Source organism: Hylobates moloch, unplaced genomic scaffold (genome assembly GCF_009828535.3).
Source record: "Hylobates moloch isolate HMO894 unplaced genomic scaffold, HMol_V3 SCAFFOLD_23, whole genome shotgun sequence".
NCBI lineage: Eukaryota > Metazoa > Chordata > Mammalia > Primates > Hylobatidae > Hylobates > Hylobates moloch.
The window spans coordinates 29435942-29668187 of NW_026652298.1; the positions used below are offsets into that span (position 1 = coordinate 29435942).

General features: G+C 44.6%; 2 protein-coding genes and 1 non-coding gene across 4 annotated transcripts; all 3 read left to right on the forward strand.

The window, feature by feature from the left end:
• Positions 1–15836: 15836 nt before the first annotated feature.
• On the forward strand, positions 15837–15962 carry LOC116462822 (small nucleolar RNA SNORA27). Its single transcript, XR_004246475.1, has one exon. It is a non-coding gene; the product is annotated as a small nucleolar RNA SNORA27 (small nucleolar RNA).
• Positions 15963–55587: 39625 nt separating this feature from the next.
• On the forward strand, positions 55588–181434 carry CPPED1 (calcineurin like phosphoesterase domain containing 1). 2 transcript variants are annotated; one of them, XM_032144790.2, is made up of 4 exons: positions 55588–55752; positions 77733–77951; positions 144968–145393; positions 179804–181434. In XM_032144790.2, the coding sequence occupies exons 1-4, from the start codon at positions 55683–55685 to the stop codon at positions 180031–180033; spliced, it is 945 nt and encodes a 314-aa protein (XP_032000681.1). In that variant the 5' UTR covers positions 55588–55682; the 3' UTR covers positions 180034–181434. The 2 variants fall into 2 exon arrangements, with proteins under 2 accessions (XP_032000681.1, XP_032000686.1); XM_032144795.2 differs by lacking the exon at positions 144968–145393.
• A 7737-nt stretch (positions 181435–189171) lies between these two features.
• LOC131382358 (putative uncharacterized protein encoded by LINC00269) lies at positions 189172–194069 on the forward strand. The gene is made up of 4 exons (XM_058433935.1): positions 189172–189237; positions 189498–189547; positions 190153–190214; positions 193897–194069. Exons 1-4 carry the CDS (start codon positions 189172–189174, stop codon positions 194067–194069), a joined length of 351 nt encoding a protein of 116 aa, XP_058289918.1.
• The last annotated feature ends 38177 nt before the right edge of the window (positions 194070–232246 follow it).

Below are 232246 nucleotides of genomic sequence, written 5' to 3' on the forward strand. Positions count from 1 at the left end.
TATATATAATACATATATAATGTATTATATATTATATATAATACATATATAATGTATTATATATTATATATATACATATATAATGTATTATATATTATATATTATATATGTTATATTATACATTATATATAATTCCTATTGGTTCTATTTATATATATTTATAATATATATGATATATAATATATATTTAATATATATTTTATATCTATATATAGTCATGCACTGCTTAATGATGGAGATGACAATTTCATCATTGTGTGAACATCATAGATTGTACTTTGGGAGGCCAAGACAGGAGAATCACTTGAGCTCAGGAGTTCGAGACCAACCTGGGCAACATGGCAAAATTCTATCTCTACAAAAATACAACAATCAGTGGTAGTGTGCACCTGTAGTCCCAGCTACTCACTGGGCCTATGTGGGGGGATCACTTGAGCCCAGGAGGTCCAGGCTGCAGTGAGCTGTGATTGCACCATTGCACTTTAGCCTGGGTAACAGAGAGAGCCCCTGTCAAAAAAAAAAAACACACATGCAGAACAAAGTGAAGCATGCATTCAAAGAGGAAGACCATAATACCAAAGCACATGATATGGTTTGGCTGTGTCCCCAACCAAATCTCATCTTGAATTGTAGCTCCCATAATCCCCACATGTCATGGAAGGTATCCAGTAGGAGGTAATTGAATCATGGGGGAGGGTCTTTCCCATGCTGTTCTTGTGGCAGTGAATAAGTCTAAGGAGATCTGATGATTACATAAATGGGAGTTCCCCTGCACACTGTGTCTTGCCTGCCACCATGTAAGATGTGACTTTGCTCCTCCTTCACCTTCCACTATGACTGTGAGGCCTCCTCAGCCGTGTGGAAATGTGAGTCAATTAAACTTCTTTCTTTCATAAATTACCCAGTCTTAGGTATGACCTTATTAGCAGCATGATTACAGACTAATACAGCACATTTACCCAAGTATGAGGGTGGGAGGGGGCTGCTGACACTGTGTAGCATGTGCTGGAGGGAAGGGAAGTCTCCTGTGGGTACAATTCATAAAGCTGGTGCTTCAGTAAAGTCTGGCAGAGACTGAGCATCTAGATCCCAAGACCATGAGGTAATCAGCCAGCAGGACAAGAACCACAGAAGACAAAAGAGGATCTACAAAATCTGACAGAAGGGACACCCAGATGGGGCTGGAACAAGGATTGCTCTTTAGTCAACCATGACAAAAGTCTGCTCTCAGTTTCATTGCAAGGGATAATTGGCCACTGACATCAGAACACACTGTACATGATGTGAAATTTGTTAAAAAACACCTATGTATATAAATATGTATCACCTTAGACAAATACTAGTGCATGAGTGTATATCAGTTTATATTAAATATATAATAATAGCTAGGCTTTATTGAGCATTTATTATGCCAGCACTAAGTGTGAGTAAGCCTCAGATGGGTTTCTAGAACACCAAGAGGCCAGTCTGGAGGAAAGAGAATAAAGAATTAGATAACAAAGGGAACAAAAAGAGGGAGAGGATACTTCAATTCACGGCAGTGTTCGGTGCCCATAGGGTGTAGATAAAATTTCTATCTTGGATCCTGAAAGATTCCTCTTTACTGTTGCAATAAATATCCTCTTCATGCGAGCTGGTCACTTGCTCTGATTAGAGCTGACAGTGAGCTTGGAATAGGTTGCTTGCCTATCTTCTCCAGTACACTGTGAGCTCCTTGAGGGCAGGAGCCATAACTTGCTCATCATTGCAAAAGACATTTGATGACAGGTGGATGAATGAATGGATGGATCTGGCAGCAACTGAGTAACTGAGATGGAAAGGCTATGGTTGTGCTATATTTTGACAGAGAATCATACTGCCAGGATGAACACAGTAGCAAGCAGCCACAGGAACATTAAGGGTGGATTGGATTGGATTTTTCAATCAGGCCAAGATTCTTTCAGAGTTTTGTGTAGTGAATATATAGTTCCCTTTTTTATTCATTTTTCTTTTTTTTTTTTTTTTGAGACAGAGTCTCGTTCTGTTGCTCAGGCTGGAGTGCAGTGGCGTGCTCTCAGCTCACTGCAACCTCTGCCTCCTGAGTTCAAGCAATTCTCCTGCCTCAGCCTCCCAAGCAGCTGAGACTACAGGCATGCACCACCATGCCCAGCTAATTTTTGTATTTTTAGTAGAGACGTGTTTCACCATATTGGCCAGGCTGGTCTCGAACTCTTGACCTCATGATCCACCCACCTCGACCTCCCAAAATGCTGGGGTTACAGGCATAAGCCACCGTGCCAGGCCCATTTTTCTTTTTTTAACTTTTTAATTTTTTTCCAAATTCTCCCAGATGATCCTGATATTGTGTCCTTAAGATAGGAAAAAGCAGGTCCCCTTTCACAGACTGTAAAATCCATGAATGCAGGGATCTTGCTTCCTCATTCCTCCCTGTCTCGATGGAAATGCCCAGACCCTGCACTTACTCAAAATTATTTTTTGAAATGAAGAATGAAATAATCTGTTTATTTTTTCTTTAATTTTTTTTCATCCAGTCAATATTGATTATGTTTGTTTGGTAGAGATCGTGCGGGCATTCTGTAACTGTCTATATTCTTTCAGTCCACATTTACTGTACAAACACTCCGTTGTTTGGATTCTAATTTACTGAGCTTTATGCGACTTTGAAGGTAGTTTATTAAAGAGCTGTTTCCAAAGATATTTAAATGTGTTGTAGGTGTCATAGTGTAACTAGGAAACCTCTCTGAACATGCATATAACAGGATTCAGGAGGGTTTTTTTGTTGTTGTGTTGTGCTTTGTTTTGTTTTATTTTTGAGACGGAGTCTCGCTCTGTCGCCAGGCTAGAGTGCAGTGGTGCGATCTCAGCTCACTGCAACCTCTACCTCCCAGGTTCAATTAATTCTCCTGCCTCAGCCTCCCAAATAGGTGGGACTACAAGCGCATGCCACTGTGCCCAGCTAATTTTTTTTTTTTTTGTATTTTTAGTAGAGACGAGGTTTCACCATGCTGGCCAGGCTGGTCTCAATCTCCTGACCTCATGATCTGCACACCTCAGCCTCCCAAAGTGATGGGATTACAGGTGTGAGCCACCGTGCCCAACCTAGGGTTTTATTATTTCATAGATATACTTCATGGAAGTTGGGAAGACAGGTCATAGCTACCAGAAAAGCTATGTGGTAACATCCTTGCTTTGAAATTTTAAAAGCAGGAGGGCTAGAGTGACTTTCACAAGATTAAAAAAAAAAAAATTAAGGCTGGGCCTGGTGACTCATGCCTGTCCTCCCAGCAATTTAGGAGACCGAAGCGGGCAGATCACTTGAGGTCAGGAGTTCAAGACCAACCTGTCCAACATGGTAAAACCCCGTCTCTACTAAAAATACAAAAGTTAACTGGGTGTGGTGGCACACCCCTGTAATCCCAGCTACTTGGGAGGCTGAGACACGAGAATCACTTGAACCCAGGAATCAGAGGTTGCATTGGGCTAAGATCATGCCACTGCACTCCAGCCTGGGCAACAGAGAGAGACTCCATTTCAAAAAAAAAAATTAATAAGGGCTAGATTTGAGTCTAGATGTGTCTGATTTCAAAGACCGTGTTCTTTCTACTCATGACAGAGATCAAGATTAATTCTCCTCTTTTGTCAAAATAATAAAATTCCAAATTTTGCCTAGGCGTATAACCACTCAGAATAAAGGCGACACATCTCAGCCTCCCCTATAGTTAGGTATGGACATGTAATGAAATTCCAGGTGGGAGAGGAGGTCGTCAATAGTGGCTGCTAGGAAACCTTTCTAAGAGGCAGTTGCCATGCACCTATGGACTCTTTTTTCTCCCTTTCTTCCTCCTGCTGGCAGGAGCAATGGTAGCCATTTTCAACAATGAGGTAAAAGCCATGTATTGAGTATAGAAAATGCTTCAGCCCCTGTAAACTGTGGAGCTGCCATACTAGCCCTGAAATATCTGCCTCTACACTGCATTTATGTGGGGGAAAAAAACACTTTTATTGTTCAAGCCAATGTTTTAGGATGCTTTGGCAGCTGAACTCAATCCTATTATACTGTTACAATACAGTCCTTCCAATCTGTCATCATGTTGAAGAGAGAAGTCCTAAAACTAGTATCAATGATAATTTCACCTAAAAAACATCTTGGGGGAATCAGGTTGCAGAGGATAATACTCATAGATATATTGTTGTTCAAAGAGAAAACATAATGGAATTCTTCCTGAAAAAAAATGGTGCTGACGTCTGTATTTTGGTAAACACTAAGATTCAATACTCACCAAGATCAAACGTTGACTTCACCTTGCTCAACATGCATGCCCAAAACAATAAACTAAGATGGAATGTGGGGAAGAGAGGGCAAGACAAAGGCCCCACCAACTTCCCCATAAGTATAGCGTGTGGATTACCTCCCAGTAACATCATTAAGAAATAACAGAATTGGGTTGGGCGCAGTGGCTCACGCCTGTAATCCCTTGGGAGGCTGAGGCGCACAGATCACGAGGTCAGGAGTTCGAGACCAGCCTGGCCAACATGGTGAAACCCCATCTCTACTAAAAATACAAAAATTACCCAGGCGTGGTGACCAGTGGCTGTAATCCCAGCTACTTGGGAGGCTGAGGCAGGAGAATTGCTTGAGCCTGAGAAGCGGAGGCTGCAGTGAGCCAAGATTGTGCCACTGTACTCCAGCCTGGGTGACAGAGCAAGACTCCATCTCCAAAAAAAATTTTTTTTAATATATATATAATCAGATAGATATATATCAGTTATATATATATATATATATATAGCAGAATTGAAGCCAAGTAAGTAGTTTTAGATTATAAATGTATTGAGGATGCAATCAAAACAGCATCTTTATGAACATTATTTTCAATGTAATATATTTACATGGTACTTAATTAAAACTGTATTTCCTCCTCTTGCACTTTCAAGAGACTTTACTAAAAATGCTCTTTTTTTTTTTTTTTTTTTTTGACGGAGTTTAGCTCTGTTGCCCAGGCTGGAGTGCAGTGGCGCGATCTCAGATCACTGCAAGCTTTTTTTTTTTTTTTTTTTTTTTTTTGAGACGGAGTTTAGCTCTGTTGCCCAGGCTGGAGTGCAGTGGCGCGATCTCAGATCACTGCAAGCTCCGTCTCCCGGGTTCACGTCATTCTCCTGCCTCAGCCTCCCGAGTAGCTGGGACTACAGGCACCCGCCACCACACCTGGCTAATTTTTTTGTATTTTTAGTAGAGACGGGGTTTCACCATGTTAGCCAGGATGGTCTCGATCTCCTGACCTCATGATCCGCCCACCTTGGCCTCCCAAAGTGTTTGAATTACAGGCGTGTGCCACTGTACCCAGCCGCTAAAAATATTCTTATGTCCATTTTAGGCAAAGAAAAAGTTATACTGGGGAATTTTTAAAGACTATCTTGGAAAAACAACAAGAGGAAAGCTGAGGCTTACAGCCTTTCTACCTCATTCAGAATTCTAAAAAAGTACCCTACATGGCATTTCAAAAGTGGAGATATAATGCTGTAACATAAATGAACAGTTCCTACTGAAATGTTTTGAAAGAAGGTACCGACTTCATTATTATTATCTTGTGCTAAGTTTTAAAAATTATTTTTACATTATAATGTTCTTGTGATATAGAAACATCACTAGAATATGAAAATAATATTTAACTTTAAAATTTCCTCATTTTAAAAATTAAAAGATTCATAAAAGTCAGTAACTAACCACTTTAAGGTCTGTATTTGTTTCTTAAGCATGGTTTTTTCAGAAATTTCCAATTAGTGATGACCTTCAAATGTGTCATTTTGACTTACTCTCAAATAGTTTCTCTTATAATACTTGGCTTGTTCATTTTCAATTTAACTTTGGAAAAGAAAAGTAATTTTTTTTAACAGCAGAGAACAAGTAGAAACTATCGATGGGCCTATATATTTCAAGAGGTTCCTAAACCATGTATCCTAGGGCTAAGTCTAAATATAAAATCACATTTGTAGCTGTTCAATCAATTTTTGACATAATGACTCTTGAGAAGTTATGCTACTTTTTAGACACCATTCTTTTTTTTTTACATTTAAAATTGGTGGATTTCATGTAGTTTATACCCACCCCAAAAATGCAAAAATATATAATTCATGTGTCTTCTTTCCAACACTTTGAATCTCTTGATTGCCACGACTATATGTCATTAATGCCTGTCACAATCTCCAAAACATGATAGATATTTAATAAAGAATATAATAAATATAATGAAGAAATAAGCGAATGAATGAATGAGCAATTGGCACAGAACTCAACGTCTTATGAAACTCAACAGAAACCATAAAGAGTGCTCTACAAACCCTATGGTTGCCTTAAATCCTGAAAATACTTCTATACTAGGATAACTGAGGTTTCCTTTCGGTTTTTTTTTTTTTTTTTTTTTTAAGACATAGTCTCACTCTGTTGCACAGGCTGGAGTGCAGTGGCGCAATCTCGGCTCACTACAATCTCCACATTTCAGGTTAAAGCAATTATCCCACCTCAGCCTCCAGAGCAGCTGGGATTACAGGTACCTGCCACCATACCCGGCTAAGTTTTGTAATTTTATTAGAGACAAGGTTTCACCATGTTGGCCAGGCTGGTCTCGAACTCCTGATCTAAGGTGATCCTCCCACCTCGGTGTCCCAGAGTGCTAGGATTACAGGCGTGAGCCACTGAGTCCAGCCAGGATCACTGAGGTTCTTGAAGGACATTTCGAAGTTCACAGAGTGTCCTGCTTTCTTGTCGGTCAGTTCTTTGTTGTTGTTGTTGTTTAACTTTCGTTTTAGGTTCAGGGATACCTGTGAAGGTTTATTATATAGGTAAACTCATGTCACCAGGGTATGTTGTACAGATTACTTCATCACCCAGGTATTAAGCCTAGGACACAATAGTTACTTTTTCTGCTCCTCTCCCACCTCCCACCCTCCACCCTCAAGTAGACCCCAGTGTCTGTTGTCCGCTTCTTTGTATTTATGAATTCTCATCATTTAGCTCCTACTTATAAGTGACAACATGCAGTATTTGGTTTTTCTGTTCCTGTGTTAGTTTGCTAAGGATGATAGCCTCCAGCTCCATCCATGTTCCCACAAAAGACATGATCTCTTTTTTTATTCCGTGGTGTATATAGAGCACATTTTTTGTTCTAAAACACATTAAATAAATATGTTGTAAGAAGTGTGCTGGGCACAGTGGCTCACGCCTGTAATCCCAGCACTTTGGGAGACCGAGGCAGGCGGATCGCTTGAGGTCAGGAGTTGGAGACCATCCTGGCCAAGATGGCAAAACTCCGTATCTACTAAAAATACAAAAATTAGCCGGGCGTGGTAGCAGGTGCCTGTAATCCCAGCTACTCGGGAGGCTGAGGCAGGAGAATCACTTGAACCCAGGAGGCGGAGGTTGCAGTGAGCGGAGATTGCACCACTGCACTCCAGCCTGGGTGACAGAGCGAGACTCCGTCTCAAAAAAAGAAAAGAGATAGTTTGACACTATAGTTTGAGGTCAAGTTATACTCTCCAATTTACCCAACACAACAGTTTCAAGTCAAAGCATCAAATGCAACAAATTTAAATTGTGAGCCATAATTGGGTGAACCCAAAATATTTTCCTTACAGATGTGCACCAAGACAAAGGGATAAAGAAGTAATGTCTTCTATAACTTTCCAGTGTGTTTTTCACATGTGCTATTTCCATGAGCACACTCATGTCTAGGATTTCTTCATCCTAAAGGCGTTTCTCTGAGCTCTACTGTTATTTTTTGTGCGCAGTTTGAGGGCAAGAAAACCAACCTGCCAGCACCCAAATGGCTTGGAAATTAATGAAGAGCCTGACACAAAGAGAAAACCTCACCTTTCAAAGAATGATTTCCTTGCACACCTATTTCACCAGCTACCACCCACAATTAAGTCTTCTTGTCCTATTTTGGCAAAGACAGTAAAACCTTCCTATATCTTAGATACAAACTATATTTCTTTACTTGCTGTTTTTTAGTTATTACTTATGTAAGTGTGTTTTCATTTTGAAATTGATATATTTTTTATCTTTGAGCATTGTGAGGATTTATGGCTTGAGAGGGATGACATCATAATTTTTTCTACTAAAACAAATGGATTTTTTTTTCATTTAATGGGTTTTTACTTAGCGGCAGCATTTTCAGGAATGAATGAAAGTCACTAAACAAAAGATAGTTACACAGATTCTTCTTCATGCAGAAAGAGGCCAACAGGTGGTCTGTCTTTCTTTCTTTCTTTTTCTTTCTTTTCTTTTCTTTCTTTCTTTTCATTTCTTTTTTTTTTTTGAGATGGAGTCTCACTCTGTCACCAGGCCACATTGCAGTGATGCGATCTCGGCTCACTGCAACCTCTAGTTGCAAGTGATCCTCCTGCCTCAACCTCCCGAATAGCTGGGAATAGAGGCACACACCACCACGCCCAGCTAATTTTTGTATTTTTAGTAGAGATGGGGTTTCACCATGTTGGCCAGGATGGTCTCCATCTCTTGACCTTGTGATCCGCCTGCCTCGGCCTCCCAAATTGCTGGAATTACAGACCTGAGCCGCGGCGCCTGGCCTAGTCTTTCTTTCTTACTCAATCTCCGTTACTTGCTTGCCACGTGTGAGGCAGAATCTTAATATGGCCACCAAGATTTTGTGTTCCTCTGGTGTACATGGCCTGTGTAATCCTTGGTACTGTGAACATGATGGGTTTTACCCCCATGATTAAGTTATGTCAAGTGGCACAGTTGACCTTAAAATAGGGAGATAAAGAGATTGCTACTAACCTGATCACAAGAGTCTTTCTAAAGCACAGTTTTCTCTGGATAGTTGTAGGGAAAAAAAAAAAAAAAAAAGTCAGAGAGATCCAAATCATGAGAGAGATTCCATTTGCACAAACTTCTCAATTGCTAAGATGGAGGAACCACATGGCCAGAACCTAGGAGCAGACTGTAGAAGTCAAGAATGGTCCACGGGCTGGTCATGGCACACGGTGGCTCACATCTGTAATCCCAGCACTTTGGGAGGCCAAGGTAGGCAGATCGCTTGAGCTCAGGCATTTGAGATCTGCCTGGGCAATATGGTGAAACCCCATCTCTACAAAAAATTTAAAAATTAGCCAGGGTGGTGGCATGCATCTGTAGTCCCAGCCTGTTAGGGGTCTGAGGCAGAAGGATGGCTTGAATCTTGGAAGCTGAGGCTACAGTGAGCCGTGTTTGTGCCACTGCACTCCAGCCTGGGCAACAAAGCAAAATCCTGTCTCAAAAAAAAAAAAAAAAGTCCCTGTCCAGCAACTAGCCAGACAACAGGAATCTCAGCTTTTCAACCACAAGCAAATGCACTCTGCCAACTACTCATGGAAGCCTGGAAATGCATCTTTCCCCAGTTGAATCTCCAGATTAGAGTACAGCCCAACAGACCTTGATTTCAGCCTTGTCATGTCATTAGCAGAGAACCCAGCCTTACTATGCCAGCTTCTGACCTGCAGAACTGTGAGCAAATAAAGAGTGTTGCTTTCAGCTGCTAAGTTTACGGTAATTTGTTAGACAGCAATCAAAAATTAATATACCCCATATTCGCCAGGATAAATCCAGTTATAGTTTTATAAACATATTTTAGAAACTGCAGAATCTCAGACTGTTAAAATCAGAAAGGCTTATTTTTCACTTGTACTAACATCTAGTAGGAGTCACCAGAAGGGCTCCACTTAAAATAGTCACTCAAGGCTGGGCATGGTGGCCCATTTCTGTAATCCCAGAACTTTGGGAGGCCGAGGCAGGCAGATCATTTGAAGTCAGGAGTTTGAGACCAGCCTGACCAACATGGTGAAACCCCGTCTCTACTAAAAATACAAAAATTAGCCAGGTGTGGTGGCATATACTTGTAGTCCCAGCTACTAAGGAGGCTGAGACAGGAGAATCACTTGAACCTGGAAGGCAGAGGTTGCAGTGAGCTGAGAGCATACCATGGCACTCCAGCCTGGGTGACAGAGCGAAACTCCATCTCAAAAAAAAAAAAAAAAAAAAAAAAAGTCAGGGACCCATGATGCTGGAGGCTTGTATGATTTTAGGATGCACGTCTATGATTGCTGGAGGAAGCAGAGCTAGAAGGTTTTAAACCAGCAATTAAATATGCAAGCCTGGGTGGTACACACATTCCTTCTCCTCGCTGGCACCCAAGACCAGAACTAGTCCCATGGCCCTACCTGATGATAAGGGAGCTAAAAAGTGCAATCCGTTTGTGTGCATAGGAAAATGGAAATGGATAACCATGAAGGATATTAGCTTCAACCACCGCTTCTTTCCTCCTTTTTCTCCTCACTTCCAGATTTTGGCAGATTCTGCCCAATACCAGGCATATGGGGGCTGGATTGAAACACTCATTCGAGGTATCAGACTAGCGCTGTACAGGATTGATGAATCAAGCCCATAGGCATATGCAGTAAAGACTACACACTGTAAATTTTTAAATTTGTTGCCAACATTTAAAATATCAGAACATTTCCTATAAAAGCCAGGATCTAGGGTTTCTCTCAAAACATTTGGAAGATCTTGCAATGATCTATTTCAAAGAAGGAGGCGGAACTATTAATATACAGATTGATCTACAATGTTTCCTAAAGAGTATTGGGATGGTGGTGGGTTTGTATTTTGAGACAGGGTCTCACTCTGTTGACCAGGCTGGTTTCGAACTCCTGGGCTCAAGCGATCCTTCCACCTTGGCCTCTCAAGTGCTGGGAGTACAGGCATGAGCCACTGCACCTGTCCTAAAGAGAGCTGTTATATGAGAAAAAAAAAATCAAATAAAAAATTTTTATAGTTTGTGCCTACATATGAACATATTTTAAAAGATCTAGAAGAATATATAAACCAAACTATAAATCATAGGTACCTATTGGGAATGAAGTGAGTTGGGGGGATTCCACAGCACCCCAAAATTTAAATGAAGTGTATTATCTGGCCAGGAAAACTCATCAAGTTTGGATGCCACCTTAATAGAGATAAGAACATGCTTAATGTCTTAAATTGAGAAAAAGTCTTACTATTATACCATTTATTTTTAAGGATGTTGATTTTCTTAAATGTAGCAGAACAAAATTTCAATTCACTAGGGCCTTCACATAACCATTTTTATGAATTCTACACATAAGGAAAGGACAGACAAGAGAACAACATAGGCAGGAAATTTTTTAAACTTTAGGGAATAGGTGGCCGTGGTGCCTCACGCCTGTAATTCCGGCACTTTAGGAGGCTGAGGCGAGTGGATCACCTGAGGTCAGGAGTTCAAGACCAGCCTGGCCAACATGGTGAAACTCCGTCTCTACTTAAATACAAAATGAGCTCAGTGTGGTGGTGAGTACTTGTAATCCCAGCTACTCGGAGGCTGAGGCACAAGAATCGCTTGAACCAGGAAGGCAGAGGCTGCAGTGATTGCACCACTGCACTCCAGCTTGGGGGATAGAGTGAGACCTTGTCTCTAAATAAATAAATAAATAAATAACTTCAGGGTATCTTATAAGCCAATATAAATCCACAGTGACATGTATTTCTACCTATTGAATACTAATTGGTAGCAGTCATAAGATTGATCTGGAGACACTGAAAGAGCATAAATCATCAAAGACAGATTTGACAGATTTGACGTCTGTTCTAATCTATAGTGGACAGCTATGGCTGTGTCTGCCCAGCAGCCCTTCCATCTTCTGGAATTACTGAGAATTACTGATCATCATCCTCCTTTCTTTTTTCTTTCTTCTTCTTCTTTTTTTTTTTTTTTTTTTTGATACAGAGTTTCACTTCGTCACCCAGGCTAGAGTGTAGTGGCAGGATCTCAGCTCACTGCAACCTCTGCCTCCTTGGTTCAAGCGTCCCAAATAGCTGGAATTACAGGCACGCTCCACCATGCCCAGCTAATTTTTGTATTTTTAGTAGAGACAGAGTTTCACCATATTGGCCAGGCTGGTCTTGAACTCCTGGCCTAAAGTGATCTACCTGCCTCTGCCTTCCAAAGTGCTGGGATTATAGGTGTGAGCCCCCGCGCATGGCCACCCATCCTCCTTTCTAACACTTCAATTTCCTTTTGGAAATCTACCCCTCACCTATTGCATCCAGAATTGCTGATTGGCAAATCTAGGCGTATGCCCCTATAGGAGACAGAATAATGATTGTCTTCCCCAAAGATGTTCACGTCCTAATCCATGACTTTGTTATGACACATGGCAAAGGGGAGTTAAGGTTGCCAATGGAACTAAGGTTGCTAATCATCTCACCTTAAAACAGGATCTGTGGTCGGTGGGTACTAGGGCAGTGTCATCATGAAGGTTCTTAAAAATAGAAGAGGGTGACCCGGCACAGTGGCTCACGCCTGTAATCCCAGCACTTTGGGAGGCTGAGGCAGGTGGTTCACTTGAGCTCAGGAGTTCAAGACCAGCCTGGGCAACATGGTGAAACCCTGTCTCTACCAAAAATACAACAACAAAAAAAATTAGCCATGCGTGGTGGCATGCAGCTGTAGTCCCAGCTACTCAGGAGGCTGAGGTGGGAGGATGGCTTGAGTCCAGAGGGTGGAGGTTGCAGTGAGCTGAGATCATACCACTGCACTCCAGCCTGGGTGACAGAGTGAGACCCCATCTCAAAAAGAAAAAAAAAAGAGGGAGACAAAAAATGAGAATCACAGGGAGATTAGAGAAATGGGAGAGCGAGAGTAAGAGAGGGATGCAACTCTCACTGTTAGCTCTGAAGACGTAAGAAAAGATTTAAGAGCCAAGGAAAGCGGGCAGTCTCTGGAAACAGAAAGGCAAGGTCATGATTTCTCTCCCAGAGCCTCCAGATGGGAACACATCCTGGCCAATACTTTGATTTCAGCCCAGTGTCAGACTTCCGGCCTCCAGTATCAGAAAATAATAGATTTGTGTGGCTTTAAGCCGCGCAGTTTCCAGTCACTTATTACAGCAGCATTGGGAAGCTGATACATAAATACTCGCTTCTGCTGCTGGAAAAGCCAGGCTGGGATTTCCGGCAGGTCGTGCCTGTTATCATCCTCAATTGGAAGCTCAGCAGCATCTCTGCGCTGCTCTTCTCCCAGTTTGACTCAACCTTTTCATCCTTTGCATGACTTTCAAGAATCCCTCTAATGAAAGCAACCTTTTCTTACAGCTGGTTGGATTTGGACTCCTGTCACTTGCAATTAAGAGTCCTGATTCCAAGTGGGGCGTGATGGCTCACACCTGTAATCCCAGCACTTTGGGAGGCCAAGGCGAGCAGGTCACTTGAGGGCAGGAGTTTGAGACCAGCCTGGCCAACACAGTGAAACCCCATCTCTACTAAAAATACAAAAATTAGCCAGGCATGGTTGCACATGCCTGTAATCCCAAATACTCAGCAGGTTGAGACATGAAAATCGCTTGAAACCGGGAGGCAGAGATTACAGTGAGCCGAGATCATGCCACTGCTTTCCAGCCTGGGCGACAGAGCGAGACACTGTCTCAAAAAGGTTAAAAAAAAAATTCCTGATTTCATTTGCCAAATCAAGCAGAGGACCATTTGTCAATAGATGTTTCATTTGCAACGACTGAAATAACTGTAGTGTTCGTTAACTCTTAGCTAACCAGTTAATGACAGTAAGTAGAAGTGCCTGTGGGTAGTCAAGATTTGAATTTGTTTTTATAAGATTTCCTTATACCATTATTTCACCGAAAAAGAGTAAGAGCAGGAGAGTAGGGTAGGTAAGTGCCTGGGCTCCGGAGCCATGTAGATCAGAGTTCAAATCCCATCTTCTCTGCTTACAAGCTATGTGTGTGACCTTCAACCTGTGGCATATTGGAAAGTAACCTTCATTCACAAGGCCACCAGTATTCCATGTGGTGTTTTGTTCTCCTTGTTCCTTTCTTTCCAATTTTTTTTTTTTTAAAGACAGAGTCTCATCCTGTTGCCCAGGCTGGAGTGCAGTGGTGCGATCTCAGCTCACTGCAACCTCTGTCTACTGGGTTCAAGCAATTCTCCCACCTCAGCCTCCTGAGTAGCTGTGATTACAGGTGCACACCACCACACCCAGCTAATTTTTGTATTTTTAGTAGAGATGGGGTTTTGCCATGTTGGCCAGGCTGGTCTTGAACTCCTGACCTGATCTTCCCATCTCAAGTGCTGGAATTACAGGCGTGAGCCACTGCGCCTGGCCTGATCTCTTTGTTTCTGACTACTGCCTCTCATTCCTCAATTTGTTCCGGGACCCTTTATCTATTGTCCCCTGACCCTAAGAATGGAAATGTGTTAACATTTCTTATCCATACTTGTAGTATGGATGATGGCACACAAGTTTTGAAGACCAAAAGAGATAAAATACGTAAATAAATTATACAGGTGCTGGCACCTAGCAAGAGTACTCAATAAATGCTAATTAACAAAATAAAAGCAAGGACAAATGAGCCTCTTTGAGCCTTGGGCTTCTTATTTATAAGACAGCATTGACATCTTTCTCATATATGTTGGTAGGACTTAAAAAGATGAAGTGTTGGCTGGGTGCAGTGGCTCATGCCTGTAATCCCAGCATTTTGAGAGGCTGAGGTGGGTGGATCACCTGAGGTCAGAAGTTCGAGACCAGCCTTGCCAACCTGGCGAAACCCTGTCTCTAATAAAAACACAAAATTAGCCAGACGTGGTGGCAGGCGCCTGTAATCCCAGCTACTCAGGAGGCTGAGGCAGGAGAATCGCTTGAATTGGGGAGGTGGAGGTTGCAGTGAGCCAAGATCAAGATCATGCCACTGCACTCCAGCCTGGGTGACAGAGTGAGACTCTGTTTTAAAAAAAAGAAAAATAGATAAAGTATTTTAAGTGTTTGCCTGGCGCACAAATTTTGGTTTCCTCAGCCTTCCTGTTCTGGGACATAAATGTGGCAGCATCAGCATGAACTGGTTCTTTTCTTCCCTCTGGTCCAACAGCATCCTCATTCTCTTTCTGAGAGTAAGGCAAGATGTGAGGTCTGTACAGGATGTGAGGTCTAAAGCTCTTTGCCAAATACGTAATCACGTTGTCTTGGTTAATCCTGTCTTCAGTTGAAGAATGGGAGGCAATGAGTACTTCCTGATTTTCCAGAAAAGTAACTCCTCTGACCTGTTCTATTCCTACCATCCCCAAAAAGTCAGTCACTTGGCGGATGCTTCCGGATGAACCACTCCTCCGACTCTAGGACTTTACATTCTCCGCTTTTCAATCACTGTTTTGCTAAAATTTCATATAAGCGTTGACTAAGATGTTGAGGGCAAGATGATTTAAAAGAAAAAAACAGGCTGGCGCAGTGGCTCACCCCTGTTATCCCAGCACTTTGGGAGGCTAAGGTGGGAGGATCACTTGAGGTCAGGAGTTTGAAACCAGCTTGGCCAGCATGGTGAAACCCCACCTCTATTAAAAATACAAAAATTAACTAGGCATAGTAGTGGGCACCTGTAGTCCCAGCTACTCAGGAGACTGAGGCATGAGAATCACTTGAACCTGGGAGGCGGAGGTTGCAGTGACCCAGGATTATACCACTTGCACTCCAGCCTGGGAGACAGAGCGAGACCCTATCTCAAAAAAAAAAAAAAAAAATTGATTCCCCATTGAGACATATGAAAAACTAACACACAGTTTATCTGGGTTACTATCATCTTTGTTAGCACATAAGCTATGCAGGTATATAAGATGTATCTTAATTCTACAATTACATCATTGGGGAAAATCTAAATATTTTTCATGGTACATGAATTGAAAGTGACTTCAAAATAGTTTTGTCAGGGAAAACATTACTTCTGGTTTATTTACATATATTTTACTGTGTATTAAAATCTGGTAGAACCCCCTTTTCACTTTGCCAATTGGACTGATGTCTTTATTGATCATTCAAGTGAGCAAAGGAAATACGCTTTAAAAACTCAGGCAAACTGGATGTTTGTCTTATATCCCATTGGAGGGAACAAATTGAAGTAGAAAAAAAAGCCTGGTAGAAAATTATTAACTCTAAATGTGGAATAATATTGAATTAACTGAGAAAATATATATATATAATCAGCTAAAGGAAATATTTTGCTATGAATGATTAATGTTCCATAGCAAATTTAGAGGAATAATAAATCTAAATCTAATACATTTAAGAATTAACCTTACTTTACCTCTAATAAGCTTTGTGGTCTGCAGCTTATTATGATGTTTTGTCATTTGTTAGTTATTATTAGTTATTATTTTGTTACTAGTTGACACATAATAATGATATATATTTATGGGGTACAGTGTGATGTTTCAATATATATATACATTGTGGAAAAATTAAATCAGGGTATTTACCATGTCGATCACCTCATACATTTATGGTTTCTTTGTGGTGAGTACATTCAAAATTCTCTCTTCTAGCTATTTCAAAATATATAATACAATATTGTTGGCCAACCACAGTGGCTTACACCTATAATCCCAGCACTTTGGGAGGCAGAGCTGGGCAGACCACCTGAGGTCAGGAGTTCGAAACCAGCCTGGCCAACTGGCAAAACCCCAGCTCTACGTTTTTAGTTTCTATTTTTAACAAAACTTAGCTGGATGTGGTGGTACGCACCTGTAATCCCAGCTCAGGGAGGCTGAGGCAGGAGAATCACTGGAACCTGGGAGACAGAGGTTGCAGTGAGCCAAGATCGTGCCACTGCACTCCAGCCTAGGCAACAGAGTGAGACTCCATCTCAAAAAACAACAACAACAACAACAAAAATATTGTTAACCGTAGTCACCCTATTGTGCAGTAGGACACAAGAACTTATTCCTCCTATCTAACTGCAACTTTGTACGTGTTGACCAATCTCTCCCTATCTCCTCTCCACTAACCTCTGCCACGTCTGGTTACCACTATTCTACTCTCTATTTCTATGAGATCAACTTCTTTAGATTCCACATAGGAGGGAGATTATGTGGTATTTGTCTTTCTGTGCCTGGCTTATTTCATTTAACATAATGTCCTCCAGGTTCATCCAGATTGCTGCCAATGACAGAATTTCCTCCTTTTTAATGGCTGACTAGTACTCCATTGCATATACATATACCTACATATTATCTATCCATTCATCTGTTAATGGACACTTAGATTGATTTCATACCTTGCCTATTGTGAATAGTGCTGCAATAAACATGGAAGTGCACATGTCTCTTTGACATATTGATTTCATTTCCCATATTTATTTCAATCCCAGTAGTGGGATTGCTGGGTCATGTGGTAGCTCCATTTTTAGTTATTTGAGGAACCACCATACTGTTGTCCATAAAGGCTGTACTTATTTACATTCCCACCAACTGTGTACGAGGGTTCCCCTTTCTCCACATCTGTGCCAGCATATGTTATTTTTTGTCTTTTTCATAGTAACTATTCCACCTGGGGTAAGATGATATCTCATTGTAGTTCTGATTTGCATTTCCCTGATGATTAGCATGTTTACCTATGATTAGCATGATTAGCAATGATGTTGAGTATTTTTTCATTTACCTGTTGGTCATTTCTATGTCTTCTTTGAGAAATGTCTATTCAAGGCTTTTGCTCATTTTTAATTGGATTTTTTGGGGTTTTGTGCTATTAAGTTGTTTGAGTTCCTTATACATTCTGGATATTAACCCCTGGTCAGATATATAGTTTGCAAATATTTTCTCCCATTCTGAAGGTTGTCTTTTCACTCCGTTGATTGTTTCCTTTGCTGTGAAGAAGTCTTCTAGCTTTAAATAATGACATTTTTTTCTATTTTTGCCTTTGTTCCCTGTGCTTTTCAGGTCTTATGCAAAAAAAAAAAAAAAAAAAAAAAAATCCTTGCATGGACCAATGTCAAGAAGCATTTCTCTGTGTTTTCTTCTCGTAGTTTTGTCGTTTTATTATTTCAGGTCTTAAATATAAGTCTTTAATTCATTTTGAGTTTATTTTTGTATACGGTGATAGATAGGGATCCAGTTTCATTCTTCTATGTAGGGAGATCCAGTTTTCCCAGCATTATTTACCAAAGAGACTGTCCTTTCCCCAGTGTAGGTTCTTGGCAAATTTGTCAAAAATCAGCTGGCTATAAGTGTGCAGATTTATTTCTGTGTTCTCTATTCTGTTCCATTGGTCTGTCTATTTGTATGCCAGTACCATGTGTTTTTGGTTACTATAGCTTTGTAATATATTTTGAAGGTAGTGTGATGACTCCAGCTCTGTTCTTTTTGCTCAAGACTCCTTTAGCTATACAGGACCTTCCGTGGCTCCATACAGATTTTAGAACTGTTTTTTCTATTCCTGTGAATAATGTCATTGGTATTTTGATAGGGATTGCATTGAATATGTATAAATTGCTTTGGGTAGTATGAACATTTTAACAATATTAATTCTTCCAAGCCATGCACGTGGGATATCTTTCCATTTATTTGTGTCTTCTTCAATTTATTTCATCAACGTTTTATGTTTCACCTCTTTGATTAGGTTTATTCCTAAGCATTTTATTTTGTTGCTATTATAAATGGGATTGGTTTCTTGATTTCTTTTTCAGATCATTCACTATTAATGGGCAGAAATGTTAAACCCAAAATTAATAGGAGGAAAGAAATAATAAAGATCAGAACAGAAATAGAGACTTAATGGCCAGACGTGGTGGCTCATGCCTATAAATCCCAGCATTTTGGGAGGCCAAGGCAGGTGGGTTGCTTGAGCGCAGGAGTTCAAGACCAGCCCAGGCAATATGATGAAACCGTATCTCTACTAAAAATACAAAAATTAGTCAGGCATGGTGTGCTCAGGCATCGTGGTGCAGACCTGTAGTCCCAGGTACTCAGGATGCTGAGGCAGGAGGATTTTTTCAGCCCAGGAGGTAGAGAATGCAGTGAGCTGATTGTGCCACTGCACTCCAGCCTGGGCAACAGAGCAAGACCCTGTCTCAAAACAAACAAACAACAAGAACAAAAAAATCAACTCAAGAAGTCCCAAATCTTACCATCTAAATCATCTAAATCAGGCTTGGGTGCAACTCTGGGTATCATGAATCCTGAGGCAAAAATTCTTTTCATCTGTGGAAATGTGAAAGTATAAAACAAGTTATCTGCTTCCAAAATGCAATGATGGGACAGATATAGGACAGGCATTTCCACTCCCATAGAGAGCAAATGGAAAGAATAAGGGGGTAACTTGTCCCAAGTGAGTTCAAAACTCAGCAAGACAAGGCCAGGCACGGTGGCTCATGCCTGTAATCCCAGCACTTTGGGAGGCCAAGGTGGGTGGATCACCTGAGGTCAGGAGTTCAAGACCAACCTGATCAACATGGCAAAACCCCGTGTCCACTAAAAATACAAAAATTAGCCATACATGGTGGTGGATGACTGTAATCCCAGCTACTTGGGAGGCTGAAGCAGGAGAATCACTTGAGCCTGGAAGGCAGTGTGGTTGCAGTGAGCCGAGATCACACCCCTGCACTCCAGCCTGGGAGACAGAGCAAGACTCTGTCTAAAAAAATAAAAAACCTCAGCAAGACAAATTTCATTAGGTCTCAAGGCCTGAAAATAATCCTCAACGGGCTGATGCTCTGCCTTCTGAGCCTACAGAAGCCCTGTCAGTCTTAGGGATGTCCTCAGAGACATTCTTCCTTTTTCTTGAAGGAAACACGTTTGAAGCTCAGTACCTCTATGAGTTTGTATCCTGCCTGTGACATTTTGGAAGTCCAACAGCTTCGCTTCATTTAATTCTGCTTCTGTCCCTTTCAGTTCAGGGTGACAGTGCTTCTGCTGATATAACATTCTCAAAACTTTGTGGGTCTCCTGTGCAACTCACAGAGTCCACACCATCAGGTAAGAGGGTTCTCCACAGCTCTTTCCTGGATAATCTCATGTCTATTCCTGGCTTCTGCTGGGATGGCTGATTGTTTCCATTAGCCAAATATTCAATCTCTTTAGAAACAAGAGACGGCAGTCAGAAAAAAAAAGATTAGGCCAGGTGTGGTGGCTCACACCTACAATTCCAGCACTTTGGGAGGGTGAGGTGGGTGGATCAATTGAGGTCATGAGCTCAAGACCAGCCTGGGCAATGTGGTGAAACCCCATCTCTACTAAGAAATACGAAAATTGACTGGGTGTGTTGGCATGTGCCTGTAGTCCCAACTACTCTGGAGGCTGAGGCACGAGAATCACTTGAACCTGGGAGGCAGAGGTTGCAGTCAGCCAAGATACCACCACTGCACTCCAGCCTGGATGACAGAGAGAGACCCTGTCTCAAAAAAAAATTAAAAAAAAAATTCACCCTCCTTAGCAAATGGTTTTCCAGCCACTCTATGGGAGTTCTCTCGAGAGTATGTTTTAGCATATTTTGAAATATAGATAGACTGGGATTATTTCAAATCACCAAGTTCTGGCTCCTTCTTGCTTAATAGTTCTTTCCTTGATTTAACTCTTTCCTCTTGCATTTTACTATAAATGCAAGGAGAAATCAGGCCACACCTTCAACACTTTGCTTGGAAATCTCCTCTGCTAAATATGCAAGTTCGCTGCTTACAAGTTCTACTTTCCACAAAATAACAGAACACAATTCAGCCAAGTTTCCTGGCACTTTATAACAAGAATCATCTTTCCTCCAGTGTGCAATAATTTTTTTGGTTTCCTCAGTTCCTTTTTTATTTTTACTTTTTTTGTTGTTTTGTTTCCTCATTTCCTTCCAAGGCCTTAACAGAAGCACCTTTCCTTATCATATTTCTACAACAGACTGTGACAATATATGTATTCTCTAAAACAATAGCAGTTTTAATTACCAACCTCCTCCCTTCCTTTTGAGTTCTCATCAGTATATCTCCCTTAATGTCCATATTTCTACCAATAATCCCTTCAAGGCAATCTAGCCTTCTTCTGTCAATGCCTCAGAATTCTTTCAGCCTCTACCCACTAGCCAATTTCAAAACCACTTCCACATTTTTAGGTTTTTCTTTTTTTTTTCGAGGCAGAGTCAACCTCTGTCAACCAGGCTGGAGTGCAGTGGTGCAATCTCAACTCACTACAGCCTCTGCCTACCAGGTTCAAGCAATTCTCATGTCTCAGCCTTCCAAGTAGCCACGACTACAGGCACATGCCACCATGCCCCGCTAATTTTTGTATTTTTAGTAGGAACAGGGTTTCACCATGTTGGCCAGGCTGGTCTTGAACTCCTGATCTCAAGTGATCTGCCCACCTTGGCCGCCGAAAGTGCTGGGATTACAGGCATGAAATACTTTGCCCAGCCAATTTGTAGGTATTTTTTATAGCAACATTCCACTTCCCAGTACCAAAATGTGTATTAGATTCCTAGAATTGCCATAAGGAAATCTCACAGACTGGCTGTCTTAAAATAATAGAAATTTGTTCTCTCATAATTCTGGAGGCTAGAAGTCTAAAATCAAGGTGTTAGTAGGGTTATGCTCCCTCTGAAGTTTCTAGAAAATAATTCTTTCTTGCCTCTTCTAGCTTCTAGTTGCAACTGGCAATTCTTGGCATTACTTGGTTGGTGGCAGTATAACTCCAATCTCTGCCTCCATTTTTTTATTTTTATTTATTTATTTTTAATTTAGTGTTTTCCTCTGTTACCCAGGCTGGAGTACAATGGTGTGATTTCAGCTCACTAGAGCACAATGGTGTGACCTCAGCTCACTGCAGCTGCATCCTCTGCCTCCCAGGTTCAAGTGATTCTTGTGCCTCAGCCTCCTGAGTAGCTGGGATTACAGGCATGCACCACCATGCTTAGCTAATGTTTGTATTTTTAGTAGAGACAGAGTTTTGCCATGATGACCAGGCTGGTCTCAAACTCCTGACCTCATATGATCTGCCCACCTTGGCCTCCCAAAGTGCTGGGATTACAGGCGTGAGCCACCGTGCCTGGCCTCTGCCTCCCTCTTTACATGTCTCCTTTCCTGAGTATGTTGTCCTTTCTCTATCTCCAAATCACCCTCTTCTTTCTTTAATAAAGACACCAGTCAGTGGAGTAGGGTCCCTGCAAGCATGTATGACTTCATCTTAATTTGATTGTTTACATCTGCAAAGAACTTGTTCACAAATATGGTCACAATCACAGATAGCAGGGGTTGGAACTTGAACATATCATTTTAAGGGACACAATTCAATCCATTATGATGACAATGATAGTGATTGATTGGTTGGTGATAATGATGAAGATGATGGAAAAAGAGGGAGAATAAGAGAAAGAGGATGATAAAAATAAATAAATATTTATTGAGCACTTATTAAGTGCCATGTAGTATGCAAAGTGCCTTATCTGAATTATTTCATAAAATCTACCTAAAACCATAATCACCTTATCTTCACTTTTCAATCGAAAAGACTTAGACTATGAGAGGGTTAAGACCATTACTCAGGGTGTCTCTACTGGCGAAGTAAATCTGAGATCCCCTCCCTTTCTGTTGGAATCCTGAGCCTAGGCTCCTAACCACAGTGCTCTCCTGCCTCTAATGATACTATGTCCTATTCTTTAGGAGTCAAAAGCCAGATAAATGAATATACTTAGGTTTTTACCTGCAGAAAAAGATACACCAATTTTTGCCCAAAGTGAACAGTACACATGTTGATTTTAGGTGGTACACAGATGCAGGTCACACAGGGAAGATACTACTCCCCTCCATTATTTATTTATTTATTTATTTATTTATTTATTTATTGAGAAGGAGTCTTGCTCTCTTGCCCAGGCTGGAGTGCAGTGGCGCAGTCTTGGCTCACTGCAAACTCTGCCTCCTGGGTTCAAGCAATTTTCCTGCATCAGCCTCCCGAGGAGCTGGGATTACAGGCGCCCACCACCACACCCAGCTAGTTTTTGTATTTTTAGTGGAGATGGTGTTTCACCATGTTGTCCAGGTTGGTCTTGAATTCCTGACCTCAAGTGATCCAGCCGCCTCACCCTCCCAACAAGTTCTGGGATTACAGGCATGAGCCACTGTGCCCAGTGAAAACTTTTTTTTATTTTGAAATAATGCAGACCTATAGGATGTTCCCACAAAAATAACACAGAAAGTCCTGCATGGTGACATCTTATATAACTTTATTGCTATATCAAAATCAAGAAATAGGCATTGGTACAATATTGTTAACTAGGCTACAGACTTCATTCAGATTTCACCAGTCTTTACATGTATTTGTGTGTGTGTGTGTGTGTGTGTGTGTGTGTAGTTCTATGCAAATTTATTTCGTGCATACCTCTGTATAACCACCAGCATAATCCTGATACAGAACCAATCACCACAAAGGAACTCCTGGCAGTGTTCCCTTTTCAACATACTTCATTGCTTTAAGGAGAAAGCCTTGGTTTGCATTTACTGTTTCTTTAGCACCTAACACTTGTCACTCTGCTTTTGATCAAAGAGATCTCAAATCTCAGTCTCAAGGTTCTTAGCAGAGACCAGAATCTACCTAACAGGTATTGATACCGTTTTGTTCCCCCTCTAATTTTACACATGTCTGTTTGTAGCAGGAGATACTAGTTTACCAGAATTGTGAGCAGTGAGAATTTTTCACATTTTTTATTTTTTATTTTTATTTATTTATTTATTTATCTATTTATTGAGACAGAGTTTCACTCTTGTCGCCCAGGCTGGAGTGCAGTGTTGCGATCTCGGCTCACTGCAACCTCCATCTCCCAGGTTCAAGAGCTTCTCCTGCCTTAGCCTCCCAAGTAGCTGGGATTACAGCCACTTACCATCACGCCCAGCTAATTTTTGTATCTTTAGTTGAGACGGGGTTTCACCATGTTGGCCAGGCTGGTCTCGAATTCCCGACCTCAGATGATTCACCCTCCTCGGCCTCCCAAGGTGCTGGGATTACAGGCGTGAGCCACCGCGCCAGGCCTGTTTGTCACTTTGAAGCCAAGGTATTTGAGTAACAAAAGTGAATCACAGAAAACTAGAAAGTAAATAATAACACAGGAGGCAGGGAGGTAGGGCAGAGAAATTAGGGAAGATGGCATGCAAATGCTGAAATTTGCCGAACACTGGGTGAAGAAAGAATTTGGAAACTAATTCAAGTTCAGAGGTGTTTTATGGCATCCACAAGAGAGAAGCACATGTGGGCATGCTCCCTGGAAATGCATTTCATTTCCCACTAAAACTGGAAATTAGAGTGCATTTGTATTTCTTTATTTCAAGGCCTTTCCATTAAAGGAGATTTCAATTTGGCTGGTCACTCGCAACAGTGACTCATCTCGCCAGCCTTTGTATTCTTCATGTTATTAAACATTGCTGGTGCAGGGGCGGTGGCATGCCAGGCCTCAGACAAGGCAGTAGCTCCCTTTGGAAGGTCTGACAGGCAGCTCCCGCGCTGCAAGGCGGTGATGTCACCCAAGGGCAGGTCTTCAGTTTTCTCCAATGAGCAGGGAGGGAAATGAGGAGAGAACTCATGGAATCGGTCCCCAGAAGAACCCAGTGTGCACTGAAGCTCGCACTGCAGAGACGATGCTGAAAGGCAATAAATGCAGAGCGCTAATAGAGATGGCTCAACTAAGTGTTTAACTCATTATTTCAGCTTTCAGGTCTCTAATTGTTTCAGTAATTCAAAGGATATATTATAGAGCTTTTGGATATATTATTTAAACCCACACTAAGTGAGTGAAAAAATCAATTAATTTGTAAAACCTTACTGCTAGAAATAATACGAAGTCCACCGGCTTCCAGGCAACAAATTTTTCAAGGTGATTTGGCTTATGGTCTTCGGAGTTTCACTTTGTGTGTGAAATAATAGAGTTCATTTTTTTGCTTACGTCACTCATGCACTTCATTTATTCAATAATATTTATTGAGCCTCTACAATAATGAGAAACAGTACTGAGCACTAGAGATATATAGGGACTAGGCCAGGCATGGTGGCTCATGCCTGTAATCCCAGCACTTTCTGCCAAGGCGGAAAGATCGCTTGAGGCCAGGAGTTTGAGACCAGCCTAGGTCAACATAGTGAGACCCTGTCATTAAAAAAACATAAATTTAAAAAGCTAGCCGGGGCTGGGCATGGTGGCTTATGCCTGTAATCCCAGCACTTTGGGAGGCTGAAGCGGGCAGATCACCTGAGGTCAGGAGTTCGAGATCAGTCTGGCCAACATGGGGAAACCCCGTCTCTAATAAAAATACAAAACTTAGCCAGGAGTGGTGGCCCACACCTCTAGTCCTGGCTACTCAGGAGGCTGAGGCAGGAGGATCACTTGAGCCTGGGAGATTGAGGCTGCAGTGACCTGTGATCCCACCACTGCACTCCAGCCTGGGCTACAAAGTGAGACACAGTCTCAAAAAAAAAAAAAAAAAAGGTCGGGCGCAGTGACTTATGCCTGTAATCTCAGCACTTCGTGAGACCAAGGCAGATGGATCACTTCAGGTCAGGAGTTTGAGGCTAGCCTGGGCAACATGGTGAAACCCCGTCTCTACTAAAAATACAAAAATTAGCCAGACATGGTGATGCACATCTGTGGTCCCAGCTACTCAGGAGGCTGAGGCATGAGAATCACTTGAGTCTGGGAGGTGGAGGTTGTAGTGAGCCAAGATCCCACCACTGCCCTCCAGCCTGGGCTACAGAAAAAGACCCTGTCTCAAAAAAAAAAAAAAAAAAAAAAAAAGGGCTATAGGGATTGAGCAAATACAATTTCTCATCTTCTTGGAGCTTACATTTCAGAGAGGAGGCAGAAAATAAGCAGATAAACATATGTCATGCCACATAGTGGTGTGTGCCATAGAAACAAACAAATATATATACATATACAGTAGAAGAGTAGGGGAGAGAAATGAGAGCCCTCTTCTCACTCAGAGGGTAGTCTAAGTGATGAATCAGTAAACGTTTATTGAACACCTACTATGCACTAGGCATTCTGTTGGTGGGGAAGAAGGAACAGGTGAAATCAAAAGAATTGGTGAGCACACACACTTTATGGACAAGACAGAAACAGCAATAATAATTACTATACAGGATCGGGTGTAACATTTTCCCCGATATTCCTCCAAGACAGGTGTTATTATTCCCTGGCACTGGGAAAATTTAAATTACTTTTCACAGTGGAAAAATGCCAACACCAAGATTCTAGCTCAGATCTGTTTGGTTCTGAAATGGTTTCACTCATGCCATACTCCCTTCTCTGTACAGATGGAATTGGAGAAGAAAATGGTGAATTCAATACCCTTGGTGTTATAGCTAGGTACAATGATGTGAAAAGATCATCAGTTGCCAAATATAAACCAAAACAAAAGGTCCTTCTAACCGGGCTTTATCATTTTACTAATGAATTAGAAGGCATTTGAGGACCTTATAGATCTTGGGTTCATCATTCTGAATATCAACTATTATTAGTTATTGATACACAGAAGTATTGACCAAAAAAACGGTTAATATACTTCTCAGGCCGGGTGCAGTGGCTGATGCCTGTAATCCCAGCACTTTGGGAGGCCAAGGTAGGGGGGATCATCCGAGGTCAGGAGTTCAAGACCAGCCTGGCCAACATGGCAAAACCCCATCTCTACTAAAAATACAAAAAAAAAAAAAAATTAGCCAGATGTGGTGGTGGGCACCTGTAATCCCAGCTACTCAGGAGGCTGAGGCAGGAGAATCATTTGAATCTGGGAGGTGGAGGTTGCAATGAGCCAATAACATGCCACTGCATTCCAGCCTGGGCAACAAGAGGAAAACTCCATCTCAAAATAAAATAAAATAAAATAAAATTCACAGCTTGTCTCGAGCACTGTGCGATGTGGGCAGCAGCTGCTCTGTCCCGCATGCAAACTGTCCAGCAGGTTAAGACAGCTGCAGCCCGTATCATTTCAGGGGAACCCTGAGTGGGTTAGAAAATCTGACAAGATGTTGCCCCTTGCATCTTTTTTATGTTTTAGTTCCCTCTCCAAAGAGGAAGACCAGACAATTTAGTGGTTACATTTCTGCTATAACAAAACTCTGTCTACTATTCTGTGCTGAAGGGAAAGACGGAGTACAAATGGGAAAACTGCTATCTGCTAAGCAGGTTAGAGAGAGTAGGGTGCAATGCACAAAACACAGGATCTTTTTTGCGGGTGTCACAGTCTGTCCCTACATTGTCATTGGAGAGAGGAGGGGGGAAATGTGGTACAGATTCATGCAGATGACAGGCAGCTTCATAGGAAGATGAAGGGAGAAGATAAAGAAGACAAAACCATTTTCTCTGAGAGTAGAACAGACAAGGTCTTGCTCTGTCACCCAAGCTGGAGTGCAGTAGCATAATCCTAGCTCACTGCAGCCTCAAAGTCCTGGGCTCAAGCAATCCTCCTCCCTCAGCCTCCCAAGTAGCTATGAGTAGATGTGTGCACCACTACATTTGGCTAATTTTTTAAAAATTTTTACTAGTTTCTTAGACATGGAGTTCTCCCTAGGGTGACCAGAATGGTCTTGAACTCCTGGCCTCAAGTGATCCTCCTACCTCAGCCTCCCAAAGTACTGGGATTACAGGTGTGAGCCACCATGCCCAGCTGACTGTTTTCTTTTTTTTTTTTTTCTTTTTTGAGACAGGGTCTCACTTTGTAGCCCAGGCTGGAGTGCAGTGGTGGGATCAGAGGTCACTGCAGCCTCAATCTCCCAGGCTCAAGTGATCCTCCTGCCTCAGCCTCCTGAGTAGCCAGGACTAGAGGTGTCGGCCACCACTCCCGGCTAACTTGTGTATTTTTATTAGAGACGGGTTTTCCCCATGTTGGCCAGACTGATCTCTTCTTTCTTCTCCTCAATATTTCTTTAAACTTTGCAAGTCTTCCACAATGATTAAGGGTTGCTACTAAAAAAAGAAAAATATAAACTAAAAAGAAGGCTAATCTCCTTCTTTTTTGACATTAAAGATGGCCTAGGCTGGGTGCGGTGGCTCACACCTGTAATCCCAGCATTTTGGGAGGCGGAGGCAGGTGGATCACATGAGGTCAGGAGTTCAACACCAGCCTGGCCAACATGGTGAAACCCTGTCTCTACTAAAAATACAGAAAAAAAAAAAATTAGCTGGGCATGGTGGTGCATGTCTATAATCCTAGCTACTCAGGAGGCTGAGGCAGGAGAGTCACTTGAAACTGGGAGGCAGAGGTTGCAGTGAGCCGAGAGCGCACCAATGCACTTCAGCCTGGGCGACAGACAGACTTTTTTTCTGTCTAAAAAAAAAAAAGGCCTAATATGTCAACTTCACTCTTAAAACATGAGTAAACTAATTTGTCAATAATCGTAACTTTTCAGGAAAATAAATCATTAATAACTGGATATTTCAGCCGGGCGCAGTGGCTCACGCCTGTAATCCCAGCACTTTGGGAGGCTGAGGTGGGCAGATCACCTGAGGTTAGGAGTTCGAGACCAGCCTGGCCAACATGGCAAAACTCCGTCTCTACTAAAAATACAAAAATTAGCTAGGTGTGGTCGTGGGCACCTATAATCCCAGCTACTTGGGAGGCTGAGGCAGGAGAATCATTTGAACCCAGGAGGTAGCGGTTTCAGAGAGCCGAGATTGCACCACTGCACTCCAGCCTAGGCAACAGAGTGAGACTCTGTCTCAAAAAAAAAAAAAAAAAAAAAAGGAAAAAAATGGAAGCTCAAAATAGCTAGCATTTCTTGGGCACTAGCTCTGTGTGAAGTGCCCATTCCAAAGGATTTCTCCACCTTGGAACCATTGGTATTTGGGGCCAGATAATGCTTAGTTGTAGGGGGCTGCCATGTGCATTATAGGATGTTCAGCGGCATCCCTGGCCTCTACCCCCTAGATGCCAGTAGCACCACCACCACCTCCCCTCAGTATGACAGCCAGGATGTCTTCAAACACTGCCAACTATTTCTGGGTGACATTTGAGAACCACTTCCATACAATTTTTCACAGTATCGTTCATGGCAAGGGCGATATTGTGATACCCATTTTACAGATAGGGAAACTGAGTCTCAGAGAGATATTTTACTGCTAGTCACAGAGCTAATAAGCGAAAGAATCAGAACTCAAATCCAACTTTTCATAACTCCATGTGATATTATAACTATGGTAACTACCAATGAGTAAGCATTTATCCATACCTTCAGGCACCGTGCTAAGTAAGTGCTTTATGTGTATACCCTCATAGAATCCTCACATCAGCTGTAAGAAGTGGATACACTCATATTTATTTCACTAAAATAGATCCTTGTTTGCAAATAGCCTTGATGAAAACTCATTGTTCCTGCTCTTTTTGTAAGAGCAAAATGAAGCTCAGCAAGGTTATATAACCTGGCCAAGGTCGTACAGCTGAAAAGCTGTAAGCCTGAATTGGAATATAGCTCTGTCTGACTCCGCAGCCTATGGTCTTCGCCAACACAAATACCCACAAAGCCTGAGGTCTCATTATCCTGCACTCTTTGCCAATGGAAGATGAGAGAAAATGAGAAACCGATTTACTCATACAATTACAAGTAAGGGGCCAGGCGTGGCAGAGGCTCACACTTGTAATCCCAGCACTTAGGGAGATCGAGGCAGGTGTATCACTTGAGGTCAGGAGTTCGACCTCCCGGCCAGCATGGTGAAACCCCATCTCTACTAATAATAAAAAAATTAGCCAGGTCTGGTGGTGCATGCCTGTAATCCCAGCTACTTGGGAGGCTGAGGCAGGAGAATCGCTGTAACCTGGGAGGCAGAGATTCCAGTGAACTGAGATCAAGCCACTGCACTCCAGCCTGGGCAACAGAACGAGAATCCATCTCAAAAAAAAAGAAAACAAAACAAGTAAGGTCTGCTGTAATTAAGCTCAGTGGTCACTCATTCATTCATTCATTCATTCATCACTCATTGCATATGCAGTATCGCATAGTCCAAAGAGCATGGTATCAAATCTTGCTCTGCTAATTACTAGCTGTGTGGCCTTGGGCAAATTACTTAAGTTCTCTGAGCCACAAGCTTCATTTTCCTTATCTGTAAAATTAGATAATTACCTCGGTTTTAGGATTATTATGAAAATAGCATGAAATAATGCATGGAAAGTGTGTAGCCTAGAATGACTACACAGTAAGTGATCATTAACAATTTGTAATAAATTTTGTTGTTGTTACTTCGCCGAAGGAATCGAGCTGGTACGTTCTGAATACATGCAAAGTTGAATAATATGAAAATAGCCAAAGAAAAATCATCATGCCAGGGAAATACAATTGAAATGCCAAAGCAATCTCTAAGCAGTATGACAGGACAGCATTTAACTGCTGTCCCATATGTTAGCTTTTGGGGAAAAAAAATTGCACATGAACTCATGTTTGTCATTAAAATTTTTTTTAAAAAAGCTTTTGACTTTGTGTTGGCAAATGCAAGGAAATATACTTACAACACAAGTTACACTTTAAAAAAATGAAAATACATCTACAATTTTCTAGACTTCTTGTCATCATTTTTGCCTGTTTCTACTTTGAGGATTTGGGGGCGAAAAAGAAAACAACTTCTGTTGCTAGGAACATTTCAATAAATGAAGATACATTGCTGCCCACAAAGATGCCCCATGAACCAGTCCTCCTGCTTTCCTGCAAACCAAATTATACACAGATGTATGGCTGAGTCTGAAGATGTTTGTTAAGACTAGTCATTTTAATTCTGAACTTAGTTACAGATTCAAGACATAAAACGGGAGGGAAAAAAGGTCGAGGGAATAATCTAAATTCTTTCTCCCAGGGAAGTTTTGTTTATCTTCTTTGAATCTAATCATCTGCCCGATTTGTATATTTCTTTATGCAGATCGGTCAGATGTTCTAAAAATCATATGGGAAGGCTAGGTCTAATAGCTCAGGGTCAAGATTTAGCATTGGTAGTCTTAAGGTCATTAGTCTTCCTTTCTAAAGTTACCTCTTAAGAAAATTCATAAAACTAGTGAATTCATTCACTTTGGATGGATCTTTCAGCTCTCACTTGAGAGAACAGATTTAAAAGGGTAACCCATTGAGATAAACACTGCAGTCCATATTGGAATAACCGGATTAGTATTTCTGAGAAGTAATCAGATTAATTTATGTGGAAGGCAGTGGAGCTTAATGGTTAACTGTAAGGAGCTTTAGACTTCGATGGAACTGGCTTCACATCCTAGCTTTGCTCTTCAATTGCTGTGGCAGGTAGACTCGACATGGTCCCAGTGATTCCCACCTCCTGGTCTTTGTGCACTTGCATAATCCTCTCCCCTAAGTGTGTATTGTCATGGTGGCTTGATTCTAACCAACAGAATATGGTCAAAGTAATTGGATGCTACTTCTGTGATGAAGCTACACCAGATGTGAGTTTTGTCTTGCTAGAAGACTCTGTCCCTTGCTGCTTTGATGAAGCAAGTTTCCATGTTGTGAGCCACCATGTTAGAAAGTGCCATGTGCCAAAGAACTGAGGGTGGCCTCCAGCCAACAGGAAACTGAAGCCCTTGGGCCAAGAATCCTCAAGGAACTGAATCCTTCCAACAGCCATATAAGTGAGCTTGCAAAGCAGACCTTTCCCCAGCTGAGTCTTCAGAGGTGACCCCTGCCCTGAATGACACCTCAGTTACAGCCTCTTGAGAACCCATGAGCAGAGTATTTAGCTAAGCTTTGCCCAAACTCCTGGCTCCCAGCAACTGTCAGATAATAAATATTTGTCATTTAAGGCTGCTAAGTTTGTGGTAATTTGTTAAGTAGTGTATTGGTCTGTTCTCATGCCACTGATAAAGACATAGCAGAGACTGGGTAATTTATAAAGGAAAGAGGTTGAATGGACATGTTGGACTCACAGTTCCAACATGGCTAGGGAGGCCTCACAATCATGGCAGAAGGCAAAGGAGGAGCAAAGTCACGTCTTACCTGGCAGCAGGCAAGAGAGAGCATGTGCAGGGGAACTCCCCTTTATGAAACCATCAGATATTGTGAAACTTACTACCACAAGAACAGTATGGGGGAACAACCCCCGTGATTCAGTTATCTCCACCTGGCCCTGCTCTTGACAGGTGGGGATTATTACAATTCAAGTGAGATTTGGGTGCAGACAGAGCCAAACCATATCAAGTAGCAATAGATCATCAATACAGTAGCTCTGCCACCTTGGATGAGAGAATTAACCTCTCTGAGCCCAAGTTTTTTCTATGTAAAATGTGGATGCCAATCCCTGCTTCACAGCGTGACTGTAAATATTCAATAGAACAAATGCTTAACATTGTAGCTGGCACCTTGTCAGCTTACTTTAAATTTACTTTTATTTTATTGATAATATTCTGTACTCATGATGCACACCAAACACAGGAAATAATTAATGTGATATACAGGAATTTTAAATATATAAATCAATTTTTTTAGAAATCACATATCAGGAAATTAAATGTTACAGTTGTCACAAAAGGAGGCACAGTTTCAGTTTTGTAAATCAAAAATAAAATTCTAAGGCCACACAACCATGTGAATGGACCCCCTCCTCTTAGCCAAGGACATTCCAAAGTTAATCTAACTAGTTCAGACCATGGTTGGGGGAGAGTTGGACATGCCTCCTTATACTCTCCCCGCTTTTGAAATTCAGGAAAAGCCAACCAGCATTAACATCAACACAGATCTTAAAGTTGATAAGAAACATTCACAGGCCAGGCACGGTGGCTCATGCCTGTAATCCCAACAGTTTGGGAGGCCAGGGCAGGCGGATCACTTGAGGCCAGGAGGAGTTCAAGACCAGCCTGGGCAACATGGTGAAAACCATCTCTACTAAACCCATCTCTACTAAAAATAGAAAAATTAGCTGGGCGTGGTAGTGGATGCCTGTAATCCCAGCTACTCAGGAGTCTGAGGCAAAGAATTGCTTGATCCCAGGAGGCAGAGGTTGCAGTGAGCCAAGATCACACCACTGCACTCCAGCCTGGGCGAAAAAAAAAAAAAAAAAAAGAAAAAAAAAAAAAAAAACATTTACAACTTTTATCTCCAAACCTGTACCTGGGGTTCATTGATGATAAAATTTGGTCTCTATAACCCTTATCAAATCAAGTTTCCTTTATTTGTTCCAGGTTTTAGTAATAATTAATTTTTACCAATTGCCTGTCAGAAAATCTTTTTTTTTTTTTTTTCTTTGTTTTTTTTTTTTTTTTTTTTTTTTTTTTTTTTTGAGTGGGTCTCACACCATCACCTGGGTGAGTCAATGGTGGACTCAGTCATGCAGATCCCCTTCCAGTTCACTCCTGAGTAGCTGGGATTACAGGTGCCCGCCACCATGCCCGGCTAATTTTTTGTATTTTTAGTAAAGATGGGGTTTCACCATGTTGCCCAGCTGATCTTGAACTCCTGACCTCGTGATCCATCCACCTCAGCCTCCCAAAGTGCTGGGATTATAGGCATGAGCCACCATGCCCAGCCCAGAAAGTCTTTAAATCCACCTATAACCTGGAAGCCCCCATCTTGAGTTGTCCTGCCTTTCTAGCTCGAACCAATGTACATCTCACATGTATTGATTGATTGATGTCTAGCTAAAAGATATAGAAGCGAGCTGTATCCCAACCACCTTAGGCACATGTCATCAGGAACTTCTAAGGCTGTGTCACAGGCATGTCCTTAACCTTGGCAAAATAAACTTTCTAAATTGATTGAGACCTGTCTGGCACACCTGTTTGGGCTCACAGTTTCTACTGCCTGATTCTTGTGCAATGCAAGTTGAGGGGGGCAGCTGTGTATCTGTATGCCAGAGGAAAGATCACCCCGAAGGGAAGCAACAGGAAACAAAGATCCACAGAAAGAGGAGTGCATACATACTTCATAAGAGTAAACCGGTTTAGGGCTGGGCACAGTGGATCACGCCTGTAATCCCAGCACTTTGGGAGGCCAAGGCAGACGGATCACCTGAGGCCAGAAGTTCGAGACCAGCCTGGCCAACATGGTGAAACCCTGTCTCTACTAAAAGTACAAATTTATCTGGGTGTGTTGGCTCACACCTGTAGTCCCTGCTACTTGGGAGACTGAGGCAGGAAAATTGTTTGAACCTGGGAGGCAGAGATTGCAGTGAGCCAACATTGCACCACTGCACTCCAGCCTGGGTGACAGAGTGAGACTCCATCTAAAAAAAAAAAAAAGAGTAAACTGGTTTACCCGTAACTTATAGTTTAGTTTGCCAAGTGTGAGGGATACTGGGGAGCCCCTTACACTATTGATGGGAAAGAGAAGATGGTGACAAAACCCATCAACATTTTACGTGTGTGTGCTATTTAGCCCAATAATCCCATTTCTAGGAACTTATCCTAAAGAAATTGTCCAAAAAAGGGCACCAATATATTTAAGCTGTTTATTGCAATAGTCCTCATAAATAGTAGGTTGAACCGTATGAAATGACTGGTATTTGGCCATTTTTGACCAATGAACACAGCAATTTCATAGAGTTCTACCTAAAAGAACAGCATTTGAAACAACTTCAGAATCCAGGTGTAACTGTAAAACTGTGGAATATTTTATACACACACATATATGGCATATCAACATATACATACACACACATATATATTGGTATATATGGCATCGGCGTATTAAGTAAAGAAAGCAGCTTACAAAATAACATTCCTAGGCCACACAAAACAATGACTTTGGGCGGTCAAGGCCAGTGGATCACTTGAGTCACAGGAGATGGATCACTTGAGTCCAGTAGTTCAAGACCAGCCTGGGTAACATGGTGAAACCCTGTGCCCCATCTCTTAAAAAAAAAAAAAAATAAATTAGCCAGGCATGGTGGTGTGTGCCTGTAGTCCCAACTACTCAGGAGACTGAGGTGGGAGGATCACGCGGGCCTGGGAGATTGAAGCTGCAGTGAGCCATGATTGCGCCACTGCACTCCAGCCTGGGTGACAGAACAAAACCATGTTAAAAAAAAAAAAAAAGAAAAGAAAAGAAACTCATTTGTTCTTTATTGCTTTAGTATTTCATAAAGACCGTAATTTTATCAGGCAATAAAACTTCCCTGGAGGTTTAAGGAAGTTCCTTCAATTTCACACATTACCATTTGCATTAACTGTAATGTCAGAACACTCAGATGGCCAACAAAACATGAACAGACCACCAGCAAGAAAGGGTTGGATAAGGAGAAAAAAATTTGGAAAGAATTTGATATATAATATTTCAAAAATATAAGCATCTAAGTGCCAATGATAGAAAAACATCAGAATCGTAGTGGGCTTCCTCATCCTGATTTTGGTATTATTTCCATTACGAAGAAAGGGGCACTATGATTGCAGTTATTGGGACTCTAAAAGCCTGAGCCAGTGTTAGCTTCATGTAATTTTTAACATGGACTTGACCCAGGACATACTGTTTCCAAAGAGCAGCTTCTTCTCATAAGGCAGGGACAAAACAGGAAAGCAAATCTCCTTGCTCACTTGTTTTTGAATGTCTTTTGCTCTAATAATCGGTGTCAAGAACTGCATGGCTGAATGTCGTACTGTGCTGTGCTTGTGGCTGTTGTGTACATTCTGATAGAGATGTTTACAACTGGATGGTGGGTTGTCACAGCACAGCACTGGGGACAGTGGCCAGCACTACTCAGGAACACAGCTGAGGGCCGGGTGCAGTGGCTCACGCCTGTAATCTCAACACTTTGGGAGGCCAAGGCAGGTGGATCACCTGAGGTCAGGAGTTTGACACCAGCCTGGCCAACATGGTGAAACCCTGTCTCTACTAAAAAATACAAAAATTAGCCAGACGTGGTGGTAGGCGCCTGTAATCTCAGCTAATCGGGAGGCTGAGGCACAAGAATCACTTGAACCTGGGAGGCAGAGGTTGCAGTGAGCCAAGATAGCGCCACGGCACTCCAGCCAGGGCGACAGAGCAAGACTCCCTCTCAAAAAAAAAACCCGGCTAATCTGCAGTCAGTTCTACTGAGGGTCCCATTCGAGGGCTTTCATAAAACAGTCTTCAGCTTTATTTTCTTTTTATTGTTTGTTTTCTGTTTGGCCCTGCTGTTGTTGTTGTTGATAATTTGGGATGACAATTTGAGATATATACATATATGTGTGTGTGTGTTTTTGTATGTACATATATATATCCCAACTTTTTAACGTCTATAGAAATATATGTGTATAATTTAGAGTGGTCTAAGAAATAACACTGGCTGGGCTGGTGGCTCATGCTTGCAATCCCAGCACTTTGGGAGGCCAAGGTGGGAGGATCGCTTGAGCCCAGGAGTTCAACACTAGCCTGGGCAACATGGTGAAACCTCACCTCTATAAAAAAAATACAAAAATTAGCTGGGTGTGGTGGCATGCCTGTAGTCCCAGCTACTCAGGAGGCTGAGGCTGGAGGACAGCTTGAGCCCTGGAGGCGGAGGTTGCAATGAGCCTAGATAGCACCACTGCACTCCAGCCTGGGCAACAGAGTGAGACCCTGTCTCAAAAAAAAAAGAAAAAGAAAGAAAAACAAAACGAGTGACTTATTGTGCTAGTTCTAGAGTTCCAATAATTGATGGGAAAGTTCTTATTCTATGTAACTTTGGACAAATTATTTAAACATTCTGAGTTTCAGTTCCCTTGCTTGGGAAATGGAGAAATTTCTAGCACATCCCTTGTTGGGTTGCTGCAAGGACAAAATGAGCATACCTAGATGCTCACTTTGTCAGCCATTGCGATGGTCCCTGAATTGGCCCTAGACTCCCTGAAATCTCTTTGACATCTATGCCTCTGATATGGTTTGGTTGTGTCCTCATCCAAATCTTGAATTGGAACTCCCACAATTCCCATGTTTCATGGGAGGAATCCAGTGGGAGGTGATTGAATCATGGGGGCAGGCCTTTCCCATGCTGTTCTCATGATAGCGAATAAGTTTCACGAGATCTGATGGTTTTAAAAATAGGAGTTTCCCTGCACAAGCTCTCTCATTCTTCTCTTGTCTGCCGCCATGTGAGACATGCTTTTCACTTTCTGCAATAATTGTAAGGCCTCCCCTGCCATGTGGAACTGTAAGTACATTAAACCTCTTTCTTCTGTAAATTGCCCAGTTTCAGGTATGTCTTTATCAGCAGCATGAAAATGGACTAATACAGCCTCCTTGAGACTTCTCTTGTTTCCATTACCCTGCACTATTCCATCTAAACTCTTCTTTTCTGTGTCCTTTCATCCTTCTCATATTCTTAACCTTAACCATCCTTAGCCATAGGTGAATATTCTCTGTCCTCAGTTCTCTGTTCTTCTATTTTTTTTTTTTTTTTACACTTACACCCATGATGTAGCTCAAGGGTTATATGGTTTGGCTCTGTGTCCTCACCCAAATCTCCCATCGAATTGTGATTTCCAGTGTTGGAGGAGGCTGGAGGGACCTTGTGGGAGGTGATTGATCATGGGGGCAGATTTCTCACTTGCTGTTCTTGTGATAGTGAGTTCTCGCGAGATCTGGTTATTCAAAAGTGTGTAGCACTTTCCCCTTCACCCTCTCACTCTTCTGCTCTGCCACAGGAAGACGTGTCAGCTTCCCCTTTGCCTTCCGCCATGACTGTAAGTTCCCTGAGGCCTCCCCACCCATTCCTCCTGCACAGGCTGCAGAACTATGAGTCAATTAAACCACTTTTCTTCATAAAATTACCCAGTCTCAGGTAGCTCTTTATAGTAGTGTGAAAATGGACTCAAACAAAGTATCTTACTATCATCTCTACTCGTAATTTCCAAATCTGCACCTCTAACTCTGATTTCTCACTGGACTTGTATTTCCAGTGGATATAGAGGTGAAATATAGACACACTGAGCTGAAAGGAACTTTAGGGAGTGTTTAATCCAGAGACCTCAAACTGAATGGCTCAGGGGGCCAGGAAGGTAACCTAAATATAAAGCAGGCTAGGTGTAGGTGGCAAATGGCAGCTGATACTGGACCTCACCATGAGGAATACAATAGGGCATGGTGGGGGCTGTGAAAAAACAGAGGACCACATATCCTATCTACAGGGGTCAGTTTCTGCCAATTTCTGGAGGCACAAGTCTGAGCTTTTGTGTATCATCTCCCCATTGTCAAATGTTGCTAGAAAATTAAAATGTAAAACCCCATGTAGAATAAACAAACCATATCTGCTACCCATTTTTTCCTCTAATCTAATGCAGTACCCTCCATTCTTTCTTTATTTTTTTTGAGATGATTATTTATTTTATTTTTTATTTTATTTTTTGAGATGAGTCTCACTCTGTCACCCAGGCCAGAGTGCAGCGGTGCAATCTCAGCTCACTGCAACCTCCACCTCCCAGGTTCAAGCGATTCTCATGCCCCAGCCTCCCGAATAGCTGGGATTAAAGGCATGCGCCACCATACCCAGCTAATTTTTGTATTTTTAGTAGAGATGGGCTTTCACCATGTTGGGCAGTTTGGTCTTGAACTACTGACCTCAAGTGATCCACCCACCTCGGCCTCCCAATGTGCTGGGATTACCAGCATGAGCCATCATGCCCAGCCAGTGCCCTCTTTTTTTAAAGATCAAGTGGCTTGGGCTCAGAAGGGTTATGTGATGGGTTCATTGTTCACATTCGGCAGAGCCATAACCAGAATTCAGCTTTTCTCACTTCAAAATCCCTCAAAATCTGCTTGTTCAAAAACTAAATCATGGGTCAGATGCAGTGGCTCATGCCTGTGATCCCAGCCCTTTGGGAAGCCAAGGCGAAAAGATCGCTTGAGCCCAGGAGTCTGAAATCACCCTGGGCAACATAACAAGACTTTGTATCTGTGGAAAATAATTAGCGGGTGTGGTGGCACCCACCTTACTCTCAGCTACTTGGGAGGCTGAGGTGGGAGAACTGCTTGAGCCCAGGTGTTCAAAGCTGCAGTGAGCTGACATTGTGCCACTGGACTCCAGCCTGGGTGACAGAGCAAGACCCTGTCTCAAAAAATGAAAAAAAAAAAAAAAGAAAAAGAAAAACAGAACACTAAATATTTTTCTTTGTTTCTTTCTTTCTCTATTTTTTTTTTTTTTTTGACACAGATTCTTGCTCTGTCACCCAGGCTAGAGTGCAGTGGGGTGACCTTGGCTCATTGCAACCTCCGCCTCCCAGGTTCAAGCAATTCTCCTGCCTCAGCCTCCTGAGTAGCTGGCATTATAGGCGCCCACCACCACACCCAGCTAATTTTTGTGTTTTTAGTAGAGATGGGGTTTCTCCATGTTGGCCAGAGTGGTCTCGAACTCCTGACCTCAGGTGATCCACCTGCCTTGGCCTCCCAAAATGCTAGGATTACAGGCATAACCCATGGCACCCAGACTCTTTTTTTTTCTTTTTTTCAACATAAAATTGACTTTTCCCAGTAACCCATTCTAAGAGCAGAATCATTTGTTCTCGATTTTCTCAGGCTAGAAACCCAAGCCTTTGATTTCTGTCTTGCCCTCTTTCTCATTGCATCCCTCCCTTCATTTCTTCTTCATTCCGATTGCCAGAGCCTTACATTTAGCCACTTCAGGGCTCAGTTGCTCTCGTCATGCTCTGTTCCTTTCAACTAGACCCATGGTTTGTCTGTCTTAAAACAGCTCCCCTACCTAGCTGATACAGTTTTGCTGTGTCCCCACCCAAATCTCATTTTGAATTGGAACAATCCCCACGTGTCAAGGGCAGGGAGAGGTGGAAATAATTGAATCATAGGGGCAGTTTCCCCCATACTGTTCGCGTGATAGTGAATAAGTCTCATGAGATCTGATGGTTTTATAAATGGGAGTTCCCCCGCACAAGCTCTCTTGCCCGCCACCACGTAAGATATCCCTTTGCTCTTCCTTTGCCTTCCACCATGATTGTGAAGCCTCCCCAGCCATGTGGAACTGTGAGTCCATTAAACCTCTTCCCTTTGTAAATTACCCAGTCTTGGGTGTGTCTTTATTAGCAGCATGAAAATAGACAAATACACTAGCATTCAAAGTTCTCCACCATCTGGCCCCATTAACCACCCAGGGATGTATTCTCTTCCCTTCCCTCCTCACACAGTCTGTTACCCACATTCACCTCCAGGGGGCGCTCAAGACCCTCCTCCCTTTCTGCCAGTTGACTTTGTTGACCAAAGATCACAATTGCGCCACATTAAGGGAATGAAGCCAGAGCACAAGATCAGAAGTAAATTCTGATTCCTCCCCCTCTTGAAAGCATCCTGGCCATTTTCATCTATTTCATACCGATGAAACAATGTATTTAACATTTAATATAAATTAAATTATTTTCATTAATATAAATTAATTTAATTAATAAATTAATTATTGATATACATTAATGTTTAATACTGATAATAATAACAAGTGCTTTTTTTTTGAGACAGAGTCTCGCTCTGTTGCCCAGGTTGGAGTGCAGTGGCGCGATCTTAGCTCACTGCGGCCTCCCTCTCCAGGGTTCAAGCAATTCTCCTTCATCAGCCTCCCTAGCAGCAGCTGGGATTACAGGAACGCGCCACCACGCCTGGCTAATTTTTGTATTTTTTGTTGAGACAGGGTTTCACTATGTTGGCCAGGCTGGTCTCGAACTCCTGACTTCAAGTGATCCACCTGCCTCCACCTCCCAAAGTGCTGGGACTGCAGGCGTAAGCCACCGTGCCCGTCCCAGATACCATTTTTGAGAGCTAACCACGTGTAAGTCAATGTGTTTTTCCTGCAGTTTCTTATTTCATTTCCCCCAAAACTCTATGAAGTATTTCATTTTGAAGATGAAGACACTGTGGTTGAGAAAGACTAGGGGACTTGTTTAAGGTTATATGGTCAGTGGCGGGGCTGAGATGCTACCCAGTTCTGTGGCTTCCAAGCTCTCAATCCACGTGTGATGCCTTCCCATAGCCCTGGTTTTGGGACCCACGTCTAACTTCTTTGCATCCTTCATACTGCCTCAGATTTCTCATCCAACAAATGGCAACAGTAACAACCTGTATTAGTTTCTCATGGCTGCCATTATACAATACCACAAACTGGGTGACTTAAGACAGCAGAAATAGACTCACTCTCATATCTGGAGGCCAGGAGTCTGTGATCAAGGTGTTGGCGGCGCCATGCTTCCTCTAAAGGCTCCAAGGAAGAATCCTTCCTTGCCTTGCCTCTTCCTAGTTTCTGGTGTTTTGTTTTGTTTTGTTTTGTTTTGCTTTGTTTTTGAGATGGAGTTTCACTCTTGTTGCCCAGGCTGGATTGCAGTGGTGCAATCTCGGCTCATTGCAACCTCTGCCTCCCCAGTTCAAGCGATTCTCCTGCCTCAGCCTCTCAAGTAGCTGAGACTACAGGCATGTACCACCATGCCCAGCTAATTTTGTATTTTTCGTAGAGACAGGGTTTTTCCATGTTGGTCAGCCTGGTCTTAAACTCGCGACCTCAGGTGATCCGCCCACCTCAGCCTCCCAAAGTGCTGGGATTAAAGGAGTGAGCCACCACGCCGGGACGGTTGTTTTATTAATGGTCGTCTTGCTGTGTCATCCAGGCTAGAGTGCAGTGGTGTGATCTCAGCTCACTGCTACCTCTGCCTCCTAAGCTCAAGCAATTCTCCCGCCTCAGCCTCCTGAGTAGCTAGGACCACGAGTGCACACCACCACACTCAGGTAATTTTTTAAATTTTTTTCTAGAGACAGTTTCTTGTTATGTTGCCCAGGCTGCAATTCTGCCACCACAGCTTCCCAAAGTGCTGGGATTACAGGTGTGAGCTGCCATGCTGGGCCCTAGATTCTGGTGTTTTCTGGTAATGGTTGATACTCCTTTTCTTGTAGATGCATCCTAGCCCCACACTCTAATCTTTGTGGTTGTCTTCACATTGCTTTCTCTGTGTGTCCTCTTCTCTTCTTAAAAGACATCAGGCCAGGCTCGGTGGCTCACGCCTGTAATCCCAGTACTTTGGGAGACCTAGGCAGGAGGATCACTTGAGCTGCGGAGTTAAAGACCAGCCTGGGCAACGTGACATCCAATCAGAAACTCCCAGAGTGAAGTCTTAGGACAAATATGCTTGAAAAGCTCCCCAGGAGATTCTAACATGCAGCCAGGATTAAGAACCACTAATTGAGACTAATATGCTCAGAATCTGAAGAGAGAAAATCCAGAATCCTGCTGTTGGAGTGCGGCTAGCTACAGACCTTATTTCTCCAGAATATTATATCCTCAATTAAAAAAAAAACAGGCTAGGCCAAGCCCGGTGGCTCACATCTGTAATCCCAGCACTTTGGGAGGCTGAGGTGGGCGGATCAGTTGAGGTCAGGAGTTTGAGACCAGCCTGGCCAACATGGCAAAACCCCATCTCTACTAAAAATACAAAAAAAAAAAAAAAATTAGCTAAGCATGGTGGCAGGTGCCTGTAATCCCAGCTACTCAGAAGGCTGAGGCAGGGAGAATTGCTTGAACCCAGGAGGTAGAGGTTACAGTGAGCTGAGATTACACCATTGAGATTACACTCCAGCCTGAGTGACAGAGCAAGACTCCATCTGAAACAAACAAAATCTAAAAAAAACAAGCTAGTGCTTTGGGAAGATAAAAACCAGCAAGACTTGACAGATTCAGACATGTGTTCCTTTTCTTAGGAAGCAAGAGAAGGAAAAGTCTATAATTTTTGTTTGTTTGTTTAAGATGGAGTTTCACTCTTGTTGCCCAGGCTGGAATGCAATGGCGTAATCTCGGCTCACTGCAACCTCTTCCTGCTGGGTTCAAGCAATTCTCCTGCCTCAGCCTCCCGAGTAGCTGAGATTACAGGCGCCTGCCACCATGCCTGGCTAATTTTTGTATTTTCAGTAGAGAAGAATTTCACCATGTTGGCCAGGCTGCTCTCCTGACCTCAAGTGATCCGCCCACCTCGGCCTCCCAAAGTGCTGGGATTACAGGCATGAGCCACCGTGCCTGGCCGAAAAATTTTTTTAGAAGATATCAGTCATTGGATTTAGGGCCCACTCCAATCCAGTATGAGTATTAACTTGATTACATCTGCAAAGACCTGACTTACAATTAAGATCATATTCACAGGTTCTAGATGGACCTGAATTTTGTGAAGACACTCTTCAATCATTCAATCCTATGCATAAAATTTCAAGACTTTGGTGAAGCTTAAATAGGACTCTGTATGAAAAGGTATGTATCCTAGTGCCCAGTGACTCAGCAGTGTATTGCATCTGTCTGCTCACACCAGCAGCAATAGGCTGTATTGTTCACTTGCCGTTCACTTGACTCAGGTGCTTGGCTTATTTTATTTTATTCTTTTTTTTTTTTTTTTTTTGAGACAGAGTCTTACCCTATCACCCAGGCTGGAGCGCAGTGGCGTGATCTCAGCTCACTGCAAGCTCCACCTCCCAGGTTCAAGTGATTCTCCTGCCTTAGCCTCCCAAATACCTGGGATTACAGGTGTGTGCCACCATGCCTGGCTAATTTATTTTTTATTTTTTATTTTTTGTATTTTTAGTAGAGACAGGGCTTCAGCATGTTGTCCAGGTTAATCTCGAACTCCTGACCTCAAGTGATCCACCTGTCTCGGCCTCCCAAAGTGCTGGGATTACAGGCATCAGCCACTGCGCCCAGCCAGTTGGCTTATTTTAGAGTATGGATGAGCAGTTCTCCACCCTAGCTTCATATTAGGATCACCTGGGACATTTAAAGAGCAATGCTGAGGTCTCGTCCAAAACTCATCCAATCAGAAATTTCCAGGGTGAAGTCTTGGAACGAATATGCTTCAAAAGCTCCCCAGTTGGTTCTAATGTGCAGCCAGGGTTGAGAACCACTAATTGAGACTAATATGTTCAGAGTCCCAAGAGAGAAAATCCAGAATCCTGCTGTTGGAGTGCCTCTGGGTACAGACCTTATAGTCCAGAATATTAAATGCTCAATAAAACACCAAGCTAGTGCTTTGGGACAGTAAAAACCAGTAAGAGCTGACAGACTCAGACGTGTTCTTTCTCTTAGGAAACAAAGCACAGTTATGATGTTAGCAAACACAGGATTTGGTTTCAATCAAACAGTGCCCAGCAGGGGGAAGATGGAGAAAGAAAATGAAAACGTAGAAACGGTTGCACGTATCAACAGTGTTTTCCGACAAAACTGGTGGCTTTCAATTTTGCCCTGAGCCCCCAGTGACAAAAATGTCATCCTGAGAGGGCCAGGAACTGACTACAGTTACTTTGCAAGAACATGTGACAAATTAAAGAGCAAGGCAAGAGGTGGAGGTTGAAGTATGTAAAATTCTGTTGTTGTTATTCATTGTGAACTCATCCAATACCAAGGTTCATGGAGAAACTAAATGGAATTTGAAATCTGCCCTCGGGATTCTCAACGTTAGTAAGTTTAATCGAGAAGCGAATTCCACTTTGATTAGGGGCTTTTTATTAAGGGCTTTGTATTCATTAAGGGCTTCCTATGTGTCAGGTCCTGTTCTGGACACTTGGTGTATTCTAATTGATACATAAGCCTTGGGGAGCTCATACCTCTGCAAAGAGCTTAAGTTGTACAGTCAATGTACAATTGAGTTCAGTGCAGTGGAGCTTTAAGGAATATTCTTATTCTTGTTGAAAAAGGGGGGAAAGTTCATTTCACAACCCAAAGTGAATAACTGCAAAATATTTAAATGCTTCAGGAGGCTGGGTTCATTATTCAGATGAAAAAAAAAATGAAGATTAGAAAGTTGGCCTGGCGCAGTGGCTCATGCCTATAATCCCAGCGCTTTGGGAGGCCAAGGCAGGTGGATTACCTGAGGTCAGGAATTTGAGAGCAGCCTGGCCAACATGATGAGACCCCATCTCTACTAAGAATACAAAAAATTAGCCAGGCATGGTGGGTGCCTGTAATCCCAGCTACTCGGGATGCTGACGCAGGAGAATCACTTGAACCTAGAAGGCGGAGGTTGCAGTGAGCCGAGATCGCGCCACTGCATCCAGCCTGGGCAACAAGTGCGAAACTCTGTTTAAAAAAAAAAAAAAAAAGGAGAAGAAGAAAAAAGTTAACAGTAAGCTCCTACCATCATCCAGAAAGTAATTTACAAGGGAGTGTTATGCAACATAAGGGAGATGGAAAAGAAAGCCTAAGTGGGTAAGTTAAATTCAAGTTTCTGGACGAAAAATAGTTGGAATAATTAGTATTATCTGCTTCCAAGGCTGAGAACTGTATTTGAGAAGGTAAGGATACTTATGGCTGTTCTGTCCCACATGCCAGAGATAGGCCATCGGACAGAAGAACAGAAGCAACAGGAAAGATTCGCTGGCTACATGTTATTCATGAACGTTCTGAATCAGCACTGTCCAATAGAAATTCTGCATCCATGGGAATGTTCCATATGTGTGCTGTCCAATATGGTAGATACTAGCCTAGGGGTGCCAGATACAATATGAATGCTCAATTAAATTGGTGTTTCAGATACACAAAATAATTTTTTTTTTTTGAAACATAGCCTCATTCTGTCACCCAGGCTGGAGTGCACTGGCCTCATCATGACTCACTGCAGCCTTGGCTTTCTGGGCTCAGGTGATGCCCTCCCCTCAGCCTCCCGAGTAGCTGGGACTATAGGCATGTGCCACCATGCCCAGCTAATTTTTGTATTTTTTGTAGGTATGGGGTCTTGCTGTGTTGCCCAGGCTGGTCTCAAACACCTAGGTTGACATGATCCTCTCCCTTGGCCTCCCAAAATGCTGGGATCCCAGATGTGAACCACCATGCCCAGCCGGCTTGCCACTTGGGAGGCTGAGGCAGGAGAATCGCTTGAAAAAGCCCAGCGTGGTGGCTCATGTCTGTAATCCCAACACTTTGGGAAGCCGAGTTGGGTGGATCACTTGAGGTCAGGAGTTCAAAACCAGCCTGGCCAACATGGTGAAACCCCGTCTCTACTAAAAATACAAAATTAGCTAGGTGTGGTGGCACATGCCTGTAATCTCAGCTACTTGGGAGGCTGGGGCAGGAGAATCCCTTGAACCTGGGAGCTGGGAGGCAGAGGTTGCAGTGAGCTGAGATTGCGCCATTGCACTTCAGCCTGGGCAACAGAGGGAGATTCCATCTGAAAAAAAAAAAGAAAAAAGAAAAAAAAAGAAAGGAAGGAAGGAAAGAAGAAGAAAGGGGCAGAGGATGCAATCAGATATGGATTTGTCTCATATGAGCAGAGGGATGACTGAGTTATATCTGTCCTCTGTCCACAAGGAATTTCATTGTGGGCAAATTGTGAGGGAGGTATGTAATGTTTTTATTTTTGTAGCTATCTTATTTGGGAATAAAATGGGAGGCAGTTTTGCCTGATGCAGTTCCCAGCCTGACTTTTCCGTTTGCTTTAGTGAATTTTGGGGTCCCAAGACTAGATACAGTTACACGCTGCATGATATTTTGGTCAACAATCTAACACATATACTCACATATGATGGTGGTCCCATAATATTATAACACTGTGTTTTTACTTTACCTTTTCTATGTTTTGATGTGTTTAGATACACAAATGCTTATCATTATGTTACAACTGCCTACAGTATTCAGCACAGAAGCATGGTGTGCAGGTGTATAGCTTAGGAGCCATAGTCTATACGACACCACCTAGGTGCATAGTAGGCAAGATCATCCAACTTTGTGTAAACACACTCTATGATGTTCATACAATGATGAAATTGCCTAATGACATGTTTCTCAGAACGTACTCCTGCCATTAAGTGATGCATGACTGTGTATAGATTGTCTAGAGAGAGAGGCTGGCAAGTCCAAAATCTGCAGGGTGGTCCAGATGGCTGGGACCAGGAAGAGCTGATGCTGTGGTTCATGTCCAAAGGGGTCTGCTGGGTGAATTTTCTCTTGCTTAGAGAAGGTCAGTGTTTTGTTCAGCCAGACCTTCAACTGATTGGATGCGGCCCACCCACATTATGGAGGGCAATCTGCTGCACTCCAAGTCCAAATGTAAATGTAGTAATGTAATATGTAAACGCTCCCAGGCCAGGTGCAGTGGCTCACGCCTGTAATCCCAGCACTTTGGGCGGCCGAGGTGGGCAGATCACCTGAGGTCAGGAATTCGAGACCAGCCTAGCCAACATGTCGAAACCCCATCTCTACTAAAAATACAAAAATTAGCCAGGCATGGTGGCAGGCACCTGTAATCCCAGCTCCTTGGGAGGCTGAGGCAGAAGAATCGCTTGAACCTGGAGGGCAGAGGTTGCAGTGAGCCGAGATCGCGTCATTGCACTCCAGCCTGGGCAAGAGAGCGAGACTCCATCTCAAAAAAAAAAAAAAAAAAAAAAACCCAAGAAAACATTTCCATGGTGAGGCAGGAGAAGAGGGCCTGGAGGCAGGGAATCTAAGGACTTCCTAGAACTAAATCAAATGGAAACACTTCAACTATAACAGGAAATATCCTCTTCATTTACATAGGGCATACACCATACACCCAGTAAATGACTCTGTAACTTTACTTCATCTTCTTCATTTACATAGGATGTAGGCCAAGTAAGTAACTTTGTAAACTCACTTTAGCCTCTTCATTTGCATAGGGCATACACCAAGTAACCAGTGAAAACCTCTCACGGGTATTTAAAACCCAGAAAATTCTGTAACTGGGCTCTTGAGCCCGTATGCTCAGGCCCACTCCCACCCCGTGGAGTGTACTTTCATTTTCAATAAATTTCTGCTTTTGTTGCTTCTTTCTTTCCTTGCTTTATTTGTGCATTTTGTCCAATTCTTTGTTCAAGATGCCAAGATCCTGGACACCCTCCACCATTAACAATGGCGACTTTCAGAATAATGTTTGACCAAATATCTGAGCATTGTGGCCCAGCCAAGTTGACACATAAAATTAACCATCACACAGCCTAACCAGGAATGACAATACCCATGAAAGCAAGGCCCAAGTGCTTCTGTCTAAATGAGGCCTTACGCTCTTATGCCAAGCCTACTGGCTCCAATCCATAAACCAACCTGGCTCATGGTCTTAACAAGCTTTGTCATCCAGCTTCACAAACTGGGGCAGATGAGAAAGAAGGGAAGGAGACAGACAGGACTTGTAAGAGACAGATGCAACAAAAAGCGAGGAGTGACTGCCCACAGGCTAGGAGCAAGGAGACAGAAGATCTATAAAAAGTGGACAGAAGAACTATAAAAGCTCAGCAGCCTAGGGCCCTTGAGTGTTAGGACAAATTGTTCTGCCTGCTTCAAGAAGTGAGGCTATTCTACAGCCCAGTACAGAAACTGATGTTCTTAATCATATATCTGGGACTCTAAATAACAGCACATTTAGATTAGGGCTTTTTTTTTTTTCTTGACAGAATCTTGCTCTGTTGCCAGGCTGGAGTGCAGTGGCACGATGTTGGCTCACTACAACCTCCTCCCAGGTTCAAGTGATTCTCCTGCCTCATCCTCCCAAGTAGCTGAGACTACAGGTGTGTGCCAACACACCCAGATAATTTTTGTATTTTTAGTAGAGATGGGGTTTCACCATGTTGGCCAGGATGGTCTCAATCTCTTGACTTTTTGATCCACTTGCCTCGGCCTCCCAAAGTGCTGGGATTACAGGCATAAGCCACCGCGTAGATTCGGGCTTTTTACAAGTATAGCTGTTACAAGAAGTGGGAGGGAAGAAAAAGGGCAGTTTTTTTAAAGGGTGGACAGCGGGGATGGTAGTCACCGGCCTTTGTGACTCCCCCACTCCCACCTCAACATTCACTCCTGCAAGGGGAATGTCATGGATTTTCTATTGGCTCTTTTTAACAATTGGTTCTTCCTTTCTCAGGACAATGGCGTCAAGATTTCATTTTAAGAGAATTGTGCTCCCCATTCTTAGGCATGTAACTAGGGTGAAATTGACACCATGGCTTCTTTAGGGTGGGCCTCATGACTGCAGCCAGTTTAAATATGCCATCTATCCTTCTGACTTTGGTTTTAAACTGGCATTGCAGTGATGCAGGGGATGTTTGCTGGAGGCTTCAGAGGAAATAAAAGACCCTTCCTCACCTCACTGGGTGGTGTCTCATGAGAATGTGGTCTAGAACTGCTGTAGCCATTCTGCTCCCATGAAGGAGGAGCCTGGAGTTTCCAAGTGATTGGGAGGAAGTCTTCTCTGTAGAGAGTGAAGATAAAGTCAAAATTATAAAGGGCAGAGGATGTAACTGCCCAACAAGTTCTCCTTGTCTGCTGCCTGGGCAGAGCCAATTTTTCAAGACAGGGGAATTGCAATAGAGAGTTTAATTCCCTCAGAGCTGGCTGTGCCGGAGACCAGAATTTTATTACTCAAATCAGTCTCCTTGTGAATTTGGGGATCAGGTTTTTTAAGGATAATTTTGTGGTTAGTGGACCTGTGAGTTGGGAGTGCTGACTGGTTAGGTCAGAAATGAAATCATGGGGAGGCCGGGTGCTGTGGCTAGCGCCTCTAATCCCAGCACTTTGGGAGGCTGAGGCAGGTGGATCACGAGGTCAGGAGATCGAGACCATCCTGGCTAACACGGTGAAACCCCATCTCTACTAAAAATACAAAAAATTAGCCAGGTGTGGTGGCGGGCACCTGTAGTCCCAGCTACTCGGGAGGCTGAGGCAGGAGAATGGTGTGAGCCCAGGAGGCAGAGCTTGCAGTGAGCTGAGATTGCACCACTGCACTCCAGCCTGGGCGACAGAGCTAGACTCCATCTCAAAAAAATAAAAATAAATGAAATCATAGAGAAGTTGTCGTCTTGGCACCAAGTCAGTGCCTGGCTAGGGGCCATAAGACTGTTACTGGAAAGGGGTCTCTATGCAGACACCAAGGGAGGGTTCTTGGATCTTGCACAAGGAAGAATTTGGGGCAAGTCCATAGAGTAAAGTAAAAGCAAGTTTATTAAGAAAGTTAAGGAATAAAAGAATGGCTACTCTATAGGCAGAGCAGCCCTGAGGGTTGCTAGTTGCACATTTTTATGGTTATTTCTTGATTGTATGCTAAACAAGGGGTGGATTATTCATGAGTTTTCCTGGAAAGAGGTGGGGAATTCCTGGAACTGAGAGTTCCTCCCCTTTTCAGACCGTATAGGATAACTTCCTGATGTTGCCATGACATTTGTAAACTGTCATGGTGCTCATGGGGTGTTTCTTAGCATGCTAATGCATTATAATTAGTGTATAATGAGCAGCGAGGATGTCCAGAGGTTGCTCTCATTGCCATCTTCATTTTGGCTGGCTTCTTTACTGTAACCTGTTTTATCAGCAAGGTCTTTTTTTTTTTTTTGAGATGGAGTCTTGCTCTGTCACCCAGGCTGGAGTGCAGTGGCGCGATCTCGGCTCACTGCAACCTCCACCTCCCGGGTTCACGCCATTCTCCTGCCTCAGCCTCCCGAGTAGCTGGGACTACAGGCGCCTGCCACCTCGCCCAGGTAATTTTTTGTATTTTTAGTAGAGGCGGGTTTTCACTGTGTTAGCCAGGATGGTCTCGATCTCCTGACCTCGTGATCCACCCACCTCGGCCTCCCAAAGTGCTGGGATTACAGGTGTGAGCCACCGCGCCCAGCCCTAGCAAGGTCTTTATGACTGTATCTTATGCTGACCTCCTAAGGTCCATCCTGTGACTTAGAATGCGTAACCTCTTGGGAATGCAGCACAGCAGGTCTCAGCCTTATTTTACCCATCCCCTATTCAAGATGGAGTCTCTCTGGTTCAAACACCTCTGGCAAGACCAGGCTGGGCATGATGGCTCATGCCTGTAATCCCAGCACTTTGGGAGGCCGAGGCAGGGGGACCACTTGAGGTCAGGAGTTCAAGACCAGCCTGACCAACAAGGTGAAACTCTGTCTCTAATAAAAATACAAAATTAGCCTAGCATGGTGGTGTGCACCTGTAATCCCAGCTACTTGGGAGGCTGAAGCAGGAGAATCACTTGAACCCGGAGGCAAAGGTTGCAGTGAGCCAAGATCACACCACTGCACTCCAGCCTGGGTGACAAGAGCAAAACTCTGTCTCAAAAAAGAAAAAAAAAAAAAGTGTGAATCCCAAATGTCTGAGACAGTTCTCAGACAATTCAGGAAGTCTACTTGGCGAAAGTTAAAGATGTGCACCCATGACATAGCCTCGGGAGGTCCTGATGACATGTGCCAAGGTGGTCGGGGCGCAGCTTGGTTTTATACATTCTAGGGATGCATGAGACATCAATCAATATATGTAAGATGTACATTGGTTCCGTCCGGAAAGGTGAGACAACCCGAAGTGGGGACAGGGCTTCCAGGTTATAGATAGATAAGAGACAAAAGGTGGCTGGGCATGGTGGCTCATGCCTGTAATCCCAGGACTTTGGGAGACCAAGGCAGGTAGATCACCTGAGGTCAGGAGTTCAAGACCAGCCTGGCCAACACGGCAAAACCCTGTCTCTACTAAAAATACAAAAATTGGCTGGGCATGGTGGCAGACGCCTGTAACCCCAGCTACCTAGGAGGCTGAGGGAGGAGAATCGCTTGAACCTGGGAGGCAGAGGTTACAGTGAGCCGAGATCACGCCACTGCACTCCAGCCTGGGCAACAGAGCAAGACTCTGCCTTGGGGAAAAAAAAAAAGGTTGCATTCTTTCCAGTTTCTGATTAGCTGTTCCAAAGGAGGCAGTCAGAAATGCATTTAACTCAGTGAGCAGAGGGATGACTTTGAGTTCTGTCTGTCGTTTGTCCACAAGGAAATTCCTTCTGAGCGAGGTACGTAGCTTTTTTTATCTTAGTAGCTTTTTTTTCTCTTTTTTGCTTTTTTTTTTTTTTTTGAGATGGAGTTTCCCTCTGTCACCCAGGCTGGAGCACAGTGGAACGATCTCAGCTCACTGCAACCTCCGTCTTCTGGTTTGAAGCGACTCTCCTGCCTCAACCTCCCGAGTACCTGCAATTACAGGCACGCACCATTACAACTGGCTAATTTTTGTATTTTTAGTACAGATGGGGTCTCACCATGTTGGCCATCTCAAAGTCCTGATCTCAAGTGATCCTCCTGCCTCGGCCTCCCAAAGTGCTGGGATAACAGGTGTAAGCCACCGCACCCAGCCTTAGTAGCTGTGTGTTTTAGGAATAGAATGGGAGGCAGGTTTGCCCTAAGCAGTTCCCAGCTTGACTTTTCCCTTCGGCTTAGTGATTTTGGGGTCTCAATATTTATTTTCCTTTCGCAATTGCAGCTATTGCTATCATCCAATGCACTGGTACAGTTTTGAAGTTGCTCCAGATTGGCCTATAGATCTATTCCCAATTGCTGCTGAGGTTCGGAATATGATTATCTTGTCAAGATACTCATAATCCATTTATTTATTAATGCAACAACCATTTAGTGTCTATGCCTCAGGCATCCTGCTTGGTGAGCTAGACAGTCAAGGCAACTGCCCTCAGCTGGGTGTGGCGGCTCATGCCTGTAATCCTAACACTTTGGGAGGCTGAGGCAGGAGGATCACTTGAGGCCAGGAGTTCAAGACCAGCCTGGGTAACATAGTGAGACACCATCTTTATAAATAATAATAGTTTTTTTTTTTTTTGAGACAGAGTCTCACTTTGTCAGTCAGGCTAGAGTGCAGTGGCACAATCTTGGCCCACTGCAACCTCTGCCTCCCAGGTTCAAGTGATTCTCCTGCCTTAGCCTCCCAAGTAGCTGAGATTACAGGCATGCACCCATGCCTACCTAATTTTTATATTTTCAGTAGAGGTGGGGTTTCACCATGTTGGCCAGACTGGTCTCGATCTCCTGACCTCAAATGATCTGCCTGCCTTGGCCTCCCAAAGTGCTGCGATTACAGGCATGAGACACTGCGCCCGGCCAAAACGATAAATTTTTTTAAAAAGTAACCGACTTAATAGACCTTATAGTTGAGTCGGGAAAGTCAACATTAAATAAATAATTATACCTGAAAACATATAATTATCAACTGTGCAAAGTGCAATGAGGGACAAGAACATAGTGCTCTAACATAGAATGAGGGAGACCTAGTTTAGATCGGCAAATTGTGCAAATGGGTAGGGCATGGCCTCTCCACAGAAGTGTTATTTAAGTGCAGGCCTTCATGTTCAAATGGGCTTTAGCTCAGCAGGGGAGGAGACTTTTTTGTTTGTTTGTTTTTGAGATAGTCTTGCTCTTTCACCAGGCTGGAGAGCAGTGGCGCGATCTCAGCTCACTGCAACCTCCGCCTCCTGGGTTCAAGCGATTCTCTTGCCTCAGCCTCCCAAGTAGCTGGGATTACAGGCACGTGCCACCACATCTGGCTAATTTTTGTATTTTTAGTAGAGACGGGGCTTTACCATGTTGGCCAGGATGGTCTTGATCTCGTGACCTCGTGATCCACCTGCCTTGGCCTCCCAAAATGCTGGGATTATAGGCATGAGCCATGGTGCCCAGCTGGGAAGAGGCATTTTAAGCAGAAAGAACTGCATATGCAGAGAGGGAAATTAATTTGCATGTTTAATGAACTGAATGGCCAGTATGACTGCAAAGCTAGTGGATAAGAGGCAGGGTCTGTTTCTATAATTCATTCTCTCCTTCACATTTCTTTTAATTAAAAAAATGTTTTAATAGAGATGAGCTCTCCCTATGTTGCTCAGGCTGGTTTTGAACTCGTGGGCTCAAGTAATCCTCCTGCCTAGACCTCCCAAAATGCTGGGATTACAAGCATGAGCCATTGTGCCCAGCTTCCCCTTCACATTTTTTTTTTTTTTAAAGACGGAGTCTCACTCCATCGCTCAGGCTGGAGTGCAGTGGCGGGGTCTCGACTCACTGCAACCTCTGCCTCTCGGGTTAAAGCGATTCTCCTGCTTTAGCATCTCGAGTAGCTGGGACTACAGGCGTGCACCACCACACGCAGCTAATTTTTGTATTTTTAGTTGAGATGAGGTTTCACCATGTTGGCCAGGATGGTCTCAATCTCTCGACCTCATGATCTGCCTGCCTCAGCCTCCCAAAGTGCGGGCATTACAGGCGTGAACCATCACGCCCGGCCTCCTTCACATTTCTTAGGACTCTTCCTCTGGGCCAGGCTGTGTTCAGGGAATAGGATTATAGTGATTGATTAATAATAACAATGGCTAATATTCATTGAGTACCTACCATTTGTTATTAGAACTATTATTCTAAGCACTTTGATACATGAACTCATTTAAGCCTTTCCGCAACCCTATGACCTAGATGCTACTATTGTTTCCATTTCACAGATAGGGAAACTGAGGCATAGAGAAACTATGCAATTTTCAAGAGCATACAACCAGTAAGTGGGTAGAACTGGGATTAATCCAAGCCCACTGACTCCAGGACTCACAGGCACTTATACTCTTAACCACTGTGATTCATGGGTGACTCTTGTCAAGGATTAGAGAACAGTAGTTATAGCAATATTAGCTACTCAAAGAGTGCTTTGGATGTAGGCAGCTAGTTTAGAAAATAATTTCCCAAATTTGTAAGATCATAAGAGCTCCCCCGCAGTGCTTGTTAAAAACAGATCATTTTCAGGCCAGGCACAGTGGCTCATGCCTGTAATCCTAGCACTCTAGGAGGCCCAGGTGGGCGGATTGCTTGAGCTCAGGAGTTCCAGATCAGCAACATAGTGAAACTCGTCTCTACTAAAAATACAAAGTATTAGCCAGGCATGGTGGCGCACGCCAATAGTGCCAGCCACTTAGGAGGCTGAGGTGGGAAAATCACCTGAGCCCAGGAGGTCGAGACTGCAGAGACTGTGCCACTGCGCTCCAGCCTAGGCAACCAGAGTGAGACCCTGTCTCAAAACAACAACAAGAACAACAACAACAAAACACAGATAATTTTCATAGAGATTTGGATTCAATAGGTCCATTCTGGAATTTGTATTTTCAACACGTTTGACAAATGCTGGCTAAGTGGTTCAGTACAACGGCTCTTGAGTTGAAGAGATCCTAATTTGGTTACTCGCAGCTTTACTACCTCTCTAGATGTGTGTCACCTTGTGCAAGTTCGTTCATCTCTCTGAGCGTCAGTTTCCCCAAATGACGGATGCAGCTAATAACAGCACCACCTCCTAGGGCTGTAGTGGGGATTAAGTGAGCCGCGTGCAAAGTGCTTAGCGCCCTGCCTGGTGCATAGGAAGCAAAGATAATAACAGAAAGATGGTGGCAGCCACTGGGAAGTTCAAGCTGAGACAGTCCTCCAAGACATCCACCTTTTCATCTTTTTTTTTTTTTTTTTTTAATTTTTTGTATTGGCAAGGTCTCTCGCTGTGTTGCCCAGGCTGGTCTCCAACACCTGGACTCAAGCGATCCTCCCTCCTTGGCCTCCCAAAGAGCTGGGGTTACAGGCGTAAGCCACCCCAGTGGCTCCTTCTGACTTTATGATAGAGTTGTCAGATAAAAAGAATCAGGACGCTTCCATTCAAACCTGCAAAAAGAGAAAAATTTTAAAAAATTAGGACGCCCAGTTCAATTGGAATTTCAGATAATGAAAAAAAACATTTAACGTAAGTAGCTCCCAAATACTGCATAGGACGTATTTATACCAAGTCAGTCATTATTTAAAAAAAAAATCTGAAATTCCAATTTAACTGGGAGTCCTGCATTTTTACTTGTTAAATCTAGTAACTCTGCCTTTAGGAAAGGACTGCCCCCAAAGCCTTATCCCCGCCCACGCGTGCCCTAGACAGTCTCTACTCGCCAGGCGCGCAGGTCGATCCCAGAGGGGCCGCTGGCGCCTCTGCTCCGCCCAGGCAGCACTAGTGGCGCCCCGAGCCACCGGGCCCCGCCCCGTCCCGCCCCAGTCCCGCCCCGTCCCGCCCCAGTCCCGCCCCGTCCCGCCCCAGTCCCGCCCCGTCCCGCCCCAGTCCCGCCCCGAGAGCAAAGGGCGTCGCCCGAAGCGGGGCATGTCCAGCGGTTTCTCTGTGTGAAGTCGCGCGGCTTCCACCCACGCAGTGTTCTAAGTGAAGGCCAGAAACTCGCTCGCCATGTCGGCTGCAGAGGCGGGGGGTGTTTTCCACAGAGCCCGGGGCAGGACCCTTGACGCGTTTCCCGCAGGTACTGCCCGCCCCTCACCCGGGGAGAGGACTCTGGGGCTGCGGAACCTTCCGCCGGGGGAACCTTTTGTTCAGGTGTGCGCTCCGCCAGTCGGACACCATCCGGGGCTGCACCTGGGCCTGGGGGCCGCCATAGCTGCATCAAAGCCTGCACTTAGGGATTCCAGGGGCGCAGTTGAGAGGCGAGTGCGGGAGAGCGGTCTGGTCCAGGAGCCTACCTGACCTTGACCTAACTTCCCCCGGAGAAGGGAAGTAAGCGGAAGGTAGCAAAACATAGTAATGACAGCTTGGGCTCTGCAGCAAGACCTGGTTTCCAAGCCCTGCATTAGCATCTTGGCCTCAGCTTCCACATCTGTGAAACGGGAATACCTGTGGGTGTTACTGGATAAGCGCTCGGTGCATGTTAGAGGGCGTCGGTTTTATTAAGGTTGTTCACCGTTATGTATTCTGTACTCCGTAATTACGGTTATTTACCATAAGTCATTCACCGAAATGGTAACATTGCCCCATCAGAGCAGTAGAGAGGGAGGGCAGTGGAGAGTCGTAGTAAAGTGCTTGGATTTTGGATTTACATTATCTGCTTTGCCATAAAAATGGGTTTGATAATACTTGCCTCATAGGGTTGTTGGAAGCGTAAACAGATCAAAAGTATTTTTGTAACCCGGTGTTGGACGCATGCTAGGTGCTAAGTAAAGAGGGAGGTTTGTTTCTGGTTGGTTGATTCCCCTCCGTGGCTTTTTGCTTCCTGGAGCCAGATCGCCTCCCAGGCTCTCACCAGCCTTATAACCCCAGGGAAGTCACCCTAAATACCCTACGTGATCAGGCTTGTGTCCACTTCCTTCAGGGTAGTCATTCTTTCTCTTGCCCAATTCTGAAACAGGTTTTGTTGTTACCCTTATTTGAACTGCATTTAAAAGGGCCAAGGCCGTTCTTTCCCTGAGGGTCTTGGCGCTTGCTGTTTTCTCCTTCTTTAGCAGGGTTGGTGAGCCTGGCCCTCTCAACCATCACACCTCATTTTAAAGTTCATTCACTTCCTCAGAGAGACTTTACCTGCTACCTTATCTAAAGTAGGTTTCTCCGGTAATTCTATGGTAAAACCTTATTTATTCATTTAAGGCGGAGTCTTGCTCTATCGCCCAGGCTGGAGTACAGTGGCACGATGTTGGCTCACTGTAACCTCCGCCTCCCGGGTTCAAGCGATTCTCCTGCCTCAGCCTCCGGAGTAGCTGGGACTATAGGCACTCACCACCATGCCCGGCTAATTTGGTATTTTTAGTAGAGACGGGGTTTCTCCATGTTGGCCCGGCTGGTCTCGAACTCCCAACCTTAGGTGATCCACCATCCTCAGCCTCCCAAAGTGCTGGGATTACAGACCTGAGCCACCGCGCCTGGCCTGGGACGACTGTACTTTAATGCAACTTGTCTTTTTTGTCCAACATGAAGATTTTGCTCTTTTCTTGCTGGGCAACATTCCATTGGATGATTATATACCTTATACATTCTGTTGATGTATATGCTGAATATCTTCTCTTTGCCTCTCTACACCTTTTTCCCTTCCCCACCATGCCCTAGGGGGTTGCCCTCCATGAGCTGCATCAGTGGGCTCGTTGCCTTTTGGTTTTCCTTTGGGCTCAGCCAGTGGGGAGCCCTGAGAAGAAATAAGAGCAGGGAGAGAAGCAAAAGGCAGCTGTATTTATTCTTGCAGTTTACTCTCTGTGGGGTTGCCTCATCTGGTTGTCTTCCTCCCCACCCTTGAAGGTCAAGGTCGCTCCTTTTCTCAGGACAGCATTTCTCATTCCCTCTAGTTCTGGATTTGAGTAACCATTTCCTCCTTTGAGGCGTGGGAGTGGCAATGGTTCTGCTTTTCTAACCTTGGGTTACCACACTCCCTTGTAGGTTTCTTCCACCCAACCCACCCCAAGTAATCCGTTTTTAAACCCTTTTTAAAATCATCCTAATTTGAGAATGCCAGCTTTTTCCTGCAAGGATCTTGACTAATACAATGGCCATTTAGTTGTTTCTGGTTTTTGCCCTTGGTAACAGTGTGAACATTCTGTACAAATCTCTTTGTGGACACATGGGAGAGTTACTCCGAGGCATATACCTACAAGCTAAGTTCTGGGTTATAGGGTATAATCATCCCCAGCATTACTAGATGTGGTCAAACTGCCTTCCAAAGTGGTAGCACCAATTTATACTCCCACCAGCAGTATATGAGAGTTCCTTGTTACTCTGCTGTATTATTATTATTTTTTTTTTCAGTTCAAGAAATACTTGTTGTGGGCTGGCTGCGGTGGCTCACGCCTGTATATTTGTTGTGGACCGGCCGCGGTGGCTCATGCCTGTAATCCCAGCACTTTGGGAGGCTGAGGCAGGTGGATCACCGGAGGTCAGGAGTTCGAGACCAGCATGGCCAACATGGCGTAACCCCATCTCTACTAAAAATACAAAATTAGCTGGGTGTGGTGGCACATGCCTGTAGTCCCAGCTACTTGGGAGGCTATGGCAGGAGAATTGCCTGAGCCCGGGAAGCAGAAGTTGCAGTGAGCTGAGAATGTGCCACTGTACTCCACCCTGGGCAACAGAGCAAGGCTCCATCTCAAAAAAAACAAAAACAAAAAAACAAAAAAACCGTAAGGAAATATTTCTTATATTCCTATTGCACTGTACAGTATTGTGGAGAATAGGAAGTTGGGGGCGGGGGAGTGGTTCAAGTTACATGCTCTTAGAGGCTTGTAATAATCCAGGTACAAAGCTAGGGCACAAAAAATAATGCTTGGCTACTGGTGGGCTCTGAGGTCATTCACGCAGGGCTTCCCTGAGGAAGTGTTGTTTCGTCTGATTGCTAAAAGAGGAGTATGAGTTAACTGGGCCAGGAAGGGAGGGAAGACCATTGTGGACCACGGGCAGAGCAAGTGTGAGAGTCCCAGGACATGGCAGGATGGGAAAGGGAAGGATGAGGGCTGAAGGAAGTCTCTGAGTCTGGAGCAGAAAGATGAGGTTGGGACATGGTGTGGGATGAGGCTGGAGAGGGAGGTGGTGGTAACTAAGGATTTTCGTCGTATCCTAATAGCATCAAGAGGTTTCAAGCTGGTTGTGTGAGGAAGCAAGGATGCGTGATCAGATGGTTATTCTGAAAAGAATGGTCTGGTTACAGCAATGGCAACAAAAGCATTTCTACTTTAGAGCAACTTGGTATCAATCCAGTTGGAAGCTGGAGCTCAAGGATTTGTCCGGAGGCTGCATTTCTGTAGTCCCCCATGGTTTACTTTTTTTTTTTTTTGAGACGCAGTCTAGCTCAGTCACCCAGACTGCAGTGCAGTGATGCTACTCACTGCAACCTCCACCTCCCAGGTTCAAACGATTCTCCTGCCTCAGCCTCCAGAGTAGCTGGGATTACAGGCATGTACCACCATGCCCGCTAATTTTTGTGTTTTTAGTAGAGACAGGGTTTCGCCATGTTGGCCAGGCTGGCCTGGGACTCCTGATCTCAGGTGCCTCGGCCACCAAAGTGCTGGGATTTACAGGCATGAGCCACCGCACCTGGCCCCCATTGTTCACTTTGAATGTGTTTATTTGCTGTAGCTGGAGGTACCTATTGGGCACGGGGTGTCTTCCAGTGGAGATAATGGGAATGCTGAGGTACAGAAGCTTCCTAGGCCATTGCAGCTGCCAGGAGGCCACCACTGGGACCAGAGGATCAGAGAGCAGCTCCCCTGGATAAGAATGGGGATGGTGGAGAAAGACTTGACGATAAATCTATAAGATACCTACTCTGCTGATAGGAGGAGGGAGTGACTCTGAACTTTTCTTAGCCCTGAGTAAATCTAGAAGTGGGGCCAGCACTTGATCTCCTCTATGAGCCATGCAGTCCCGTAGGCACACCCAGGATGGGTCATTTAACGGAGAGCCTGGAGAGGCCCAGCCTCAAAGTGTTCTGCTGAGAACCCCAGGTTTGTGGGTTCACATTACTAGGTGCTGAACCCTAGCCTACCATTGCTGCTTCCATTGCACTCATTGACGATTCCCCGAGGTCCTGACTGTCTTAGCATCACTGACAACTTGGAGAGGTGCCCTTAGAGGCATCAGAGGCCTCTCCAGGCTCCTTGGGAAGCCAGTAGAGTTGCCCCTTGGGCAGACTGAGAAAGAACTAGCTTTTCAAGGCTGGGAGCAGTGGCTTACGCCTGTAATTCCAGCACTTTGGGAGGCCGAATTGGGTGGATTGGTTGAGGCCAGGAGTTTAAGACCAGTCCGGCCAACATGGCGAAGCCCCGTCTCTACTAAAATTAAAAAAATTAGCCCGGTGTGGTGGCAGGCACCTGTAATCCCAGCTACTCGGGAGGCTGAGGCAGGAGAATCGCTTGAACCTGGGAGGCGGAGGTTGCAGTGAGCCGAGATCATCCGCTGCACTCCAGCCTAGGAGACAGTGATGACTGTGTCTCAAAAAAAAAAAAAAAAAAACGAAAAACTGACTTTTCCCCTTCTCTTGCCAAAACACACACCGTCAAAGGGACTTGATTAACTCAAGCAACAGTCCCTAAAAATCACAGCTCTGAACCCTTCACCTTTGCTGCAGAATCAGCTCATTGAGCAGTTTGTTTTCCAAGTGTAGCCTGCCATTTAAATGAAAGAGCGCTTTGCTTTAAGACCCATTTCCTCCCACCGGTGATTTACGTGAGTGACAGTATTCCCATCAACTCCTTCCAGTAGTGGTGTGTGTGACACTTGGTTTCAGTCATCCGCTCCCTGTTAACATAATCTGCTAAGCTCTGTTGACGGATGTTGATTAAAAAAAATTGTACACGTCTCACCTGAGAAAGCTCACATTCCTAAGGCATGTTCAGATACTCATTTTAATTAGGCAAATTGATAATTAGGTTTTCTTGACACATATCCTAATTAGGACTACTTTCTTCTAGTAATTGTCTTTTGAGAAGTTTATGGCTTCTGTTTTGAAGAAGTCCTAAAAGGGAGAGATATCAAGATAAAATATGCTTTTAAAGTGACTTATATTTAATTATTTTTAGGTCTGAATCTGTTTTTCCAGTTTGCTGTTTTCCCTTCAGAGAACTGGACTAATGGGTGGTATTCTTAAAAAGATTATTTTCCCAGACATTTCATTCCTAAGAAGCTGATGGAATTTGCTAATCCTGAATCTTTCCTTGTACTCTCCGGAAAACTTCTCCCTTGGCAGAGAATAAATAGAGTCTCAGTAAAAAAATAACTCACTCCATCTCTTGCATGTCTCACCTAAGAACTTTTCTAGAAATAGTAGACCTGGAAAGGTATCTCCAAGTTTGAACAAAGTTGAAAATATTGTGGTTTTAAAAATTCTAACAGGATGATGATGATGAAATAAATGCTTTAAATTGTGTGACACATTTAGGCCAAACTAGTTATCTCTTATTTGAGATATATTTGAAGGTCCCCTTATTTGAGGGTTCCTATGAGTAAATAGAGCTTATGATTACTTTCTCAACTCTTGGTTGTAATCATCAGTCAAGAGATAGAGTGACCAGCACACGTATGTAAAAAGTTTGCACTATAACATTTCCAGAAAATACAATTAATTTTATTTTTGAATGTCAGGGTTTTTCCTCATTTTAAAAAATTTATTTATTTATTATATTTTATTTCTTTTGAGGTGGTCTTGCTCTGTCACCCAGGCTGGAGTACAGTGGTGTGATCATGTCTCATTGCAGCCTCAACCTGTGGTGCTTAAGTGATCCTCCCACCTCAGCCTCCTGGGTAGCTGAGACTACAGGCATGCACCACCATGCCTGGCTAGTTTTTAAGTATTTTTTGTAGAGACAAGGTCTTACTGTGTTGCCCAGGCTGGTCTTGAACTCCTGAACTCAAGCTATCCTCCCACCTCAGCCTCCCAAACTGTTAGGACAAGCTTGTCCAACCCATGGTCTGCTGGCCACATGTGGCCCAGGATGGCTTTGAATGCGTCCCAGCACAAATTCCTAAACTTTCTTAAAAGTTGAGATTTTTCTGCGATTTTTTTAAGCTCATCAGCTATCATTAATGTTAGTGTATTTCATGTGTGGCCCAAGACAGTTCTTCCGTTGTGGCCCAGGAAAGCCAAAAGATTGGACATCCCTGTGCTAGGATTACAGGCGTGAGCCACTGGACCTGGCCTGCTTTAAAAATTTTTTTGGAGACAGGGTCTTACTCTGTTACCTGTGCTAGAGTGCAGTGGCATGATCTCCGCCCACTGCAGCTTCCTCCTCCTGGGCTCAAGCCATCCTCGATCCTCCCACCTCTACCTCCTGAGTAGCTAGGAACACAGAAGGTGCTACCACGCTTGGCTAATTTTTGTATTTTTTGTAGAGACAGTTTCGCCATGTCACTCAGGTTAGTCTTGAACTCTTGGACTTGAGCAATCCTCCTGCTTCAGCCTCCAAAAGTACTGGGATTACAGGCATGAGCCACTGCAACTGGCCTAAATTTTTTAATAACTTTCTTGAGGTATAATTTATATACTATAACATGCATTTTAAGTTTACAACTCAAGGGATTTTAGTAACTTTAGAGTGGTGCAGTCACAATCTAACTTTAGCACATCTCTACCTTCCCAAAAAAGAAGTTTTATATCCACTTGCAAGTCTCTGCATGTTGTCACTCCCAGCACAGGCAACTACTGATTTACCTCTATAGATTTGCCTTTTCTGGACATTTCATGTTAATGGAATAATATGTGGTCTTTTGTGACTGGCCTCTTCTGAGGCTCACTTATTTTGTAGCTTGAACCAATACTTTGTTCCTTTTTACTAAATGATATTCCATTGTATGGATAACCCATTTCGTTTATCCGACCACCTATTGATAAACATTTGGACTTTTTTTTTTTTTTTTTTGACGCTGATGGACATTTCACCCATCTGGGCACCTCTTGTCTATTGGGAATAAAGCTGCTATGAACAGTCACAGACACATCTTCTTAAGGATGTTTGTTCATATATCTTTTGGGTAGATACCTAGGATTGGAATTGCTGAGTCATACGGTAACTATGTTTAATATTTTGAGGAACCACCAAACTATTTTCCAAAGCAGACGCTGCATTTTACATTCCCACCAGCAGTGTATATGGGTTCCAGTTTCTCCATATCCTTGCCAACATTTCTTATTGCCGGTCTTTTTTATTATAACCATCCAAATCAGTGTGAAGTGGTATCTCGTTGTGAGGTTTTTTCTTTTTTTTTTTTTTTTTTTGAGACAGAGTCTCACTCTGTCCTCTGTCGCGCAGCCTGGAGTGCAGTGGCATGATCTCGGCTCACTGCAACCTTTGCCTCCCGGATTCAAGCGATTCTCCTGCCTCAGACTCCCAAGTAGCTGGGATTTCAGGTGCATACCACCACACCTGGCTAAATTTTGTATTTTTTAGTAGAGATGGGGTTTCACCGTGTTGGCCAGGCTGGTCTGGAACTCCTGACCTCAGGTCGGCCTCCCAAAGTGCTGGGATTACAGGTGTGAGCTACAATGCCTGGCCAGTTGTGTGTTTCTTCTTGTGACTTTGCTGTCTTTTTCTACCTGTACACTACAAATTCTTGAGGAGCAAGAAGCCCAGACCTAGGATGGTGTCTAGCAGTAGTAGACATTCAGTGGCTTTTTTTTTTTTTTTTTTTAAATACAAAGTCCTGCTCTATCGCCCAGGCTGGAGTGCAGTGGCATGATCTCGGCTCACTGCAACCTCTGCTTTCTGGGTTCAAGTGATTCTCCTGCCTCCGACTCCCAAGTAGCTGGGACTACAGGTGCATGCCACCACACCTGGCTAATTTTTGTGGTTTGGTAGAGATGGGATTTTACCATGTTGGCCAGGCTGGTCTAGAACTCCTGACCTCAAGTGAACTGCCCGCCTCGGCCTCTTGAAGTGCTGGGATTACAAGCCTAAGCCACCAGGCCTGGCCTCAGTGACCATTTAATATTGAGTAAATGGATGAGTGTGAATGAATACACTTCACCTGGGTCACCTGTGTGTATCTGTCCAACCCACTGCTCTCATGTACCATGGAGTCTCCGAACTAAACAAAGCTGAGACCAAGGTATTGATCAAACCAATAGAAGTTGTTGGCTGGGTATGGTGGCTCACGCCTGTAATCCTAACACTTTGGGAGGCTGAGGCGAGTGGATCACTTGAGGTCAGGAGTTCGAGACCAGCCTGGCCAACATGGTGAAACCCCATCTTCACTAAAAATAGAATAATTAGCTGGGCATGGTGGCTTGCACCTGTAATCCTAGCTACCTGGAGGCTGAGGCAGGAGAACTGCATGAGCCTGGGAGGCAGAGGTTGCAGTGAGCAAAGATCATGCCACTGTACTCCAGTCTGGGCCACAGAGCGAGACTCCGTCTCCAAAAAAAAAAAAAAGTTGCATGACTACTTCAGGTGGCTGTGCACTGTTTGTGCACTACTCCAAAGCATCTAGAGGCAGAGGTTGTGGGTGCCCTCACATGGAGCACATCTGCCTGGAGGAAGGATTACCTTCTCTTTGCATCTGGGGCTTCTGTTAGCTGGCCTTGTGCCAACACAGCTGCTTCTGCCCAGAGAAGGTGCCTTCTACCAATTCTTCCCAGAGTGCTGCCTGGGGCAGCAGCTGCCTGCTGTCTTATTAGGGAAATGGGAGAAAAAATAACAGCAAACATCCACCAAAACCAGGCAAACCCCAAGTGGAGTTCTGCTCTTGAAAAGTGAGAGAGGTTCTGGAAATTTCCCCTCTTTAACCATTGTCTCGAATGGCGTCGGCCAAAGCCAGTGATGCCGAAAGCCGCCTGCCCATGAAGTCCCAGCCCATCTGCTTTCTTAGTTCTCTGAAGAGTTGCAGATAAAGATTTTGGAAGGACGGCCATTGTGGCAGCGAAGCCATGACTCAGAAGCTTTTGTGTGTCTCAGAAACTGCCTTTTGGATGCATTTAGGCCAAGTAAAGAGAGATTGGGTGAATTTACCTTTGTACAGGTTGACAATAGATCCGACCGAAACTTTTTGAGCACTGACTTGATGATCAAAGGTCATGCTCGAAAGCATTTCGGATTTCAGATTTTAGAGATTAGGAATGCACTACCAGTTTGCATATGCAAATGTTCCAAAATCTGAAAAAATGTGGAATCTGAAACTCTTCTGGTCCCAAGCGTTTCAGATAAGAGATATGCAACCTGTACTTAGGACAAGTCATTTGGAGACTCTGAGGATATTGCCGTCACAATTAATTATTTTGGGGGTAGGGGGAGGGACAGGGTCCTGAAGGACACTATTTTTTTTTTTTCTTTAACAACTGTTAGCATACCCTACAGTTCACCATATGAATTGTTAATTAAATAATATTTACCACTTTGGGCTTCTTTCTGATTTAACAGTGTAAATGTGTACAATTCAGTGGCTTTTAGTATATTCACAGAGGTGTACAACCATCACCACAATCAATTTTAGAACATTTTCCTTAATCCAAGAAGAAACTCTGCACCCCTGTGCTGAAACTGCCCCCAAAGAGCCCCAACCCCTAAACAGCCACTAATGAAGGACACTCTTATCTGCTGCATACCATTCTGGCAGCTTCACAGTGGGGACATTAAGATTGTTAAGTCAGAAAGAGTCCCAAAGTGGTAAATATTGTTTGGCTACTCTTTGGTGTGTGTGTTTTTTTTTTTTTTTTTTTTTTTAAAAAAAAAACCACTGAAATAAGATTAGTCCCCAGAGCAGTTGAAGGGTATTGCTGGAGACATTTAGATTGTGATTCACTATGCAGATTGCTATCGTGAGAAACTGCAAAAATTGCATTTTGTTGCCATTTCCTCTTTAGCTAGAAAGCCTCCAGGCAGCTGTGAAGCTCCCCATCTTTGCTGCTTTATAACCAAAGCAATATCCACAGTATATAAAGGAAAAGATGTTAAGACCAAAGCATGTAAATATATATGTGTCTCTCGTCAGATGTTTTCTCAGCCCCACCATGTGCTGTAGGAACCAAGAGACAGCTGAGTCTTTATAAAGTCTGTCACTGCTAAGGGAAGGGTAGGGGTTACTATGAATAGTAGTCATGGTACGAGTAACTCACTTTTGACCACTTGCTCTGTGTCTCGTCCAAATGCTTTACATGTTTTAAGTCATTAATTCTTCACAACTACCCTTTTGAGGTAGGAGCTGTTATTCCTACTTTGCAGATAAGGAGACTGAGGCCCAGAGACGTTCAGGAACTTGCATCATGTCACGTAGCTGGTAAAGAGTACAAATGGGATTTGAACTTGGGCACTCATGCCTCAGTCTGAGCTCCACTGGAGCTCGGTTAAGGGTTTCAGGAGATAGAGGCCCAAAGTCAGTTGTCAGCATGGTCTATCCCCGCCTCCCGCTCCAGCCTTCTGGTCACCCAGGGGCAGTGCCCCCTCCCTGGAGCACGTCCCCACAGCCCCACCCATTGGCCACTCTGTCTTGCAATCAGCCTGATTACCCTGCGGTTGTAAAGAGTGAAGTGTGTAATTGACTTGTGTAACTGACTTATTTGATTGTTTGTTGTGCATCTCCCCTGCTATCGTGTAAGGTTTTAAGGAACAAGATCCATCAGCATTACACACCATTGAATGTCCAACCACTTACAGCCGGTGTCATAGAGCAGGTGCTGAGAACATACCTGCTTGAATGAGTGAAGGAGGCCGAGCTGCATCTGCCTACAGGGCAGGGAGCATTTGAGCTGGCAGGGAAGGGTAGAAGGGATTTCAGCAGGAAGAGTTGGTAGAATGGAGAGCACATCCTGGAAAGTGGAGGGGAAGTGTATTAATCCATTCTCACGCTGCTAATAAAGACCCAATACAGACCCAAGACTGGGTAATTTATAAAGGAAAGAGGTTTAATGGACTCACACTTCACATGGCTAGGGAGGCCTCACAATCATGGTGGAAGACAAAGGAAGAGCAAAGGGACGTCTTACATGGTGGCAGGCAAGAGAGTGTGTGCAGGGAAACTGCCCTTTATAAAACCATCAGATCTCGTGAGACTTATTCACTATCATGAGAACATCATGGGAAAGACCAGCCCCCATGATAAGGTTACCTCCCACCAGGTCCTTCCCATGACGTGTGAGAATTATGGGAGCTACAATTCAAGATGAGATTTGGGTGGGGACACAGCCAAACCATATCAGGAAGTATGGAGTGTGTTGGAGAAGCAGATAGTGGTCTATCTGGGGGGATTCCTGTGGTATGTCTTAAGCAGGGTTTTTCAACCCCCCAGCATTGTTGACATTTATGGGCTCGATTTTGTTGTGGGTTCCTGTCCTGTGTGTTTTGAGATGTTTAGCAGCATCTCCAGCCTTTATCCACTGGATTCCAGCAGCACCACCTACTTCTCAGTGTGATACCCCAAAATGTCTGTAGACATTGTTATGTGTCAAAATCATCCGTGGTCTGATGGGACTACAGCCACTGGTCCATCGGGACCAGTGAGATACAGCTGGAAGAGGCCAGGCACAGCGGTTCAGGCCTGTAATCCCAGCACTTTGGGAGGCTGAGGCAGGTGGATCACTTGAAGTCAGGAGTTTGAGACCAGTCTGGCCAACATGGTGAAACCTCATCTCTACTAAAAATACAAAACATTAGCCGGGTGTGGTGGCACACTCCTGTAATCTCAGTTGTTCCCGAGGCTGAGGCAGGAGAGTTGCTTGAACCTGGGGGGCGGAGGTTGCAGTGAGCCAAGATCGTGCTACTGTACTCCAGCCTGGGCAACAGATCAAGACTGCATCTAAACAAACAAACAAAAAGATACAGCTGGAAGAACTTTGGGCCCCTTTTAGGCCCAAGTGATAGAATGAGTGGATGAGTGGGGATCCATTGATATCGTCATCCTTTTCTTCACCAAATATTGACTGATGCCTGCCACGTGCCAGACTCAATAATACAAGCTGCTGATATGCTAGAAAGGGAATGCAAACGTGGGCCTGCCCTGGAGCTTTCAGGATGGTGGCTCTGTAGCCAGGAATTTGATGTCTGGTTAAGGGGTTGGGAAGAGACATAATGGCAGCAACTGCCTGAGATGGACTGGAGTAGGGAGAGCTGCAGGGAGCCATCCTGCCAGCCTCCTTGTCCCAGGTGGGAATCATGAAAACCTGGCCCAAGAGTAGTTGGTGGTGGGAACGGGAAGGTGGGGCTGCTGCAGGGGTGTTGTAGACGTGGAATGATGCCACTTGGCTGGCTACATGCACAGGATGACACATGATCTTAAGACCTGTAGATTGAGGGACTAGGGATGATGATGGCTAAATTAGCGAGATCTAGGGAGGGAGCCAGTCTTAAAGAAAGATGTGCAGCCATAGAAAAGAATGAGCTCATGTCCTTTGCAGAGACGTGGATGAAGATGGCAACCATCATTCTCAGCAAACTAACATAGGAACAGAAAACCAAACACCACATATTCTCACTCATAAGCGGGAGTTGACCAATGAGAACACTTGGACACAGGGAGGGGAACATCACACACCAGGGCCTGTCGGGGGTGGGGGGCAAGGGGAGGGAGAGCATTAGGACAAATACCTAATGCATGCGGGGCTTAAAACCTAGAGGACGGGTTGATGGGGCAGCAGACCACCATGGCCCATGTATACCTATGTAACAAACCTGCATGTTCTGCACATGTATCCCAGAACTTAAAGTAAAATTTAAAAAAAAGAAAGATGATGGATTTGCCTGTGGAAGTGTTGAATTTAAGATTCTCATGGGACAAGCTGGGAGCCTGGACGTGTCCAGAAAAACAAACATACTAATACTATGTTCTACTCTTTTTTTTTTTTTTTTTTTTGAGACAGAGTCTTGCCCTGTCACCAGGCTGTGAGTGCAGTGGCGTGATCTGCAGCCTGTGCCTCCAAGGTTCAAGCAATTCTCCTGCCTCAGCCTCCCAGGTAGCTGGGACTACAGGTGCGTGCCACCATGCCCGGCTAATTTTTATATTTTTAGTAGAGATGGGGTTTCACCATGTTGGCCAGGATGGTCTCAATCTCTTGACCTCATGATCCACCCCCCTCGGCCTCCCAAAGTGCTGGGATTACAGGCGTGAGCCACCGCGACCGGCCAATGTGACTTTTCTTATGAACATCAAGTTAAGAAAGCTATTTATCATTGTATTCTACCTTGAATTATTTGAGGTTGCATACAAGTAACAAGTTTAGCACATCATGAGAGCACAAATTATTATAATGTTAGGTATTACTTAATAACGTGGCTGGCCCCCAGGCCTTTTGCTAGTTAGGTGATGAAAACAGTGATTCACTTGCTTTTGGGGGCACCTTCATTATTGTTAGTCACTGATCAAGGTAATAGCAAAACAATCAATAAAATTTCTAATTCTTGGTATATATTAAAAAGTCAGCTTTCATTAACATTGACAAATATGCCTAAAAGGGATAATAAAAAATGAGAGAGGAAATACCTTAGCAGAGACAAATCCAAGAAAACATTTGGTTCGTGATTTTAAAAGTTCAACGGTAAAGAGCAATTGCAATTTGAGTATCTGTCTTTCAGGCAGGATATTAGCACATAAACAGAGGCTCATAGGAAAGATTAATGGTAAAGCAGTGTGTGAATTCTTCCAGGTTTTTAAGATTCTTCTCTGAGTGCAATTGCTTTGCACCTGATAATGTTTAAAGAAAACCTACAGGCCTTTCTGTCCTTAGTTTGATATTACCCAAAATTCACTGTGTGTTTATCCCTCAGTTTTGAAATATGGTTTCTGTGACAGTCTTTTAAAAGTTAGCTGAAATGTGGAAGTGGCCAGATTTTGTTATTCTCTGTACAACAGGTGAATCTGATTTCTAAGGTCAATTTTTCATTTATAAGTGTTTCAAAGTTAATTTTACAATTCGATTTAGAAAATTATGGCAACTCAGGCTGGGTGCGGTGGCTCATGGCTGTAATCTTAGCACCTTGGAAGGCTAAGGTGGGCTGATCGCTTGAGCTCAGGAGTTCTAGACCAGCCTGGGCAACATGGCAAAACCCCGTCTCTACCAAAAATACAAAAAATTAACCGGGCATGGTGGCGTGCACCTGTGGTCCCAGCTACTCGAGAGGCTGACGTGGGAGGATCGCTTGAGCCTGGGAAGTGGAAGTTGCAGTGAACCAAGGTCATGCCACTGCACTCCAACCTGGGTGACAGAGTGAGACCCCATTAAAAAAAAAATTGTGGTAACTCATTAGCTTATAATTCTTTTTTCCTGGCTTGTTGTTTGGCTAGACCTAGACATTCCTGGCTTGGATATGTCTTCTCTATAGTAATTTCACCTGTCCTGAAATGTGGGAGAGTGATGTCTGTGGCAGAATATGCAAAGGTGGGGGCCTGGTTTGCCCCTCAGCCTTTGTAGATCTCAGTCAATGTATTTTCCTTTGCTGGGTCTCGTCTTCCTCACCTCTAAGCAAAATGGAAAGATTACCATAGATAACGGCTTGTCATTGCAGATGCCATCAGCAGCCAGGTGGTAAATTGGGCCAGGTGGGGACTGGGGCAAATTTGAGAGCACAAGCCCCATGTAAAGGCACAACCACCGTACAGACCCAGAGAGTCACTAGCACGCTTCATTTGGGTGTGATGTGGCCAGATTTTCCAAGAGAATCCAGACAGCCAGGTATATGTATGAAACTCATGAATTAAAAAGGTTGGCAACAAATTCAGAAGTTTATAAACGCTGCTTCGGCCCAGCAGCGCACATCTGCTAGGCAGACCTCATCCACAGACGTCGAGTTTGTAATCTCTGGAAGAGATCACCACTGAGGTCTCACAGGAGACAGATGTCGGGGTCCCCGCTTGTGCCTCAAATCAACCCTGTGCTGTTGGCAGGGACCCAGAACATCACGGCCGACCAGGGAAAAGCTCTGGGTCTTGCCATCATTGTCTTTGTGTACAGCCCATTTATCAAGACGTTCCATTTGAAGGAAACTTTGGAGAGAAAATGTCAGTATTGAGGTGGATAACTTGGGGGCAGCCCAGAGCATGTTCTAGCTTCTTCTTGGCTCTCTCCACTCCAGGCCACCCAGCCCAGCAGCACTGAGGTTCTGAATAGCTCTTGGGTAGAAGTTGGTGGGTCTTTATTGTGTGACCTTGAACTTGAGGCATGCCTAAGCCCCATGGCTGACTCAGCTGAGTCTAGTGATCTCACCTCCAGGTGTTCATGCTCTGTGTGATCCCCTGCCCTTAAGGTGGGCTGCCCTAGTAACTTGATTGTAATGAGCAGAACACAGCAAAAGTAATGGGATGTTACTTCCATCATGATGTTATGTAAGATTGTAGCTTCCATTTGCTAGCAGACCCTCTGCCTTGTGTGGTTCGATGAGGCAAGTCTCCATGTTGCAAGCTGCCATATTGTAGAGGCCCATATGGCAAGGAACTGAAGGCAGCCTCCAGCCAGCAGCCAGTGAGGAACTGAAGCTATCAGTCCTACAACCTACAAGGAGCTGAATCCTACTAACCACTGTGTAAGTGAGCTTGGAAACAGATCCTACCCCATGTGAGTCTTCAGATGAGACCTCAGCATTGACCAATACTTCTGTTGCAGCTTGTGAGAGACCTTGCAGAGGACCAGCTAAACCGTGCCAGACTCCCACAGAGGCTATGAGATAATAAATGTGGGTTGTTTGAAGCTGATACATTTGTGGTAGTTTGTTACACAGCAGTAGACAGCTAAATTACCTTCTCTATGAATCTGTTAAAAAATTAACGTTGAAAAAGTTAAATTCACTGGCAGGGTGTGGTGGCTCACGCCTGTAATCCCAGCACTTTGGGAGGCTGAGGCGGGCAGATCACGAGGTCAGGAGTTCAAAACCAGCCTGGCCAACATAGTGAAACCCCATCTCTACTAAAAATACAAAAATTAGCCAGGTGTGGTGGCACACGCCTGTAATCCCAGCTACTCAGGAGGCTGAGGCGGGAGAATCACTTGAACCGAGAGGCGGAGGTTGCACTGAGCTGAGACCATGCCACCGCACTGCAGTCTGAGTGCCAGAGTGAGACTCCATCTCAAAAACAAACAAAAAAAGAAATATTCATTCTGGACATTCTTATTCATAACAGATACAGGTGTTTTAATTAAATAAATGAAATGCATGTTTTTACCACGTATTAACACTAAATACCCTATAGGCATTATCCAGAGCTTTGTGTGAGTTGTTTCTAAAGTTTATAGTCTTGTTTTGATATCATCTGGGTCAGAAATGAGATCTTAACACTTTTTTCTTTTATTCCTTCCACACATATTTAAGTTTGTCTCAAAATTTGACCTTGATTTTTATCATAGTCATCAGTTAGGGCCTCTGACTGGGTTATTTTTTTAAGTCAATTTTGGAAGAAAAGTACAGACTTCTTTGTTGTGCACTGGAAAACGTGTGTGTATGTGTGCATGTGTGTGTGTGTGCACGTATGTGTGTACACATGCATGTGTGCTATATACTCATACTTGCTAATGGGTGCTTTTTCCATGAAGTCATGTAAAAATAAATTAGAACTTACTAATTAGTAATGAATTCCCTGATTAACTTCTTCTTTTTGAGATGGAGTCTCTCTCTGTCACCCAGGCTGGAGTGCAGTGGCACGATCTCTGCTCACTGCAACCTCCGCCTCCCAGTTCAAGTGATTCTCCTGCCTTAGCCTCCTGAGTAGATGGGACTACAGGCGCATGCCACCATGCCTGGCTAATTTTTGTATTTTTAATAGAGACAAGGTTTCACCATGTTGGCCAGGATGGTCTTGATCTCTTGACCTCATGACTCATCCACCTCGGCCTCCCAAAGTGCTGGGATTACAGGTGTGAGCCACCGTGCCCAGCCCAACTTCTTACTTTTCAAAGAATCTTGGCACTTAGTTTTGCAAGGCTATAAAGGATGATGACTAGATAGTAATGAATAATACAGAGAAATATTTAGGGCCAAATCCATGACCTGTACATAGGCAGAGACATAACAATGACCAGAGAAGTATGCAAAACCAAACCAAAACAAAATAAAAAATGTACCACCAACAACAACCTGAACAAAACCCCTCTGAAGTGTTATTTTAGTTTAAGGAAATGAAAGTCACTGTGCTTCTGTTTCTCCTACAACGCATATAAGTTGCAGGCCACTGGAGTTCCTTGGTGAGTTGTACGTAGACTGGTGCTTCCCAAATTTGGATGTGCGCATAGGTCACCTAGGGGTTCAATAAAATGCAGATCCTCACCCAGTGGATCTAGGCTGGGGCCAGAGATTCTGCATTGTGAATGTGCTCCCAGGAGATGCTGATGTCACACCTGGAGGAATAAGGCTGTGGCCCAGACCTGCCATCTCTATGCCGTGAGCAACCTGCTGCTTTCTGCTGTCAGGTAACCCTCACCTTGTCCCTCTTCATCAGCCTTGTTGCCAGGCTAGTTCTGCTCCTTAATTAGCATTGTCAGGCATGTACCATTTGACCGAGTAGTCTCACATTTAAGCTAGGAAAGGTAGGGGGAGAAAACTGGACCCCTGAGTGTCTTTTGGGTTTTTTTTTCCAGTAATGACAAATACTGTCATACTCAGAGTGCTTTAGGAGTGGACCTCAGTTTATCCATACTTCTATGGCTCAAGTTGCTAAAAGAGTGCTTCCAGAGGGTTTCCAGAAAAGCTGGACTGTGCCTGGGGACTGTACCCTGGGGGTAACTCTGGGCTTTGGTGAAATAATTTTAATGCAAATATTGTTAAGAAGTCACTTTCATCTGAGTGTGGTGGCTCATGCCTATAATCCCAGTACTTTGGGAGGCCAAGGCCGAGGCAGGCAGATCATTTGAGGCCAGGAGCTTGAGACCAGCCTGGCCAACATGGCGAAACCCTATCTCTACTAAAACTACAAAAATTAGTCGGGTGTGGTCATGCGTGCCTGTAATTGCAGCTACTGGGGAGGCTGAGGCACGAGAATCACTTGAGCCTGGGAGGCAGAGGTTGCAGTAAGCAGAGATTGCAGCATTGCACTCCAGCCTGGGTGACAGAGGGAAACTTTGTGTCAAAAAAAAAAAAAATACACTTTTGTCTGGGTGTGGTGGCTCATGCCTGTAATCCCAGCATTTTGGGAGGCTGAGGCAGGAGGATCGCTTGAGCATGGGAGATCAAGGCTGCAGGGAGCCACGATTGTGCCACTGTACACTAGCTTCGGTGACAAAGCCAGACCCCATCTGTAAAAATAAATTAAAAAAAACACAGTTCACTTTCATAATGTTAAAAGCTGCCCTTTTAAGGGATGGAGAGGTATACATTTAAAAGAGATTCCTTCTCCTAGAATTAAGCATTGTAAGCTCCAAATATCAGTCTTGATAAAAAAAAAAATTTGATGAGACCAAAGACCACCAGCTTCTGTAGCAGGAACCTTAAGAGCATCCAGTTCCTTTGGAGAATGAAGATTCCTGAGCAAACAAATTACCTCATTAGATAAGTAAGGTAGATTGAATACTGATATGTGAGCTGTCATTTATTTTAGGTCAAATCTATTTATTTTGTACCTTGTCATCATAAAATTGAGATTCTAAGTTTTTAGTAAGTAAACAAGTAATAATGAAAGATTTATTTTAATAGCTCCAAGGACTATTGACTTTTTGAAATTCTGACTATTTGTCATAGGAAACGAATTGTTAAAATGTTTGCTATAGGGAGCTGTTTATAAACTCTGTTGTAGAAGGTTGATTTATGCTGCTACCTTGGGGTGCCTGTGATCACCTCCCTTATCTGGTTCTGATTAATTCATCCAGCTTAAATGGCTCTGCAAACAGCCTCAAAAGTAGAAACACAGCTAGAAGCATTCATTGGTGTAAAGAGGTTATTATGCAAGTAAAATAAATGATTAATAACAAAGACACAAAGCAGAATCTCAGTTTTTTTTTTCATGACACAATAATCAGATCTTCAGGAAATCTTGTTGTCTACTTCTTGATCATTTATCCCTAATGCCTCATTTGTAGAGATCTATTACTGTGTAACAAATTACCCTGAAGCTTCACGGCTTAAAAAGCAAATATGTATCATGTCACAGGATTTTGTGAGGAATCTGGGTACAGCTTAGTTGAGTTCATCTGCCACAGAGTCTCATAAGGCTTCAGTCAAGGTATCTGTTAGGGCTGTGGTCTCATCGGAAAGCTCAACAGAGGAGTGTCCTCTTCCAAGCTGACTCACATGGTTATTGGCAGGATTGGTTTCTCATGGGCTGTTGGCCAGAGGTTTCCCTCGGTTCCTCAGCACATTGGCCTCTCTGTAGGGATATTCACAACGTGGTAGTTTTTAATCTCCAGAGCAAGGGCTCTGAGAAACAGAAAGAGATGAAAGTCATGGTCTTCTTTTAGCCTACTCTTGGAAGGGACTCCCATCATTGTATTCTGTTTATTAGAAGCAAGTTGCAGCCCACGCTCAAAGGGAGGGTGTTGCACATGGATGTGAATATCAGGAGGCAGGGATTTGGGGAGCATCTTAGAGTCTTTCTGCCAACGCAGTCAATGCTCAGTGAATGACAGTTGACTCCCTCAGTCCTTGCTGGATGTGCCATATTGCTGTCTTTCTCCATGAGATGCACACACCAGGGTTTCATGCAGCCTTTGTTCAGATTGAGTTCTTGCCCATTGTGATTGAACACTGTGCTGTAAGTCGAGGACTGGTGGGTTTATTTGCATCTACAATTTGTTCTGTAAAGTGTGCAGGGGTATTTTTGTTTGTTCACTTTTTTTTCTTTAACTCTGAGAAAGGAATTAAGAAGGGAAAGGAGGCTTGAAACCAGAGTCCACTCTAAGGTGATAGTAAGCTCAGTGTGATGGGTGGGAAAGTGGCCATGGAATTTAAAAAGGTTATCACTGGCCCTTACTTGCCATTTAGATCTCAGCTTAAACGTCACCACTTCAGAGAGACCTTTCCTGTCTTATTTATTTATTTATTTATTTTATTTAGTTTTGAGACAGAATCTCCATCACCCAGGCTGGAGTGCAGTGGCATGATTTTGGCTTACTGCAATCTCTGCCTCCCAGGTTAAAGCATTCCTCTCACCTCAGCCTCCCAAGTAGCTGAGACTATAGGGATGCACCACCGCATCCGGCTAATTTTTTGTATTTTTAGTAGAAATGGCATTTCACCATGTTGGCCAGGCTGGTCTCGTATTCATGACCTCAAGTGATCTGCCCACCTCGGCCTCCCAAACTCCTGGGATCACAGGCGTGGTGACTGTCCCTGTTTGTCTAATTTAAACTAGCCATTGCCTCATTCTTAATCTGCATAGTCATCAATACTCTCTGATTCTATTCCCTGCTTGTTTACTTGCTCATCTCCCCCCACGAGCACTGAGTGCGAGGACAGCAGGGACTCATCTGTCTTAGTCACCCTCATATTGCCAGCACCTCTCACAGGGCCTGGCAAAGCAAAGGCTCCCGGTATGATACCCAATAGACAAATGAATCAAACAAATGGACGTGAACTGATTCCAAGGAGCTTTTTGGAAATTACGGCATCATCATGACTTCCAAAGGAAATGCCATTTATTCAGTTAACATGCATTGTCCATTAAATTATTATTATTATTGAGATAGAGTCTCATTCTGTCACCCAGGCTGGAGTGCAGTGACGCAATCTGGGCTCACTGCAACCTCCGCCTTCCGAGTTCAAGCGGTTCTCTTGCCTCAGCCTCCCGAGTAGCTGGGATTACAGGCGCCCACCACCATGCCTGGCTAATTTTTGTATTTTTGGTAGAGATGGGGTTTCACCGTGTTGCCCAGGCTGGTCTCGGACCCTTGACCTCAGGTGATCCGTCCGTGTTGGCCTCCCAAAGTGTTGGGATTACAGGCGTGAACCACTACCTGGCCATACATTAAATTATGAAAAAGAAAAAAAAAAAACCAGCCTCAAGATGATGGGGCAGCTCTGTCCCACCACTAAGCGCTAGCAGGCCATTCAGCAAGTTCTGTTGCCTCTCGGGGCCTCAGTTTCCTCAGAGGATAAATGAGGGGGCTGTAGATCGGGGGTCCTCAGACTGTGCTGTGTCCAGCACCAGATCTGGCTCTGGCACTGGAAGTTCCAGATGCTGTTCTGTAAGAGCCAGCGGCTTTGCTTGGAATGTTTTTTCAACATTGGTCTGCCATGTACGATTTTGATTACAGAAAAGGTTCTGTGGCCAAATAATTTTTTAAAAAGTGAAACCCACAGCACTTCTGTGCCCATTAATGGCCATTCCAGCTCTGCCCAAGCAGGCACCGGCGGCAGTTCTGGCAGATAAGAGTAGAAACCCTAAGACCCACAAAGCTTTGGCCCAGGAGAGCCAATCGGAAGAGCAAGCAGAATGATTTCAGGTGGCCTAGATCCCTTTCCAAGAACATAAAAGAGTCCCCACCCCCAGCCTCACACCTCACTGATGCCCACATCCTACTGCCTTTGAAATGTTAGCATTGATTTTTCTTTTTTCTTTTTTTTTTTTTCTCCCACATTGACTTACTCATTCCAAGATTTCATTTCTGGCACCACATCTCCCACCAGATAGCCAGAGCTTCCAAGCGCCAAGTTTTATAATTAAAATTCTGTCACATCCCCCGAAACGGTGGAAATGGTGCCACGAAGCCTCACAGAAAAGATGTGTAAGCACTTCACCTAGTAATTGAAATATAATACTTCTGGCAGCATTCAATTTGGGGAGTTTTGTTCTAATTTAAAGACGATTATTGAGCACGAATATCCTCTGCATTGGGTTCTCTTGTGGCCCCGTGCTTCCTTTTGGCTGTCTAGCTTGTCAGCAAACAGCTTGGTGGTGTGGCTGCAGAAGCCCACGTGGACAGTCCTGGCCTTTGGGTATCACCAGGTCCCAGGCATAATTAGTATAAATCAAAATCCTCTCGACTATGACAGGAAAATGGTATGTTTGAACCGCAGCTTATTAAAATGACCTACTTAATTTAAGAAAAATAGTGTATCCACTTTGCATGGTAACCTGGTTGCTTTTATGACAGATTTTACAACATTTCTCTTTCTTTCTCTCTCTCTCTCTCTTTTTAAGAAAAGGAAAGCGAATGGAAAGGCCCATTCTACTTCATCCTGGGCGCAGACCCACAGTTTGGGCTGATGAAGGCCTGGTCCACCGGGGACTGTGACAATGGCGGTGACGAATGGGAACAGGAGATCCATCTAACTGAGCAAGCCGTCCAGGCCATCAACAAGCTGAACCCCAAACCCAAATTCTTCGTTCTGTGCGGTGACCTCATCCACGCCATGCCAGGTAAGACTCGGGTCGTCGCTTGTGACCTTTTCTCCTTCAGCCAGTCACGACTGCATTTGGGCAGGAAAAAAAAAGATTTTGCTTCAAAGGCATCTTTGCTCAGTCACGGACCATTCTTTTGCTTCATGATTGTTGCAGTATCATTGAACATCAGAAAGTGCACACTCATGTTATATTTAGAGTTTGGCGAGATTAATCACAGTAATTAGGCACAGCTACAGTTCTGATGATTTGAGCTTAATATGAAAAATGGAACAGATTCCCACACATCACCTTTCTGCATTTCCAGGGACAAACTTGAACTGCTTCCAGACACTATATCCATAAATATAATCTTCTCTCCTCATTTCCTTTCCTCTTACACTTTTATTTCTCCCTTATTTGTTGGTGCTTTTTTGTTGCAAGTGACAGAAATCCAACTTAAAACAGGATTCCCTTTTTTTTTTTTTTTTTTAAAGGTATGTGTTGCCTAATGGGACTGCAAAGTCCAGGAGCAGACCGGGGTTGCAGGTACAGCTGGATCTAGGGGGTCAGCTTGGTTATCAGGACTTGGTCTCTCCATCACCCTGATCTGCCTTTCTCTGGGTTGACTCATTTACGTTCAGGCTCTCTCTAGATAGTGGCTCCTGGGAGCTCTACATTTGTATCCTTTTGACAGAAACCACAACAGAAAGAAAGTACCTTATTCTGGATGGTCCAAAGTCCCAGGCTGGCCGGGTGCAGTGGCTCATGCCTGTAATCACAGCACTTTGGGAGGCTGAGGCGGGTGGATCACTTGAGCTCAGGAGTTTGAGACTAGCCTGGTCATCATGGTGAAACCCCATCTCTACTAAAAATACAAAAATTCGCCAGATGTGGTGGTGCATGTCTGTAGTCCTAGTTACTCAGGAGGCTGAGGCATGATACTTGCTTGAACCCAGGAGGCAGAGGTTGCAGTGAGCCGAGATTGTGCCGCTGCACTCCAGCCTGGGTGAAGGAGTGAGACTCCATCTCAAAAAAGCAAAACACAAACAAACAAAAAACAAAGTCCCAGGCTCATACCCTTCTGGCTCACATGGCCCCCTTCCACCAGAATGTGGGGTCAGCTCCACTGCAACCACGTACCCTAACTACAGGACAGTCTCCCCCCAGAAAAGTGAGATGTTGGCAATTCAACAATGACAGACACCTTCTAGAACTCTCTTCCTGTTTATTTTGCCTACTCTGATGTCCTTTTCTCCCAGGCAAGGATAAAGCCCAGCAAGCAGGTATAAGCAAACGGAGAGTGCCCCAGTCCCTCAGGGAGGCAGGGGACCTTAGAGCATTGTAGAAAACACAGCAGTGGCTGTGGGTGTCTGTCTGGGGCTAGCTGTACCTTGTAAACCAAGGCTCTGAGTCCTGTGATGATGTGTAACTCCTTTAGAAGCCGAGGTACCCTGTAGTAAGCCTGAGTGTATCAGTTCCTCCCCATGGTGGCTCTTTTTTCTGGCAGCCCACTTATCTAGAACAAAATCCATAATGAAAACATGAGAATGGCCGGGCGCGGTGGCTTATGCACTTTGGGAGGCCGAGACAGGTGGATCACTTGAGGTCAGGAATTCAAGACCAGCCTGGCCAACATGGTGAAACCCTGTCTCTACTAAAAAATATAAAAATTAGCCGGGTGTGGTGGCAGGTGCCTGTAACCCCAGCTACTTGGGAGGCTAAGGCACGAGAATCACTTGAAGTTGGGAGGCAGAGATTGCAGTGAGCTGAGATCACGCCGCTGCACTCCAGCCTGGGTGATAGAGCACGAAGCTCAGTCTCAAAAAAAAAAAAAAAAAAAATTAGCCAGGCGTGGTGGTGCATGCCTGTAGTCCCACCTACTGAGGAGGCTAAAGTGGGAGGATCACTTGAGTCCAGGAGTTTGAGGCTACAGTGAGCCATGATCGTACCACTGCACTCCAGCCTCCAGACAACAGAGAGAGCTCCTGTCTCTAACAAAAAAGAAGAAGAAAAGAAGATTTCAAATTTTTCTGTTCAGTGGTTTCTTCTCTTTAAAAACAGAATGTTATAGGGCTCACTGAAATTATATAACATGTTCTCGTAGATGTTTACCAACTTGTTCTGAATTCTGTTGATGTATTCAGTCATATTTCAAAATCAGATTTAAAATAAAAGCTTTTCATGCCAAGTATGTTGCTTTTTAAATAAGATATACTGAATATACATTAAACATTATAAATTAAAAGATACGATTTTTATGATCAGCCCTGCCAGTTGGTCAAGACTTCATGAATGTGACTTGGCAAGCTTTTGAACGTCAATTTTACATGCAGTGCAACTCAAGCAGAATTTATAATTTGTTCTGAAGACTTGGACTGTTTTCTGGGGTTTTAATTGAACCAGTGAAAGGACTGTAACTGTTTTGAATATTGTGGTTTGAGATTAAACAGAGCATTTTAAAACTAGTTACCATTTTTTAATATGCAATAAGTGCGTTCCCTCTCATTTAGCTCATAGGCAGGGTTAGACACTAGAAAGTAATTATTTGCTTTGACTACTTAGCACATTCTTCATTATCAAATGCATATATTAATAGGCAAATAAAATCAGAAAGCGTACTTTTAGTTCTACCATAAATAGTATCTTGGCCCTGGCCAGGCACGGTGGCTGATACCTGCAATCCCAGCACTTTGGGAGGCCAAGGTAGGCGGATCACCTGAGGTCAGGAATTCGAGACCAGCCTGGCCAACATGGTGAAACCCCATCTCTACTAAAATACAAAAATTAGCCGGGCATGGTGGTGTACACCTGTGATCCCAGCTACTCTGGGGGCTGAGGCAGGAGAATCACTTGAACCCAGGAGGTGGAGGTTGCAATGAGCAAGATTGCACCATAGCACTCCAGCCTGGGCAGCAGAGCGAGACTCCATCTCAAAAAAAAAAGAAAAGAAAATGTCTTGGGCCAAGTAGATTTAAGTTGAAAATGGAGAAAGACCAGGCATGGTGGCTCACACCTGTAATCCCAGCACTTTGGGAGTCCAAGGTGGGCAGATCACTTGAGGTCAGGAGTTCGAGACGATTCTGGCCAACATGGTGAAACCCTGTCCCTACTAAAAATACGAAAATTAGCTCAGCATGGTGGCGTGGGCCTGTAATCTCAGCTACTTGGGAGATTGAGGGAGGAGAATCGCTTGAACCCAGGAGGTGGAGAATCCAGTAAGCCAAGACTATACCACTGCATTTTAGCCTGAGTGACAGAGCAAGACTTCATCTCAAAAAAAAAAACAAAAAAAGAAAAAAAAGAAATAGAGAAAAATAACTTTTCATGTTTTTTTAAATGAAAGTAATAATGCGCTTTTTCTTATAAATACCCATTATAGTACTTATCGTCCACAAAAATGTGTGTGTGCAAACTAAGTGCCAGTTACAGTGCTAGATGCTATAGATGTAATACTGGAGACAAGAGACCAGGCCTTTCTGTGGAACTAGAGTCTTGGCAGAGAAGCACAAAAATGTGATGAGAAGAGGAGTCCTTGGTGCCAAGCCCATAGGAAGATCCTTAAGAGATACATGCTGCTTTGTTCCACACAAAGTCCATTTAGTTTTGAAATACATTTTTGTTTTGCAGGCATCTTTTGGGTTATCTTGGTATTTTCTTCTATTATAAAGCTCCTCTATGGGGTAAGCCACATTGTAAGTAGCAAGTGAACATTTGTACACAAATACTGAGACCCATCGATTTTCATCCCTCACTCTTAATTTAGGGTTACTCTTGTCAGTCCTACTGATGCTGAGGTGTCGACCCACTGGTTTTGTCCCCAGGAGCCTTGTTAGATTTCAGCAATTACGTGTGAAGCTGACAAATCAGAACGTGATGATACCTTTAGGGTGCAAGAGATTCCTTTGAGCCTTTAGAACAGTTTGTTACTAACACGTCCATCCCTGTTTATTAAAAATTGGCATAACCACACAAAAACAGTTAATATAGGATGAATTCTTCCCTTGATATAAAGTCTCCTTGAAGAGTTCTTCATGTATTGACCTGCACTTGGGCAACTATTCTGTGACTTAGTTTCAGTTGATGATGTAGCCCTGGGAACTCCTCTGTTCTGTAAAGGGAGGCAAGCCTGCTATAGTATTTGTATTAGTCTGTTTTCATGCTGCTGATAAAGACAAATTTGAGACTGAGTAATCTGTAAACAAAAGGAATAATTGCCTCACAGTTCCACGTGGCTGGGGAAGCCTCACAATCATGGCAGAAGGCTAAAGGCACATCTTTTTTTTTTTTTTTTTGAGATGGAGTCTCACTCTGTTGCCCAGGCTGAAGTGCAGTGGCATGATCTCGGCTCACTGCAACCTCTGCCTCCTGGGTTCAAGCGATTCTGCTGCCTCAGCCTCCTGAGTAGCTGGGACTACAGGCACACACCACCTCACCTGGCTAATTTTTGTATTTTTGGTAGAAACGGGATTTCACCATGTTGGCCAGGATGGTCTTGATCTCCTGACCTTGTGATCCACCTGCCTTGGCCTCCCAAAGTGCTGTGATTACAGGCGTGAGCCACCATGCCTGGCTGAAAGGCACATCTTATATGGCAGCAGACAAGAGAGAAGAGAACTTGTGCAGGGAAACTCCCCTTTACAAAACCATCAGATCTCATGAGACTTATTCACAATCACGACAACAACATGAGAAAGACCCGCCCCTGATTCAGTTACCTCCCACCAGGTCCCTTCCACAACATGTGGGAATTGTGGGAGCTACAATTAAAGATGAGATTTGAGTGAGACCACAGCAAAACCATATCAGTATTATTCCAGAGGATGGTATGTTAGTTTCCTGTTCCTGCTATCCCAAATTACCACCAACTTAGTGGAATCAAACAGTTCTCTCACCATCCCAGAGGTCAGAAGTCCAACAAGAACCTGCAGCGGTGTGTTCCTTCTAGGGGTTCCAGCTTCTAGAGGCCAACTGCGTTTCTTGGCTCATGCTCCTTCTTCTGTCTTCAAAGCCAGCAGCATTGCACCTTTTCTCCTCTGACCTCTGCTCCACCCTCTCATATTCTGTTACTCTGATTCTCCTGCTTTCCTCGTATAAAGACCCTGGTCTTTATATTAGGTCCGTCCAGATAACCCAGGATAATGTTTCCATCTCAAGATCCTTAACATAATCCCATCTGCAGATTCCCCTTTTGCCATGTAAGGTAGCATATTTGTAAGTTCCAGGAGTTAGGATGTCGAACATCTCTGGAGGGACATTGTTCAGCCTACTGCAGATGGCAGGGACTGGAATTCAGGGTCTGTTATCTGCCAGGAACTGTGTTACTATCTTATCTACTCATTACAGTCTTGCAAAGGAGGTGTCATTGCTATTTCCATTTTAATTGATGGGGAAACTGGCTCAGAGCAGTGAATTGCTTTTTCCAAGGCCACTCAGCTTGTAAACCGGGAACTCTTGTTCATCTGTTTCCAAACCTTATGCGCTTCATTTTGCAGCCTGGCTGGTCAGACAGAAGGTGGTGCCCAGAGCAGCAGATGGAGCTGTTAGAGATGTAGAATCTCTGCCCTACCCAGACCTAGTGGATCTGAATCAGAATTTTAACAAGATTCCCAGATGAGTTGTATGGACAGTGAGGTTCAAGAAGCACTGATAGATTGAGCATCCCTAATCTGAAAATCCAATATGCTTCAAAAGGTGAAACTTTTTGAGCACTGACATGACACCACAGTGGGAAACTCTGCACCTTTGGTCCCAAGCATGTTGCATAAGAGATACTTAACCTGTAATAGTGATGATGAGAATGATGGCAATGCTGCAGGAAAAGTACCCATAGATGACATGGTGAAAATGTGTGTCTTAGTCTGTTTTCTGTAGCTTATAATGGAATATCTGGAACTGGGTTGTTTATAAGAAATGGAATTTATTTCTTTCAGTTATGGAGGCTGAGAAGTCCAAGGTCAAGGGGCTGCATCAGCTGAGGGCCTTGCTGGTGGGGACTCTCTCTGCAGACTCTCAAAGTGGTATAGAACATCACATAGGGAGGGGGCTGAGTGTGCTAACTCGGGTCTCTGCTCTTCTTAAAAAGCCACCAGGCCAGGTGCAGTGGCCCACATCTATAATCCCAGCACTTTGGGAGGCCAAGGCAAGTGGATTGCTTGAGCTCAGGAGTTCGAGACTAGCCTGGACAACATAGTGAAACCCCGACTATACAAAAAATAGAAAATTAGCCAGGCATGGTGGTGCACACCTGTAGTCCCAGCTACTTGGGAGGCTGAGGCGAGAGGATTGCTTGAACCTGGGAGTCCAAGCTTCAGTGAGCCGTGATCATGCCACTGCACTCCAGCCTGGGTGACAGAGCAAGACCCTGTCTCAAAAAAAAAAACAAACAAACACAAAAAAAGCGCCTTGTCCCACTCTCATGATAACCCATTAATCCACTAACTCATTCGTTCATTAATCCATGAATGGATTAATCCATTCATGAGGGCATGGCCCTCATGATCCAGCCACCTCTTAAAAGCCCCACCTCTCAGAATTGCCACACGGGGGTTTACATTTCAACATGAGTTTTGGAGGACACAAATATTTAAACCGTATCAATGTGTGGTGAGCTGTTGAAGGACTAGAGCAGCATGCATTCATAACAGATCAAGAAATTGTGTCAGTTAATAAAAGAGACTTCTAAGACAAAAGCCCTTGTTAATAAGGCAGATGACGCTGGAGGGAACTTTTTTTTTTTTTTTGTGACAGAGTCTCACTCTGTCACCCAGGCTGGAGTGCAGTGGCATGATCTCGGCTCACTGCAACCTCTCCCTCCCGGGTTCAAGTGATTCTTCCGCCTAAGTCTCCTGAGTAGCTGGGATTACAGGCACCTGCCACCACACCTGGTTAATTATTGTAATTTTAGTAGAGATGGGGTTTCATCATTTTGGCCAGGCTGGTCGAACTCCTGACCTCAAATAATTGCCCCCCTCGGCCTCCTAGAGTACTGGGATTATAGGCGTTAAGTCACTGAACCCAGCTTGAAGGGAACATTTTTAAAAAGCCATCCTGCAGAATGCCTCCTCATCCCTGGCGGACTCACTTTCTGGTCCCTCACCTGCTTCTGATGTTTCTTCTCACCTGAAAAAATAAAATACAGTGCACAGGAGCCTTTTAGTCAAAACACAGCGTTGTGGGTGGAGACTAGAAGCCTGCTGTCATCTGTTGCTGCTGCTGCTGAACAACTGAGGCACGTATTCCCGTGATGCCACTTTGCTGCTTAGTTTCCCTGGGCACATTGTTTTCTCACCATGTTAATGGTGTGTCATATTTTTTACTATTAAGTACTTAGGTGTGAATAAGTATAACGAAACGATTGTTTACCGATAGCATGTAAATTGAGAGTCAGGAATCGCGGTGATGCCAAACAACCACAGGTTGTTCACATGGGTGGCTGAGACAGACACTTTTTATTTTATTATTTATTTATGTATTTTTATTTATTTTTATTATTTTTTGAGGCACAGCCTCACTTTGTCGCCCAGGCTGGGTACAGTGTCATGATCTTGGCTCACTGCAACCTCTACCTCCCGGGTTCAAGCAGTTCTCATGCCTCAGCCTCTTGAGCAGCAGGAGTTACAGGTGTGCACCACCACGCCTGGCTAATTTTTGTATTTTTAGTAGAGACGGGGTTTCACCATGTTGGCTAGGCTGGTCTTGAACTCCTGGTTGGAAGTGATCTGCTCGCCTCGCCCTCCCAAAGTGTTGGACTTATCAGGCATGAGCCACCACGCCCGGTCGCGGCCACTTTTTAAAGTACTAAATGTAATCTTGTGTGTATGCAAGTGGTTTGTGAACATTCCTTCTGACTGATAAAGATAATGGTGTATATCAGGAGAACCATTATTCCTTTAGACTTACACATGCTCAGCATTTAAAGGGAAATGCTTTAAGTTTGTAGGTTTTGCTTTGCTTTTTACACAACACTTTGAATAATGCAGGATGACCTCTTCTTACAGGACTTTCAAAATAGCCCTTTGATGTTTGGGAAGACAGCCACACATATATACTTTAAAAGGGTCTTTATGCAGAACACTTAGGAGAGCTACGATGGCTTCTTTCGTTTGGGTCTTGCATTTGTGCCTAACCCCTTACCTGCCATCTCAAAAGTTCAGAAAGCTCTGAAAACTAAGAGATTTTTCTTAAGTTTGAAACTAAGCTGGTGGCAAAACTGCCTTCCAAGTGACAAAGGGCTGTTTGTGGTCTTTATTGATCCCAATATTTAGTGAGCATATTCATATGTTTTGCTAACAAAATATTACTGGATTTCATGATAGGGCACTGCCTGAGTCCCAGCTTGAAGTGTTGTTTAATATGTGTTCTATGCCCTGTCTTACCATTCTAAAGTTAGAAAAACTTGGAATTTCAAATGAGATCTGGCCTAGGGGATTTGGGATAAGAGCTTATGGATCTGCAAAGTTGATACTTTGAGATTTATAGATGAAGAAGCCTTTTATCTCTAAAAGCAGAAGGCTTTTCTGATTTAATGTCATTCCCCAAGTTAACTTTCGCACGTCCATTGCCCAGTAACTGCATTTTCAAAAGTTAAAAAGGTCCCAGACATCTGATATTTGAACTTTGGGGACCATTTCTATTGGGACCAAAGAGACTCAGTATGAAAATGGAATTGAAGTTAGAAATGATTCCAACAAATGGAGGAGAGGGAGCGTGCACAAAAGTGATATTTGCTATAGATAAAGCAGAATAATCCACTTAGGTAGAAAAGTCTGAACTTCAAGGTAAAGAAGGGCTGCACTTGTGCAGATATGGCTGCAAAAGGCTGGAGAGGAGAAGCAGCAAATCAGTAGAGTGTGTCTAAGAATGGGAGATGCTATGGGCAAGTAAAGTAGAATTACTGATGAAAGGAGTTGGGCTTTTCTGTCAGGAAAACACCCCAGTGAGACGTGAAAACTTCTAATTCATGTAGTTTGGTAGCTGTCACCTTAAATTACATGTCAAGGCCTAGACCAAAGGTCCTGATTAACAGTAGCCATGGCCAAATGACCATCAAGCCTCCTTCCTCACTAGGAGTTTGTTTTCTTTTTTTTTTTTTTTCCAGACAGAGTCTTGTTCTGTTGCCCAGGCTGGAGTGCAGTGGTGCGATCTCAGCTCACTGCAACCTTCGCCTCCCGGGTTCAAGCAATTCTCCTGCCTCAGCCTCCCAAGTAGCTGGGATTACAGGCATGCACCACCATGCTCAGCTAATTTTTGTAGTTTTAGTAGAGACGAGGTTTCTCCATGTTGGCCAGGCTGGTCTCAAACTCCTGACCTCAGGTGATGCACCTGCCTTGGCCTCCCAAAGTTCTGGGATTACATACATGAGCCACCATGCCTGATCCCCACTGGAAGGTTTCTAATTCTGTAATGAATGTATACAATTGGGAAATGAAGCCATTGAACAAAGAATGCTTTGGTGTGCTGGGCTTCAGGCAAAGAATAAAGCCCTTTGTCTTTCTGTGGTTTCAGAATCCAGGAAGGTTGATACTCATTTTCCTTCAGCTGGGCCGACACAAACCCATGAACATAATTCTGGTACAAGACAGGCCATAATAAGCAAAGCCTCAGAGGCGTAATTTTGAAAACCAAAGCCAGGATTAAGGCTCTGGCCAGGAAAAGGCCTTATCTCATTGCTCCAACCTCTGCTAGTTCGCCTTCTCCCAAGCTTAGTTCCAAGTTCCTAAAGGGCAGTGGGTGTGCGTGTGTGTCTGTGTGTCTGTATTGGTGTGTACTTTCATTTAGTGCCCAGTGCAAAGCACGTGGAAGGTATTCAGCGAATGCTGGTTAAATGATTCACAGTATGTTTCCCGTAATCTTTAGCAAGAAGCCAGCACATGGTAGGCACCCAGTACAGATTTCTGAAACACATGAATAAATAGTCACTTCATTTATTTAACAAATCTGTATTGAGAGTCTACTTTGCACCAGGCACTGTTCTAGATGTTTGTGCTGTATTAGTGAATGAGACCGACAGAAATCTGTGCTTCACGTAGAAATAAGGAATATAGATACGTGTAGATATATTGAAACATGAAATTCTTTGTGTTTTTTGTTGTTGTCCTTCTAGTCTCCTGTAGGATTTAATGAGGGTAGATATGGATCTTTTTATTGTTACTTTATTAGATTTGTAAATTCTACAAGTAATACGTAGAGACATTCTCCTTGTAAATTTAAAATCTATATTTAAAATAAACTTTAACTGCCCCCTAAGTGCTTCCCTCGGGGTCACCATGGTCAAAGTGTGCATGAATGTAAGCATGCTTGCCCTTTCCCCGCCCTTCCCCTCCCCTCCCCTTTCCTTGATATAGTCTCCTTGATATAGCTGGGACTACAGGTGTGTGTGCCAACACACCGGCTGATTTTTGTATTTTTAGTAGAGACAGAGTTTTGTTATTTTGGCCAGGCTGGTCTTGAACTCCTGACCTCAGGTAATCCACCCATTTTGGCCTCCCAAAGTGCTGGGATTACAGGTGTGAGCCACCACGCCCTGGCCAGCACGCTTTTCTTAAATACAAACGTGATCATACTGTGAACGTTGTTGTGTGATTTACTTTTTCTCCTTTCATCTGTCTAGAAAATCTTATGTTTGTACATACATGTGAGGCTTTTAAAAACTGCATTGCGTTCCATGGATGGGCATTTCATAATTGGTTAATCTTGCAATAACTTCAGGTGGGAGTTGATTTGAACAGTGCTGCTGTGAGCATCCTCAGACGTGCTGTTGTACAGTCAGGTAAGTATTTCTTTAGGCTTGAAGTCCAAGTGGGTTGCCTGAGTTTGGAATCTGCCTCAGCGCCATTTGCACTGAGAGCACACTGGCCAGTTCTCTTAGCAGTTCTCTGGGGAACATCTCTCGGGGACAGGGACTGACCAGCACTTTTCTTCCATGCTATCTCTTATTTGTAGCCAACAGCTTCCATCCCTTTCATGTAAGCAATAAGTTCCTGCACCGCCTACCATGTCATAGATACTCAGAACATTTCCATTGAACGGAAACCCTTTTGTTCATATTAAAGTAGGATCTGTTTGTTTTGTTTGGTTTTGTTTTTAAAGAGGCTCAGTTAAATCACGTTTATTTCCGCAGCTGTATCATTAGCCTTGAGTTGTTATGTTTACGTATCTACACCAGGCTCCAAGAAATGCCAGGATTTAAAGACAATTTACCCTACAGTTTAACACAGAGAAACATAAAAAGGGAGTTCTATGTGTGCAAGAAAGTGATGCCATAGTTGAAATATCACCAGCCTCTGGAATGGGCCAGGGCTGTCTGTGCTCAGATTTTCCAGCAGGTCGTGTGTGGGCCGAATGCTGAGCAGTAACCTGGGAGCAATCAGCCAAGCCCCCTGGCTCCTGCACTCCTTCACATCCATTATGAGCCCGGTGAAATCATCCAGGCAATCAGTGCCAATGCCGCCCTTCTGCTGAGGCTGATTAAAAGTGGTTGGAACTAATTTACCTTATATGACTAATTAGGGAACTGGGAATATTACTTAAAAAGTTGTTTCTGATTAGGTGTGTGATTGCCCTTCCACCCCTGCCAGCATTTTCTACGTGGCGACCCGGCAGAGGAGCTACACTGGCTGCTGTCAGTCCTTCATTCCAAGTCTTGGCGTCTTAACCCATTTTGTGCCTCGGATTCTTTCATCAAGTTTCTGAAGCCGCTGGATCCCATCTCAGAATAATGTTTCTAAATACACAAAATAATGTTCCTAGAATTTTTGAGGAAACCAATTCTATTGAAATAGGGTTATCAAAATATTTTTTAAATTATTGGATATAGTAATATTCATGTGTTGGTCTATTATATAACACAATCTAATAGTAGAGCTAATAACTGTCATAGTTTCAAAATGGCAGTGAGTTTAAGGCCAGGAATGGTGGCTCATACCTGTAATCCCAGCACTTAGGGAGGCTGAGGCGGGGGATCACTTGAGGTCAGGAGTTCAAGACCAACCTGACCAACATGGTAAAACCCCGTCTCTACTAAAAATACAAAATTAGCCAGTAGCTGTGCCTGTAATCCCAGCTACTTGGGAGTCTGAGGCAGGAGAATCGCTTGAACCTGGGAGGTGGAGGTTGCAGTGAGCTGAGATTGCGCCACTGCACTCCAGCCTGGGCAACAAGAGTGAAACTCCGTCTCAAAAAAAAAAAAAAAAGAAAAAAATGGCAGTGAGTTTTAACCATACCCTGAATTAATCTGCAGCGAGTGTGATGTGATGGGGAAAAAAAATCCATGTGATTTCTGTTGGTGCGAAATTCAAGGGGGATGTTAATACCTCTGTGATTTCTACTAACTTCATAATAGAAGGAAATGCTAAATATCAGAAGTTCATGAAAAAACTCCTTTTTCCCATCCAGGTTCACAGGATGAACCCCAGATCCCCATGGCCCCAGATTAAGAGCCCACACCTCTGTGTACATATGCACATACTCTTGTTCTTTGACTTGTTGGAGCTACCTTTTCACAGTCAACATGTGGCTATTTTAATTGACCAAAGTATAAACTCAATGGTGAAACTCTACCTTTAATTAAAGGCCAGAAGCCTTAATTGTAGCTAGAAAAATGTGGATATTTGATTATTCAATGAAAAGAAGTAGCAGGAGCTCAATAATAGGGAGTAGTTAACAGTTGCCTTTTGATTAGGTTAAAAATAAAAAGCATAATCATTCTGTCTGGGTTCCAGTGTTTAGATCAAAAACTGAAAACTGAGAGAGGCTTGCCTTATTTATTTGTTCAGTGAAGCATTTGAGAAGGCTTAAAATGAACAAAAACACACAGAGAAGAAATATGTCAGGACCAAAGAAAATGAAAGTTCATATAGGAAGACAAAACCAGAGGCCAAAACAGATAGTAAGATCTTAAGAGTCCTTGTGGTTGATAGAATTCAGTTGAAGGTTCGGCCAGAGAGAGTTTGTCAAAGAAACAAAATCTTATCCATATCTAAGAGGAATTCAGCTTTTCCTGGAAAATCTTATCTTTAAAGAAAATTTTTATGAAACTTTCCTTCTGGGGCACTAAGTAATACAGTGTCCAATAGGGCAGGTTTTTTTTTGTTTTTTGTTTTTTTGAGTCAGTCCCAATTTGTCGACCAGGCTGGAGTGCAGTGGCGTGATCTCTGCTCACTGCAGCCTTCCTCCTGGGTTCAAGCGATTCTCTCGCCTCAGCCTCCCAAGTAACTGGGACTACAGGTGCCCACCCCCACACCCAGCTAATTTTTATATTTTTAGTAGAGATGGAGTTTCACCATGCTGGCCAGGCTGGTGTCAAACTCCTGACCTGAGATGATCCGCCTGCCTCAGCCTCCCAAGTGCTGGGATTACAGGCATGAGCCACTGCACCCCAGTAGGGCAATTTCTAGGCATAGGTCTCTTCACCTGGGTGTGAGCTCCATGGATGGGCTTCATCCAGCCAGTGGGCCCTGTCAGCTCTGCAAAGTCCAGTGTATTTGCACAGATGCTTGAGGTCGTGACGATGCTCTGGGGACTCCAGTGGGGAGGAGGTCCACAGCTCTCATCAGATCCTTCAAGGACCTGGTGATGGTTCAGTTTACCTGTCTGCCTGGCTGGGCTAGGAGGTGCCCAGATAGCTGGGAAGACATGATTTCTGGGTGTGTCCGTGAGGGTGTTTCTGAAAGAGATTTCGTTTAAATCAGTATTTAAATCAGTAGACTGAGTGAAGAAGATCTGCCTTCACTATTTTGGGCAGGCATCATCCAATGCATTGAGGGTTTGAATAGAACAAAAAGATGGAGAAAAGATGAATTTGCCTCCTGTTTGAGCTGAGACATCTACCTTCTCCTGCCCTTGGACATCAGCACTCCTGGTTCTCAGACCTTTAGATTCAGACCAGCACTAACACCATCAGTTTCTCTGATTCTCAGGCCTTTGGATTGAGATTGAATGAAACCCCCGGCTTACACATGGCGGATGGTGTGACTTCTTGGCCCCTGTGACCATGTGAACCTGTTCCCATACTAAGCCTCCTCTTATATATCTGTGTGTCTCCTGTTGGTTCCCTGGAGCACATGACTGATACGGGCTCCATGACTCAAAAGAAAAATGAGGACCTCTGATCAACCATGGAGCCAAAATGACTTGGGATCTGAATGCTCTCGTGTTCTGCTCCCACCTGGGGATGCTGTCCCTCATAGAGGCCATTAGGCAAATCGGCTATGGCAGTCTGAACAGAGACACCAGACCAGCCCTCTGAGCAGAAGAGTCCTAGAGCCTACCTCCTGTGCTTCCTTGGAGTTTTCTGTTTTTGCTTTTCTTTTTATTTGAGACAGAGTTTTGCTCTGTCGCCCAGGCTGGAGTGCAGTGGCATGATCTCTGCTCACTGCAACCTGCGCCCCCCTGGTGGAAGCAATTCTCCTGCCTCAGTCTCCCAAGTAGGTGGCATTACAGGTGCCCGCCACCATGCCTGATATGGTTTGGCTCTGTGTCCCCACCCAAATCTCATCTTGAATTGTACTTCCGTAATTCCCATGTGTTGTGGGAGGGACCCAGTGGGAAATAATTGAATTATGGGAGTGGTTTCCCCCATACTGTTCTCGTGATAGTGAATAAGTCTCACGAGATCTGATGGTTTTATCAGGGGTTTCTGCTTTTGCATCTTCCTCATTTTTCTCTTGCTGCCACCATGTAAGAAACGCCTTCCGCCTCCCAGCCATGTGAAGCTATAAGTCCAATTAAACCCCTTTTCATTCCCAGTCTGAGGTATGTCTTTATCAGCAGCACGAAAACGGACTAATACAATACCCAGTGATATATATATTTTTTGTATTTTTTTGTAGAGATGGGGTTTCACCATGTTGGCCAGGCTGGTCTCGAACTCCTGACCTAAGGTGATTCACCCACCTCTGCCTCCCCTTGGTGTTTTCTGGAGCTAATGAATGCCTTCTGCAGAAGTTTGCACAATCCCCTGGCAAATCAACGTGCCATAGACAGAGCGAGTGTCTTTCTAGCTTGTGCTTAGCTGACTGGAATGTTTACATCTTCTTTTTCATTGTTTTTGCTCTAAACACTCATTTCCTGGAGTTAGAACATTTTGCCTCCTTGATGGGCCTATTTTCTGCAACTAAATGAAGCACTAAAAAGGAGCATGATCCCAAAGGGGTTCAATTATCAGGTAATTGGTCAAGTGATCAGCATGTGGAATGAAAAAAAATAATGAGAGGTTGGAAAATGGCGCGTTTGAATGCCAGAACGGGTGAGGACATATATTTCGCAAACCCAGAATTTAGAAAGTTATCTGCATGTTTCAAATTCTGTATGGGTTTTCCCCAGTTCCTAAGTAGTTTATTGGAAAGCCATGGTAGGTTCTATTCAATATGTATTATTTGGTTTGTAGGAAAAATTTACTATTCCCTTCTTTCTTTATATATTACTTGAGTGAAATACTACTGTCATCATCCATAAATATTCTTGTGAAGAAATTTTGTATTGATCTGCAAGGTAGCAATGTAAGAAATTTCACTTGGATAATATACCTTTCTTAATTTTTTTTTCAAAAGCACATTAAAGCATATTTTATATCATACCAAAGCCGCCTATTATGTCAGACAGTTAAATCTCTTTTATTAATTGTTTCCTAAGCAGGTTAACAGTACAGATTCAACAAGAGTTGCTATAAATATCTAGCAGCCAACATAATCAGGTGTAGCTGTTAGATGCAAAATTAAATGAATCTTGTCTAATAACATGTATAATTTAAAAACTGGTAGAACCTGATGAAGCTTGATCTGTTAGCAGTGTGGGGCTGGATCACTATCTGAGTAACGTTTATGCCTGCAAAGTTTTAGATCAATGAATTTACATACCTTCGTTAATTAGGAAGAGATAATGAACAGCATTAGAGATGGAAGGGATTATGTCTCCATAAATTCTCTGGGACTAGATGAAAGTAAATGTGTTTAATCAAAGGAATAAATCATTTACTTGAGTTCCACTCCAGACTTCTTAGGTCACAGTGTTCCCACTGCTAGCGGGGACATAGTTCATATGACAGACGTGGTTTACAGCGTGACACTCTTCTGTTCCACCAGTCACTGCTCATTACCTTGAGGCTGGCAGTTGAGGTCAAGTTGTTTGACTTTAATTCATTTACTCATTTGTTTCTCTGATGGGAACTGAGGGGATCTGCCTGTGGGTCTGCCCCTGCTTAGCAAGAAACAAATACGGTGTCTGTCCTCAGGAAACTTACAAGCTAGACAGGCAGAGTCATGAGGCATCAAGAGGTACAAATAAAACAAAATGGTGGCTCTGAGCCTGTGATACCCAAGAGGGTGGGAGGTGGGTGAGTTAGAGAAGGCTTCATTGAAACTGGAGCGGGACTGCGTGGCCCCCACCAGACTCATGGTTTATTAAAAAATCAAATCAGGCCAGGCGCAGTGGCTCATGCCTGTAATCTCAGCACTTTCGGAGGCTGAGTTAGAAGGATCAGTTAGGTCAGGAGTTTGAGACCAGCCTGGGCAACATGGCAAAACCCCAACTCTACAAAAAATTCAAAAATTTGGCCAGGTGTGGTGGCTCATGCCTGTAATCTCAGCACTTTGGGAGGCCAAGGTGGGCAGATCACTTGAGCTCAGGAATTCGAGACCAGCCTGGCCAGCATGGTGAAACCCCTCTCTACAAAAAATACAAGAATTAGCTGGGCGTGGTGGCACGCGCATGTAATCGCAGCTACTTGGGAGGCTGAGGCACGAGAATCGCTTGAACTTGGGAAGTGGAGGTTGCAGTAAGCTGAGATTGCACCACTGCACTCTGACCTGGGCGACAGAGCAAGACCCTGTCTCAAAAAAAAAAAACTAAAATCAAACAGTACCAAAAGGTATCCAGAAAAAACCTTAATGTCCCTGCCACCATTGACCTGCTTCTCAGAGAAAGCTACAGTTAATGCTTTTTCATGAAAAATTATGGAAACTTGTCAAGTATGGGTATACTTGCATGTGTAGCTTTTTGTAAAAAAAAAAAAAAAAAAATGCAAATGGGAGCAAAAAAGACACAATGTTTAAATACCTTGTTGTTGTCCTGGTCTTTCCATAGCAGGATATGCAGATGTGTTTCACTTTTTTCAGTGGACAAAATACCAGCTTGTATTAGGTTGGTGCTCAAGTAATGACAGTTTTGCCATTACTTTCAATGGCAGAAACTGCAATTACTTTGGCACCAATTTAATATTTGAGGCTCAGACTGTGTCCAAAGTCCTGCCAGAAGCAGCACCGCAGGGCCCCTCCTGGAGTCCGTAAGTTTGTGTACATGGGCAGCAGTTGAGAACTGGCCTTTGATGTCAGATGACTTAAATTCAGATCCTGGCTCTCTTGTTTCCTGGCCAAATAGCTTTGGGCAAGTTATCTAATCTCTCTGTAACTGAATTTCCTTATCTGTAAAATGCAGATAATAATGGTACTCGCTTCATAGGTTTTTCTTAAGACTTAAATGAAATAATCTATAAAAGTGCTTAGAATATTGGCTGGCATTTAATACAGCCCAATAAGTACGATTACTTCTGTTCTATTTTTAATAATGACTCTATTGAGATTGAATTCCATACCATGCCACTCATCCGTTTCCATTCATTGGTCTTTTGTGTATTTGCTGAGTTGTGTAATGATCACCAAAATCAGTATTAAAACATTTTTATCAAGGCGAGCCATGGTGGGCTCATGCCTATAATCCCAGCACTTTGGGAGGCCGAGGCGGGCCTCGGGAGGATAGCCTGAACGCAGGAGTTTGAGACCAGCCTGGGCAACATAGCGAGACCTCATTTCTTTTTTTTTTTTTTTTTTGTTTTTGAGGTGGAGTCGTGCTCTTGTTGCCCAGGCTGGAGTGCAGTGGTGCCATCTTGGCTCACTGCAACCTCCGCCTCCCAGATTTAAGCAATTCTCCTGCCTCAGCCTCCCAAGTAGCTGGAATTACAGGTGTCCACCACCACACCTGGCTAATTTTTGTATTTTTTAGAATAGAAATGGGGTTTTACCATGTTGGCCAGGCTGGTCTTGAACTCCCAACCTCAAGTGATCCACCCACCTTGGCCTCTCAAAGGGCTGGGATTACAGGCGTTAGCCACCGTGCCTGGCGCAAGACTTCATTTCTACAAAATTTTTTTTTTTTTTTTAATTAGCTGAGTGTGGTGGTGTGTACCTGTAGTCCCAGCCACTTGGGAGGCGGAGTGGGAGGATTGCCCGAGTCCAGGAGGCAGAGGTTGCAGTTAGTTGATACTGTGCCACTGCACTCCAGCCTGGAGGACAGAGTGGAACCCAGTCTCAAAACAAAACAAAACAAAACATTTTTATCAACCCAAAAAGAAACTCTATCCCTGTTAGCTGTCATTCCCTATTTCCCTTCACCTGCCACTCCAGCCCTAGGCAGCCACTAATCCACTGTCTGTTTGTAGATTTGCCTATTCTGGATATTTCATATAAATGGAATATACAGTATGCGACGCCTTGGGATTGACTTCTTTCACTTACCATGATGTTTTCAGGATTCATCCATGTTGCAGCTGTTGTTGAATAATATTCTACCATATGGATATACCACATTTTATCTATCGACTGCTACTACTTTTTATTATACTATGAGATAAATTCTTAGAAGTAGATTGTTGATTAATTTGAATCACTTTATTCAAATGATAACATTAAGGAAAGTGGAAATTAGATTCTTGCCCTGACATACGGCATAACTAGTACAATATCATATTTTTACCTCCATTACTAAATAATATCCCTAGTGGTCCAAGAAATTGAATTCACCATCTCCTTGGTGTTACCCTCTTCCCCCAACAAAGAAGTAAAAATAAATGAGAGAGTATTTTTAATGTGGAAATTTAAGTCCCAGGGAACTAAGCAGAAGAGAGAGGCCCAGTTCCCTGCCCTTGGGCAGACCCCAGGCTGTCCTCTCGATTAGCCGAGGATCTGTTTATTTTAGGACTGTAACTCTTCTTTCCATTGTTCCCATTTTTTAAAAAATAAATCTACCTTTCCTATGGTGCTGACATTGTTCACTTTTTTTTTTGAGACAGAGTCTTGCACTGTCGCCCAGGCTGAAGTACAGTGGTGCGATCTCAGCTCACTGCAACCTCCACCTTGTGTGTTCAAGTGATTCTCATGCCTCAGCCTCCCGAATAGCTGGAATTATAGGCACATGCCACCATGCCTGGCTAATTTTTGTATTTTTAGTAGAGGTGAGGTTTCGCCATTTTGGCCAAGCTGGTCCCGAACTCCTGATCTCAAGTGATCCGCCCACCTCGGCCCCCCAAAGTGCTGGGATTATATCATGAGCCACTGTGCCTGGCCCACATTTGTAATCCAGAATATTTTGTCTGAAGATTAAGCCTAAACTGTTGGAAAATAGGAAGCGATTTTACTAAGTGTGGTTCCATTGCTGGTATCCATAGCTTTCATTTATTTCTGGTTAACTAGTCTCTTCACAGGGACACCATTTTCCCTGATTGATTCATTATCATTGGGTAAACCTAAGCAGCCACTAGAAATTGGGAAGAGCTTGTTACTGATGTAAATAATACTACTCGTCATAGTATAGACCCGCAAAGATTGCTGTTTTATTATGAAATAGTTGTACCTTTATCCCTTTTTGCAGATGACCAAACTGTCAGGTTAAACAACTTGCGCGACACCACCCAGCTGATGGGTAGTGGTGTGGTTCCAGCCCATCTCGGAAACAGAACTTGGCCTCTTTTCTTTTTTTTTTTTTTTTTTTTGAGACAGAGTCTGGCTCTGTCTCCCAGGCTGGAGTGCAGTGGCGCGATCTCGGCTCACTGCAACCTCCGCCTCCTGGGTTCAAGCAGTTCTCCTGCCTCGGCCTCCCAAGTAGCTGGGATTACAGGTGCCTGCCACTACACAGGTTGGCCTCTTTTCTACCCCTGTTTGCCAACTTAAAGCCATCTGAGGGGGAACTGTTATCCGCTGCCTTCTGATGGGCTAAGGCTGCATGCAAACTGGAGAAACAGGTACTGAAGAAGACAGGTGTTCCTCACTGGAACTTGATGACAACCAGCCTAAGACGCCCTTTGGATCTGTACCTACGTAGTAAAAAATGACCTATCGGTATGTCTCCATCAGGGCAAAGCCACATGTCTGCAAATGGAAGCAGGAGATGCCTAGTTACAGTCGAGGCCATCCTGCCAGCCCTGATCCACATCAGCATTATCAGGTTTGGGTTAATAGGATGATCCTGGCCTGGGGATTGCTTCTCTTTGTTTAATAGACTAGGGCAGCAGTACTCAAAGATGTCACATTTTAAAACTTTACTTATCAGTAAATTAAAAACTGTCCCCAGAGTCCCTGATCTAGGTATCTCTAAACACTTGGCACACGATGCAGGAGATTCTAAGTGCTTCTGAACAGGAGACAGTTTTGTCATTTTCAGCGCTTAGGCCTGCTGACAATGTACCCCAGCAACAGCAGGCCCCCAGTGGCATATGACCATATCGGTACACCAGGGCCCCCAGCACACCCCGGGAACACCAGGCCCCCAGCAGTAGCATATGACCGTAGTACAGCATTCCCCAGATTCTAGTAGAGCTCACCATGTCCATCTTTTCCAGAATCTCAGCATCACCATCTTAAACTCTTTGTTCTTTCTGAGACACGTAAAATTGTTTCTACCTGTGAAGGGCAAATTTAGCAATCAATTATCATCATCCTTTGGTATCCATGGAGGATTGGTTCCAGGACCCTCCCAAGGATACCGAGATCCACCAGTCCTCAGGTCCCTGATATAAAATACCGTGGTATTTGCATATAACCTATGCACACCCTCCTGTATACTCTAAATCATCTGTAAATTACTTATACCCAATACAGTGCTACACATCACTTTATTCTCATGGATTCAGCGTCATACTCAGCACACAGCAAGTTCAAGTTTTGCTTTTTTAAACATCACGGAATTTTTTTCTGAATATTTTCAATCAACAATTGAATCCACAGATGTGGAACCCACAGCTGCCATTGGAAGGATAACTTCATTTAGAAAAGACAGAACGAGGAGCTTTCAGTGGGTGTCCATTTGTCCTTTCTGACCTCCCAGTACTTTGGTATTCCCTTCTGACTTTTGGAGAGTTTCCCCCGGTATTAGTCTGTTTTCACACTGATGTAAAAGATACCACCTGAGACGGGTTTAATTGTCTCACAGTTCCACATGGCTGGGGAGCGTCAGGAAACTTACAGTCATGACGGAAGGCAAAAGAGAAGCAAGCACCTTTTTCACAAGGCGTCAGGAGAGAAAGCACAAGGGGCAACTGCCCAACACTTTTAAACCATCAGGTCTTGTGAGAACTCACGCACTGTCATAAGAACAGCATGGGGTAACCACACTACCCACCCCCGACCCCATGATCCAATCACTTCCCACCAGGTCCCTCCCTTGACACCCATCGATTACAATTTGAGATGAGATTTAGGTGAGAACACAGAGACAAACCGTATCACCTCCTGAATATATTCACCTGCTTTGTGGTATAAACCACCTGCATGATGAAAGCTAGATGGCCTGATGGCCTCTCTGCTTTCTTTGCAGTTAGGACTCAGGCATGTATCCCAGGCCCAAGTACTCAGACTCACCTGAACCAGACTTTGAGCCTTTAGTGAGTGACACAAGGAGAAGGCAGGATCCACACTGGTGAGGAAAGTGGCAGCAGAGGCGGGGGTCCCAGCATTGTTATTGTCCGGCACCTGCCATCAAGCGGGGCTCTGTGCCTGGGCTTGCGTTTCTCTCTGGGAGCAGTTTTGCATGTGATTTCGGGACTGCTTCTGCTTTAAATCTGGTTCTCTAGCATTTTTTTTTTTTTTTTTTTTTTGTCTTTTTGTTTTTTAGAGACAGGGTCTTCGTCTGTGGCCCAAGCTGGAGTGCAGTGGTGTGATCATACCTCACTGTAGCCTCTACTTAATTGGGCTCAAGTGATCCTGCCACCCTAGCCTCCTGAGTAGCTGGGACTGCAGACACATGCCGCCATGTCCAGCTAATTTTTAAATTTTTTGTAGGGATGGGGTCTTGCTCTGTTGCCCAGACTGGTCTCAAATTCCTGGGCTCAAGTGATTCTCCTGCCTCTGCCTCCCAGAGTGCTGGAATTACAGGCATGAGCCACCGCACCCAGCCTCTATTTTTGTTGTTGCTGTTATCATTGCTCTCATCATCATCATCATCGTGTCTTATTACTAGATTCAGCTGCAGTTCCTGCTTTCTTCCTGAACACTTCTCCAGAAGTACCAGTTTGTGGCAATTCCTTCTACTTGTAGTAAACTGTATGATCAGTCTACTTTATTAACACGGTGCCTTGGCCAGGCTTTCATCTCTTGCCATTGATCTCAGGCACATGGTCTAATGGTGAAGAGTCTGGGTTTTAGAGTCAGAAAGTTAAGACATCATGGAAAATAGTGCCTTGGTCAGTGGGCTGGTGGGAGGCTGAACTGAAGTCCTGAATGGGAACAATGCCAGGCATGTGACAGACGCTTAGTAATTGCCATGGCTATGAGTGATGGCGTTTCTTGTATTCGCTTCCAGCTTGTGGGCTTCTTGGTTAGGTTCTCTGCCATTTATCTGATTGTATCCCAAGTACCTGCCTCACTGTCTGATGACACATCATAGGTGCTCAAAACATACAGGCTTTTTGGAGATTGAGTTTCCAATGTCGTTTAGGAGCTATTTGACCACAGGCATGCTCCTGGACCCCAATGAGCCTCTGCTTCCTTATCTGTACAGCAGGGGCGATGATATCTGTATTCCCGGGTTGCTTGGAGGATTAAACAAGATTATAAATTGCAAGGCCTGTGAGGCACACTGGGGGTGGCAGTAATGGAGTGATGTCATGGCTGTTTTCCTTTATCCTCACTTGACATGGTGTTCAACTGCATGGCACTGTGTCCCTTTTCCTGCAGGAAGGAAAAGTGTGGGAGATAGAAAGGGGCCTTGTTTTCTCTTTCTTTGACTCTCCAGCTCTTATTCAGAATATTCTAAAAGCTTGCCTGGAGAAGCAGGAACAGCCAAAATGCCCTATGATAAAGAGTGGATACTTAATTGCATGATTTGCCTCAATAACGTGTTCTTCTTCCTTTCGTTGCCATATATTTTGCTCTGTTTTAGAGCAGCTGTAGCTATCTCTCAAATTTATTTGGAAACATAGTCTTTCCAGCCAAATGATCTGACACCCCACCATCTCCTGTAAATAATTACACAATGTTTTAATCTGGCAACATGTGACAGCATACTAGAAGGACTTGTCATCCTTTTTTAAAAGGTTGCCATTAGGACTGGTCTGGCAGATCGTCTGAAAGCCATGAAGTCCGTTGCAGATGCAAAGTGTTACTCACTCACAACACATATGCTACTAAGGCCCCCAGTGTGCCTGCTAGGAAGAATTTGTGCAGGCACGGGCCCCCTTACATAACTTAGCAGTCTTCCCTTTGCAGTTTCCCCGGTGTGAATACAAGAGGTACAAACAGGATCCATGTGGAATATCGATGCCCAGGATCTGAGGCTCTATCTGTAAAATACAAAACATTCAAAGGGAAGCCAGTAGAGACATTCAATTTTGTGGGTTTTATTTTTCCCATGTAAGTAGGATCCCCCTGTGCAGTTCTGGTAGGCAAACCCTGTAGGCCGACTGCATTATATTGGGCCCTTCAAATTTGTAGTAATGCTTGTAGTTATGCTTTGGAATCTGTGTTCTTCCAAATTAGGGTGACCAACCAGCCTGGTTTGCCCAGGACCGTTCTGGTTTTAGCACTGAAAAGTCCCACATCCTGGGAAACCCCTCAGCCCTGGGCTGTAACTTAGTTGGTCACCCTCGAGGTGCTGTAACTTAGTTGGTCACCCTCGAGGTGCTTTAACTTAGTTGGTCCCCTTTGAGGTGCTGTAACTTAGTTGGTCACCTTCGAGGTGCTGTAACTTAGTTGGTCACCCTCGAGGTGCTGTAACTTAGTTGGTCATCCTCAAGGTACTATAACTTAGTTGGTCACCTCGAGGTGCTATAATAGGATCCTACCTTACTTACCCTGATTCTAGTTTGTGAAGATAAACATTTTTTCAGGGGATTGAATCTAAAAATTTTAGAAGTAAGATGTGGAAAGTTGTTGACATCATTTAACATGGATGTTTAATACTCTCTAGGGGAAAAAAAAACACTTTTGGGAGAGCACTGTAGGTGTCTATAACTTTGATCTCAAGGGTTAAATTGGTATCATAAACTTCCATAGGAACCCTTAATTGCTTAGTTTTGTCTGATTTATTATTTTGCTGGCTGGCTTTCCTGGCATGTGTCAAGGGAATCACTCACTGTTTTAATTTTATTTTTTTAATTTTTGAGACAGAGTCTTGTTCTGTTGCCCAGGCTGGGGTGCAGTGGTATGATCTCGGCTCACTGCAACCTCTGCCTCCTGGGTTCAAGTGATTCTTGTGCCTCAGCCTCCCAAGTAACTGGGGTGACAGGTGTGCTCCACCATGCCTGTGCCATCACACCAAGGTAATTTTTTTGTATTTTTAGTAGAGACAGGGTTTTGCCATGTTAGCCAGCTGGTCTCGAACTGACCTCAAGTGATCCTCCCGCCTCAGCCTCCCAGAGTGCTGGAATTACAGACATGAGCCACCGCGCCTGGCTTACTGTTCTTAAATGCATCTCTGCTGCCACAGCCCCAGAGTAGTTTGCGTGGAACTGCCCACGTGAGATGCAGCATTGTTGCAGATCACTCCCATAATTTGCAGCATTTTGCCCTTATGAATTTCAGTTTGAGACTCTTATTTAAGACTATAACTGACTACATCCACAGCTTCTCAGTATGGACAGCGTGTCCTTCCCAAATTGCCAGTCCTGTGGACGTGTCATTATATGCGTTTCAGCTGGTCTAAAGCTGAACGAACTTCTGATTTTTTTTTTTTTTTTTTTTGACGGAGTTTCGCTCTGTTGCCCAGGCTGGAGTGCAGTAGCGCGATCTTGGCTCACTGCAAGCTCCGCCTCCTGGGTTCACGCCGTTCTCCTGCCTCAGCCTCCCGAGTAGCTGGGACTACAGGTGCCCGCGACCATGCCCGGCTAATTTTTTGTGCTTTTAGTAGAGACGGGGTTTCACCGTGTTAGCCAGGATGGTCATCTCCTGACCTCAGGTGATTCGCCCGCCTTGGCCTCCCAAAGTGCTGGGATTACAGGCGTGAGCCACCGTGCCTGGCAACTTCTGATTCTTTGAGGCATCTTGCAGAGCACCCCCACCACGCCCCTGCCATGCAAATTTCATATATGCCACATAACCTGGATTTTACATCATGTTGTCCCAAGCATATCTTCTAAATTTGCTGAATGTGTCTAGCTATTTTCCTATGATGAAGCAAATGAGTAAATTAATTTTATTGTTTGGGTATTAGCCTTCTGGAAAGTATTTATATCTATCACAAAAATGCCCTAACATCCTAACAAGTAGACACATAAAGATACATATTGAGGCAGGGTGTGGTAGTTCACGCCTGTAATCCTAGCATGTTGAGAGGCTGAGGTGGGAGGATTGCTTGAGGCCAGGAGTTCATACACCAGCCTGAGCCACATAGTGAGACCCTATCTCTACAACAAATATAAAAATTAGCCAGGCATGGTGGCATGCACCTGTATTCCCAGCTACTCGGGAGGCTGAGGTAGGAGGATTGCTTGAGTCTGGGAGGTCGAGGCTGCAGTGAGCTATGATCGTACCACTGAACTGCAGCCTGGGCAACAGAGGGAGACCTTGTCTGAAAAAAAAAAAAAGGGATGCATACTGAATGCTTGTAAGAAGGTTACCCTGAGAGAATGTCAGTGATTAATACATGAGCATCACTGTTAGGCTCGTCATAAAAATGATGCAATTCCAATGCCAGAAGGGACCCATCAGAGACCATTTGACCCCATTTTTGCTAAGGAGGAAACTGTTCACCTTAGTCTTGAATAAGCCACATTTGCCTGCAGCTTCCTGGGAGCAGATGTTTTACAGTGAATCTGACTTACCTTTTTCTGCTACACATTTTTTTGTTTTCTTTTAGAGACAGGATCTCTCTGTTGCCCATGCTGGAGTGCAGTGCTGTAGTCACGGCTCACTGCAGCTTCTGACTCCTGGGCTTAAGCCATCCTCCCACCTCAGCCTCCTGAATAGCTGGAACTACAAGCACACACCACCATGCCAGCCTAATTGAAAGAATTTTTTTTTTTTTTTGTAGAAACAGGGGTCTCACTGTGTTGCCCAGGCTAGTCTCGAACTCCTGGCTTCAAGTGATCCTCCCGCCTTGGCCTCCCAAAGTGCTGGGATTACAGGCGTGAGCCACAGCACCTGCCTATGCTACACTTTAACATTTTTTCCAGTTGGGTCCATTGTGGGGCCAAAGAAAAGCTGGTATTCTCTCTTTTGGCCTCTGCCTGTCAGCTGTGAAGATGGTCCTGTGAAATTGGATTTTTATAAATAGAATATGCAGGAGGACCTTAGAGGGGCTTTGCAGTGGTTGCTTTTGTAAGATGAAGAATCTGCTTATAATGTGCACATGCCCCTGTAATTTGTTTAATCAGATTTGTAGACATCAGGTTTAGAAATTGGGCCCCCCTTCCCTCAGTGTATTAAATGTGACTGCTTTTAGCATGGGGGGCCCATCTCTTGATGGGGAAAGAGAGGCCCCCCTGTGTGTGTTCACCACAGCAGATCCACAGCTAACAAGCAGCTGCTGGCGAAATAAAGTTGCCTTGAACTAAGAGGGCTTCATCTGGTGTTTGGTTTGGCTTGAAAACACTCTGTCGAAATGTTCTAGAGATGGAGCCGGTTTTAAAATCAATATTATTTCATCTGTCATCAAACAGAGCCTCTAAAGCCTCAAATGGGTGGGTTCAAAAGCCACAGTGTACCCGAGTGTGCCCCTCCGTCACTGAGATGCAGTTTAGGGACTAAGTGTCTCTCTGTTTTCTTCCACCTGAAAAAGCAATGGTGTACAAAGAAATAAAAAAGTCTGCGTGCAGAGCCTCAGAGGGCTGTCAGCTGGAAAGGAGGGCTACCAAGACCCCCGTGAGACTGACTTTCTCGTGATGAAATGAACAGCATCACCCTTGCAAGCAACCAGAGCTGCCATTCATTACCCAGCCTGTCATTCTTATCCAGGTTCTCCCCAGGCCACACCGGAGGGCCAGCTTCATTTCCTCTTTTCCTGGATCGGTCACCAAATAGGATTGGATAGCCTCAGAAGGCTACACTCTGTGAAAGGGAAACATTAAAAAAAAAATGAGAAGGGGCTTCCGTAGGGAGAAGAACCAAATAAAGAAAGAACTACAGGCTCCCTGTGGGAAACGGGAAGTGTGTTCACATTAGGGGCAGGAGGGTGGGTGGACACGTGGATTCTGGGGAAGGGGGAATTTATGAATGTATGAGGTGGCTGGGGTTGTTGAGAATTGGGAAGATTGAGAATCCAGGGACAGGAAGATCAGTCAGACCTGGAGGAGGAGGGGAGGGTCTAGGCATGGGGATCAATGACCAGGAAAGGCGGCCATCAGTGACCAGGAAAGGTGGCGATCAGTGACTTTTGCCATCGCTGGGACCACATGGCCTTCTGTTCTCTGTTGCTGCTGCTGCTGCTGCTGCTGCTGCTGCTGCTTTTGTTTGTTCCTTTGCCAAAGCCTGGCTTTCTTGGTTTTGGGGCACACACGGGACTACCCCTGCCATGGCTTCGTAGGATTTCACAGCTCAGCTCTTGAATGAGATGCGTTGACATCAAAATATTATCAGTTTCAATTTCACCCAAAGAGTAAAGGTGATTGGCTGTGCTGGGGACAGACGTCTCCTGAGACCTGGATCACACTGCAGGACAGCATCACTGGGGGCTAGGATTTCAACATGCGCATTTGGGAGTGACACAAACATTCAGTCCATAGCAGCGTGTAAAGAAATCCAGTAACTTTTCAAAGAAATATTTTTCACAATGAATAGAATAATAGGATAGTAAAAAAAATTTAGATCATAAATTCACACTATACTGAATTTATGAAGGTTCAGACATGTTGAATTTGCTTAACTGAACATCATTTTGCTATCGGTCTTCAGTTTATAAATCTGAAAGGCAAAAGAGTTTGGAGTTTATGAGTAGAGAGGCAGAAATAGATATATGTCATTAATATATTGACATTTATATATTATATAATGTATGTTATTAATATGTAATTATATATTATATTATTAATGCAGCTAGTATATAATACAGAAACTAATTAATATATATGTTATAAATGTCTTGCCAGAGATGAATTTTAATAGATAATTTCTACTAGCTCCAAATGTTTTTCTTGTTTTTATTTTATTCTGGTGCAGTTTTGGAAAGCACTTCATTTTTGGCATGTGTTTTAGTTATATAATTATATAATATATAAACATATTTATATTTATATAATATTTAAACATATTATATTTATTTATATAAACATATTTATATTTATATAATATATAAACATATTTATATAATATATTATATAAATATATTTATATAATATAATATATAAACTATTTATATAATATATTATATATAAAAATATACATAATATTTATATATACTATATAATATATAAACATATACACAATATATAATATAATATATATACTATATATAAATTTTCATACCTTACATATGTTTTTTTTTTTTTTTATTCCTTTCAGAATTTAATAAATTTGATGTACTCAGAGCTGACACAGATTGATTTATTCCCAACAATCTAAAGACAACTGTGGTTGAACAGAAGGCCGTTAGAGAGAATTAAGTGAGGGCTGTCAAGATTAAACAAAGCTTCCCTATTTCGTGTGGTAGAGTAATAGATAACATAAGAGTTTCTTATCAAGCATGACAACTCATTAAACCCCTAACAGCGATTCAGGAGCCAGTTTATGTCATAAACTAACATCAATTAGGCTTTTTAAGAGCCAGAAGATGCTTTTCACACCAAAATCCAGTTACAGCCTGTGATGTTTTTTTAATATACTTTCTTAAAGAAAGCAGGAGCCTTTTTATATTCAAACAGCACTTTAACCTCTGCTCTGTTCTCATTGTGTTTAAGTTTATAAACCAGAACTAGTTTATTATGAGAAAGCTTTAATCTTCAAAGCAAAGTTGTGCTCAGTAATTTGGGATAGAGTGGGAAATGCTTTGACCTGGGGAGTCAGACAAAACTGGGTTTGAATTCTATGACTTTGGTGGCTCTAGGAAGCTTGCTTTTTACTTCCTATTCAGAGCTTCCTAGCACAGACATTTCTCATTTCTTTTATCACTGAGTCCTGAAAATCTTACTGAGGATTAGGTATTGGGCTACAATTTCTTTTTAAGTTTTAAATGTTTCAGCATCTTAGAAAAACTGAAAAGCATAACAAACACCAAAAATAGTCTAAAGATTAATATAACGCATGCACATGCATCCCTAGCCAGCTTCAGAAGTAAAACATTATCAGTCCTATTTAAGCCTCCTGTGTGCCAGTTTTAGTTAGGGATTAAGGTCATGTGACAAGAAAATGCAAAGAACAGTGGCATATATTAAGAGTTTATTTTTCTCTCAGGTAATGAGACATTTGGAGGCAGGGGTTCCTGGGACCTAGGACTTGCTAGCTTTCTGCTCCTTCATCTTTAGGGTATGGCCCTTGTCTTCATGCTTACAAAATGGCTGCAGGAGCTGCAGCCATCACATCTGTATTCTACGAAGGAGGAAAGGTCAGTAGCAAAAGGACTTTTCAAGGAGGTCTATCCAATGACTTTTACTCTAGAGACCAGAATTGTACTGGAAAATGTAATATATTTTCATATTGTGGCTGGTTTGATCTTCTATCCTGATCACTAAAACTTTCTTCATATCAGCAATAAGGCTGTTTCACTTTCCTGTCATTTGTGTGTTTACTGGAGTAGCGCTGTTAATTTCCTTAAGAACACTCTGCTGGAACACTTGCTGCCAACAAAAAGAAGGGTTATTAGATAGGAAGCTAGCCGCCTCTCCCTGAGAACATTCCTCTGCTTCCCTCCAGAGGTAAGTATTATCCTTAAGAGTTTTGGGTTTTTGATTGTATCTCTGTGTATTTTTATTATAGGCATACCTTATTTTATTGGGCTTCTCTTGATTGTACTTTACAGATACTGTGTTTTTTACATATTGAAGGTTTGTGGCAACCATGCATCCAGCATCATTTTTTCTGTTTTTTTTTTTGTTTTTCTTTTTTTTTTTTTTCTTTTTTTGAGACAGAGTCTCGCTCTGTCGCCCAGGCTGGAGTGCAGTGGCACAGTCTTGGCTTGCTGCAACCTCCACCTCTCAAGTTCAAGGGTTTCTCCTGCCTCAGCCTCCTGAGTAGCTGGTATAGACATGAGCCACTATCCCTGGCTAATTTTTGTATTTTTAGTAGAGACAGGATTTCACCATGTTGGCCTGGCTGGTCTCAAACTCCTGACCTCAAGTGATCTGCCCATCTCAGCCTCCCAAAGTGTTGGGACTATAGGCGTGAGCCACTGCGCCCAGCCTATGTTAGCATCATTTTTTCAACAGCATATTCTTACATCTTGGTAATTCTTGCAATATTTTGAACTTTTTCTTTATTACTATATCTGTTATGGTGATCTGTGATCGGTGATCTTTGATGGTGTGATCATTCTGAGGTGCCACAAACCATGTCCATTTAAGGTGGCAAATTTAATAGATAAATGTGTGTGTTCTGACAGCTCCACTGACTGGCCATTTCCCTGTCTCTCTCCCTCTTTTGGGGCCTCCCTATTTTCTGAATCACACTAATAATGAAATTAGGTCACTTACTAACCCTATACTGGCTTCTAAGCGTTCAAGTGAAAGGAAGAGTCATACATCCTTTGCCTTAAATAGAAAGCTAGAAATGATTAAGCTTAGTGAGAAAGGCATGTGAAAAACTGACAGAGGCTGAAAGCTAGGCTTCTTGTGCCAAATAGCAAGGTTGTGGTTGCAAAGGAAAGTTCTTAAAGGAAATTAACAAGTGCTAGGGATTCCAGTAAACACATAAATGATAAGAAAGTGAAACAGCCTTATTGCTGATATGGAGAAAGTTTTAGTGGTCGGGATGGAAGATCAAACCAGCCACAACATTCCCTTAAGCCAAAGTCTAAGGTTCACGAGGTTTAAGGAAAGAAGCCATCTCCACAACAGAAACGTTTAATGTATTTAAGAAATACGTTTCATAAAGCTGTAGCTGCCATAGATAGTGACTCCTTGGATGGATCTGAGCAAAGTAAACTGAAAACCTTCTGGAAAGGATTCACCATTCTAGATGCCATTAAGAACATTTGTGATTCTGCCGGGCGCCGTGGCTCATACATGTAATCCCAGCACTTTGGAAGCCCAAGGCGGGCAACTCATTTGAGGTCAGGGGTTCAAGACCAGCCTGGTCAACATGATGAAATCTCTCGTCTCTACTAAAAATACAAAAGTTAGCCGGGCATGGTGGTGGATGCCTGTAATTCCAGCTACTTGGGAGGCTGAGAGGAGAATCACTTGAACCTGGGAGGTGGAGGTTGCCATGAGCTGAGATTGTGCCACTACACTCTAGCCTGGGTGTAGAGTGAGACTCTATCTAAAACAAACAAACAAACAAAAAAACATTTGTGATTCATGGGAGGAGGTCAAAATATTAACATTAACAGGAGTTTGGAAGAAGTCGATTCCAGTCATCATGGATGACTTCGAAGGGTTTAAGCCTTCGGTGGAAGACAGAACTGCAGATGTGGTAGAAATAGCAAGATAACTGGAATTAAAAGTGGAGTCTGAAGATGTGACTGAGTTACAATCTCATGATCAAAACTTGAACAGATGAGGAGTTGCATCTTATGGAATGAACAAAGAGAGTGGTTTCTTGGGATGGAATCTACTCTTGGTGAAGATGCCGTGAACGTTGCTGAAATGACAACAAAGAATTTAGAGTATTCCATAAACTCAGCAATGCAATGGCATTGTTTGAGAGAATTCACTGCAATTTGGAAGGACATTCTGTAGATGAAATGTTATTAAACAAAACAGCTTCACATGCTACAGAGAAATCTTTCATGGAAGGAAGAGTCAGTTGATACGGACAACTTCATGGTTGTCTTATTTTAAGAAATTGCCCCAGCCACCCCACCTTTCAGCAGCTAGCGTCCTCATCAGTCAAGAGGTCATGAACATCAAGGCAAGACCCTCTACTAGCAGAAAGATTGTGATTCACTGAAGGCCCAGATGATTGCTAGCTTTTTTTTTTTTTAGCAATAAAGTATTTTTAATTAAGGTAGGTATTTTTTTTAGACATAATGCTATTGCATACTTTTTTTTTGAGATGGAGTCTCGCTCTGTCGTCCAGGCTGGAGTTCAGTGGCGAGATCTCTGCTCACTGCAGCCTCCGCCTCCTGGGTTCAAGTGATTCTCCTACCTCAGCCTCCTGAGTAGCTGGGATTACAGGCGCGCACCACCACGACCAGCTAACTTTTTTATTTTTAATAGAGACAGAGTTTCACCATGTTGGTCAAGCTGGTCTAGAACTCCTGACCTTGTGATCTGCGCACCTCAGCCTTCCAAAGTGCTGGGATGACAGGCATATGGCACCGCTCCTGGCCACTCTTGCATACTTAATAGACTACAGCGGAGTGTAAATATAACTTTTATATGCACTGGGATACCAAAGAATTTGTGTGACTTGCTTTATTGAGATACTTCATTGTCGTGGTCTGGAACTGAATCTGCAATGTCTCTGAGGTATGCTTTTAATATTTGTATGTGTTCCTCAGAAATATATAAGCTTATTTCACGTTTTTAAACTTGTATGTAAATGGTATCATATCTCACATATTTTCTTTTACAGATTTATTTCCCTGTATGTTAGAAAGCCTTCTGTATTCATATGTATCATTCATATGGATCATTCTAGTTCATTTATTTTCATTGTTGTAGAGTATTACCATATATGAGTATACCACAATTTAGTTAACCGTTGTGCTGTGTTTGGGCATATAGGTTTTTTTCAGCCTTTTGCTACCACAAATTATGCCACTATGAGTGAGCTTTCTCCTTTGTTACTGTGCCCATATGCAAGAGATTCTGGAATAATCACTTCAGCATTCCAGGATATTGCTAGATTTTGTCTACGAAATGGTATGTTAATTTATACGCCTAGCAGAAATGTGTGCGAATGTCCACTGGCTGTTTCCTCACCGACACTTTCAGTTGTTGGGCTTCTAATTTTGACCAGTCTCTTGGATGTGAGACGGGCACTGCGTGGTGTTCCTCTTTTAGCTTTATGGAGATATAATTGGCAGACATTTAAAAATGCGCACACAGTGAACAGTTTTTAAACAGCTTTATTGGGTTGTATGTTATACTTAACATACAACGAACTGCACATGTTTAAAGTGTGCAATTTAATAAGTGTTGACATATGTATATACCTGTGAAACTACAATCACAATAGTGAGTGCATGCATCACACCCGAAGTTTCCTCATTAAGGCTGGGCGTGGTGGCTCATGCCTGTAATTCTAGCACTTTGGGAGGCTGAGGCGGGCAGATTGCCTGAGCCCAGGAGTTTGAGACCAGACAGGCAACATGGGCCTGGAGTTTTCATTGTGTGTAGGTTTTTACACATTTAATTTATTTAATAACTACAAGGCTATTCAGGTGATGTATTTTTCCATGAGTGATTTTTCAGTATGATGTGCCTATAGAGGGATTTTTTCCTTTCCTATGGAATGTGATTGATTATTTATTTATTTATTTATTTATTTATTTATTTATTTATTTATTTATAAAACAGAGTCCCCCTCTTTCGTCCAGGCTGGAGTGCAGTGGCACAATCACGGCTCACTGCAGCATCACCCTGTCAGGCTCAATCAATCCTCCTACCTCAGCCTCCTGAGTAGCTGGGACTACAGATGCCAGTCATTGTGCCTGGCAAATTTGTGTACTTTTTATAGAGAGGTGGGATTTTGCCATGTTGCCCAGGCTGGTCTTGTATTCCTGGGCTCAAGCGATCCGCCCACCTCAGTCTCCCAAAATGCTGGGATTACAGACATGAGCCACCATGCCCAGCCTTATTGATTTTTCTGTTGGTAGAATTCAAACCTACGATGTTGCCATTTATTTCCCATTCTTCTTTTTTTTTCTTTTCTATTTTGGGAGTAAACTCTGGAAAGCCTGCATTCCAAAAGAGTTGTAACACTACTTCCCATTTTTCTATATGTTGTCTGTTCTCCTTTTTCCTCTTTTCCTGACTTCTTTTCGATTACTTTTCCTGATCCCACTTGAGTTCTGCCTGGCCCATTAACTATAACCCTTTATTGTAGCATTTTCGAGGTTGCATTAGCATGCACAGTATACATCTTTAAGTTCTCACAGTCCACCTGCAAGCGATATTACCCCACTTTGCGTATTACGTAAGACCCTGATAACAATAGACACCCATTCCTCCATTCCCGTGCTTCGTGCTATTGGTGTCGCATATTTTACTTCCACAAATAAATACTAAAAACCCTGCCATATGCTGTCGTGATTTTTTTTCTTGTACAAAGACAATTTCCTTTCAAAGAAATTTAAATTATAAGAAAAAAAGGATTCTGTGTTTGCCCACCTAGTTGGTGGTACTGATTTTTCAGTACCTAATTTTTTTTTTTCTTCTGGCTTGCAGTACTTCCAAGAAGAAACTGCTACAATCCTTACCTTTTCCTCTGTATAATGTGTTTTTTTCTCTCTGGCTGCTTTTCAGATTTTTTCTTTATCTTTGGTTTTAAGCAATTTGATTATAATATGCCTTGGTGTCATTTTATGTTTCTTTTATTTTTCATCTTTATTTTAGGTTTAGGGATACATGTGAAGGTTTGTTACATAGATAACTTGTGCTATTGTTGCATATTTTAACTTCCACAGTAACGGGTTTGCTATACATATTACATCACCCAGGTGTTCAGCTCAGTACCCAATGGTTATCTTTTCTGCTCCTCTCCCTCCTCCCACCCTCCCGCCTCAAGTGGACCCCAGTGTCTATTGTTTCCTTCTTTGTACACATAAGTTCTTATCATTTAACTCCCACTTATAAGTGAGAACATGCAGTATTTGGTTTTCTGCTCCTGGGTTAATTTTCTGAAGATAATAGCCTCCAGTTCCATCCATGTTCCTGCAAAAGACACGATCTCATTCCTTTTTTATAGCTGCATAGTGTTCCATGGTGTATATGGACCACATTTTCTTTATCCAGTCTGTCATTGATGGGCATTTAGGTTGATTCCATGTCTTTTCTATTGTGAACAGTGCTGCAGTGCACACATTCACATGCATGTGACTTTATGGTAGAATCTTTATATTCCTCTGGATATGTACCTGGTAATGGGATTGCTGGGTCTTCTTTATGTTTCTTTCATTGAGAGTTCACTGAGCTTCTTAGTCTGTGAATTCATAACTTGTATCATATTTGAAGAGATTTCAGCCCGCATTTCTTAACGTATTTTTTCTGTCCCCACCTCTGTTTGAGGGATTTCTGTTGCACACTTATTAGCCTGCTTGAAGTTGTCCCACAGCTCACTGATACTCTGAGAGTGTTTGTTACTGTTTTTGTCTCTTTTCCCCTCTATGTTTCCTTTTGGACTGCCTTTAAGTTCATTGATCTTTGCTTTTGTAGTGTCTAATCTGTTATTTTTACTTTTTTATTTTTGAGACAAGGTCTGGCTCTATTGCCAAGGCTGGAGTTCAGTAGTGTGATCTCAGCTCACTGCAACCTTAACCTCCCGGGCTCAAGTCATCCTCCCATACTCTTAGCCTCCCGAGTAGCTGGGATTATAGGCATGCGCCACCATGCCCAGCTTATTTTTGTATTTTTTGTAGAGACAGGGTTTTGCCTGTTGCCCAGGCTGGTCTTGAACTTGTGAGCTCAAGCAGTCTGCTTGCCTCGGCCTCCCAAAGTGCTGGGATTACAGGTGTGAGTCATCACGCCTGGCTTCTGTCCTTCAAACTCTTAATGCCTTGATGCCTGCACTCCCAGCTCTATTTTCTCATCTCGGGGAGATTGTCAGACCCTTCCTGTGTTCCTCTCTCTGTAGCATGCCCTGGAAATCCTGCAGCAGTCCAACGCCTGTCGGGCCTGTCTCACTAGTGTCCTGTCTCTTACGGGTCACTGGCCACCGTAGCCTGCTAGTCCATGTCTCAAGTACTGTGGCTTCGTGTTTCTTGTCCAGTTTTTTAATTATTCCAGGCAGGAGGGTAAACCCAGTGTGTGTTCCTCCTCCTTGGCTAGAAGAAGAAATAAGTCCTCACTGTGGTATTAATTTCCTTTTTTTAATTCTTAGAGAAGTTGAGCTTGTTTGCTTGCTTGCTTGCTTTCCTTTCTTTGCTTTCTTTTCTTTTCTTATCTTTCTTTTCTTTCTTTTCTTTTCTTTCTTTTCTTTCTTTCTTGAGACGGAGTCTTGCTCTGTCACTTAGGCTGGAGTGCAGTGGCACAGTTTCACTGCAAGCCCCGCCTCCCAGGTTCACGCCATTCTCCTGCCTCAGCCTCCCAAGTAGCTGGGACAACAGGCACCTGCCACCACGCCCGACTAATTTTTTATATTTTAAGTAGAGACGGGGTTTCACCATGTTAGCCAGGATGGTCTCAATCTCCTGACCTTGTGATCCGCCCACCTCAGCCTCCCAAAGTGCTGAGATTACAGGTGTGAGCCACTGTGCCTGGCCACATCTTTCTTCCTTTCTTTTTGGTTTTTGTTGTTTGAGACAGGGTGTTGCTCTGTTGCCAAGGCTGGAATGCAAAGGTATGATCATGGTTCACTGCAACCTCAACCTCCCAGGCTCATGTGAACCTCCCACCTCAGCCTCCCAAGTAGCTGAGACCACAGGCGTGAGCCACCACTCCTGGGTAATTTTTGTATTTTTTTGTAGAGATGGGGTTTCACCGTGCTGCCCAGACTGCTCTCAAACTCCTGCGCTCAAGTGATCCACCTGCCTTGGCCTCCTAAAGTGCTGGAATTACAGGTGTGAGCCACCATGCTCGGCCAAGCGTCTTTCATATGTTTTCTGAGCACGTGGATTTCCATCTCTCTGCATTCTCTGTTCATCTCAGCCTATTTGTTCCATTGAGATAAATGACTTTTTCTTGGTAACTTAGAGTACTTTGTATATTTACAGGTTAATCCCTTATCAACTTATATCAGTTGCTGCTATCTTTTCTTAGATTGTCTTTTCATTTTAAAAATTACATTGTTTCAATGAACGTAATTTTTAAGTTTTAACGTAGTCCACTTTGTCCATTTTCTTTATGACCAGTGCATTTTAGGGTCTTGTTTAAGAAATCGTTCTTTATCCTGAGGTCATAAAGATAGTCTACTGTATTTTCTTTTAAGAGCTGAAAAGGTGTTTTATATTTAATTTATTTGGGATTGGCTTTTGTGTGGTGGGGATAAGGATCACAATTTTATTTCATTTTTTTTTCCACTTGGTTATGCCAGTGGCCCTATTTCCGTTTATTGAATAGTCTTTCTGTGCAGAAAAGACTTAACTAGCAGAAAAGACTTAACTAGCAGAGAAGTCCTGAGACTTACCCTTCAAAAGGCCCCATTAACAAGGCTGGCACTTGGTGTGCATCTGAGAACCTGGATTTTGGGATGGTTCCTATAATGTGGTGTATGCTGAACACCCACCTTTCCTTCTGGGTGTCTGGAATTTGGGTATATGCTGGACAGAGGCTGCCTAAGTGACCAGCTTCAACAACAGTCCTGGGTGCTGGGTCACTCATGAGCTTCTTCCATAGACAAAGTGCCACACCTGTTGTCACAGCTTATGGCTGGAGGAGTTAGCACGTCCTGTGTGACCGCACTGGGAGAGGAAACTGGTACCTGGTTCCCTGTGTATTCGTCCCATGCCTCCATTCCCTTTGCTGATCTCATTTTGTGTCCTTTTGCTGAGATAAATCACAGCCAGGAATATGACTATATGCGGGGTCTTGTGAGTCCTCCTAACAAACAGTTCAATCTGGGGGTGATCTTTGGGATCCCCAACAACTGTTGTTTCCCCACTCATATTAAAATAACTGAGAAGCAGCTATTAGGCAATGTTCTGAACTGCCCTTGAACATGCATGTCTTCATCTGAACATCCATCTACTACCCCTGATTTTTCAGTGCAGGGTGCATATCCTGTATCACCCAATAAATGGTCCTTGATTACCATAGGAAAGGAACAGTGAAAGTGCCGTGGTGGTTTGGAGAAAGGTGGCAGGCATTCAGCGGTAACTCTTTTGAGCAGATATATTTTATGTTTTTGCAATGAGTGAAATAAGTTTTCCCATATCTATTTAAGGTTAGCAATCATTATCTTTTTATCATCTTGGAACATTTGTAATTCCTTTAATATCTTTAGTTAGGAATTTTCTACCTTCCTCATCTTGTCCGATAATTTAAAATCTCACGGTTATTTCACGGGCTCCTCATTCCTGCCTGTGTGTCACTGTATGATTTCTAACATGTCACGCTATGCAACCAGTTGCTTTTACTCGTAGAGTGTTTCTTTGGGGAATAGTTTATTATTGGTTATGTGATTACAGTGTGTTAAAGACGTGTCTGTAGTTACATAAAATGCTGTTTCTCTGAGTATCATGGTCATTTCCACATATTTCTCTATTCATGTATTTATAAGAATATATCTATTTTTGCAGTATTTTATTTATTTATTTATTTTATTTTTTGAAACAGAGCCTCGTTCTGTTACCCAGGCTGGAGTGCAGTGGCCTGATCTCGACTCACTGTAACCTCCGCCTCCCACGTTCAAGCGATTCTCCTGCCTCAGCCTCCCACGTTGTTGGGATTACAGTCACGTGCCACGAAGCTCTGCTAATTTTTTGTATTTTTAGTAGAGACAGGGTTTCACCATGTTGGCAATGCTGGTTTCGAACACCTGACCTCAAGTGATCCACCTGCCTTGGCCTCCCAAAGAACTGGGATTACAGGCGTGAACCACCGCACCTGGTCAGTTTTGCAGTGTTTTAAATACTGTTGTCTTTGAGAGGAGAGAGGCACGCACATAGACTATGGTGATTAGCATCATATACTAGAAAGTGCAAAGTGTAGCACAGTTAACTGTGAGCCATCTCATCAAACCCTAACAGATGTCTCATTTGTCCATAAAGGGCCTTCTGTCCCATAGAAATTCACGTACCCAACCTACCCTTCAACCGTGATTTTTCTCTGATAGCCTGTGTGAACAGATTAATGGTGTCCACCTAATTTCTTCCCCACTGAGGGAAAGCAAATCATCAGGCCCATTGCAAAAACTGCTCTTAGTTGAGCTTCCTGCCTTAAATCACACCCACAGTGAATGGCGTCCCTTTGTCACCGCTAATGACTCTGACATCTCTCTCCACTCACATGTGAGCCTCCCCAGCTCTCCATAAACAAGTCTGTCTCGGTTCATTTATTCTAAAAAAAAAAAAAAAAAGGCAGCCAGAGCAGGATTTATTTTTTTCTGCTGATTTTTAAAAGTCTAATATGAAACCATTCTGAGCATTGAGCGTCTCTGGTGCCATTTATGAGGCAGAACCATTCTCTCTGTGATGATTTGTTCTCTCTGCCGTCCTGCCCACAACCATCCTAGTTGGCCTGGAGTTATTACCATATTTTGTCATAATTGGGCCCCATTATATTGCTATGTCGGGCAGTTTTCCTGTTTTAGAAATGGCAGTGTTATCTAGTGCAATGCTGGCTCCTTAGAGATGTGGATTAAATGACTTGCTAAGCCTGTTAAATAGTTGTGGACTCATCCTTTTCTCTTGTGATCAGCCAGGAAAGCTGGTGGATCACTTAGGAGAGTGTTCGCCTGCAGGTAACAAGCCACCCAGTATTGGGAGCTGAAAGCAGTAGGGAGCATGGTGCAGCAGCTCAGCAGCACCCTCCCGGACCAGGGGCTTTCTAACCTTCTAACAGATTCTCACACTCTGCTCTCCTTCCTGCCACAGGGCCTTGCACCTGCTGTTCACTCTGCTAGGAATTCTCTCCTTCACCCCTGCTCCCCCAGCATTCTCATCACCCACTGAGGGAAGCTGCCCTTGCCCCTGCAACTGGCTGAAAACCCCTGCTATATAAAGGAGCGGGCCAAGCACTCCCTTCTTTGCAACACTAATAATATATTCTAATTTGACATTTATCTGTGAGGCCCTTCCATTGTCCTTATCCCCAGTAGACAGTAAACTCCATGAGTGCAAGGACCAAACCTAATTAGTCATGATTGGTGTGCACTAGGAATGCTTTTGGCTACAGGTTTTTAAAAAGTAGCTTTTTTTTTTTTTTTTTTTTGAGGCAGAGTCTCGTTCTGTTGCCCAGGCTGGAGTGCAGTGGTGCGATCTCTGCTCACTGCAACCTCTGCCTCCCAGGTTCAAGAGAGTCTCCCACCTCAGCCTCCCAAGTAGCTGGGACTACAGGTGCCTGCCATCATGCCCGGCTAATTTTTGTATTTTTGTAGAGATGGGGTTTCACCATGTTGGCCAGGCTGGTCTTGAACTCCTGACCTCAGGTACCCGCCCACCTCAGCCTCCCAAAGTGCTGGGATTACAGCCGTGAGCCACTGCGCCTGGCCTAAAAAGTATCTTAAATAAAGCAGGGCTGGCTGGCTCGCTCTTTCTTGCTTGCCTGCTTTCTTGCTTGCTTTCTTGCGTTCTTTTCACATAATAACAAGGCTAGGCAGCTCCGAGCATTGGCTCATTTGCTTTACACTGTCATGATCAGTGTCTCTGCCAGTTTCTTGTTATTTTCCTCATGGTTGCAAAATGGCTGCTGTAGCCTAGCCATGACCTCACTGTTTAAGAGAAGAAGGCAGGAAGGGAGGCAGTCCCACTGACACCTAACCCTTTTATCAAGAAACCAAAAGTTTCCCTGGAATCCCCCAGGCAATTTCTGCTTGTGTCTTCTTGCCACTTGGCCACCTCTAACTAGAGAGGAGGCTGCAAACCATGTTGTTGTTTTGGCATCCTCTATATGGAGGTGAAAAGGGGAGAAAAAGGAGGAAATGAGAGAGAGGTTAGCCTACTAGTAGCAATCTGCCCCACTCTTGCAGCCCCAGTGTTTACCCAAACAAGCCCTTTTTTTTGAAATGGAGTTTTGCTCTTGTTGCCCAGACCAGAGTGCAATGATGTGATCTCGGCTCACTGCACCTCCACCTCCCAGGTTCAAGTGATTCTCCTGCTGGGATTCCAGGCGCCTGCCACCATGCCCAACTAATGTTTTATATTTTTATTGGAGACAGAGTTTCACCATGTTGGCCAGCCTGGTCTTGAACTCCTGACCTTAGGTGATCCACCCGCCTCAGCCTCCCAAAGTGCTGTGATTACAGGCATGAGCCACTGTGCCTGGCCAGCACTTTGTTATCAGTGGACAAGTAGAAAAAACTCACCTCCTTTGACTGTCCATTCATTTATCCATTCATTCAGTGTCCAGGGCAAGCCAGTCTCTCTACTACTTATTCTACATGCACACTTTCTTATTCTCATGACCATTCTGTCCAATAAGGCATTACTATGTTTATTTTGTGATTAGAAACAATCTCAGGAAGAATCAATACCTTACTTAAGGTTACACAGCTCTGTAAGCAGCAGACCCAAGACTCAATGCCAAAGCCGCCTCCCTCCCAAACCCACTCACCCTTCACCATGTGGTGCTACCTCCCTGAGCAAGCACTGCTAATCCTGGGATCAGAGTAGGAAAACTCCTGCATTTGACTTTTCTCTACCAGGAGGTAATGATCATTAGCCTGCCAAGGTTTAGCTGCTACATTAAACATGTTTTGGCAAAACAGTTTGCTAATAATATTGCAACTGAACAAAATATATTGAATCTGTAATTTGGGGTGATTTTATATTTGGGGCCTAACTAGGTGACATTCATTTTATGAGCAGGGTTATAATTTTTAGCACAGGACCTTCTATGGTAGGCTACTAAATTACCCAGAGGTTAGTCCATACCCATAAACTCTAAATAATTTGAATAATTTTTTTCCTGTTTAAGTAGGCAAGGCACTTTGCTAGGAGATTTTGCTTTTACTTTCTTATTCCTGAAAAATCTCAGCATTGTTGCTTCTGAATAAATGAATTAGTGATCATCTGTATTCGTGTCCACAGCTTACAGTTACACATTTGTGAACTAAAATATTCAGAGACATTTCATCTCTGCAACATTTTTTTTAATAATAAGCAGGTGTGTGTGTGTGTGATTATAAAAGTAGTAGATGCGCAATCAAAAGAAATTTTGGAAGAAGATTGAGAAAAATCACTCGTAATTCTGTACCACCCAGAGGCAATAACTATTAACATTGTTGGCATATTTCCTTCCTAATCTTTTTAAATTTTTTTTTGCATAGCTGAGTTCCTACATTATTTGCAGTTTTGTATGCTGCAATTTTTCGTATAATATCAACAACCTCCTTGTTATTACATGCATCGTTGTGAAGGGCTGCATAATGTCCTTTCATTAAGAACGCAACAATCCTTTACTGGGCTGCTCTTCTCGTGATGGACATTCGGATTATCTCCTGGATGCATGGTGTGTGCCTTGAATTGTTAACATTTTCTAAAGGAAGAATAATCCGAACCACGACGCGTCTGCTAACATGCCCTCTGCCTGCATCGGGTACCGTGTTAACCACTTATCCCCAGGAAGGCATCAGTCATTATCATTTCCATGATGACTTTGTCCTGGTAGAACAGGATGCTGGCAATTTTTATACTTTAAAAAATGACCAGATTCCTCAGTCTTGCAGGCAGGGGTCCCCTGACACAGGGAAGATGAATGCCAAGAAGACGAAGAAGAAAGAGAGAAAATAGCTCAAATGTTTCCTCCAGCCGCTCCCTCCCACTGTTCCGTATCTGGCAGCCACTCTGGCGACCTCAGAGCCCTTTTGCTGCCCAGATCCAGCGTCCCTTTTCTTCTCATGGCTCAGCAGCCCCTCTGACCACTGCAGCCTCACACAGTTCCTAGAATTCTTCAGGGGGGCAAGAGTAGGTTGCTCAGACCATGTGTTAACTTTAGTCTTCCAAAATATTGTGGCCAGTAAAAGCATTGCAGCCAGAGAGGTTATTCAAAAGCTCAGCCCTGAGTATGCCCTTGCCTGCTTAAAACCCTCCAGGGGCTGCCGGTTGTTCTGAGAATCCAGATAGGTTCCTGCATGGGAACCACAAGGCTCTGCCTGATCTCGCCTTGCCTGCTGCATCTCCTGTCACTCTGGGCCCCACCTGTAAGGGGTGCTTTTTGGTTCCTCTGTGTCCCTTTCAAATTCTGTTCCCTCTTCTACACACTGTTCCCTCTGCCTGCTGTCCCTTCTCCTTCTTCCCATGAATTGGGACTGCCTGCTTGTCCTTCAGATCTTTGTTGCCCTACACCTTCAAGTTGTTGCTCAAATGTTACCTTTTCATTGAGATGATCTCTGATTTTTTTTTTTTTTTTTTTTTTTTTTTGAGAAACAGTCTCACTCTGTCGCCCAGACTGGAGTGCAATGGCACAATCTCAGCTCACTGCTACCTCCACCTCCCGGGTTCAAGAGATTCTCCTGCCTCAGCCTCCTGAGTAGCTGGGACTACAGGTGTGCACCACCGCACCCAGCTAATTTTTGTATTTGTAGTAGAGACAGGGTTTTACCATGTTAGCCAGGCTGGTCTCAAACTCCTGACCTCAAGTGATCCACCCACCTGGGCCTCCCAAGGTGCTGGGATTACAGGGGTGAGCCACCGCACCCATATGATGGTCTCTGATTTTAGAGTTGCAGCTCTTCCCCTCCCCCCTGCCTTCCTGCTTGGTTTCCCTCCGTAACACTTAGCACCATCTAATATACTGCCTGCTTTACCTATGTAGCTGCACTGATCATCCATCCTTTTCCCTTAAAACATAAGCTCCATGAAGGCAGACACTTTTGTTGTATTCTTTGTGCCTAGAATCTTAGTGTTTGGATTGCCTAGCATTTTGTAAATAATGGTTAAGCAAATGGAAGAATACTAAATCTAAGTCTCTCCTCGTCACTTTTCTTTGTATTCACTTCTATGGACTAGAATTTACTTTGATTCCTTTCAACACAACAGCTAGAAGTTTCCAGACAATGAAAGCCAAAATCCAGGCCAGGTGCAGTGGCTCACACCTATAATCCCAGCCCTTTGGGAGGCCAGGAGCTTGAGACCAGCCTGGCCAACATGGCAAAACCTTGTCTTTACTAAAAATACAAAAATTAGCCAGGCGTGGTGGTGTGTGCCTGTAATCTTAGCTACCCAGGAGGTATGAGAATCACTTGAACCTGGGAGATGGAGGTTGCAGTGAGCCAAGATCGTGCCATTGCACTCCAGCCTGGGCATCAAAGTGAGACTCCATCTCAAAAAAAAAAAAAAAAAAATCCAAAGGTGTTTAACCTTTTCTTCATCTGCTGATGGAGTTTAGTAATACCTGGATATGATCTACACAGTCTACAGCCCACTTCTGAGTTTGGGGCTCCTCTGAAGGCCCAAGCTCCCCTAGATATAAGGACTGCCCCATGCCCTGCTCACCCTGACAAAGTCAGAACAGAATACAGAAGTGCCAGGCACCAAGCTCCGTCAGGCTCCAGAGCCCAGGGGATCTTGCTTCCTAGGTGGGAGGTGACCTGATCCCTTTATCCCGTGGACCAAAGTGACGGCCCATAATGGTCTCCAGGTCTAACCGTCTTCCACCATTACGGGCAGTTTAAATATAACTTTCTTTCCTTACTGGGGCACTGGGGGATGCAGGCCTCTTTTTAGTCTTGTGCAAAACATATAAACAGCACGTGAGCATAATGTCTGGACAGAGAGAAACTTTCACAGCACATTTGTAAACAAGTCACGTTCTCTTCCCCTGATTTATTTTATTTGTAATAACTAACATTTATATAGGGCTTAGTGTGTTCTAGGCATTGTTCTAAGCTCTTTGCAGAGATGAACTTACTTAATCTTCATAACAATCCTATGAAGCAGGCGGTATAATTATACATATTGTTACACTAAGTGTAATTTATCTTTAGGATGCCAGGCGCAGTGGTTCGTGCCTGTAATCCCAGCACTTTGGGATGCCAAGGTGGGCGGATGACTTGAGGTCAAGAGTTTGAGGCCAGCCTGGCCAACATGGTGAAACCTCTTCTCTAATAAAAATACAAAAATTAGCCAGGCATGGTGGTGTGTGCCTGTAATCCCATCTACTCAGGAGGCTGAGGCGGGAGGCTAAGGCAGGAGAATCGGTTGAACCCAGGAGGCGGAGTTTGCAGTGACCTGAGATCACACCACTGCACTCTAGCCTGGGCAACAGAGCAAGACTCCATCTAAAAAAAAAAAATTATTTTTGGCGAAGGGGCCATTGGATCTTGGTGCAAAGTGCTTTATTGTCATAGGCTGCTCATTCTATTCTCTTCCCAAGAGAAAGGCAAAAATAATCATCAGTCCGTGGAGTATGTTGGGAGCAGATTTTCAGGTCCATAAAAGGGAGTTGTACCTGACATCGCCTGGACATCCATGCACTTGGGACAGTGGCAACACAAGCCCTCCCTAGCTTTCTGCTGCTGGTGACCCTCCAGATAGTACTTCCGGCTGCTTCTCTGCCTGTTGGTGGGGTTCATCCCATTTCCCTGGCTTCAACCCAGGATCTGTCTTGAGCCTCCCTGCCTTACCTGGTCTCTGCAGTCTGGTGATGGGCACGGGAGAGCTGGGGAGCGCTAGGGAAGACAGGATCCCTTTACCGCCTGACCCAGGTTCATCTCTGTGTGCCTCGAGGCTTGCAGTTGGATTGGGATTTTTGTGGAGTGCAAGTCCTGATTTATGGTCTCCTGTGTTCCTGTGGGGAGACGATGAGAGGACTCATCTCTCTGATGAGTGATGCCATGGGAACCCTGTAGACTCTTAGGGGAGTGGAACCACATCCTGGGGCCAGACATTTAAATACCTTTGGGGAACAGGAAAATTATTTGCTAGTTAAAAATTATTGTGTGGCCAGGTGCAGTGACTCATGCCTGTAATTCCAGCACTTCAGGAGGCCAAGGTGGGCAGATCACTTGAGGCCAGGAGTTCGAGACCAGGCTGGCCAACATGGCAAAGCCCCATTTCTACTAAATATACAAAAATTAGCTGGGCATGGTGGTGCATGTTATAATCCCGGAAACTTGGGAGGCAGAAGCAGGAGAATTGCTTGAACCCGGGAGGCAGAGGTTGCAGTGACCCAAGATCGTGCCACTGCACTCCAGCCTGGGTGACAGAGCAAGACTCAGTCTCAAAAAAAAAAAAAAAAAAATCGTGTAATTTGAAAACAGAGACAAAGTATTGTCCTATAATTATTGCCAGCTAGAATCAATTAGTTGTATAATGCTTTCTATAGGTTATGGAAATGCTGTTTTACAGGAAGCAAAAATGAGGTTATGATTTAGATTCTTTTTTTTTTCATTTTGTATTCTGACTTTATTCACATTACAAATGCATGCAGATTAACAAGTCAAGTAGTTGTACCCAGCAAGTCATACAAAGCAGCAGTGCACAACTCCTCACTGGCCCATTACTCACTTCTAAAGGCAGCCACCCCCGTGAGTTGAGCTAGTTTTGTGGATATTCACTTCCATTGTTCTAAACAACATGCTTGTGTGGCTATTTCTGGATCTACTTACTGTTATGTATTGAATTTGTGTCCTGGAGAATGAGGATTTAGCTCTGTCCTTCTGTCCATCCCACTCCCACGTTTCATACCCGTGTCTTTCCAGTGTCATTAAATCCTAATTTGTTTGGCTGCGTGCAGTGCCTCATACCTGTAATTCCAGCACTTTGGGAGGCCAAGGTGGACGGATCACCTGAGGTCACAAGTTCAAGACCAGCCTGGCCAACATGATGAAACCCTGTCTCTACTAAAAATACAAAAGTTAGCCGAGTATGGTGGCGGGCGCCTGTAATCCTAGCTACTCAGGAGACTGAGGCATGAGAATCTCTTGAATCTGGGAGGCGGAGGTTGCAGTGAGCCAAGATTGTGCCACTGCATTCCAGCCTGGGCGACAGTACAAGACTCTGTCTCAAAAAAAAAAAAAAAATCCTAATTTGGGTTATATCAGCATTTAGTATTTATAATATCTTGCCTGTACATACATTATTTTAAACATCATTCACAACAGAGCCACATTGTAGGCGTGGTTATTTTTCCTGCATGCTTTATTTGTTGTGGTTTTAAAATTGTTTTAAGTTTTTGAAGAGTACTAATTCATCCTCAAACTCTTCTTCCAAAAGTCTGAGCTTACCAATTTGCTGTCAATAAATTTAAAATAATAAACAATCTCAGGTTTTTGGCGAAATTTCTCCTGGAGCTATTTCCTGATTGCTTGCTCTGTAGGCCTGCTAACAGCTGTGATCTTAGGATTTCTGTGACCAGTCTCGGAACCATTTGTGCTTCTCTGTCATGTTGGATCTACCTTTGCCTCCTTTTTAGATGGATCCCATTCTCTAGTAGCTTCTGGAGAAGAAATTGCACCTAAAAATGTCTTCATTCCACCATCACATTAAAGTGATAGTTTGATAGTTTGGCTGGGTATAGAATGATAGGTGAGGAGTTGATTTTTCTCTCAGAATTTTGAAGGCTTTGTCTCCTTGCTTTTGTTCTTTCTGTATGGATTTTAAGAAGTTCAATTTTATTCTGATTCTTGATCTTTTATATGAAACCAGAAACACATAGGATCTTCTCTTTGCATCCAGGGTTCTACAGTAATACTGTGATATACTTTGGTGTGAGTCTGTTTAAACTCATGCCCTTTTGTTCTGTGAAGTCCTTTTGAATTATTTCATCCTCTCTCTCTCTCTCTCTCTGTGTCTGTCTCTCTCTCTCTCTGTGTGTGTGTGTGTGTGTGTGTGTGTGTTGTATGTGGGCAGGGGAGCTCCCCTATACTCTGGTACTCATAGTCTACATATATTGGACCTCTTGTTCTGGTCCGCAAATATTATTTCCTTTTTTTTTTTTTCACTTCCTTGCTCACTCTAATTTTTGAGATGATTCCTCACCTTATCTTCTAAGCCTTCTACTGAGCTTTTCATTTTTCCTACCATAGTTTTAATTTTCAAGAGCTTTTTTTTCATCACTCCTTTTCAAAATAGCATCCTGTAATTGGTTGATTAATGCAGTATCTTCTTTCTCTGAGAATGCTAATAATTTTTTTTTTCTTTAGACAGAGTTTCACGCTTGTCATCCAGGCTGGAGTGCCATCTCGGCTCACTGAAACCTCTGCCCCCCAGGTGATTCTGCCGCCCCAGCTTCCTGAGTAGCTGGGATTACAGGCATGTGCCACTACGCCTGGCTACTTTTTGTATTTTTAGTAGAGACTGAGTTTCGCTCTGCTGGCCAGGCTGGTCTCCAACTCCTGACCTCGGGTGATCCACCCACCTTGGCCTCCCAAAGTGCTAGGATTACAAGCATGAGCCATCGCGTCCAGCCTGCTAATGGATTTTTTTTTCCTCCTCCCCATATAGCCTCTGTTTCTTACCATTGGGATTGTTTTGTTCTTTTTTTTCATATTAGACACATTCCTCATACATCTAATGGTCCTTGGCTGCCTGCTTCCATTTAAAAGTGCAATTAAAAAAAAAAAAAAAAGAATGAAAGAGTACAGCACAGAAAAGCTGATAAATGCGGGGGAGGGAGGCCTTCTTGCCCACGGCCTTCACCATCGCGTGGTGAAGGCTCCCCATTTCCGTATTATCGGTGGCTTTTGGTTGTTTCTTTTTGGCTCTCGGATTCCCCAGAGACCACTCCTGTTGGAAGGCTCTGCCTGGCTGCTTTCGCTGTAAGTGTTACAGGAGCCAAATGGAAGGAAAAGACTCCATCCTGAAATCCAGGGTAAAACCTTTCATCTTTATCCCCTTGTTTTCACTGGGGTACCCATGCCCCAGCAGTCTCTGCTGGCTCTCAGAACTTCTTTGTTTACTCTTTTTTTTTTTTAATTAAAAATTTTTTTTTCTAAAGCGGTAAAACCCCATCTCTGCTAAAAATACAAAAAATCAGCCAGGCATGGTGGCGGGCGCATGTGGTCCCAGCTACTCGGGAGGCTGAGGCAGGGGAATGGCATGAACCCGGGGGGCGGAGCTTGCAGTGAGCTGAGATCGCGCCACTGCACTCCAGCCTGGGAGACCAGAGCAAGACTCCGCCTCAAAAAAAAACAAAAAAAATTTTTTTTTTTTTTTTTTTTTTTCAAGAGACAGGGTCTCCATATGTTGCCCAGGCTGGTCTCGAACTCCTGGGCTTACGTGATCCACCTTGGGCTTCCAAAGTGCTGGGACCTTTGTTTACTCTTTATAAAGACTAAAAGTCCCATCTTCTGCCAAGGTGAGAAGGACAGTGGTCCAGCTTCATGCAGTTTCAAGCCATCTTTCTGTTTTAGCTCTCTTTTTATTCCTATACCCAAGGATAGCTAAAAATTGAGGTTTCTCAGAAACTAAAATGCAGATAATCTGAAGTGAAGAGCTGGAGCACGTGAACTCATCCTTTCCCCACCACTCGAGCTGAGATGTGGAACATTTGCCAGACTCCGGAAGGCTCCCTTGTGCGCCTTCTCTGTCAGTAAAATTTCGGTCACCAGGACTAGTTGGTTTTGCTTGTTCTTGAGCTTCATAAAAATGAAATCATGCAGTATTGACTCTTGTGTCTTCTGGCTTCTTTCTCTGTATGTGATGTCCGAGATTCATCTGTGTTATTACATATAGCAGCAATTGGTTCTTTGTTATAGCCATGTAGTATACCATCTAATGAATAGATCACAAATTATTTACCCACCCCACTACTGATGGATATCTAGGTTATTTCTACTTGGGGGCTATTGTGAATAAAGCTGCCAAGAGCATTCTGGTTCCTGTCTTTTAATAGACCAACACCCTCATTTCTTTGGGTATATTCCAAGGAGTGGAATTACTGGGTCATCGGGAAGATGTGGGTTTGTCTTTGGCAAATACTGCCTGAGAGTTTTCCAAAGCCAGTTGATTCTTGACTTTTCTCGCTGCCATCTGAATATTTAACTTAAACTAAGTCAGCTGCAGCTTGGCGCAGTGGCTTACACCTGTAATCCGAACACTTGGGGAGGCCAAGGTGATAGGATTGCTTGAGGCTCATAGTTCAAGACTAGCCAGGGCAACATAGGAAGACCCTTTCTCTACAAAAAATTTGAAAAACAATTAGCTGGCTGTGGTGGCTCACACATGTAATCCCAGCAACTCGGGAGGCTAAAGCAGGAGGATTGCTTCAGGCCAAGAGTTTGAAACCCGCCTGGGCAACATAGCAAGGCCCCATCTCTACACAAAATTTAAAAATCAGCCAGGCATGGTGGTATGTGTCTGTAGTCCCAGAACCTTGGGAGGCTGAGCTGGGAGGATAACTTGAGCCCAGGAGGTTGAGGTTACAGTGAGCTGTGGCCATGCCGCTGTACTCCAGCCTCGGCAACAGAGTGAGACGCCCATCTCAAAAGAAGCAATAATAACTCAGCTAAGCCCGTTGCTGCTTTTCCATGTACTTTCCAGTTTCCAAATTCTGTGGCTGTTCTCTCCTCTCCTGTTTGTCCTTGAGAGTGTCCTGCCTTTACAGTGGGATTTGTGGAAGGAACAAAGCTGAATGTGTTTTCAATCTACTATATTTAACTGGAAACCTTTATTATGACTTTAAGATGGCTTTTTAGCTCTCTCAGTCTCCCCAAACAGAATACCCTTGTGTTTCCTCTGAGTCATTTCTGCTCAGTGGCTTTATAATAACAAAATTTTAATGCCTCCGCCTCTCACCAGTACTCCAGACGTCGTTTTCTGCAGTCTGCATTGCCAACAAGATGACAACACGATTCTGATTCCACATCTTTATTAGATAGAACGATTAATGAACAGTCCAAACTGAAGGTACAGTCTGTGGGATGCTTTCTCTTAAATGTTTTTTTCTTGAGTTTGCAAAAATCTTCGTATACAATTATATGGACATTTAAGCTGATCACCTCCTTGAAGTCCAGGCACATGAAAACATCTTAACCTTAAACCTTGAAATGTCCCCGAATTAACCTTGTAATATTAATAATATCCCTGGGTCCCAGGTATTCCCCTGGCCCTTGGAGCCATCTTCACTATTGTGGTTAGGGTATGCCAGGGCTAGGAGGCACAGCTGAACTTCTAGAGACCTGAATTAGATGTCAGATCAGGTTTTCCCAAAGAACTAATGATACACACTGTACTCTCCACACCTCCCACCCCAGGGCTCCCTCTGGGGCTTCCTCCAGTGCAGAGATGGCGACAGGCACATCAGAAATTGCAAGGAGGTCTCATAGACACCCATGTTTCCAGTGATGGTGACCTCACCAGCAGAGAAGAACAAGTACACTTAGTGCCAAGATGCTCTTAAGCTCACAGACTCTGGGGGTCCCATTCACTTACTGTCCAGGTCCCGCCCCAGTGAGCTCACCCTTTGTCCTCTGCTTCAATTCTTTGCACACTTTTTGAAGAGACAGGATCTGCATATGTTGCCCAAGCTGGTCTCGAACTCCTGGGCCTTGCCTCTCGCCTCACAGAACCCTCTTGCCTCACAGAACTGGCCAGGCCTCACTGTTCCTCCCTGGTTATAGCTCACTTCATTTGATGTCGTTTTACTCATTAAAATAGTATTAGCACAAGGAGAGGCCCCAGCCACCTGGTGAGCCAGGAATGTAGCATCTTGTTGTAGAGTAACAGGCTAGGAAAGTTTCAATCATGCAAGTAAAGTGCTCAGTGCCTGCCATGTGGTAAGAATTCCATGAGTGATTGCTAGTATATTCATGATTTATTCTATAGAGTGACTTTCTGGGCAGCTCAGGAATTGTTCTGCTTCACTTGGTCACACCCAAGTTGTAACTGGCTCCTCTCACTCTTTCTCAGGGGATCTCAAGATTATAACCAACCTGTAATCCTTTCTTCATCTCTTTTGCTTTTTTATGTATCAGGGATATGTTATCCTAAATCTACGAATTCAGTATATTTTGTTTCTATTAATGTAACAAATAATATTTCTTAGCATAGGTAATCACATAATTAAACCTCTATGGACCCTCTAATCAAATGCATTTAATATGCTTATTACTATACGTAATACATTTCTCCCCTCTCTTACACTGAATTCCCTTATGATCGTTGCTATTACACCTGTGGGTATAAATAGTGGTTAGGTTTTTGTACTTGCTGATAAGAGCAATTTTGAAAAGCGGAAAAAGACTCAAAATCCAGCAATAATAACAGAAATCGCAAATATTTTGCTGGGAAAGTAAACCGTGCAGCAAGGGAAGGAAGCGTGATTGTAAATGAAGTTGAATTAGTATATTCATCTGCATTGTGGATTAATTCAGTTTGTGTGACTTAGCCTGAGATCTCACCATCAGTTATAACGTGGTCTCTATGACAAACCATAGTTGCATTCTAGGCAGCCAGTTTATGAACAAATTTTTGCATACCATACATTTGTAAGGTGAAGATGACTATAGGAGAATAATAATATAATTCTGGTGTCTTTGCTTTTTAATACTACTGGCTGCTGCAAGGGGGGATAATTTACGAACTGCATGTTAATAAGTCCGTGTTGTAATGTTCTTTAGTGCAGGGTTATGATGGATTCAGAAATTGTATAGCCTTGTCATTATTTGAGGAATTAACATTACTCCATCAGATTAAAATGTTTGAATTCAGATGGCTTTGGGTCACGCGTGGTGTGTTCAGGCCAAAGTGTGAGGATCACTCGAGCTCAAGAGTTCAAGACCAACCTGAGCAACATAGACCCCGTCTCTTCAAAACTTTTAACAATTAGCCAGATGTGGTGGTGTACGCCTGTGGTCTCAGCTACTTGAGAGGCTGAGGTGGGAGGATGGCTTGATCCCAGGAGTCCGAGCCTGCAGTGAATCATGGTCATGCCACTGCACTCCAGCCTGGGCAGCAGAGCAAGACTGTGTCTCAACAAACAAAGAAACAAAAGGCTTTGATATCCAAACTCTCCCCTACAGTTCTAGGGACCTCCTTGATAACCTCTGGGTAGATTTGATCATTGAATGTTACTGTTTTCCCTGTTGCCACCAGCCAGAATGCCTGTCTGGATGATTAAACTGGAGACATTCCAACAGTGTCTAAAACCCCTCTATACTGGACACACATTTGGTTATACTCTACTGAACTGAATGTGGCCAACGCAGGGCTCCAGTTGTATATGGTCTAAAGCCTGCGAGAGTTATTTTCTCTTCATCATCACTTAGTCAATGGTTCCTTGACAGGTGCTGTGAGGACGGTCCTTAGAAACGAGGGGCAGCATCTTTCCCCTGACAGCTCTGGCATAAGCCTCATGTGCACATTCTGAACTTCAGAGGCACGGAGACCATCCCATTCACCACCATCTCCCAGGCACCTAGCCCTGTACACATAATACCATTTTTTTTCTCTATTCTTTGAAGATAGATACAAGTTCACTATTGCTGCTTTATTTTTATTTTATTTATTTATTTATTTTGAGACAGGGTCTTGCTCTGTCACCCAAGCTGGAGTACAGTGGTGCCAACACAGCTAACTGCAGCCTCAACATCCTAGGTTCAAGCCATCTTCCCACCTCAGCCTCCCAAGTAGCTGGAACCACAGGCATGTGCCACCGCACCTGGCGAATTTTTAAACTTTTTGTAGGCCCAGTGCAGTGGCTCACGCCTGTAATCCTAGCACTTTGAGAGGCCGTGGCGTGCAGATCACTTGAGGTCAGGAGTTTAAGACCAGCCTGCCCAACAGAGTGAAACCGCGTCTCTACTAAAAATTCAAAAATTAGCTGGGTGTGGTGGTACGTGCCTGTAGTCTCAGCTACTTGGGAAGCTGAGGTAGGAGAATCGCTTGAACCCAGGAGGTAGAGATTGTAGTGAGCTGAGATCACCCCACTGCACTCCAGCCTGGGCAACAGAGTGAGACCCTGTATTTAAAAAAAAAAAAAAGGCTGGGCGCAGTGGCTCACACCTGTAATCCCAGCACTTTGGGAGGCTGAGGCGGGCAGATCACCAGGTCAGGAGTTCAAGACCAGCTTGGCCAACATAGTGAAACCCCATCTCTACTAAAAATACAAAAATTAGCTGGGCATGCTGACATGAACCTGTAATCCCAGCTACTCGGGAGGCTGAGGCAGGAGGATCATTTGAACCCAGGAGGTGGAGGTTGTGGTGAGCCGAGATTGTGCCATTGCACTCCAGCTTGGGTGACAGAGTGAGACTTCATCTCCCTATGAGTGAGATGGGATCTCCCTATGTTGCCCAGGCTGGTCTTGAACTCCTGGGCTCAAGCCATCCGCCTGCCTCAGCCTCCCCAGCCTCAGTGCTGGGATTATAGGCATGAGCCACTGTAGCTGACCTATTGCTGCTTTATACCTAGAGAAATTAAGACAGCACACAGCTAGGTAAGAGGTGGTGTAAAAGTGACAGAGTTATTGTCAAGATGAAATATGTGTGAAATATTTGGCCTTGGTGCCCTGGCAGGTGGAAGCACTCGCTAAAGATATCTAAGACATGTTTTCATTCATCGTGGCGCACAAGAGTACAGCTAGTGGTCACTGAGAGAGATTTGAACACGAGGTCTGCACACTTCCCCCCGTCTCCACCTGTGATCCTGTTGACAAATCAGTTCCCAGGCTGACCTTCTGTGGCTGTCCTGGACCCCCTGCAGCTGAACCCTGAGTCCTCATTCCTCCCTCCCGTCTCCCCCTATGACTGCACTAAGCCTCAGTTTTCTTATCTGTAAATGGTTGTGGTGGAATAAAGGGATTGATGCTGCATGAATCCAAAGTAGTGTGAAAAAAATAAAAGCCTATCTTGTAAGTGATTTCCACGTACAAGTTCCTTCAAAGTAAACACTTGTCAAGAATCATGTTGGCAGGGCACAGTGGCTTGTGCCTGTAATCCCAACACTTTGGGATTACAGTTAGGCGGATCACTTGAGGTCAGGAGTTCGAGACCAGCCTGGCCAACATGGCAAAACCCCATGTCTACTAAAAATACAAAAATTAGCCAGGTGTGGTGGCACATGCCTGTAATCCCAGCTACTTGGGAGGCTGAGGCATGAGAATCACTTGAACCTGGGAGACAGATGCTGTAGTGAGCTGAGATCGCACCACACTGCACTGCAGCCTGGGTGACAGAGTAAGACTGTCTCAAACAAAACAAAAAGAATCATGTCATTCCAGGCGCAGTAGCTCTTGCCTGTAATCCCAGCACTTTGGGAGGTCGAGGCAGGTGGATCACGAGGTCAGGAGATCGAGACCATCCTGGCTAACACAGTGTAACCCCCGTCTCTACCAAAAATACAAAAAATTAGCCAGGCGTGGTGGCAGGCACCTGTAGTCCCAGCTACTCGGGAGACTGAGGCAGGAGAATGGCGTGAACCCGGGAGGCTGAGCTTGCAGTGAGCTGAGATCACGCCACTGCACTCCAGCATGGGTGACAGAGTGAGACTCCGTCTCAAAAAAAAAAAAAAGAAAAAAGAAAAAGAATCATGTCATTTCAGAGCTGGTAATGAGTAGATGCAAAACGCTTTCCATTCTCTTGCAAAACGGCATGGACACTTCAGCTGGTAGCAGAAATACACCGTTCTGTTGCAGAATTAGTCTTGAAATGTTCAAGCCTTGAAATGGGCAAGGCTTTCTAAAAGGATCTATTGCATAAGGTACCACAAGGCCATCCACTGCACCAGGGAAGGGATGATGTAAGGTGTCAGTGTGATAAAGGATCTGAAGATGAGATGAGTGTGGGAAGCTGCGAGCGGTTTGTGATTGGAAGAGGCCAGGCTGGTGACAGCTGAAAGAGCCACTGCTGGCAGCTGCGCGAGAATGGATTGCACGGGCCACTCGTGGAAGTGATAGGCTGGTCAGGAGGTTATTGTCTGCCCGGCAGTGAGCTGTAGCCCGGGGAGAAGCAGCATGGTCTTGCCAGTTCTGCAAGGCAAGAGGGATGGGTAAAGTGTGTGAGGAATTGAAGCAGAGGACAGAGAGTGAGCTCTCTGGGGTTGGGCCTGGGTAGTAAGTCAATGGGATCCCCAGAGTCTGTGAGTTCGGGGACGTCTTAGCACTGAACATGCCTCTTCTTGTCTGCCATCCAGGCCGCCACCACTGTGAACACAGGAGGTGTCTGTGACCCCTTCCTTGTCATTCCTGACCTGGAGGAAGCCCCAAAGGGAACCTGGGGGACAGAGTGGGGGATGGTTCGCATACATCACAGGTTATTTGGGGAAATATACTCTGATTTAGGCAAAGGAAACCATGCACCATAAGGGGCTTGAGAGACGTTTGGGACGTGTGATCCCCAAGACGTGGTGGTGGCTGGGTATGAGGGCGGCGGGAAGGGAGTGGTCAGGGATCAGATCTCTGAGTCAGGCAACTGGGTGGATGGCAGCCTTTCCCTGTGTGGTGAAGGCAGTGGCATGGGCAGAAACCAGTGGGGAGAAGTGAGGCATGCTACAAACCCACGTCCTATCCCATGGCAGCTGGCTGAATTTTCCAGAGAACATTCCTTCTCCCAGAGCATCAGGAGGCTTCAGGTAAGAGAAGCACAGCTGCTCCAACCACACCTCACTGTCCTCCCTCCCTGGGAGTGAATTCCTTTTCTGTAAGACTGGAAGGACCACAGGATTGGGGGTGTACACAGCAGAAATTTGCTTTCTCACAGTTCTAGAAGCTGGAAGCCTGAGGCCAAAGTGTTGGCAGATCGATTCCTTCCGAGGCCTCTCTCCTTGGCTTGCAGACGGCCGACTTCTCCCTGTATCCTCACATGGTCTTCCTCTCTGCAGCTGTGTTCTCATTAATCCCCTTGTCATATAACCACTCCAGTCAGACTGAACTAAGGCTCACCCTAACGACCTCACTTTAACTTACTTACCTTGTTGGAGACCCCGTGTCCATATGCAGTCATATGATGAGGTACAGGGGTCAGGACTTCAAATAGGAATTTGCAGGGACACAGTTCATCCAGAACAGGCATATCCGCCCATTGCAGCTTCACAGATTGCAGTAAGCCAGAAGTCACACCTGTAATTGCCTAAGGCTCACCCACTGCTCTGTTAGGGGAAGAGGCTATAGAAGACAGAGGAATGACACCCTGTGTGCGTGTGTATGTGTGCACTATATGTGTGCGTTGTGTACCTGCGTGTGCATGTGCAGTGTGTGTGCGCACATACGGAAGTTAGATGGGAGTTGGGTGGAAATATTGCCGACCCCCCTGTTCTCATCAGAAAGCCTGGACTGATGAGGAAGGATTCTGAGAGAGCCCCGCTGATAACCCACTCCTGAAATTGGGGTGAGGAGAGTCGAGAAGTGGGTATCGCAATGTCTTCCTGTTAATTACTGCCCTCAGCTGATTTCACATCAGACCAACCCACACACATCTATTGAGCATCTTTATTGTGCAGTGAAAATATGCTGGAGCCTGCATCTTACTGCACCACCCAGCCTCGGGGTCCGTGGGAAAGCCAGTGGCTAGAATCCCAGGAAGAAAGAAATTCCTGAAAGCCGGGGCAGGCTAAGGAAACTATGCTGGTGGGAAAGGATTTTTTTTTTTTTTTTTTCTTGAGACGGGGCTTCATTCTGTCACCCAGGTTGGAGTCCAGTGGGTGGACATCCAGTGGGTGGATATCCAGTGGGTGGACATCCAGTGGGTGGACATCCAGTCCAATGACAGCTCACTGCAGACTTGACCTCCCCAGGCTCAGGTGAGCCTTCTGCCTCATGCTGGGACTACAGGTGCACACCACCACGCCTAACTAATTTTTGTATTTTTGTAGAGACAGGGTCTCGCCATGTTGCCCAGGCTGGTCTAGAACTCTGGGGCTCCGGCGATCCGCTTTCCTTGGCCTCCCAAAGTGCTGGGATTACAGGCGTGAGCCACCGCGCCCAGCTGGGAAAGGATTTGACAAAGTATGGCAGCAGTCTTTCCAGCGGGAAATTCTTCCTCGTTGCAAACTGTCATTCATCTGGCTGCCCCGCAGCCTGCCTCAGCTGGAGAAATCATTTGGTTTGCAAGTAACTGCTAGGCATCTACTTACTCGAGGGCCATATTGATTCTGTTGTTCTTTTGGCTGCTGCTTATATTGAACCGGGAAGTCCACTCCTTGCCACCCCAATGAGTAAAAGGCTCCATTAGTGGCCTGTTACATCACCTGACTGTTTCTCCACTTACTAAGGTTGTCCTGCTATTTAATTTAAAATTTTCCAGCAGCGGCTGAGTGTATCATCATCGGTTCTCCTTTGAGTTGCCGTGCCTACAGGGAATAGGGATTAGAGAGGTCTTATTTTCTTTAACTACGTAGCATCTTTTCTTGTCTGTTTGCCTCAGAGAACATTGGTTTGCTTGTTCTTGCTGGAAAAAAAAAAAAAACATTCTTACTAAGACAGTAAATGGATTCATAACACAGTTGAAGTCTATTCACAGAATCTGTTATTTAGACAACCTCCATAGCGGAGAGAAAATATTTTGAAGGTCTCAGAGGTGGTTGGTTTTTAAAAATTATTTGCTAGTAGAATCTTGCCATCTCTGCATATTGCTGGCTGGGATGATCTGGTTTTTATTTATTTTATGTATTTATTTTGCTTTTTTTTTTTTTTTAAGACGGAATCTTGCTCTGTCACCCAGGCTAGGGTGCAGTGGTGTGATCTTGGCTCACTGCAACCTCCCTATCCCAGGTTCGAGTGGGTTCTCCTGCCACAGCCTCCCGAATAGCTGGAACTACAGGTGCCCACCACCATGCCCGGCTAATTTTTGTATTTTTAGTAGGGATGAGGTTTCACCATGTTGGTCAGGCTGGTCTGGAACTCCTGACCTCAGGTGATCCGCCTGCCTCAGCCTCCCAAAGTGCTGGCATTACAGGCGTAAGCCGTCGTACCCAGCCCCGGCCTGCTTTTTTTGTATTTTTTCTCTACTCCTAGTTCCTGCAAGCAGAGACGTGGTCTGGTTGAATGGGAATGTCAACACTCGGGTTTGCCATTTGTTTCTCGTTCTGTCTGTTTTATAACCGGGTTATAGTCCTCTGTACTTTGCAGCAGTTTCCTTCTTCTTTTACCCCCAGAGGGAAACACAAAATGTGTATCATCGTGATGTCTTGGGCTTGGCAGGTAGGCACTAAGTTTCCGTGGTATCTGCCTGTCTTTCTGATTGAGATGGACTTTCAGTGAAGCATAGTGGTCATTTTCCCTTCAGAAGATAGAGCCTTAATGTGAAAAAAATACTCGTGGTAGCGTGGACACCTATGTTCTTGGAAATGAGGTCACTCCACCTGGGTTCCCCATAAACGATAAATTGTAGTATATTAAAATCCCAAGAAAAGCTGTGTGGCCAAGAGCTCGTCCTATCCATCTAGGGCTTTACCAGTGGCTTCTGAAAGATGATGGCAACATGCCGTTCATAGCCAGCCTAGGGACATTCCAAATATTGTTTACTTTTAGTCCCCCATGCCAAAACAGTTCTCAAATGCAGATTCTCAAATGCATTCTACTGTATTGAGAATGAAGTAGAATGAGTTTCATAGTGATACCACATATCACCATGAAAACCATCCAAGAGTAATAGTTACTGATTTAACTGAGGGATAAATGAATTGGGCATGGGATTTTTATCCTAATAACATATAATTTTGTTTATTTGTGTTGAGCTGTAAACTAAGCTTTGCACAGAATTTGTATAAAATAAAACACTCTGGGCTGGGCACGGTGGCTCACGCTTGTAATCCCAGCACTTTGGAAGGCCAAGACGGGCAGATCACCTGAGGTCAACCAGCCTGGCCAACATGGTGAAACGCTGTCTCCACTAAAACCACAAAAATTAGCCAAGTGTGGTGGTGCACACCTGTAGTACAAGATACTTGGGAGGCTGAGTCAGGAGAATCGCTTGAATCCAGGAGGCAGAGGTTTCAGTGAGCCAAGATTGCGCCAGTGCACTCCAGCCTGGGCGATAGAGCGAGACTCAGTCTCAAAATAAATACTAAATAAAATAATAAAACATTTTGTTAATATCAAAGGTAAAGGTACAGAAAACAAGAAGTTTCCTTCACTGAAGCACAAATCCTTTGGTGTGCGGGATTTGAACACCTCTTTAGGAAAAGCTTGCTAGTAACTGAAGCCAAGTCACAAACAGATGCTTGGTTTCAGGTACAGCTACAAAGAACACAGAAGAGAAGCTGACACTTTTGTATTTTTAGGGCAAAGGCCTCCTTCCCCAAGGCTGAAAAAGGCCTGGTCCCATACTGCTCTGATTGAGTTATCTGGGGTGCCATCTCCTGGGGAGAAAACCATTGCCACACACTCACCAAACCAAGAGCGTGTCTCTCTCGGGAAGACAGGATCGATGTGAAGGCATCTGTGCTCTCCTGTCTAGGCCTGTCCAGAACTATATGAAGTCATCCAGTTTTGTTCAGTTTTAATAATGGCCTGATAAAAACAGATAGGGGTGTGTGTGTGTGTGTGTGTGCGCGCGCGCGCACATAGTGTAATGGACGTATAATTAACGTACACACATTTATATAGGTGTTTAATTTTTTTTCTTTTTTTTTCTGAGATGGAGTTTCACTCTTGTCGCCCAGGCTGGAGTACAGTGGCGTGATCTCAGCTCACTGCAACCTCTGCCTCCTGGGTTCAAGCAATTCTCCTGCCTCAGTCTCCAGAGTAGCTGGGACTTACAGGAGTGTGCCACCACGCCCGGCTAATTTTTGTATTTTTAGTAGAGACAAGCTTTTGCCATGTTAACCAGGCTGGTCTCGAACTGCTGACCTCAGGTGATCTACATGCCTTGGCCTCCCAAAGTGCTGGGATTACAGGTGTGAGTGACCGTGCCCGGCCTAAAGGTGTTTAATTTTTAAGGTCATTTGTGCGTACGGAGGGAAAAATCAAATCCTATATATAGGTAAGGTATATAAGGACATGGTAAGTCAATCTTTCCGTCTTCGCTCCTGGAGACCACGACCAGTTTCTTGCGTATCTTTCCAAGAGGCATTTCTAAGCATATTTGCATAATCCCCTCATGTCAAGGGGATGGGGCTAGGTGAACATAATTGAATCATGGGAGCGGTTTCCTCCATACTGTTCTTTTTTTTTTTTGAGACAGAGTCTCGCTCTTTCGCCCAGGCTGGAGTTTAGTGGCGCCATCTCGGCTCACTGCAAGCTCTGCCATCCGGGTTCACGCCATTCTTCTGCCTCAGCCTCCCGAGTAGCTGGGACTACAGGTGCCCACCACTGCACCTGGGTAATTTTTTGTATTTTTAGTAGAGACGGGGTTTCACCGTGTTAGCCAGGATGGTCTCGATCTCCTGACCTCGTGATCTGCCCACCTCGGCCTCCCAGTCCATACTGTTCTTATGGTAGTAAATAAGTCTCAGGAGATCTGATGGTTTTATAAGGGGTTTTTCCCTTTTCTCTTGGTTCTCATTCTGTCTTGCCTGCCACCATGTAAGACATGCCTTTCACCTTCTGCCATGATTATGAGGCCTCCCCAGCCACATGAAACTATTAGCCCATTACACTTTTTTGCTTAAGAATCTTGTTCTGTCACCCAGGCTAGAGTGCAGTGGAAGGATCTCAGCTCAGTGCAACCTACACCTCCTGGGTTCAAATGATTCTCCTGCCTCAGCCTACCAAATAGCTGGTATTATTGGTGCACGCCACCACGCCCAGCTATTTTTTGTATTTTTAGTAGAGACAGGGTTTCACCATATTGGCCAGGCTGATCTTGAACTCCTGACCTCAAGTGATCTGCCCACCTCAGCCTCCCAAGGTGTTGGGATTACAGGCGTGAGCCACCACTCCCAGCTGAATGTGCATTTTCAAATTTGAATAAAAGAAACCGTTTACATCCCAGCAAGCCATATGAGAGAATCCCTGTATCCCCATGCTCTCACCAACAAATCGTATTATCAACACCTTTTTTTTTCTTTTTTTTTTTTTTTTGAGACAGAGTCTTGCTCTGTCGCCCAGGCTGGAATGCAGTAGCACAATCTCGGCTCACTGCAACCTTGGCCTCCTGGGTTCAAGTGATCCTCCAGCCTCAGCCTCTCAAGTAGCTGGGACTACAGGCACCTGCCACCAGGCCCGGCTAGTTTTTTTATTTTTAGTAGAGACAAGGTTTCATCATGTTGGCCAAGCTGGTCTCGAACTCCTGACCTCAAATGATCCACCCACCTTGGCCTGCCAAAGTGCTAGGATTACAGACATGAGCCACTGCGCCTGGCCAATCCACAGTTTTTGATTGTTGCCAGTCTGATAGATATCACATCAAGAAAAACGTGGCCAAGCTGACTCACTGCTTAAGGGATTGGACCTGAAGTCATAATCTTGTATCTCAACATTGAAATTCATGGAGCTAACTGTAGCTCTCTTCTCTTCCCCTGATAGAGTTCTTGCTGTACCTTCTCGTGGTGCTGACCAGGAGGCAGTGTAGTCTTTCTCATTCTTAGTTGTAAACACCAGCTCTGAAGTCAGGCTGGGTTAACCCAGATGGGACTTGAGTTTAGGAAGGGTAAATTTGATAAGAAAAATATAGGAACAAGTCGGGTGCAGTGGCTCACGCCTGTAATCCCAGCACTTTGAGAGGCGGAGGTGGCCAGATGACTTGAGGTCAGGAGTTCGAGACTAGCCTGGCCAACATGGTAAAACCCCGCTTCTACTAAAAGTACAAAAATTAGCTGGGCATGGTGGCAGGCTCCTGTAATCCCAGCTACTTGGGAGGCTGAGGCAAGAGAATCACTTGAACCCAGGAGGTGGAGGTCGTAGTGAGCCAGGATTTGTGCCTCTGTACTCCTGCCTGTGCAACAGAGCAAGACTCTGTCTCAAAAATAATAATTATTATTATATGTGTGTGTGTCTGTCTGTCTCTATTTAAACACAAGTATTGCATGGAATATAGTTACACTAAAAAATGATCCCAGCCGGGCACGGTGGCTCACGCTTGTAATCCTAGCACTTTGGGAGGCCGAGGCGGGCGGATCACGAGGTCAGGAGATTGAGACCATCCTGGCTAACATGGTGAAACTCTGTCTGTACTAAAAATACGAAAAAATTAGCCGGGCGCAGTGGCGGGCGCCTGTAGTCCCAGCTACTCGGGAGACTGAGGCAAGAGAATGGCGCGAACCTGGGAGGCAGAGCTTGCAGTGAGCCGAGATGGCGCCACTGCACTCCAGCCTGGGCGACAAAGCGAGACTCCGCCTCAAAGTAAAAAAAATCCCAATAGGATTCTTACAGATTCAGATGAGATAATCTGTGTAGAGTACTTAGCCTGGTACATAGTTGGTGCTTCAGAAACCCAAGTTCTTTTTATTACTCTGATTTGTTTACTCTTTACTGCCGCACTTTCCAAAAGGCACCCTGGTCTTTTTTTTAACCTCTCCACCCTCACCCTACTATTCCCTTTGTTTAGGAAAGCCCCCTTCCCCGCCTTCTTTCCCCCTCTTCAGCAGGCCCTAGTTCCACCTAAGCCCTGTGATGTTTGGTGGGAATGTTGCTTCCTCTGGGAAAGCTGTGGGGCACCTCCCAACTGGCTTGGTTACCCCCACCCTGAGCTTCCACAGCACCCAGTGCTTCCGTGACGTAACTTCATAACTCATGCAACACCACAAGGTCATTGCCTGTTCCCATGTCTGGGCCCCTCCCTAGAACTTGGGCCATTGAGAACAAAGACACTGTCTCACTCATGATGGTCTGGCTGTTACCTAGCACACAGTGGGTAGCAGGGGTGCATTGAATAAATGCCTAACTGAAGACAAATAATTTTTATGCTTCTAGCCCTGTAATGACTAAGACTGCTTAGATTCTGCCTCTGGCTTTGAAAGAGCAGTATCTATATATGGAGTTTAACTGTAAAACTCTTAATTGACTTTTCATTAGGTTGCGTATTTAAAATCCCAAATGGGACTAAAGTTTTAGGGGCAGAGCCACAAACACCTGAGTTCAGACTGTAGAATGGAATCTTAAAGTAAAAAAAGGCAGTCATTCTAAATAAGACTTGTTCATGGATCTGACACCCCAGAATCTCTAAACAGAAATGAATTGTGCTCTTTCCTTCCAGCGAAGGGACTTGGCAGTAGTGAATCTGCATGTAATTGTCCTGGAACTTCTTCGTCCCTGGATATCACATTGTCCATCATTAGCCTTGAGCAATGCCTCATGTGTACCAAGTGCCCAGAAGCAATTTGTTAAACTGAATATTCTATGATTAAGTATGTACATACCTTATAGCAGCACCAGCGTTAGCGCTAAAGAAGGTAAATACTGGAGAGGTGATCACTTTGGAGGAAAAATAATTTATGGAAGACCTTGGCCAGAAGTAACATGTCCAGTGACATTCACAATTACGTATTTTTCTCTTTCATGGCTTTTCATTTAAGCAGAATAAAGCTTACACATATGTAGATGGTTGTCTTCTTTTCTGTGCCCGGTGTCACAGTTCTCTTCAGTCCATATTACTTCTTGGCTAAAAACCATAAAATCACTACCTTGCCAACCCTTCTCCCTCTACTCTGTTCCCTTCTAAACCAGGGGTGTCCAGTCTTTTGGCTTCCCTGGGCCACTTTAGAAGAAAAATTGTCTTGGGCCACACATAAAATACATTCAGAGCCATCCTGGGCTGCATACGGGCTGCGGGTTGGACAAGCTTGCTTAAAACCATCCCACTGGGGCTGGGAGCAGTGGCTCACACCTATAATCCCAGCACTTTTGGACAGTGAAGCTGGAGGATCACCTGAGTTCGGGGGTTCGAGACCAGCCTGACCAACATGGAGAAACCCCGTCTCTACCAAAAGTAGAAAATTATCTGGAAGATAGCTTAGCTTTTTTTGTTTGTTTGAGATGGAGTCTCACTCTGTTGCCCAGGCTGGAGTGCAGTGGCATGATCTTAGCTCACTGCAACCTCCACCTCCCCTGTTCAAGCAATTCTCCTGCCTCAGCCTCCCAAGTAGCTGGGATTACAGATGTGTGCCACCATGCCTGGCTAATTTTTGTACTTTTAGTAGAGATGGGGTTTCAACATGTTGGCCAGGCTGGTCTCAAACTCCTGACCTCAAGTGATCTGCCCACCTCAGCCTCCCAGAGTGCTGGGATTACAGACGTGAGCCTCCACACCCAGCCTAGAAGCTATAAGCTGTTTAAGTGTTGGACCTTGATCTTATTTGTCCTTGATTACACAGTTACCACAAGCTGATCCTAAATTTTATATGAAAATTATGTGGGCCCAGAATAGCAAAAACAACCTTGAAAAGGAAGAATAAAGTTGGAAGACTCACAGTTTCTGATTTCAAACTTACTAGAAGCCTGCAGTCATCAAAACACTATGGTACTGGCATGAAGATAAACATAGAGATTAATGGATTAGAATTGAGAATCCAGAAATCCTCACATTTAGGGTCAATGGATTTTTGACAAGGGTGCCAAGACTATTCAATGGGGAAAGGGTAGTCTTTTCAACAAATGGTGCAGGGACATCTGGATATCCACATGCAAAAGAGTGAATTTGGACCCCTACCTCACACCATATTAAAAAAAAATGAACTCAAAATGGATCAAAGCCCAAAGAAGACCTAAAACTAGAAAACTGTTAGAAGAAAGCATAGGCAGAAATCTTTGTGATCTTCTATTGGAAAGTGATTTCTTAGATATAACGCTAAAAGCACAGGTGACAAAACAGAAAATAGATAAATTGGACTTCATAAAACTTGAATACTTTTGTACTTCAAAGGACATTATCAAAAAAGTGAAAAGACAGCCCACCAAATGGGAGGGAATACTTGCAAATCCTGTATCTGATAAAGATCTCGTATTCATAATATGTAAAGAACTCTTACAACTAAATATTAATAATTAAAAGACAAATAACCCAATTGAGAAATGGGCAAGGTATCTGAATAGACATTTCTCCAAAGAAGATATAAAAATTGCCAGTAAGCACAACAACAGATGTTTAGCATCATTAGTCATTATGTAAATGCAAATGGAAACCACAATGAAATTTTACCTCACACCTACTAAGATGGCTACAATTAAAAGGGTGAAAAATAACAAGTGTTGAGGATATGGAAACACTGGGACCCTCATACATTGCTGGTAGGAATGTAGGATGGTGCTTTGGAAGACAGTCTGCTAGTTTCTTAAACAAGTAAACACATACAGTTACCACGTAACTCAGAGTTTCACTCCTAGCTATACACTCAAGAGAGATGAAAGATATCCACATATCTTTTCACATGTGAAAAACTTGCACATGGATTTTCATAGCAGCATAATTCATAATAGCCAGAAAGTAGAAACGACCCAAATGTCCATCAGAAGATGAATGGATAAACAAAATATGATGATATATTCGTACAGTAGAATAGTATTCAGCAATTAAAGAATGAAGCACTAACATAGGCTACAAAATAGATGAACCTTGAAAACATCATGCAAAGTGAAAGATCAGTAACAAAAGCCTACATTTTATATGATTCTATTTCTATGAAATGCCTGGAGTGGAGAAATCTATAGTAGAGACAGGGTTTCGCCATGTTGTCCAGGCTGGTCTCGAACTTCTGACCTCAGGTGATACATGCGCCTCGGCCTCCCTAAGTGCTGGGATTACAGGCATGAGCCACCACGCCCAGCCTAATTTTCTTTTTTGTGAAGACAGGGTCTCACTGTAGTGCCCAGGTTTGTCTCAGAATTCGTGGGCTCAAGTGATCCCTCCCACCTCAGCCTCCCCAAGTGTTGGTATTACAGGTGTGAGCCGCTGTACCCAGTCCACTAATATTTAATCTCAGGATTGACTTCACACCATCACTCAGCAACATAGGGCAGGGGGCCATGTAGTCATGGAATTTCTAAGGTGTCCTGGGGAATAATGGGCAGAGGCCTCCATCGGACTTGTTGGTTTGCTTTTAGCATGTGACTGCATTTTGCAGTTTCCATGTGCTACGTCAAGTGGATTTCCAGATTACTCTTTTTTTAAATTTTATGTTAGTAAGTGCTGAAGTTAGTTATTTCAAGTGAATAAGCCCCTGGCTTTCTCAGGACATGACCCTCACTCTTCCAGGGAAGCCGTGGCGGACGGAGCAGACGGGGGACCTGAAGCGAGTGCTCAGGACGGTGGACAGGGCGATCCCACTGGTCCTCGTCAGCGGCAACCACGACATCGGCAACGCCCCCACGGCCGAGACCGTCGAGGAGTTCTGCCGGACTTGGGGAGATGACTACTTCAGCTTCTGGGTCGGGGGCGTCCTGTTCCTGGTCCTCAACTCCCAGTTCTATGGGAACGCCTCCAAGTGCCCCAGCCTGAAGCAGGCGCAGGACCAGTGGCTGGACGAGCAGCTGAGCATCGCGAGGCAGCGGCACTGCCAGCACGCCATTGTCTTCCAGCACATCCCGCTGTTCCTGGAGAGCATTGACGAGGACGACGACGACTACTTCAACCTCAGCAAGGCTGCTCGGAAGAAGTTGGCAGACAAGTTCATTCACGCAGGTAGAGGCCCCAGGCCACGGGTTTCAGGGAGGAAGGGCAAGTCTAGAGGGGGCATTTCCAGATCCTTCTGCTGTCTCTCTGCAATGTGGCAAAAAGGGAGAGAGGACTAGGCAAGGAATTCTGATCCCAGTTCTTGGACTTGCACACTACATGGCTGGCTACCTAATCCTCCTGCGCTTCAGTTTCCTCATCTGTAAAACAGGGATAGTAATAGTAGCCTTCTTGCAGGATGGTGTGAAGGATTAAATGAGAAAGGCCTCCAAGACATGGAGAACAGCCCCTAGCCTAAGTACTCAGTGCACCATAGCTGCTCACAGTTGAAGATCGGGGTTCTGAAAGTGGCAGGAGGGGTTTACTGGGGGAAGGAGACTGGGTGGTGCAGATGGGTGTGAATGTGGCTTACATGTGTCTTGGGAGAAGGCAAGATGCCAGGGACATCTGCTTTCCCTTCTCGGGGAAGCAGGCACCTTGCTCAAGGGCAGACGATCTTCAAGAGCCAAGCTGCCCTCCAGTATTCCTCAGTTGTGACCCAGGAAATCCTGAGATGTGGCTTTAGTGGACAGTTCCTGGGGCCTGATCAGTTTTCCTCTGGCAAGGTGGATTAAGTTCTCCTCCAGAATCAGGAAAGAGTAACAGATTTAGTCCCATCTTTTGCTGCCAGTCATACATGTGACAGACACGTGCACACACAGAATGAAGACGCTCCATTTCTGGAGGTCACACCTCAATTTCTGACGGCGCTCTAAGGCACTAGCCCACCCACCTCCTTTATGTTTCTGGTAGCACCTGCCATGGGCCTTTCAGGAGCAACAGTCTGTTCTAGGTCGATTCCCTGGGTTACCAGTGACTTGGCAAATTCCAGTTTTGACAACTGTTGTGTCTTTTCTCTTTGTCCTCATTCTTCCTTTCACCAGGGCTTACTTTTTTTTTTTTTTTTTTTTTTTTGAGACAAAGTCTTGTTCTGCTGCCCAGGCTGGAGTGCAGTGGCAAAATCTCGGCTCACTGCAACCTCCGCCTCCCTGGTTCAAGTGATTCTCATGCCTCAGCCTCCCAAGTAGCTGGGATTACAGACGCTGACCACCACGCCCGGCTAATTTTTGTACTTTTAGTAGAGATGGGGTTTCACCATGTTGGCCAGACTGGTTCCAAACTCCTGACCCCAAGTGATTCGCCCACCTTGGCTTCCCAAGGCCACAGGGCCTGATCAGTTTTCCTCTGGTGAGGTGGATTAAGTTCTTCTCCAGAATCAGGAGAGAGTAACGGATTTAGTCCCATCTGGGATTACAGTGCTGGGATTACAGGTGTGAGCCACCCCACCCAACCCACCCTTCTGTATTTTCAAGACATCTTGCAATAAGCTCACATAATTGGAGACGTTTTCCAGCTGTTCCATGGAGATAAAGTTAGAAAACTTCTATTAAGGCCTTTGAAATTTCATGCCATGCTTGAGTTGGTGCAGAAAACCGTCTTGATGACAAGGAAACAAAGCGTCAAGACAGCATGAGCACCACCATGGAGACTATTCTGTAACAGGGAATAAAGCCAGAGAGAACATTTAATGCCACTGAAGTGATTCCTTTCATATCCAATGGTGTTTTTTGTGTGTGTTTGTGCATGTTTTGTTTTTTTTTGTTTTGAGACGGAGTCCTGCTCTTGTCACCCAGGCTGGAGTGCAGTGGCACGATCTCAGCTCACTGCAGCCTCTGTCTTCTGGGTTAAAGCAATTTTTCTGCCTCAGCCTGCTGAGTACCTGGGATTACAGGCGCCCGTCATCATATCCAGCTAATTTTTGTATTTTTAGTTGAGAGAGTTTGGCCAGGTTTAGTTTCACCATGTTGGCCAGGCTGGTCTCGAAACTTCTGACGTCAGGTGATCCACCCACCTTGGCCTCCCAAAGTGCTGGGATTACAGGTGTGAGCCACCGCAGCCAGCCAGATCTAATGTCAGATGATGTAAAGCCCATGACTGCCCTGAGTTCTTTGTTCTTGTTGACCACATTCCTGGGTGTTACGTAGTTCTGTGGTTTTCCCATCGTAGGAGAGAGCACCCCCAGATACTGAGAAGACTCACAGTTCTAATTTTTCCTATTGATTGATTGATTGAGAGTCTTGCTCTGTCACCCAGGCTGGAGTGCAGTGGCGTGATCATGGCTCACGGCAGCCTTGACCTCCTAGGCTTAAACAATCTTCCCACCCCTACCTTCTGAGAAACTGGGACTATAGGCACACACCACCATGCCCAGCTAATTTTTTTAATTATTTGTAGAAATGGGGTCTGACTGTGTTGCACCTGGCTGGGCTTAAACTCCTGGCCTCAAATGATCCCTCTGCCTTGGCCCCCCAAAAAGTTTAAGTTACAGGTGTGAACTCTAACAGGGCACCCTTGGGAGAAGCCTGTTGACCACCCACCAAGGGCCCTACAGGGTGGCGTCGTATCTACAATGCCCCAGCCCCCTGTCCAGTCAGAGCTGCAGCCCCTCAAGCTCAGGAACCAGAGTTGTTGGCAAACCAAGAGCTGGTCTGTGTCTCCAATTTTCCCAGCTCCCAGAGACTGATAGCTACAACCAGAATGGCAGTTGATTAATTTAGAGCAAGACCACAGCCCTGGCGTCTGCCCCAGCAGTGCTTTCTCTTCCCATAGGCAGAGCTACATGGGAAGCCCAATTATAATCAGGAGGCTGCTTGGTAGGTATGAGAGAACAGGGGGGTTACTTTCCTTATTCCACTCTCAGTGACATCAGGTGCTGGAATCCAATGGCTCCATCTCCAGAGGAGCTTGCTAGCCGAAGGCACTTGGTTATTTCATGTCCCTTTAATTCTGCCTCCTTCATGTCTCTGTAGCCTGTCTACTGTCTCATCTGGGTCCTAGCAGCAGCTCTGCACTGTGCTCCCCACTCTGTTCTTACCCATTCTAGTTCATTCTGCACCTAACAGCAAGATGGGCGTGTAACTGACTGCACAGCGTGAGGCTTCCCTTCACCCCCAGGTCCGGCCCAGCTCTTCACTGCAGTTTCCAGGGCCCTTCTCAGTCACATCTACCTTCCCCTCCAGCCTCTTCTGGTTCACCTACCTAGGCCCACTCAACAATTTTTTGTTTTCTGAGACAGATTCTCACTCTGTTGCCCAGGCTGTAATGCAGTGGCATGATCTCAGGTCACTACCACCTCCTCCACCTCCCGAGTTCGAGTGATTCTCCTGCCTCAGCCTCCCGAGTAACTGGGATTACAGGCATGCACCACCACGCCTGGCTAATTTTTGCATTTTTAGTAGAGATGGGGTTTCACCATGTTGGCCAGGATGGTCTCGAACTCCTGACTGACCTCAAGTGATCTGCCCGCCTCAGCCTCCCAAAGTGCTGGAATTATAGGTGTGAGCCACCGCGCCCGGCCTCAACATTTTTTTTTTTCTTGAGATGGAGTCGTACTGTGTCACTCAGGCTGGAATGCAGTGATGTGATCATAGCTCACTGCAGCCCCGGATTCCTGGGCTCAAGTGATCCTCCCACCTCAACCCCCTAAGTAGCTGGGACTCCAGGGGAGCGCCACGATGCCTGGCTAATTTTTTTATTTTTTGCAGAGATGGAGGTCTCACTGTGTTGCCCAGGCTGATACCAAATTCCTGGCCTCAAGTGACACTCCCGCCTGGGTATCCCAAAGTGCTGGGGTTACAGGCGTGAGACACCACATCCTGCCTCCCACTGAACTTTGACATCTTTTGTATAAGGCTCTCCCCTCCTCCCCACCCCAGGTTCTTCAGCTTCTCTTATCCCAGCACTTGTCAAGTGGATTTGCAAGTGTTGACTTGTCTGAATCCCCATTAAACTCTCAGCTCCCTGAGGGCAGGGACAGGGTTATATTCAGCTAGGCAGTTGGGAGGCCTGGCTCAGATATTAGCTCATAATAAATGTTTTATCAGTATTTGTGGAATGAATGAATGAATGAAAGTCTTTGGGGCAGGTATGGTAGCTGACACCTGTAATCCTAGCACTTTGGGAGGCCAAGGCAGGTGGATCACCTGAAGTCAGGAGTTCGAGACCAGCCTGGCCAACAGGGCGAAACCCTGTCTCTACTGAAAAATGCAATAATTAGCCAGGCCTGGTGGTGCCCACCTGTAATCCCAGCTACTCAGGAGGCTGAGGCAGGAGAATTGCTTGAACCTGGGAGGTGGAGATTGCAGTGAGCCGAGATCATGCCACTGCACTCCAGCTTGGGCAACAGAACATGTTCAGACCATGAAGTTCCCAACACGTGGCCTCTGTGGCCTCCGGTCTTAGGGAAGCCACTTGTGCCTCTCTCTGCCCTGGTCCCCAGGCTGGCTCTCCAAGGTCACTCAGCAGTCTGTCTCTCTCTTCCCAAGCACCCCCTCCCACTGCTTCCTCCAGCCACCACCTGCAGATATACAAAGGCACCTCTTCTTGGCCACTGGCCTAAGGGTCTTCACCTAAACCTGTTTCACAGAGAAGGCCAGAGAGATGAGAGCCCTTCCCGCAATTCCCTGTCAGTTTCCGTGGCTTGCCAAACCAGGCTCTTTGCTGAATGACCTTCCAAACACAGAACAAATCTTAGGCAACATCAGAAGGAGATATGAGTCGGATGTGGAGGCTCTCTGCTGCAGGCAGAGAGACTTGCTGGGCTTGGAAGCTCAGGTAGGTGGGCGCTCTTGGCTGAACGCATCCGTGACTCAGTTATGCAGAAAGCGGCTCAGGTCACAACAACATAATTGGAGCTTATTTTGGAAAGCCAGAAGTTCAAGTGATATTTTGTAAAATTCATTAACTTAAAGGCTGGGATAAAATTGGGGGTGATGATGGCAGCTGGTATTTAATATTGCCTTTGGTTTTTTCCCCCCATGGCAATATTATTCCCTACTACTGTTTCAGTCTCATTTATCTCCTTGTGCTGAAATGCCAGTACTCAAAAATATGTCAAAAGCTCATCAGAATATCAGGGTAGCTTTTAATTATGATAATTGTGTTGTTATAAAATATCCTTTTAAAGAGCACATCTCTCCCCAAACCACCGTGGTGGTAAAACCCAGCTTCCTTCCAGCAAGCTTGATGAATAATTCTGAATCATTGTGTGGGATGAATAAATGATTTAATAATGAGCATCAACAATCATCTCTCATTGTTGCATTAATTTTTAAAAATGGGATGAGGTAAACGAGGAGGAGGGTGTCACTGTGCGGTGGACCACCGGGAGTGGAGGGGTGTGCTGTGTGAACTGAAGCCTGCCAGCCTCCAAGCTCAGGTTTCCCTAGAAACAGATGCATCCTTTTTCTACTTTTGAAGCTCAGTAAAAAGCCCTCTTTGTATGATACAAAAACATTGTCAATAGCCAGTATAAATAGTTATCAGGACAGGACAGATATATCGGTGTGAAGCAGCCCCTGTTATTTTCTGTCTTCGTTTCACCTGTGTGAGGATAATCAATTTCATCACATCCAAGGGATGTAGAAATTGGATTTCCCCTTAATTCACCTGATACCTAGTTGGAATAGCAAAGACAGATAGTAGATAATGAAATCTTGGTTGAACCTGGACGTTGTCTCCATCCTTTATGCCTCTTTCAGCAGAGAGTTAATATATGACCCATTTAATATGGATTCCAATGTAGAAACTCAATCTTAAAAAACAAAAGCTAGCTCTTTAATTGACCATGTTTCCCTTGATGTCTCGATACCTTTTCTTTTTTTCCATTCTCAGCAGAGAGATTAGAACTGTGTGTTAGCCCAGAGCAAATTTGGCAATTATGAAAAATTCCAATAAGTTGATCTTCCCTGCAAAAGTTAATGAGTCATTTCACAGAATTAGAGTTTCATTTCTAGTATTTATGCTTTTTTAGAAAATGAGAGACAGAGGAGATAAATCTCAGTCCATGGTTATAGTTTTAAGGTTTCAAAGTTTTGACCAGGTGCAGTGGCTCACACCTGTAATCCTAGCACTTTGGGAGGCCGAGGTGGGTGGATCACTTGAAGTTAGGAATTCAAGACCAGCCTGGGCAACATGGTGAAACCCCATCTCTACTAAAATACAGAAATTAGCCGGGCATGGTGGCAGGCGCCTGTAGTCCCAGCTACTTGGGAGGCTGAGGCAGAAGAATCGCATGAACCCTGGAGGTGGAGGTTGCAATGAGCCAAGATTACGCCACTGCATGCCAATCTGGGCAACAGAGCAAGACTGTCTCAAAAATAAATAAATAAAAATTCAAACTTTTAAAAGAACCAAAAGGTCAGGTTCCCAGGATTTACTTTATAGGAAGATAAAACATCAAATCCTGCTCTGACATCCTTTGGGCTGTATTGCAATCACTGTTGAGATCCTGATTCCTCCAGGAAACAGAAGCCCAGCCTTATTCACCTCTGTAAGGCCAGCCCCTAGCTGAGACTGTCATATAATAGCCCCCCAATAAGTAAATAGTGGTTAATGGAATTGAATTAAGCGTGATTCAAGTCTACTTATCAGCAGGTAATATCCGTATCACTTGTGAGTTGGTTTTCATGAACTGACTTTTTTTTGGTGGGGGTGGGGGACAGAGTCTCGCTCTGTCACCCAGGTTGGAGTGCAATGGCGCCACCTCGACTCACTGCAACTTCCGCCTCCCAGGTTGAAGCAATTCTCCTGACTCAGCCTCCCAAGTAGCTGGGATTACAGGCACACGCCACCACGTCCGGCTAATTTTTGTATTTTTAGAAGAGACAGTTTCACTGTATTGGCCAGGCTGGTCACAAACTCCTGACCTCAAGTGATCCGCTCACTTTGGCCTCCCAAAGTGCTAAGATTACAGGCATGAGCCACCCAGCCCACAAGCTGACTTTTGTATGGGAAATGCTTTGCCTAGAGGGGTCAATAGAACTTTGCTGTAAAGGGTCAGATAGTAAACATTTTGGGCTTTGTGTCTCTATGGTCTCTGTAGCAACTACTCAACTCTGCCTTCGTAACAAGAGAGCAGCCACAGACAGTGCAGTGTTCCAATAAAACTTTATTTACAGAAATAGGTGGTAGGCCTGCCGGTGATAATTTTCCAACTCTTGGCTTAGAGAAATGTTCCCATTACGGGGTGACGCTCTTGCTCTCCCCAGAACCTTGTCCACATTCCGTATGTGTCTAAGTTTAGGATGCATCTGACAACCCCATTGTGACAACTGCCTGACTGACAGAAGGGTCTGCCCAGAACAAGCCTCCTGAAGGTCCTCAGTGGAGGGCGTGCCTGGGTGAGGCACATGTTCCCCTGAAGACCAGGATGTGATTTGGGGATGGAGTGCAGACAAGAGGGTCCATGGTGCATGTAAGATGTCTAATAATTGGGTGATCAGCTTCACGTGTATTAGAAAAAATAGAACTAGCTTATCAATTTAAAGAAAACGATTTAATTATCACCTGAGCTCAGGAGTTCGAGACCAGCCTGGCCAACATGGAGAAACCCCATCTCTACTAAAAATACAAAAATTAGCCAAGCGTGATGGCACACACTTGTAGTCCTAGCTACTTGGGAGGCTAAGACAGGACATTGGCTTGAACCCAGGAGGGAGAGGTTACAGTGAGCTAAGATCGCGCCACTGCACTCCAATCTGGGCAACAGAGACTCTGACTCAAAAAATAAAAAATGAAAATAAATAAATAAAATGATTGAGTAAATAGTAGTATGAGTACTGTGCAGATAAGGCAAAACTTGGAGGTTTGTACAGGGGGAATTAGTGTCTGGGCTGGTGGGCAGGGAGTCCTATAACACGGCAGGTGAACAGACAGGATTTGGCTTCTTAAGTTGCTTGGGATACGCCACTAAACATTTCTCTGCCTTAGTTTTCCCACTTGTAAAAAGAGGATACTCATCCCAACGTTGTCGAATTGGCATATCCCTTAGGGAGAGTCATATATAAAATCAAAAAGACAAGTCAGGCCAGGCGCGGTGGCTGTAATCCCAGCACTTTGGGAGGCCAAGGCGGGTGGATCACCTGAGGTCAGGAGTTCGAGACCAGCCTGGCCAACATGGTGAAACCCCATCTGTACCAAACATACAAAAAATCAGCGGGGCGTGGTAGTGAGTGACTGTAATCCCAGCTACTCGGGAGGCTGAGGCACGAGAATCACTTGAACCCGCGAGGCGGAGGTTGCAGTGAGCTGAGATCACGCCCCTGCACTCTAGCCTGGGCGACTGAGTGACACTCCCTCTCAAAAAAAAAAAAAAAGAAAAGAAAGAAAGTCACTTAGCACCATGTCTGGCTCATAGTGAGCACTCACTAAGGGCATGTTTGTTGTTCTGTATGATCCCGAACCGTTTGGGGACCCCATAGCAGGCAAATGTGCTTTATCCATTAGCTAGACAGACATGCTTCTCACCCCTGGGGTGCTGGCGTCCTTCTTGCGGGCGTTCGTGAGAATCTCCAGGACAGGCAGGCCTGGTTTGGGGACATGCCTGCTGCCTGCTGATATAGCTGTGTAGATTTGAAAGGGAAATAATGATCAACTCTGTCCAAAATGCAAACTATAGGAAGTGAAGCTAGACAAAATTCTCTTGGCTCCTGGAATATGCGGGAAGATAGACGATTACAGCCAGTCTGAGAGTTTTCAGGGTAGATGAGGAATGCATGCTAGTTTTAATTTTAACAAAAGGTGTTACTGGTTTAAAAGGATGGTAATCATTGAAGTAGATGAAAAATTATTACAGAATTTAGTGATAAAATTTGATCCTTTGTTTATTTTTTAAAGCAGACACCTGTTTCAAAAGAAAAAACCTTAAACAAAGTTCACAGTTTAGTTGAGCAAAGAATGATTAGTAAATCAGGGAGACCCTGAACCAGAATAGAGGCTCAGAAAGACTCCAGCACAGCCAAATGGTGAGAGATTTGTGGACAGAAAAAGGAAAGTGGAAAGTGAGGTACAAAAACAGCCAGATTGGTTACAGCTCAGCATTTGCCGTATTTGAACACAGTTTGAACAGTTGACTGCCTGTGATTGGCCGAAACCAGAGATTGGCAAGAGTATGTTCTATTCTGTTTACACATCCAGTTCACTGTGTATACAGAGAAACCTTTGGCTGAAATTAAAATGTATAAAGAAGGCTGGGCGTGGTGGCTCACACCTGTAATCCCAGCATTTTGGGAGGCCAAAGCAGGAGGATTGCTTGAGCCTAAGAGTTCGAGACCAGCCCAGGCAACATAGTGAGACTCTGTCTTTGCCAAAAAGAATTTTTTTTTAACTCACCAGGCATAATGGTATGCACCTGTGGTCTCAGCTACTCAGAAGACTGAGGTGGGAGGATTGCTTGAGCCCCGGAAGCCAAGGCTTCAGTGAGCTATGATTGCACCACTGTACTCCATCCTGGGGCAACAGAGCAAGACCCTGTCTCAAAAAAATAAGTAAATAAAATATGTAAGGAGGCAGCTTGAGCCTCAACTTAATTTAACATACCTCACCAATTAAGTGTTAGTAAACACACCTTTGAATATGTAATTTCATAGTCAGATTTTTTTCCAAATGCAGCAAACCTGTCCACAGGGCAGTGACAATCATATTACAGTGCCCTCCCATTTAAAATGAAATTTTTAGGCTGAGTGTGGTGGCTCACGCCTGTAATACCAGCCCTTTGGGAGGGTGAGGTGGGTGGATCACCTGAGGTCGGGAGTTCAAGACCAGCCTGGCCAACATGGTGAAACCCCGTCTACTAAAAATTTAAAAATTAGCGGGGTGTGGTGGCACGCACCTGTAATCACAGCTTCTCTGGAGGCTGAAGCAGGAGAATCGCTTGAAGCTGGGAGGCAGAGGTTGCAGTGAGCAAGGATCGTGCCACTGCACTCTAGCCTGGGTAACAAGAGCGAAACTCCATCTCAAAAAAAAAAAAAAAGGGATTTTTAAAAAACTATCTCGGCCGGGCACGGTGGCTCACGCTTGTAATCCCAGCACTTTGGGAGGCCGAGGCGGGAGGATTCACGAGGTCAGGAGATCGAGACCACGGTGAAACCCCGTCTCTACTAAAAATACAAAAAAATTAGCCGGGCGTGGTGGCGGGCGCCTGTAGTCCCAGCTACTCGGAGAGGCTGAGGCAGGAGAATGGCGTGAATCCGGGAGGCGGAGCTTGCAGTGAGCCGAGATCGTGCCACTGCACTCCAGCCTGGGTGACAGAGCGAGACTCCCTCTCAAAAAAAAAAAAAAACTATCTCACACTCATGCCTCTGGACCACCCCCCCCACCTTTTTTTTAAGCATCCAAAGAATCCAGAGTTTGTGGGGCCTTATCAGCTTGAGGAAGTTTACCTTCTTTGTTTTATTTCCTAAGATTTATTCTTGAATTCATTTTCCCACGTTTGGCCTATTTTTTAGGTTCCAATCAGTTCACCGCAAAACATCACATGCTGGTCATTTAATGTCTGATTCTCATTCACTATAAACCTAGATAAAAGACTAACTGCCAAAGCTACATCTGGTGTGAAGTGATGGATTAGATTTCTCACTTTGGAGGTATCCTTAACAGTTGGGGTAATTAAAGTTGAAATCAAGTCCTGATGGTAAATATTTATAAATTGAGAATCTGGCGTGTGTAAATGTATGCGGCTGATTCCTGAAGTTAAATCAACATTTATCCATTCAGCAAATAGCATGGGTCCCATGCTAGGCACTGAGGATGGAGGGATGAACAAAACAGAGAATTTTCTTCTCTGAGGTTGTGGATTGCTCTTCAACTAAAAATGTCTGGGTTTTTCTGTTCTTCTGTTTTTTGTGAGAGGGTCTCACTCTGTCACCCAGGCTGGAGTGCAGTGGCGCAATCTCGGCTCATTGCAATCTCCACCTCCCGGGTTCAAGTGATTCTCCTGCCTCAGCCTCCCAAGTAGCTGGGACTACAGGTACCCGCCACCATACTTGGCTAATTTTTGTATTTTTAGAAGCTATAGGGTTTCACCATGTTGGCTAGGCTGGTCTCTAACTCCTGACCTCAGGTGACCCACCCACCTCAGCCCCTCCTAAAGTGCTGGAATTACAGGCATGAGCCAACGCAGCCGGCCAAGTAAAAATGATTTAATTTTTAAATTTCATCACAACATTTCAAAAAGGAGCCCCTAGAACCTGGGGAACAGCAGTGTCTGCTGAAGTTTATGAAGTCAAAATATTATATCTTTTCCTTCGAGGTCATGTTTCAAAAATAGCAATTAGTATCATTTTGATATTAGCAGTGAGATTCCTTTGTAAAATTCCAGTGTCCCCAGCTTAGTGAAATGCCATTCCATCTACTAGTTCAAGTTTTTTTTTATATACTACACTTGCCTTCACTTAAAAGACATTTTCCCTAACTATTTCCCACAGTGTAAGTACAAATCTACAACATTGCTTTGTAAAATAAGTTCAAAAATGCTTTAATTTCATTGCCTTTTAAATTTAATTAAAAATGTTTGCATATTAATTGATTGAGTTGAAAGTAAAAAAAAAAATAGCATGGCCAGGCACAGAGACTCACCCCTATAATTCCAGCACTTTAGGAAGCCGAGGTGGGCGGGTCGCTTGAGCCCAGGAGTTCGAGACCAGCCTAGGCAACATGGTGAAACCTGTCTTTACAAAAAAAACACAAAAAATGAGTCCAGGCATTGTGGTGCACGCCCAGCTACATGGGAGGCTGAGGTGGGAGGATTGCCTGAGCCTGAATGTTGAAGTTACAGTGATCGATGATCACACCACTGCACTCCAGCCTGGATGACAGAGTGAGACTCTCAAAAGCAAATACCACTCATTTAGGTGAAGCCTCCTGGGTGCCAGACACCGTCCTGTGAGCTCCTCTAGCAGGACCTTAAAGGTGCCTTCGCCAGGTCTTCGGCACAGGTGTGGAAACTGAGCACGTCAGTTGTAAGGAGCAACTCTTGAGTCTATTTTAAATTTCACAGGCATGGTAAGAGGAAAGGAAATCTTTTTTCCTCACACATCTCCCTTCTGTAAGCACTATGCTGTGTGCAGTTGGAAGTCCAGGTGAGGGTACTATTCCCTGGAGTTACATGGTCCAGATAGAAGGGGCCATGTCAGGCAGGTGAGATGTTCTTTCAGCCACTGAGCCTCCTCTGGGGCCGCCCTGCCAGGTGGGACCCTATGCTGTGTGCTCTGTCTCCCTGGGGACTGTAGTATTCTCTGATCTCACTCCTCCATGGTGCCACTGAAGGCACCTAATAGAGCAGTTTCTCTCCCGAAAAGTGCAGGAGATGAACAGGCTTCTTGAGAGCCATGGTCAGTGTTCACTTTTATTTTTATTCACATTATTGTCAGCGGCTGCTCCCATGGTGTGGCAAACCTACAACATAACCCCACAAGGTACTGATATTTTTTCCTTTTTGCCACCAAACATATTCAGGTCCTAGAGGCAGAGTCATCCATTCAGATCACAAAGCTGTGAAGCAGGTGCAGTGGGTTTTGTGGGGATCAGATGAAATAATCCATTCCCTTGAGACAGTGTCTGGCTCCTGGTAGGTGCTCAGTGATAGTGAACCTCTATTCTTATCAACATTGTTATTGAAAAATGTTTTAAATGACTGGACGTGAAAAGGATGTGTAAGGGATACAGTTTCTGATATTCCCTGAATTGGTACCCCTGACCCACTGCTGAGTGTTGCCAGAGTAGGAACCAAAGTCTTCCCGGCAGTGTTTGTTCTGTCACTCCCCTGTTCACCACACCGGGGACAAATTAAAGTTAGCTTCTCCCTGAGATGGCTCTGTGAAGTGCCACCAGCAGGTACTAAAAACCACCTTCCTCGAGGGTCGGTGTGACTCCATTGGTCATTTAAAACGCAGTGGACACGGCCAGGCACAGTGGCTCATGCCTGTAATCCTAGCGCTTTGGGAGGCCGAGGCAGGGAGATCACTTGAGGCCAGGAGTTCAAGACCAGCCTGGCCAACATGGCGAAACCCCATGGCTACTAAAAATACAAAAATTATCCAGGCGTGGTGGTGCATGCCTTTAATCCTAGCTACTTGAGAGGCTGAGGCAGGAGAATGCTGTGTGCTCTGTCTCCCTGGGGACTGTAGTATTCTCTGATCTCACTCCTCCATGGTGCCACTGAAGGCACCTAATAGAGCAGTTTCTCTCCCGAAAAGTGCAGGAGATGAACAGGCTTCTTGAGAGCCATGGTCAGTGAACCCAGGAGGCAGAGGTTGCAGTGAGCCAAGATCATGCCACTAGCCTGGGTGACAGAGTGAGACTACATCTCAAAAAAAAAAAAGAAAGCACACACAGGACACTATACTAGTAAAATAGTTATAATGACTGCTTAATAAATAGTACACCACAGGGACTCTTGCTCTGATTTTGTAGACAAGGAAACTGCAGCGCAGGGAGACAAATTGGCTTCCCCAGCATCACCCAGCTGTGAAGTGGTGGGTGACATTAATTGCTTGGGGCCTGGGCAGTGGCCCTGGGTCCTGTGTTCTCAACGACATTGCTGTTGGGTGCCCCAGAGCATGTTGATGAGCAGAATGCACCGTGGGTACAGGTGTTGATGGCAAGTAGAGAGGAGCCAGGATACCCGTGTGGGACAGGGTCCCACCTGCTCACCCTCCTGCCCATTCTTCACCTGCTCCTCTCCAGGGGCTGCCTCAGGAAAGGAGCTGGTGCGGCAACCACGGAGGCTCAGCACTGGGGTGTCCAAAGGGATCTACCGAGTGAGGGTCCCTGGAGCCCACTTGGCATGGAATACAAGGGCGTGGAATTCCCCTTTGGCCTCAACAAGCAGGAATTTTTCTTTCATAGTAAGCCTCTCCGTTCATCCATTCATCTTGAGTATGTGAATTGTGCCTTCTGCAGACAAAGATGCTCTTGATGGTGTCTTTTTTTTTTTTTTGGTAGAAACTGGATCTCACTATTTCACTATTTTGCCCAAGCTGGTCTCGAACTCCTGAGCTCAAGCGGTCCACCTACCTCAGCCTCTCAAAGTGCTGGGATTACAGGCATGAGCCACCACACCTGGCCTTTTTTCTTTCTTTCTTTCTTGAGAAGGAGTCTTGCGCTATTGCCCAGGCTACAGTGCAGTGGCATGACCTCAGCTCACTGCAACCTCTGCCTCCTGGGTTCAGGTGATTCTCCTGCCTCAGCCTCCCAAATAGCCAGGACTATGGGTGCTCCCCACCACGCCTGGCTAATTTTTGTATTTTCAATAAAGACTGGGTTTCACTGTGTTGCCCAGTTTGGTCTGGAGAACTCCTGAGCTCAAGCAGTCTGCCTGCCTTGGCCTCCCAAAGCGCTGTGGTTATACGCATGAGCCACCACACTTGGCCTTCTTGATGGTGTCTTTCATGAAACAGGGAGGGATCTGCACCCACCCCCGCAGACTCTGGCCAGCCCCTCACCTGTTCAAGCCCAGGTGGGCTCATTATCTAAAGATTATGGCCGCCAAAAAAAAGCTCACTTAAAATGCGGACCGTAGCTACAGAAAATGGCGATAAAATAAAAATAAAGGTTGGTTTGAGACATTGTCTTGAGAAAAGAGACAAATTATGGCAATCAGTTAATTTCAACTTGTATTCGATAAAATGGTTGTTGCTGCCAGTATGCACCAACTCAGAATGAGCGGAGAAGTAATCAAGTGTCGACTTGGTTTCCTTGGAGTAAATGGTCTGAAAGAAATTCTTTGACAGCATCCTGTACTTTACATCTGACATTGGCAGCAGCATCACTGAGGGTTATTTTCAGATTTCATCAAGCTTCCTAAGAGTCTGTTTCTGAATCCATCAGTAATCTGATGATTGGCTTCTCAGGAGCTAATGGGGGCATGTATGTTTTTACTCCGTGAGAGCATTATTTGCCGATGACTTCCCCAGTGTCATTTTCTTTGGCTTTGTGAAATCCTGCATCTTTAGTGTGGTTTGTGGTCTAACATATAGGTGCACTCTGGTTGCACAGCTTGGGGGATTGGGGGTGGGGGCTTGGTTTATAAGCAGTCCATTTATGAACAGTTTCTTGTTAATAAGAAATACTGGCTGGGTGTGGTGGCTCTCACCTGTAATCCCAGTCATTTGGGAGGCCAAGGTGGGAGGATCAGTTGAGGCCAGGAGTTTGAGACCAGCCTGGGCAACATAGCAAGACCCCATCTCTACAAAATATACTTTTTTAATTAGCCGGGCAGGGTGGTGTGCACCTGTAGTCCTAGCTACTTGGGAGGCTGAGGTGGGAGGATCTCTTGAGCCCAGAAATTCGAGGTTGCAATGAGCCAAGATCGCACCACTGAACTCCAGCCTGGAGGACAGAGTGAGACCCTGTGTCTTTAAAAAAAAAAAAAAAAAGCCCTCTTTTCATATAGCTGATCATATATGGGCATTTAGGAAGCATAAGATTATGTCATACAAAGCATTATCTCATGTCATTAAAAACCCAGACCACAGCTCATTGTACTCTGTAGACATACCACGTTCATTTAACTCTTCTCATTGTTGGACATTGAGGTTGTTTCCACTTGTTCTTTGTCATACATAATAACATCTTGAACTTCTTCATGCATAAACAGACCCAAATCTTAACATAAAAATGCTTGTGCATGGCTGGGCGCGGTGGCCCACGCTTGTAATCCCAGCACTTTGGGAGGCCGAGGCAGGCGGATCACGAGGTCAAGAGATCGGGACCACGGTGAAACCCCGTCTCTACTAAAAAATACAAAAAAATTAGCCGGGCGTGGTGGCGGGCGCCTGTAGTCCCAGCTACTCGGAGAGGCTGAGGCAGGAGAATGGCGTGAACCCGGGAGGCGGAGCTTGCAGTGAGCCGAGATTGCGCCACTGCACTCCAGCCTGGGTGACAGAGCGAGACTCCGTCTCAAAAAAAAAAAAAAAAAATGCTTGTGCATTTTCATATTTGTGGAACGAATGCCTGCAATCAGTCTTGGTAAGTAAGGCCACATGTGACTGTGTGTCATGTTTTGCTGAAGAGATGTAGCATTCTGACTGGAGCTCTTGACATTGGGGTCAGGTATTTTGCTCAGTGTTATATTCGTCTTTACATCTTTTAACACTGATGGCACGTGTGCTCTGCATGTTTCCACGTGTTCCTTGGAGACAAGGGAAACACATGAGGTGGAGTAAACATCGGCCCTGCCCTCAAGAAGCTCAGCACCTTGGAGAAAAGTCAGGAAAGAAACCAGAGAATTTCACTTAATGCAGAAGTCGTGGAGTGGGAGCTGGGCATGATGAATCACGCCTGTAATCCCAGCACTTTGGGAGGCCAAGGCAGAAGATCGGCTGAGGTCAGAGTTCGAGACCAGCCTGGCCAACATGGCAAAACCCCGTCTCTACTAAAAATACAAAAGTTAGCCAGGCGTGGTGGCAGGCCCCTGTAATCCCAGCTACTCGGGAAGCTGAGGCAGGAGAATAATCACTTCAACCCAGGAGGAGGTGGAGGTTGCATTGAGCCAAAATTGTGCCACTGCACCCCAGCCTGGGTGACAGAGCGAGACTCCATTTCAAAAAAAAAAAAAAAATCCTGGAGTTAGGATTCCAGGACACTTTAGAGTTGTTTCTTATTACTTAACTTTCTCTCCCAATAAATCACATGTGAAGATGTGCAAGTACTTTGCTTGCTACCTTTTGGATAGGGGTGTGGTTCCTCTTAAGATTGTATGACTGTGGTGGTGCACACCTGTAGTCCCAGCTACCCCAGAAGGCTGAGGCAGGAGAATCACCTGAGCCTGGGATGGTCGAGGCTGCAGTGAACTGTGATCACACCACTGCGCTCTAGCCTGGGACACAGAGTAAGACCCTCTCTCAAAAAAAAAAAAAAAATAGTGTGAGTTGCATGGCACCTGCTGCCCTTGTGACTTTCATGTTAGTGACATCCCATTCCTCCTTGCTTCTTCCGTCCCTCCTTCTTCCTTCATTCTTTTGTTGTTGTTGTTCCTTTAATTTGTAACAATGTTTACGTTATTACTGTCTTCATAAAATCACTCCGTTAAGTGTGTGCTTTTGGGGCATCTGTTCAATTAATTGAGTATAAATTTGGGGATTGCCTACTCTATGCCAAGCCCAAAGAAAGCTTTTTTATGTGATTAATCCATCAGTACGCAGGAGTATTGTGACCTGGTGCCTCTCTTTCCTCTATTCCAGTCAGGGTTGTGGAATAACCATTTTCTTGCTTACTGCAACCTCAGCCTTCTGAGTAGCTGGGATTACAGGCGCCCGCCACCATACCTAGCTAGTTTTTATGTTTTTAGTAGAGATGGGGTTTCACCGTGTTGGCCAGGCTGGTCTCAAATTCCTGACCTCAAGTGATCTGCCCAACTCAGCCTCTCAAAGTGCTGGGATTACAGGTGTGCCTGGCCTAGGAATAACCATTCTTAATCTTGTTAAGGTCACTGACCCTATGGCCAAATCCCTGGCCAAGCCCTATCCCAAGAAGGTGCACGTTGCTTAAAGGTAAAGCTAAGACCCTCTGGTGCAGCGGGGAGCAGTTAAAGGGGACTTGGCATATTATTGTAATATTTCATTTCTTTTTTAAAAAAATGTAAAGGCAGATCTTGCAAGATGTTAATACTATCTCTGGGTGGTGGCATTACGAATGTGACATTATTCTTTTGTACTTACCATATCTTTTAAATTTCTCAAAACATGAAGAAAGAATAATATTATAAGAAGGATCCCTGTAAGTGGAGTGAGTATAGGTCAAGAGTTGGCAAACGGTTTCTGTAAAGAGCATGATTAAATAGTTTAGGTTTCGTGGGACAAGAGGCAAAATTGAGGATATGATACAGGTACTTACATCCTAAATGCAGCCATTTATGATAGAAATGTAAGAAGCATTCGTAGCTCACAGGCCCCATCAGAAAGCGGGCAATGGGCTTTAGTTTGCCAACTCCTGGTGTAGATACTGAATCAGTCACCACTGATGCTTGTATTTAAGGATCATAGTTATAGAGCCATCAGTTCTTTTCAAAAAAAAAATTATGCCACTTTGCATTTTCTGCACCTAAATCCCTTCAGCCACAAGTAAAAGGCCACAATCTAAATCAAAGGGAGGAAGAGATTGTTTTCAGTTGCCAACATTTTGGGTGTTTTAGTAACTGACACTGCCTCTCGTGTCTGTTGTCTGGTTCTCATTTCCAAATTGCCTCCAAGTTGTCATACAGACATGGGCCAGGGTTACTAAACCACCTTTCCTACCCCAGCATCCTCCCCTCTTTGGTGAGGAACATGCCACAGCACTCACTACCTTTGGACCTGTGCTTGTACTGAAGGCAAGAGGGTTGGGAAAGCAATTTCACAGGAATAGAAACAATGCAAGAAGTTTATTGACAAAACTGTATTCTAATGGAGTCTCACTGAATCCCACCCTGACAAGGAAACCCTCTGCGGCCTCCTGGACAACAGGGGAACTCTGTTATTTCGTAGGAGTTTCCAAAGGCCAACTTACATAGTGTTTGTTCACAAGTGGATTCTTGGACATGGTGGCTCATGCCTGTAGTCTCAGCTACTGGGGAAGCTGAGGGAGGAAGATCACTTGAGCCCAGGAGTTTATGACCAGCCTGGGCAACATAGCAAGACCCCATCTCAAAAAATATACACATATACAATTAATAAACAAGCAATCTTCAAAACAAATGGATTACTGGCCACCCCAAAAGGAGAGTGACTGTTCTAACAAGTATAGGATAGTATCAATAGCATCAGTTCCTTTGGGCTGTACGGAACAGGAAACTCCCATCACCCAGCTCAGAGAATAAGGAAGTTCTCTGTGTGGACAGAGGGCCACGGGTAGCTCAGGCACTCGGCCTGGCTGAATTCATGACCAGGATCTCTCTGCACACCCGCTGTGCTTCTCCCCGTCATGACCCATTCCTTAGGCTGGACCTCTCAGCTGGCTGATGCACTTCTGCACGTCGCATTCATTCACATTGACAACCCCAGAGGAAGAAAGGGGGACTTTTTAAAAGAAACATAACCTTTCTCAGACACCTCCATGGTTTCCTCCCAAATCTCCATATCCAGACCTGGGCTCCTGCCCAGACCCTGGGTGGCCTTGGTAGGAAAATTGTCACAGCTGCATCCATCCTGGTTTGGGGAATGAAGCTGATGGCTTCCCTGAGCAGGACATTGCCCAGAACAAAATCAGGAGGAAAAAGGAGGGTGTGGATATTGAGAGGCAACCAGCACTGTCTCCAAAGGCAAGGAAGAAAAATGCCCTTGTCCACACTTTGTTTCAAACACAGTCCCAAGAAGCATCAGGTCCCCGGCATGCAATAGTGAGCATGCCAGGGGTTTAAACGCATTACATCTGAAACTCATAACAGCCTTGTGAGGCTATTATTATTGCTATTATTATCATTTTATTTATTCGTTTATCTTTTTGAGATGGAATCTTGCTCTGTCACCCAGGCTGGAGTGCAGTGGCATGATCTTGGCTCACTTCAACCTCCACCTCCTGGGTTCAAGTAATTCTCTTGCCTCGGCCTCCTCAGTAGCTGGGATTACAGGTGCCCACCACCACAGCTGGCTAATTTTTGTATTTTTGGTAGAGATGGGGTTTCACCATGTTGGCCAGGCTGGTCTCAAACTCCTGACCTCAGGTTATCTGTCCACTCAGCCTCCCAAAGTGCTGGGATTGCAGGCATGAGCCACCGCGCCTGGCTGAGGGATCTGTTATTGTCCCCTTTTTAAAACTGAGGAAACAATGTGCAGCGAGGCACAGTCGCTTGTCATTTGGCATTTAAGTAACAGACAGGATCCAGAGTCGGTGCTCATTCCACTGTGTCCGGTTTCCACCCTCTTGTGAGTAAGGCCTCCTTCTGTAAGGAACATGGCAGTTCTTTTGTAAAATTAGGAAATATGGGAACTCTCCCTTCCCTTTGATAATGTTGACGAAGGGGAGATTTGGGTTTCTCCTCCAGGATACCTACTAAAGTATAGCTTCTGAGTTGCCACAAGTTTCATTTATTCATTCACTGTCCATCCATCCATCCATCTCTCCATTCATTCATTTATCCAGTAGTCACAGAGTGGCCGCTCTCTGCTATTCATCCTGGGGATGAGTATTCAGTTAAACACATGTGGCCTCTGTCCTTAAGGAGCTCATAGACCAGTAGGGGAAACCAAGGTGGGAGCCAGAAATCAGGGCAAAAGTAAAAGAACTTGCAAGGAACAGGATGAAGAAGAAGCACCCCTATCCAGCTTCACCAGGGCTGTTTTTCCATTGGAGGAAAGGAATGAGCAGGCTCTTGAAGGATGAATAAGAGCTCATCAGGCAGACCTGGGTAGAAAGAGGGCACAACATGGGCAGAGGCTGGAGCCACAAAGCAGCTCATCCTGTACTGGCACTGCCACTGGAGTTGCTCAGTGACTGGAGTAGGCTCAAGTGGAGACATTGTGTTTGATCAGGACCCTAAGATGATGGGGAACCCTCAAATTTTACTTGACGCAGTGGCCCAAGTGGGTTTTGCTTTAAAAAAGAAATTGTAGAGATGGGGTCTCATTTTGTTACCCAGGCTGGTCCCAAACTCCTGGGCTTAGGGGATCCTCCAACCTCAGCCTCCCAGAGTGCTGGAATTACAGGCATGAGCCACCGTGCCCGGGTTTTGCATTTTAGAAAGACGGCTCTGCTCAGTTTACCTGGATGCATTTTCTCTGCATTCCTTCCTAACAGAGCAGGTTTTGTTCAGGGCACTAGCATGGCAGGCCGAAACACTGCTTCTCCAGACCCCCATGCAGCTGTATATGGCTGCATGACCTAGGTTCAGGGGTTTAGCAAGTGGGGCTTCCAGAAAGGCTTTTTGTTGGCCCTTACCTCTTCTTCCACCTTGGAACTCGGACCCAGTGCCCGGAAGCCCTGCAGCCATCTTGCGATCTTGAGGATAGAAGCTACAAACTGAGGAAGGCAAAACAGAAAGATGGAAGGAGGCTGGATCCTTAATTAAATCCTGGAGAGGCTGTGCCCTCCCTGGACTGCTCACCTCCTCTTTTTATGGGGTAGATAAATCATAGTTAAGCACAAATACAGCCTTTACTTTTTTTAAGCCACCATAGCCACTGACAGCTGAATATCATACAGGAGACCAGGCAGCCAGGAAGAGCACACTGAGGATGGAGAGGAGATGGGGGTAAGCATGTTCAGGCAGACAGGTCAACAGGATGCATGGAGCAGGCGGAGGAAGGGAGTCTTGGGGTGATTCCTGCATGCCTGGGTTGGATGACTGCATGGTGCTCCAGTTAAACCCACATGAGGAGGAGTGGGCATTGGGGCAAAAGAAGTAAGTGGGTTGAGTTTGCAGAGCTTGCAAGGATGTCCAGAAGAGAGGTCGACGAAACCGAGGAACCCATTGTTGGCTGGGAAATGATTCTGAATTTTTGGCAGGTGGAGGTGGTTGAGGTTATAGCAGAACCGGTGTTCATCAGTGAGAGGGAAAGGGACGAGAGAAGGGGAGTGGACAGAGCCTGGGGAAGGCCACCATTGAAAGGGCTTGTGGAAGCCGGAGATGTATGCAGGAAGAATAAGCTGTTAACTGGAGGAGGAAGTGCCTTGAAGCCCAGGGGTAAGGAAAAGTGCACAAATTTAGTTATTGTGTGTTCTTTAAGGGATCATCGCCTGATCAGAATTTTTCTTGCCCCAGTTATTCAAATGGAATCTGACTTACCCAAGGTCCTCACGTTTTGGTGGCTGCAATACCCTCTTCTTGGCTTTCCCTGGCTCAAGTCAGAGGCAGGGCACCTTCTCCCTAGCAAATTTCATCTTGAACAAATTCTGCAAAACATTTTCCTTCCGTGGCTGGCCGCCACCTCTGTCTGCCTCCCTCGAGTATTTTTGGATGGATTTCCAATTTGATACATGAACATTGTGTCAGTCAAAACAATCTTTTTAATGAGCCTCTTGTCCTGACAGCTGTGTTTAAGATAGGGCATGGAAATCTAGAAAATTGTCCATTCTGGATTGAAACCTTAATGTGTGCCCCACGCTCCATTTCACACGCAAGCTGCCATCTTCTTTTAAAAATAAAGAGGAAATTATGAATAGTGAGAAAGATGTAATTTGTGCAAATGAAAAGAAAAAGATCTTCTGATCAGATACTTAGAGAAGGATGAGAGGAAAGTATAATTATTGACTGCTGCCTGAGTACAAGACACGCAGCTTCCTGCTGTGCCACCCAGGGCGTGTCCCTGATTCTCACGTATCTTCGCAGTGGCCCTGGGGGTGGTTGATACTAGTCGTGCCTTCCAAATGAGGAAACTCAGGTTCAGATATGTTGCTGCCCATGCCACACCTACACAGCTCAGCAACAGCAGAACTGAGGTTCACGCGTGAGTCTCCCAACCCCTGGCTCCCACCCCAGGCTGCCACTGCTTTTCTGGCAACCAAATATTAGTATTAACAAAATACAGCCCTCCTCTTGCATATTCTACAGGTTTTGAATCTGTAAGTCATCAGGAAGGGGAAAAAATAAAAAGTTGAGCATAGCCCCCCATGTAGAAAAGTAATAATGGGGCTGGGCGCGGTGGCTGTTGCCTGTAATCCCAGCACTTTTGGGAGGTCAAAGTGGGTAGATCACCTGAGTTCAGGAGTTTGAGACCAGCCTGGCCAACATCGCAAAATCCTGTCTCTACTAAAGATACAAAAATTAGCCGGGCATGGTAGTGGGAACCTGTAATCTCAGCTACTCGGGAGGCTTAGGCAGGGAGAACTGCTTGAACCCAGGATACGCAAGTTGCAGTGAGCCAAGATTGCGCCACTGCACTCCAACATAGGCGACAGAGACACTGTCTCAAAAAAGTAATAAACGGCAGTGAGTCTGGGGGTTGGAGGAGCATGATTAATCCTCGAGTCCAGGGTAGGGAAGCGATGCTATGCTGTAATCACACTCTCAAGGCTGTGGACTCAAGTGGGCAGCCAGACACCTCCAGGCCCTGTAGAGTAATTATTTCCCAATACTGCTCTTTGCGCTGGAGTATGAGAGCACATCCCCATGCCCTTTCTGATTCTAAGTGGGATGCAGATGCGGTGGGTGGAAGTGGGAAACGTCATGTTATGAACAGGAATGTGGGCCGCCCTCAGCTGCCTCCACGTGTTGGTGTGATGACTGTGACCACTGAACCTCTTCCATCCACTTTCTCAAACCTTTTGCAAGAGAACTACTTACGTCCTGATGAAGCTGAGAATGCACAGCCCTAGGTGTTTTCTAGGCCACTTCTGTGCCATCCCCATCTCCCACATTCTTAGTTTTAATTAAGAGGAGCTTTGAAAAGGGAAGAATATAATTTTTGTGGATCGTTAATCAGGTGAGGTAAGAAAAGTATAATTTACATGGTGTCTTAGTTCGTTTTGTGCTGCTATAACAGAATACCTGAGCCTGGGTAATTTATAAAGAACAGAGATTGATTTTTTACAGTTCTGGAGGTTGGGAAGTCCAAGGTCAAGGGGCTGCATCTGGTGAGGGCCTTCTTGTTGGGGCATCCCTGGCCAGAGTGAGGAGGAAGGGGGCCTGGCCAAATTCATCCTTTTTTTTAAAATCAGGAAGCCACTTCTCTGATAACAGCATTAATGCATTCATGAGGGCAGAGCCGCTGTGACCTAATCATCTTTTAAAGGTCCACCTCCCAACGCTGTTACACTGGGGATTAAGTTTATAACACTTAAACTTTGGGGGGCACATTGAAATAATAATGCATGGCTGTTCTTTAGGAGGGGAAATGGGGATGGGGGGAGGAATCCTTAAAGCAAAGAAATCTCTTCAGGTTTTAGAGTATGAGCTGGCTTTAGGTAAAGGTCATTTTAACAACTGGGCCATTGCTTCCTACCCAAGCAAAACATTAAAAAGAAAGAAAGAGGAAGAGAATCTCAAGAGGAGGCTATGAATCCTAAGATAAACCAGATGCTTTATATCACATGGACCAGACATGTAAGCAAATGCCTGAAATGACCAAGTGTATAGGTGTTAATGTCACACCCATAAGAGGAGATGAGGCTTGAACCCAGGTTTCCAGCAGGGTTCAGCCCAGCAGCACTTGGACCCATCACAGTGAAATCTTTGAGAGGCTCAGCTCCAGAAGGAGATACTGCCCCCACAACCCACCCCAGGTCTCACAGGGCAGAGCTGCTTGGCTTGGGCACTCTGTAACCCGAGAGTGTCTCTCTTCTCATGCTGATGATACAGCAAGCAGGAGTAGTGGGGCTTCTCCCCCAAGACCCAGGTCAGAGGAGCTGTGCAGACAAGACTCCTTCTTCCCTGGGGGCCGTCTCTGCGCCGTGAATCCCGGATGCTCTCTGAGAAGCTGTAGTAACTGTGTGTGACCCCATGCTTGTGAGTAGTCCTTAGAGGGCTGAAAGGCTCTGAACTCTCCTTGCCTCCCAGTTTACAGTATTTTTATTATTAAGATATAGAATGATCATCCGACAACCTAGATTTTACATAGCAGTGTGGGGGCAGAGGGAAAGCTTTTGTTCCACCTTCCGACGGTTCACTGTCGAAATGAACTGACAATAAACAGGTGAACAGGAAAAAATGCGTACAGATTTATTAATGTGCTGAACTTGAGAGCCATACAATATATGAGACTCAAGGGGCAAATGGTTGAAACTTATGTACGCTCTTCATAGGGGAGAGGGAGATGGGAGAAATGGAGGCAATTTTGAGCAGTCATAAATGATTTTTAGGGGAATTGAATGGGCCTAGGAAGCAGACATTATCTTGTAAATGATTCTTTTAGGAAACAATGGGACCAGCAAGTTATGGGAAGGTAAGAGGCAGAACTGCAATGTGAACAAAGGTTGTCTTATTATGTAGATGAAGTCTCCCAGGTAATCTCTTGGAGCTACCCTCAGAAGAATGGAAGAAAAGTCTGTCTGGGCATGGCGATGACTTTTAGTCTCTTCTCTTCTCTGTTGGCTAATCTTTCTCGGTTATTTGATGAGATTCCTAGGGAGGGATTCTTAAGATAATTGCATTTCTTTTAGAAAGAAATCTCCTTAGTCAGATAAGGAAATTCAAGAGAGAGTCTGTCACTGCTCTTGAGGAGGGAAGGTCAGAGAGACCTTGAGGCTGCTGCTTTAGTTCAGCGTGTCAAAGTGCCATGTTTTGGGGTACCATTTCTGAGCCCCAACATCAGAAATACAGTTTTCAGAATGTTAGTGAGTAGCTCGAAAATAGGGCAGCATATCCTGAATGGAATAAGTAAAAGATACGTTGTCGAATATATAAAAGCAAGTTGCAAATCTGTATGTGGCCTATTCCATTTTTGTGAAATTTTGTGAATGTATGTATGTTTCTTTAGATCTATATCTAACATGTATAGTAGTATACACATTTAAATTATCTGGAAAATACACACTAAACTCCTAAAATAGGAACAGGGATGTCAAGAAATTTCCCTCCTCCCACTTTCTTTTGTTTGATGTTCTGTATTTTTACAACATTTGGGTTTAATTTTAGCAAGTATGCATTGTTTTTGTTTTTGTTTTACATTTTATTTGGAAATATTTTCAAGCTTACAGAAAAGATGCAAGAAAAGGAATAGTAAAAGGAATACCTGCCTCCTCTTTACACACATGTCCAACCATAGTAAGTCCGTGAACCTGCTTTGTTCAGAGGAAGATGAAAGGGATTATCCAGCATGAAGAAAGAATGGGGAGGATAGCAGTTACTCAGAAGTTCTGGATCAACAAATATTTACTTTAGGTCCTCCTGAGGAGTTTCCCTTTTAATCTTTGCAAGGCTTTTGTGAGATCACCAAAGAATGAGCTCTCATTGATCAAACTCTCAAATCCTTGTTGGGCATTTAAATTGATTATGTTTTTCTGAAGAATAATTTAGCAGTCATATCAAAAGTCTAAAAAATAGGAATATGAATACTAAATGTATAACCAACAAGAAAAAGAGTGACTATTTTCACCAATACTTTTTAACATTGTATTGGAGATCCTAACTATTGCAAAAAGCAAGAGAAAGAAATAAGAAACATAAAGATAAGAAGTAAAATGACCTATTTGCAGATGATACGATTTTTTTTAACTTAGAAAATCCCAGGAATCTACAAAATAATTACTAGAATGAATAAATGAATTTAGCAAGGTCTCAGGATACAAGGTTAATAGACAAAAATAATTGTATTTTTATATACTATCAGCAAGCAATTTTTTTTTTTTTTTTTTTGAAGAAAAGGCTCCCTCTCGGCCCGGGGTGGATGCAGTGGCGCGATCTCGGCTCACTGTAGGCTCCACTCCCCGGGGTTCACGCCATTCTCCTGCCTCAGCCTCCCGAGTAGCTGGGACTACAGGCGCCCGCCACCTCGCCCGGCTAATTTTTTGTATTTTTAGTAGAGACGGGGTTTCGCTGTGTTAGCCAGGATGGTCTCGATCTCCTGACCTCGTGATCCGCACACCTCGGCCTCCCAAAGTGCTGGGATTACAGGCGTGAGCCACCGCGCCCGGCCTAGCAAGCAATTGTTAAGTGAAATTACAAAAATAATTCAATTTACAATGGCACCATAAAACATGAAATACCTCCGAATAACAAAGGATGTCCAAGACCTCTACCTTTACAAAACATTGCTGAAAGTAATTTTAAAAGACCTGAGTAAATGGAAAGGTAGACCGTGTTCATGGATTACAGGGCCAATGTTAATATGGCATTTCCCCCCGATTGAGTGGTAGATTCAACAAAATCCCAATCAAATTTATAGCAGTTTTATTATTTGTAGAAATCAGCATGCTGATTGTAAAATTTCTGTGGAAATGCAAGGTACCTATAATGGCCAAAACAGTTGAATTAGATCTGAGTTACTTTTTTAGATGGAAGGATGTAGACACTTTTAAAGTAGACATGGAAGTCTCTTTCTGACCATCAGGACAGATGCTCTTACTTATAGAATAGTTGACCTTTTTTGTGTTCACTAACACAATTCACTAGCCTCCCTTATTTGAAATGGCATTCGTGGTTTTATAAATGAAACTACAAATTACTCTTTCCTTTCTTGTCACTGTTTTTTGATTTTTATTTTTGAGAAGCACAGAAACTTTCAGATTTTTGAAGAATCAAGAACTCTTGGCTGAACTTTACCCCAGTGTATTCTTTTTAATGGTATGCTTTATTAGTAAGGGTGACCTTCCTCCTGTTTTTGTAAATAAAATTTTATTGGATCACAGCCATGCCCACAAGCTTATATACTTTCTGTGGCTGCTTTCACGCTACCAAGGAAGGCAGAGTTGAGTAGTCGTAACAGAGACCACATGGCCCACAAAGGCTGAAATATTTACTGTCCAGACCTTTCTGGAAAATGTTTGCTGACCCAGGTCAATTAAGTTCGAAGTGATCCTCAAAAGAAGTCCCATGAAAATGTCTTTAAGATCCCATGCTAGTTAACAGGATTTGGGGGTGAGAGGCTTTGAATCAGTGAAAGGCTGAAGCCGGAAGTGATGGGATGCTTTGATGCTTACCACGAGAAGGGAGACACATACACGACCGTGGCACTTTCTTTTTTCTTTTTTTGAGACAGAGTCTCAGTCTGTCACCAAACTGGAGTGCAGTGGCACAAGCTCAGCTCACTGCAGCCTCCGCCTCCCAGGTTCAAGCGATTCTCGTGCCTCAGCCTCCGGAGTAGGTGGGATTACAGGCACCCACCACCACATCCACATCCACATTTCTATGTTTTTTGTAGAGACAGGGTTTTGCCATGTTGGCCAGGCTGGTCTCAAACTTCTGGCCTCAAGTGATCCGCCCGCCTTGGCCTCCCAAAGTACTGGGATTACAGGCATAAGCCACCATGCCCAGCTGACCTTGGCCCTTTTTGTAAGTCATTCCATTTCAGCCAGTCTATAGCCCCATGCAGCCCTCTGGCCCCACCTTTCCCCGCCCTCACCTATCCTCTAGCCAAGCCAGAATCTGAACTGGAATTCTGGTACCACCCACCAGCTGACCTTCAGTCGTGTCCTCTGGGAAATGTGCAGGAGTTTCTTGATGTTGGATGTCAGGAGGATTAAAAATGCTGGAGAGGAAATTCGGATGCCCAGCAGGTACCAGTCTTCAGGAGCCTGTACGTTTGGTGCCTGCTGCTTCCTAGACACAGACTCTCTTCACTCACTCGGGATATTCCCCTCACCTGATGTGTCTACCTCCACTTGGCAGGTGTTTTAGTGCTGACTCTGGGGACAGACTCCTGGGTTCAGATCCTGCCTCGCCACTTACAGGCTGAGTTAGGCAAACTACTGAACATCTCTAAATCGTATAATAAAATCACAGATAATAACCATGCCTCCTTCATGGAGAAATTGTGGGAATTAAATGAGCTAAAAACAAGTGAAGTGCCTAGAACAAAGTCTAGACAGATAATGAACACTCCATAAATATGATTATCATCATTATTATTATTACCACCATAATATGATCCCCCCTCAGGCCTCAGGTCAGACATGAGCAGAGAACTAGGAGAAGTTAAGGATGTGTTAGGTCAGAGCCACCCCCTCCAGGAAGCCTTCTTACAGGGCTTATGGCACGGTGATCTTTGGCACTTTGCACCTCTGAGATAGGGGACAGAGCCTGTGCTTCTGAATTGGCCTTACCCAAGTATACATCACAGCTATGTGAATCTAGGCAAGTCACTTAATCTGTCTGTGCCTCATTCCCTCATCTGCAAAAGGGAATGATATCTTCCTCGTCAGGGTCCTCATTAGGCTTGAGTGAGATGATGTGGGTGCAAAGTGCAGCTCGTAGGTGTCCAGTGAATAAAACGCTGCTGAATGATGTCGATTTCTGCATTTTGTTATGAGTGGCTCTTTCTCCGACTGCCTGGCTATAGACCTCGAGTTCTTGATTGCTGGGAATGGTTGGTCCCACCACACTCCGTAATACCTGGCACCAAGAGGGAGCTCAACAAATGTTTATTGTCTCAAGCTAACTGAAGAAGCAGCCTCCCACCTTACCCGGATCCCCTTCCACCATGTCGCCTGGCAGTCCTGGGCCACAGGCATTGGGTCACTGGGGAAGATATATACCAGGGAAATTCTGATGAGAGTGAGCAAATATGCTGGAATCTAGAATTCCCCAATTGACAATGCAAAGTAAAGAACCTCTTCCTGAATGAGTCAGGTGGGGCTTAACCACGACTTCATATTCCCAATCTGCACTTCCCAAACCCACTTAAGAAACATCTGTGTCTTCCCCTTTGCCGCCTGGCCACCCCTGCCCAGAATCTCTTATCTCAAAGCCTGCTAAGGAAATTCTTTACCAGCAGGAGGGATTATTTATACCTACTCTCTGTACATTCACACCCAACCTTTTTTAACTTTCCATTTCTCTCCCTCTTTTTAATTTGTGTCACATTTTTCCCTACCACTGAGGCAGAATAAATTCAGTGTGAGTGATGGTTTGCAGTGCAGTTTTCACTGTTACAGCTGGCAACGTAAAGCTGGATCACATTTTCACAGATATTGTCTCATGCAGGATAAAAGTAAAGGCTGTCCAGTTGGAGTATGTTTACACTTTCCAGGTCTAAGCACCAACACCAAGGCATTAAAGAAGTCCAGTGTTTAGTATCAGAATTGTACTGGGTTGCATCTCAATTTCCTGATTGATCTGAAGCAGGTTTCCAATATTAGAATATTACATTATACAGAGACTGTATCCCAATCCTTTGATTGATTTGAAATGAACTTGAATCAAGGTAGCTTTAAAATAGCTTTTATAGCGTCTTCATGACTTGATACCGTGGAGAAGAAAAAAAATACGAAGCTAACGCCACAGAAGTCGTCCTCTGTTGATGCAGTGGCTGCCTTTGCTGGAAATTCTTCTGGCGGTAATTTAAAAAGATGCCTGTCATCTCCTTACAGCAGTTCATAATTCAAAAACAATCTGGACATAATACTCAATTAAGGAACCATAGAGGCATGTCAGCCACAGATGACTGATCCACAGGCTGAGTGGAAATTCTGCCCAACTCTTGAAAACACCGCTAAAATCAATCCCCCGTCAGGGAAACCAAGATTTATTAATACATTCCTTACCTCCATCGAGTTGTGAATCAATGCTTCCGTATCAAAAGCTAATAGAAAGCTGAGATGGGTAAAACTTCTTGCAGGTCCTCGTGGCCCATCGGCATGAAAGGGACAGGATTATTACTCGGAGAGAGGCTGCGTGTTGCAGAGCTGGACTGCCATGCTGTGTGCCCCCCTCCAGCAGCAAGAAGCTGGCCCTGCCCTGGAGAAAGCATCCTAGGGGGAGGCGATGATGAGCTTGGTACCGACACCCATGCTCCCTGCTAGACCTCTGCCACCCATGAGATGGGCTGTCATTTTTATTCATGGTACAAAAGAGGAAATGCCAACTCATGGAGGTCAGTAATGGGTCCAAGGTCCCAAAGCAGAATGGGCTCTGATGTCTGAGTTCCCCAAGTTCCGATCCTCGATGCCCTGTTGTCTAGCTGTGTGGCTTTGTGTTTGTTTCTTAACTTCTCTGGGCCTCGGTTTTCTCATCTGTAAAATGGAGACGAGGTGCGTCCCTAGGACAGAGGTGCATTGGGAGGATTCAGTAAAACAGGATGAAGGATACAGAGCGCCCTGCTGCTGTGCCACCCCCTTCCAGGCCCCTCCTCCTTTCCACCCCGAGTGGTTGCCCTTACTGGAGGTGGAACTAGGAGAAATATTCCAGGTTCAGAACTTCCGGGCCTCCCTGGAGCTGAGAAATAGACTCAGAAACCCCCACGTCTGGAAACTCACCAGGCTTCTTCTGGATCTGGCTCCAACCCAAGAAGTGTCTCCCCCATTTTCCAGCTCAACATCTCATTCCTCGTTTCAGACTCCTTGAGCCAGCCGGTAACATGCCAGAGCCTTGAACTCAGCATCAGAACCCAGGAGGACAGAGTTAGTCACATCTTCCTACTTCTGAGGCAGACTTTCGCCCCCTGCCTGGCCGTCTCTGTAAACTCATCACATAGTCATTGCTTGATTTTTTTTCATGCAGGACCCCAGAAGCCCAAGTTCCTCATTGGAATTGGGGGAGAAATCTATTTTACCAGAAGGAGAAGGTTTTGAACACAACTGCTTTTTGCTCACTAGTAGTTTCTCTCATCTTTATTCATTATTATTATTATTATTATTATTTTGAGACAGGGTCTTGCTGTTGCCCAAGCTGGAGTGCAGTGATGCAACCATAGCCCACTGCAACCTCCAACTTCTGAGCTCAAGCAATCCTCCCTTCTCAGCCTCCCGAGTAGCTGGAACTACAGGCATGCATCTCCATGCCTGGCTGATTTGATAAATTTTTTGTAGAGACAGGGTCTTACTATGTTGCCCAGGCTGGTCTCAAACTCCTGGCCCCAAGCGATCCTCTTACCTCGGCCTCCCGAAGTGCTGGGATTACAAGTGGGAGCCACCACACCCGGCCTCATCTTTATTGCTAGTCCTCTTGCAGCATCTTTGCTACCCTAAGAATCCTCGTTTGGTCACATTTTCTGTGACTTAGGACGTTAACAATAATTGGTGAGCCCTGAGGGGCAGATGGAGAGGACATGCATATTACAGAGAGGCACAGCTGTCCACAGTCTGGGGAGACCCGCTCTGAGAGGTTCTCTGGGCGCTTGAACAATCACCATTAAATGCTCCCCTCTCTGTTAATGCCAATCAATATGGTGTGAAATTTAAACATAAATGAGTTTTTGCAGCTAATTATGGCTAATGCAAGCTTCTTTCAAAATTGCCAGACATTCTTTCCAGAATAGTACAGTTTGCAACTATGAGTTAGGCATGAAGAGCCAAATCTCATAAACATAACTTAGCATGCAAAGAAATAATAATGCTAAGTGCTTTTTGTCCAGCCGTTCAGAGTGTTCCCCCAGGCAGTGCTGATCTCATGCGGTCCCATTTGAGCTACAGACTGGCTTTGAAACCCCAGGAAAGCCACAGAGGAGGCAGTCATTTCCACCACCCCTCCAGTCTGTACGATGGGAGCCTTTCAGTTGTTTATTTATGACGAGGACCCATCGGGCACCCAACCTAGCAGTTCCAGCTGCAACCTGAGAACCACACAGTTTGTGCCCTGGAGTGGCAGTGGCTGCGTCTGCCACGCCAACCTGCCCTGTTCATGTTGCTCTAATGTTTCTTTTTCTTTTCTTTTTTCTTTTCTTTTGAGACGAGTCTTGCTGTCACCCAGGCTGGAGTGCAGTGGCACAATCTCGGCTCACTGCAACCTCTGCTTCCCGAGTGCAAGCGATTCTTCTGCCTCAGCCTCCCAAGTAGCTAGGATTACAGGCGCCTGCCACCACGCCTGGCTAGTTTTTGTATTTTTAGTAGAAATGGGGTTTTGCCATCTTGGCCACGCTGTTCTCAAACTCCTGACCTCAACTGATCCGCCCGAATGTTCCCAATTGAAGGGTTTGTAGACTATTTTACCACATGATTTCTTCATGGGCAGCAGAATTTTTCGTTGCAGGGTCAATGTGAGTAAGGGGTATTTTTTTTGTTTTTTGTTTTTCCCTCATTCTTTCTCTCTTGACTGACTTCTCTCTCTCTAGGGGTTTTCATTACCTCCACCCCCACCCCCATTCAGGACCAGGCCTTATAATAGTGGTTTAGGGCCCCATGGTAATATCAGGGAAGTCATTTCAGTTCCTAGACTTGAGCTGGTGTCTCTCCTTCCTTCGTAGACTCTCAGGTTGCAGTAAGCCTTAGCCCAGTGGTGTACTGGAGACAGCTCCTACTAACTCATTAGGACCAATCATTACATTTTAAGGAATGTTGTGAGCTTGTTGTTAAGTGGCCATTATTAATAATTATATAAACTCAGCATTAAATAGATTATATTAAAAAGCAAAGGTAATAAATACTCAAAACTGATCACTTTGTAATTCTTTTGCTAAATATTGCTGTGATCCATGCTCTTGAGGCTGTTGGCAGCTCTTGTATCTCTGTGGTAGAAACAGATCTGATATATATGTAATGGGCACTACTGGGCATCTCTTCTACATTTGGTTCAATGACATCACCTTGGCAACTTGAAATCAGCCACGGCCACAATGGAAGTATTTACACCATGGAAATTGACAAATGTGACAAATCAAGTCTTTAAAAAAAATAATAACATGTGAAACATTTACCAGCCTACCACTTCCCCAGCCCCAGGCAGCAGCAGCCTTTTTCAGCCTCCTTCCATAAAGAGAGGCACCCACAACAGCCCTTCTTCCAGCAGGAAGCCAGGCTTTATTTTCCCCGTTTTCCCCTGAAAATGCTTTCAGTCTCTATGATCTTCTAAGAGGTGAAGTCCTGGTGACATTTTACTCCCACTCATGACTTTTCCTCTCTGTTTTGTGTCTGGCCTGTAGAGCTATTTGTTTTGTTTTTGAGCCTACCTGTGTCCTTGGGTTTTCTGTTTTACATTTCATCCATTACGGCTGTTTGGAGCAGAGCGGGTTCATCATATGTCAGACATCCTCCGCTATCTTAATTAGAATGCCATAAACATTTTATTTATTTATTTATTTGTTTGTTTATTTATTTTGAGATGGAGTCTTGCTGTTGTCACTCAGGCTGGAGTGCGGTGGCACGATCTAGGCTCACTGCAACCTCTACCTCTTGGGTTCAAGCGATTCTCCTGCCTCAGCCTCCCGAGTAGCTGGGATTACAGACGCCCGCCACCAGGCCCTCCTAATTTTTTTGTATTTATTTATTTGTTTGTTTATGTGTTTATTTTTGAGACAGAGTCTTGCTCTGTTGCCTAGGCTAGAGTGCAGTGGCATGATCTTGGCCCACTGCAACCTCCACCTCCCGAGTTCAAGTGATTGTCCTGCCTCCGCTTCCCAGGTAGCTGGGACTGCAGGCACCTGCCACCACGCCCAACTAATTTTTGTATTTTTTAGTATGAGGTTTCACCATATTGGCCAGGCTGGTCTCAAACTCCTGACCTTGTGATCCACCCACCTTGGCCTCCCAAAATGCTGTGATTACAGGCGTGAGCCACCATGCCTGGCCATTTTTTTTTTTTATATTTTTAGTAGAGACAGAGTTTCACCATGTTGGCCAGGCTGGTCTTGAACTCCTGATCTCACGTGATCCACCCATCTTGGCCTCCCAAAGTGCTGGGATTACAGGCATGAGCCACCATCCCTGGCCATAAATGTTATTTTTAAAAGACATAACTTTTGTCATCTGGATATTTCTATGGGACTCAGGATGTTTTCTTGAGTCTCCTTTGTCTTTTCTCAAAGTCATTCACTTCATCTTCCTTCTCTCATTTTCTTCCCTAGTACTTCTTTGTACAAGTTATGACAAACATGTTAATAATATATTATATATATATAAAGTATCCCTTCAAAGATTCTGGATGTCACACACACTTTCTATTTGTTGATTATATACAGAATAATATTATACATTTAATATGATAATTCTACATGATGGTATAATAATATATTTAATATTACTGTTCACAGAATAAAATGCTGGAGACCCCAGTTACCTAATGGAAGTCCTCGGCCCCCTAATGTCTTTTTCCCTTCCCTGCAGGTGTCAAAGTCGTGTTCTCAGGCCACTACCACAGGAATGCCGGGGGTACCTACCAGAACCTCGACATGGTGGTGTCATCTGCCATTGGATGCCAGCTTGGCAGAGATCCCCACGGGCTCCGTGTCGTGGTGGTCACCGCTGAGAAAATTGTTCACCGATACTATAGTCTAGATGAGCTGAGTGAGAAAGGAATAGAAGACGATCTCATGGATTTGATCAAGAAAAAATGACGCTCCTTCCTGTTCCTGTTCACTTTTCACTTGCACTATTTTTTTATTTTGCCAGAAACAGCAGCTGCACACAACCCCTTGCTGAAATATAAAAATAGCCCAGGCAGGTTTGTGAATTTATGTCCTTTTGCATAAATCAGAGAGCTGGGGCCCTATCCTGAATTATATTCAAAATAGAACTGCATTTCCTTTAAAATGGAGCAAGCGATCCTGGAAATCAGTTTTTAAAATATTAGACTATCTCTGCATGGATGTTTGAATAAATTCTCCTAATGCTGTGTTTCTCAACTCCACTTTTGAATTGGATTGTATTCTGGTTAGCATATGATCAAAGTCTGCCTATCGACCTCAATTCCAATCTGATAGCCAAGTATGATCGTTGATAATTCCTTAAACAAACTACACCTGATTCTATTAAATTGTGGTCGTGATTCCCAAAACGCTAGGCAAAACGAAGTTCGTCTCCTTTCCTTTCCAGCAGAAAGAGCAGCTGTCTCCCTAGTTGCGAGAGCCATGCAGACTTATTTTGACAAGGAGCCAAGTAGCCCCCATTTACTGTTAAATTCTGAGACTTCTGATGATAGGAACAGAATGCAGTTGATACAGCTTGGAGCTCAAATTTGCCTTCCTGGGTGCCTGGAAAAGTCACCTTTGCACATAATTTGGCCATTTATGAAAATCTCCTCCAAGAGACTGAAACCACAGCTCTAAAACACCAGTTCTGCAGTCGCTGGACAGCACATTTTGAGTTTGTTCACATCCACATTCTGGCTGTGTAGCCACTCCACAGATGGGTGGTCTCTCGGGATCAGAATGCCCCTCCACTCATGAGACTCTTCATTTTGTCCACTTTGACAGAAAAAGTGGGAATGTATGCTGAGCTCTCAAAAGAAACAAAAAGGCCAAAATGGTGTCTTCAGCCACATCCTCTGAATTGGCCCTGACTTGGATTAAACGCACTAATGCAAAATCCCTTGACAAAAGCACATAGGTTATTTCAAATCAGCATTGTTTTTTATGTAACCTGTTTTACCTCATCTTCTCAGCAGCTTCTGACCACTGCTCAATTTTCTCCTTTACAGCCATTGTTCTGGTGGACATAGCCTAGGTACTCCAAATCCTGGCAGGAAAAATGTACAGCATTATGAAACAGCACTCAGTAATCCTAAAATGACTTCCAAAGCTGGTTACACATGACCTGCAAAGTCTATTAAATTAAAAGACTTTCTCATTACAGAGTTGAGTCAATGTAGCAAAACCATGGGAAATTAAATGGAAAGATAATTAAATATGTAAATTCATAAGGAACAAAAGATGAGAAGTTAATTATACAATAGGTTGGTAACACCAGAGTTCATTGTTATGTGCCACAAGATAATTAAATTTTTTAAAAAACTAGAACGCTCTTCTTTTAGTGTTTTGCTGAAATCTTGCTTTGTATTTGTTTCTTTACAACAGGTGTAGGTATAGGAGGTCAAGAAAAGGAGTTCGGTAAAGGGCATAGCTAATAACAACCACACATTGGGCCGGGCACAGTGGCTCACGCCTGTAATGCCAGCACTTTGGGAGGCTGAGACGGGCGGATCACCTGAGATCAGGAGTTTGAGACCAGCCTGGCCAACATGGTGAAACTCCATCTCTACTAAAAACACAAAAATTAGCCAGGCATGCTGGTGCACACCTGTAATCCCAGCTACTCGGGAGGCTGAGGCAGGAGATCGCTGGAACTCAGGAGGCAGAGGTTGCAGTGAGCCAAGATCATGCCACTGCACTCCAGCCTGGGCAACAGAGCAAGAGTCTGTGTCAAAAAAACAAAAAAACAAAAAAAACCACACACACACACATTGAGACTTGAGATGTGGTGACACTTGGATCATAAACAGAGGGCTTCGATTCCAGGATGGGGGTTCCTCCAGGGGGAAATGAAAAGGAGCTCTCACTCTGTTCTTACACATGCAAAATGCTCTAAATTGTGGCACATGGGTTTGCAGAAGGATAATGGAGATAATTGAAAGTAATGAAAATGAAACCAAATCTCCTTCCCCCAAAACTTAAAAGAACTGATTCAAAAGTACCCCAAGAATATGCAAAGAAAAGGGAATCACATCAACAGATGATTGGATAAAGAACATCTGGTATGTATATACAATGGAATACTATTCAGCCATTAAAAAGAATGAAACCGTGTCTTTTGCAGCAACCTGGTTGGAACTGGAGGCCGTTATCTTAAGTGAAATAACTTAGAAGTAGAAAGTCGAATACTTCATGTTCTCACTCGTAAATGGAAGCTAAATAAAGTGTACCCATGAACATAGAGTGTGGAACAGACATTGGAGACTTAGAAGGGTGGGAGGACGGTAAGGGATGAGAAATTACCTGATGGGTACAGTGTACACATTTCTGGTGTTGGTTGCAGGAAAAGCCCGGACTTCACCACTTTGCAATATATCCATGTAACACAACTGCACTTGTACGCCTTATATTTATGCAAATTTAATTTTTTAAAAAGGAAGAGAGAATCATATTAAATTCTCACCACTTTTCAAGTAAGCAAACAGCAGTATTTCCCAGAGGCAAGAGGTTCAGAAAGAAGTCAGGAAATGTTTTTGTAGATAAGCATCTATCATTCTGATGGGCCGTAACTATTGTGTTCACTTGTAATTCCTTTGCCTTTAAAAAAAGAGAATGATATCAAAAGTAAGTGCCTTATACTGTGAAAAACGATAAAAGGACTTCCTAATTCTAAGTGCTATGGTTTTGAATGTTTATTATGTGTTTTAAGTGCTTTGGCTCAGAAAGGTGGGGGTCACGTGGCCAAGGTCACCCAACTCATCTTGGTGGAGAAGGAATGGATGTAGATGACCCAAGGCTTGAGTCCATGCTCCATAGCACTGTCCTGTCTTGGAAAACGTTTCTCAGGGGTGAAAGGTTGCACCAGCTCAGCCAGTGGCAACATACTGAGTACAGTATTCAGCACCTTGGACAGCGTTAGCTGGAGGCCCAGGGATTTCCTCCCAGCTCTGCAAAGCCTAGACCAGACCCTGATTGCACCAGGTTCAGGGGGCAGAAGCTTGTCCAAAGAGCAGATGGTTCCAGGGGGAGGATTTTTACTGGGGGAGATTTAGAAACCGAGCTGAACCATAATGAGTCACGGGACGCAGCCCTGTCTGCAGCAGTAACTGTCCGCAGCTCTAGCTGCTCCATGTCTGGAGTTACCACCACAGGGTGTAGGAAACCACCAGCTGTCTCAAGGCAAGGAATGTCACCTAATGCTCCCCTTTCCAATTAATCACTTTAATTGGAGGAAAAAACAAAAACACAAGGGCGTGTTACGGGGGAAGGTTTTTTAAAGTGATCTCAAGTTGGATTGCAAAGGCTCAAGTGACTTTGGGAATGGGGCTGGGGAGATGATCATTTACTTTTTACGATAAATAATTTTATCTCATATCTTTAGTCAAGTTTCTCCTAAGATTGCGGAGAATGGGGAAAAAATCTAGTAAGCTTTATGGGACTAGCAACAGAACATTTTATCCTATTTTGTGATTTTCAATATTAAGAGATTATTGATCACTTGCAGAGTTACAAGGCAAGCACTAGTTTAAACCTGAATTAGACTAGGGCCATTGGCCTTATATACCTGTAAAAGACAGTGCGGTGTATAGAACTGTAGAAATGATATACACATAGTAGTTTAATATTATAGTCTGTATTCCAATGCAGAATCTTTTGAGAAAAGGTTGCCAAAACATCATTTGCATTTATTTGAACTCTTTTTGAGATAGGATCTTGCTCTATCACCCAGCCTGGAGTGCAGTGGTGTGATCACAGCTCACTGCAGCCTTGAACTCTTGGGCTCAACCAATCCTCCCACCTCAGCCTCCCAAATTAGCTGGGACTATAGGCTCGTGTTGCCACATCTAATTTTTTATTTTTATATTTGTGGAGATGAAGGTCTTGCTTTGTTACCCAGGCTGGTCTTGAACTCCTGGCCCCAAGCAATCCTTCCACCTTGGCCTCCCAAAATGTTGGGATTACAGGCATTGGCCACTGCACCCAGCCTGCCTTGAACTCTTAATACTTATTCCCAAGTGGTACCTAAAATGGTTTTGTGCAGTCACAAAATTAGGTAGCAATATTATATTGAGCTGGGGAAAAAAGAAGTTTTAGGAGTAAATTACCTAGGCAAGTTCTATTAAAAGCTTTCTGTAATAGACATCAGGGATTTTTTTATTCAGGTAACCTCAACAGTTTTGATTGCATATGTAACAGATAGTACTTGACAGGCAATACTGATTTTTATAACTTCATAAAATACTCTCAAGCCATGGGGGAGCTCTTATGTATTTTTTAATGAGTATACACACACACACACACACACACACACACACACACATACATATAGTAAAAGTGGAGGATTCTTTTCTTAGAATAATGATTTCTAGCATTTATCTAGAAAAGATTTTGCTGACTAAATTTTCTTTTTCCTCCAGAGGATTTTTAAACATCAGTGCATGCACATAAATACAGATTGGATTTTTCCTTTAGGCTTTATCTATGTAAATGAAGTCGATTAAATGTGAATAATCATGTTACCCTTCATTATTCTGACAATTATGCTTGAGAAGTAGATTTCTTCACTAAAGGGGCTTTGCAGCCATCGGTGGCTTCATTAACATGCTGAAAATGCTACAAAGATAGATACACTTAAAAATGGGCCAGGCACGGTGGCTCACACCTGTAATCCCAGCACTTTGGGAGGCCGAGGCAGATGGATCACTTGAGGTCAGGAGTTCAAGACCAGACTGGCCAACGAGGTGAAGCCCCATCTCTACTAAAAATTTAAAAAATTAGCCAGGCGTGGTGGCACATGCCTGTAGTCCCAGCTTCTCAGGAGGCTGAGGCAGGAGAATCACTTGAACCCAGGAGGCAGAGGTTATAGTGAGCCCAGATCGTGCCATTGCACTCCAGCCTGGGCAACAAAGAGATTCTGGAAAAAAAAAAGAGAGAGAGAGAGAACGAGGGAAGGGAGGAAGGGAGGGAAAGAGAAGAAAGAGAAAAGAAAGGAAAAAGAAAAAGAAGGAAAGAGAAAAAGGAAAGAAAAAGAAAAGAAAAAGAAAGGAAAGAAAGAAAAAGAGAAAGGAAAGAAAAAGAAAGAAAGAGAAAGAAAGAGAAAGAGAAAGAAAGAAGGAAAGAGGAAGGGAGAAATGTTAAAGGGATGGAGTCGGCCCACCTGGGTTCCATTGCTGGCTCTGCCACTCAATGAGTGCGGCCTTGGGTAGGTCGTGTACTGTTTCTGGGACTCAGTTTCTTTCTATAAAATGGGGACAATATAGTACCTTTCCCTTAAGGTTGACATGAGCCTACTTGACACCTTAGCACTGATACATGAGCAAATCTTGGCAGAATATAACCAAAGGCTTCTGCACTGTCCATTGTGTCTGTGCAGAGTATTTGCATAATAGATAATCATGACATTGATCATCTTCAAACATCACATCTTTGTTTCTCCACCCTCATCCCCCAGCACAGAGCCCAGCCGTGCATCCACGAGGGGCCCATGGTCCCCCTCCTCATGTGCTGAGCCTCCCAGACTGGGTTCTTAAAGCTAGATTTGGGCTGGGTGCAGTGACTCATGCCTGTAATTTCAGCACTTTGGGAGGCAGAGGTGGGTGGATATCACCTGAGGTCAGGAGTTCAAGACCAACTGGCCAACATGGTGAACCCCATCTCTACTAAAAATACAAAAATTAGTCAAGCGTGATGGCATATGCCTGTAGTCCCAGATACTCGGGAGGCTGAGGCAGGGGAATCAGTGATCCCAGGAGGTGGAGGTTGCAGTGAGCCGAGATTGCACCGCTGCACTTCAGCCCAGGCAACAGAGTGAGTGAAGCTTAGTCTCAAAAAAAAAAAAAAAAAAAAACTACATTTGATAGCAGAGCAGCAGTCAATTTTTTTTTATAATGCAGCTTCAAAAGAACAAAACAAACTTTCCCTCTTGTCTGTGAAGGAGCAGGCAGCTGAGACATCAGCTACGTGGCCTGAGACTATTGTGATTACTTCCCATGTATGAACTCACTGAGTGCTAAAAACAACCCCACCAAGGTAAGTATTTTCATTATTCCCATTTTTCAGATGAGAAAACTGAGACCTCAGACATTGAGGAACTTGCTCAAGGTCACATAGCTTGTGAGTGTCACAGCTGGGATTCAAACCCAAGCATTGTGGTCCCAGCACCAATTACCTCTCCACTGTACCAAGCCTCTAGCCTTCTGTGGCGGGGGGAGTTGGAATGACATATGTACTCCCTTACCCAAAAAGGATAAAGCATGTTCACAAATAGGATCCCAGGCTTTCTTCTTTTAGTTGAAGAAGCAGGTCTACTTCTCTTGGAATCAGATACTGGAACGTAAATTATTTTCGGCCAGGCGCAGTGGCTCATGCCTGCAATCCCAGCACTTTGGGGAGGTCAAGGTGGGCAGATCACTTGAGGTCTGGAGTTCGAGACCAGCCTGGCTAACACAATGAAACCTCATCGCCACTAAAAATACAAAAATTAGCCAGGCATGGTGGCGTGCGCCCGTAATCCCAGCTACTCGGGAGGCTGAGGCAGGAGAATTGCCATTGCGCTCCAGCCTAGGCAACAGAGTGAGACTGTCTCCCCCGCCCCCACAAAAAAAAGTAAGCAAATTATTTTAATCCTCAAGTTGTGTCTCCACTGACAAATGGAACCAAGTTTATTTATTTCATTATTCAATTTAGTTAAGTATTTTTTTCTCACCAAGTAATTCTAGGAATAAAGTCACACATTACCCGAAAGATCTCCAGCAGAGAGATTTCTGGGCCAACGTTACTCACCTACGGGGAGTCTGCAGCTCCTAGCTTGGATGAAAGGAAAGTTTCATTAGCTTTATTTACTTCTTCTGACATAATTGGCCAGCAGAGTATAAATGCTGATGTCATGTCTAATTAGCGGTGACCTCTGCCCTTCTGGTCACAGCACCCTGTCTGGCTTGTTTGTATGGATGGAGCAGTTTCACGGGGAGCGTCTTTATGAACTAGCTCTCCCATGGAGCTGCTCTAATTATCATTTAAGAAAACAAGCGTTTTGATGTTGTATAGACAGTTCAGCAACATCTCCCCAACAGGGCTGATAATTTTAACACCCTTTCAGTACATGATGGGCTTTTTCCACAGGTGATCACATCAGATCCTGGGGAACTAGAAACTGGGAACTCATCTCTGCTACTCTTTGTCCTGAACACCTTGCCGATCTTGGCTCCAGTCGAATCCGTCAGGGGCTCTAAAGCTAATTGTTTATATTGGCATGGATTTTGCCAGGCATCCAAAATTCAGATTAAACAACCAATGCAATCATCGTGCCCCTGGGTACCGTTTATTGTTATGAAATCAAACCTAGCATAAAGGAAACTGTTCAATACCTAAAAGATGTGGCGTGGATACAAATATTCACTGATACTAATAAATTTTACAATATGCTTGTTTAAAAACAGAAAGGAGTAGGGGAATAATTTGAGCTCCCTGGTGGCAGTGGCAGGATTCCACTGAGTTTTGAGAGGCAAAGATTTTTCACAAAGTTAATTACAGACTGAGAATGTCAATTTGACAACACTTTCTTCTTGGTTCACGTCATTCAGTTCCAGAAAATCAGTAAGATAAAAGCCATGCGCCATTGTGGGAGAGAGGAGGTGACCTCCAGGTTTTCTTTCTCTTTCTCACACAGACACTTCTCAACCCCAATGACCTCTGCTTTTCCATCCAAACACAGGACCAATCACCAGACTCCAGTTTGCTTCCAGGACTTTATATGGCACCCTGAGGACAGCTCAGTCCGCCATGTCCCCCACCCATATCATCCTTCCTCTCCATGCAGACTGTAGCTCAATCCCTCAATCCAGTCTTCTGTTTTGTTTCTTTTTTTCTCTCTTTCTCTCTCTTTTTAAGACAGAGCCTCATTCTGTCGCCCAGGCTGGAGTGCAGTGCAGTGGTGCGGTCTCAGCTCACTGCAACCTCTGCCTCCCAGGCTCAAGTGATTGTCATGCCTCAGCCTCCCAAGTAGCTGGAACTATAGGTGTGTGCCACCACACCCAGCTACTTTTTCTTTCTTTTTTTTTTTTTTTTTTTGTATTTTTAGTAGAGATGGGGTTTCACCATGTTAGTCAGGCTGGTCTCGAACTCCTGGCCTCAAGTGATTCACCTGCCTCTGCCTCCCAGAGTGCTGGGATTACAGGTGTGCACCACCATGCCGGGACCAGTCTTGTGTTCTTGTGCACACACACAGAATGCTTCCTTTCCCCGTTTCTGCCTCTCCTCTCAATTTTCCACTGAAGCCCCCAGAACTCTTGTTTCTGTGAAATGAATCCCCCTGCATTCTCAACCTCTCCTGAGTCCTGAGCCCCTGTTACTCCTTGTTTGACTTTGTCTGCAACTCCCTCTGAGTAGAAGCTGTTCCCTCCTCCATGTGCCACTTTCGACGATGCCCATAAACCAGCTAGGGGTCTCCTAGTTCCCCAGTGTGCCCTCCACTGCCCTTCACTCATTTCGTTTTTTCTTTTTAGAGACAGGGTCTTGCTCGGAGGCCCAGGCTGGAGTGCTGTGCTCTGATCATAGCTCACCACGGCCTTCACTTCTGGGCTCAAGTGATCCTCCTGCCTCAGTCTCCTAAGTATTTGTGATTACAGGTGTGCACCACCACACCTGGCTAATTTTTAAAAAAAATGTAGAGATGGGGTAGGGAGCTATGTTGCCCAGGCTGGTCTTGAACTCTTGGGCTTAAGCTATCCTCCTGCCTCAGCCTCCCAAAGTGCTGGGATTTCAGGTGTGACCCACTGTGCCCAGCCTTTACACTCATTTCTGTATTCATTCAGCAAATTATCGGGTACCTACTCTGTGCCAGGGATATATCTGATGGCTCATTCTCATGGAAATCACCCACTGATTTCCTGGTGACTCATCCCTCTTTTGTAGAAGGTTCTGGGACTTGATTAACAGTCTTTCTGACTACCGAAATGTAATCTCTATCCAGAGTGACTTAGTGTCCATGGGAACCACCCACCTGTGACGGACACCTGTGCAGCATCCATTATGCGTTGTTTTTTTTTTCTTTTTTTTTTTTTTGAGATGGAGTCTTGCTCTGTCACCCAGACTGGAGTGCAGTGGTGCAACCTCGGCTCACTGCAACCCCTGCCTCCCAGGTTGAAGTGATTCTCCTGCCTCAGCCTCCCGAGTAGCTGGGACTACTACCACGCCCAGCTAGTTTTGTATTTTTAGTAGAGAGGGGGTTTCACCATGTTGGTCAGGCTGGTTTGGAACTCCTGACATCAAGTGATCTGTCTGCCTCCCAAAGTGCTGGGATTACAGGTATGAGCCATCATGCCTGGCCCATTATGCCTTCTCACTGTACTTTGGGGGTCCTCCTCTCCCCGACATTAGTTTCTGTTGTTTAGATGGCACTGGCCTTATCCTGGGCTTTGCCATGGTGGAAGCAGAAGTACATGTGATGTATCAGGTGCCACAGTTCTGGCCACATGCCAGGCATGCCACAGAGGGCCACAGAACCCAAGTCAAATCAAGGAGACACAATCCCAGGCTTCTTGTTGGATGTATTAGGAGAAGATCTCTTTCCACTGGAGTTCGCTGGAAGGGGTGGTGCATGTTTGGAACTGGTGGGGGATCCCACCTGGAAGAGAACTTACCAAGGAATGTAGCCATCTGGAAAAAACTAGAGCAGAGAAACAGAAGAGAGAATAAGAAGAAAGAAGCCAGGGACCAAAATGAACCCCTGGGTCTAGCCATACCTGAAGCTAGTCAGTGCCTGGCTGCCAATAACTTTCCTTCTTTGCTTCAGTCAGTTTTCTGTTGTTTGCAAACCAAAAGAGGCCCGATTGCTACAACATTCCACAATGTTGATCTCAAGTCCCATTTCTTGTCCATTCTACCTCTGCAACTGACTCCCATAAGCCAGAGCTAGAGGCTGGGGAGGGAGTTTTAGGCTTGACAAGGGAGTATGTATTTTTTTTTTTTTTTTTTTTTTTTTTTGAGACAGAGTCTCACTCTGTTGCCCAGACTGGAGTGCAATGGTGCAATCTCAACTGACCACAGCTTCCGCCTTCTGGGTTCAAGTGATTCTCATGTCTCAGCCTCCCAAGTAGCTGGGATTACAGGCATGTGCCACCACACCCAGCTAATTTTTGTATATTTAGTAGAGACAGGGGTTCATCTTATTGGTCAGGGTGATCTCGAACCCCTTATCTCAGGTGCCCCTTTGCTCTTGGCTGGCTTCAATTCCTTACTGGCCAGAGGTCTTTGTTTCTTACCCCCATCTCGTCATAGGCTGCCTTGAATGTCCCCAGGACCCCATGACATGGGGGTTGGCTTCCCCCAAAGTTAGTGATCCAAGGGAGAGAGAATCCTCAAGATGGAAGTCGTCATGTTTTAAAACCTAATCTTGAGAATGACATACCATCACCTCTGCCATATGCAATTGGTCACAGAAACGAAGCCTGGGAATGGATCCAGTGGGAAGGGATCACACCTTACAGGGTGTAACAGCAGGAGGGGAAGAACATTGGGTGCCATCTTGGAGGCTGGTCCCACAGTGTGGGAGACAGACAGTAATCAAACATCACACTAACACACGTGTCATTGCAAACTGAGCTATGTGCTCTTAAAATACAGCCCATGGTCCTGTGAGAGCATATAACAAGGGGTCCAACTTAGACATAGGTGGAAACCAGAGATGAAATTTTGACATCGCCTCTAAGGGATGAGTTGATGAGAGCTGAGGAAAGGAAAAAGGGCATCCTAGGCCATTGGTTCACAACCTTGGTTGCTCATTGGAGTCATCCGGGGAAATTTAAAAAATACTGTTGGCCGGGTGTGGTGGCTCATGCCTGTAATCCCAGCATTTTGGGAGGCTGAGGTGGGTGAATCACCTGAGGTCTGGAGTTCAAGACCAGCCTGGCCAAGATGGTGAAACCCCATCTCTACTAAAAATACAAAAACTAGCTGGGTATGGTGGCACATGCCTGTAATCCCAGCTACTCGGGGACTGAGGCAGGAGAATCACTTGAACCTGGGAGGCGGAGGTTGCCATGAGCCGAGATGGCACCATTGCACTCCAGCCTGCGCAACGAGAGCGAAACTCCATTTCAAAAAATAAATAAATAAATACTCTTGCCCAGACTGCCCCTCCAAAGACTCTGGTCTAAATGTTCTGGGGTAAAGCCTGGGCATTAGGATTGTTTTAAGCTGCCAAGGTGATTCTATTATGCAACCATGTTAGAGAACAACTGTTCTAGGATAGGGGACCTCCTGTAGAAATATCTGTTACCAGAGGGAGACTAACATGCTTGAGGAACTGAGGGCCAGGAGGGCTGGAGGGTAGAGAGTGCAGGAGTGGGACTTAGAGTGGGGACAAGAGGTGGGCAGGTGGTGGACCTGATGATGCACCTCAGAGGACATGTTAGAGAAGCTGGGCTTGGAGGGTATAAGGAGGGTGGGGGAGTGACATGATCCGATGGGCATTTCCAAAAGATGCCTCTGGCTCAGGCTCGTGAACAGATTGGAGGGGAGCCCAAGGATGGGGGTACCATTCTGGAGTGATAGAACCTTGGTCCCAATGGTGACAGGTGATGAGGACTTGGACTAAGGCAGTGACAGCAGGTGACAGCAATATAGTGGGCAGAGTCAACAGTTCTATGTTGGCTGGGTGCAGTGGCTCATGCCTGTAATCCCAGCACTTTGGGAGGCTTAGGCGGGTGGGTCACAAGGTCAGGAGTTCGAACCAGCCTGGCCAACATGGTGAAACCCCGTCTCTACTAAAAATACAAAAAATAGCCGGGAGTGGTAGCATGCACCTGTAGTCCCCAGCTACTGGGGAGGCTAAGGCAGAAGAATTAGTTGAACCCGGGAGGTGGAGGTTGCAGTGAGCCAATATCATGCCACTGCACTCCAGCCTGGGGGACAGAGCGAGACTCTGTCTCAAAAAAAAAAATTCGATGTTACCGATTCTTATGATCCAATCAAAACCCTTGATTTGACAGATGGGAAACTGAGGTCAGAGAGATGACAGGGCTCATTCAAGATAATTCCATAATAGGATAAAGCAGAAGGAAAGAGAAACCAACTTGGCCCTAACAACCTGTGGTTTAAATGATAAACAAGACCAGAGGAGAAGACAAAAGGAAATGAGGATGAGAGCAGCAGGCATACATCTAACGCACACACATACACACATGCTCACATGCTCACAGATGAGAAGACCAAAAGGTCACTGGCAAGTTGAAAAATAGATGGTGTAATTATAAAGCCGTCTGAAATGCCAGCCAGGGTCAGCCCTGTGACCCGTCCTTCCGTGCCTGGCAGGGACACCGGGGGAGGGCTGGGGAAAGCTGCCAACCTGCTTGACATTCAGCTTCTATGGCGGTGGGTGGAGGGAGCGTTCCACACCACGCCTTGCCTCTGTTCTCCATGGCAGAATCTGTGACTTTCTCTCCAAGACAGCCGAAGCCTGTTGACAGCCTGTCCCAACTCTGTGGTCACATGGAGAAAGGTTATTTCCAGCACTCCAGTTTTAGCCACACATTAAACAGATGGGGTCCTTCCTTATCTGTTGGTAATGATCCCCTGCCTCTAAAGAGGTGACTTTTTAGCGTCTTTCTTGAGAAAAGGAATGGTGACTCACATCTCACCAGCCTGAAATAATTAGTTTCAGGCAAATGCATGTAGATATGGGTAAATACTTTAAAGTGAAGCCTTCTAGTCAATAGTCTCTACGTTTATCAGGAAACTAGCAGATGGTGTGAGGTTTTCTGAGAAACACAGAAACCAGAAACAAATAGTTCTATGACATCCTGGGTTAGACAGATCATTAATTGGGTACTAAATTCTACTGAAGGTTTAGGGAAGAATATATCATTCCGAAATGGTAGAGCTAGAAGGACCCTCTAAAGAAACACAGTCTAGAGATGGCCAATAAATGACACTCTCACCATCTTGTTCCCCCTCATACCCACACCAGACATTAATAATCTGTCACAGAACTACTGACCTCCGAGTCCTAAAGACAGTATTCCAGGCATGCATTATCAGTCACGGTTATCACCCAAGATCTGCATTATCTTTATATAATAAAATAAAATTTTAAAATCCAGTGCCTCAGTTACACTAGCCACCTTTCAAGTACTCAATAGCCAGATGTGGCTATTGCATAGCAGAGAATAGAACATTTCAATCATTGCAGAAAGTCCAACTGGACAGCCCTAGAACCATATTTCCCAAGTGGCAGTCATGTTTAATATGTCATCTACTTGTTTTATATATATATATATATATATATATATATATATATATATATATATATTATTATTATTATTTTGAGACAGATCTTGCTCTTGTCACAACTGGATCATAGCATCACTCACTACAACTCACCTTCGGGTTCAACGAACTGGGACTACAGGCAGGCGCCACCACGCCCAGCTGATTTTTGTATTTTTAGTAGAGACAGGGTTTCACCATGTTGGGCAGGCTGGTCTCAGATTCCTGACCTCAAGTGATCTACCTGCCTCGGCCTCCCAAAGTGCTGGGATTACAGGTGTGAGCCACCGCGCCCAGCCACACATTGACTCTTTTTTACAAAAAAAAAAAAAAAATCTGATAAGGAAATGTTTAAAATTATCAAAGCAAATGGAAAGCTAGTTTAATTTTTTTTTTTTTTGAGACCGAGTCTCACTCTATCACCCAGGCTGGAGTGCAGTGACAGGATCTTGGCTCACTACAACATTTGCCTCCTGGGTTCAAGTAATTCTCATGCCTCAGCTTTCTAACAAGCTGGGATTACAGGTGTGTGCCACCACACCTGGCTAATTTTTGTATTTTTAGTAGAGATGGGGTTTCATAATGTTGCCCAGGCTGGTCTCGAACTCCTGACCTCAAGTGATCCACCCACCTCGGCCTCCCAAAGTGCTGGGATTACAGGCATGAGACACTACATCCGGCTAAGCCTTTTTTATTGATTTTAAAGTACCATGAGTTGCACACTCTCATGATTAGCATGGATTGGAACAACCATGAGAGGAAGAGGAGTTTGCTCAAGGTTGATAAACAAGAATGGTGAGAGGAAGGGGGATGGCATGTACAAATACACACACACACACAGACACACACACACACACACACGCTCACAGAGGCATTGTAAGCAATGGCTATTGGGTGGGTTCAGGTCTAGGCTTCTCCAAATTAGATAACCTCTGAGCCTCAGTTGCTTCATCTGTAAAATGGGGAAGGATGAAACAATCTTGAAGGATCCCTGGAAGTTAGATTTCTCAACCTCAGCAATGTCAACACTTTGGGCTGGATTATTCCTTGCTGTGGGGGCTGCCCCATGAGCTGTAGGGTGTTAGCAGGATCCTTGTCCTCTATTCACTGGATGCCAGTAGCACTACCCCTCCCCTGGTTGTGACAACCAAAAATGCTTCCAAACATTGCCCAGTGTCCACTGGGGGGCAAATTCACCCCTGGTTGAGAACCACTGCTGAAAGGATGAGAGATGACGTATGTAAAATAGTTCACGGTGCCTTGTACATAGTAAGTGTTCAATTAATCATCACTGTTGTTGTTGTTATCCGTATTCATATTTGCATTTGGAGCGGGGTCTATTGTCCCCACTTTACAGGTAAGGAAAGAAAGCCAGAGCCAGGCTTTGAGCAGAGTTCTGAGTGTTTCCAGCATCCACCTTCCCACCCCACTTGAGGCAGCCCTGCCTAAGCTTGCATAATCTGGACTCCACTATATACCCCACATCAGCTCCGAAGGACCCAGGTGGTCAGAAAAGAGGTTTTCTGCATTTGAACCGGTTTTCTGCACTTCCAACCAGCCAGTGCATCAGACAAGGCTGATGCAGAGAGGCTCCCTGGAGGTCTCAAGAAATTTCTAAACAATGCCAGTGTTTGTCCCCCATCTTGAGGCTGACGATGATGCCAAGAAAAGCACAGCTTCTGACCCACAGATGACGTACTGAAGTTTTGAAATTGCTTTAATGCCTTCAACTGCAATGAACTTATCTGACTTCTCAGTGCCCGTGAACAATGTCCCTCTTTTGATGAGCTCATTGGGGGCCAGGATGGTGACTTCCACAGTCAGGGCAGGGCACTGGGGCTGCAGTGTGAGGCTGGCTCTTCTGTGTTGATGTTGACTTCCTGAGCTCTATTTGCTCATCCCATGAAATCCACATTGCAACACCCGGTCATTTTCCCCCTCCACACTCATCCCTCTTCACTTGGTTTTGGATCTATTGCTCTACACTGATGTTTTTGCCACAAGAAGCTCTTTGAGCAAAACAGGGCTAGTCTTTTAGTCAGGATGAGAAACACCATTCACTTCCTGCCATCTTAGCAATTCACAATGCACAATAGTTCACTAAAGGCCCTAAGATGTTCCACAGTAAGGTAATTCGTCTGACTGGGTTGTTTTGTTTTGTTTTGTTTTGTTTTGTTTTTCTTTTTGTTTTTGTTTTTGAGACAGGGTCTCACTCTGTTGCCCAGGCTAGAGAGCAGTGGCATGATCACAGCTAACCAAAGCCTCAACAACCTGGGCTCAGGGATCCTTCTGCGTCAGCCTCCCAGGCAGCTGGGAGTACAGGTGTGCGCCGCCACACCCCTGGCAATTTTTTTGTATTTCTTGTAGAGACAGGGTTTCGCCATGTTGCCCAGGCTGGTCTCAAACTCCTGGGCTCAAGCAATCCTCCCATCTCAGCCTTCTAAAGGGCTGGGATTACAGGTGTAAGCCACCACACCCAGCACCCATCTAACTGTTTTAAAAACAACTTTTCCTAAGTCGATTTCATCACAAACTGTTTTCTACCATGGTGGCACAGACTGGCTAGCAGTTCACTCAATCCACTTCCTTATTCCGGATACCCAGATAGACAGTCTCCCTTGCAGTTCAATCCAGCCACACGATAGAGTTCTAGCAAGTGGAACAGGAGATGAAGTGACAGGCACCTCTTCCAGGCTTGCCTCATACACACACCCCACACAATGCTTCACTCGCTTTCCCTGTCTGCCAGCTGAGTAGAGTGGACCCATGGGGATGAGGAAGAGCCACAGATGGAAAGAGCTTGAACCCTCGAAGCACCGTATGGAAGGCTGACTGCGACACACTTGCATGGAACTGTAATGTGCGCCATTCATATGGTGGGATGTTTTATTACTGCAGCTGCCATTAGTCATCCTGACTACTTGTGATGAACTGTTGGTTTCCACCCCAAATTCATATATTAAAGCCCTAACCCCAATGTGGCTATATTTGGAGATGAAGCCTCTAAGAAAGTAATTAAGGTTAATTGAGGTCAAAAGGGTGGGGCCCTGATGTGATAGGATTTGTGTCCTTACAAGAAGAGACACCAGGTTGGGCTTGGTGGCTCACACCTGAAATCCAAGCACTTTGGGAGGCTGAGGTGGGCAGATCATGAGTTCAGGAGTTTTAGACCCGTCTGGCCAACATGGCAAAACCCCATCTCTACTAAAAATACAAAAATTAGCCAGGCATGATAGCAGGTGCCTGTAATCCCAAGTTACTCAGGAGGCTGAGGCAGGAGAATTGCTTGAACCCAGGAGGCGAAGGCTGCAGTGAGCTGAGATCATGCCACTGCACTCCAGCCTGGGCGACAGAGCAAGATTTCATCTCAAAACAAAACAAAAACAAAAGAACTGACACCAGCTTGGGCTTGGTGGCTCATGCCTGAAATCCAAGCACTTTGGGAGGGCAAGGCAGGAGGATCATTTGAGGCCAAAAGTTCGAGACCAGCCTGGGCAGCATAGCAAGATCTCATCTCTACAAAAAAAAAAAATTAACTAACTGGACATGGTGGCATGCACCTGTAGTCGTAGCTACTCTGGGGCTTGAGGCAGGAGGATCACTTGAGCCCAGGAGGTTGAGACTGCAGTGAACTATGGTTGTATCACAGTCTTGGTGCAACGGATTGCACCAATCTGCTGCTCCAGCCTGGGCAACAGAAAAATACTCTGTGTCTAAAAAGATTTTTAAAAAGCAGAGACACCAGAGTGTTTGCTCACTCTCTTTCTCTGCACGTGCACCAAGGAAAGGCCGGGAGAGGACATAGCAAGAAAGCAGCCATCTGCAAGCCAGGAGGAGATTAAGTGCCAGAAACGGAATTGGCCAGCACCTTGATCTTGGACTTCCAGCCTCCAGAATTGCAAGAGAAAAAAAAATCTGTTGCATAAGCCACTTAGTCTACTATATTGTGTCATGGCGGTCTGAGCAACGAATGCATTACTACAACATGCGACACACAAAAAATCAGTGTGATCAGTGTTTTCCAGCTCACACTTTGAGAATCTGTGCCTTACGCAAATAGTTCCCGTCAAATTGAACATTCAGTGGTATTTGGATAGGCCCCACAGGTAAATGTTCACAGAGACCCACACAGTGTCCAAAATGTAGCTGCACTGTAGCTCCCTCAAGTATTGTATTATTTAAATGGGAATATTATTCAGCCTTTAAAAAGGACTTCCTACCATCTGTGGAATGGTACCTGGAGGACATTATGCCAAGTGAAATGAGCCAGACACAGAAACAAAAACGCCGCATGATCTCACGTATATGTGGAATTTTAGAAAGATAAATACATAGAAACAGAGTAAAATAGTGGTAGCCAGGGGTGGGGAAGTGGGGAGATGGTGGTCAAAGAATGTAAAGTTGGAGTTATGTGGGATGAATAGGTGTATATTCATACAGTAATTTTTTTTTTTCAGATGAAGTTTTTTGTTTTTTTTTTTTTTTAGATGGAGTCTTGCTCTGTTGCCCAGGCTGGAGTGCAGTGGTGCAATCTCGGCTCACTGCAAGCTCCGCCTCCCGGGTTTACGCCATTCTCCTGCCTCAGCCTCTCCGAGTAGCTGGGACTACAGGCGCCCGCCACCATGCCCGGCTAATTTTTTGTATTTTTTAGTAGAGACGGGATTTCACCATGGTCTCGATCTCCTGACCTCGTGATCCGCCTGCCTTGGCCTCCCAAAGTGCTGGTATTACAAGCGTGAGCCACCGCGCCCGGCAAGATGAAGTTTTGCTCTTGTTGCCCAAGCTGAAGTGCAATGGCATGATCTCGGCTCACTGCAACCTCCATCTCCCCAGTTCAAGCGATTCTCCTGCCTCAGCCTCGTGAGTAGCTGGGATTACAGGTGAGCACCACCACATCCAGCCAATTTTGTATTTTTTTAGTAGAGATGGGGTTTCACCATGTTGGTCAGGCTGGTCTCGAACTCCTGACCTCAGGTGATCCACCCTCCTGGGCCTCCCAAAGTGCTGGGATTACAGGTATGAGCCACTGTGCCCAGCCATTTTTTTCTTTTTTGAGATGAAGTCTTGCTCTGTTACCCAGGCTGAAGTGAAGTGGCGTGATCTCGGCTTATTGCAGCCTCCGCCTGCTGGATTCAAGCGATTCTCCTACCTCAGCCTCCCGAGAAGCTGGGACTACAGGTGCCCGCCACCATGCCTGGATAATTATTATTATTATTATTATTGTTATTTTTAGAAGAAATGAGGTGTCACCATGTTGTTGGCCAGGCTGATCTCGAACTCGTGACCTCAAGTGCTCCACCCGCCTTGACCTCCCAAAGTGCTGGGATCACAAGCATGAGCCACTGTGCCTGGCCTGATACAGTATTATAATGACAGTCCTCACGCTGTATATTACACCTCAATTACCTCTTGAGGTGTAATATACAACGTGAGGACTATCATTAATAATACTGTAATAGGTACTGGAAATCTGCTTACGAGGGTAGATTTCAAGCACTATCACCAAAATATATGCAACAAGTGGTGGAAAGCTAACTCAAATCAGCTTAGACCAAAACCAGGAAACTGTATTGGCTCATGGGATGAAAAATGGGCGGTTCACCCAGGTCAAGGGAAGGGGAGGGAGAGAGAGTGTGGTCTCAAGGATCTCAGTGTCGCCAAGTCATCTCCACCTTGTTCCTTTTCGCTATGCCTTCACTCCCTCATACTACAGACTCTTATTTCCATGCACCAGGAAACACGGGTGCTTCCATGCACCAGGTCCCCATTTTATGATTTCTGTCACCAACCACAAGAGAAAGAATGACTTATTCCTGGCTAGAAGAATCCTCAGGGAAAACCCAGATTGGTTGGCTTAAGTCAAGTGCCTAATTTTGACCAACCAGCTATAGGCAGGGCAGGGCAGGGCAGGGTAACTTTCAGTAACACAGACAGGGCTGTGGGGGTTCCATTCTTGTGATTGGAGACCTGGTCCCCATGAAATGTCTCATTCTGAGCTGGCTGTCCTTTGAAGGGGCATGCGCTAGATGTGTCCTGAGCACTATGGCTGTTTGGGAAGGCACGTACTGATACCTGTGTTAGTTTGCTGTTGCTGCTGTGAGAACTTACCATAAAATGGGCAGCTTAAAACAACAGAAATTGGGCCAGGAGCAGTGGCTCAGGCCTGTAATCCCAGCACTTTGGGAGGCCGAGGCGGGTGGATCACCTGAAGTTGGGAGTTTGAGATCAGCCTGACCAACATGGAGGAACCCCGTCTCTACTAAAAATACAAAATTAGCCGACCTGACTGTGGTGGTGCATGCCTGTAATCCCAGCTACTCAGGAGGCTGAGGCAGGAGAATTGCTTGAACCCGGAAGGTGGAGGTTGTGGTGAGCCGAGATCGCGCCATTGCACTCCAGCCTAGGCAACAAGAGCGAAACTCTGTCTCAAAAAAACAAACAAACAAACAAAATAGAAATTTATTTTCTCACAGTTCTGGAGGCCAGAAATGTGAAATCAAGGTGTGGGAACGGTTTGGAAGGGTTCGTTTCTTCTAGAGCCTCTGAGGGAGAATCTGTTCCATGCCTCTCTCCCAGCTGTTGGTGGTTGAAGCAATCTTTGGCGTTCCTTAGCTTGTAAACTATCACTCCAGTCTGTGCCTCTGTCTACACGAGTTCACATGGCTTTTTCCCCATGTCTGTGTATCTTAAATTTCCCATGTTTTCTCTTGTAAGGGCACTAGATATTGGATTTAGGACCCACTTGGATAATCCAGGATGCTTCCATCTTGAGATCCTTAACTTAATTGCATCTGCAAAGATTCTATTTCCAAATAAGAGTCCATTCCCAGGTACCTGAGGTTAGGAAGTGGACATATCTTTTAGGGAACACTCTTCAGTGCATACATGAGAGTACCAGCTCTATTCCTTCAGGGACATATTGGATAATTGTACTTTTATATGAAAAGGCATTGAGAAGTGGCCAGGGTTATTTTTATTTTTCTCTCTCTCATTTTCTCATTTCTCAAGGTAACATTTGCTGACCTAAATAAGACATTTACATCACTGAAGTGCTTTGGAAATTATAGATTTAATGAAGAAAAGACAAGCGTTTGGGGAAAAGCTTCAATGTCATCTTCTTCAGGAAGTCCTTTTTTGGACACCCCTTTGCACTGTTTATTGAAATTTATTGTTTTTCTGGAGGTTCCCAGGGTGGACACAGTCACCCAGACCCTCCTGTTTGAAGATTACCTGCTCCACCAATGAGCAGGCTACTTGACTTTCTAGCCATAGCTGATTGGTCAAGAAGTAAACACATGGTCTAGCCTGGGCCAACGAGATTGTCTTTCCTCGGAGGAGTCCTGTTGCTATCTGGGCTGGTCTCCTCCATGGAGATGGTATGTATCTGAGTCATGGAGATGATATGTATCTGAGTCGAGGATGGTCATTTTCTGCCCTGTGCTCTGAAGACATATTGACGATCAAGAAAGAGGCAGATGCACAAAAGGAGGCAGTGATGAAAGAAGGGAAGACAGGACCGGCTTAGATGCAAAAAAATACTTTTTCCTACTTCCTATTTTTCCTGGGGGAGGGCTAGGTACATTGTCTGCACTTTGATGACAGGCGTTACATGAGGCTCCTGGATCCCTATGTCAAATTTCCTCCATTAAAAAAAATTGCTTAAAGTAGCCTTGAAAGAATGTGTTAACTGTCGCCAGAGAAACCCAGAGAATTCTCTTCTCTGTTAGCCAATTAACTTCCTTTACCTTCCAGTCCACTGCTCCACTTTTCTCCGGACCTTAATTTCCTCATGTATAAAATATGAATAATAATAGCTACCTCAGAGGATTGTAATAAAATTAAATAAGATAATAAATCTGGGAGAGTTTTTTTCTGGGATTGTTTTTTAAAAACTATTAATATTATATATTACCCTTTTTCTGTTAGACTGTGAATTACTTAACAGCAAAAACCATGTCACTGTTTTTTTCTTTTTTAGAGACAGGTCTTGCTCTGTCACCTAGGCTGGAGTGCAGTGGTGCAATCATATCTTACTGCAGCCTCAAACTCCTGGGTTCAAGAGAGCCTCCTCCCTTAGCCTCCTGAGTACCTGGGACCACAGGCATGTGCCACCACACCTGGCTAATTTTTTTAAAGAAGATTTTGTAGAGACAAGGGTCTCCCAATGTTGCCCAGGCTAGTCTCAAACTCCTGGGCTCAAGGGGTCCTCCCATCTTGGCCTCCCAAAGTGCTAGGATTACAGGCAGAAGTCATCTCGCCCAGCCCTTTAAAAAAATTTTTTTGACAGGGTGTGGTGGCTCACATCTGTAATCCCAGCACTTTGGGAGGCTGAGGCCGGAGGATCACTTGAGGTCAGGAGTTCAAAACCAGCCTGGCCAACATGGTGAAACCCAGTGTTTTCTTTCATTTTGTCTCTACAAAAAAATAGAAAAATTAGCCGGGCATGGCAGCAGGCACCTGTAATCCCAGCTACTCAGGAGGCTGAGTCACGAGAATTGCTTGAACCCTGAGGGGTGGAGGCTGCAGTGAGCGGAGATCATGCCATTGCACTCTAGCCTGGGTGACAGAGCAAGACTTTGTCTCAATAATAAATAAATAAATAAATAAATAAATAAATAAATAAATAAATAATTTTTTAAATCTCCAGCTCCTAGCATGGGATTTGGCACCTACTAGCATGCCTGGTAAAGGTCTGTTCATGAAATAAATAATTGATATTTGATGAGTTCTTTCTACAAATGACCTCATTTAATTCTTACAGCCCCTGGAGAAGCAGATATTAACTCCATCTTACCAACGAGGAAACAAGGGCTCAGAAAAACTTGGTACAGTTCTCAAGGCTGCACAGTAAGTGGTTGAAGCAGGGTTTTTATTATTATTTTTTTTTTTAATTTGAGATGGAGTCGCACTCTGTTGTCCAGGGTGGAGTGCAGTGGCATGATCTCTGCTCACTGCAAACTCCGCCTCCCAGGTTCAAGTGATTCTCCTGCGTCAGCTCCTGAGTAGCTAGGATTACAAGCGTATGCCACCACGCCTGGCTAGTTTTTGTATTTTTTAGTAGAGACAGAGTTTCACCATGTTGGCCAGGCTGGTCTCGAACTCCTGACCTCAGGTGATCCGCCCACCTCGGACTCCCAAAGTGCTGGGATTACAGGTGTAAGCCACCGCGCCTGGGCTAAAGCAGGTCTCCAAGGCGCTTCTCTGTGCCCTCTGAGCCTACACTCATGACTATCACATTAGACTGGACACAGGTGGGCTTCAAGGCATGGTAGCCACTCCATGAACCTGGGAGGAGGCATTTACAGCACAGAAAGGGCAGGTGGGCTGCCCGGAAGCTGGAGGCTGAACACTCTGCTGCCCTGTATCCGTCATAGAAAGAAGCTTAGTGAGCTGGGAGCTGATGTGGGAACTTGCGGTCTGAACTCCAGCTGCCCAGGCTGCAGGGCCGAGGCTCCGCATTCCCCATGCTCAGCACGCTAGCCTCCCGCAGCGGCGGGACCGGTGACAGATGCATTCCGAGAAGCAGCAGACACCTCTGTGCTCACCCACTTTAATTAGGTGAAGGTGTCAAGACCCGTTAGGATTACCTAGAAATAGCATGCCGGGCCTGTGCTGCACCCACACATGCTCCAAATCACTGCCTTCCCGCTGAAGCTACTGTTTTATTAGCGTCTCTTTATTTGTAGTTAGTTCTTTAAAAGTTTTTAAAAATCCTCCCACCTCAGCCTCCCGAATAGCCTCCTGAGTAGATAATACAACCACATGGTAAAATTTTCAAACAGCACCAGAAGATACATTATAAAAATCAGCTGGGCACAGTAGCTCACGCCGGTAATCCCAGCACTTGGAAAGGCCGAGGTGGGAGGATCCCTTGAGCCTCGGAGTTTGAGAGTAGCCCAGAGAAACATGGAGAATCCTCATCTCTATAAAAAATAGAAAATTAGCCGGGCAATGTGGTACATGCCTATAGTCCCAGCTACTTAGGAGGCTGAAGTGGGAGGATTACTTGAGCCTCAAAGTTGGAGGCTGCAGTGAGACATGATAGTGCCACTGCACTGCAGCCCACCAGGGTGACAGAGCAAGACCCTGTCTCAAAAATAAATAAATAAATAAATAAATAAATAAATAATCAAATCTCGCTTTTATCACTGACCTGCAACGCCACCTCCCCGTAAGTCATGACTGTTTTAACAGTTTCTTGTGTATCCTTCCATAAATTTTTTTTGTTTTTGTTTTGTTTTGTTTTGTTTTGTTTTTTTGAGATGGAGTCTCACTCTGTCACCCAGGCTAGAGTACAGTGGCACGATCTCAGCTCACTACAGCCTGAAATTCCCAGGCTCAAGTTTAAGTGATCCTTCTGCCTCACCCTCCCAAGAAACTGGGCCCACAGGGACACACCACCATCATGCCCAGCTAATTATTTTTATTTTTGTAGAGACAGGGTCTCTATGAAAATATGAATATTCATGTCTAGGAATACTTATATCTAATTTTTAAAAACAGGCACACAATTATCTTGATAAGACATTTGGAAGTTGCTTAGTAGCACAAAGAATGCTACATTCTTTCCATGGTGTTTATTACATCATTTCCATATTGTATGGATGGATGTCTATGGTGTATCTGATCATTTGTTATCACAAACAATACCTCAGCGAGCTCTTTACATCCTCAGTCCTTGCTGTATGTGCAGTATATTCACAGAAAAACAATTCCTTGCAGTGGAATTGTTGGATCAAAGGCTAAGCTTTTTTCTTTTTCTTTTTTTTTGTTTGTTTTTTGTTTTTTTGAGACAGGATGTTGCTCTATTGCATGGGCTAGAGTGCAGTGGTGTGATCATAGTTCACTGCAGCCTCCAACTCCTGGGCTCAAGCAATCCTCCCACCTCAGCCTCCCAAATAGCTGGCACTATAGGTGGGTGCCACTACACCTGGCTAATCTTTTATTTTTTTGTAGAGATGGGGTCTCGCTGTGTTCCCCAGCTGGATGTGTATTTTTTTTTTTTTTTTGAGACAGAGTCTCGCTCTGTCATCCAGGCTGGAGTGCAATGGCGCAGTCTCAGCTCACTGCAAGCTCCGCCTCCCAGGTTCAAGCAGTTACCCTGCCTCAGCCTCCCAAGTAGCTGGGATTACAAGCGCCCACCACCACACCCACCTAATTTTTGGATTTTTACTAGAGACGGGGTTTCACTGCCAGGCTGATCTTGAACTCCTGACCTCAGATGGTCCACCCACCTCAGCCTCTCAAAGTGCTGGGATTACAGGCATGAGCCACCGTGCCTGGCCTGGAAGTGTATTTTAAATTTGACTAGATATTACCACCCAGTGTAATGTCACCAACTCACGATTTCCTAAAAAGGTGTGAGTCTCTAGGACAGGTTCCACTTCACTCTATTTCCTGATTTTGGGGTCCAGCTTGTCTCATGGAGATTCCACAAATGTTCCCCTCACTCCAGCCAAGTGCCCGACTCTAGGCAAATCCTCTCACACAAGTTATAAACCGGGATTACGAGTCTGGCTGGCAAAAGATCTTTTAAAAAATTATTTGCATAATATAAATAATGCATGCTCATATAAGTAATTGAAAAGAGCTTCCAATGGTGAAGGGAAACGTTTAGGAAATAATGTTAAATGACAAAGGCAGAATGAAAAGAGTGGTTCTTAATCTTGAGTGGGTACATCAGCATCCCTGAGAACTATTGGAAAATGTAGGCACCGAGACCCCCAGCCCTGGGGATTCTGTTCAGCAAGCTTGGGATAGACAGAGCAAGGGCAAAAGTCAGTATTTTTATAAGCTTTCCGTGAGAGGCTACGCACCTACAAAATGTTACATATTCACTATAATCTCAAATGTGATCAAAGAACAAGAAATGAGGAACCCATCCAAGAGTAAACAATGCTTTCGTGGGCTTGGTGATTCTGTAATGAGATTTTTCCTCTGGGTTTTGCTATGGTTTTCCAAATTTTCCTACTGAGAAATGTTGATGTTTAGAAAATAAAAGGATATTCTAAAAACCTGGAGGCTCCCTCCCTCTCTCCTTTTTTTTTCTTTCCTTCCTTCCCTCTTCCCTCTCTCCCATCTTTCTTTCATTCTTTGTCTTTTCTTTTCTTTCTTTTCTTTTCCTTTTTAGACAGAGTTTCACTCTGTCACCCAGGCTGGAGTGCAGTGGCATGATTTTGGCTCACAGCAACCTCTGCCTCCTGGATTCAAGCGATGCTCCTGCCTCTGCCTCCTGGATTCAAGCAACTGTCCTGCCTCAGCCTCCCAAGTAGCTGGGACTACAGGTGTGTGCTACTATACCCGGCTAATTTTCGTATTTTTAGTAGAGATGGGGTTTCACCATGTTGGCCAGGCTGGTCTCAAACTCCTGACCTCAGGTGATCTACCTGACTCAATGTCCCAAAGGGCTGGGATTACAGGTGTGAGCCAACACACCCAGCCCATCCTTTCTAATTCAGTCCAGATTGGAGATGAAAGAGACATGAAGATTGATAAGAGCATGCCATCCTGAGCTGTGTCCCTTTGCTCTAAAGAGCATCACTGGGACAATTATCAAAAGTTGAATAAGGTCTACAGGTGAGAGGTATATGATAGTTCTTTGTTCTAATATCACAGTTTTTCTGTAAGTTGGAAGCTTCAAGCCTTTATGGAAGCATCTCAACATCACTTTGCTGAGATAAGAGTTTTCTGGCTGGGCACTGTGGCCCACGCCTGTAATCCCAGCGCTTTGGGAGGCCAAGGCAGGAGAATCACTGGAGGTTAGGAGTTTGAGACCAGCCTGGGCAACACAGGAAGACTCCATCTCTACCAAAAATACAAAAATTAGCTGGATGTGGTGGCATGCACCTGTAGTTCCAGTTACTCAAGAGGTTGAGATGGGAGGATGGCTTGAGCCCAGGAGGTGGAGGGTGCTGTGAGCTCTCAAGTAGCTGGGATTATAGGCGTGCACCACCATGCCTGGCTAGTTTTTGTATTTTTTAGTGGAGACCGGGTTTCACCATGTTGGCCATGCTGGTCTCGAAATCCTGACCTCCAGGGATCCACCCACCTCGGCCTCCCAAACTGCTGAGATTCCAGGCATGAGCCACCACGCCCAGCTTGGGTGACAGAGTGAGACAGTCTCCAAAAAAAAAAAGAAAAGAAAAGAAAAGAAATTGACGTTGACATGGTACTATGATCTAATCTACGGATCAATTTTCCCAAGAATGTATCTTATATCAAAATTTTAAGAACTTTTCTGGCTCAGGATTCCATCGAGGATTATCCATTGCATTTGGTGGCCATATCCCTTTAATCTGTCTTTCACTTAGAATGTTCCTCGGCCTTTCACGACATTGAAGGTTTTGAAGAGTGCAAGCCGATTATTAGGTACGTGTCCCTCGATGCTGTTTGCCTGGCGTGTTCTCATTATTCAATTCAGGTTTTGCAACTTTGGCAAGATGATCACAGGCTGACTTTGTTTTTGCCTTTGCATGCCAGGTGAAGCCCATGATGTCGGTTTGCCTTGTTCTGACGTTGTTAACTTTGATTACGCAATTAACAGTCCTGCCAGATTTCTCCAATGTAAACTTGGTAGTCGTTTCTTGGTAATTGACCAGTAATATGCAGGGAGATATTTTGAGATCATCTAAATATCCTGTTTCTCATTAAACTTCCATCCTTTAATTTTTGCTTCCATGAATCATTGTCCACTGGAAAAAAAGTATTCTTAGGATGGTTGCAAGGTGTTTCTGCATTCTTGAGAAGATTTAAAGCATGTATCAAAGGATCTTTAACCTACTGGCTTTATTTCAAGGAGGATATCTCAAGGAAACCACATGAGGTGTAAAGAAAGATTTAAAGAATTTCATTGCAACAGTGCTTATAAGAGCAAAATTTGAAAATAACAAGTTAAGCAATACAGTAAATTGATACCAAGAAATACGAGGTAACCTTTAAAACAATGTTTTTGAAGAGATTTCCACCACATAATGCTTGGTAATGTGGCAAGTAATGGTAAGATATTAAACCACATTTGGCTAAATGCAATGGGATGCTGGATTGGATGGTGGAACAGAAAAAGGACATCAATGGAAAAGCTGATAAAATTCAAATAAAGCCCATAGTTTGGTTAATAGTAATGTGCCAATATTAATTTCATCAGTTTTATTTAATAAATATACCATAGGCATGTAAGATATTAATATTCAGGGGACTGAAAGATAAAGAATTGTCTCTACTATCTTTGTAAGTTTTCTGTAAACATAGAATTATTCCAAAATAAAAATGTCATTAAAAACTTAACCTGGAAGTGTTGAGTGTTGGAAATGTTCATTATCTTTTTTTTTTTTTTTTTTTTTTTTTTGGGGAGTCTCACTGTGTCTCCGAGGCTGGAGTGCATTGGTGCAATCTTGGCTCATTGCAACCTCTGCCTCCCAGGTTCAAGCGATTCTTCTACCTCAGCCTCACGAGTAGCTGGGATTACAGACACCTGCCACCACACCCAGCTGATTTATGTACTTGTCGTAGAGACAGGGTTTCACCATGTTGGCCAGGCTGATCTCGAACTCCTGAGCTCAAGTGATCCGTCTGCCTCAGCCTCCCAAAGTGCTGGGATTACAGGTGTGAGCCACTGCAGCCGGCCATGTTCATTATCTTGATTGTTATGGGCGTACACAAGTGTGAAAACATATTCTATTATACAGATGAAATATGTGCTGTTTGTCCATTATGCCTTTTAAGTCAATTACACCTTAATAGGTGTTTTCTTAAAAAAGGAGAAAAATGCTGTATTTGGTAAGCTCCTAATTATGCTCAAGTATATGCATAGGAAATAGAAACCAGATGAAAAAATATCAGTGTTAGTGGATGCTGTGGCTAGTAGGATTACAGGTAATTCTAATTCTTATTTTTTTATTTTTGTAGAGGCAGAGTTTCTCTCTGCCAGTCAGGCTGGAGTGCAGTGGTACAGTCATAGCTCACTACAGCCTTGAAGTGCTGGGCTCAAGTCATCCCCCTGTCCCAGCCTCCAGAGTAGCTGAGACTATGGGTGCATGCCACCACACCTGACTAATTTTTTTATTTTTTATTTTTTAGTAGAGATGGGGTTTCACTATGTTGCCCAGGCCGGTCTCAAACTCCTGGTCTCAAGCAATCCTCTCGCCTCAGCCTCAAACTGGGATTATAGTCGTGAGCCACCACACCTGGCCACTATCATTTTTATTTTTATAATTGGCTGTAGTTTTCAAATTCCCCATAATGGGCATGCAAGACGAATACAGAGGGGAGCCGCTGTGTAAAAACGGCCTGATGTGCGATAATACACCGTTGCTTCCCTGTACCTAATGTGTCTGCCTCATGGTTGGAAGTGAGAACTGATCCTCCCTTGGCTTAAGACAAATGCGATAAAACACAAAGAAAACCCCTCATAGCTGAGACCTCTGTACTCTCCTGGTAATGAAGAGCTTGGAAGTAGACACACCGAGACCTGCATCCAGGAGGAGGAGGCGTCTGGGTGTGTCAGGGTGGGAAGAGATGGTATTCGATGCCCGTGAAAATGCAGAGTCCGAGGCCCCACCAGCAGCAGTGCTGGCTTTGGAGTGGGGCCAGGGAGTGTTTCTTAAGCACCCTGGGTGAAGCCGACACAGGTGGTGGAGATCCGGGCTGTGCCCTGGGACCCGAGTTTGCCACGGGCTTGCACAAGCCTGGGGCAGGTGTGGATCGTATTAACCAGGCCCTTATAAATCTTCCAGGCTTAGGTCCAGCTGTACCTCCCTGGATTGCCCACAGCCCCGCGAGTACGTTCGTAGAAGTCAAGAGAGGTAAGTAGTCCCTTTCTCCTTCTCCCCGCTAGACCTCAGACAAGCTGTATCCATTTCCCTGGCGACCTAGCCCTGGAGCAGGCCCCTGAGCTGCCACTCATTCGGGGACTCAGGGAGTGTTTCTTAAGCGCCCTGGGTGAAGCCGACACAGGTGGTGGAGATCCAGGCTTTGCCCTGCGACGCGAGTTTGCCACGGGCTTGCACAAGCCTGGGGCAGGTGTGGATTGTATTACTCACCCCTTATAAATCTTCCAGGCTCAAGCCTGGCTGTCTTTTCCTGGATTCTGCAAAGTCCTGTTATTACGTTCCTGGTAAGTCAGAAAAGTAAGTATGTTCCTTTCTCGCTGTGTACCCGCAGAGTCCAGACAAGCTGTGTTCATTTCTCTGGTGACTGCAACCCTGGAAGAGACCCCCAGAGCTGCTACTCATTCGGGGGACGCAGTTTGCCCCTGAAGTTTAGCGGGGAGGAGTGAGGGGGTGGCTTTAGAAAAATTTGGCGGGGTAGGAAGAGGTAGAGGCAGAAAGTCTTGAGATAAACGAAGGCTAGGGGGAATTTGGATGGTGCTGGTCACAGCGCAGCAGGGGCAGATAGAAGTCAGCGATAAAGACCTGAAAAAGCCGCTTTTTTGTGTGTTTTTTTTTTTTTTTCCCTTGAGGCGGAGTCTTGCTTTGTCGTCCAGGCTGGATTGCAGTGGCACAATCTCGGTTCATTGCAGACTCTACTTTCCGGGTTCACACCGTACTCCTGCTGCTTCAGCCTCTCGAGGGGCTGGGACCACGGGCACCCGCCAGCATGCCTAGCTAGTTTTGTGTTTTTAGTAGAAGCAGGGTTTCACCGTGTTTGTCTCAATCTCCTGACCTTGTGATTCGGCCGCCTCGGCCTCCGAAAGTGCTGCAGTTACAGGCGTAAGTCTCTGGTCCCCGCCAAGAAGCCCTTTGTTTGCTGGGAGTCAGGCTGTATCACCCAGGTTGGAGTACAGTGGCGTGATTTCAGTATCTGCTGGCTGCAAAGTTCGCCTCCTGGGTTCAAGCGATTTTCCTGCCTCAGCCTCCCAAGTAGCTGGGATTACAGGTGCTGCCTACCATGTCTGCCTAGTACTTAAATTTTTAGTAGAAAGGGTCTTGCCGTAGTGGCTAGGCTGACCTCAGGTGTTCCACCTGCGTTGGCTTCCCAGCGTGCTGGGATTACAGGGGTGAGCCACAGCACCCAGCCCTGGAAGAAGCCTTTTTAAAAGTGGGGGCTACATATTCTGAGCACTGTTCTTGAAGATAGGGTGGGCGTGCAGAAAGCGGAGTGACACTCCCTCCCTTCCTTCTTCTCTCTGCAGGCAACGGCTTAACTAGGAGGCAGCTCCAGAGACACCGCTGCATCAGGGGAGTCCCCACCGCTTCCCGGGTCATCATTCATCCCGGCAGACCGGCTTACTCCCGGCCAAGAGTAAGTCTAGGCTCTGTCAGCCCCTGTACTTTCACTGGCTTCCCTCATGCAGGCCTCCCAAAGTGCTAAGATTATAGGCATGAGCTGCCACGCCCAGCTTTGAGTGACAAAGTAAGACACTCTCAAAAAAATGACGTCGACATGGTACTATGATCTAATCTATAGTCCCCAAAATATATCCTACATCAAAATTTTTAAGAATTTTTCTGGCTTAGGATTCCATCCAGGATTATCCTTTGCATTTAGTGGTCATACCCTTTTAATATCCCTTCACCTAGAATGTTTCTCAGCCTTTCACGATGTTGAAGGTTTTGAAGAGTACAAGCCGATTATTAGGTACATGCTCCTCGATGCTGTTTGCCTGGCATGTTCTCATTATTCAGTCCAGGTTTTGCATCTTCGGCAAGGTCACAGACTGAGTTTGTTTTTGCTTTTGCATGTCAGGTGAAGCCCATGTCGGTTTGCCTTGTTCTGACGTTGTTAACTTTGATTACTCAATTAACAGTCCTGCCAGATTTCTCCAATGTAAAGTTGGTAGTCACTTCTTGGTAATCGACAAGTAGTATGCAGAAAAATATTTTGAGATCCTGTTTTTTACTAAACGTCCGTCCTTTAATTTTTGTTTCTATGAATGATTGTCCCCTAGAAAAGTATTCTTAGGATGGTTACAAAGTGTTTCTGTATTCTTGAAGATGTAAAGCATGTATCAAAGGATGTTTGACCTGACTTTATTTCAAGGAAGGAAATATCGAGGAAACGAGATGTGAAGACTTAACTATAATTTCATTGCAACAGTGCTTATAACAGCAAAACTTGGGAATAACCTCCAAGTTAAGCAATACAGTAAACTGTTAAGAAATAGGAAGCAACCCTTAAAAAGTGTTAGAAAAGATTTCCACCACATAATGCTTAGAAATGTGGTAAGTAATGGCAAGAGGTTAAACCACATTTGGCTAAATGCAATGTGTGATGCTGGGTTCGATGGTGGAACCGAAAAGACATCAGTGGAAAAGCTGATAAAATTCAAATGAAGCCCATAGTTTGGTTAATAGTAATGTGCCAATATTTCTTGGGTTTTAATAAATGTACCATAGGCATGTAAGATACTCGGGGGACAGAATTGTCTCTAAGTTTTCTGTAAACCCAGAATTATTCTAAAATTCATTAAAAACTAAACCTGGAAGTGTTCATTACTTTTTTTTTTTTTTTTTTTTTTTTTAGATGGAGTCTCGCTCTGTTGACCAGGCTGGAGTGCGTTGGTGCAATCTTGGCTCACTGCAGCCTCGGCCTCCCAGGTTAAAGAGATTCTTCTATCTCAGCCTCCCCAGTAGCTGCGATTAGAGGCACCTGCCAACCACCCGGCTAATGTATGTACTTGTGGTAGAGACGGGGTTTCACCCTGTTGGCCAGGCTGATCTTGAAATGGAGCTCAAGTGATCCCCTTGCCTCAGCCTCCCAAAGTGCTGGGATTACAGGTGTGAGCCACCGCACCCGGCCGTGTTCATTATCTTGATTGTCATTGGTGTACACAAGTGTGAAAACATAATCTATTACACAGATGAAATATGTGCTGTTAATTACCCCTTTTAAGTCAATTATACCTTAATAGGCCTTAAGAGAAAAATACTGTATTTTGTAAGCTAATTATGCTGAAGATATGCATAGGAAATAGAAAGCAGATGAGAAAATATCAGTGTTAATGGATGCTCGTGTCTGGCTAGTAGGATTACAGGTGTTTCTATTTTTTTGTAGTTGCTGTCTGCCAGTCAGGTTGGGAGTGCAGTGGTGCAGTCATAGCTCACCACAGCCTTGAAGTCCTGGACTGGTTATCCTCCCCCAGCCTCCGGAGTAGCTGAGACCACACGTGCATGCCACCACACCTGACGAACTTTATTTTTTGTAGAGATGGGGTTTTGCTATGTTGACCAGGCTGGTCTCAAACTCCTAGTCTCAACCAATCTTCTCGTCTCGGCCTCAAAGTGGCATTTACAGTCAAGAGCCACCACACCAGGTTACTATCATTTTTATTATTGGCGGTAGTTTTCAAATTCCCCTTAATGGGCATGCAAGACTTGAATACAGAGGGGAGCCGCAGTGTAAAAACGGCCTGATGAGTGATAATAAACCACTGCTTCCCTGTACGTAATGTGTCTGCATCATGGTTGGATGTGAGAACTGAGGTCCTCCCTTGGCTTAAGACAGGATGATGAAACACAAAATCCCTCACAGCTGAGCCCTCTCTAATCTGGTAATAAAGAGCTTGGAAATTAGGCACAGCAAGACCTGGATCCAGGAGGAGGAGGTGGCCTCTGTCAGGGTGGGGAGAGATGGTATTTGATGCCCGTGAAAATGCAGAGTTCCAGGCCCCACCAGCAGCAGCGCTGGCTCTGGGGTGGGGCCAGAAAGTTTCTTAAGCACCCTGGGTGAAGCCGACACAGGTGGTGGAGATCCGGGCTGTGCCCTGGGACGCTAGTTTGCCACAGGCTTGCACAAGCCTGGGGCAGGTGTGGATCGTATTAACCAGCCCCTTATAAATCTTCTAGGCTTAGGTCCAGCTGCACTTCCCTGGATTGCCCACAGCCCCGGAAGTAAGTTTCTAGAAGTCGGAGGTAAGTGGTCCCTTTATCCCTCTTCCCACAGACCTCAGACAAGGAGTGTGCATTTCCCTGGTGACCCAGTCCTGGAGCAGGCCCCTGAGCTGCCACTCATTCGGGGCACTCACTTGGCGACTACAGTTCAGGAGCATTTAGTGGGTTGCTTGAGAAAAGCTTGGTGTGGCTGAATGAGGCAGAGGAGCAGAAAGTCTGAGGGGATGAGGGCCAGGGGGAGGCTGGATGGTTTTGGTCACAGTGAGTGCAGCAGGGACAGACAAAAGCCAGTGGCGAGGACTTGAAGTTTTGTTGTTTAGGGGAGGGGTGACAGTCATGCTGTATCACCCAGGCTGGAGTGCAGTGGCACGATCTCAATATCTGCTGGCTGCAACCTCTGCTTCCCAGGTTCAAGCAATTTTCCTGCCTCAGCCTCTCAAGTAGCTGTGATCAGAAGTGCCTGCCCCCATGCCTGGCTAATGTTTTTATTTTTAGTAGAGACGGGGTTTTGCCATGTTGACCAAGTTGACCTCAGGTGACCCAGCTGCCTCAGCTTTCCAAAGTGCTGGGATTATAGCTGTGAGCCACCGCACCTAGCCTGGAAGAAGCCTTTCTAAAAGTGGCTACACATTTTGAGCCCTGGTCTTGGAGACAGGGTGGGCATGCAGAAAGCGTGACACCCCCTCCCCTCCTCCCACCACTTGCAGGGTCATTATTGATCCCGGGAGACCCAAGAGTCTGTCCACGTTCTGGCAGCGCCTGTGCTTCTGCCAGTTTCCCTCGCGCAGGCCTGTGCTGCTCTCTCCAGTGAGTCTTCAGCAAAACATCTAGTGTGGCTTTGACATAAAAGTCTGGGAGTGGGGTGGGCCCTGGCGTTGGAAGCATCTCTGGAAGTAGAGAAGCCCGCACCCCCCTCCCCACCAATCGGGGGTGGGGGGAGGGGGGGTGGTGCCCTGGCATCAGCCGCAACCCTGGCTTCCACCCACTAGAACCTCATAGCTGCCCCGGAGTGGTGACGGAGTCTCTCTAGACATTGGCAGGTATCCCCTGGGGGCACAACCTTAGCTGAAACCGCTGGCCCTAGAAAGATACTCCCCCCCCGCCCCCCCGCCAAGACGGGGTCTCACCGTCACCCAGGCTGGAGTGCAGTGGTACCATCTCGGCTCACTATAGCCCCTACCTCCCAGGCTCCAGCAATCCTCCCACCCCAACCCCTCTGCCAACTAGCTGGGAGTGCAACACGCACGACCACACCCAGCTAACTTTTGTATCTTTTGGTAGAAATGGAGTTTCTCCGTGTTGCCCAGGCTGGTCTCTAACTCCTCAGCTCAAGCGGTCCACCTGCCTGGGTCTCCTTAAAGTGCTGGGATTATGGGCCTGAGCCAGCAAGCTAGCCAGGAGGGGGATCCTCCTGGGCCCTGAAAAGAGAGATGTTTGTTTGCTCAGAACCCTCCTAAGACTGGTCTCACTGAGTAGCATGTGGGCTGAGTCATCTGCCAGCCATCCCCCAACCTGCTTGCTGGTTCTCAAAGGCACTAGGTATCCCAGCCGTGGGGGCTGTGCCACTGTAGTTCCCTCTGAAAGTCTCTGCTCGTATGTCCTTTGCTTTGCCCCACAAAGCAAGGGAAAGGGATCCTCAATGTCCAGTGGCTAATCAGACCTTCACTGACCGTAGTCACCATGCTACAGGCTTTTTTTTGAGACAGAGTCTTGCTCTCTCGCCCAGGCTGGAGTGCAGTGGCGCGATCTCGGCTCACTGCAAGCTCCGCCTCCCGGGTTCACGCCATTCTCCTGCCTCAGCCTCTCCAAGTAGCTGGGGCTACAGGTGCCCGCCACCCCGCCCTGCTAATTTTTTCTGTTCTTAGTAGAGATGGGGTTTCATCGTGGTCTCCATCTCCTGACCTCGTGATCCACCCGCCTCGGCCTCCCAAAGTGCTGGGATTACAAGTGTGAGCCACGGCGCCCGGCCTGCTACAGGCTTTGAGTGTGGCTATTGCTTGGATGTCTATAAACATTTAGACACATGGCAGTGTTTGACACATGGCAGTGTTTGGCAGATGGTAACCTGCCTTCATTACCTGCCAGATCTCGGCTCTTTCCAACCCTCCCCTTCCTCTCAAGACCAAATCAATCAGGTTTCTTAAAATTTCTCAGTGCTGCTTTTTCTTCGCGTTTTCAGCCTGGTGTAATGGCTCGTGTGTGTAATCTCGGCACCTTGGTGTAGCCCAAGGCAAGAGAATCACTTGAGCCCAACAGTGTGACACCAGCCTGGGCAACATAGTGGGACCCTGTCTCTACTGCCCCTCCAAAAAAAAAAAAAATTGACGCATGCATGGTGGAGGTGCACCTGTGGTCCCAGTTATGCGAGATGCTGAAGTGGGAGGATGGCTTGAGCCCGGGAGGGCCACGCTGCAGTGAGACATTGCACCACTGAACTCCAGCCTGGGCCACAGAGTGAGACCCGTCTCCCAAAAAAACACCTTTCAACTGTCTACAGTATCTGAGCTTATGTCTCACTGGTTTAATCAGAATATATTAGCCTATGCTGTGGTAACAAACGGCAACATTCCAGTGGCTGGACCCACCGAAGCCGCCTCTTGGCGCACTCCACTTGACTACACAGCCCTCTGGTGACTCAGGATCCAGGCTGATGCCACCTTATTCTACTAGCTCAGTCTGTGGCCCTCAAGGAGGGGCTGAGAGTCGTGCCCCAACTCCGAAGTGCTTCAACCTGGGGAAGTTACCTGTCACTGCCGTTTGGGACTGAGCACATGGTCACAGCCGACAAGGGGCCTGGGAAGTGGCTGGCAGGTAAGGAATGCAGCACGTGGGAACTTGATGAGTGAATGTGACAGTCGCCCACTTAGGGGTTTACTTCTTGGGAGTCAGAATTGTCAACCCAAGAGGTTAATAACAGGCACTATATAGATATAAACCAAAGTTAACTTTATTCTGAACCAAGTTTGAGGACGACAGCCCGGGAACACAGACTTACTGGAAACTGAGAAGCTTGGACTGGGCAATGAAGCAAAGGTAACTTTCTTAAAACCGATTGGAAAGATAGGACAACTCAAGGGAGGGGGGGCTTCCAGGTCCTAGATAAGAGACACAGTGGCATTCTCTGGTGTGTGTGTGGTGTCTGGTTTTTTTGAGACAGTCTCACTTGTTGCCCAGGCTGGTGTACAGTGGTACGATCTCAGCTCACTGCAACTTCTGCCTGCAAGTTCAAGCGATTTTTCCTGCCTCAGTCTTCCAAGTAGTTGGTATTACAGGTGCTTGCCACCACACCTGGATAATTCTATTTTTAGTAGAGACGGGGTTTCAATGTGTTGGCCAGGCTGGTCTCAAACTCCTGACCTCAGGTGATCCTCCCAGTTTGGCCTCCCAAAGTGCTGGGATTATAGGCGTGAGCCACTGTGCTGCCTGTTGGCTGCATTCTTTGGAGTTCCTGATTGCCTACTTTGGAAAAGCTAATCAGATACACATTTACCTCGGTGAGCAGAGGTGTGACTTTAAATAGAGTGGGAGGCAGGTTGGCCCTAAGCAGCTCGCAGTTTGACTTCCCTCTAGGGCTTTGGGGGCCCCAAGATTTTCCTTTCACAGTATATACGATAAGATAAGTACAAAGACCTCTTAAGGGTCTGCAAAGGGATGACTGAGTCTCTCCTGCTTTGGCCCTTCATCGGATGGGCGCCCGTTGCACAGCAGTGAAATAGCTGATGAACTCCAGCGTCACTGCCCAGGGTTCAGATTTCATTTATATGCTTAGTTGCTATTACGTGTATGTCCAACCTACAGCTATCTTGGGCTGCTTTTCAGGAAATCTTTCAGATTTTCCTTTTTCTGACAGGTTCGTGTCTGATTCATTTCTGTATCCCGGTTGCATCAGTACCTAGGAGGTGTCCAGTAAATGGTGTTTGCCTGTAAGAATGAAGGAATAGGCCGGGTGCGGTGGTCATGCCTGTAATCCCAGCACTTGGGGAGGCCGAGGTGGGCGGATCACAAGGTCAGGAATTTGAGGTCAGTGTGGCCCATACAGTGAAACCTCATCTCTATTAAAACGACAAAAAATTTGTCGGGCGTAGTGGTGGCAGGCCCTTGTACTCCGAGGTACTCGGGACACTGAGGCAGGGGAATTGCTTTTGAACCCGGGAGGTGGAGGTTGCAGTGAGCTGAATTTGTGGCCACTACACTCTAGCCTGGTGCCAAAACAAGACTCCATGTCCCCCTCCCCACCAAAAAAGCGTTGAGTAAACCCCAGGTTCAGAATAAGGTTTAGTGCCCCAACTCTGCTGATCAGTTGCTTTGTGGTTTTGGACATAGGGTAACCTTGGTTATTGTTTTAATCTGTGAAATACAAATGATGGCACCTCAGACATAATCTTTTAAGAGATTTCCATGTGGAAAAATATGCGAATTCTTCGTGGACTGCTAGAGCAAGGTGGGGGCCCAATGATCCCAACACAGTGGCCTCCAGAGTGGCTCATCATGGGTCAAGTGCATGATAACGAAAGGGCTCTTGGCTTGGTGCAGTCCCTCATACCTGTAATCCCAGCACTTTGGGATGCGGAGGTGGGTGGATCAGCTTGAGGTCAGGAGTTCAAGACGAGCCTTGCCAACATGGTGAAACCGCATCTTTACCAAAAACAAAAGTTAGGTGTGGTGGCAGCTGCCTGTAATCATTACAACTCGGGTGGCTGAGGTAGAATTGCTTGAATCTTGGAGGCAGAGGCTGGAGTGAGCTAAGACCATGCCACTGCACTTCCAGCCTGGCTCACAGAATGAGACTCCATCTCAAAAATCTGTTGCTTTATATACTGTGGAGTAGACTCTGGTAGGACCACAGACCATGGAGACAAGTACTGTGATCATCTCGGGGGAAGAGATGGAGGCATGGGGTGACCCTGCTTGGTGGGTTCCCCCCCTTGCATCCCTAGTTTTCAGGCGAGGGAGTAGTCCACCAAATCCCGGCCCCACAGCTTCCCAGCTGTTTGCCTTTGACTCTTTTTCTCTGTAAAATGGTGATTACAGTTTGACTTCACAAATAGCTCTGATAATTGAGCATCTCTGTAAAGCACCTAGCACAGTAGCTCTTTCCTTAGACAAGGGTAGGTTCCCACGTGGGGCTTTCCTCCTTTTTCTTTGTGCCATCTTGGCCTAATGTCTCAGAAGAAGCAATGTCCCAGGCGGGGTCCCGCTGATCCAAGTCCCCAAGGAGCGCTGAGCGCCTCTGTTGGGGAGTGGGGGAGGGAGATTTCACCCACAATTGGGCCAGAACCATGAGGAAGAGGGGGGGAGAGAGCATGGGGTTTGGGGCTGGTTAGCTCCGGTTCCAAGGACAAGTGGCTCTTCGCTTACTAATGAGGCCCTAACATGTCCTTTTCGAAGCTTCAGTTTCCTGCTTATAAGTAGAAAGGGTATAGATGACAAAGGATGCAAAGCATTTAGCGCACATTCTACTTGGTAAAAGGAGCCTGTTGCTTTTAGTATCATTTTTCCATTGTTTACAATTTACAATGTGAGAACTCGAGGGTGGCAATTGACTAAGAACTGGGCTGTGTGCCTCATGGCAAAAGTCACAGCAAGAACGGGGTAGACTGGAAGGCACCTGTGGATGGAGGTCAGGAGGGGTGAGTCAGGAAATCCCGGGGAGTGTTGATCAGAGCACGGTGGTGTCAGGGCTTGCAAAACTTGGGAAAGAGCTGCCTCCACCTGTAGCCGGGTCCTGGGTTGGGCGGGTCCACTTACTGTACAACTGCAGCCTTCAGTATGGCGGCCACCAGCCACAGGTGGCTTTCATGCCCTTGAAGTGTGGTCAAGGCTAGGAGTGGTGGTTCAAGCCTGTAATCACAGCACTTTGGGAGGCTGAGGTTGCAGATTCATTTGAACTCGAGTTTGAGACCAGTCTGGGCAACATGGTGAAAACCTCATCTCTACCAAAAATGAAAAAATTAGCTAAGCATAGTGGCACGTTCATATGGTCTCAGCTACTCCAGGAGGCTGAGGTGGCAGGACCATTTGAGCCTAGAAGGCGGAGGCTGCAGTGAGCTATGATCCTGCCACTACACTCCAGCCTGCGTGACAGGGTGAGACCCTGTCTTCCCCCCCCCCCCCCCCCCAAAAAAGGCTGGTGTGGCCGAGGTAGCTGGCTTGAATTGTATTTTAACCACTCTTGAATAAATCGTAGACCTGTTACTCATGCTGTTATTGGGAAGCCTAAATGTTAGAAACGAGTATATGAATGTTCTTGTCAATGGAAAATCTTAAGAAACTTGCAGTAAAATTTTGCATCTGGATTAAGATACAGTAGTACCCTAAGACACATGTCAAATTTGAAAGAATTAGTACCCCTCCACAAGTGAACAGCTCGTAAATGTTTATAGTGACTCGAAATACTTGTGATATAGTGTTAAACACAGTATTAAAATTGCACCTGTTTTTCTGCAATGGGTTGTGGTAGTCTTAAGTTATATAAGGCTTGTATCTGTTTTCTTTGGACAGTACTGCTTGGAATGGTTCATCCTTTTGTCAATGTTAAGTATTTTTCATTTGGACCATTTTGGTAGCCAAAAATAAATGACCTATCATTTGTTTTAATTTCTCTCCCTGCCGCCTCAGGTCAGACACGTTCTTGGGTCTATTGGTTTAATTCTGGAAATTGTGTGCCTATTACAGAATTTTTGGCCTTTCCTACCTTGGTTTGTGGAAGATTTTTCTGTTACATGGGTACTTACTGCTCTTCTAGATTTGTCATTGGTTTTTTTGGCTTCTGTCATTTGATATAAAGAAGTTAAGGTTTTTATTAAAGATACACTATTTTCTCTGTTCAGGAACCTTTTTTGATGCTTTCATTTTTACGGCTTGGCTGATTATTTAATCTGGGCTTTTAGAATGTGGTGTAAAGTATTCAACTCTGGGAAATCTGGGGGGCAGAACAGCCTTCTATTAAGTGGGTTTTTAATTACTCAGTTCATTCTTTAGTTATAGAAACAATCTTAAAAATCAAGAGTCTTCTCTTACTAGCAGCAAATCTGTAGACATCTGCGGAAGGTGTTTGGTTTTTGTTTTGGTGGGAGGTGGTAGGAGTCAAAGTGCAGCCTGTTGTCCAGGCTGGAGTGCAGTGGCGTGATCTCGGCTCACTGTAACCTCTGCTGCCCCGGTTCAAGCAATTGTTTTGCATCAGCTTCCTCAGCAGCTGGGACTACAGGTGCATGCCACCATGCCTGGCTAATTTTTTGTACTTTTAGTACAGACCAGGGTTTCATCAGGTTGGCCAGGCACTGGTGTCAAACTCCTGGCCTCAAGTGATCCACCCACCTCTCAAAGTGCTGGGATTACATGCGGTGAGACACAGCACCTAGCCAGAAGAATTTGACCCAGGGGCCTATGGCAGAAGGAGAGCCCAAGGCAAGTTTTAGAGCACGAGTGAAAGTTTATTAAAAAGTTTTAGAGCAGGAATGAAAAGAAGGTAAAGTATACTTGGAAGGAGGCCAAGTGAGTGACTTGAGAGATCACGGGCATTGGCTGACCTTTGAGTTGGGTTTGTATGTTGGCGTGCTTCTGGGGTCTTGGGTCTGTTCTCCCCTGATTTTTTTCTCTTGGGGTGGGTTGTCTAGATGTGCAGGGCCTGCTGGCACTTGGGAGTGGAGTGTGCTCAGTGTGGTTACTGAAGTTGTGCACAAGCCCACTTGAGGTGTTCTTCCCTTACCAGTCAAGTGTTTAAAACTCTGCTCTTTTGCCTCTCTGTGCATGTTTGAGCCCACTTGCCCAGCTCCTGAGATCTTTATTTTTTTTTTGAGACGGACTCTCACACTGTTGTCCAGGCTGGAGTGCAGTGGCACAATCTCGGCTCACTGCAAGCTCCGCCTCCCGGGTTCACGCCATTCTCCTGCCTCAGCCTCTCCGAGTAGCTGGGACTACAGACGCCCGCCACCCTGCCTGGCTAATGTTTTGTATTTTTAGTAGAGTCGGGGTTCCACCATGGTCTGGATCTCCTGACCTCATGATTCGCCCGCCTCGGCCTCCCAAAGTGCTTGGATTACAAGCGTGAGCCACCGCGCCCAGCCCAGCTCATGAGAGCTTTCTGGGAAGCTATTGATCACCAGTTAAGGGTGCTTTTTTTTTTTTTTTTTTTTTTTTTTTTAAATGAAGTCTTGGTCTGTTGCACAGGCTGGAATGCAGTGGCACAATCTCGGCTCCCCTCAACCTCTGCCTCCTGGGTTCAAGCAAGTCTCCTGCCTCAGCCTCCCGAGTAGTTGGCATTACAGGTGTGCATCACCATGCCTGGCTAATTTTTGTATTTTCAGCAGACACAGGATTTCACTGTGTTGGCCAGGCTGCTCTCGATTGCTTGACGTCATGATCCACCCACCTCGGCCTCCGAAAGTGCTGGGGTTGCAGGCATTGAGCCGCTGCACTGGGCCTCAGGTGCGTCTGTTGTGAGCCTCCCTTTCCCTGGCACTGGCTGTGACCAATTATTTGAGACCGTTAACAACTGCCAGAACACCCGGTAGTGCCCTGGCATTCCTGGTGGTGGGGGATGGGGGCTGCTGTTGCCCTGCTCATGTCTGAGTAGCTACCCACTGTAATATGACCACCCACCATGATTCCAGGACTCGTCTCCTTTCCCCCTTCTCTGGGGCTGATGTGATCAGTTTCAAGGGCACTTTTCCAGGCCTTTCCTATGCATTAACATCTACGCTTTCAGCAACTGTTAGGTACAAACTGTATCATGTACATATCATTCAGCAACTTGGTTTTTTCACTACTTGTATCTCAGCTCTATCAGTATACTTCAATTTTTTTTCTAACTGCAAGGTGTATTATGGTCCAAATATATAAAAGTGTACACAACCATCCCATCAATTGGAGGCGATCTGGGTTGTTGTTACTTTATTTAGCTACTGCGAACAGTTCAGGCCCCTGGCCAGGCCATGTAGCTGATGTTCGGGTAAATGCTTTCCAAATGGAGATACTGATGGTGGCTCCGTCCTGGAGCATACGCATATTTCTTTGTCAAAATATTCTCCAAAAACGGTTACAGCAATTGCACTGCAAGTGAGGTATGAGAACACCTGATCATATTTAAGTTCTTGGTGATTTAATAGCTAGAAATGCTGCATTAACTTACAGCCCGCTGATTGCTGATTAGGTAGAACATCTTCTCATATGATCACTAGGTGTCTGCATTTTCTGTGAATTGCTGATTTATACCTACTTTTTGATTAGTATCTCATTTTCTGGGGGACTGGGGAGCCCTTGGGGAAAGAAGCCTATTTTCTTGACTAGTATGTTTCAGCCAACGTAAAAAAGGTGTTGTCTAAAATACAGACATTCTAGATTGGCAGTCCCTAAACTTTCTGGCAGGAGGGACTGGTTGTGTGGAAGTTTCTCCACAGATGTGGTTGATGGGAGGGGAGGATGGTTTGGGGATGATTCAGGCACCTTACGTTTGTTGTGTACTTTATTTCTATAATTATTACACTAAAATTAAACTACACAACTCACTGTAATGTAGAATGAGTGGGAGCCCTGAGCTTGTTTTCCTGAAACTAAATGGCCCCATCTGGAGATGATGGGAGACAGTGACAGATGATTGGGCATTAGTTACCTTGTCACAAGGAGCACAGTCTAGATCCGTCGCATGTGCAGTTCATGATAGGGGTTTACGCTCCTGTGAGAATCTAATGACGCCACCGATCAGACAGGAGGCAGAGCTCAGGTGATGTGAGCTATGAGGAGCGGCTGTAAATACTGGTGAAGCTTTGCTTGTTCACCCGCTGCTTAACTTCTGTGTCACCTGTTCCTAACGGGCCACGAACCTTTCCTTGGTCTGTGGCCTGAGGTTTTGGGGACCCTGGTCAATAACAATTGGTTACAGGTTACAAATCTTTTCTGGAATGTTGTCTTCATATTTTTGTCACACAGAACCTCAAAAACTGTGGTGATCATTTCTTTTTGAAAAACTTATTTGTAAAAGTCTAATAGTGCAAGGTCCATAATTGCCTGTATTTCATTATATTCAAATAATTTGAGGATTTGCTAAAGTTTACTTTTGTGTGTGATAACATCGTGTTCTGTTTTTGTACTGTTTTTCTGGATTCACAGGCAGTTGCTTCAAGACTATTGAAGAGTCTGTCTCTGCTCATGTGAAATATTCGCTTTCACCTGTTACTCTTGTCTCAGGTTTGCGTTTTCATTGGTTTGTATTCCTGCCTGGGTTTTTTAGAGCTTTGTAATATGTTTCTGGTATCTAGTGGTCAGTTACCCTTTCTCCTTCCCAAAACTGCTCTAGCTCTTCTGCATTTTCAGAACAGGTTGGTCAAATTCTACAAAGAATTGACATGGGGCAAGAGTTGTGATGCATTACCTTCATAAAATTTGGGGAGTCTTTTTCATTCATGAGGATGATACAAGTCTGTCATTCAGTGAAGATCTACAGCTTTATATAGATGGTTTAAAATAAGACTTAGATTTGTGGCTATTGTTCCTAAAAAGATTTGTATCTTTGGCTTGTTCACTTTCATGTTGGTAGAGTATGGGACTACTGTGCTCAAAGTGAATGTTTGTTTTTTCTGAGCGTTTTCTAGCTTGGACAATATCTGTAAATAACTGCGATTTTGTATCTCCCTGCTACTTAGCTACAACCTCAAGTGCAATTTTGAAAAGCAGCAATGGGGCGGGGGGGTGGGGCGTGTGCAGTGGGTCAGACCTGTAATGCGAGCACTTTGGGAGAGATGGCTTGAGCCCAGGAGTTCCAGACAAGCCTTGTCGTCCCAGCCACTCAGGAGGCTGAGGTAGGATCCCTCAAGCCTGGGGAGGTCAAGGTAGGAGGAACCCTTGAGTTCAGGGAGGTTGACGGTGCAGTGAGCCATGATTGTGCCACTCCACTCCAGCCTGGCTAACAGAGGAGACCGTCTCTCCCGCATCCCCCCCAGAAGAGTAATGATAGCATGCATCTCTTGTTGTTTATACTTGGGGACATCTTAAGGCTATTAATACAGTTTCCATTGACTGGAGAGCAATTTTTAGAGCAGCGTGATATTAGTATATCTATTCAAGCTTTATATCACTTTTTAGTAGAGGGCTGAGTTACTGTCACTTTTTTCTTCCTGCCTTCTATGATGTCTTGTTGAAACATGAGAACCGTAGCTTGGTTTGGCCTAAAATTGTTAGGTCGTGGCTCAATTGTTTAAACTTTGTTCTATTCTGGATTTTGAAAAAAAAACTGCGGTCTATTGTGGTTAACATTTTATTATCCTGGATATATGCAGGATTATGTAAGAACTTTGCCAAGCTAGAGATCTCCTTTCACCTGTTCTGTTTATCCTTTCTGATCCATAAAATGAGCATTTTCAGCTCCAAGTTGCTTCAGCTATATCTTTAATTCTGTTTTAATTACTAGGGAAAGCATCAGTTTCATGATTTTCACTTTGTTGTTCTTAGTATTCATTACCTTTCTGGTTCTTCTCCTTTCTGATGTTTTCTGGTCTTTGGCCCTTCTGCTTTATGGGAGGAAAAAATGGATTTTCTAATGTCATTTCTGTTCATTATCTCCAGTGCTGAGTTACTCCCCCACCCATCCCACCTTTTTTTTTTTTTTTTTTTTTTTTTTAAAAAAAAACACAGGGTCTCACCGTGTCGTTTAGGCTGGAGTATAGTGGTGAGATCACAGCGTCGACCTCCTGGGCTCAAATGATGTTCATAAGTATCTGGGGACGACTAGTGCATGCCACCACTCCTGGCTAATTTTTAAACTTTTGTAGAGACAAGGTCTTGCTATGTTGTCCACGATAGTCTGAAACTCCTAAACTAGAGCAATCCTCCTGCCTTGGCCTCCCAAAGTGCTGGGGATTATAGGCATGAGCCACCAGGCCTGCCCTTTTTCAATGCAGTCACATCTTCTGTAACAAGGTTCTCTTCTACTTTGGGGGATGGCCCTAGTTAGGCAAAAATAAGATTTCTTAGTCTTTTCCAGTGATAAGAACTTCTTACAACTATGGTCATGGATTATATGTGCATATCATAACTCAAATGGTTTGATATGCATCATCTGATTTGATTACCACAGTCTCACGCATTTAAAGAGATCAGTGTATCCTTTAAAAAGATACACTAAGAGGTGAAATAAGAATGTTCTGTAGCGACTTAATGTCGTAACTCAGGTAAGAGAGCCTGTGTTTAACTCCCAGTCCCCATATCGGCTGACCATCGAATTGCCTGGGTGGCTTCCTAAATGCATTCTTGGCAGACAACTACCCACTAGATCTGCCTACAGAAAGCACACACAGGTGCCTGTGAAAGGCAGGAGCACCCAGCGGTCAAGAGCAAAGGCTCTAGACTCAGCGTGTGTACATCTGTAAACACTGAAAATCTGAGACAGGTTTCAGGTAATGTAGAAAGTTTATTTTGCTCAAGTTGAGCACACCTGTATGTGACAGTCTCAGGAGTTCCTGGTGACCCGTGCCCCAGGTGGTCAGAACACAGAGGGGTTTTCCACATCCTAGGGGAGACATGACACATAATCAACATATGCAGGATGAACATTGGTCCTGTCTGGAAAGGTGGGGCAGGTCTAGAAAGGCAAGACAACGTGAAGCAAAGGTGAGAAGACTGGGCAGCGAGGGGCCTTCCAGGTCAGGTCCTAGGTAGATAAAAGAGAGATGGTTGGATTCTTTTGCGTTTCCGATGAGCCTCTCTAAAGGAGGCAGTCGTGTGCAGTTACCTCAGTGAGCAGAGGGGTGGCTTTGAATAGAATGAAAGGTAGGTTGGCCATAAGCAGTTCCAAGCCTAACTTTTCCCTTCAGCCTAGTAATTCATTTTCCCCTCACACATCTGAGATTGCCTAGTGTGTAACTTGAGCCTCGGTTTCCACATCTGTAAAATGGGTAATAGTACCCAGGGAGAGTGATAATGGGTAAGATCCATATAAATCATAATACCTAACCGTAAATACTGAAATTCTGGCTTTATTTATAGCCATTACTGTCACTGCTGTTCCAAAATCCTTTGGAACGGAAACAAAGTCACATTTAGAGCTTTGACCTCTTTGCCAGTCCTTTGCTTCCTCTCCATTGATAATCTCCCATTGGGTAACCTTCATACAGGTTTATAAAGGTGGTTTTTGTTTTTTTCCAGAGATGGGGTCTTGCGATGTTGCCCAGGCTGGTCTCAAACTATTGGGCTCAAGTGATCTGCCCACTTCGGCCTCCGAAAGTCCTGGGGTTACAGCCGTGAGCCATTGCACCTGGCCAAGGTGTGTTTTTTGTTTTGTTAATGTAACTTAAACTTTGAGAAAGACTTGTATTACGGTAACTTAGAGCTTATCACCCTGTGAGTCCTAAGCCAACTTGGTTGCGAGAAATGCAAGGTATGTTCATGACAGAACTGGGACTCACACATGAAGATTAGTATACACAATTTAAACACTCATTGTTACTGCAGAATCAACATTCTTCCTCTGATTGCCAGTTACAAACTGATACTGCAGTACAGCCTGTGTGCCCAGGGAAAGCAGACGTGCATGATGGCAGCTTTGGCCCTGAGCACCATGCTGCTTTTCTTTTTTGGAGAGTGGATTCCAAACACAATGGCTGTCAGAAGTCTTCTCATAGACCAAGATGTTAGAAATTTTCGGTGCCACAAAAGAAATAGCACTTGAACGTAAATTTAATTTTCTGCCATTTTTACTTCTATAGAAGGGTGCAACTTGTGGGTGGAACAATACTGAGGGCACACCTGAACAAGGGAGGGGTGTCGGGGTTTTTATTCCTGACGCAGGTAGCCCCTACTGCTGTCAGTCCCCTATTGGCTAGGGTCGGACCACACAGTCCAAGCTAATTCCGCTGGCTTATTTTAAAGCAGGGGTATGAGTCGGAGTGGTGTGTTGGGGGTGAGTAGCTTGGCAGAAAGGGCGGTTACAGAAGAGGTGACTCGGGATGAGTCAGGACAGCAGGTGACCAGGGGTGACTCAGAATGGAGCAGGTCACCAGGGGAACAGATGTGAACTACTGATTAGAACTAGCGGGAAAGTTTCTTAGTGAAACTTAGAGGCAGGGGGGGCGAAGAGAACCACGAGAAACTTCAAAATGGAGAACAAAGAATGAGTTGAACGTACTGAGATACTGATTCTGTAAAGAGAAACTTGGAGTTCACTATATTTAACAGGTGGTAGACGGCATGGAAAGAAAATGAACAAGCATCCTGTCTTGGTCCCTGTCCCTCAGCCTTTGAGTTCAAAGGGCAGAGGCATCCAAATGTTTGTCGGGTTAATAAATGATTAATGTTTGCTGGTCTGCCACTGTTGTCCCTGGGACCGTGGCCAACGTCTATTTCCCCTTTTCTTCCCCCTCCCTCTGGCTTGATCTGTGGTTTTCATCTATTTTGCAAAAATCTGCATCAAAATGACAATCTCAAGGCTGAAAGACTTTAACCTCAAGCAGCATGTAGTCCAGTGAATTACTTTTTTTTAAAGTCCGATTGGGGTTTGGGGAGATGGGGAGAATGAGTAAGAAGCTTTTTGGATCTGTTATCAGAGGCGTTTGAACCAGAGTAACTCCATCCTGAGTGAGGGCTAGGAAAATGAGGCTGGAAATAGGGAGGCTGCATTCTGGACTGGTAGCTATTCCTGGCCTCTAGGTATTCATGGTTAAGGGAACAGATTAATAACACTTAAAAATTTTTGATTGCACAAAAGAAATAACACTTGAACATTTTCTCACCAAGGCAATTGTACTTCTGTAGAAGGGTGTGACTTGCAGATGGAGAAACGGTGAAAGCACACCTGAACAAGGGAGGGGAAGGAGTTCTGACACAGGTAGCCCATACTGCTGTCAATCCGCTATTGGCTGAGGTTGGACCACACAGTCTACGCTAATTCCGAATGACTGTTTTAAACAGAGCAGTGGTACGAGTCTGAGTAGCAGGAATGACTTCTACAGAACTGGTGACTCAAGATGATTGAGGTCAGAGCAGGTAATCAGGGGAGACTCAGGATGGAGCAGGTGATCCAGGGCAACATATGTGAACTACTGATTAGAACTGGTGGAAAAGGTTGTTGAAACTTAGGGGCAAGGATATGAGAATGAGAAGGTTAACCTTTAAAATGGCCCAACAGGGGAGCCGAACATACTGATACATTGGTTCTTTTGGAGGGGATGTCAGAACTCATTGTACTTCACCGTTGACAGGCTGAAATCTTTGAAGAGGTATTTATTATATCCTATAATGCTTACTAAAGAGACCCAGGCATGGGAGTGTCCTGTTATCCTGGTATCTTGAACAGAGGCATTCCTAATTTTGCTTTAAAGATAATATTGATTATTGTAAAATACAGTAAGAAAGTTCTTTATCTCAAATCCTTGTAGCAGAGCATGTCTCTTCCCCAAGGATTTTGTGTGTGTGTGTGTGTGCGTGCAGTCTTGCTCTGTTATCCAGGGTAGAGTACAATGGTGCAGTCTCAGCTCATTGCAACCTCCCTGTCCCGGGTTCAAGCAAATTCTCCTGCCTTAGCCTCCCAAGTAGCTGGGCTCACAGGCACTTGCCACCACCCCTGGCTAATTTTTGTATTTTTTTGGTAGAGACTGTTTCACCATGTTGTCTAGACTGGTATCAAACTCCTGACCTCAAGTGATCACCCACCTCAGCCTCACGAAGTGCTGGGATTACAGGCATGAGTCAGTATGCCCGGCCCCTCATGATCTTTATCGTATATAAACAAGCATTGTACCCAGGGTGGACACATTCCTCTTCTTTCTTTTGGAAATGCCGTACTGTATGGATAACAGTACTTACACTAATTCCTTAATAAACATACTTTTGCTTTTCACTGTGGACTTGCCCGTGAATTCTTTTGTACACGAGATCCAGGAACCCTGTCTTCGTGTCTGTATCAGGATCCCTTGCCTGTAACATTGTTACCTCCCTTTTTGACCAAAGCGGCCTCCCTTATTTTTTTTTTTCTGACTGCATTGTGGTGTGGAGCCCCAAAACTAGTTGGCGTCTCTGGGCCCCTAAAGATCTAGGTAATACTTGATTTTTTAAAATATCCCTTTTCATGAGTTTTTAGAAATCCAAAGTACCTTCCAAGATTTTCCCAAATCCCAGGTGCTTCTAACATTGTTACAGGAAAGGGTTCCTGATCCAGCCCCAAAAGAGAGGGTTCTTGGGTCTCGTGCAAGAAAGAATTCAGGGCAAGTCTGTAAAGTGTGAAAGCAAGTTGATTAGGAAAATCAAGAAATAACGAATGCTTACTCCGTAGAGCAGCCTTCAGGGCTATGCTGGAGCATAGCGAAACGAGAATAAGCTTTCATGTTAGAATCCTGGCTGTGTGATCTTCAACTTCCTTAATATCTCTGAGCCACTTCATTTCTCTGGAGAATGGGGCTAAATCTTTCTTCCTCTTTGAGTTTTTTTTTTTCCCGAGGCTTACAGCCAATAATAAAAGGCACTTGACATGCAGTAAACAACAAATCAAAGGTAAATACCTTTCATTATTCAGTCTTCAGCACAGAATTTTTCATTTTATTACCATACTGCCCTTCCTCCCCCACTTTCTAAAGGACAGAGACACCTCATTTTTTCAAATCTAACATGTACTCTCATCCCCATGACTGGCTTTCAGTAGATTGATTATAGTGTGCAGAGGTCAGCGAACTTTGGCCCACATGTTTAGTAAATAAAGGTTAATTGGAACACAGCCTTGTCCACACATCAGTTGAATAGTTGCAATGGGAATCTGATGGACTGCACCTAAAATATTTACTATTTGGCCCTTCACAGAAACTGTTTGCTATCCCCTGGCTTACAGCAGGTTGTGTTTTGTTTTCCTGTCTCTATCCCCCCCCCCCCCCCCACCGCCCCGCTCTCTCCACCAGCTGGGTTTCAGGCTAGCTTCAGTTTGAATGCACTTTCCCCAGATCTGATTAGACAGTTGATCAAATCTGCTAACAAGGGTTCATTGCTATGGTCTCATGGTGTGGTTGGAGATGGGGGTGTGCGTGGGTGGTCACAGAGCCTTAACCCACAGCCCTGCTCCCAGGAAGCTTCCTGTCCACTTTTGTGGATAAAACCCACAGCCCTGCTCCCAGGAAGCTTCCTGTCCACTTCTGTGGATAAACAAGGCATGCATAGCTGGGCACAGTAGCTCACACCTCTAATCCCTGTGCTTTGGGAGGCCGAGGCAAGAGGATCACTTCAGCTCACGAGTTGGAAACCAGCCTGGGCAACATGGAAAAAACCCTGTCTCCACTAAAAATATAACAGGATGTGATGGTATGTGCCTGTAATCCCAACTACTTGGGAGGCTGAGGGGGCGATGGCTTGAGCCCAGGAGGCAGAGGCTGGAGTGAGCTATGATTGTGCCACTGCCCTTGCTGCCTGGGTAACAGCAAGATGTCTCAAAAATACAAATAAAAACAAAGCCCTGTGAGCCACAGGCCAGAACTTTAATCCAGGCTTGTGTACCAATTTGCCTTCAACCTTTTAATGTGGGCCTCAGTTCCCCCATCCATTAAAGGGCAATTTTTTGAAGTTTCAGGGTACATGTGCACAGCATGCAGGTTTGTTACATATGTATATACGTGCCACGTTGGTGTGCTGCACTCGTTAACTCATCATTTAACATTAGGTATATCTCCTAATGCTATCCCTCCCTGCTCCCCCCACCCCATAGCACCGTAACAAACCCTGGTGTGTGATGTTCGCCTTCCTGTGTCCATGTGTTCTCATTGTTCAATTCCCACCTATGAGTGAGAACAGGTGGTTGGTTTTTTTTGTCCTTGCCATAGTCTGCTGAGAATGATTTCCAGCTTCATCCATGTCCCTACGAAGGAGATTAACTGATTTTTCATGGCTGCACAGTATTCCATGGTGTGTATGCTACATTTTCTTAATCCAGTCTATCACTGTTGGACATTTGGGTTGGTTCCAAGTCTTTGCTATTGTGAATAGTGCCTCAATAAACGTGTGCGTGTGTCTTCATAGCAGTACGTTTTATAGTCCTTTGGGTATATACCCAGTAATGGGATGGCTGGGTCAAATGGTATTCCTAGTTCTAGATCCCTGAAGAATCGCCACACTGACTTCCACAATGGTTGAACTAGAGTCCCCCCAACAGTGTAAAAGTGTTACTATTTCTCTACATCCTCTCCAGCACCTATTTCCTGACTTTTTAATGATTGCCATTCTAACTGGTGTGAGATGGTATCTCATTGTGGTTTAGATTTGCATTTGATGGCCAGTGACAACCATTTTTTCCATGTGTCTGTTGGCTGCATAAATGTTCTTTGAGAAGTCTCTGTTCATATCCTTTGCCCAGTTTTTGGGGTGGTTTCTTGTAAATTTGAGTTCTTCATAGATTCTGGATACTCACCCTTTGTCAGATGAGTAGGTTGAGAAAATTTTCTTCCATTTTGTAGGTTGCCTGTTCACTCTGATGGTAGTTTATTTTGCTGTGCAGAAGCTCTTTAGTTTAATTATATCCTGTTGGTCAATTTTGGCTTTTGTTGCCATTGCTTTTGGTGTGTTAGACATGAAGTCTTTGCCCATGCCGATGTCCTGAATGGTATTGCCTAGGTTTTCTTCCAGGGTTTTTATGGTTTTAGGTCTAACAAGTAAGTCTTTAATCTGTCTTGAATTAATTTTTGTACAAGGTGTAAGGAAGAGATCCAGTTTCAGCTTTCTACATAAGGCTAGCCAGTTTTCCCAGCACCATTTATTAAATAGGGAATCCTTTCCCCATTGCTTGTTCTTGTCAGGTTTGTCAAAGATCAGATAGTTAGATGTGTGGCATTATTTCTGAGGCCTCTGTTCTGTACCATTGGTTTATATCTCTCTTGGTACCAGTAACATGCTGTTTTGGTTACTGTAGCCTTGTAGTACAGTTTGAAGTCAGGTAGCATGATGCCTCCAGCTTTGTTCTTTTGGCTTAGGATTGACTTGGTGACGTGGGCTCTTTTTTGGTTCCATATGAACTTTAAAGTAGTTTTTTCCAATTCTGTGAAGAAAGTCATTGGTAGCTTGATGGGGATGGCATTGAATCTATAAATTAC

Coding starts and splice junctions, on each gene's coding strand:
- CPPED1 (XM_032144790.2), top strand. CDS start 55,683: ATGTCGGCTGCAGAGGCGGGGGGTGTTTTCCACAGAGCCCGGGGCAGG. Junction 55,753..77,732: donor CCTTGACGCGTTTCCCGCAG/GTACTGCCCGCC, acceptor TCTCTTTTTAAG/AAAAGGAAAGCGAATGGAAA. Junction 77,952..144,967: donor CCTCATCCACGCCATGCCAG/GTAAGACTCGGG, acceptor TCACTCTTCCAG/GGAAGCCGTGGCGGACGGAG.
- LOC131382358 (XM_058433935.1), top strand. CDS start 189,172: ATGGAGTCTTGCTCTGTCACCCAGACTGGAGTGCAGTGGTGCAACCTC. Junction 189,238..189,497: donor TCGGCTCACTGCAACCCCTG/CCTCCCAGGTTG, acceptor TCTGTTGTTTAG/ATGGCACTGGCCTTATCCTG. Junction 189,548..190,152: donor TGGTGGAAGCAGAAGTACAT/GTGATGTATCAG, acceptor AACTGACCACAG/CTTCCGCCTTCTGGGTTCAA.